Genomic DNA, 288,358 nt, shown 5'->3' on the forward strand with positions numbered 1-288,358 from the left:
GGAGGGTAAATTAGACGGCAAACAACTATCACTTATAGGAATATACGCCCCTAACACTGCGCTACCTGAGTTCCTGAACACGCTTACCCCAGCATTATTGGCGAACCCCGCAACATCCGCAATATGGGGGGGAGATTTTAACAATACGCCGGACCCGACATTGGATAGGTCTAGCCCCCCCACACACCTAGCGGCTAATAGACACCCCAGGCACCCACTGGCAACATGGGCCAACAACATGGGCCTCTATGATTTGTGGCGTATGAAGCATCCACACCACAGAGAATATTCATTTTATTCTGTACCACACAAGGTGCACACCAGGATAGATCTACTATGGGGCACCCAGGACATTTGCCCAGTAACTAACGGGATTGAATACTTAGCTAAAACACTATCAGACCACTCGCCACTCAAAATAACTCTAGACTGGGGCAGGAGGCGTCAAGCGATCCCAACCTGGAGACTACAAGTGGAAGCACTGCAGGACCCTGCATTCACAGACGCCCTGAAAACCGCGCTCAAACAGTACTGGGAATTGAACGCTGACACCACAAACTTAAGAGCAACGGAGTGGGACACACACAAGGTAGTGACTCGTGGGCATTGTATTTCCACTACATGGGGGGTAAGACGCACGCTCCATGCAGAAGTTAGCAAGCTGGAGAAGAAATTAAGAGCACTAGAAAATGCAGTGGCCGGCAGCGAAACACCATACACGTCATTAAAAGATGCGCGCGCAGAATACGCAGCCGCCGACGCCACATTACGCCTTCATGACTACAAATATCACTTGACCAGATTACAAGTGGAAGGCGACAGATCGGGCAGGCTGCTCGCATGGCTCCTGCGGGAGGAACGGCAATGCCCTCCAATTGGGGCAATAGGGTTAGGAGCAGGCGCACTAGCAACCACACAGGAAGAAATAAGTGATGCGTTCAGGGAATACTACAAACAACTATACACTTCACGCACATCATGCACCCCCCAACAACTCAAGTCTTTTTTGGCGGACTCCTCCCTGCCCCAACTCACACACGCTGACAAGGAGTCACTAGAGGCCCCTATTACACTAGGCGAACTTAACAAGGCTCTAGAACAACTACCTAGAAACAAAGCTCCAGGGACAGATGGCCTGCCATCAGAATATTACTCTACCTTTGCGTCACACCTTACTGCACGTCTCCTAAAAGTTATTGAAGAAGCGGAGGTTAACGGAATTCTCCCCCCCACAATGAGAGAGGCAATGATAGTGGTCCTCCCGAAACAGGGACGAGACCCCACCGACGTTAGGTCCTACAGACCTCTGTCCCTGCTAAATCTAGATTGCAAACTACTTGGCAAAATACTAGCCAACAGGCTAGCTCCACACATGCACACTTTGATACACGAAGACCAGAATGGATTCATTCCAAAACGTAACACCTTCCTCAACATTCGCAGGTTACTGAGCGTAATGGGCGACACCCCCCCGAGTGCATTTGAGGAAGCAGTGATTTCGCTAGACATCGAAAAAGCATTCGACACACTGGAATGGGACTTCCTGTTTACCACCATGCAGCGAATGGGCATAGGCCCAAAATTTATAAGATGGGTACTCATTCTGTACACGAACCCACAGGCCAGGGTGAAGACAGGGGGTGTCATATCAGAGAGCTTCCAGATTAGCAGGGGAACAAGGCAGGGGTACCCCCTATCCCCCCTGTTGTTCGCCCTGGCGATGGAACCGCTGGCCGCGCGAGTCCGCGCAAAAACGGAAGACTGGGGGGTGGTAAGGAACGGCACCTCCCACGTCATATCATTGTACGCAGACGATGCCTTGATATATATACGCAGCGCAGAGGAGGTGCTCCCACCAGTGATGTCATTGCTGTGCGAGTTTGGAGAGATCTCGGGATTGATAGTGAATTGGGGGAAATCCTGCATATTTCCGTTGGTCGGCTGGTCCCCAGCGCGACGTGAGAATACCCCATCAGGCCAATTAAAATGGTGCTTTGACACATTTAAATATTTAGGGGTCAACGTCTACCACAGTGCGGAAGACCTCAGGGATGGCAACCTGGGGAGAGCGGTGACATCTATGAAGAGCTCATTGCGTTTCTGGAATAAACTACCGCTTTCACCACTGGGAAAGGTAGCCATAGCCAACATGCTAGTACTGCCCAGGCTGCTGTATTACTTCTCTGCCCTGCCGATCACAATCCCTAAAAGCTTTTTCAACAGTTTAAATTCTGCACTTGTGCAGCTTGTGTGGGGTGATGGTAGAAGGCGGGTCGCACTCAACACACTACACCACCCGGTGGGGCGGGTGGGCTGGGAGCCCCTAACTTTGAGCTCTATTCTGCAGCAGCACAGCTGCAGTGGATATTAAATTGGATCCATAATCCTGGTGCAGCGGAGGCCACCTGGCTGACAACCCGACTCCGGGGAGTCCCTCTGCTTGAGTGGCTCATGAACAGGCAAACCAAAACCACACGCGTAAATCCACTGATGACAGCAGCTCATGCATACTGGAAGAAATACATTAAAAAAGAAGCCAAAAAACTTCCCTACCCACCTCTCCTACCACTAGAACGAATCCCCGGATGGGTGACAACTGGATCTCACTCGTCCGTAACCTGGATAGATGCAGGCATAAGCACGGTGGGAGAATGCTTCGAGGAAGGAAAACTAATGTCCTTCGAAGCCATACAGGCCCTCACAGAGATCAGCTCGGGGCAATTTCTGACATACCACGCTATATGCCACGCCATTAGAAGCACATGGGAGTCTGGGAACGCTGAGCCAAGCATCTCGGCTAACCTGCACCATATGCTGAGCTACGACGCTCGTGAAAAAGTAGTATCAAACACGTATAAACTTCTGAATAAGCCCCCTGAGGCTAGCCTGCAAAAAGCTCGGGAGAGGTGGAATGTCGCACTGCCTGCCCCGATTTCAGAGACAGAATGGCCGAAAGCCCTGAGTCACACCCGCGAGGTCTCAAGGAACCCCAGATTCCGATACACACAGTTTAATTACTTACATCAGACATATTTAGCGCCAGCCAGGATAAAACGTATGTTCCCTGGATCGGACCCAACTTGCCCCAGATGCAAAACCCCAGCAGCACAGTTTTATCATATGGTCTGGGAGTGCCCGCGGGTGCAGGGGGAGTGGGCCGTGCTGACCACTGTACTGTCGGAAATGACTGGCCTGGGTCTAGACGCGAATCCCAAATCCTGTCTCCTTGGCCTTAGGACAAGAACCAAAAGAAGCAAACACATGCATAGATTCGTAGACCTGGCTTATGCAATGTACAAAAGACTAATAGCCATGAACTGGAAGGCCCCCAAGGCCCCCGACCATGGTGCCTGGCTCACTCTCACGCTTCGCTGGGCACGAGCTGAATATCAAGTACTAACAAAACTGGCGCGGGGTGGACTGCGACACTCGGGCTGTGAAACCTGGGGTACACTGGTCTCCAAATTAGAAGCAAAGAACGACGAAAAAAACCCTTGAACCGCAGATAGCTGCGACTATACAGTTAATCATGGGCTTCGCCCTGGCTGTAAAGCGGCAGTAAGTCAGGAGAAGCGCACACGCCTACCAACAGCACCTCGGCACTGATATCAATACACCACACCCTTAAGCGCATACAAGACAAATAGCACGCACAGACCATCATGCCCAATTAGTGGATACAGGCTCTACAGAAGCCAGGCTAAGCCGCCTCCCCTCTCCCCCCCCCTCCTTCCATAGGGTGCGCCCTCATCTAGAACCCTAACCGGCAATTAAAACCTCACACGAAAGAAAGCTTTAAATGCGCGTGCCGGCATTGCCTGAAAGTCTAGACATAAATGCGCGGATCTAGCGGTGCACGGAAGTTATTAGTTGTTTGTTAAGTTTAATAACAAGCGCCCAGCAAATTACTGTAACTGACAATATCCTTGTATTGCTGTTAACTGAGCGCATTGAAATGTATATCACAATTGAAAAATCAATAAAAATATGTTAAAAAAAAAAAGAACACAGAAGAACACAGAGGAAGATACAGAAAACGAAGAACAGAAGGCAGAAGACCACAGAAGAAGATGAGGAAGAAGAGAGGCGACAGGAGAGGCTGAGAAGCACACAGAGGAAGAGAGAAGACGGGGAAAAGAAGAGTACAGAAGAAGATTACAGACGAGGAGCGAGGAGGAAGAACAGAGAAGAAGAAAAGAAGAAAAGAAGCAGGAGCAGGAGAGAGGGTGAGTAGCGTGGGGCAGAGCGAGGGGCTGGGAGGTGGGGGGTACTTACTGTGGGGTGGGTCTCAGAAACTCAAAAACCTGGAGGAGCTGGAGGAGCTGGAGGAGCTGCAGCGGCAGGGGGAGCGACCTACCCTTGTGTCCAGTTAGTGACAGAAATGGGTGTGAAACCAATGCTGGATCCCAAACAGCAAAACATTTCTAAAAAGTAGATAACATTTTGAATTCAGCAAGGCGTCATTTGTGTAGATCCTACAAGGTTTTCCTACAGAAAGTAACAGCTGAAATAAAAAAATATTGAAATTGATGTAAAAAAATAGCCATTTCTGTCCATGTTTTCTTCTACAACCTTTTCCAGCTATGGCAGATTTTTGAAAGCAATATACTGCTATGTCTGCTATACTTTTCTGGTTGTGGGGATATATAGGGCTTGTAGGTTTATCAAGAGCCCTAGGTACCCAGAGCCAATAAATGAGCTGCACCTTGCAATGGTTTTTCATTTTTTTCCGGGTATACAGCAATTAATTTGGTGAAATATAAAGAGTGAAAAATAGGTATCAAGGAAACCTTTGTATTCCCAAAATGGGCACAAGATAAGGTGCTGAGAAGCAGTGGTTATTTGCACATCCCTGAATTCTGGGGTCCCCATACTAGCATGTGAATTACAGGGCATTTCTCAAATAGACTTCTTTCTTACACACTGTCTGACATTTGGAAGGAAAAAATACAAGGGACAGTAACACTTGTTCTTCTATTCTGTGTTTCCCCAAGTCTCCCATTAAAAATGGTACCTCACTTGTGTGGGTGGGCCTAGTGCCCACAACAGGAAGTACAACATGAACACATCACATTTTTACATTGAAATCTGACATGTTTTTTGGAAAGTGCCTAGCTATGGATTTTGGCCTCTAGCTCAGCCGGCACCTAGGGAAACCTACAATACCTGTAGATTTTTTTAAACTAGACACCTGGGGGAATCCAGGATGGTGGTGACTTGTGGGGTTCTCACCAGGTCTTTTACTTTTCCAAACCTCAGAATTTGGCAAAAAAACACTTCTCCCTGAGATTTCGGTGCTGCAAAGTTCCGGAATCCGAGAAGAGCCACAAAGTTCCTTCTCCCTAGCATTCCCCCAAGTCTCCCAATAAAACTGGTACCTCACTTGTGTGGGTAGACCTAGTGCCCGCCACAGGAAATGCCCCAAAACACAACAAGGACACATCACATTTTTCTTCTGAAAATTGACTTGTTTTTTGCAAAGTGCCTAGCTGTGGATTTCGGCCTGTAGCTCATCCGGCACCTATGAAAACCTGGCAAACCTGGACATTTCTGAAAACGGGACACCTATGGGAACCCAGGATGGGGTAACTTGTGGTGATCTCACCAGGTTCTGTTACCCAGAATCCTTTGCAAACCTCAAAATGTGGCCCAAAAATACATTTTCCTCCCATTTTGGTGATAGAAAGTTCTGGAATGTGAGAGGAGCCACAAATTTCCTTCCACCCAGAATCCCCCCAAGTCTCCCGATAAAAATGGTACCTTACCTGTGTGGGTAGGCCGTGTCAGGAATCGATCACACAACGGTCAATGTTAGTCCTTACATGAGAGCAACTGTTAACCCTGGGGTGATCCATTCCTGATGCAGGCACTAGGTACAGACACTCAAGTGAGGTAGCGTTTTTATCTGTACAGGTGGGGAAACACTGGGTACTAGGAATTTTGTGAATACCAGCATATTCCTATAGTTTGTGTGACAGAAATGCAAGGAGCAAAAAGAGTTTTTATTCAACATTTCACCTTCTGGGTAAGAAAACTTTGGGGAATTCACACAAGGCACATCTCTGTGGACTTCCCGTGTTGTCTAGTTGTGAGAAATGTCTGGGTTTAGTAGGTTTCCTTATATGGCTGCTGAGCCCAGGACCAAAAACACAGGTGCCTGCCTTACAAAACCAGGTTATTTTGTGATAGATAATTTTGATGTCTCCACAATACGATTTGGGTGGTGGAATTTGGGACTGAACTAATTTGGGGAGTTCCCAAGAGATCACTCTCTCTGTGCTTGCCGCCGCAGGCAACTGCTCTGTGGGTTGGGTTAAACTGCTATTGTCCCGCTGCAAAGACTGTGCTTGCGAAGGGACAGCAGGACTGTCCTCATCACCTTCCTCAGAATCAGTGGAAGAGGAGTTGGGACTCCTCCGACTGAAAAATCACTCCCAGAGTCACAACATTGCTGGTGGGTGTATGTTTAATGCGTGCAACAGTAAAGATCATCTTACCTTTGCTTCTTCCCTCAATCAACACGTTCTCTCTAGACACTCAAAAAAACTAAAAAGACACACTATTACTTCACCTTGTCACATACCAATCGTCACAGTCTTTAGCGCCTCTGGGGCCCAGTCCGACATCATTATTGGTGCTCCCACTCCCATGACCTCCTCCTTGGATTCCCTCACTACCACCCAGCAAAAGTGCCCTTCATCTCTCCATAGCCCCCCTTGCACATAAATTTCATTTGTATTATAGCACAGGTAATGGCTGGCTTTACTTATCCACCCAGCTATTCACATAAAATACAGATTTGACCTTTGCAGTAGGCATCTAAACTTTCTGCGCTACTTTATGGCATCAAAACTGTCACTAGACAAAAGGCTAGCAGAAACATAATCACAAGAGTTAGCTTGACTCTTTTTATTGCTGCCTAAAAGCTGCAGTAGAAACTCATCAGTTTCAGTTGGATATGTGCATTGCTTTGAAGACGCAAGCTGCACAAGAACTGGTGGCGAATATATATATATATATATATATATATATATATATATATATATATATATATATATATATATATATCCGTGTGTGTATATATATATATATATATATATATATATATATATATACACGTATATATGTAGATATGCACATATATATATATATAAATATATATTCAACAACAAATCACTTCTGAAAGAAGAGAAAGTTACAGCCACTCGTGTCACTGAAAGTAAATTTAATGTGGCAAAAAAAGCAAAACAGCTAACAAAACTCTAACGCGTTTCAGGAGGCAATGCTCCCTTGTTCACAGAGGTATTTTCAGCCCCATTTCCCTCTCTATTTTACATACTACCTAAATCATTAACATAAAAAACGGACTAAATTTCTTTTATACATTAATGGATGCCATATTTAAATGTACTACTGGTACCAGTAGTACATTTAAATATGGCAGCCATCACTGTGTAAAATAGAGAGGGAAATGGGGCTGAAAATACCTCTGTGAACAAGGGAGCATTACCTCCTGAAACGTGTTAGAGTTTTGTTAGCTGTTTGCCCCCCAGGGAAACCATACAGCTATTTAAAAAATTGCCCCCACAGGGGGTCATCCCTGCTCACGGGCGACCCCCACAAGTGTAATCCCTGGTGTCTAGTGGGGTTTCCTGGCCATGGATCGCAGCGCGGCTGCGATCCACGGCCAGGAAACCATTGCAGGAAGGCATCATTTGAGAGGGGAGAATCTCACCTTTCAAACAAGACATTCCCAAACGAAAGGGAGACCCTTTCGGGCCTGTTTTTCCCCCTGGAACAGAAGCAGCCTTATGGGCTGCTTCCTGCTCTGGTGGGGAAAACGAAGTGTGATGTCACCTTGCCTCGTGGTACGCTGATGTCACAAAGGGGCAGGTAGGGGGGTGCGGGGGAAGACACAGAAGCTCTTCTGTGTCTCCTGAGAGGGCACTAAATAAAATAAAAATCTTCTGGTGCGATGCACCAGAGGATTTTTCAAACACCTCCTTGGTGTAGGCCACTGGTCGTGACCGCAGGAAGGGTGTGCGTGCATCAGCCAGTGGCCGACGCCTGCACTAAATAGGTTAAATATTGCAGTTAAGTTCTGTTACTGGTTTAAAAATGCAATCAGATGCATGATGCCAAACATACTGCTCTGGTTAGGCAGGTCTTACGAACGTGTAAAGGTAAGTAAGTAAGGTTTTGGACAATTGAGAAAGATAGCAGCCATTGCTTCATCTATTTAGCTAAGAGAACTATGAAGTGATATGGACTAGTTTAGTTAGTAACTAATTTCTACTGAAGATTAAGATGTTGTTTACCAAGGTTGCTGTAGACAATATAGGCATGGCAATGGCAGCATACCCTCTAGTGGTCAATATAGTTAAAGTGGGTAGAAGGACAAGGGTATAACTAAATGGCATACACTTGGATAAGCTGATTTAAAAATCAGGCTGCGCTAAAAGACAGCAGAACAAACAGAAACATACAAAAATTCAGGCATAAAGTAAATTAATACTTTCCCTTTAATTTTTCTTAACCACATAAAACCCAACCTCTGCACCCACAACAGGCCCACCCCTTTCCCTAAACAAATATCATTACCAACCAATGTCCAAAATGTATTAAGAAAAGTCCAACATACCATTCCCTTTCAAATACTCACCCTCTCTACCCACAAAAAAATGTAAAAATGGCAATAGAGGGCATCATCTATTTGGGTGTGAAGGTTTCACAACTTCTGGCAAAGGCTTGCCACATCCTGGTGAAGCAGGACCAGCTTGCAAAGCATGCAGGGTTGGAAGTGGTTTGAGTAGAAGGGGGCACTAGTGGTAGATTGGGATGATCCCAGCTGCTGTTGGTGCTGCAGTGTTGTGGCTGGGATGGAGGTGCTGGTGGCTGGCTGGAGGAACTGGGGTCCGGGCAAGTGGCAGGGGCCTCCGCCTTCTCCCCTTCTGGAGCCAGCAGTCGAAGATATTCAGTCTGGACGGCCTCCATCGGGTGCCACCACAGCTGGGCTGCTATCTCTTGCTGAGAAGACGGATCAGCAGGAATAGCTATAGCAAGAAAGAAAAAAAGAAAAAAGACAAACCGCCATATAACCGACATGGTGATGGCTGCCAGGAAAAGGCTGGCGGAGGGGGTGCCCCTGCACTGCCCATGTACTTTGCACTTGCATGGGCAGTGCAGGGGCCCCGGTGCAGAGCCCCATCGTGCAGGTCACTGCCCGATTTTCGATGCAACTGCACCTGCCGCACAGAGGCATTGGCGGTGGCTCCATGTGGAGCCGCTGTCAATGTCACGGCCGAGCCTTTCTGTGAGCCGGCGGGCGGAAACAAAGTTCTTTATCTGGCTGGCGGGGTTCCAGGGTCGCTGGCGGTCAGTGTTTTGACCGCCAGCATGAACACGGCGGTTGTTTCCGCCGTATTCATAATGACCATCTTAGTCACACTTTCCGGCCTGGCCTTCTGTCCACCACAAATTATTTTCAATATATACCCTCACTTGGCAGTTAGGAAACTTATTCTACTGCATGGTAAGTTAGATGGATTAGGGTAGGTAAAGGTTTTGCTACAGAATAGTGGGGTGTCACTGGTCATGATGTCCTAAGCCTTGGCTTCGTCAGTCACTGTAGTTGAAGAATGACGAAAGGTATGACATTTTGAACAGGTGTAAATCTGTTATGGAAACCATGAAATATGTATACATACATCACTTGACCAGAAAAATGTGGCAAGAAAGGATTTTTCACTATTTTGGTAAGCTGGGATGGAAATTAGGAAAGAATAAAAGAGTGAAGTACTAGGAGGTGACTGAGTGGGCACTGTGAAACATATCTTGTTTTTGGTTTGTAAAGCATTGAAAACTTCATAAATGCTAAATTAACTGAAGCAGATGCACATTGCAGAGCTAACACTGTGGTGCTGATTTGAACCATGCTGCAATTAGGTCACTTCTATGGCCAGGGGGTAATGAATGATGATGGATGGGATATTTGCCCTGCTTAACAAATACAGTAAGTATACTTAATTTGTCAATACACAAGCAATTTGACTTGCCACCAACTGTCCCTGCCACTGATGGGACTCCCCCTTCCACTGCCTCCTCTGCTGTGTCTGGTGCACTGGCACTGCTGCTGGCCCCAGCACTGATGGTCTGTGAGGCTAGAAAAAACATTATGGGGGTCATTACAATCTGGCGGACGGTGTTAAAGGTGCGGTAATACCGCAAACAGGCCGGCGGACAAAAAAAGGAAATTATGACCGTGGCGGAAACCGCCAACATAGACAGCCACTTTAACACACCGCCCGCCACAGCGGTACAGACAAGCAACGCGGTGGTCACCGCCAACAGACAGGCGGAAGACAATGTACCACCCACAGTATCACAACCCGACAATCCACCACCTTTTCCGGGGCGGATTCACCATGGATAAAAACACGGCGGAAACAGCTTTTGCAATGGAGAAAACGCTCACCTCAACACACTCCACGAGGAAGGAGGACACCATGGACCCAGAATTACAAATACTCCCTGCTCTTGTCTTTCTGCTCATCTACGAACACCAGCAACGGCGGCGCCGAAGACAACGGTGAGTACTGCATCTACGACATAGGGGAGGGGGGAGGCAAAAGTCAGGGGGACACACACGCAACACCCCCACCCCCACCCTCGCACATTACAACACACACCAATGCATTTCCAAACATCACAGTAACAACCCACAACCCCCCCGGAAGAATGCAAAGACAAAAGGAAATCAGTCCAAACATTGTAATCAAAATACAGTTCCAAATATATACAGATATATATACACATTCAAAATTATATACATTATGAGAAGTAGTGCAGGTATGTACATATCAATGTCCGTGCACCACTGGTCCAAAAATGCATGGGCGAGGCCCACACTAGATACCTGTCCACAAACGGAGAGAACACTGCAGGGGCATCAGATAGAAATACAACAGGCACCTCAGGGGGAAGGGAAGGGGGGGCACCTCAGCCGGATTACAGCACCACGCCAGATCCACGACGGGGCTCCATGCCCATTGATGTATCCTGAGGAGTGGAAAGCCACAGTCTCCCAAGTCTCTACAGTGGGTGGTTTGCCCACTGTTCAATCCTGGGGAGTGCAAAACCACAGTCTCTCAAGTCTCTACAGTGGGTGGTTTGCCCACTGTTCAATCCTGGGAAGTGCAAAGCCACAGTCTCTCAAGTGGATAACAGTATCCACTGGTTCTGGAGGGGGACTAGTGCCCAGAGTGCTTCATCCTGTTAAGGACAGACGGATTGGATGCATGTGTCCACTGGTTCTGGAGGGGGAATGGTGCCCAGACTGCATCAGGCTACCTGAGACGGTTCCTGTTCCGTCACTGTCCCACCTGCACATGGGATAACGATGCTTGATGTGGCGGTGTTTTCCTTGTTCAGCGGTGCTTTGCCCTGTTCAGCGGTGCTTTGCCATGGCGGTCTCTGACCTGTTCAGCGGTGCTTTACCCTGTTCAGCGGTGCTTTGCCATGGCGGTCTCTGACCTGTTCAGCAGTGCTTTGCCCTGGTCAGCGGTGTTTTGCCATGGCGTCTCCGACCTGTTCAGCAGTGCTTTGCCCTGTTCAGAGGTGCTTTGCCATGGCGGTCTTCGACCTGTTCAGCGGTGCTTTGCCCTGTTCAGCGGTGCTTTGCCATGGCGGTCTCTGACCTGTTCAGCGGTGCTTTGCCCTGTTCAGCGGTCTTCACCATGGCGGTCTTTTCCTTGTGCAGCGGTGCTTTGCTATGGCGGTCTCTGACCTGTGCATTGGTGTGTGGCATGACGCTCCCTCATTGCCCAGCGGCGCTGTGGCTGCCAGGGCCCTCCTGAGCACTGACTCCGGCGGTGGTCTCCTGACCAGTGACGATACTGCTGCCCTCTTGGGCACTGACTCCGGCGGTGGTCTCCTGACCAGTGACGATACTGCTGCCCTCTTGGGCACTGACTCCGGCGGTGGTCTCCTGACCAGTGACGATACTGGTGCCCTCCTGGGCACTGACTCTGGCGGTGGTCTCCTGACCAGTGACGACTGTGCTGGCGATGGCGTCCCGGCCGCCGGGGAGGATGGCGCCCTTCTCTGCCGTGCTGCTCTTACCAGACTTCTTCTGGCCCCTCACCACCTTTGGAGGAGTCACAGCTGACTCTGCAATCCCCCTGGGACCCTTGTGAGCAGTTTTGCCGCCAGGAGTCTTCACCCTGTCCCGTCGGCCACTTTCCAACTTGAGGTGCTTCACAGGGGGTGGACTGGCAGTGCTTTGGCTCCGTGTCACACTGGCTGCCCTGGTGGCCGGTGCACTCCACACACCTTGAACACGCACCACAGGTCTTGGTGTTTTTTTGGCTGAGGTGCTACTACGGGACTTATGAATTGGAGGGGTGGGGGTGGTGGCAAAGAGGTCAACGTTGCTGAGGAAGAGTTGCTGACGAAGACTGGGATGGGTAGCTGGGGGGGTCTGGGAGTGGAGGAAGAAGAGGTGGTTGTAGGAGGTGTAACTTTAGGTGTTTTGGGTGCAGGTGCAGGTACTGAAGGCTGTCGTGAGGTGGATGGATGTTGAGTGTGTGGGTGCCCGCGTTTGTGTACTTTGGGCGGGAGCGTCACAGACACACTGGGAGTGGACACAGGGGACGTGTAAATGGTAGTGGGGGTAATGAGTGCAGGTTAGCGGGGTGTGGTGCTGGGTGTTCTGGTGCGAGTCCTAGTGCCTGTAGATGTAGTGCATGCAGGTGAGAGTGTAGACGACACTGGGAGGGAGGAGGTTCGACAACGAGGAGGGGGACACAGTGGAGGCAGTGGATGTTGCTGTGTCTGTATGTGGGTGATGCTTGCGTGAGTGCCTGTGGGTTGTGTGGTGCCTATGTTTGCCTGAGCTACTTGTGTGTGTTGAGGTGTATGCACGCTTGTTTGATGGTGTGCTTGGGATAGATGGGGTACAGGGTATTGGGTCTGGGTGGAGAAAGTTGGAGGGGGGAGGCTAGACACAGGGACAATGGCTGCCATCAGTGCTGAGGCCAGAGATTGCAGGGTTCGATGATGGGCAGCCTGACCAGAATGAATGCCCTCCAGGAATGCATTAGTGTGTTGCAAATCCCTTTCTACACCCTGGATGGCATTCACAATGGTAGACTGCCCAACAGTGAGTGGCCTGAGGAGGTCAATGGCCTCCTCACTGAGGGCAGCAAGGGTGACAGGGGCAGGGGCTGACGTGCCTGGGGAGAAGGTGATGCCCACCCTCCTGGGTGAGCGGGCACGGGGCGAACGCTGAGGGGCTGCTGGGAGGGTGGTGCTGGTAGGGGAGGTGGCGGCTGTACCTGTAGAAGTGGAGGGCACAGATGGTGCCGCCACCACAAGGGAGCTCCCATCGGCGGACGAGTCCATGTCGCTGGTTGGTGATCCTGTGCCCAACGTGAAGCTCCCCTCGCCCTCCGTCCCACTGGTGTATTCAGAGTCTGTGATGTGGCCCTCCATGGCTCCCTCGTGCTCCGGTGCCACTGTACCTCCGCCTGATGATACTGATGCACAAAAGAACAGGGAGAGCAGAAAAAGGGGGGGACGACGACAGAAGAAAGACAGGTTGAGTGCATGGCTTACCGCTACCGTTGGCGGACAATACAGACACAGCAGCCCCCTGCACTACGCCGTGCTCTTGGCCACTACAGATGCAATTCCTGGGATCTGGCCTACATGGCTATGGTGGACATCTGCACACATGGATGCCACAGGGGCATGTATACCTGTACTGGGCCCTCTACTGAGGTGGGGTGGAGTGGCTCATGGCCTGCATTACAGAGGGGCCTAGCCTACGTAAGTCGCCCTGGCCTAGGGAAACCCACATCCCTCCTCCCCCACCCAGACACCTCCACTGCGCGCAAAGTCCCCAGAATGAGAGTGTACTCACCCCCTTGTGTCTGCTGTGGTGCCCTCAAGCGCCCAACTCCTGGTAGGCCACCGCCAGGATCCTGAACATCAGGGGGGTCATGGGGCGACGGGCACCCCTCCCACATTGGGAGGCCATCCCCAGCTGAGCCTCCGCCGTCTTCTTGCTCCAGCGGCGAATGTCCTCCCATCTTTTCCGGCAGTGGGTGCCCCGTCTCTGGTGGACCCCCAGGGTCCGGATGTCCATGGCTATGGCATGCCAAATGTCCTTCTTCTGGTGGGCGCTGACCTACATGACATGCACAGGGGAAGAAGAGAAGTCATTACCAACTGCCCCGTCGATGTGAGCGGCCCCCATCCCTACCCTTGCCATGTGGCACATGCATTCACAGTCCTTCATGTTCCCTGAACTGTGCCCCCGTCCTTCTTACAACCAGCACTCTCCACCCAGGCATAGCCCATACAACGTGCTCCCTGTGTACTTACCTGTTGGTCTGGAGGACCGTAGAGTAGCGTGTACTGGGGGAGGACCCCGTCCAAGAGCTTCTCCAACTCCTGAGCAGTGAAGGCAGGGGCCCTTTCCTCAGATGCAGCAGCCATTGTCTCTTCCAGACCGAGGTCACAGCAGCACTTGCAGTGTAGGTCCTCTCCTGTCGAAGATCAGGTATCGAGTGATTGAACAGATAGAAAATGGCGGTCACGTCTGCGGCGGTGACGTCCGCGGCGGTGCGTATCATCACCGCCGGCGCTCTTCATCATTGGCTCCTGGGACCCATAGGGTCCAATGATAATCAATGCAGCATTGCGCCGCGGTCTATGACCGCCTACCGTGACGGTGTACAACGCCAGCGCAGATACCTCACATCCCATTGTCCCAGTTTAGAGGTCAGGCAGCTGCCATTTCAGGGGCCCACATGGCTTCATTTACTACTGCGTCACACATACCAAGGCCTAGACTCAACACACATACAGGAAGAGTTTTGTGTTTGGTGTCGTGTTCTGTGTATCTGTGGGTACATACCTGGAAATTTGTTGACTCTGTGGTCGCTGTTGTCCTTCCTAGGCACCGTCAGCTTGGATATTGTGAGAAGATGGCGGAATCCTCCGGTGTACCAACCGCTGGTGGACCTGTTGACAATGGAAGAGCGACATTTAATCATCACCTACAGGTTTGACCGTGCCACTATCCAGGCACTATGTACCCAGTTGGAGCCAGACCTGATGTCACCAATCCGCCATCCCACTGGAATCCCCCCTGACGTGCAGGTGCTGTCAGTGCTCCATTTCCTTGCAAGTGGGTCTTTTCAGACAACAGTGGCCATGGCATCAGGGATGTCCCAGCCTATGTTTTCCAACGTGTTGGCCAGAGTGTTGTCTGCCCTGCTGAAACACGTAAGGAGCTCCATCATTTTCCCTCAGGTGGAGGATTTGGCTACAGTTAAAGGTGACTTCTATGCCCTTGGACATATCTCCAACATCATAGGTGCTATTGATGGCACCCATGTAGCTCTGGTCCCCCCCCCACAGGAGTGAACAGGTGTACAGGAACCGGAAGAGTTATCATTCGATGAATGTACAGATGGTATGTTTGGCAGACCAGTACATCTCCCAGGTAAATGCTATGTTCCCTGGCTCTGTGCATGACGCCTACATCCTGCGGAATAGCAGTATCCCGTATGTGATGGGTCAACTCCAGAGGCACCGTGTGTGGCTATTAGGGGACTCTGGTTACCCCAACCTGTACTGGCTATTGACCCCAGTGAGGAATCCCAGGACCAGGGCAGAGGAACGCTACAATGAGGCCCATGGGCGGACTAGGAGGGTGATCGAACGGACCTTCAGGTGCCTCCATATGACAGGTGGTTCCCTATTCTACTCACCAAGGAAGGTGTGCCAGATCATCATCGCCTGCTCGATGCTTCACAATCTTGCTTTGCGACGCCAGGTGCCTTCTCTGCAGGAGGATGGTCCAGATGGCTGTGTTGTGGCAGCTGTGGAGCCTGTGGAGCCTGTTGACAGGGAAGCTGAGGAAGAAGACATAGACAACAGGGAGTCAGTCATACAGCAATATTTCCAGTGACACACAGGTGAGAACATTTCTCCAGATTGTTTTGTGGTTCAAGGGTGTTTATTTAAGTGCTCAAAAATGGAGGGGGGTTGTAAAATGGTGATGGGGGACGGTGGAGGAATGTCCATGGCAGAGTCCAGTCTATTGGTCACACAGGTGCACTGCCCATATGGGCATAGGAAGTGGAGCTCGGGCAGTTAAAGTATGGACAGGGTAACAAAGTGAAACAGTGGGATGACAATCAAGGTGGTCTCATTTCCTGGCGGGGGTCTTGCCATCTTGCTCTGTCCTGTTCCTGGATCTCAGGGACCGCTTGCGTGGTGGTTGTCCATCTGCAGGGGGTGGGGTGCTGGTGTGGTGGTCCTGTGGCAGGGCGTCCTGTCCACTAGCGCCGGCGGAGGTGGTGGGCAGTTCATCGTCCATGCTAATGTCAGGGGCCCCTTGGAGTGCCACGGTGTCCGGCATGGTCTTTTGTATGTCCTTCAGCACCCCTACGATGGTGCCCAGGGCGGAGCTGATGGTTCTGAGTTCCTCCCTGAACCCCAAATACTGTTCCTCCTGCAGGTGCTGGGTCTCCTGAAACTTGGCCAGGACCGTCGCCATCGTCTCCTGGGAGTGGTGGTATGCTCCCATGAAGGAGGAGAGGGCCTCGTGGAGAGTGGGTTCCCTTGGCCTGTCCGCCCCCTGTCGCACAGCAGCCCTCCCAGTTCCCCTGTGTTCCTGTGCCTCCATCCCCTGGACTGTGTGCCCACTACCACTGCCCCCAGGTCCCTGTTGTTGTTGGGGTGGTGGGTTATCCTGGGTTCCCTGTAGTGGTGGACTCACCGCTGATTGATGTGTCCTGGGTACGGAGGTATGGGCCCGCTGGGTGGGTGCTGTGGTGGTGTTACCAGAGGGTGGAAGGTCAGTGTTGGGCTGTGCCTGTGCAAGGGGAACCGACTGTCCCGAGGCCCACGATGGTCCGGGCTGGTCATCAGGATCCAGTAGGGAAGAGCTGCTGTCGTCACTGTGGGCCTCTTCTGTGGGTGGAGTGGAGATGTCTGGCCCCTCCGGTGTGGTGACGTTCCTTAGTGGTCCTGCAGGGATATGAGAGCATGATTATTGCATGTGTGTGTATAATGGTGTGCAATGGGTGGGTGTGCGTGTACCCCAGTGCAAGCATTCCTGTGTGTGGGTTTGTGTGATGATGGTTAGGGGGTTGTTCTGGGTATGTGCAGTGAGCATGCTTTGGTGTGGGGTGACCATGCTTAGTTGTGTCATGCAGGGCTTGGTGTTGGGATGAGTGGTTTGTGTTATTAGTACATTAGTGAGGATTTGGGGTGATAGGGGAGGGTGTGAGGGTGGGGGTGTGTGATAGCATGCAGGTAGGGTGGGGGATATGATAGTTAAGATTTGACTTACCAGTGTCCATTCCTCCACCGACTCCTCCGAGGCCCTCTGGATGCATGATGGTCAAGACTTGCTCCTCCCATGTTGTTAGTTGTGGGGGAGAAGGTGGGGGTCCGCCGCCAGTCCGCTGTACCACGATGTTGTGCCTTGAGACCACAGAACGCACCTTACCCCGTAGGTCGTTCCACCTCTTCCTGATGTCCTCCCAATTTCTTGGATGCTGTCCCACAGCGTTGACCCTGTCCACGATTCTGCACCATAGCTCCATCTTCCTGGCTATGGAGGTGTGCTGCACCTGTGAGCCAAATAGCTGTGGCTCTACCCGTAGGATTTCCTCCACCATGACTCTGAGCTCCTCCTCAGAAAACCTGGGGTGTCTTTGGCGTGACATGGGGTGGTGTGGGTGATATGTGGGGTGGTGTAATTGTTGATGTGTGTGGTGATGTGTAGTGGTGTGTGGTGTTTTGTGCGTGGAATGTTGTATGGGTGATGGTGTTGTGTGCCTCTGAGTGGTGGGGTTCTCAATTGCTCTGCTCTCTGTCTCTCTGGCCTTCTTTCGTGAATTCTGGTCATAGGGGTTTGTGGGTGATGTGGGTGTGTGTTTTATATTGTGTTGGGTGTGTGGGAGTGGTGTTTGTATGTGTGTCAGGTGTGTGTATTTGGAATTGTCCAATGTAGCGGTGTTTTGGAGATGTGTGTGTATTTTGAGCGCAGCGGTGTGTACCGCAAATGGAATACCGCGGTTGAAAGACCTCGCGTGGATTCGTGTGTCGTGATAGCATGGGCGTGTTTCTGTTGGCGTGACGGTGGAGGAATTGTTTTCGCCAGTTTAACTCTGACCTTTGGTGTGGCAGAGTTGTGTGGGTGTCTGAATATCGGCGGATTCCGAGATGTGTGTCATAATAGCTGTGGTGGTATTCCGCGGCCGCGGCGGTGTTTTGGCAGTCTTCTGCACGGCGGTAAGCGGCTTTTACCGCCGATGTTGTAATGAGGGCCTATATATTTTAGATGGCAGTTACCCCTCCGCTTATTATTTTATATAACAAATTATAATTGCAGTACCTCACTACAGTTCAGTAAACAGTTTCTATCAAAACTATTGTTTTGGGTCATTTATTGGTTCACAATGTTAGAAAAGCCAGATAGTCAAGCCAACCAAAAACATTTCATAGTGAAGGGTAGAGCTATGATTACTCCGAGTCATTGAAGTGCAATGAAGGGGTCGAATAATGGTCAATGGTCTGGATTGACAAATGAAATGGGACCTCATACTTTCCTATCATGCTGCACTGTCATAGAAACTGCTGGTATGCTATATAACTGAATGCTAATACGACATTGTGGGGGGTCCACTATGAACATGGCCACTCTCTAGGTTTAATTGTTTTATCTTGAGCAAGACAAATAAAGCCTTTGCAACAAACATGCATGGTAAATAATAGCTTACTTGGACCTGCACTCTTCACAGTAGAGTACCAAAAATCTGTTTTCTTGGTCCTATAGTACCACAAGATATATACAGGGAGAGGGAAAGCTTTCTAACAAAGCAGAAGAAAACTACAGACTAGTAAAGACAGGAAGAAGTCAGCTACAGAACATGAAACATCGAAAAAAGGATAATGCAGGGATAACAAAAAGTTATCAAACATTGGATAGAGAAGTTAGAAAAAAGGAGACAGTATACAAAAATAAACAAGGAGAATTATTCTAATAGTGAGGAGAGATCAACGTTCAGAAAATAAAAATAAAAGCAGGACTTACTGGGAGCGAACAGAACCATCAGCCAGAGCACTGGTGGTAGTTCCACCCACTGCTGCACAGGAGGTAGCATCCCCTTCACCCGCCTTAGATGTCCTCCTGCCCTTGGGTGCTGATATAAGAAATGAAGAAAATAAAAAAATAGATTAGTGTCACAGTTATTCTCCCCAAAACAATTTTGACACACAAGCACAGTGGCATTGTACTTTTCTAAATCAAATCGCCTATAGTGCTAGTATTGAGTTGACCTATTCCTAAATTCCTAAAACTAAAATACATTTGGAACTAAGAATGCATTGCAGTGAATGATGTTTGCTTCACAACCCCCTTTGATGGGCTAACTCAGTCTCCCTTTTCAATGAATAGACATGCATACTACTCATCACTGGGAGATTGGGACTGTGTGAGCTACATAAAGACAGGCACAGAGATTGCTAACTCAATGATAATACCTACTACCACTATCTTAGTGACAGGTCAGAGGAGTCTGCATGACTTCTTAAATAATCAGCCTAAGCGAGCGTTGACAGGTATGATTAGGTAGCGCCGAGCACCTGGCTAGCTTAAGCTGCATCACATAATATTCGTAACATAAACTTAACTTACTTCTGAGAATGAGCAGCATGCTATTTGAAATAAAAATATTATCATTGTAGAGCACTAACAATAAATAATTACTGACTGAACCCTGCAATCTTGAGACCTAGCAGGTCAAGCAGGTCTTGTTCCCTGTCCAGCAGGTCCTCTCAGTAGTGCATCAGTTGCTGCATGGTGCGCTGAATCCCAGTGCTCTGGTGCATGCACCAGTGCACTGTCGCCCGGAGCAGCCTTACCCATTCCAAGCCTGCTGCCTGCATAGAGCGGAGGAGGAGCTGCACATCAAAAACATGCGCAGCCACCCCCGCCTCAGAAAATATTGGACGGGGCGTTACCCTTTGACATTGCCAGTGACTGCAAGGTGTACAGCTTGTAGCAGCCACACTGGCGCCAGTGGTTCTTGCCTGTTGCTCCTTATACATGGCTCTGGGGTGAGAAAAAAGTAGAAATAAGAAAAAGAAGCAGAATGTAAGAACTAAAAATAGTAAAAAGAATCATGGAAAGCATAAAAAAGACAAAAACGAAAAATACACAAACACAAAGACACACGCTGATAAAAAAAGGTAAATGAGGGGTAGGTAAGTGTGATAGGAGGAAGAGGATTTAAACAGATTTTAAAGGGATACTAAAAATCAGGCCAGCACCATGCAGAGATCAGAAAGCAAGTAAAACAAAATGGCTGCGCCCATGCGGATCACATGGTGCTGTTTGTGCTGAGTTTTCACACTACTGGCCTGAAAAAGCAGAGCCAACAGACGGGTAAGCATTCTTGCGCCCATTTGACGAGTTCTGCTGAATCTTGCAGAGTTTTTTTGGAACTCCATGGAATGCCACAGAGCAAAAAAAAGAGGCTATAGAAAATTAGGTCTAGATGTACCTTGGTGAAAACCTACAATATGATAAGCATCTAAAACTGTAACATTCACTGGATGATGTCATTAGTGATGCCATTAGTGATGTTATCAGTGATGTCATTTGAGATGCCATCAGTGGTGTCATCAATGATGTCAATGAACATGTTACTTACTAAGACATTTGTACAAGGGAAAGAGTGTGTTCAGTAGCAGCATGGTTACCGTATCAGGCTTGGGTGTCTGGAGGGAGTGGGTTCTCCATCAAGACTGCTGTAAAAAGCAAAGGGTGTTCAAAGTAAGGCATGACCACCTAATGGGGCATGAGTATCTGGAGGGGTGGGCTCTCTACGAAGACTTCTGAACAATACGAAGGGTGTGCGTAATAGGGGCATGGCCAACTAATCGGGCTTTAGTGTCTAGAGGGAGTGGGCTCTCAGTGAACATTTCTGTACAAGGAGAATGGTTGCATAGTAGGGGCATGGCCAACTAATCAGGCTTAGTTGTTTGAAGGGAGTGGACTCTGTGTAGACTTCTGTACAAAGCAAAGGGTGTGCTTAGTAGAGGCATGATCATCAAGTGGAGCTTGAGTGTCTGTAGTAAGTGGGCTCTCAGAGAAGACATCAGTACAAGGTGAAGGGTGTGTGTAGTGGAAACATAGCCTTCTAATGGGGCTTGTACATCTGGAGGGAGTGGAATTTATATGAAGACTTCTGTACAAGGACAAGGGTGTGGGTAGTACGGGCATGGAAATCTAATCAGACTTTGGTGTTTGGAGAAAGTGGACTCTCCATGAAGATTGCTATACAACAAGAAGTGTATCAGGGTACCTCTACCCTGTCTCCTTGTAGAGATAATAATTATACTTTGCAGGGAACGGGGACCTACTCTGCATGTTCGGTAATGGTGAGTGCAACATTTTTCTTTATGTTGCGGCCAGCCAATCTGATAATTAGGTCCTGTGGGAATGAAAAGTCAGACAGGAAAACAGCCCTCAGCCAATGAAAATGCTTTGTTTTTTATGTCTAGGGTTTGTGCAAGAGTACTGCAGCACTAGATATCTCAATTTTTCTAACATTACCCTCTCTAGCACCACTCAACAGATTTACACAAATCAAAATAAACATGCTTTATAAGTAAAGACCTAGCTTTCTGTTGAATTGAGTGTCATTTTTCTCAGCCATTTTTTCTGTATCTTTGTCTAAAATGTCCTATGGATATTGTATGGGAAAAAAACATATTGTGACCTCCCCTTTTTCTCTGCTCCCAATTGGTGGATCACACCAAAACTTTGCAGTTAAAGACCTGAGAGTTGATTAACATTTTTTTGGAAAACTTTTTGAAGAGGTGTCAAACTGTGAAAAAATTGACGCTATTTTAATGTAAACTCAGACCTAAGAATAACTACATAGTTTTGGCTGCCACTGTGTAATTTATATATACCTAGAGACAAATGCTGCATCTGCCATTAATGGACTCTGGGAGTCAGGTCTTGTGTCCTAAAATGTGAAAAAATAAAGTATATGAGGGCATACTAGGACACCCAGATCCCCTGACACATCTGCTTTGGACCTCCCCAGGGACAAAATAACAATAACAAAAATGTTGTGCCACCGGTACTGTGGTACTCCTGTGGGACCCAGAGTGGCCCTACTATGAGATAATGCAGTACTCCAGCAGTAAGAGCACTCACGGTTTTACTCCATGGTACAGTGCTGCGATGCAAGCTTCCTTATGAAACCTTTATGGTACTAGAGTACCGTGGGGTAAAAGTTTAAGTGTTGGTACCACAGGAGTACAACAATAACCGAGAAAAGTTTTAAAAATAACAAAACCAAATGTAATTTGGGTTTCAGAATGGAGCTGGAGGAAATTTAAAAAAATACCAAAACCAAATGTAATTTGGGTTTCAGAATGGAGTTGGACGATTCCAGGGGGTTTTGTATGAGTGAAATATAAGCCTAAACTATAACGTCCCTGTAACCTTTGTTTTTTTCAGTGAATTTCTAAATTAGTTTCTTTCAATTTCCTAAGTATAATAACCCTTTTTTGAATTTTATTTCCTAACTGTAACCACTAACCTTTCACAGTGTGTGTGTATGTGAGTGAGTGCATAAGTGACTTAGTAGGTCTGTGAGTGGGTGTGAGAGTGTCTGAGTGGGTCTGCCAGTAGATGTGTAAGTGTCTGAGTAGGTCTGTGAGTGGGTGCATGGGTTTCTGAGTGGGTGTGTGAGTTGGTGTGTGAGTGTCTGAGTGCATCTGTGAGTGCATGAGAATCTAAGTAGGTATGTGAGTGAATGCATAAGTCTGTGAATGGGTCAGTGAGTTGGTGTGTGAGCCTGAATGGGTCTGTGAGTGGGTGCATGAATGACTGAGAAGGTCATTGAGTGGGTGCATGAATATCTGAGTGGGTCTGTGTATAGGTGAATGAGCGTGTAAATAGGTCTATGAGTAGGTGTGTGAGTGTCTGAGTGGGTCTGGGACTGAGTTTGTGAATCTCTGAGTGAGTTTGTGAGTGGGTGCATGAGTGTCTCAGCAAGTATCTAAGTACGTCTGTGAGTGGGTGGGTGTGTGAATGTCTGTGTGGGTGTGTCAGTAGTTGTGTGAGTTACTCGGCCACAAAGGAACTGCACCTGCCTGTTTATTCAACAAGAGTTCACAGTTTTGCACAAAATGTCTGCCCAACTAAAGTAATTTCTACTGGTTAGTTAGTAATTGCTACCTCACTGGGTAAATGTCCAGTGTGCATTCTACATTACAGCCTCATAATGGACCATAAGGAAATGTTTCCAGTGACCTAGTGTGCATTTAGCAATGTGATTGTTCCTAGTGTGTCTTTACCCAGAATTCTGTGATAACATGAATCCTCCTATAGAGAGGCCAACAAGACTACAAAGACATAAATCTCCACCAAACCAGGTTTCTTACTCTTATCTATATGGTGTAAGTGCTTCTTTATTTGTGGAGATGTCCTCATATCCCACGGCATCAAGCAGGCACCGACAAAATCGTCAGCAAATGCACTGGGGGATCCTTTGGTAAGCTGTTCATCATCCTGTCAAAAAGGTGTAGCCCTTTTATTATTTATAGAAATGGGGGAGGGGGACCCCCTTCACCTGGCTGATTTTGGCCCCGGGGACCCCACCACTGGGCCCACCACAATCCAATGGAGGAGAAGGGGTGTGCGATCCCACTTTCCGGATTGATTTTAGCCCTGGGGACCACATCCCCCGGAGCCTGGGCATGTGTCTATGGGGGCTCTGATCCCAGCCATGACCCCCATTTTCCAAATGGGACTGCGGGGGAAGCCTCAAGGCCCCCGGGAAGCCTCAAGGCCCCGCAGTCCCAGCTGGCTCCCTACCTCCTGTGGGGGTCAACATTGCTCTTGCACACAGGGGGCTGCTAGGAATGCAGCTCCCTTTGAGCATGAACAATAGTTTAATCTCTTTACCTGCCCGCATGTCTGCGGGAGAGATAAAACATCTGATTCCACTGGGTGAGAGCACTTTTACAGCTCCCGCCCGCTGAAAGTGAAGTGTTTTCTCTGACTTGACAGGGGCTGTTGAAGCTCTTGCCAAGTCAGAGCAAATAGTTATGTCCCAGGGATGGGTACCTCAGGACAATGGCTCCAGGACGGGGTCTGTACAGTCCCCCTCCTTCTGTTTTCATGGGTCGGCCCCAGTGAGGAGGAGAACCCTGGGGCTGTATATGACCAAGGTCAGGAGCCATGCAGCCCCCTCCCTTGTTCTTTTATAATAGAATTGGACCCGGATGGGTGGTGGTCCCAGGGATATTGGGGGGTGCACGTGCATCCCTATGTATTTTTACATTGTGGCCCCATGGAGGTGTGGTCCCTGGGCCCCAGGGAGTCCATGAGGCCCCCGAGCATAATGAACAAGAGCCCTGGGGAGGTGGTGGTCCGCAGGGCATAAAAATGCCCATGGAGGTGGGCCACGTGCACCCACCTCCTTTAATTTAATAAAGTAGGAATGCCATCAGGACATGGCCCACCCGCGGGCTTGGTTAAAAACAAGTTCAGAAGACCATGCTCGGTTTATTTTTCATATATGAAGCAAATTTAGCAAATTCATGGCAACTCTTTTTTTTTTTAAACTACCCTTTTTTGCCCTGCTCAGATTCCTCAATGCTTGGGGGTCAGGTTATTCCTACCCTGCCCCTTTTCTATTTTTTTCACTTTTTTTGTGGGACTCGGCTGAAGCATAGTCCCAAGATGGCTGCCAACACTTCCTGGTTGAATTGTTAGCTCTCAATCAAAGATTTGCATTTCCCTCCATGAGCTTGTTATTCTTCATGAAGCCGTCAGGGAGGATCAGTGGCCCTAGATAGATACATTTAGATTTTCTTAAATTTCTCAACAACTACTGAAAAGATTCACACCACATAACAAAAAGCATAATCTGCAGAACTAAATCTAGCTTTCTGACAAATTTGGTGTACTTCTGTCCAGCGGTTTGGGTTGTAGTTTTGTTCAAAACTCCTATCAGAATTTACATGGGAAACACACTTTTTTGACCCCCACCTTTTTGTCAGGCCCCGCTTGATGGATCACCCTGAAACTTTCAATGCGCTGGCACAATTCTTTTGGAAAATGTTGACAAGATCCATCATACTTTCGTATGGAAACATGGTCCTAACTATAACTACCTACTGGCGACCACCAGTAGGTAATATCATCTTTATATATGTTTTAGTGTAATAACATACAGATGGTGCATAGTTCTTAAGCTTTCAAAAAATGTATTGAGGGTAGATGGATTGGGTATAGTGGGTGTTTTGGAGGAAAACGGTGCTGTGTTGTTGAAGTGTGTGTGTTGTTGTGAGGTTGAGTGCATGTCCGATGTGTTTGGATCATGTGTGGTTGTAGATTTGGATGTGTGTTGGGGTGTGTGTTCTACTGTGAGTGAGTTTTATATTTAGAAGAAGGTGTTTTTTTGGTTAGTGCAGTGGACTCGTGTACACATTTCTATGGAGTAGTTGGTTTTGGTGATGGTGTAATGTTTGCTGAGGGTATGTGTTTTTGCTGTGTGCTTGGCTTGGGATGTGGTACTGGTTGAGGGCCTGGCTGTGGATGAGGGTGTGGTAGTGGCTGAGCGAGTGGTTATGGGTGGCTGTATGATTTTAGTTATCATTGGTGGATGCATGGGTATATGTCAGTGGAGGGTGTGGTGCTGGTTTGTGTGTCTGTATATGTATGTTGTATGTTTGTTTGTGTTTTTCAGTTGGAGTGTCTATGTTTGGGCCTGTGCGTTTTTGTTTGTCTGTCTGTTTGTATGAGAATGTGAGAGTATGGCTGGTGTACGTTGTTAGGAAAGAGGTGGTTTGTATGGGTTTGTTGGGGTGGGAGGATAGATTAGGGAATGTGAAGTGTGCAAAAAGGAAGGGGCAGGTTTTGGTGGTTGTGAGCCAGTAATGTCTAAGGTGAATTGGAAGCAGGCCTTGACTCTCTGTATAACACATACTGCACTTGGCATGGCATTCTGGAAGGCCAATAGTTGTGGCAGTTGGTGACTACCCCCCTGGATAGCACACACCAGTGCAGTATGCTCTACAGAGAGCCTTCTTAACAATTCAAGAGCCTCCTCAGACATCACTGTTGGCTTGATAGGATAGGAGCAACAGTTGAGGTGCCTAGACATATACCTTGTATGTGCATCACTCCACTTATACTATATTATACACAGACTTCATACATTGTAATGATGTGAGATTCCCAGTATGGAAAGGTATTGATGATGTTATTAACATTATATTGTTTTGGATTGTTTAGTAACACATTTTAGGTACTAATTCTGCTCCAAATGTAGAAAACATGTACTAAATACCCTATGAATCATCTACAAGAGTACCACCCAGGAATTCTGGATTAATATGTAATTTTGCAGTTGTAAAAGTATGAAATGGTCATATTTAAAGTGTATATATAGAAGGCATTAGGAAACATGGGTTACTTCTCGATAGGAGTACATTTTGTTGCCATTATGAGTCTCATTGTTCTTTGAATTTGGTGACTTGTTCTTTCTAAGCCTAATAATATCTGCCACACCAAGCAAATATATACTAGGCCTACCACCAGTATATTTCATTACTTAAGTGCTTGACTAGGCCCTCTCTGAAGGCTCATCCCAAACCTTGTTGCCTTCACCCCTCCAGTTTTCAGAACCCATTTAGGTAAGGTGTAATAAGGCTGTGTACCTTACAACTACTAAACAATGCTAACATTTTTTAGACCTGCTATCATTGCCTTAAGCACAATTAGTGCATTTTATGTGACTTATATGTCCCACTTGCTACCTATGTCCAAGCATATTCCTTCCATTTTAATACATATAGGGACAGATGTACGAAAGGATTTTACCCATTCTGTGTCTATGGGAAAAAGCTTTCATACATATGGCCTATAATTCTTCCTTGAGGTAGAACCTAAATAGCACATAGCCCAGGGAGTAGTATAGTTACACAGTTGGAGATGTATGTTTAACGTTCAAATATCCTAGTGTAGAAAAATTCCAAAATGTGTTTTTCAGTAGTGTAAACCCTACCTCTCCCCCTTAGCTAACATTGTGTTACTGTAGGAGAGCTGGGGAATATAGGAATGCAGAGGCTGCATAGGTTTCTGAATTTTGATGCTTTATTGGGGTCACAGAACAAGGGTGGAAAGTGTCTCTGAGGCTCGGGGAAAAGAAAGGTGTTTTGATTATCCGTCTTTTCCCTTCTTCCATTGGGTCTCATGCTGTTTTCTCTCCCTCTTCTTTATAGGTGTTCCCAGAGAGATGGCGCCTCGTGAAAATACATATTGGTAAGAATGAGGTTCAAATTTACGTTTTATTGTTTAGGCTGCTGTTGGACCTGGCATCCTTGGCCCAGTTTCCCCTGTCTTTTTGCCTCTGCTTCCTGTGTTTTCAACTGCGTGCTGGTCTTTGTTTTTGCGGTTTTTGGTAATCGGGGAACTTTACCGCTGCTGACCAATGCTAAAGTGCAAGTGTTTCCTATGTAAATTATCATTATGTTGGTTATCCCTGATTGGCATATTTGATTTACTAGTAAATGATTTAACTACTTGCTGAGACCCTTCCCCTGCCAAGTTGTGTCACATCCAGTCCATGTCCCTTAAGTGGAGAAGCTGGTGAACCTAAGGAGAAAATCCACACACCGGAGCCGAGCGGCAGAAAAATCAGTGCAGCGCCTGCACTGCGAATGAAAAATCGATGCATCGCCGCTAAAATCAGCGCATCACCAGGTCAGCACAGATGCTTTGCTGCAGTGCATCTGGATTTTCCACACATTGTCCCTGGGCATCAAAACCTGCAATATACTCACATCGACCCGAGGCTGCTTCTCCGGAAATCGATGCATCTCTTCGCTGCGAGGAAAGAATCAATGCATCTCTTGCCCGGCGGATAAAGAATTGATGCACAGTCTTACTTGCAAGTAAGGAATTGACGCTTCACTTCCTTTTCTGGTGCACGCTCGCCCGTGTGGCTTTATATTTGACTCATACCAGGTGCTTTGTGCTAAAATAACGCATCCATTTATTTCTATAGATCAAGGGTCTTTTCACTTTAAAAAGCCATATCTTTGCTTGTGTATGTTAGATTGTTGTTGTTTTGGTCTTGTTTGATTTAGATAAATATTGGCTATTTGTCTAAACTGGTGTGGCATCCTTTTGTGATGTTTTCACTGTGTTACTGTGTGTGTTGGTACAAATACTTTACACATTGCCTCTGAGATAAGCCTGACTGCTTGTGCCAATCTACCACGGGGATGAGCAGGTGCTATCCTAGGGGCGTATCTCCCTACCCTGACAAGAGTGAGGGTCCATGCTTGGACAGAGTACAAACTGACTGCCAACCAGAGACCCCATTTCTAACAGCTGCCTTCTCACCGGTTATAGTACGTTCAAGTAGGGAGGATCATGTGTGCCTGCCCCGAGCTTAAGTACATCTAATGCAGTTTGCGTTGTAGTTCTCTTGATTTCCTGGACCTCAGGGTTCAAATCTAGCTTCCTTTTTATTCAGAGGTCGTGATGAGTAATCTCGGTTTTGTCTTCCCACTCGAGTCATGTGTGAATTACGTGGAGTTACCTTATGTGCCCAGTCCTTTAAAACACTAGTCTGTAGTGCCCTTTTCCCTGATCCCCAAGTAAATGAAACATAGGTGCCCAAACTGTAGCAGAAAATACATCAAAGAAAACAATGTCCATTATTTCCTGGAGAGCTTTGACCTTTTGTAATCGGGTGGTGTTTGTGGTAAGGCCAATAGTACATTTATCCTAGAGGCTACCCACCTAGCCGTGTCCCTGACCCTAAACTACCCACCTCGTAACTTCTCTAACTCTCCTGAGTTGCTGCAGGCTGCCCATTGTCCTCCGGTAGCATCGACCACTCCTCCATGCAGGTCTCATCGAGGGTGGTGGCATTGTCTTCTCTGGGCAGTTTTCTTTCCTCTCCCTCATCCGTGTTGGTAGCAGAAGACTTCTGTTCCTGTAGATCTTGCACTCTCACTCTCTTCCTCAATTCTGGAGGTGTCAGCATTTTTTACCCTGCCTGCAGTGAGTCCTGATTGGGGTTTGGCACTTTAAGCCCCTCCTGCCTGTTCCAAAACATAGTGGTTCTTCATTATTGTTTGTGTCCTTTCAGAAGTCCCGCCCAACTTAACCCAGTATTTCCTTCTCTCCCCATAGGTTTTCTTCTGCTCCACAGGACAGCAGAGGTACTCTTGGGATTCCCATTAGGTAACTAAGGGGTTTTTAAAGGACCCCTTCTCACAGTTACATGTATTAATTTGATAGGGGACAGGTATGGAAATCATGTGTATATCCTCAGGCTGGTAATTTAACATTCCCTTTAGTGCCTAGTTGGCTGCTAACTCAAACATCTGCAAATAGGCTCATTACTTTTTCCTAACCACTTGGTGCGTCCTGCCTGTGTCCTTTATCAGTTGAGTATGATTATTTTGGCAGGTGTTCTTGGTGTTGTAACTCAATATAGGTGGAGAATGTGGCTTAGGTCTTGACACAATTGTCCATCCTGGCTGGGTGGGTGTGTTGGAGATGCCAAAACACCTGACAAAGTACTGCTTTCAACACACCTCACCAAGGGACTTGACACCAGTCTTTTTTGACCCTACAATTCTTTTACACTGGCAAGTTAAACCCAGTGCAGGGTTATGATAGATTTTGAATACTTTTCCAAGGCTGACAACATTCATATTGCAATGTGCTTTTTGTAAAGATCAACAAAACAACCTTCAAACATGTACTCATATTTTGTCGGTTAAAATCTATGTATACATTTCTCTAATGCCTTCATTACAGAACCACTCCTCCATGCACAGTTAATTGAGTTGATGTAAAATCTTAATATGGCTTTACACAAGGAAACGATATATAAGCACCTTTCACAAATATGTTGGTTTACACACCATATTCTCATGTACATATGAGTTAGCTCAATTTAATAAAACATTAGCACAGTAGATAGTATTTCTGCTGTCCTAAATACACATATATAACTATACAGCATACCAATCAATAAATATAAAATATTTATGCGTCAAGAAAATGTGCTGTCATAGTTGTAATATAACAACAATTATTCCTTCTGATGTGTGGCCTTGGAAACGAAACTATGAAAAATACAACCACACACAGATAACATTGTACTTACCCGCTTCTTGCTGCTCACTGGCTTTATGCTCCCCTTCAAGCAGAGGCTAGGCTTCGCTACTTGGAGGACTTTCCTAGCTGGACTCAGCTGTAATGTTATCCAGCTATGCACGTCCTCCCACTGCTTTTGGCAACGCAGGCCAAGGCACATATTAACCCCCAGAGTCCACAATTTCCTGGTGATGCTCCTCCATATGCTTTTGTTGTGAAGGAGGATGACCTATAAATAGTGAAAACACATACAAACAAATAAACATAGATGAAAGGTTACAGCACAAAATGTTTAATACACCTATGATTAGACTTTATATATATATATATATATATACATGCTCGTACTGATCCTCCTCCCATGAGGGGTGAAGTGTAACCAGTCGAGCAACTGGTGCACATAGTCGAAGTCCATAGTTTCCAAACTCACTCTCTCAGGCATTGAACAGAATCACAGAAATATTTGAATCACCTCCATGACACGTTTTGGCCATACAACGGCCTTGTTCACACAATCACTATGTTACCCATTGCATGTTTTAAATCAACAACATAGTGCAAAAAACATTAAAAAGGGACTCAAAGGATTACTCCCGTCTACATTGACTTAAGTTGAGCGCCATCTTGGAATGTCCATTTGAATCACCAAGACATCAAATACAGTATTTTTCACATAAGTTCTTCCCCTCTATATAAATCTCATCAATACTATAACATTTTTTAATAAAGATATTCATATCATTAATCCTGCATTCATATACAATTAGCCTATCAACATAATCTTCACCGTAGGCAACAAATGCAGTCTTTCACATAAATTCTTCCCCTTTGTATTTGTCTCATTAGTAATATCCTCATTCAAAACATACTACAATTCACAATCATAATTTTTTTCATAATTTTTCATTACCACACCCAAAGGAGTACTAGGCAGAGGGATAGACCCTAAGTTTGGTCATATCTGCATCTACTCATCAGTAGGCGCCATCTTTAAATGTCCACGTACTACCAAGAGCACATCAATACACCCATATATGATTTATAAATTAATTCTTCATTTATCTTATAAAATAAATACTGTTGCAACTACGTATGTTTATTCAGACCTGTTACCCTATCCTATTCTTAAGTAAATGTATATATTCAATGTTCTTCGTAACAGTTAGATTTTCACTCTATACCTGTATTAGCATAATTTCTTCATAATCTCCGCTTTCATCGTTCCTTTATTTCAAAGTCATACGACCTTTCCCCTCTATTTTCATCATATTTGATGTTTCAATGTATATCACATGATGTTCATCCCAAGAAGTTGTTGCACCCACTCTATCTCAATACTACTTCTCCACCCAACACCAGTGACTCGAAGGATTGATTGCTCAAATGTGCCCCACCTCGTGAAACACCTAAACTTCTTATGTACTCCAGCCCTCTGAAGTATACACACAACAAAACTAGGAAAAACGAATAACATTCAAACTGACAGAAAATATATTTTTGCCAATCGTAGCACTTGTATTACAATATATAGGCCTCTTCATAAATGTACACTTAACTCTTCATCCTGGTTCAGTCCACTAGGTGTAAGGGTCTGGAGATCTAAAATAAGTTCACTCTCTCTTTTTCTAAGTTGGGCAACTTGGTTTCCACCCCTTGGATTAAGCCTGATTTGTTCAATCTCATAGAAGGATAATTTTGAACGATCATTGTAAGGGAGCTTCTCAAAATACCTTGCTACTGGGTATGTGTGATCTCTGTGTTCAATGGCGCGCATATATTCCAGCACCCGTTTTTTTAAAGCACATACTGTGCTCCCTACGTGGCGCAATGGGCATGGACACTCCAGCGCATATATGACATGTTGTGTACTACATGTATTAAACTGTTTTATTGGGCATTTGTATTCGCTGACTGTTCTGTATTCCCTTTTCGTGTTACTAGCTGTGCAGACTGCATCGCCCACACATGAAGAATCCTTCTAAATCTGTACTGCTTGCTCTAACAGTAATGTATGTCACCATGTACCAGAGTATCCAGCAGTGATTTTGATTTACGATATGCGATACTAGGTTTATCACCTACTCTGTTACCAATCACTGTATCGTTGCATAGAATGTCACAGTTTTTATCAAAATATTGTTAAGTATGCTCATGTCATTCCTAAAGGTTAAGATTAATCTAGGTATAGACATTTCACTCAGCTCCTTGTTGGAAAATAGAATCTTCTCTCTGGTGACACAATCTACCTTCCTACAAGCTTCCTTTAGCACCCAATTGGGATAGCCTCTCTCTTTGAATCTACGTATCACGAGTCGTTTCTCAGTCTGGTACATAGACTCAATGCTGTAATTTCTCTTAGCTCTGAGAAGTTCACCATACGGTATACTCCATTTGAGCCTCTCAGGATGTCCACTCAGGGCATGTAGTAGGCTATTACCTGCTGTAAGTTTTCTAAAAAGGCAAGTCTCTAGCTTATTCTGCTCTATTAACACTACTACATCCAGAAATTCTATTTGTGTCTTGCTCATAGTAAGGGTAAAACTTACATTTTTCTCATTGTCATTCAAAATTGTAAAAAAATCCATCATATCTTTCTCAGAACCTTTCCATATGATAAACAAATCATCAATATAATGTGGCTACAGGACTACCGTTTAACAGTATCCCTGCAGTTCTTCATTACTGAAAATGTGTTCTCCCACCATCCCAAGAAAAGATTAGCAAAGCTGGGAGCAAAGCATGTACCCATCGCTGCTCCAAGGACCTGTTGATATAGGCTACCATCAAATAGAAAGATGTTGTTCTCAAGACACATTCTAATCATTTCTATAATCATATTTGGGGCCATATTTATACTTTTTGACGCAAAACTGCGCTAACGCAGTTTAGCGTCAAAAAATTTAGCGCCGTCTAACGCCATTCTGAAGCGCCATGCGGGCGCCGTATTTATTGAATGGCGTTAGCCGGCGCTACCAGACCGGCGCTGCCTGGTGTGCGTGGAAAAAAACCACGTACACCAGACAGCGCCGGCGTAGGGGGAAAATGGCGTATGGGCGTCTTAAAATGGGGCAAGTCAGGTTGCGTCGAAAAAATCGTCTTAACCCGACTTGCGCCATTTTTTAACGACGCCCATCCCCCATCAACATGACTCCTATCATTGTAAAGATAGGAGTCATGCCCCCTTGCCCAATGGCCATGCCCAGGGGACTTCTGTCCCCTGGGCATGGTCATTGGGCATAGTGGCATGTAGGGGGGCACTAATCAGGCCCCCCTATGCCACAAAAAAAAAAAAAATAATACTTACCTGAACTTACCTTAATGTCCATGGGATGGGTCCCTCCGTCCTTGGGTGTCCTCCTGGGGTGGGCAAGGGTGGCAGGGGGGGTCCCTGGGGGCAGGGGAGGGCACTCTGGGCTCATTTTGAGCCCACTTGTCCCTTAACGCCATCCCTGACCCAGGCGTTAAAAAGCGGCGCAAATGCGCCGTTTTTGGCCACGCCCACTCCCGGGCGTCTCTTTTGCCCGGGAGTATAAATACCACGTAAAGGCCTGGGAGTCATTTTTTAAGACGGGAACGCCTCCCTTGCATATCATTAACGCAAGGAAGGGGTTCACGCTAAAAAATGACGCACACTCCGGGCACTTTGCCGCCCGAAGCGTCTAACGCCATAGTATAAATATGGCGTTAGTTGGCGTTAGTTTAGCGTCGAATTTGCGTCGAAAAAAACGACGCAAATTCGGCGCAACCAGAGTATAAATACGGCCCTTGATGTGTTCTAATAACTGTACCGGTCTTTCCCGTAGCAAGTGATAGCATCCCCTAAGTCTCTGTTCATGGTCAATTACCATATCCAATGACTTGACTTCCAGGGTTCCTAACAATAGATCCTCTTCTTCGCCCCCCAAACAATCAAGTTTACCACCTTTGTAGGATTTAAGCAAGTCCCAGGCTTCTTCCGGTGTCTGGCAAAAGTGTGTTTGCCATCCCCCATTATCTTCAGCTTGAAGGGGAAGAGCAGCGCATATCGGAACCTTCATTTTGCAATGCCTTCTTCACCAATAAGTAGGAAGGCCACTTCACCTGCACTGCAGCTGTTTAGTCAGGAAACATGTTGACTTTGATGTTCTCTTCTGTAAAAGGGCCCGCCTCCCATGCTTTCTGTAACAATATGTCCCTGTAATGCAGCAGTTTTGCCACTACTGGTCTGGGAGGCCGACCTGGCGCCATGGGTCCAGGGGGCACCCTGTGTGCTCTCTCCAGTGAGAAAAAAGAGGTGAACTGTTGCTGACCGAGGATAGATTTCATCCAGGGTTCCAGGAAGGCCACCATATCGGCCCCCTCAGCCCCCTCCGGTAGCCCCACTATGCGAACGTTGTCGCGACTGCTGCTACCCTTGGCATCCTCTGCTCAGTATTCAAGTCTCTTCACTCTGTCAGTGAGGTGGGCTATCTGTGTCTCCTCCGACCGCTGCTGGGTTACAAGGCTCGTCACACCTTTCTTCGCAGTCTTCACTCTGTTCACAAGCTTTCAGTGTTCTGCCCACAGGTGGCCCAGTTCTGTTGACACCTTCCCTATCTCTTGTCTAAGGGTACTTTTTGAGTCCTCGATCGCTTCCGGTATCCTTTGGAGAGTAGCTTGCATGGGGGGGCTGCGCATGTTGGCTTAGGATCGGCTCCCCTACACCCCCATTCACTGTCAGGGCTGAGTGGTCTCTGCGCCTGGGATTTAAGGTGTTGTTTCATCATTGGGGGGCTCCGTGGGCAGTCCCCCAGTCGTCTGGTTAGCCCCCGTGTGGAGTGACCGGAGAGGGGACCCCTTGCCACCAGCGTTAGTCCCTTTGTCCAGTCCGCCCCTGCCACCTTCCACTGATGTGTCACTGCCCCCCCAATGTGTAGTTTTGTGCAGCCAGAGCGTTCCAGATGGGGCCCTTCCTCTTCTGTCCCTTTGCAGTTATGAGGGCCACTGAGCTCCCTGTCCCACACCAGGTTCGCCAAGAGGCCAGCGCTCCCCAATCCCCAACACTGGACTGCTTCCTCATGGGCCTGGACCCCTCTGCTCCTGTTTCTGTCTGTGCCGTTCTCAATGGCCCCCTCTCACAGGCTGGCCTCGGGCACCAGTCCCAACAGGAGCTCCTCAGGTCCACTGCGAGGCAGCTGCACTCCCCCAGCGGCCACCGCCTTCTGGGTATCACCACAGCAGGACTTCTCGACCTCACATCTTTCTTCAGGGGCTTTGCCTGCCCCTCCGCTGAACCAGGTTCTCCCTCCTCACCTGGCCCGGTGGGGGTGTTTAGGCCCTGGCGTACAGGATTCCCAGGCCTATTCCAGCCTCTCAGCGCTGGTGGGCAGAGCGGAAAACAATGCCCATCCCCCCTCCTCACCTCCTCATCTGGGCCACTGGGTTCGCCGGTGATGGGTCTCCCCCGATGGACGCCACCGCCAGCAGAGAGATCCAATGTCGTTGTCTTGCCGTCTCTCTCCACGAGGCCGCCATCTCGTGTACCCGCCGGTGTGGGCTTTTTGTGCTCTCTTGTCCTCCTGCCACAAGTCACCTCCAACCTCGGTTGCTGCCGGCAGGGGGACCCCAGCACTGCAGGTCCGACTGGCTCATCCTCTTTGGCCTGCTCGGCGTCTTTACCACTGAGTGGCTGCCATTTTGTATTCTTGCTGGCGTGGGTGTTTTTTTTCCGCCTGCCGATTATGTGCCAATCGGGAGCAACAGCTCCCTAGAGGCCCTCCGCCTTTCATACAGCTGGGGGCTCATCTTTCCAGCCCCCGCCTAGGGCATCTTGGATTTTTGCCATACTTCCCAGGAAGTGGTCACTCACGTTTGGTCAGAAGAACCCCCCTGCTTTCCACCCCAGCAACAAGGATCAAATTGCCAGAGCTGCACCCCCACCTCAGATCCCCACAAGGAACAAGACAAAAAGAAAAAGTTCTGCCCTTCTGGACCCCTGACCTGCATTTGGACACTGCACTCTGAAGGACTGCACCAGCTGCACACTTGGGCTTCACCCCTAAAAGGACTTTGTATGTCTTCTACTGCTTCAAGAAGGTACTTCTTGTTTGCTACAGGTAGAAAATACTTGGCCAGAGTCTCCTGCATCAAGCCCTGAAGATACTGACCAGCTGACCAGTGACCAGTGGTCATTTTTGGATTTGAGAAAGGTGCATTCTGGGAGTTGGAGTCCTAACCCTCAAGGAGCAACTCAGAGCTTCTGGAACCTTGGCATGACATGTAGACTCCTTAAGAACCTTCAAAGACCTTCTGGTAGAAGTTCCAGATGTTTGGATAATATTGGAGCACTTTTGGAGAAAAGCTCCATAGGTGGACCGACCTGACATTGTAAGTCAAGCCAGCCTACCTCGACTGCGACCTGGCCTGACTTGCAGGTTCTTCCTGCTGAAAAGTTCGGGAACCCCAGACTTACAGCATTTCACCTGGGGCTTGTGGAAAGGCAGTCCGACGATGTCGACTTGAAATCGGGTTTCTGTGGAGGGTCGTCCGAAATCAGAGAGAAAAAGCTCCCAAAAAGTTTCTAAGTCTTTCTAAGTCCGAATGTAAAAAGTTGACTGGACTCAGGGACTTAGTACCCTCTCCTGAACATGTTTAAAAATGTTAAAGGGGCAGGGTAGGGATACGCTGACCACCTAAGCCCCATAGGGGGGGCACCCAGAGGAATCCCCTTGGGGTCAAAAACAGAAATAATTAGCTAAAGTGGCCACAATCCCAGAGTACTCCACCAGGTCTGATTTGTTTTATTAACAAGACTGGGAATGCTGTCTCCCTCTCCCATCCTTTCCAGGCCCCAAGGAGCCCACCCACAGAGCCAAGATTAATGTATATGGGGAGGGGGCATGATTCCCCCCTCCCCAAGCCATCATTGAGGTCCTGGGGAGCCCACACCCAGGGGCTGCTTAACATTTGAAATAGTGACCACCCCTCCCTGAGCCATTAATGGCCTGGGGACCCCATCCCCATTCAACACCCTTTACATGCTTTGCAAAATCTTCAGGTAGCTCCCAGCAGGCACCAAAAGGACAGCCATGCAAGCCCTCATCACCAGCAGACAGGACTATGGAAACATGCTCTACGTAGGAATCACAGCACGCCTCCTGAAGAGTCTCCAGACAACACAGAACGCAGCCTCAAGACTTGTACTCGACGTCCCCAGAAGGACCCACATCACACCCCATCTTAAAAACAACACTGGATCCCAATTCAGAAGCGATGCCAGCTCAAGACTCTGACCTATGCCTACAAGGCCCTGCAGATTAAAGGACCAGTATACATCAACAAACACCTGACCTTTCACCAACCGACCAAACACCTTCGATCAGCTTCCATCTCCCTCGCAAACACCCCATGAGTCTGTCAAGCCAACAGCAGAGGACGCTCCTTCTTGCACCTGGCAGCCAAGGCTTAGAACAGCCTCCCCCTGCACCTCAGGACTGCACTGTCACTCCAGCAATTCAGAAAAGAACTAAAGACCTGAATGTTCCAATGATCATTCCTCCATGCAGTAGCATACAGCTCCAATGCCTCAAGACCCTCACAGATGATTTGTCACGCTCTATACATGTTTGATTGATTGATTCAACCCCCGGGCCAGCTCACAAGTTATGTACCATGGAGCACACCCCCAGGACATACTGTTTTTCCCACCCACACCGGTGCAGGCAGGGAAACCTGTGTATGCTCCCATTTTGTGGGAGCATTTTCAAAACTCCTGCCATGCGGAAGCAAATACTAAGGCCCTCATTATGTAATTGGCAGTAAAAAAGGCTGTGGTCATGCCAGCGGATGGCAGTTAGGTGGCGCTGCTGCCACCAGCAGTGCCACGGCAGTAGACTGCAGCCGGCCATATTATGACCCATAATACAGCACGGCGGTGTTCTGCTGGTGGACGATGCTGGTGGCAGCAGCGCCCCTTACCATCTCCTGCCAGAGGACGCCAGTCTGTTGGCAGTACTTTCCACCATCTTACCGCCGACCGCCAGGGTCATGATGAGGGCCTAAGTCTGCACCCAGCCGGGGGAGCTTTAAAAACGGCCCTGCCGGTGAAGAGTAGACTTTTGATCTGTATTCCTGATCACACTCATGGGGGTGGGAAATAGATCATAAAATTGCTGTTGCCCATAGGGAGCAGCATTAGTAGCAAGGGAGCAGTGCCTGCAAGTGAGGAGCCTGAGGCCAGAAAAGCCTCAGGTAGGTGGGCTTCGTATCCCCCTCCCTTTAATTTTAGTAGAGGTCCTGGGAGATGGGGTCCCCGGAGCCAAAAATGGTTTGGGGTGGGAGCCACTTGGCTCTATTGTCTTTAATTAAAATAAATGGCCCTGCGGGATGCCCCAGGGCCTAACAACACTTGGAGAGGGCGGCCACACAGCCCCCCTTCCCCTCTAAGTTAAGGAGTGGCCCTGGGAGATGGGGTCCCCAGAGCTTAATAAGCTTGCGAATGGGGTCACATGGGCGAGCTCGGAAGGGGGCCACATCGGGGTCCATGCAGTCCCCTCCCCTTTAAATAAAAGAAAAAGTGACCCTGAGGGATGAGGTCTACAGATCCAAATAAGACTAATTGTGAACCACGGAAATTCACCAGTTATAGTTAGTAACAACACAGTTGCAGTTGATATCAATGATGTAATGTGAGATGTCATCAGTGATATCATAAATGATGTCATACAACACGAGTGATGTAATATGTGAGTTCATAAGCAGTGCATGGCAGGCGCGCAAGTCATAGTTAGCTTTGCTAACTATAACTGGTGAACTTCTGTGGTTTTTGTAGTCAAAACTATAATGGTGTCACTGACATATTCACCTAACTATAATATTACCCTAGCCTTTGTTTTTTTTCAGTGAATTTCATTTTTTCTCCTAAATGCTCTCAATAAAAAAGCCAGAGCTAAAACTTAATCATCACACTTGCCATTGTAAACATACATAAGTCTTTTTTAGCAACATAATCCAATAATATTGCCCTTAATATTGGCCTAAAAATTATTTTACATGTTATACATACACACAATTTATCATTAACACATGATATGCTTTTTCCCTGGAAAAGAATACTATAGTTAATATCAAACAAATAAAGTTGTTTATATTGATTTCCTGTTGCTCTGGCAAGCCATACAACTGACTATACTAGGACAGGATCAGTAAGGAGCTCCAGTTCCTCTGGAAGGAAGTTTGGGGCCCTGTCACCAGTATTGTTGGCTATGGTGGCTCCCAGAGTTTGGGGATCAGCACTTTTAGAGGAGGTCTGTACTCTAGCAAAGTTAGGAGGCAATTGTGAAACCTGTACAGAAAATTATGGGGGTCATTCTGACCCCGGCGGTCCTTGACCGCCGGGGCCATGTTCGGCGGGAGCACCGCCAACAGGCTGGCGGTGCCCCGCAGGGCATTCTGACCGCGGCGGTTTGGCCGCGGTCAGAACAGGAAAACCGGCGGTCTCCCGCCGGTTTTCCGCTGCCCTGCTGAATCCTCCATGGCGGCGCAGCTTGCTGCGCCGCCATGGGGATTCAGACACCCCATACCGCCATCCTGTTCCTGGCGGTTCGCCCGCCAGGAACAGGATGGCGGTATGGGGTGTCGTGGGGCCCCCGTAAGAGGGCCCCACAAAGAATTTCAGTGTCTGCTCAGCAGACACTGAAATTCACGACGGGTGCAACTGCACCCGTCGCACCTTCCCACTCCGCCGGCTCCATTCGGAGCCGGCTTCCTCGTGGGAAGGGGGTTTCCCGCTGGGCTGGTGGGCGGCCTTCTGGCGGTCGCCCGCCAGCCCAGCGGGAAACACAGAATAACCGCAGCGGTCTTCTGACCGCGGTGCGGTATTCTGGAGGGGGGAACTCTGGCGGGCGGCCTCTGCCGCCCGCCAGAGTTAGAATGACCCCCTATGTGCCACTGCCAGTGCTTGATTTGTGAAAGAAAGAGTGCTGGTGCCTGAAGCTCTACTCAGAAGCCAGCAGCCACTGCAATTATACATTGGTACACCGAATACCAAGGTTGGTGGTCTTTAACCCACAACCAGACATTCCTTGCCTCTTTTTCTCACTCTTGCAGGTTCCTGCGTTCTCCCTTTGTGATGGTATTGCTATCTTTCTCTTCCTCCATTTTTCCAATCGGTGTCTTTTTCCCACTCTAACACTCGGTAAATATCTCATGCAGTAAAAAAAGTGCCAGTCTCGAAACATAAGTGCCAGTGCCCCGCCCCCCCAAAACCACTGGCTCAAATTAGGCACTGGTGTATGCGAAGTACACATACATGTGGTTATCCATTGCACCATGTTAACTTATGGATATGTACGTTGTTGACGGTCAGACACCCAGTAGAGGTTCAATGTCCATCTGCCATGACAGAGAAGTCAGGCAGCTGTCATTTTCTTGGATGGAACATGTGTAGCTTACTAGAAAGGTCACAAGACACACTTAAAATGTTGATTTGTGTTTCAGAAAATGATGTGTAAATCATGAATGTTTCAGTTCTATTTGTTAACTGTTTATATATGGAATAGCAGTAATGTGCATTATACCTATATTGTATGCAGTTTTAAAAAGGCATTAGGGGACAGATATATATATATTTTTTAAATAAATAATTGTTTTACATAGGTTGCAGGATTCACAGGTCCATGCCTTATTTTTTGATTCCCATTGTATATTTATTGTATTGTTTTGTGAGTTGTAGTCTTGTATATTCCATTATAAATGTAGACTAAAAGTAACAGATTGTAAAAAAGGAAAACTTGGAATGACAATGAACATCACATATGGAGCTGGGGAGCTAAGCATCTATGTATTTTTTCCAAATGTGAGGTGACATATCAATTACTTTTTTATTTTCCATTACTTTAATATGTGGCCATAAATGTCTGCATTTACATGAATTAATAATATACACTTTTTAAAATGTTTTAGATACATCCCCCAACCATCGCAGAAGGACCCTAGGAGAGTGAGAAGATGTCCTCAAAGGGTTTTTCATCCTTTTCCTGAGTGTTAAACCTGGCATCCTTGCTGTGGTCCCCCTGACTTTTTTGCCTTCAGACTTCCTGTTTTGGTGACCTTGTTTTTGCTGGCTTTAGGACTATGGGTACTAAACCACTCCTAAAGTGCTCAAGTGCATGTGCTCTCTGCTTATAACATGAACAGGGTGCATATGCCTGCCAACCAGAAACCCAATTTTTAGCACTGACCTTGCCACCATATGTGAAAGAGACATAAACAAATATAGACAGAACCGCAAACCACATTGGATTTATATCATCAGCTGGAGACTAATCTTCTGCCTCTTTTCTAAAATCCAACAGCTACTACACCACTTGTCAAAGCTATGGCAGTACTACATTTTGCCACCACTGAATCTTTTCAATACATTTAACTTTTTAACATTTATCACAATTAATTTGCTACTTCAAAGTGGTCTAGGCCAGGCAAAAAACACTAAAAATATTATCAATTTATCAAACAATACTTTTTGATTTTCTTAAATAATACACGTGCCACACAATAATGACATTTCCAGAAGAACGAAAGACAATGAATTGTCAAATGAAATTACAGACACAAATTAACCAGTATAATGGACTTAAAATATGAGGGTAAAGGCACAGTTATTTGAAATCCATGTCCAACATATGTATATTCATTCCAAGGCAAATGTGTAAAATAAATTGTCCCAAGAGTGAATCGTTTTGGCTCACAGAAGGAAATTAGGTCGTGTGCCTCTTAGTGGTGGCCTTGGTGGAATCCTCCCCCACTGGTCCAGCCAAATGACCCCTCCTGAGGTGGACTAATATATTCACAGTTGAGGAGCCCAAAGCAATGACAGCTGACTCCAGGAGTTCAGGGCCCCCCTTTCTGTGGAGGAGCATGGTGGAGTATTGTTGCATGTTGAAGGTCCACAGAAAGGGGTAGTTGACTTCCTAATAGCCCTATAAATGTCCTTACACCCATCCTGCACTACTCCAGAAAGGGAGCACAAGATAGATATCTCCCTCTCCATTAGGTCATGGTGTTCCCTTTGCAGCTAGTTTTGCTCTCCCAGGAGCTGATTGTTTTTGAGGAGTCCTATGACTTGGCCCAACTGGTCTTTGTGTCTGGAGGCTGCTCCAATGAAGTTGTGGCCCATAGATTCACTTAGCTGTCCTATGGTGCCCTACGCCTACCTGCACTATCCTATGGCTTTTGATCAGTGTGCACCATAATGGTGGGCACCGTCTCTACCTCAGATGTTGTTGGTGTTAGCCACAGGGAGCTATGACAACTATAAGTTTATGAGGCACTAAATTGGTAGTTGTTGGAATATGATGCTGAGTGAGGCTCATCTGAGGAGCCTGTCGGTACACACCTAACTAACCAGGCTGCTCCTCATCAGGATCTGGGACATTAGGGGTTGTGTCTCCTCTGTAGCCATCTGCAGTAGTAGGAGTGGTGGTATGGGTATTTGGTGATGGTTCCTGGATTTCACATCAGACTGATGGACCAGCAATGTAAAGCACAATAATAATTAGTAACATAACTGTATATATCAATTGATTGTATAACATTTCCATATCTGCTTTTTGGCTTTAAGTGCTTTATCCGTAGCTTATCCTCTTATATTTAGGGATATAAATGCAATTTTCTGTGTTCCTTAGGGAGAGTTAACAACATAATATATTAGGATTTATACACTGCTGTAGTGTGACTGAGATGAGGTATAAAAACACACACATCACAAACACATCATCGAGTGATATGCAAAGTATTGATATGATGTCACACTTTTATGTCATTACACACAAGTGAAACTGTTGTGCTTTACCATATTCAGGCTTCTTAGACATCCATGTTTTCATTCCAGTTTTGGCATAGGACAGGACATCATATTGAGGTACTATCTGTCTGACATTAGCATGACTTGAAAAGTTTATAGACAACATGAGAATGCAACTCTAAGGGCCTCATTTACGTGGCCTGTATTTCAGGGCACCGTCGGCAAAGGGCAGAAATTTGCTATATCTACAAGATACTGCACATTTCTGCCCTCTCCCCCTGCGATGGCACACAAATTGCTGCCTCGCAACAACGCATGCACCCTTATACCGTGGTGCGAGGATGCCTGCGTTGGAGGGATGATTCTTTTTGTGCAAGAAGGGACACCTTTCTGAGCAAAAAAAATCACAAGATGTGTTTTCCTCTTTCACTGTATACTGCAGAATGCAGCACACACATTAAGAGGAACAATGGGGAGAAATAAAGATATTTCTTCCTGTTGCGTCATCATTACGCCATCCCTGAGGTGGCGTAGGAACCTGACCATTCCGAGAGTTGTAAGTCTTGGAATGCGTTAGATTCCTTTGGGTTCCATGGGTGTTTTGTGGGAACACCCCAAGCAACACCCATGGAAGGCCCTTTTCACACAGTGTTATGCGTGAAAGGGGTCCATATTTACAAGGCCATGAAAAGCCACACAAGGTGACTTGGTGTGGCCTTGTAAATATGAGTTAGCACAATGCACGACCAGAGCATAAAAAATTATGCTCTGGTGGCGCAGTGTGCCACTAGGGCCTCGTAAGCGAGGCCCTAAGTTTCTGAACCTTTAGACCCCATGAAGCACAGAGTACAAATATTTACAATGGCAAATGTGAGATAACAAGCAAATGTAACACAGCTTTAGGTATAACATGAGCTTCATTTACAAGGCCCTGGCGGAACACTGTGTCACTGGAGCGTCATTTCTTTTTGCCGCTCCCATGGTGTAGTTGGCCAACCAGTTTCCCCTACAAGTTGGTTGGTGTCAAATTGCCTACAAAGAGTCAAAAAACTGTTTTTGTAATCAGTGTCAAACATGAACAAACGAGTCCTGGCAATGAAAGACTAGCCAAATGATTTCAGGTGCTCGCATCTTGTTCAAAGACAATGCATGGAAACTTTAAACAATGGAGCTCCATGCAGCTATAAGTTACAACCATTTATTAAAATGTAGGAGAAAAACGTGCGACCCCTGGAAAGCATATGAAGCAACCACCCTAAGTGCCAATTGCGGAATCTACACAGGTCATATTGTAATTCCAGCTGGCTCACCTTCTAATAACGGTCCATACAAATAAACTACGATGACCAGTCAAAACTGCGAGAGTACCGTCTGCCCTTGAGCTATTTACTCTTACAGTTATATTTATGAATTAGACCTTAGATTTAGAAATAAAATAAAACCACCCATCACAGAATAATTGATCATTACAGAACTTCAAGCTGTCCTCGGGTGAGAAAGCTTATGTATGTACTCTTGAAATCATATTCAATTTTGCCATTAAATCTGTGTCACTACCTTTCAGCTCCAAAGATAAGAAAGCTAAGGGCAGTGACATCATTTATAGATTTCTGACACAATGTTTGCATTGATTAAACTCTTTATCTGGCCAAATAACTGAATAACTAACCTTAAATATCATAAAACGAATCAACAGAGCAATAAAAAGGAAACTTTTATGGACTGATGCTTGTCGGTAGAGGATATGGAATGTGAAAATAAAAAAGTAGGAACCCTGGCTGAGGTTGCAGCAGACACCAATATCTAGCAGCCTCCTAGCATAAACAGCAATGCAAGGTTGCAAACAAGGTCGAGTGGAGGCAAAGTGAGCTATAATTATGCCCTAATTGCCCCTGAGGTCAGTCCATGGAGCATGACATTCAGCGACACAGGACCGAAGCCCAAGAATGTTTGAGTGGCAATATATGAGAAATGAGGACGTTTTGGTTCTAGCCACTAAGCATCATAGTGGGCTTCGTGAGGAGAAGGTATGGTCCAAAGACAAAGCATTAGGAGTCATTGGTTAAGATTATGTGAGAAAAAATGTATACATTTCATAAGAGTGAAAAACTGAAGAAGAAAACATTTATTGGCAAGAAGTGACAGTTACTGAGGGGGACCACCGGCGTAGGCAAGCAGGAACTGTATGTGTTTTGTATCAGTGTCTTCTGTACAGTGCATCCAAATGAAAACAAAAGACAAATCTTTCATAACACCGGTCCTGTAAATACCTGTGACACTTATTCCTACTAATAAAGTTAGGCTCAAAAAGCAACAACAAAAGTCTGTAACACGCAGTGACAAAAGCTTACAGGTACTTCCCTTCAGGTTGCTTCAGCCCAGACGAATGTTCTTGTTTTCTGTTTAATATTTTTTGGTGTGTCTTCTGGCTCTCCCTGTCTATTATGTCAGACTTCAGTTCTGGCTGAACAGAGTAGACAGAGCTAAGAGCACCCTATTAATAGATTTTAAGTCATGGTACACATCCCTCACTTAACTGCCATTAGCTCTCCACGCATCGCTGTAGCACAGCACTCGTTTTCCACTAGGAGAATAATATAACCTTTAATCAACATTTCTACTCGTGTAAGACACATCATAAAGGCTGTGTAAATCTCTACGTAGACCATAGTTACTGCCAATGTTATATGTACTTTACTGATTTAAACATTGTTTGGAAAACTGATCATGCTCTGTTTGTATTTTGCCCCTGAAAATTCATTAGCTGTAGTACCTCTGAGTTTACGCTGAGACATTACAGAATTAATACAAGTATGTTTGTCAGAATTGTATTTAACTATTGTACAAGTTAAAGTAATTTACTTTAACACAATGTAGTGATCATGAAATGAGTTCCTGTATCAGAAAGGTATGTGCTGATCTTCAGAGACAGTGCACCTCCAGCAAATTGTGGACGGTCTTTTAACCCTCTGGGGTAGCAGATGCCCCATCATCTCCATTCCACAGACAAACCGCCCCCCATATTCAGAACCGTCCACTACTGACGACTGGGCATACTGAGGTCAACCATTTTTGCCGAAAGTGCTCATTTCATCATAATGAAACTATGATGACAGCAGGCTATGATTCCACTCAGGCTAGCTGACATTTTTAGGGTTGAGCCTGCATGCGCCTCACTTGTGAAACTGTTCTAAGGACTTGGAGCCTACCCACTGCTCACCATTTGTTCTTTTCACAACACTCTTCTTTACTGGCTCTGTAATTGGCCAGTGCAGCTAAAACATCACTTCCGATGCTTGCTGTGGAGCAGAGACCAAGCACAGATTGTGCCCATCCTCTGATCCCGACATGATTGAGTTACTGTTTCCTGGCCCCACTATCCCACCCTACTTCTCCATCCAGAGCACTTAAATCACTCTCCCCCACTTTGTATTCTCGCTTGTCCCACCACTCTATTACCCTCCTCCCACTGTCGCTTGTGTCCCCATGGCTGCTTGCCCCACACCAATCCACAGACATGAGGTGTTGCTTGTTTTTTTTATTTTTTGTGGGTGAGCGAAATTCAATTTGATTGTAACTGGCACATGAGAAAAAGTCATGGGGGAGGTGAGCTGCTTGTGGGCCTTGAGATGGGGGTTATTTTCTCAAAAATAGAGCATATAAAATACATGCAGGGAGGAGGGATGAAGATATACGGAAACATGCAATTTTACAGCATATAGTAACGGATTGGAACATCAAGGTAAACCAGTCAATTGTTAGAGTCAGTTACTTCAGTTCACTTTTTTTTTGGAAAAAATATTCTGACACTTTTAAAGAAAAAACTACTAAATTTACTATCTCAGCAGCACAGTAATTGTCCTTTCAGTCACTATCTGAAACACCGATTGCTGTTTAAAATACTCTTCCCGTGCACTACCATTACAAAGGGCTGCGCTCTCTCTCTCAAGCCTGAAAGTCAACTTAAATTATGTCGAAATATGGAACTGAAAGTCTGTGGAATTTGTAGTGATATGGATACCTTGAAGCTGCATTTTCTCTCAGCAGTTTTTGTTTTGTCCTGTGGAGGGCAAACTAGCCTCAAGTCAGTTGTATAGGGCCATATTCATGTGTTTTGCTGTTTGTTTGCATTTTGAGGTGGAACTTTATGATACACGCTGTGATGGTTCTGTTGGTATTAACTTTCTGGTAAGATACGAGTATAAAGACGTTTTGCATGTGAAAACTACAGCCAGCTCCTCAACCCACCTCCCCCCTTCAAGGCCCATTGTCGCCATTTTTAGAAGCGAAACCACAAGTGTCTTGTAGCAACGTGGTATTAGTTAAAAAGCCAAGACCAGCAGATGTTGTCACACATGATATCCGGTCATATGATAACTGTGTTGGTGATGGGGCTGTGAAGGGAACATTTGTAATCTAATACAATCTTGTTTACATTAGCTTGTGCGTTTGTGCTGAATACAAATATACTGAAGCTGTCACTTTAGGGTTCCCAAGCTCCCAACTGGGCTAATGAAACAGTTTTTTCTTTTCTATTAAATTTTTTACATGAAACATTGCCCCTTGTTTTCATCTGCATTGCGTCTTAATTAAATTGAGCAATGTTGACATTGATGCATTTTATCCAGTTTAGTGATCTGCCTTTATGTGTACCTTTTTGTTCAGGGTAGAGCATGCAACAGCATGCCCTAGTGCATGTGCCTCCCTTGTGAGACACTGTTGTTAACAACAAGGGCTTGGAGCCTGCCTGTTGTTGACCATCTCACTCTTCTTTACAGCTTTGTAATTCATCACTGCAGGCCGGCATCACTTCCGTTCCTCTTTGTGGAGCAAGGACTGAGCACTGATTGCATCCACTTAATCACTGCCCGTCCTCTGCTATCTTTGTGAGGCGGTACTGTTTTGTTTTTTAACCTTTAGTACCATGCAAACAGAAGGTTTGTGACTAGCAAAAACATCTCCAGCGGGACAAACAAAATTGCACTGATTTATTTTCTATAGTTAACTTTCTTTTATTTTGCCAAGCCTTCTTTTCTCACTTTGCATTCATGTTTTCATTTGTTTTTGCTTGTAGGTGCTGCAAAATAAGAGGATTCGCTTGTTGTAAATATTAGAAAGCAACATTTCTTTCATATGTGTATAATTACTGAACAAATGCTTTCACACATAATCGTGCAGTACACTGCAATCTGCCCCACTCCAATCCACACCAATCCACCCCACCTCACCCCACACCAACCCATCCCACTCAATCCAATCCCCCAAGACCAATCAATCAGCCCCGCCCCACTCCAATCCAAACCACTCATCCGAATCAAATCCACTCCAACCCTCCACACTACAATCCTTCCCACCCACCCCACTCCATAGTGCCCCATAACAATCTGCCCCACTCCAGTTCACCCCACTCCAATCCAAACCAATCTGCCTGACTGCAATCCAAAATAATCTGCCCCACTCCAATCCAAACCAATCTGCCCCACCCCACTCCAAAACATCTGCCCTATTCCAGTTCAAAACAATCTGCCCTGCTCCAATCTAAAGCAGTCTGGACCATTCAACCTTGCCCCCACTGCAATCCAAATAAATCTGCCCCACCCTAATCTGCATAACTCAAATCCAAAACAATCTGCCCCACTATCCAAACAAATTCACCCCACTCTCATTGGCCTCATTCCAATCTGCATCACTCCAATCCAAAACAATCAGTCCTACTCCATTCCACCCCACTCCAATCTTTCTCACTTCATTCCAAAACAATCTGCCCAACTCCAGTCTGCACCACACCAATCTGCTCCACTCCAATCCAAAACAATGTGCCACACTACAATCCAAAACAATCTTCCCCTCTCCAGTCCAAAACTATCTGCCCACTCCAGTTCATAACAATCTACCCCACTCTAATCCAAAACGGTCCACCTCACTCCCATGTGCCCCAATCCAATCCAAAACTATCATCCCCACTCCAATCCAAACACTCTACCCCACTCTAATCCTAAACAATGTGCCCCACATCAGTCACCTCCACTGCAATCCAAAACAATTGGCCCCACTGCAATCAGCCCCACTCCAATCAAAATAATCTGACCCACAGCAGTCTGCCCCACTAATCCAAAACAATCCACCCCACTCCAATCTGCTCCACTATAACCCACCCATTCTATTCCAATCCTCCTTAGTCCAATCCAATCCACCCCACTCCAATCCAGTCAAATCCAATCTATTCCACTCCAGTATACCCCGCCCTACTCCAATCTACCCTACCCCCCTCCATCTGCCCCACTGCAATCCAGTTTACTCCACTCGAATCCACCCCACCTCATGTGAATGCAATCCGCCCCACTCCAATTCCCCAACTCTATTCCACCCTACTCCAGTCCACCCCACTCAATCCGTTTCACCCCACCCACTCCAATTCACCCAACCCCAATGCAGTCCACACAATCCCAATTCACTCTCCTCCAATCCAGCCCACCCAATCCAAAACACCCACCCCACTACAGACCACACCACCCAAATCTTGTCCACTCCACTCCACCCAACCCCACCCCATTGACATCCACCCTACTCCAATCTGATCATCCCCATCCAGTCCACTGCAATCCTATCCAATCCACCCCACCCTGCTCCAATACACCCCACTCCAATTCAGTCCACCTCACTCCAATTAAGTCCACCCTACTCAGTCCAGTCCACCCCTCTCCAGTCCAGCCCACCCCACTCCAAACCACCCCATTCCAATCCAATCCACCCCTCTCTAGTCTAGTACAATCCTCCCTCCTCCAGTCCACTCTAATTCACCACACGCCACTCTAATTCACCCCACTCCAAATCAACCTACTCTAATCCAATCCACCCCATCTGAATCCAATTCATTCCACTCCAGTCCTATAACTCCAAAACAATCCACCACACTCCAATCCACCCAAAACCACCTCAACACATTTCTATCCACCCCACTCCAGTCCAAACCATCCCATCAAGTCGACCCACCTCAATCCACCCCGCTCCACTCAATACAACCCACCCACCTATTCCATCCCAATCCACCCCACTATCTAAATCCAATCCACCTTGTTCCACCCCCCTCCATGCCACTCCACTCTATGACACTCCACTCTATGGCACTCTCTGCCACTGAACCCTACTCCCCTTTGCTCAACTCTGCGACACTCTACTACCCCTACTCTACTTTAATACACTATGGGGGTCATTACAACCCTGGCGGACGGTGTTAAAGCGGCGGTAAGACCGCCAACAGGCCGGCGGATTTTTTTTGGGAATTAAGACCGTGGCGGAAACCGCCAACAAAGACAGCAACTTTAACACTCCGACCGCCACGGCGGTACAAACAAACAGCGCAGCGGTCACCGCCAACAGACAGGCGGGAGACAATGTACCGCCCACACTATTATGACAGGCCAATCCACCACCTATTCTGGGGCGGATTCACCGTGGATAAAAACATGGCGGAAACAGGCATTTCGAATGAAAATCGCTCACCTGTACACACTCCACGAGGAAGGAGGACACCATGGAGCCGGAACTTCACATTCTTCCAGCGCTAGTCTTCCTGCTCTTCTACGAGGATCACCAACGCCGGCGGCGAAGAGCACAGTGAGTACTGCACCTACGACATAGGGGAGGAGGGAGGCAAAAAAAAGGGACACACAAACTCAACACCCCAACCCCCACCCCGACCCTCAACCACTACAACACACACACCAATGCTTATCTATACATTACAGTAACACCCCCCAACCGGAAGAATGCAAAGACAAAAGGAAATTAGTGTAACTATTGTAATATATCCAAAATCAGTAAGCAAAAATATACATATATATATATACACTATAAACAAAATATACACCACGATTATTAGTGCAGGTTGTGCATCATTCATAGTCCGTGGACCACTGGGCCCAAAATGCATGGGCGAGGCCCACACAAGATACCTGAACATGACGGAGAGAACACTGCTGGGGCATCAGATAGAAATACAACAGGCACCCCAGGGGGAAGGGAAGGGGGGGCACCTCATCCGGATGAGTGCACAACGCCAGATCCACGAGGGGGCTCCATGCCCATTGATCAATCCTGGGGAGTGCAAAGCCACAGTCTCTCAAGTCTCTACAGTGGTTGGTTTGCCCACTGTACCATCCTGGGGAGTGCAAAGCCACAGTCTCTCAAGTCTCTACAGTGGGTGGTTTGCCCACTGTACCATCCTGGGGAGTGCAAAGCCACAGTCTCTCAAGTCTCTACAGTGGGTGGTTTGCCCACTGTACCATCCTGGGGAGTGCAAAGCCACAGTCTCACAAGTGTCTACAGTTGTTGGTTTGCCCACTGTACCATCCTGGGGAGTGCAAAGCCACAGTCTCACAAGTCTCTACAGTGGGTGGTTTGCCCACTGTACCATCCTGGGGCGTGCAAAGCCACAGTCTCACAAGTCTCTACAGTGGTTGGTTTGCCCACTGTACCATCCTGGGGAGTGCAAAGTCACAGTCTCACAAGTCTCTACAGTGGTTGGGTTGCCCAGTGTACCATCCTGGGGAGTGCAAAGCCACAGTCTCACAAGTCTCTACAGTGGTTGGGTTGCCCACTGTACCATCCTGGGGAGTGCAAAGCCACAGTCTCTCAAGTCTCTACAGTGGGTGGGTTGCCCACTGTACCATCCTGGGGAGTGCAAAGCCACAGTCTCTCAAGTCTCTACAGTGGGTGGTTTGCCCACTGTGCCATCCTGGGGAGTGCAAAGCCACAGTCTCACAAGTGGATGACAGTCTCCACTGGTTCTGGAGGGGGACTGGTGCCCAGAGTGCAGCACTCACCCCGTGACGGTCCCAGTTGCGTCACGGCCCCTACCGCAAATGGGCTAGCGGTGTTTTCCATGGCAGTCTTTGCCCTGTTCAGCGGTGCTTGCCCTGTTCAGCGGTGCTTGCCCGGTTCAGCGGTGCTTGCCATGGCGGTCTTTGCCCTGTTCAGCGGTCCTTGCCCTGTTCAGCGGTCCTTGCCCTGTTCAGCGGTGCTTGCCCTGTTCAGCGTTGCTTGCCATGGCGATCCGTCATTGCCCAGCTGGCCTGTGGCTGGCAGTCCTTCATGGGTCAGCTGGGCTGTGGCTTGCGGGGCCCTCCTGGGTGGCCTCTTCCTGGCCAGTGACGATGGGGCTGGCGGTGGCCTCTTCCTGGGCAGTGACGATGGGGCTGGTGGTGGCCTGTTCCTGGGCAGTGATGATGGGGGTGGCGGTGGCCTCCTCCTGGGCAGTCACAATGGGGCTGGCGGTGGCCTCCTCCTGGGCAGTCACGATGGGGCTGGCGGTGGCCTCTTCCTGGGCAGTGATGATGGGGCTGGCGGTGGCCTCTTCCTGGGCAGTGACAATGGGGCTGGTGGTGGCCTCTTCCTGGGCAGTGACGATGGGCCTGGCGGCGGCCTCTTCCTGGGCAGTGAAGATGGGGCTGGCGGTGGCCTCCTCCTGGGCAGTGACAATGGGGCTGGCGGTGGCCTCCTGGCCGGCGGGGATGATGGCGGTCTTCTCCGCCGTGCTGCCTCTCCCAGACTTTGCAGGTTTCCTCTGCCCCTTCCCCACCTTGGGAGGAGTCACAGCTGAGTCCACACTCCCCCCGGGCCCCCTGTGAGCAGCTTGGCTGGCTGGAGTCTTCCCCCTCTCCCGCCGGGCACTGTCCACCTTCTGGTGCTTCACATGGGGGGACTGGCTGTGCTGTGGCTCCGTGCCACACTGGCTGCCCTGGTGGCCGGTGCACTCCACATACCCGTAACAACAGGCACCACTGGTCCCGGAGATTTGTTGGCTGAGGTGCTACTACGGGACCTATGAGTTGGAGGGGGGGTGGTGGGAAATAGGTCAAGGTTGGACAGGAAAAGTTTTTGGGACACACTGGGACGGGTAGCTGGAGGGGGTTTGGGAGTGGAGGAAGAGATGGTGGTTGTAGGTGTAAGTTTTGTGGATTTGGGTGCAGGTGCATGCGCTGGAGGCTGTCGTGACATGGATGGCTGTTGGGTGGGTGTGTGCCTGCGTTTGTGTATCTTCGGAGGGGGCGTCACAGACACACTGGGAGAGGACACAGGGGACGTGTAAATGGTAGTGTGGGTGGTGAGTGCACGTGAGCGGGGTGTGGTGGTGGGTGTGCTGGTGCGGGACGTAGTGGCTGTAGTGGTAGTGCATGCAGGTGTGTGTGTAGACGAGACTGGGAGGGAGGAGGGAGACCAGGAGGAGGGGGACACAGTGGAGGCAGTGGAGGTTGGTGTGTCTGTATGTGTGTGATGCTTGCGTGAGTGCCTGTGGGATGTGTGGTGCTTATGTTTGCCTGAGCTTCCCTTGTGTGGTGAGGTGTGTGCAGGCTGGTCTGATGGTGTGCTTGGGATAGGCGGAGGTACAGGGGATTGGGTCTGGGTGGAGGAAGTTGGAGGGGGAGGCTAGATACAGGGACAATGGCTGCCATCAGTGCTGAGGCCAGAGTTTGAAGGGTTCGATGAAGGGCAGCCTGACCAGAATGAATGCCCTCCAGGAATGCATTTGTGTGTTGCAACTCCCTTTATACAACCCTGGATGGCATTCAAAATGGTAGACTGCCCAACAGTGAGGGACCTGAGGAGGTCAATGGCCTCCTTACTGAGGGCAGCAGAGGTGACTGGGACAGGGGCTGAGGTGCCTGGGGCGAAGGTGATGCCCACCCTCCTGGGTGAGCGGGCACGGGGCGAAGGCTGAGGGGCTGCTGGGAGGGCGGTGCTGGTGGGGGGGTGGCGGCTGTACCTGTAGTAGTGGGGGGCACAGATGTTGCCGCAACCACAAGGGAGCTCCCATCGGAGGACGAGTCCGTGTCGCTGGTTGCACATCCTGTGACCACCATGGTGCTCCCCTCGCCCTCTGTCTGGTGTATTCTGAGTCCGTAGTGTGGGCCTCCGTGCCCATGTGGGATGGAGCTCCCTCGTGCTCCGGTGCCACTCGACCTCAGCCTGATGATGCTAATGCACACAAGAACAGGGAGACCGCAAAAAAAGTGGGGGGGAAACAGTAGAAATACAGGTTGAATGCATGGCTTACCGCTACCGTTGGCGGACAATACAGACACAGCAGCCCCCTGCACTACGTCGCGCTATTGGCCTCTACAGTGCAATTCCTGGGAAATGGCCTACAAGGCTATGGACGACATCTGCACACATAGATGACCCTGGGGCATGAATAGCAGTACTTGGCACTCTACAGAGGTGGGGTGGGGGGCCACAGGGCCATGCCTTATGAATGGGCCTAGGCTACGGAACTCGCCCTGGCCTAGGGGAAACCACAACTCTCCCCCCCCACCCAGACACCTTCACTGCGCGCAAAGTCAGCTGAATGATAGTGTACTCACCCCCTTGTGTCTGCTGTGTTGCCCTCAGGCGCCCATCCAACTCAGGGTAGGCCACCGCCAGGATCCGGAACATCAGGGGGGTCATGGTTCGACGGGCACCCCTCCCACGTTGGGAGGCCATCTCCGCCGTCTTCTTGCTCCAGCGGCGAATGTCCTCCCACCTCTTCCGGCAGTGGGTGCTCCATCTGTGGTGGACCCCCAGGGTCCGGACGTCCTTGGTGATGGCACGCCAAATATCCTTCTTCTGGTGGGCGCTGACCTACATGAAATGTACAGGGGAAGAAGAGAAGTCATTACCAACTGCACCGTCAAAGTGAGTGGCCCTCATCCCTACCCTTGCCATGTGGCACATGCATTCACCGTCTTTCATGCACTCAGAACTCTGCCCCTTTCCTTTTTACAACAAGCCCTCTCCACACAGGCATAGCCCATACAACATGCTCCCTGTGTACTTACCTGTTGGTCTGGAGGACCGTAGAGTAGCGTGTACTGGGGGAGGACCCCCTCGACGAGCTTCTCCAACTCCTCTGCAGTGAAGGCAGGGGCCCTTTCCCCAGACGCACGAGCCATTGTCTCTTCCAGACCGAGGTCACAGCAGCACTTGCAGTGTAGGTCCTATCCTGTCAAAGATATGGTATCAGTTAGAAAATGGCAGTCACGTCCGTGGCGGTCATGTCCGCGGCGGTGCGTGCCATCACCGCCGGCGTACATCGTCATTGGGTCCCATGTTAACCAATGCAGCAGTGCGCCGCAGTCTTCGACCGCCTACCGCGACGGTGTACAACACCAGTGCAGTTACCTCACATCCCATTGTCCCGCTTTAGAGGTCAGGCAGCCGCCATTTCAGGGGCCCACATGGCCTAATTACCAACGACAGCGTCACACATATCTAGGCCTACTCTCAACACACATACAGGCCACATTTTGTGTATGATTTGTGTTCTGTGTAGACTGTGGGTACATACCTCTGAGTTGTTTGACTTTGTGGTCGCTCTTGTCCTTCATAGGCACCGTCATCTGAGGAGATGGCGCAATCCTCCGGTGTACAGACCGCTGGTGGACCTGTCGACAATGGAGGAAAGACATTTGATCAACACCTACAGGTTTGACCGTGCCACAATCCAGGAACTGTGTAGCCAGTTGGAGCCAGACCTGATGTCAGCAATCCGCCATCCCACAGGAATCCCCCATCAAGTGCAGGTGCTATCAGTGCTCCATTTCCTTGCAAGTGGGTCTTTTCAAACAACAGTGGCCATAGCATCAGGGATGTCCCAGCCTATGTTTTCAACGTGTTGTCCAGAGTGTTGTCTGCCCTTCTGAAACACATGTGGAGCTACATCGTTTTCCCTCAGGTGGAGGATTTGCCTACAGTGAAAGGTGACTTTTATGCCCTTGGACATATCCCCAACATCATAGGTGCCATTGATGGGACCCATGTGGCTTTGGTCCCCCCCCACAGGAGTGAACAGGTGTACAGAAACCGGAAGAGTTATCATTCGATGAATGTACAGATGGTATGTTTGACAGACCAGTACATCTCCCATGTGAATGCCATGTTCCCTGGCTCAGTGCATGACGCCTACATCCTGCAGAATAGCAGCATCCCTTATGTGATGGGTCTACTACAGAGGCACCGGGTGTGGCTATTAGGTGACTCTGGTTACCGCAACCTGTCATGGCTACTTAGCCCAGTGAGGAATCCCAGGACCAGGACAGAGGGACGCTACAATGAGGCCCATGGGCGGACTAGGAGGGTGACCGAACACACCTTCGGCATCCTGAAGGCCAGGTTCAGGTGCCTCCATATGACAGGTGGATCCCTATTCTACTCACCAAAGAAGGTGTCTCAGATCATCGTGGCCTGCCGTATGCTTCATAATTTGGCTTTGCGACGACAGGTGCCTTTTCTGCAGGAGGATGGTCCAGATGGCGGTGTTGTGGCAGCTGTGGAGCCTGTGGACAGGGATGAGGAGGAAGCAGAGGAAGAAGACATTGACAACAGGGACTCAGTCATCCAGCAATATTCCAGTGAAACATAGGTGAGAATACATTCCTGCCTACTACATGTACTCTGACACTACTACCTCTATCCTGTCTGTCGATTTCACCCAGTGTATGGTCACTGAGTTGTCACTTTCCCTTACGGTTTCACAGGTGTGGGTCCCAACGTGTGTCATCTGCTTAGATTCCTCCTGGACTAGAGCTGTGTGACATAGGTATGTTGACATTACTAATTCCTGGAAATTTTGTCACTGTAAATGCAAATACACTATTTCAAAATCACAGACAGACTCCAGATCTTGGTGCTTTTGGTGTGTTTATTTAAAAGCAAAATATTGGAGGGGGAAGTTAAATGGTGAGGGGTGATGGTGGAGGAGTGGAGAAGGGGTGTCCATGGCAGAGTCCAGTCTATGGGGGTCATTCTGACCCCGGCCGGCGGCGGAAGCCGCCGGCCTAGCTGGGACCGCCAGAATACCGCTGCGTGGTAAAAAAAGACCGCCGCGGGTATTCTGGGTTTCCCGCTGGGCTGGCGGGCGACCGCCAGAAGGCCGCCCGCCAGCCCAGCGGGAAACACCCTTCCATGAGGATGCCGGCTCCGAATGGAGCCGGCGGAGTGGAAGGGGTGCGACGGGTGCAGTTGCACCCATCGCGATTTTCAGTGTCTGCATGGCAGACACTGAAAATCTTGGTGGGGCCCTGTTACGGGGGCCCACGACACCCCATACCGCCATCCTCTGCCTGGCGGCCAAAACCGCCAGGAACAGGATGGCGGTATGGGGGTCGGAATCCCCATGGCAGCGGAAAACCGGCGGTACACCGCCGGTTTTCCGTTTCTGGCCGCGGCTGTACCGCCGCGGTCAGAATGACCAAGGGAGCACCGCCAGCCTGTTGGCGGTGCTCCTGCGGTCGTTGGCCCTGGCGGATTTTACCGCCAGGGTCAGAATGACCCCCTATGTGTCTCCTAGGAATTGGAGCTGGGGCAGTTCCAATATGGACAGGGTGACAAAGTGGGACAGTGGGTTGACAATCAAGGTGGTCTCATTTCTTGGCGGGGGTCTTGGCATCATGCTCTGTCTTGTTCCTGGATCTCAGGGACCGCTTGCGGGGTGGTTCTCCATCTGCAGGGGGTGGGGTGCTGGTGTTGTGGTCCTGTGGTGGTGGCTCCTGTCCACTAGTGCCGGTGGAGGTGGTGGGCAGTTTATCATCCATGCTAGTGGCAGGGGCCCCTTGGAGTGCCACAGTGTCCCTCCTGGTGTTTAGTATTTCCTTCAGCACCCCTACGATGGTGCCCAGGGCAGAGCTGATGGTTCTGAGTTCCTCCCTGAACCCCATATACTGTTCCTCCTGCATGCGCTGGGTCTCCTGAAACTTGGCCAGGACCGTTGCCATTGTTTCCTGGGAGTGTTGGTATGCTCCCATGATTGAGGAGAGGGCCTTGTGGAGAAGGGTTCCCTTGGCCTGTCCGCCCCCTGTCGCAGTGCAGCCCTCCCAGTTCCCCTGTGTTCCTGGACCTCCATCCCCTGAACCGTGTGCCCACTGCCACTGCCCCCAGGTCCCTGTTGTTGTTGGGGTGTTGGGTTATCCTGGGTTCCCTGTAGTGGTGGACACACAGCTGATTGACGTGTCCTGGGTACGGAGGTAAGGGCTTTCAGGGTGGGTGCTGTGCTGGGGTTACCAGAGGGTGGAAGGTCTGTGGTGGCCTGTGCCTGTGCGAGGGGAACCGACTGTCCCGAGGCCCACAATGGTCCGGGCTGGTCATCTGGATCCAGTTGGACAGAGCTGCTGTCATCACTGTGGGCCTCTTCTGTGGGTGGGGTGGAGATATGTGGACCCTCCTGTCTGGTGACATTGGGTAGTGGTCCTGCAGGGGTGTAAAAGCTTAATTATTGCATCTGTGTGTGTCATGGTGGGCAATGGGTGGGTGACCGGGGTATCCCAGTGCTTGCATTCCTATGTGGGGACTTGTGTGAGGATGGTTTAGGGGGTTGTATGAGTATGTGCAGTGGGCATGCTTTAGTGATGGGTGTCCATGCGTTGGGGTTGCATGCAGGGCTTGGTGTTGGGATGGGTGGTTTGTGATAGTGGGGTATATGTGAGTTGGTGGAGTGCTGAGGGTGAGGGTACGGGTAGGAGTGTGTGATGGCATGCAGGAAGGGTGGGGGATATATTAGTAAAGCTTTGACTTACCAGAGTCCATTCCTCCACTGACTCCTGCAAGGCCCTCAGGATGCAGAATCGCCAAGACCTGCTCCTCCCATGTTGTAAGTTGTGGGGGAGGAGGTGGGGGTCCGCCGCCAGTCCGCTGAACCGCCAGGTGATGTCTTGAGACCACGGAACGCACCTTCCCCCGTAGGTCGTTCCACCTCTTCCTGATGTCGTCCCAATTTCTTGGGTGTTGTCGCACTGCGTTTACCCTGTCGACTATTCTTCTCCATAGCTCCATCTTCCTTGTAATTGAGGTGTGCTGCACCTGTGCTCCAAATAGCTGTGGCTCTACCCGTACGATTTCCTCCACCATGACCCTGAGCTCCTCCTCCGAGAACCTGGGGTGTCTTTGCCATGCCATGGGGTGGTGTAGGTGATGTGTGGGGTGGTGTGTGTGCTGATAAGTGTGGTGATATGTAGTGGTGTGTGTTGTTTTGTGCGTGGACGTTGTGTGGGTGATGGGGTTGAGTGCCTGTGGCTGCTAGTTTGTGGATGGTGGTGTCTCTCTCTGGCCTTCTTTCTGAATTTTTGTCGTGGGGGTTTGTGGGTGATGTGGGAGTGTGTTTTATATTGTATTGGGTGTGTGGAGTGGTGTGTGTATGTGTATCAGGTGTGTGTATTTCGAATTGTCCAATGTGGCAGTGTTTTGTATGTGTGTGTGTATTTTGAGCGTGGCGGTGTGTACCGCCAATGGAATACCGCGGTTGAAAGACCGCCGCGTGGATTCGTGGGTCATGATAGTGTGGGCATATTTCTGTTGGCGTGACGGTGGAAGATTTGTTTTCGCCTGTTTATCACTGACCTTTGGTGTGGCGGACTTGTGTGGGTGTCTGAATTTTGTCGGATTCCGAGATGTGGGTCATAATAGCTGTGGCGGAATTCCGTGGCCGCAGCGGTATGTTGGCGGTCTTCTGCACGGCGGTAAGCGCCTTTTACCGCCAATGTTGTAATGAGGGCCTATATTCCAACAAATCCAGTCTACGGCACTAGTATACATCATTGCAAAAACACATTGCCGAAATCAATAGCTCTTGCATAGAAGAGACCTATTGGTTTGCCAATGCTTGTTTTTATTATCAGTAACAAATCCATAAATTGAAGTGTCTCAGTGCAAAGCAAAAAAAGAAAAAATAGTCCTGATTCACCGGGATTTTTCACCTTGCAAGTGGGTGCTTCATGCCTTGCATGGTGGACACGAGCAAAAATAAAAAAGTTCGAGCTTTAAGGTGCTGGGCCTACTTACTTGCAGACACCAGCAGCTTGGAGATAGTTGAGCTCAACTGTCAGAAAATCCAGCAGTGCCATTGTCTATGAGAAAGTAGGGATACAGCAAGTGGGTAATGTGGGACATCTGTGCTACAAACCTGATCCCCCTCCCCTGCCAACTCCTAAATAACCCAGCCGTGTGGTGTATAAAAAATACAGAAGAATTTGTAAACCTGTAAAATGCTCAAACCATTTTAAAAGTCTTAAACGCTGTAGGCTAAAGATTTAAAATTAAAGCCTTCTTCTTAATCAACACAATTGCAGAAAAGACACATTTTTTAGTTACGGGTAAATAGTGCATAATAAATATAACAATATGAAATAAATTAAGTGTATTCCTATATCTGCCTCCGAATTGTTTAATTCACTTCAGGAGAGGGAATTAACACCCAGTTGAATGCCTTATCTATGGGAAACACTAAGCAATAGTATGAAGCCACGAAGCTCTTTTCATTCGGTTCTATACTTGAAGCTTGAGGGTATGCTAATGGGGGTCCTTCATTACAGTCTGGTATGTAAACAACTAGTGTCTGTGCATTTCGGTCTAACTCTGTCAGAAACTAACAGATAAAGGGTTGGAGGTGCTAGTCAAAGGCGCTGAATGGAACAGATTGAGGAGTTTATGCAAGATGAATCGATTCTTGACAGTAACTTCGACTGTAACTTTGTTGCTTTTTTAGAAAATGGTAATTGCCATAGACTTCACAATGCTAGTCACACATATGGTGGAAACCATCCTCTAAAGGCAAGTCTGTAGAAGAAGAAACTGTGCAAACAGCCCACTTTTAGTAGGATCACACGCTCACGTGTTTATTTTTGCTAGAAAGTTCCAATGTAAAAACATCTTTTGGGCTGAAAACAGTTAGCTAACTGACAAATTCATGTTTCTCCTTCAATTGATATTGGTAAATTTGGAAAAGTTTCGAAATTTGATGAAGTGTGTAATCTCCAGGCTTTGCCAAACTTTGCCAAACTTTGAAGTTAAACATTCGTTAGTGTGTGAAAAACAAGTCTGGGTTAATTATCTTTTGGCATTTACGAAGGGCAGACTTATAGCGCTAAATGCTGCAAGCTATGGGCCTGATTGAGATCTTGGAGGTAATGGTACCGCCGTCAGTTTTCTGACTCAAAACCCATCTGCCCCCTTGGTGGTCCACCTGCCCGATTTAGATGTTGGTGGTCCCATAGGCAAAAGCCCGCCCGAGTCCCGCAGAGTACGCCAAGGATTGCCATCCGCATCAATAGCGCCATAGGAAATATTACCTGATGACAGGACTGCAGTTCAGATTTGGATGTACCTTACCGCCAAGCCATCTGTGGCAGTTCGACTTCCACATCTGAGTCGATGGATTGGGAGGAGGATGGGGTGAAAATGTAACTTTTTTCCAGAATCGTGTTCCATTTTCGAATGGACACGACTGGACAATACCTTACGTTGATGCTGCCATTGGACCAAGAAAAAAACACAACCCTCCCTTTGCTGGACTTGAAGGAAGGGAACACGCATTGCCTGTGTATGTTGTGTGGGCACTGCATATGAGCTCGGGACCACTGCAGTCATATGCATGACAAAGTAATTCCCCTAAATTACTATGACATACAAATGTGGGAACACAATTGGGTCAGACATAGATGGGGACACACTGGTACATCACATATATCGCACACATACACAACTGTCATTTTGGGGTCAATATTAATTGCCAAATGAGTGCTGGCACCACAATGATGGTGCAATCACTGTGCCTATATCTTCACATTGCAAGGGGACCTGAATGTGTCATGTTGTGCATCCAGTTGTGTATGTGAGTCACTACGTGTTTGTGTGTGTGTGATGCCATTGGCTGGTTGAGACGGAGGGATCCTGGGGTGGGTTATGTGGTTGTCGTCAGTATGTGCGGCACTTGCATATGGGTTTGATGCTGTTCTGTATGTTGTGTTGTGTTTCTGCTTGCAACATTCATGTGAGTGCTGTTGTGTGGCAGTTGTTGTTGTGATTTGTGTAGTTGTGCCTTTGTGTGAGTGTGTTTGTGTAGATGAGTGTGTAGTTGTGTTGGTTGTTGTGATTGTGTCATGTGTCATGTGTGGGTGCAATGTCAATAGTGTGTGTATTTTGTGTCATGGAGGCACATCAATGTGTGTTTGGGGCATGTATGTGTTGTGTTGTGATGGAATGGCAATGGATATGAGTGTGTATGTGGGGTGCTGAGTTGTGTGTGATGCAAGTGTGCACATATGAGTAAGTTACAGTGTGTGTGTCACTTACCTGTATTCCATAGCTACTACCATAGTCCGATATTCGTTGGGTCCAGCGATGGTCTCCCTCTGTCAGCAATCCATCAGCAGTACAACTCCTGTGGAACTATAACATCTATATAGGGCCGGCAGGAACCCGCCTGCCTGACACCTAGGAAGAGCACTCTATTATGGTGGCCAGCAACTTGTTGGTGTACTTGTGGCCGCTGCTACTGTGGATTGGTGGTAAGATGGCTAAAATCTAAATCAGGCCCAATGTCGTCTTGACATTCTGTGGTCTTCGGTTTTATTTTTGCAGATAACCATTTTTGGGCACTGTCAAAATGGGGATTTCCTTTTGTCAGCTTTCTTCGTTTACTCTCAACAATTCAGGTACAAAAACTGTAGGCAAGTTTCATTCACTCACCCAAAACTTATACTGTTGTTACCTGGGTCCCACTCAGTGGTTGACATTCTGTTGAAGTTGTCTAACACATCAGGGCTTACTTTCCCAGTCACCATGAAAGAGCTGTCATCCATCTCCTATTATTGGAATTAAGACCTTTGTTCTCACACACACTATTCAGAGACCTCTGCTGCTGTGGCTTTGGGTTGGTTGTTCGGTATGTCAAAGTTTCGAGCTTTCTTCTATTTGGTGACAATTTTTTTATTTAACCTGTTCTATGCCTTGGACGAGATGATCTCGTCCAAGGCTACAGTTCACCTGTGCCTTGGACGAGATCATCTCGTCCTAGGCACAGGGGAACTTGGGGGAGCGCTAGCGCGCCCCCCCGGTGCACCCACTTCCCCTCCCCAGGCGGGGATGGAAGGGGAAGACCTTCCCCTTCCACCCCCGCCCCCCCCCACGGCATTCCGATGACGTCAGCGCGCGCACAGTGCGCTGACGTCATCTAGTGTTGCCGGGCGCGCTGGAAGCCATTTGCTTCCAGCGCGTCTTCGGAGAAGTACGTCTAAGGTGAGTCCTCTCCGTTTTTGGGGGGGGGGGGTGGTGAAAACAGACACGGGGAAAGGAAAGGGTTTTTCCTTTCCCCCTGTGCCTGTTTTCACAAGATTCCTGCTCCACGATCGCGGGCAGGGCCCGCGATCGTGGTGCAGGAATCTCCACTAGCCACCAGGGATTTTCTCTGTTGTTTATTTTGGGGGCGACCCCTTGGGCAAGGGTCGCCCCCCCCGGGGGCAATTTCTTTTTGTATTTCGCCCCCCCCCCCTGGGGGCAGATCTGCTGATTTTTCGGCGGATCTGCCCCCAGGGGGGGGGCGAAAACCACTAGACACCAGGGATGTTAAGTTTTATGTGTATTTTGGGGGCGACCCCTTGGGCAAGGGTCGCCCCCCCCAGGGGCAATTTTTTTTTGTATTTCGCCCCCCCCTGGGGGCAGATCTGCCGATTTTTCGGCGGATCTGCCCCCGGGGGGGGGGGCAAAAACCACTAGACACCAGGGATATTGTTATTTATGTGTATTTTGGGGGGCGACCCCTTGGGCAAGGGTCGCCCCCCCCGGGGGCAATTTCTTTTTGTATTTCGCCCCCCCCTGGGGGCAGATCTGCTGATTTTTCGGCGGATCTGCCCCCAGGGGGGGGGCGAAAACCACTAGACACCAGGGATGTTAAGTTTTATGTGTATTTTGGGGCGACCCCTTGGGCAAGGGTCGCCCCCCCCAGGGGCAATTTTTTTTTGTATTTCGCCCCCCCCCCTGGGGGCAGATCTGCCGATTTTTCGGTGGATCTGCCCCCGGGGGGGGGGCGAAAACCACTAGACACCAGGGATATTGTTATTTATGTGTATTTTGGGGGGCGACCCCTTGGGCAAGGGTCGCCCCCCCCGGGGGCAATTTCTTTTTGTGTTTCGCCCCCCCTGGGGGCAGATCTGCTGATTTTTCGGCGGATCTGCCCCCGGGGGGGGGGGCGAAAACCACTAGACACCAGGGATTTTATTATTTGTGTGTGTTTTGGGGGCAATTTTTTTTTGTATTTCGCCCCCCCCCTGGGGGCAGATCCGCAGATTTTTGGGCGGATCTGCCCCCAGGGGGGGGGCGAAAACCACTAGACACCAGGGATTTTGTTTTTATTGTTTATTTTGGGGGCAACCCCTTGGGCAAGGGTCGCTCCCCTGGGGAGCTATTTTTTTTTTCTGTTTCAGCCCCCCCCCGATGGCAGACCAGCCATTTTTTGGACGATCTGGCCTCAGGGGGTGGAAGCACACTAGGCGCCAGGGATTGTGTTGTGTGTGTGTGTGTGTGGTGTGTGTTTGGGGGCACCCCTTGGGCAACGGTCGCCCCCCTAAGGTGGGGAAAATTCATATTGGCCATCTCTGCCCCTAATTTTGTAGGCCCATCTGCCCCCAAGGAGGGCAGAAACCACCAATACGGCAGGGATTTTTTTGTTTTGTTTTGTGTTGTGCTGGGGGTGCCCCTTTTGGGAAGGGTCGCCCCCTGAAAGGGGGCACAGAGGTGTTGCCCATTTCTGCCCCCCTTGGGGGCAGATTGGCCAATTTTTTTACACCCATCTACCCCCGAGGGGGGCAGGATCCACTTAGATACCAGGGACAACTTCTAAGTTCTTGGTGGTGGGGTGTTTGTCAACTGGCAAAGTATTTGTATTTGTGATTATAACAATTTATTTCTTCTTTTTCTTCTAGTTCAACGCTTTTGCTTCCTTTGCTGTGGATCTTTGCGGTTTTGGCAGTAGTTGTCCTGTGGTTTGCATAGTTGCATGTTTTAGGTAAGTGAAAGCAATTTACTCCAAAGGAGTATTGTTGACATGCATGAATGACATGTTTGTAGGTGGTGTACTAAATGCAGTATTGTGTGTTTGACATTGTCCTTAGATTTGAGCACAGTGATGTTTGTGTTGTCATATGTCTAATTTGCTTTTTTCTTTTTTCTTTTTAGTGGGATATCATTGGTGATTGCTGTGTCTGTGCAGAGTAGTTGCTTGGTGAGTAGCTATTTCAGGCAACTGAGTGGTATAGTTTTTTGTAGTACATAACTCTTTGTGATAAAGCTACACTTTGTTTATTACTTATTTCAGTGCTAGTTGTTGTTGGCAATCCATTTGTTGTTAGGATCATGGCTAGCCGCAAAGTGACCGCTCAGCAGGTTGTTCGCATGCTCTTTGAGTCGTCTTCAGACCATGATTACGACACTGACTCTGCATCTGAGGCAGAGGAGGAAGCAGGAGATTCTGGAAGTGAGTTTTCTGTCCGAGAGTATTCTTCTGATGAGGAAGCTACTCTCAGTGCAGATGAAGGGCCTGTGTTAGAGGAGGACATTGATGTGCCAAGAGTGCAGCAGCCTGGGGCTGAAGGGTTTCCCATTGGAAGACCTGACACCTGGATTGCTCCAAACATGGAGCCGCCACTGTTACCTGCATTTACTGGTCTCCCAGGGTGTAGAGTTAATACGGAAAACTTTCTGCCTGTCCATTTCTTTCACTTGTTTATGGACGATGTATTTTTGGAAGAGATTGTGGAGCAGACAAATGTGTATGCAGAGCAATATTTGCGGGACAATGCTGCCAGACTTAAGCCTCAGTCTAGAGCTACTCATTGGGTTCCCACATATCTGGAAGAGATGAAAAGGTTATTAGGTTTGTCTTTTTTGATGGGGTTGATCAGGAAGCTGTCACTGGCTTCTTATTGGTCTACTAGTCCCTTGATGGCAACTGCTATATTTCCTGCAACTATGACACGTAATCGGTATTTGCTTCTTCTTCGTATGCTGCATTTTGTAGACAATGCTTTAGCCTTTCCACGAGATCACCCTGATTGTGACCGCCTTTTTAAGATTAGGCCTGTCCTTGATCATTTTGTGGATCGGTTTTCAGAGGTCTATGTTCCAGGCAAAGAGATAAGTGTGGACGAGTCTTTGGTCCTTTTCAGGGGGCGTTTAGTTTTTAAGCAGTACATTCCTAGTAAGAGGGCACGGTATGGGATTAAATTGTATCTGCTGTCAGAAAGCAGTACAGGATATGTGTATAATTTCCGGGTCTACAGTGGTAAGGATTCCAGTATTGACCCTCCTGGTTGTCCGGCCACTTTTGGAGTTAGCGAAAAAATTGTGTGGGAACTTGCTAGACGGCTGTTTAACAAAGGTCACCATTTGTACGTAGATAATTTCTACACTGGAGTGCAGTTGTTCAAGGAGTTGTTTAGGCTGGACACTGTTGCTTGTGGCACAATCCGTTCTAACCAGAAAGGCTATCGAAGGGAGCTTGTCTGTAAAAAACTTGAGAGGGGACAGTGCAGTGCCTTGCGGAATAATGAGCTGCTAGCTCTGAAATTTTCAGACAGGAGGGATGTGTACATGCTATCGACCATACATGATGAGAGTACTTCCCCTGTGGCTGTTTGGGGTCAGGTTGCGGAAGTGCGCAAACCTGCGTGCATTTTGGACTACAATACGCACATGGGTGGTGTTGATAGAGTAGATCAGAGGTTGGAACCTTACACTGCTCTTCATAAGTCTTATGTGTGGTATAAAAAGTTGGCCCTACATTTATTTCATTTGGCAACTTTTAATGCCTTTATTGTATACAAGGATTGTTCACCTGAGTCAAGGATGACATTTGTTAAATTTCAGGAGTCGGTGATAGAAAGCCTTATTGTGGTGGAACCGGCAAGCGTTCCTAGAGTAGAAGTGGTGGAGGATGTGGCTAGATTGAAAGATCGGCACTTTCCGGATCACATTCCTCCCACTCCCAAAAAAGACATGCCCACAAAGAAATGTAGAGTATGTGCGGATTTACTGCCCCGAATGCCCTTCAAAGCCTGGGCTGTGTGTGCCCACAGTTATAGAAGTTACCACACAAGGAAAAACTTTTGGGAAATACCGTGAGCGTAAGCTGTCTGTTTTATATTTTGATATGTTTCACGGTTGGCATCTGTTGTGTATTTAGTTAGAGCTTTTGTGTTTGTAGTTTTGTGCTTATTTTATAATTAGTAGTTTCTTTGTTGTTTATAAATTAAAAAAAGTGATTGCGGTGTGCGTGGGGTGGCGCTTGGCTGGCGGTGTGCGTGGGGTGGCGCTTGGCTGGCGGTGTGCGTGGGGTGGCGCTTGGCTGGCGGTGTGCGTGGGGTGGTGCTTGGCTGGCAGTGTGCTTGGGGTGGCGCTTGGCTGGCGGTGTGCGTGGGGTGGCGCTTGGCTGGCGGTGTGCTTGGGGTGGCGCTTGGCTGGCGGTGTGCTTGGGGTGGCGCTTGGCTGGCGGTGTGCGTGGGGTGGCGCTTGGCTGGCGGTGTGCGTGGGGTGGTGCTTGGCTGGCAGTGTGCTTGGGGTGGCGCTTGGCTGGCGGTGTGCGTGGGGTGGCGCTTGGCTGGCGGTGTGCTTGGGGTGGCGCTTGGCTGGCGGTGTGCTTGGGGTGGCGCTTGGCTGGCGGTGTGCGTGGGGTGGTGCTTGGCTGGCGGTGCCAGCCAAACGGCAGTCCACACTCCCATCAGCTGGTGTGATTCTTGTATCAGGCATGTGGGTGTATGTAAGTGATGGGCCCTTGAGTGGCGCGGTCTGTCGATGTGAGTGTTGTAATGTGCTGGGCCCGTGGCTGGCGGTGTGAATGGTCTTGTGCGTGTCATGTATGAAAGGTGTGTGAATGGACTGTAAAGCGGTTGGTGCCTTGTCGCGGCTTTACAGCTCACGAGCTGTGAGTCATTGGTTCACTTTTTTGCCTTTCAGTTATTAGCAGTGCATTTAATTTTTGTGAAATCTCTTGTTAATAAAATTTTATCCCCTGAACCATCACTCACCCTCGTGCCAAATCCAACCAGTATGTGTTGTAAAAAATGACAAAACCTGCTCCGCTGTAATCAGGTGTCGCAGCACACCTGTGACACGCTAGGTGCATCGGGTGGGACCCCGATGATGAAGCATGCCACCAACTTGGTTGGTGGGTGAGGGGTCTTCTTCACATAACCTAAGTGTGTTTCTTTTCACAATTTTAGTGTTTGGCACATCACGGACGTATGTGCACACATCAAAATGATATATTGCAAAAATACCTGTGTTTGGGGGGGAGGGCCCACCTATGTTTTTGGTCCTGGGTGCGGCCTTCATCTAGGGAAACCTACAAAACCCAGAAACTTTTTAAAACTAGACACCCCAAGGAGTCCAGGGAGGTGTGGCTTGCGTGGCTCCCCCATAATTTTCTTACCCAGACTCCTCTGTAAACCTCAAAATTTGCATAAAAAAGCATATTTTCCTGACTTTTCTTAGTAGGATCACCGCTCCAGCACAAAATTCCTACTCCCCAGTTTTCCCCTCAGTCTCCCAAGTAAAATGACACCTCACTTATGTGGGTCCCCAAAGCAGAGTCCGTCTAAAGATGTATAAAAGAATATGCCCTTATAAACTCGCTGTGCTATCCCTTCTATCTCTTCAGGTTTTGGGCCTTATTCTGTTGCAGGCACCTGGCCCACCCACACAAGTGAGGTATCATTTTTATCGGGAGACTTGGGGGAATCCTGGGTGGAAGGAAATTTGTGGCTCCTCTCAGATTCCAGAACTTTCTGCCACAGAAATGTGAGGAACATGTGTTTTTTTAGCCAAATTTTGAGGTTTGCAAAGGATTCTGGGTAACAGAACCTGGTCCGGGCCCCACAAGTCACCCCATCTTGGATTCCCCGAGGTCTTTAGTTTTCAAAAATGCACAGGGTTGTTAGGTTTCCCTGGGTGCCGGCGGACCTACAGGCCAAAATCCACAGGTAGGCACTGTTTTCTTTCAAAAAATGGGATGTGTCCACGTTGCGTTTTGGGGCATTTCCTGTCGCGGGGCTAGGCCTACCCACCCAAGTGCGGTATAATTTTTATCGGGAGACTTGGGGGAACGCTGGGTGGAAGGAAATTTGTGGCTCCTCTCAGATTCCAGAACTTTCTGCCACAGAAATGTGAGGAACATGTGTTTTTTTAGCCAAATTCTGAGGTTTGCAAAGGATTCTGGGTAACAGAACCTGGTCCGAGCCCCGCAAGTCACCCCTCCATGGATTCCCCTAGGTCTCTAGTTTTCAGAAATGCACAGGTTTGGTAGGTTTCCCTAGGTGCCGGCTGAGCTAGAGGCCAAAATCTACAGGTAGGCACTTCGCAAAAAACACCTCTGTTTTCTTCCAAAATTTTGGATGTGTCCACGTTGCGCTTTGGGGCGTTTCCTGTCGCGGGTGCTAGGCCTACCCACACAAGTGAGGTATCATTTTTATCAGGAGACTTGGGGGAACGCTGGGAGGAAGGAAATTTGTGGCTCCTCTCAGATTCCAGAACTTTCTGCCACAGAAATGTGAGGACCATGTGTTTTTTTAGCCAAATTTTGAGGTTTGCAAAGGATTCTGGGTAACAGAACCTGGTCCGAGCCCTGCAAGTCACCCCTCCTTGGATTCCCCTAGGTCTCTAGTTTTCAGGAATGCACAGGTTTGGTAGGTTTCCCTAGGTGCCGGCTGAGCTAGAGGCCAAAATCTACAGGTAGGCCCTTCGCAAAAAACACCTCTGTTTTCTTCCAAAAATTTGGATGTGTCCACGTTGTGCTTTGGGGCGTTTCCTGTCGCGGGCGCTAGGCCTACCCACACAAGTGAGGTATCATTTTTATCGGGAGACTTAGGGGAACGCTGGGTGGAAGGAAATTTGTGGCTCCTCTCAGATTCCAGAACCTTCTGCCACAGAAATGTGAGGACCATGTGTTTTTTTAGCCAAATTTTGAGGTTTGCAAAGGATTCTGGGTAACAGAACCTGGTCCGAGCCCCGCAAGTCACCCCTCCTTGGATTCCCCTAGGTCTCTAGTTTTTAGGAATGCACAGGTTTGGTAGGTTTCCCTAGGTGCCGGCTGCGCTAGAGGGCAAAATATACAGGTAGGCACTTCGCAAAAAACACCTCTGTTTTCTTCCAAAAATTTGAATGTGTCCACGTTGCGCTTTGGGGCGTTTCCTGTCGCGGGCGCTAGGCCTACCCACACAAGTGAGGTATCATTTTTATCGGGAGACTTGGGGAAACGATGGGTGGAAGGAAATTTGTGGCTCCTCTCAGATTCCAGAACTTTCTGCCACAGAAATGTGAGGAACATGTGTTTTTTTAGCCACATTTTGAGGTTTGCAAAGGATTCTGGGTAACAGAACCTGGTCCGAGCCCCGCAAGTCACCCCATCTTGGATTCCCCTAGGTCTCTAGTTTTCAGAAATACACAGGTTTGGTAGGTTTCCCTAGGTGCCGGCTGAGCTAGAGGCCAAAATCTACAGGTAGGCACTTCGCAAAAAACACCTCTGTTTTCTTCCAAAATTTTGGATGTGTCCACGTTGCGCTTTGGGGCGTTTCCTGTTGCGGGCGCTAGGCCTACCCACACAAGTGAGGTATCATTTTTATCGGGAGACTTGGGGGAACGCTGGGTGGAAGGAAATTTGTGGCTCCTCTCAGATTCCAGAACTTTCTGCCACAGAAATGTGAGGACCATGTGTTTTTTTAGCCAAATTTTGAGGTTTGCAAAGGATTCTGGGTAACAGAACCTGGTCCGAGCCCCGCAAGTTATCCCTCCTTGGATTCCCCTAGGTCTCTAGTTTTCAGAAATGCACAGGTTTGGTAGGTTTCCCTAGGTGCCGGCTGAGCTAGAGGCCAAAATCTACAGGTAGGCACTTCGCAAAAAACACCTCTGTTTTCTTTAAAAAAAATGGGATGTGTCCACGTTCCTAAGGGCCTAAGCGCGAACTGCCCCAAATAGGCAAAAAAAGGCCTGGCACAGGAGGGGGAAAAGGCCTGGCAGCGAAGGGGCTATCAAATCTATAATCCTCCATTGGGTATGTGTCATCAGGACCAATGTTTTGTAGGTCTATTTAACCAGTACTGTCTTTTCTTTTGTTACTTTTTTGCCTTGTTACTTTGGATCAATTAGCAGCAGGCCAGATGCTTGCACTGTCATGGAATGCAGTGTGCACAATGAGACAAGTCCATATGTCGGTGACAGTGAGATAAAACTGTAACTAATGGAGTGTGGGGGTAGGCTTGGGCTTATTGGGATTCAGGGTTAAACAAAAACATGGATCTGCAGGTAAGGAAACCAAGGAGGGTGGAGGAAACAGGCTAATGTGCCTGTCTGCATTTTTCAATCCCCACTGCTTACTACCTTGAACATAACCTGCCTTCTTTATGAACTGAGATTGGCCTGAAAGTACAGCTGTCCCCTTCGATACGGTGCTGGGTCAATTGCTCAATTATTTCACAGGGGCCAATTAGCAATGTCACATCACAGCTGTGTCGTGTCTCTTGGCTGGCAGGTGGACAGCAGTGGTACCTGTGAAAGCAACAACTGAAGCTGTGCTCTAGGCCTCAGTCAGCTCAAGACCAATGACTGACCTGTAGCTTCTTTTCTCCACTGTACCTGTACCCCCAGTTGCACTTTTAGAACCCAGGATACTTCTGCCTCCCCGAAACAGACCTACATCCTGGAAGTAGGGAATCAAAGTGGTGATGATGTAGTAAATGGGAGTGCGAGCTGTCACTATACTAACTGGAAATTGGAAGCAAGTTGTGGACTGGTAATGTGGTAATTCATAAGTGTAAATGTTGTGCTAATCAGTCATTGTGTTTAAAATAGGCATCAATAATAATTTGAGAACTGGTCACGATGCTCGACCTAGAAACCGGCAATGTGTGATAACTGACAACTGAAAATCTAATGCTATCTGGGAACTGCCTATGAAATGTGATAATTAGGAACTAGTCATGCTGTGCACATTGCTAAACTTTTGATATATGCTCACCTGGCATTTACTGAACTAACTGGTAAGTGGCCATTATTTCTTTTTTTATTACTACTGGGATTTCTAATGTGTGATAATTGCCTGTGAATAGGCACACTAGCGGTGCAGGGACCCTCAATCGCATCGGCCGCTGTAGGACTGATTTACAAATGTTAAGTTGCTAACTGTTAAGTGGTTATTACAGGTGCCAACAGAAAACTGTATAGGATGTGTTAATTAGAACCTGCATTTGATGTGATAACTAGTAACCATATCTTATGACTTCTAATGGGTTATTGGATATGATGTGCTAGCTGTGAACGGGCATGCATGCCTGCTAACGTGCACCATTCTTCATGTACTAACAACAGTAATTGGTGGAACTGGATGTGTGCCAAATTTTAACTGAATATGTTATTATAAGAAAAAACGTAACTGTTCATCCATCAATTATTAATCATCACAATCCACAATTCATCTATTGATCAATTGGAACACTTTTGTCTGCCGCCCTTTAATACAATCTCACTCTCATGTATTTATCCATTCATCCATAAACTCTTAGTCATCCATTCTAACACTTTCATTCATACGTCCACCTGGCAATGCTTATTCATCCTTCCATTCATTCATTCACCCTACTCCCTTCCATTTATCTGTCCACTCTCTCAACTGTACTCAAGTTTCCATTCATTCACCAATCTTCCCTATACATCCTTCATTTCTCTCATTCATCAATCGTCCATCCCTACTTTATTCATTTTCACACTTCATTCATGCATCCATATATCGTCATACTTACATTTATGCAGTCAAATAACTATCCTTACTAATTCTTCCACATTTCCACATTCATTTATCCATTCAACTCCACACTCTCTATATCTAAATGCTTTCAACTTTTCCTACAGTCTCACTTTGATCTAGTCACTCATCCAGTCGGCAGAATATGTGTCACATTTTGACAGAGTAGCCGGCAGCCAAACTTTAAATCATGCCCTAAATTTGTACAAGGCCCTAAGTAAGTAAATGCTACTGATTTTGGATCCTTAGCATCACAGGGCGCTTCCTGCTATTGCAGTTTTAATTGCTTCTGTTTATACATTTCATCATCGGTACTGATAAAGCTTTCATGATATTATTTTATTGTCGTCCTACTGATTCATACGCCTGCACAGTCTATTTATGTCTATCAATGGTGATTGATAGTAAAATGTAACTAACGTAATGTTTTCGGCTAACATTTGGAGCCACAGGTCCTCGTTCAGATTAGGTGGAAATAGGTCATACTTAAATAACTGACCGATGTTCCATCCACCCACATCCTGGTCTCCCTGTGTCATTTGGAGCTGGGAATGTTCTGTGTTTCTTACAGACTATGCTGACAGGCTATCAGAAGACCAGACTCATTTCCATCAATTCTTTTCATTCATGTGCCCATGGTGCAGGGCATGGCATCATGGTCAAGGTCAGCATACATGACAAAACTATTTCTCTGAGCTGAGAGATAACTACCAGTGCATCGTTTGAAGTGTGCTTCCGTTGCACATAAAGAAACCCTCACTTTGGGCGTTTGACTTTGGGAAAGAAATAAAATAACAAACAGTTACACATGCTTCGCTGGCACGGCTGTCCATTTGGCATTGCTTGCTTTAGCAGTTTTGATGAAAAAAACAGACTAGTATTTTGGATGTGGGCTGCTGCTGGGGCAGCAGAGGAGGTGCTTTCACAGCCACAGCTGGTTAGTGTCCGCCTAAACAAAGTTTAAATGTGGACAATGGTCATAAGATATGACTGAGTTTGTTGGAATATCTACATGGGGTGGACTGGTTGTAAAAATGAAGTGAAGAAAGGTGCTATAACATTTTGCAAACGGGTAGGCCCTATATTCTTGCTTAACCGGATTTTCTTAACTGCATGTTATACATATAGGGGCATATTTATACTCTGTTTGCGCCGCAAATTCAAATTCAAATTCAGCGCAAACCTAACACCATATTTATGCTTTGACGTCCGAGCCCGCGAACGTCAAAATTCAGCAGTGTGCGTCATTTTCTGGATGCGGGAAACCGCCTTGCGTTAATGACATGCAAGGTAGGCGTTCCCGTCCAAAAAAATGACTAAAGCACCTGTGCGCCTTATTTATACTCCTGCGTCATTTTGATGCACAGGAGGGGGCAGGCCTTAAAAAATGGCGCACAGCCTGATGTGGCATTTTTTAACGCCTGGGTCAGGGCAGGAAGGGTTTGTCCCAACAGCCCTGGGAGAATGTAAGGTAAGGATGTGTGCTGAGATTTTGCTGCAAAGTGCTCCATTTTTCCCTTAAAAAGTTTTAAATGTCATAAGAGGGCGTGCTTTGCTTGCTCACTCGATCCAATTCGAAAACGGTATTTGCTCTACACAACTTTTATACTATACTTGAAACCATGGCTCCAGGGTGTTTTTGGGCGTTCTAACTCGCTCTGTTCTGGTTAAACCAGCAATAAATGTCTGCAAGAGCAGATTATCAGAATTATTCAAATTATGATTATAGGAACCGGTTTCTACCCATATGGTTGCCTTTGGGAGGAGGTGAGGACAAACAGCTATATTGCTAAGCTTACCTGAGAACAAGGCAAGTACAGAAAAGATAAAAGAAACAGCAGTGTATGTCAATTATTTTCACAAATAAAACTTTGAAATGGAAATCATAAGTAGAAAATCATTTACATTTATATTTTCGTGTATTGTTCGGGGCACAGAAAATACTATATTTCAACAGCAAGTAACATATTTATATGGAAAACCATGGAAGGAGAGAAAGAAATAAGGGAACTGTAAAATAAGCAAGCATTAGCAAAGCTAACAGTCCTGGTATTAATGTGCTAACAGAAGTAAAAAATATGCATTCACAAAGCGTATTTACATCTGTTACACACACAAATGTGTTTTTTTAATCACATGAAAGCCTGTTCTACTGACTTTGCCAATTCTGTGGGGAAAAGTAGGTAAAAAGGTTGCTTTTGTATAGAATGTGTAAAGGAGATAAAGGGGCTATTTAGACAGCGGAGGACGGGCTCTATTCTGTCAGAGCGATGGAGTAAACTACACTGGCACATTGGCAAAGGATCCATCCTCCCAATATAGAGATCTCCTGCTTGTTCAGCAGCCATCTCTATCATTAGCAGGAACCGCAGGTCGAACCAAGGAAAGCGCGAACCTGGGCTGTGCCACGTGTTGATCTGGCGAAACCTTTGTCCCTTGAGAACTAAGGAGCCAAAACGAGCAGATCTGCCAGTCTCACTGCCAAATGCAATATTTATAACAGAAACAACTGCTAAAATAACGAACTGAGCATAGTCATAATATTTGAAAGAGTGCTAAAGGTCACAGCCTTCTATTTTTCCATTTAAAAAAAAAAGGTCAACGCTTTGTTTTCAGTCGTTTCATGCATTTGTATTAATATACTGAGGATCACAGGTTAAATCTTAAATGAGAACTGACTCAAGGGATACATATGTACATATATAGTCATAGGGGGTCATTACAACATTGGCGGTAAAAGGCGCTTATCGCCGTGCAGAAGACCGCCAATACACCGTCGCGGCCGCAGAATTCCACCACAGCTATTATGACACACAGCTCGGAATCCGCCGAAATTCAGACACCCACACAACTCCGCCACACCAAAGGTCAGTGATAAACTGGCGATAACAAAACCTCCACCTCCACGCCAACAGAAACACGCCCATGCTATTACGACCCACGAATCCACGCGGCAGTCTTTCAACCGCGGTATTCCATTGGCGGTACACACCGCCACGCTCAAAATACACACACTTCTACAAAACACCACCACATTGGACATTTCGAAATACACACACCTGATACACGTACACACACCACTCCCACACACCCAATACTATATAAAACACACACCCATATCACCCACAAACCCCTACGACAAAAATTGAGAACGAAGGCCAGAGAGAGAGCACAGAATAGACAACCCAATCACACAGAGGCACACAACACCATCACCCACACAACATCCACGCAGCAAACACCACACACCACTACACATCACCACATACACCACCCCACACATCACACACACCACCCCATGGCACGCCAAAGACACCCCCGCTTCTCTGAGGAGGAGCTCAGGGTCATGGTGGAGGAAATCATCCGGGTGGAGCCACAGCTATTTGGCTCACAGGTACAGCACACATCAATAGCCAGGAAGATGGAGCTATGGCGCAGAATAGTGGACAGGGTCAACGCCGTGGGACAGCACCCAAGAAATAGGGAGGACATCAGGAAGAGGTGGAACGACCTACGGGGGAAGGTGCGTTCAACGGTCTCCAGGCACAACATCACGGTGCAGCGGACTGGCGGCGGACCCCCACCTCCTCCCCTCACAACTAACAACATGGGAGGAGCAAGTCTTGACCATCATGCATCTAGAGGGCCTCGGGGGAGTCGGTGGAGGATGGGACACTGGTAAGTCAAATATTAACTCTCATATCCCCCACCCTACCTGCATGCTCTCACACACCCCCACCCTCACCCCCTCCCCTATCACTCCAACTCCTCACTAATGTACTAATAACACAAACCACCCATCACAACACCAAGCCCTGCATGACACAACTAAGCATGGTCACCCCTCACTAAAGCATGCTCACTGCACATACCCTGAACAATACCCTAACCATCATCACACAAACCCACACACAGGAATGCTTGCACTGGGGTACACAAACACCCACCCATTGCACACCATTACACACACACATGCAATAATCATGCTCTTATGCCCCTGCAGGAACCCGAAGTCCAGACAACACCACTCCACCCCAAGAAGAGGCCCACAGTGACAATAGCAGCTCTGCCCTACTGATCCTGATGACCAGCCCAGACCATCGTGGGCCTCGGGACAGTCGGTTCCCCTTGCACAGGCACAGCCCAACACTGACCTTCCACCCTCTGGTAACACCAGCACAGCACCCACCCAGCGGGCCCAAACCTCCCTACCCAGGACAGGTCAATCAGCGGTGTGTCCACCACTACAGGGAACCCAGGCTAACACAACAGCAGGGACCTGGGGGCAGTGGTAGTGGGCACACGGTCCAGGGGACGGAGGCACAGGAACACAGGGGAACTGGGAGGGCTGCTGTGCGACAGGGGGCGGACAGGCCAAGGGAACCCACTCTCCAAGAGGCCCTATCCTCCATCATGGGAGCATACCACCACTCCCAGGAGACGATGGCGACGGTCCTGGACAAGTTGCAGGAGACCCTGCGCCTGCAGGAGGAACAGTATTTGGGGTTCAGGGAGGAGCTCAGGACCATCAGCTCCGCCTTGGGCACCATCGTAGGGGTGCTGAAGGACATACAGAACACCATGAGGGACACCGTGGCACTCCAAGGCGCCCCTGACACTAGCCAGGACGATGAACTGCCCACCACCTCTGCCGGCGCTAGTGGACAGGACGCCCCACCACAGGACCACCACACCAGCACCCCACCCCCTGCAGACGGAGAACCACCCCGCAAGCGGTCCCTGAGATCCAGGAACAGGACAGAGCAAGATGGCAAGACCCCACCAGGAAATGAGACCACCCTGTTTGTCCTCCCACTGTCCCACCTTGTTACCCTGTCCATACTTAAACTGCCCCAGCTCCACTTCCTATGCCCAGATGGGCAGTGCACCTGTGAGACTAATAGACTGGACTCTGCCATAGACATACCTCCACCATCACCCCTCACCATTTTACCACCCCCTCCAATAATTAGCACTTCAATAAATACCCTTGAAACACAAAAAATCTGGAGTTAGTCTGTGATTTAGTAAATATGTATTATCAATGACAGTGTGATAATGCGTTTCCTATTGTAAAGCTAACATACCTATGTCACACATCACAAGTCCTTGAAGGATGCAAGCAGATGACACGTTGATAACCACACCTGTGAAACAGTAATCGAAAGTTACAACTCAGTTACCAAATAGTGGTTGAAACCGACAGACAGGATAGAGGTAGACGTGTGAAAGTTAATGTAATGTTAAACATGAAAATGTTCTCACCTGTGGGTCACTGGAAATATTGCTGTATGACTGACTCCCTGTTGTCGTTGTCTTCTTCGTCAGCTTCCTCCTCATCACTGTCCACAGGCTCCACAGGCTCCACAGCTGCTACAACACCGTCATTTGGATCATCCTCCTGCAGAAAAGGCACCTGGCGTCGCAAAGCCAAATTATGGAGCATGGAGCAGGCGATGATGATCTTGCACACCTTCTTCGGTGAGTAGAATAGGGATCCACCTGTCATATGGAGGCACCTGAACCTGGCCTTCAGGAGGCCGAAGGTGCGTTATGATCACCCTCCTAGTCCGCCCATGGGCCTCATTGTACCACTCCTCTGCCCTGGTCCTGCGATTCCTCACTGGGGTCAACAGCCAGGAAAGGTTGGGGTAACCAGAGTCCCCCAATAGCCATACACTGTGCCTCTGGAGTTGAGCCATCATATCAGGGATGCTGCTATTCCGCAGGATGTAGGCGTCATGCACTGAGCTAGGGAACATAGCATTTACCTGGGAGATGTACTGGTCTGCCAAACATACCATCTGGACATTCATTGAATGATAACTCTTCCTGTTCCTGTTCACCTGTTCACTCCTGTGGGGGGGGGACCAGAGCTACATGGGTCCCATCAATGGCACCTACGATGTTGGGGATATATCCAAGGGTATAGAAGTCACCTTTCACTGTAGGCAAATCTGCCACCTCAGGGAAAATGATGTATCTCCTTACGTGTTTCAGTAGGGCAGACAGCACTCTGGACAACACGTTGGAAAACATAGTCTGGGACATCCCTGATGCCATGGCCACTGTTGTCTGAAAAGACCCACTTGCAAGGAAATGGAACACTGACAGCACCTGCACGTCAGGGGGATTCCAGTCGGATGGCGGATTGGTGACATCAGGTCTGGCTCCAACTGGGTACATAGTTCCTGGATTGTGGCACGGTCAAACCGGTAGGTGACGATGACATGTCGCTCTTCCATTGTCAACAGGTCCACCAGCGGTCGGTACACCGGAGGATTCCGCCATCTTCTCAACTGTCCCAGCTAACGGTGCCTACGAATGACAACAGCGACAAATCAGTCATTATTCCTCCAGGTATGTACCCACAGTTACACACAAGACTACACCACTCACAAAACCCTTCCTGTATGTATGTTGAGTGTAGGCCTAGCTATGTGTGACCCAGAAGTAAATTAATCCATGTGGGCCCCTGAAATGGCAGCTGCCTGACCTCTAAAATGGGACAATGGGATTGTGGGGTAACTGCGCTGGCGTTGCACACCGTCGCGGTAGGCGGTCGTAGACCGCTGTGCAATGCTGCATTGGTTAACATTGGACCCTATGGGTCCCAGGAGCCAATAAACAGGTGCGCCGGCGGTGATGATGTGCACCACCACGGACGTCACCGCCATTTTCTATCTGTTCAATCACGAGATACCTGACCTTCGACAGGAGAGGACCTACACTGCAAGTGCTGCTGTGACCTCGATCTGGAAGCGACGATGGCTGCTGCGTCTGGGGAAAGGGCCCTTGCCTTCAATGCACAGGAGTTGGAGAAACTGGTAGACGGGGTCCTCCCCCAGTACACGCTACTCTACGGTCCTCCAGACCAACAGGTTAGTACACAGGGAGCACGTTGTATGGGCTAGGCCTGGGTGGAGAGGGCTGGTTGTAAGAGGGAAGGGGGCAGAGTTCATAGAACATTAATGCATGGGAATGAATGGGCCACATGGCCAGAGTATGGAGGGGGCCACTCACAACGACGGTGCAGTTGGTAATGACTGTTCCTCTTTCCTTGTGCATGTCATGTAGGTCAGCGCCCACCAGAAGAGGGACATTTGGTGTGCCATCACCAAGGAGGTCCGGACCCTGGGGGCCCACCAGAGACGGGGCACCCACTGCCGTAAGAGATGGGAGGACATTCGCCGCTGCAGCAAGAAGACGGCGGAGGCTCAGCTGGGGATGGCCCCCCAACGTGGGAGGGGTGCCCGTCGCACCATGACCCCCCTGATGTTCCGGGTCCTGACTGTGGCCTACCCAGAGTTGTATGGGCACTTGAGGGCATCACAGCAGACACAAGGGGGTGAGTACACTCTCATTCTGCGGACTTTGCGTGCAGTGGAGGTGTCTGGGTGGGGGAGGTGGGCTGTGGGTGTCCCTAGGCCAGGGCGAGTTCGGTAGGCAAGGCCCCTCCGTAATGTAGGCCATGTGGCACTCTACCCCACCTCAGCAGAGTGCCAAGTCGAGGTATAGTTGCCCCTGTGGCATCCATGTGCGCAGATGTCCACCATTGCCATGTAGGCCATAACCCAGAAATTGCATGTGCAGAGGGCAGGAGCACGGCGTAATGCAGGGGGCTGCTGTGCCTGTCTTGTCCGCCAACGGTAGCGGTATGCCATGCACTAAAACTCTCTTTCTTCTATCTCCCCCCCTTTTTCTGCTCTCCCTGTCCTTTTGTACATCAGCATCATCAGGCGGAGGTACAGTGGCACCGGAGCACGAGGGAGCTGCATCCCACATGGCCATGGAGGGCCACACCACGGACTCTGAATGCACCAGTGGGACGGAGGGAAAGGGGAGCTTCACGTCGGCCACCGGATCACCAAGCAGCGACATGGACTCGTTCGCCGATGGGGGCTCGCTTGTGGTGGCGGCACCATCTGTGCGCCCCACTTCTACAGGTACAGCCACCACCTCCCCTACCAGCACCGCCCTCCCAGCAGCCCCTCAGTGTTCGCCCCGTGCCCGCTCACCCAGGAGGGTGGGCATCACTTTCGCCCCAGGCACCTCAGGCCCTGCCCCAGTCACCCCTGCTGCCCTCAGTGAGGAGGCCATTGACCTCCTCAGGTAACTCACTGTTGGGCAGTCTACCATTGTGAATGCCATCCAGGGTGTAGAACGAGAGTTGCAACACGGTAATGCATTCCTGGAGGGCATTCACTCTGGTCAGGCTGTCCTTCAGCGAACCCTGCAATCTCTGGCCTCAGTACTGATGGCAGCCATTGTCCCTGTGTCTAGCCTCCCCCCTCCAACCTCCTCCACCCAGACCCAATCTCCTGTACCCCAGCCCATCCCAAGCACACCTACAGACCAGCATGCACACAAGTCAGCACACACAGGTAGCTCAAGCAAACATAGGCACCACACAACCCACAGGCACTCACGCAAGCCTCACCCACGTACAGACACAGCAACATCCACTGCCTCCACTGTGTCCCCCTCCTCCTCTTCTCCCTCCTCCCTCCCAGTCTCATCTACACACACACCTGCATGCACCACATCTACAGGCACCATGAACCGCAGAAGGAGACCCAGCACCACAAGCCACTCACCACCTCCACTCCCATTTACACATCCCCTGTGTCCTCTCCCATTGTGTCAGTGACGCCCCCTCCTAAAGTACACAAACGCCGGCAATCACTCACCCAACATCCATCCACCTCACAACAGCCTCCAGTACCTGCACCTGCACCCAAAACACCTAAAGTGACACCTCCGACAACCACCTCCTCTTCCTCCACTATCAGGCCCCCTCCAACTACCCATCCCAGTGTTCGTCAGAAACTGTCCCTCTGTAAAGTTGACTATTTTTGCCCCCAACTCCCCCCCCCTCCAATTCATCAGTCCTGTTGTAGCGCCTCAGCCAAAAAGCCTCCAATACCAGTGGTGCCTGTTCAAGGTTTGTGGAGTGCACCGACCACCAGGGCAGGCAGTGTGACCCGGAGCCAAGGCACTGGCAGCCCACCCCCTGTAAAGGCTCTAAAATTGGAGAGTGGACGACAGGACTGTGTGAAGACTCCTGGTGGGAAAACAACTCACATGGGTTCCAAGGGGATTGGAGAGTCAGCTGTGACTCCACCAAAGGTGGGGAAGGGCCAGAGGAAGTCTGCCCAGCCTGTTGTGAGTGTCACGGCGGAGAAGTGCGCCATCATTTCCGGCGGTCGAGACACAACCGCCAGCACCGTCGTCACTGGTCCAGAGACCACCGCCGGAGTCACAGCCCAGGAGGGCCCAAGTATCGTCACTGGTCCGGAGACCACCGCCGGAGTCACAGCCCAGGAGGGCCCAAGTATCGTCACTGGTCAGGAGACCACCGCCGGAGTCACAGCCCAGGAGGGCCCAAGTATCGTCACTGGTCAGGAGACCACCGCCGGAGTCACAGCCCAGGAGGGCCCAAGTATCGTCACTGGTCCAGAGACCACCGCCAGAGTCATTGCCCAGGAGGGCCCAAGTATTGTCACTGGTCAGGAGACCACCGCCGGAGTCACAGCCCAGGAGGGCCCAGGTATCGTCACTGGTCCAGAGACCACCGCCAGAGTCATTGCCCAGGAGGGCCCAAGTATCATCACTGGTCAGGAGACCACCGCGGGAGTCACAGCCCAGGAGGGCCCAAGTATCGTTACTGGTCAGGAGACCACCGCCGGAGTCACAGCCCAGGTGGGCCCAAGTATTGTCACTGGTCCAGAGACCACCGCCAGAGTCATTGCCCAGGAGGGCCCAAGTATCGTTACTGGCCAGGAGACCACCGCCGGAGTCACAGCCCAGTACGGCCCAAGTATCGTCACTGGTCAGGAGACCACCGCCGGTGTCACAGCCCAGGAGGGTACAAGTATCGTCACTGGTCAGGAGACCACCGCCACCGCCGGAGTCAGTGCCCAGGAGGGCCCCGGCTGCCACAGCCCAGGTGGGCTATGATGGAACGTCATGCCACACACCAATGCCCAGTGTAGGGAACGTCATGCCACACACCAATGCCCAGTGTAGGGAACGTCATGCCACACACCAATGTCCGTACCAGAACCGCCATGTCAAAGCACCGCTGAACAGGGCAAAGACCGCCATGTCAAAACACCGCTGAACAGTCCTGAACCGCCATGTCAAAGCCCCGCTGAACAGGGCAAAGACCGCCATGGCAAAACACCGCTGAACAGTCCTGAACCGCCATAGCAAAGCACCGCTGAACAGTCCTGAACCGCCATGTCAAAGCACCGCTGAACAGGGCAAAGACCGCCATGGCAAAACATCGCTGAACAGTCCTGAACCGCCATGTCAAAGCACCGCTGAACAGGGCAAAGCCCGCCATGGCAAAACACCGCTGAACAGGGCAAGCACCGGGTAGGAATGAATAGACCGCCACATCAGGCATCCTTATCCCATGTGCAGCTGGGACAGTGACACGACTGGAACTTTCACGGGGAGACTCATCCAGTCTGGGCACCAGTCACCCTCCAGAACCAGTGGAGACCTGCATCCACTCTGTCTGTCCTGCACAGGATGAAGCACTCTGGGCACCAGTCCCCCCCAGTACCAGTGGAGACCTGCATCTACTTGAGAGACTGTGGCTTTGCACTCCCCAGGATGGCACAGTGGGCACCCCACCCACTGTAGAGACTTGAAAGACTGTGGCTTTGCACTCCCCATGATGGCACGGTGGGCACCCCACCCACTGTAGAGACTTGAAAGACTGTGGCTTTGCACTCCCCAGGATGGAACAGTGGGCAACCCACCCACTGTAGAGACTTGAGAGACTGTGGCTTTGCACTCCCCAGGATGGCACGGTGGGCACCCCACCAACTGTAGAGACTTGAAAGACTGTGGCTTTGCACTCCCCAGGATACATCAATGGGCATGAGCCCCGTCGTGGATCTGGCTTTGCAGTAATCCGGCTGAGGTGCACCCCCTTCCCTTCCCCCTGAGGTGCCTGTAGTATTTCTATCTGATGCCCCGGCAGTGTTCTCTCCGATTGTGGTCAGGTATCCTTTGTGGGCCTCGCCCATGCATTTTTGGACTGTTGGTGCACAGACATTGTTATGTACATATCTGCACTACTTCTCGTAATGTATATAATTATGGCTGATTTTCATATATATCTGTATATTTTTGTATGACATGTATATTGCCACATTACAATGAATGACTGAATTTCGCTTTGTCTTTTCATTCTTCCGGGGGAATTGAGGGTTGTTACTGTGATTTTTGTGAATGCATTGGTGTGTATGTTGTATTATGCGAGGTTGTGGGTGGGGGTGTTTGGTGGGTGTCCCCCTAACTTTTGCCTCTACCCTCCCCATGTCGTAGGTGCAGTACTCACTGTTGTCTTCAGCGCCTACGTAGATGTTGGTTGTAGAGGAGCAGAAAGACAAGGGCAGGGAGTATTTGGAGTTCCGGGTCCATGGAGTCCTCGTTCCTCGTGGAATGTGTTCAGGTGAGCGTTTTCCCATTGCAAAAGCTGTTTCCGCCGTGTTTTTATCCACGGTGAAACAGCCCCGGAAAAGGTGGCGGATTGGCGGGTTCTGATACTATGGGCGGTACATTGTCTTCCGCCTGTCTGTTTGGCGGTGACCGCCGCGCTGCTTGTCTGTACCGCCGTGGGGGGCGGTGTGATAAAGTGGCTGTCATAATTCCCTTTTTTTGTCCGCCGGCCTGTTTGCGGTATTACCGCAGCTTTAACACCGTCCGCCAGGGTTGTAATGACCACCATAGTCTAAGATTTAAAAGTGTGCTTTTCTGTTTGTAGTTTTTCTACAGAAATTGAAGATCAAACACAATGACAATACATGTCTGTGTGAAGACATGTTGCACTTCTCATGGGTCTCCTTGAAGGGCTGTAACCCAAGGAGGAAACTGTGGTATCTTGGAATGTTATGTCTCCAAGGTGAGAGTAAGTAATCCAAGATTGTGGGCTACAGGTTTTGTGTGCAGATGGTTGGAGAAATCGGGAGCTGCAGGGTAGCCAAGGTGTTTCACTTGAGGTACCTTCAATAAACTTCCATAATCTGATGCTGGAGTGCTGTACCATTTCACATTGGTGACAATATTTGAATCCGTAAAAGACTAAGGGGCATATTTATACTCTGTTTGCGCCGGAATTGCGTCGTTTTTTTTTACGCAATTTCGACGCAAAACTAACTCCATATTTATACTTTGGCATTAGACGCGTCTAGCGCCAAAGTCCATGGAGTTAGCGTCATTTTTTAGCGTGGACACCTACTTTGCGTTAATTATATGCAAAGTAGGCGTTCCCGTCTAAAAAATCGACTCCGAGGCATGTGCGTCGGATTTATACTCCCGGGCAAAATTCACGCCCGGGAGTGGGCGGGTCCAAAAAAATGACGTACGGCCGCTTTTGCGCCGTTTTTTAGCGCCTGCAAAAGGCAGGCGTTAAGGGACCTGTGGGCTCTGAAGGAGCCCAGAGGTGCCCTCCCATGCCCCCAGGGACACCCCCTGTCACCCTTGCCCACCCCAGGATGACACCCAAGGCTGGAGGGACCCATCCCAGGGACATTAAGGTAAGTTCAGGTAAGTGTTTTTTTTTATTTATTTTTGTGGCATAGGGGGGCCTGATTTGTGCCCCCCTACATGCCACTATGCCCAATGACCATGCCCAGGGGACATAAGTCCCCTGGGCATGGCCATTGGGCAAGGGGGCATGACTCCTGTCTTTGCTAAGACAGGAGTCATTTCTATGGGGGTTGGGAGAGAAAAAAAATGGCGCAAATCGGGTTGAGGTGAAAAAATTGCCTCAACCTGACTTGCCCCATTTCCTGACGCCCAAGCCCCATATCCCCCTACGCCGGCGCTGCCTGGTGTACGTCGTTTTTTTTAACGCACACCAGACGGCGCCGGCGGCTAACGCCGGCTAACGTCATTCAATAAATACGGCGCCCGCATGGTGCTTCAGAATGGCGTTAGCCGGCGCTAATTTTTTTGACGCAAAACTGCGTTAGCGCAGTTTTGCGTCAAAAACTATAAATATGGCCCTAAAGCTTCAACACCTCTTTTGGGCAGTCTAAGTAACACCTTGAGGCATTGCACTCTTACAGTGAGCTTTTTGAATTTATACTAGTATTCCCCAGTGGAGATTTGGAAGGTATATTTTATATATTTTATTTCAAATGTCAAGCTTTGTCGGGTCTTCACACCATGAAAGTTTGGTTGCTCACCATTGATCGTTTCATGTGCTTGAGCATGCCGCATAATACACTTCAAGCACCGAAGTGGAACAGGCTCATGAATGCCAACATGCCTGCTCTTTGATGTGACATTTATGGTTGTGTGTGAGTGTAAGGTGTGGCTTTATGCCACCATGTTGGATGCCATTTTACTCTGATTTGCTCTTGTTCCTAGGTGCCAATCCCATTCCTGCTCTGTCTTCATATGTTGGCTAGTCTGATTAGACCCAAGTTCTTCTGAGGAAAGGTCCTTCTTTATTGGTGCAGGCAGAGAAAGTACCTCCAATTGGGAAGTGAAATACAATTACCAGAGTAGTGTTAACGTAATGCTTCACTCAGTTTGCTACAGGTAGCAGATTGAATCTGGGTTAGCTGCATCTTTCAGTTCAAAGTTGTTAGAAATATTTTTTAACAACATTGTACTCTGTTTCAAGTGGAACATTTTCTCTCTGGGGTTTGCATCTGTTAGACTTTTCATCCTTGGTGTGGTCTCCCTTAACTTTTTGCCTCTGTTCCCCAGGTTGTTGATGTGTGCTGGACTCTGATTTTACTGTTTTTGACTCTCTGGGCACTTTACCACTGCTAACCAGTGCTAAAGTGCAAGTGCTCCTTTTCAAAATGTGTATGTAATTGGCTTATCCATGATTGGCATATTTGATTGTAGCCGGGTGCCGGAACACCCGGCTACACATGATGGCGGCCTACAGACCGACCGAGACCCCGGGGGCACCGCGGGTCCGGAAACGGAAGACACGCCCCTCCGGAATCTGGATATCCAGATTCCTGTTGCAGAAAAGACGATGGGGCATCCCTGGAGACGGAAAGACGACGTGGAGAAACAGGAAGGAGAAGACGACACGGAAGACCAGAGATGAGAGGACGACGCAGAAGGAGAAAGGAAGACGGAGTCGGGAACCGTAGAAACTAGAGAGTGACGAAGCAAAGAACCCCACGAGGAGCAGAGCCGCCTGGGACAGCTGACTCCTGGAGACAGACCCGACAAAGGGCAAAGGAACCCAGAAAAGCCGAGACTCCGCCACGTCCCAGGAGGGGCGTGGCTCCAGCAGGTACAGTCCTGTTTTCATAACAGGATAAACGCTTTGCTGGGGAAAGAGGAAGGGGATAGAGGGAGGGAAGGGGGTGAGGGAGGACGAGGGAGGCAGGGAAGGGATCAAGAAGGGGAATAACTGGCAGAGGCTGGTAGAAAGTATTCTTTTTCTTTCCTTATTGCACCATTGGCCCTTGTTTTGAGTTTACTTGGAGGATAAGGGAATTAGGTATGAAGCGTAACATTTTTTTTTCCTAATATCCATATTTACCTTGATGACACGGGTGAGATATAGATGACGGGTCCTCCATAAAACTTTATTTCACTAAAGTGATTTACTATTGGGTAAAAAGGGGAAAACCCCCTTTTCCTTCTTCTCCCTCTCCGACACCCTTTTCTTTGTAGTTCACCATATCCCACTCTCTCCCCAGATCCTCTCACTATACTAACATGGTTCAAGAAGTTAAATACAGAGTCACGACTTACCTTACCTTCTTTCCTTTCCCGGTTTCCCTGGCGACGACGTTCCCCACGAGATCTCCAGCGGGACCCCAGAGGACCTGAAAGAGAGAAGAGGAAAGAAGAGAATATTACATTGAGAAGGAAGAGACTAATAGACTGATAGAGAGGACTTGTGAATTATCAATAAAATATACATCTCACGCAAACCTAAAACCTCGGGTTGTCTCGCATGTCCTTACCGCTATGCCCGCCGCCACATTGATTTACTAGTAAGTCCCAAGTAAAGTGCACTGGAGGTGCCAGGGCCTGTAAATCAAATGCTACTAGTGGGCCTGCAGCACTGGTTGTGCCACCCCCATAAGTAGCTCTGTAATCATGTCATAGACCTGCCACTGCAGTATTATCTTTCAAAACTAAAATAGTTTTGAAAGATAATAGGTATCTAGTAGCTTGTAACATTCGAGGAGCTCCTTTTTCTATGAGACAGCTAATGATTGATGAATTGGACAGATTAAAGAAGGAAGGTATTATTGAAGAAGTGGACACTACTTAATGGGTGTCCCTGGGTGTATTGGCTTGCAAAGCTTCTGGTGAGGTAAGATTTTGTGTTAACTTGAGAGGGTTGAATGTGGCTGTGGATGAATATCCTCTTCCTAATATAATGGATATGTTGTTACAGCTTGATGGTGCTGAGGTATTCTCCACTTTAGATCTTAGGTTGGCGTACCACCACATCAAATTGGAGAGTCATTCCATGGATCTTACAGCATTCATTACTCTATTTGGGGTATTTAAATTGACTAGGATGACATTTGGCCTGATTTCAAAGGCTTAAGCTTTCAGTGGGCCATGGAAGATGTGTTGGGAGATATGTTAAGTGTCAAAACTTTCCAGGATGTTGTGCTTGTAATGGGAGCCACACAGGAGGAACATGTTCTTTGGTTAATTTGTGTACTGGAGAGGTTTAGGAAAAGACGGCTCACTGCAAAGGATACCAGATGTACACTGAACTGTAAGCTTATTGTTAATGTGGGCCACAGGTTAACTGGAGGTAGTGTGAAACCTAATGCCAATTCAGTAAGCACAATGTGCAATTTTTTCGTTTCAGAAATTAAGGATTTCAGAGTACCACAGTAAGTTTATTCTCAAATTTAGTAGGCAAACCGAGGACACTGTGAAAGAAAGAAGTGACGTTTACACGGACTTTACATTTTGGTTTGGATTTTCAGGACTTTAAGTGCCTTGTTGATGCACCTTCATCCTTGAGCTTCAGTACGAAGAAAAGGTCTATCTTAAATACATTTGCCTGTGCTGGAGGACTTGGAGGAGTGTTAAAACAGGGTAAAGGAAGTAATGAAAGGACAGTTATGTTTATTTCAAGAAGTTTGAAAGGCCCAGAATACTGGTATTTGGTGATGGAAAAAGAGGCTCTTTGTCTACACTGGGCCATTAGAAAGCTGAAGAAATGTTTGTAGGGCACCAGTTTTATGAAGAGGTCTGACCATAAGCCACTTCAAGAAATATTTGAAAGAAAGGGTTTGGTGCAGTTTTGAGCAGAATTTGCAAGTGGATGATTTCCTTGCATGATTGTGACTTCTAGGCGGAGTAAATTCTAGGTGTGGAAAATCAGCTGGCCAACTGTCTCTCAACATTGGTGGACTCCAAGATGTGTGAGAATGAAGTTGGGTTGGTGGATGCATTGGAGTTGGACAAAGTTAATGTTTGTGAGGTAACTGGTGGCATTATGGCTGAAAGTTACTGGAGTGATTTTTTTTTCAAATGACAAGGAGTTAAAGGAATTGACTAAAGTGATTGAAAGTGGAATACAGATTGCTGAGACGCAGGGAAGAGACTGGAGAAAGGACATTTGGTCAAGAGTGGAGATTTATCTTTTAACTCTACATTCAATCACAAGAAGTGTGCCATTTGAGCTCTATTGAGGGAGAAGGGTCTAACCGTTTAACTTGTCCTTCCCAGATCAATCATTTAAATAAATGATTTGGATGAGTGGAAAGAGAAGTGGCAGGAAAAGATTGGAGTGAGTAAAAACATTTCCTGACTCTTTAAGGGACTGGGGAAGGATAAGGTTACCACAGGGTCTGATTAAGCCCTCCTAATTGTGTGCACTGCAGAAAGTTGTTAAACTATTTAGGAATGTTTAAGATAAGAGACAATCGCATTTGAAAATTAGGAAGGGTGGTAGTAGTGAATTGTGAGAGGCTGAAGAATGATGTGGTGGAAATTACATGCAAATAGTGATGATCAGATTCGAGGTAGCAAGTGGGTTGCAGTACCACTTGAATATTTGAAAAATTATGTAACCAAAATGGAGGTTGTGTTGAGGTACCTTCACGGGGCTATATATATGTAGAAGGTGTTTTTTTTTTTATTATTTGCATCTGAAATGCTTGATGGTTACTAGAAGTTTAAATTTAATGTACCAGAAATCTTGATAGTAAAAATGCGGTGTATATATATTTTTTGATTGATTTTAGTTTATCTTCATTTATGTGTTGTAATCTTTTGTTATTTGATGTTCATAAAAGGGAAAAGATGTGTGATTAAGGTGAGAGTAGGTAATATAAGAATGTGGGCAGAGAGTTCTGTGTGAAGACGGTTAGATAAATTGGTAGCTGCAGCGTGGGTGAGTCGTTTCTCTTGATGTTGCTTCAATAAGCATTTATAACCAGATGCTGGATTTCTGTACCATTGCAGACAAACCCTATAATTCAACTTTATAATGAATGGTTTTGTGTTATCTTTATTGTATTATATGTTTACCATTTCTTTAGATAATATTTATTTTTTACATTTCAAGCTTCAAAGATTTCAATTTGTATCTGATCCACTAACCATCTCTTCCCCTTTCTTACGAAATACGTCATCAATGATTGACATATGCCTGCCCTCTTTTATCTTTTCCTTGATTTCTTGGTGCCATTTATTCCCTCATGTAGTAAGTTGCCCTCGCCATTCTTGCCTATGCCTCTGCTATGGCACTTTCCATCTTCTCTATTGCACATCTTTATCATACAATATATTTACCTCACTTCTACTGTAATTAGCTGTACTCATTTACTTAGCTGACGCAATCTGCCGTCCATTGACCACATAAGTACTGAGGAAAAACCAGAATGGTAACGCGCTGTAGATAAATGGCAGACAAGGGAAGAAGTCAAAAGGGGGCACTTGGAAGCAGACGAAGGACAATCAGTGGATCGGAGGACGGAAGAATAAAACAGAGGTTTAGCAGTCAAGGTTTTCCTTGAATAGAAGGATCTTCAACACTTCTGGAACAGTTTAAAAATTCGTATGTATCTCATCTTCAGGGGGAAAGCGTTTTCCCAATGAACTCTGCAAATGCGTTTTCCCTGTAACTCTGCAAATAACACCTCTTGCGGTAGAACCCCGTTGTGCACTTAGCGTTGCATTTTCTTTGTGGGAAATTATTTTTATGTTACCACCGTGTGTAGTTTTTGTTTAATTAATTTTGGGGACAACATATTTGGCTTGCATTTATTTCTGAAGTCTTCATTTCAGCAAAAGCTACTTGTCATGGTATGTAGTCAGCACGCACAGCATTCAATATGACGCTTCTGCAGGGGTATCTGAAGAAGTGAAACATACGATTCATTCGATTTATTGATGAAAGTGAGATTTACGTTTATTAATGGACTATTGAATTGGCAATAGATTCTCTTGAGCCTGATAGAAAAGATACAACAACTAACTTATAATTAGGCAGAATCTTAGCCCAGAATCAGGAGGTCCTCCCTCCAGTTTCTGCCTCTAAGGCCTTAGAACCAGCCTCTGACTGTGAAGGGGTACAGCTACTAATTGCAGAGCACCTCGTCACACGCTTCCTGACTCATTTAACAGTTCATCGTTCTTATTCAATTAAGGGCCAATTTGCAGCTTATTTGTCAGTTCGTTTTCTTCCTCCCAGTGAACCTTAATGTTCTGTGACTGACAACTTTAATTGTGCTCATCGTGGGGAACACAGAGAATTTTTAATAACACGAAATTGCTGAAAAGAGCATTGATTCAGACTAAAAAGCTCATGTGTTGCGGCTGATTAGCAGAGGGCATATTATCTTAAACTTCCACTTAGATGACATGGAGGTTGCCTCTTTCACGGACCTCTGGTTTCCATCCATACATTTGAATTAATCACATTGATTCTCGCTTTCTGGGTTTCTTCTGTCAACTGATATGCATGCAAGTCAAATAAATTGGACGGTAGAGATTCTTTCCATCTAGCTACAGCTGTATTAACCTGTCACTCTTCAGGCTATTTCTGTGCAAATGAATTATTGTAATTTAAATAAGCGATGCTTCATCATACCAATAATATCAAGGAGTCAATTTGTGCGCTTGTACTTATGACGCTGAGGGGGTGTGCACAATTGGTAATGAAACTTTCAGCTCACATCACTCATCCTTATCCTGTGTAACACAAACCGCATGAGACAAAGTATTGACCATTTTCCAAACTAGGACAATAATTTATACTGCATCAGTGCATCCACTACATGCCAGTGAAATCTAAAGCCAAAGACAAAGTGCACACAACGTTTTTGGTTCTGCAGGCCTTGGAGTTGGTTTAGTATTTTTTGTGTAGTCTCAACAGTACTTGTTCATATGACACTCTGCATGAGAGAGAACCGCATCCTGGATTAACAGTGTTAAATGCATTCGAAATGATAGAGGAGAAATTGCTGAAGTTACAGATGTTGATGCAGATATGCTAATTAGAAATATTAATGAGGGTAATGTGTTTTGATTAATAAGAAGTTGATAGAAAAATTAAATGAAGAGAAATTAATGTGCACGTTTGAAATTGTGCCCACGGAGAGTGACAGCCAACTTATACAAACTTGTACTAAAATGATTAAAAATGTATGAAATAATGAAAAAGAGTAATAATAACGTAGTAATATGTCATATTAAGATGTATAACCTATGGTTTGCATTATATTGTAGAGTTTACTTAGCCGAAGTTGTGGCCTAGTTTTGCCTGGTCTCATGCAGAAGCTGAATTTCTAGCGCACTGTAGAGAAACTGGTGCGTTGAACTGACCATGAACCGCGCATGTTAATAAAATCTGCTTAGCTAGAATTTTCTGCAAGGTACCAATGGACAGGAGATGATGGAACCAGACATGTAACAAATTTGGTGTAAGACAGACTCGATGTACTTTGCCAGGACTCGAACAATAGAGACACTGACTGAAGAAGAAAATGCAACATTTTTGATACCTGATGAGCCTGATGATGAGGACATCGTGCAGTGAACCAATCAACAAACTGAGAATGGCGTAATATTACAATTCATAGATTTGCGAATTTAATATTATCGGGTAGAGTAATAACTGGTGATTGACTGACCAATTGGGAATTAGGGGGATGGACTGGAAAACCTTAATAAAAAGTCGTGACAAAGGGTAAAAACTTCAGGTGCGAGATGTGAGGGGTGAATTGCTGATGCCAGAAGACGCAAGTCAAGAATCTGTCATTGGGCTCATTCTCTTGAGAGCCTGATGCGTTGCTGATCAATTGATGACCTGAAGACGAAGACTGTCTTTGTTGCTGATCCATGTCTGTGGATAGGTAGCTATGACAATGTGACTGTTAACTTTTTGTGCCTTTCTTTCTAGGTACCAATTGCGCTGTTTAAACAGTTTCTCTTTTAGCGAGATGTTTCTAAATTTGTGTTCTAAATTGTTTTCGCATGAAGTCCCACATGTTAATGCTAATCTGGGTTAGGTAAAGTTCCCTTGGGTGACGTTGACAGTGACAAATGATTGACAAACTGATTGCTGAACTCTGCTATTAATGTTGATATATTCATCTTTGTTAGCTTATGCTGAAGCATTAGAGCATATTTTTTCTCAAGTTCTGATTAGTTTATGATATTGGTGGTCACTAATGGATTAACTCTGAGATAATTGAATAAAGTTTGAATTAATCAGATGGTTTAGAATTGTAACTAATAGGGAAATACAAATTGTTAAAATGTTTATTGAGTTCTGGTTATTCATGAAATGTTGATGTATTGTTGACTGTTTAATGATTCTCTCAGTGGTTATTGATTGATTACATTGATTATTGATGACACTGGTCACCACACAGCTAGGATACTCCATGCGATCCAAAAGGTTCATCAGCCTATACGCGTCCCCTTGTAAGTTTATTTACTAAGAACCAGGCGCGCTGGCAAAGATAAGGTATACTATGCAGCTATGATTGCTGCTAGTAGCTCCATGGAAATTGCAATGTTTGTGATCACGCTTAGATTTCACACCATCAGTTCAAACACAGAGGAGGATCCAACTTGGATGGTCAGATAATTTCAGGTCTTCTGGACACCTATACTTATTATAGCCTAACAACAAAACCTCTGTCTTGTCATTGTTAAACCGGAGCAAGATGTCCTCATCTAGGGAGGAACTTAAGGTAGACAGATAACTAATTCTAAATTGAACCTCCCTGTATCCCTGGAGATCCAGCAGAATCTGATTGTCATCAGTATATAACTGGAACCATAGTCCATGGTCAATTAAGAGGGCAGATCCCTGCAATCCTCTGTGAATCAAACAAGTAAGGATTGTTTTTGAAAACTACAGGACACATATGATCTACTGTCCACATCCTGCCATAAAAAGATGAAGCCCATTTAATGGATTTAACCGAATGCATATATAAAGACCATAAAATTCAAAGGAATACTGTGGTCTATATGACAACTAATCCAGCAGAGGAATGGTTGGGCTCCATACCCTACTCAGAGCATCATCTCCAGTAACTGTTCTGATGTAAAGCACAATCACTTCTGTGCTTCTTCTGGACTGGAAAATTGAGTAGCAATCAGTGGGATGGCCTTCTAACTACCCTCACCCTCACTCTCTCTATTCCTCCCCCTCTCTTTAAACCAACATCCTACATCTGTCTTGCACATCTGCTCCTTCTTTCCTCCTGAAGCAACTATGCTTTGAGGATTTGTCACATTGCTGATTAACACCATCCTACAAAAACTACCCGGGTCATAGAAACACCACATAACTACCAAATCAGTACACAACAGGTATACCTCAACATACGTACCCAACACACTTCTGATAATCAATATTCAGCTACCATCGGACACTCAAGACCACTTTTAATCTAACAACTCTCCATACACACCATTTTTTCAATTAGACCTATAGTCTGCATTTCTCAGCCTGGACACTGTAAAGGGAACCAATGACATTCTTTTATACAAAAGCCAAACAGTTTTCACAAACTGCCTCTTCAACAAAATGCCTCTGCAGCACAGACGGTTTTCTGTAATACTGATTTAAAAACATCCAAACATACCACCAGTAGCCCACCATCTTGGGCAAAACTTTGCAGCATTGCTCATTGCCTATCTAGTGATTCTCTTCAGACATTATGAGGCATTATCTTGGGAAAAACAATATCACTCAAAATATCGAAACCATAAATATTACTGTCCTATACTGAAAAATCAAGAACAAAAGCGGGTGACAACCATTTTGCAGAAATAAGATCTAAACTAAAACAAAATCACAAACAAAAATAAAGAAACAACACATATCACCTACACATTAACACAAAGGAAACAGCAAAATGGCCAAAAAGCCAAAATATCGAGCACAGGAAAATTACATATTTCTGAATAAAACATGATTATGCATTAAATGTATGAACACATATAAAAATACCCAAAATAAAATTATGTTTAATTTACTAAACAGCATAACACTAAATAGCATTTACCATAAGGGAACCAATCAAATTAAACTTAAGAAGTTAACAAACTGAAATGCATTTTCAATCAACAAGAAGTATAGAAATGCCTTCAAAATGGATAGGAAAATGCTTCCTAAAAGGAATTACAGCAGGATAGCGTCACTCTGCCTAATTAAAAACATTTAAAAGAAGACCACATCACTGCAATAAACTGTCAAAATCTAAACAGTGAATTTGACAATAAATGAAAGCTAACATAATCAATAAATAACAAAGTATGTCAAAATAACAAATACTTAAAACTATGTTATATTTTATTTCTCTGAATTACAGATGCATCCTCTACAAGAAGGAAAAAACATGTAAATGAGTCTAAAATAAAGACACAGATAGTAAATTACTCAATTACTCTAAATTTAAAAAAGACCACCTTGAAGATAAGTATTGTAGACAAAGCGCAAAACTAAAATTGACCTAAAATAATACATACACATATGTAAAGAAGAAAAGAAAAGAAACAAGCCACTTTCTTGAATTGAGATACAAAATAAACTGCCACAACTAACACATTTTGCCTCTCAATAGATTGCAATAAAAGAAGACTGTACTAAAAACAACCCAAAACTGTCACACAACATTCTACAACTAAAAAAAAATAAAGTCAACTTCCAGAATGTAAGTTAAAATGTGCACATGCAGTGTAACAATGTTACCATTAATAGAACATCAACCATCTTTGTATAAAGTTCATGTAATTTTTCTTTATTGTAGATCCCACAAGTAAAATGTTGGAAACAACAACTTACATCAAAACCCAAAATGCAAAACTGTTAATAAATGATGTAGGATATACTTTAGGCTGTGTACAATTTTAGTTATGCTGGCATAATTTGCATAATTTCAGGAATTTTGCATTACACTTGTTTCCCCAAATTCCCCAAAATTCCACAGTTATGCCATGTCAAATAGTTAAGTGCCATTCACAGTAAAGATTTACAGCAAATGTGTCATTCACATAAAAAATTTCCCACAAATGCACATAAACAACAGAACACAAGCTACTGTTTTTCGTGGTGCTTTTGTTTTTTGCACTATTATTTAGCACAAAATGCACACTCGAGTCAACAATTGATGCAAAGATGCATTTCACGCTAAATTATAGTGCTAAAAGATCAATTTGCTTTTCATGGAGCTATGAATAATTTTGTATAATTTTGGCAATTATTTTGGTTAGTTACAGGAAAAAAACAATTATGAGCATTTCACACACCTCTCATATAGGTTTAGTAAGGAGCGTACTACTAGTGAGAAAACACACTCCAAATTCACCAAATATTGTTCAGACACAGAGCTATCTTTAAAAATCAAACAGTTTAAAGCATTAGATGATGTAACCATTCCCTTAATATTTCTTAAATAGAAGTCAGAAATATGAAAAAAGAAGCCTGTACAAAGCTCTCAAGAGCCAACAGGCACAATACATAAAAATATTATACCATACTTTCCTGAGCAAGGATATAGGTCAGCTCCCTGGCTTTCTAACCATAAAATGATTAATTGTCAAAGACATAGACCAGCCAGGAAAGCACTAGTAGCGTGTAAAAGGTCTAGACAAAGCCCAAAAACGTGTTAATCACACATAAAAAATACACTTTTCTCCTATATGATGACCACAATAACAATGGAAAAACATTTATACTGTCATTAACAATGTAATAACCTTAAAAGCGCACATGGGTGATGGATGGCCCTCCACCACTCACATCTATACACAATGCACAGTCAATAACAAAATGCAAACATCCCAAAAGGGTATTCACAGTTACCTAACCAACAATGTGCAACTTACAGTAAAATGAACAAGCTAACAGCTATAAACCACAGAAAGTCATGAATGATTTTGAAGGGGCAATAATTCAATAATTCAAACCATACTGAACATCTACCCACACACTGCATTCAGCGATCCTTCTTTCACTTTAAACAGAGCATATGAAGGCACCTATGAAAATCCACCTTGAGCACAGAGTATGTCTAATTAACCTAGAATTTGCAAGCAAAATAAAACATCAAATAGCTGAAAACCAAATTAGCGCCTCTAATGAATTATTCTGAGGATGCTTGGATTGGTCGTCTGCACCTATCAGGTCAATTATGCCAAGTATCCATTCCATGGAGAAATGTCTATGACAGCACCGTTTCCCAAGAAGCAAAAACAAATAACACAGTAACACAGTAGAGGGCGATGCAATTCCTTCCATGGAACATGTGGAAGAATCCACCCCACACAATTCCTAGAAAAAAGCCTCTAACCTAACTCAAACCAGAATTTTCCAAGCAAATTAAACTAATTCATGAACTGCCAGCATTCATCATCATCATCAACAATACTTTATTCGATTGTATCTCACAATCAAAAAAGCAGATAAAATATACAAAGTAACACCAATCAACAACTACATAAAATAAATAAGATAAAATAAAGTAGGACATGCAACAATTGATACTATATGATAAAATTCGGTGCAAGAACTAAATCCGATTATTCTTCTAAGAACCAGTATAAGGTCAAAAGGAACAAATATTTAAAAAACAAGGAACTGTTGTCCTAGCTAAAAACATTTAAAAATGCAGGGCCTCCACAATTTGCCTAGAATTCTAATCTTGCCTTAATTACTGCACATAAGTATAGACCTAGACCATTACATATTTTGATTGATGGAAGAGACAACAAATAAATACAATCTGGGCAGCACTGTTTAAAATGCATAGAGTTTAAGAGTGGAATCACAAACACTTTCCTTAAATCAGAGTAAAATTTGCAAAGAAAACCTATGTGCTTTGTACTTTGGTCTGAAACTGAGTCGCAAGGACATTTTCCCAGAACTGGAGTCCAGTCGTTGGTGTGCGGAAAACTGACAAGTCGGTGGAATGTCTCTAATCTTAGGCGTGTGAGGACATATCGATGCCTCGGGTTCAATTCATATTTTAAATTCAATTCAGCATTCAAAGTAAGACACTTTGCTACCAAACTAAGCTTAATATAGCTACACTCAAGAGCAGGAACCAGCACATATTAACATAAAATTAACTTGCCTAAAACATAACACTCATTCTCTTTCAATGTTTTATGTCTAAATATTATTAAAGCAAATATAAAGTACCAATCTAAATAAAATAATGATTAAAAATAGACAAAATCTGACTGTTAATTAAAATATACTATAAAAATATATATGTAAAAACAGATACATCCCGATTCAAAATGGCCAACATTGTTTTAGATAAGCAAACTTTTGTCTACCATTTACAAAAATATACAAACACACACACACAATAAATAAACACATGAATAAAAACATTAACATTGCCGACCCAAAAGCATAGTTGAAGAACGTAAAGTAACAATTACGATTTCATGGTAAAAATCCTGGTCAAATAAATGACAATACAGAATAGGAAGCCCCAAAATATTGATTAAATAATGCAAAAAAAAGTAGCAAAAAATAGACCAGCCAATAGGCCTCATATTATCTGAGGGACCCATCCAAAACCAAATTTAGTTTTTTAAAATGATGAAGAAATGTTCCATAAAATCAAAAAATCAAGTAAAAAGTAAAAAATGTAATTTAAAAAAATACCTAACTTTTCTCTTGCAACACAAATAAAATGTTTAAACTGGAGAGCAATACTACAGAGCTGCTCAATTACAATGATCATTGCAATGGAGAGCTCAGTCCATTGACCCGGAGAGCCAGGTCTTAAGGTGAGAGATGGGGGCCAAGAGATCATCGAATGGTTACTATAAACTTCCCGCCAAGATCAACACACCAGAAGTAAACTAGCCAGGGTTGCCAAATACTGTTGGCTTAACTATGTGCAATCCGGGTAGGGTAGCATGCAAAAAAACTAAATATGCTATAGAATTTATAGAATTTATAGAACTAGAATATACCCTGATAAAACTCAGAATAGCAATGTCCTGGAAATCCCCCACATTACCCAAATGAAGCTTTGGTTAAGTGATCTCTGTAAATGGGCAGAAGAAGAGACAGACCTACGGACGTAGCTAAAGGCCAGAGAAGAAACAGGCTCCCCCAGGGACATTTTGGACAAATACATAGAAACATTAAAAACAAACCTAGATGACAAGCCACCATGAACCCTACTGACATGATCCAAAGAATCCCATTATGAGCTAATAACGCAGACTTGATCATTGGAAATCCTCTGGAGGGAGACAGATGGCATTCCGATACCTGTTCTTACTGAGCTTACCTCTCCACTGAGCCAATCAGGTGCACTGATTCACAGCACACTAGACATAATACGTCACATCATCATTAATATATTTATATCATTATTATGGTCAACACATTTAGAATTAATGTCAGAGTGTGGATATGTCTCATAACAAGTGACCTACATTCACTAGGGAGTTTACAAGGATAAAAGGAAAACTATTTTGTACCACAAAAGGTCAGTGTTGAATTAGCAAAGATGTCTGTATTGGTCAACATGTACTGTGAAAAACATTGCTGTAATTCAATGTGCCTGCACTTATGATAAAATCCAATAAAGAACCTTCAACAAAAAAAGTTTTTAATTGAGGTTTTATTGCTTTTCATCTCATTAACACCACTGAGAGTATACAAAAGCTACAGCACTACAGACAAATATACATGGTCATTCACACCAAAATTCCATTGGTGCATCCTTAAGCATCTCAGTCCCAGTGTGCTCTCCCATGAACTTTACATCTCTTAGGGTAGACCCCCAGATAGGCAGTAAATGGGTCCCATATGTTTTTTGAAGATGTCAGGGGTTCTGGTAGTTCTTCAGGATATATTTTGAATCGTTCTTTACAATATACCATGTCTAAAAGCCATTGCTGCTTTATGGGTGTTATTCATTTGCCCCAGCAAATCACCACTAGCCTTTAACCAGTAACAATGCCACTGCTGTGAGCCTGCACCCCACTGGCTGTAGTTCTTCACCAAAGCCAAGGAAATACACAAAAAAAGGTTAAAAATAAACTCCGCCATCTGAGTATAAAAACCTGTAAAGAAAAACATATATACCCAATATCAAACAAATATAAAATAAAATTAAACATTCTGTTTTGCAATAAGGCATACTGCAACACCCTAAACAAAATAACACCACCTACACTTAAGAAAATACACTAAGATAACATCCAGTTGAAAAGACTAGCCTACCTAAATTCAATCTTCCCCCACTATCACTAAACCCTTAAAAATAAGTTTAAAAGTCTTACTGAAAACAAGCTCCATGAACAGCCAAAGATGAAAAAAAAACAAAAAAACGAAACTGGTAAAATAGTCAGAAAAATAAAAATAATCCTATGCTAAAAATTATATTAAATTTTTTAGTGTTTATAAAAGAACATGTTAAAATGTTTTTAAAAATTCTGTTTCAAAATATACAAAAATGTTTTATGTATCATTATATGTTAGAAAATACTGATACAGATCTATTACCAATTTTCTACTTTTTTCTATCTTATTGTTGTTGTTGGACCTGGCCCTTGTGGCAGCTTCACCCCCTGACTTTTTGCCTGATTCCTCCTATTATTTCTGACCTCTCTCTGTTGGCTCTAGGACTCTGAGCCCTTTATCACACCTGACCGGAGCTAAATTGCAGGTGCTCTCCCATCTAAAGTTGGTATGATTGGCTCAAACCAAATTGCCATGTTTAATTTACCTCTAAGTCACTTATACAGTGGTATCTCTACACCCAGGGCCTATAAATTAAGTGCTACTAGTGGGCCTGCAGTGCTGCTTGCACCACCGACTGAAGTAGCTTTTCAAACCTGTCTCAGGCCTGCTAACGCAGGGTCTGTGTGTGCAGTTTCTGCCACAGAGAGCTGGCATCTAAATTTACTTGCCAGGCCCAGAACTCCCCTTTTACTACATGTAAGTCACCCCTAATGTAACCCCAAGCTAGCCCTATGGGCAGGGCGCCATGTATGTAGAAGGCAGGACATGTGCCAGGTTGCGTGGCCTGTCCTGGTAGTGACAAACAACCTAACTTGGTGTCTCACTGCTGTGAGTGCTGTCTTTTCATAGGATTGCATCAGAAATACCCTGCCTTATGTGCAAGGGGTATTGTCTGATTTATGAGGGGTAGAGTAGGCATGTTTGGTATGATTGTAATGGTGATAATAAATGCTGCTCACTGGTGTAGGTGTATTTTTTATTACTATTACGGAAATGACACTTTTATAAAGTGTGCATTTCTCTGTGCTTATGACCATGGTGTTTTGCAGCTTAAGTCCAATCCACGTCTGGGCAGAGTGACAGTTGGCGCTTTGTGCATACTTTTCAGACAGCCTGTACACAGGGAGGGTGCAGGTGCCACAGAGGTGCATCTGTGTTGGACATTTTTGCTTATGCAGGGTCATCCCCAATCTTTTTGCCTCCTGCCTCCTGCCTCCTATTTTGTCTGACCTGTTGCTGTTGGCTTTTGAACTCTGAATACTTTACCACTGCTAACCAGTGCTAAAGTGCATATGCTTTCTGTGTAAATTGTATTGTTGATTGGTTTATCCATGATTGGCATATTTGATTTACTAGTAAGTCCCTAGTAAAGTGCACTGGAGGTGCCAGGGCCTGTAAATCAAATGCTACTAGTGGGCCTGCAGCACTGGTTGTGCCACCCACATAAGTAGCTCTGTAATCATGTCTCAGACCTGCCACTGCAGTGTCTTTGTGTACAGTCTTAGCTGTAAATTCGACTTGGCAAGTGTACCCACTTGCCAGGCCTAAACCTTCCCTGTTCCTACATATCAGACACCCCTAAGGTAGGCCCTAGGTAGCCCCAAGGGCAGGGTGCAGAGTATGGTTAAGGTAGGACATATAGTAATGTGTTTTATATGTCCTGACAGTGAAATATTGCTAAATTCGTTTTTCACTGTTGCAAGGCCTGTCCCTCTCATACGATAACATGGGGGCTACATTTAAATCTGATTAAAGTGTCGAATCCCTTTGGGAGTGGATGGACACATGGAGTTTGGGGTCTCTGAGCTCACAATTTAGAAATACAACTTTTAGTAAAGTTGATTTTAAGATTGTGTGTTTGAAAATGCCACTTTCAGAAAGTGAGCATTTTCTTACTTATACCTGTAACTCTGCCTGTTTGTGGATTCCCTGTCTGGGTCAGTTCGAAAGTTGGGCTGGTTGCACCTCACGCTAGACAGTGACACAAAGGAAGCTGGGGTGTAGTCTGCATTGCCTGAGGGAGAGGAGGAGTGGTCACTTAAACCCGAAAGGGCTGTGCCTGTCCTCACACAATGAGGTCTCCAACCCCCTGGTGAGTGTCTAGAGCCTGGCCTGGGCAAGTCAGGATTTCTCATTCAAGAGAGACTTTGCTTTGAAGTAGGCCTACTTCAAAGGAGAAATTGGGTATAAGAAGGGCACCCAAAACCACAGACTTTAGAACACATTTGGAAACAAGAGGAACCTCTGCCTGGAGAAGAGCTGAGGAAGAAGAGCTTTCCTGTGACTGTGCTTTGTGGAGCTATCCTGCAGTTACTGTTTCTGCCAGAGTAAGATAGCAAATACTGGACTTTGTGTGCCTTTCATCTTGAGAAGAAATCTCCAAGGGCTTGATTTAGAGCTTGCCTCCTGTTGTTTGAAGTCTTAGGGACAGCAGAGACTTCTTTCTGCCAGCACCTGGAGTCTCTGGAGAGACTCCTACTCTGACAAGTGGTGTCCTATCCAGTCCCTGGGCCCTTGAAAGAAAAAGCTGGTGAAAATTCAAAGAAATCAACTATGGACGACTTCGGACCGACGCCGCTGCTGAATCCTGTGACGCCGCCTGCAACCAACTCCGTGATCTTCGCTGGAACGCAACGACCTTCGCAGGCCCGACACCGCTGCAGCCCTGCTGATGTCCACAACTCCGTGGAAGTCGCCGCACCACGTCGGGACCGACGGCGCTCGAAGTGCCCGGATTCAATGCTTCGCAAAGACGCCGCAATCCTCGACTTTGCGCATTGGCTTGTTTTCACTCTTCACCAAAGGTACTGTACCTCGGGGTCCGCGTAACTCCGTGGCCGGCGCCGCTGATGTCGGATTATTGGGAACAACTCCGTCACGATGCCGTGTTAACACCTCATTGAAGCATTTTGTGCTTCTAAGCGTTATTTTTTCATTTAACCTTTAAAAATTCATACCTTGACTTGTGTATGTCTGATTTTTGTCGTTTTGGTCTTGTTTTGTTTAGATAAATATTTCTTATTTTTCTAAACTGGTGTTGTGTCATTTTGTTGTGTTTTCATTAAGTTAATGTGTGTGTTGGTACAAATAGGCACAAAGACTGAGTATAAGTACAGGGGATTGTCCCCACAATTTGGAGACTCTTGGAATCATTTTGGAACTGGACACAAAAGGCTGGAAGGACTCACCAGGAACCGCCATGGACTGCTGCTGCTGTGCTGACCTGTGACCTACCTGGTCACTGTAAGGACTTGCTACTTGCCTGCATCCTCTTTGTGCTGCCCTTTTTTCTGGGCCCCTTTATCTGTGGGCCTGCTTCTTAATTTCTGCTCCCAAGGGAGAAGGTGCTGTGGCCCCTGACCCCTGCAACCTTGTGAGGAACGAGAGTGCTTCAATATTGGACAAAGAGCACTTTGGAAAGGGATTTACCTTTAATAGACAGCGCTTTTGGAGGGAAAGCGTTGCTTCTTTTATTCTGTTAGCACTTGAAAAGCGCTTTACCACTGTGAAAAAGATCACCGCCGCGACCCGGGCTGTATTTAGTGCAGTGCCCGTAGTCGCGCTGCTCTCTGTGCCCCCGGGGAACCACAAAAGGAAAAGAAAGGAGCAAGCCTGCTCCTACACTGCCCCCAGGGCGAGTTACGCTATAAGGAGCACTCCCGATGCACAAGCAGGCATCCGCTTTGTGCCTGCCCGTTTCTGGGTGCGGCGTGTGCCTTGGAGGACCAGAAGAGGCTGGGGCACCATGTTGGGTGCAGGAGCCTGCTTAAGGGCAGAGTAGAGTCCGCCTTGGAGGCCCCTCGCTCCACCATGCCCATTGTTTGTGGGGCGTGCTACGGATGGAGAGGAGGCCTCCTCAGAGGCTCTCCTACCGTCAGGCCCCAACGTGTGTTAAGGAAAGGGCAGGGGGATGGAAGCCTCATCGGAGGCTCCCCCCGGCCCCACTGTTGGCCCCATTGACTGGTTTGTGGCTTGGGCCCCCCCCAGTTGGAGGGCCAGTTGAGGCCATGGGGGGCCCCTGGAGATCGCAGGCCCCAGAAGGGGCCTGTTGCAAACCAGAGGGGGAGCGTGATGCCCCCCTCCTCCCTGATTGTTTTTCTCGACCTTGGCCCACCCTTTGAGAGGGCCGGTAGACTCCCGGGGTGGGGCAGTGATCGCAGGCCCCAGGAGGGGCCTGTCCTTAAAGCGGAGTTCCACCCCTCCTTCATAAAATTAATTGCTGACCTTGGCCCCCCTTGTGAGGGCCAGTGGAGGCCCCCAGCATTTGCGGGCCCCAGGAGGGGCCCGTCAGTAATACAGAGGGGGTGCGTTCTGCCTCTCTCTGCCCAAAAACTTTCAGGAGGCCCCTGTTTTGTGCAGAGGAGCACCGGGGGCCCCTTCTTGGTTCTTTTGGCACAGAAGGTTTATTGATTTATATGTTGCCTACCTGTTTGATGATGTCTTCATATATGTGTGCAAATGTTCCTTTTATGGGTATAACATGCTAATATATTTTAAGATAATCATGTTCCTAATATGGGCGTTTATGATATTCTTATGACAAGTGCTTTAGTGTAATAACATGTTTCCAGACTACTGCTTATGTCGCAGAATACTGAGTAACCTGCGTGTTATATATGACTAATGCTACTTTGCAGAGTAACTAATGTGTAGCGTTCTGACAACTGCTAAGGTAGCAGGATACTACTGATATGTGATGTTTGGTCTAATAATTGGGTTGTGTACAATACAGTATATTTTCATATAACTTGGTGTTGTGTTTCCTTTGTGGTGAGGACAGTGCGTCACGTGTGTCATGTGTGTTGTGCCTCCGGGCTCGGCCTAGCGAAGCTACCAAGGGGGTGAGCAGGGGTTATCTTCAACGTGTAACTCCTTTGCCCTGACTGGAGTGGGTGGGTTCTGCCTGGCTTAGGTACATACCTTAGCCAACCAGAAACCCCATTTCTAACAGTGGTTAAAACATTTAAGTAATATAAGTATTTCTGTTTGAGTTACTGTACAACATATTTAAAAGAAATGTGTAACTATAAATGAAACTGTATGTACACTCTAAATATATATGTAATTACAAATATTTCACTGAAAGTGTAATATTCTTGTACATGGGGAAAGTGTTAGAATGTGAAAAGTTAAAATGTACTATTCAAACTCCAAAATAAACTATGTTGAAAAAGTTTTTGCTTTGCTATCCTCACTACAAACTTAACCACATTGGAGAATGTGTTGGACTTCTTGTGGTTCGGATTTACTACTCACTTCCAAATGTAACCCACATTGAGAAAACTATTGTCTTTGGGTGCATCAAATTTACTATTTCCACTCCAAACTCAACCACAGTGGGGAAAGTATTACACTTTATGGGGAAGGGGTCAAATGTACTATTCCCACTCAAAACTTAGCCACATTGGAGAAAGTGTTGGACTGTTAGTGAAACAAATGTACTATTCACACTACAAACCTGACAAAGTTAAAGAAAGTGTTAAGATTTATTATTCTCCAAACTTAGGCCCTCATTACGAGTCTGGTGGCCACATTACAACCCTGGCGGTCGGCCCATCAGGGAACCGCCATATTCACCAGGATCGGAGATTCTGGCGGTCTGGGGTTGTGGTGGTCGTAATCCACCAGGGCAGCGCTGCAAGCAGCACTGCCCTGGGGGTCACGATCCCCTTCTCCATCAGCAGTTTCATGGCGTAGAACCGAGATGAAAATGCTGGCGGAGAACGGGAGCAGGGTGAAGTTGGCATGGACAATGAAGGGACCACCCTGGACACGATCATCGCAATGTTCACTGTCTGCCTTGCAGACAATGACCATTGCTAGGGCGCTGGTACACCCTGGTCTCTACAGCATTGCCACTGGCTTGATTACGAGCGGGAGATAATGCTGTAGGCTATTTCCCAATAGGCCAGCGGGTAGATACTCAAGTTTCTGCCGTCTGACCTAGCGGGAAACTCTTAATGGGGCCGGCGGGGAGGTAGCCACCATTGAGGCAACATCCCGTTGGAAGTTCGGCAGACGGTGTAAACATACATCTACATAAAAATCAAACATTCTTAATTTCAAGATTGATTGCATCGTCCTGGCAGTCTTTCTTTTCTCCCAGAATTTTGATGAGCAGCATAGTGCAAGGGTGTCTACATTGTGTAAAGCATAGTTTTGTGCTGGAAGGGGGGTACCTTCAGGGCAAAAGGTATGCTGTAAGGTGTTTCCTGCTTTGTGTGCTGTGGAATGAAGCACACATGTAAAGTGAGAAAAAAGAGGAGACATGAAAAATTTCACCTTGTTATGCCTGCCTCTGTGAGGTGGAGGATATTGCCGGAAACCTCTTTCTATAATTTTTTGTAGACAGGATTTCCTGGGCAAAACCCATAGGTGGGTGCATGGGAAATCCATGCACCACCCGTGGGATGCTTCTGTAATGCAAAGTAATGCAAGGCACTGCGTTTAGCAGCTTTACATTACTTTGGGTTGCAGTCCAACACAAATCTTGAATTGCACTGGTTTAAAAATCCCACCTCCTCACTTTGTATTGGGTATCTGTTAAAATGTAACACAACCTCAATGCAAAGTGTTTGTAAGTCATGGTCAACATCTCATCAGCTGAAAAACTAGTGCACCACAAGCAGTGTATCTCAATGGGGAAGTCTGCCTTTAGTCGATCATTCATTTGATGGGAAGAGGCAGCTGTCAAATACACCTCTCACTCCAATTTTGGTTCTTGTTGTGATCAGGCAGGCATATGGGGTGTCTCATGAAACAATTTGTGAGATGAGCACTACCAAGGTGTCATACTCTAAAGGGTGGAAAAGATAGAGTTCATAGAGTTAGCTTCACAATTCAGTTGTTGTGGGTGTACTTAGCAGTGACAGTTGCACTTTGGGCAACTCCCAACACTGCCATAAAGACGTAACAGCACGGTTTGATGGAGTTGGTCATTTAGGATCTTTGAGATGGGTTGAGAAAGTGTGTAAGAAAGCACTTCTGACAGTCTCCCTCAATATCCAAAGGTCAGTACATTGACTGTTCTTCAGTCCCAGAACCTATTCTTGCCTTATGAAAGAGGGCAGCAACATGAAGTCTTCCTCCTGACCTAGCTTGTTCCATTGAGCTGATGCAGAGAGCTTCACTGTATTTAAAATGTGAACTGATATTCTGACCCAACGGCCCACTTTCTATGCCAAAGCCATGGCTTTTGTTGCAGGGCCTACAAGCCAATCAGATAGATTAGGGGAGGCTACTAAATTCTAGTGTTTTTGTGTATTTTTATAGTTCAGTCCCATAGTGACAAGTCATCTCATAATAATTGCAGTGTCTCTGAATCCGGCATGGCAACAAGATTCCCATAATATTTGCAGGCAATATGAATGTAGGCCTAAGTCATCCAGGAGTTGTCATTGCGACTGCAGCTCATCTTCTTGAACTACGCTCAGGATTGAGGCATGGACATCAAGCATATCCTTTGTCGAAGGCCAGCTCTCCCCTGCTGCTGCATCTCTCTCTCCTGCTTTGTGCTTCATTCTCACTGGCAGGTCCTCCTCTATCCCTGTTTTTCTGAGTGTTTTCTCCTGCTTTCTGCCTCATTTTCACTGCTTTCTCCCCCCTTTCCCCATTTTTCTGAGTGCTTACTCCTTCTTTTTGCCTTGTTTTTACTGCTTTCTCCCCCTCCATTTTTCTGAGTGTTTTCTCCTGCTTTTTGCTTAATTTGTACTGCTTTCTCCTCTTCCCCATTTTTTCTGAGTGCTTTCTCCTGTTTTCAGCCTCATTTTTCACTGCTTTCTCCCTCCTTCCCTCTGTTTTTCTGAGTAATTTATCCTTCTTTTGCCTAGTTTTGCTGCTTTCCTCCTTCTTCCCCCATTTTTCTGAGTGTTTTCTTTTACTTTTTGCCTCCTTTTTTCAATGTTGTCATTCCTGCCTGCCGCCTGTATTCCCACCTCCTGCCGAGCCCCAACCATTGCCTCCCGAATCCCAGGACCTACTTAATGGAGGCTGCAATGCAACCCCAATGAGCAGGTTCCAGACCAGCTCTTCCCTGCTGCTGCATCACTCTCTCCTGTTTTCTGCCTCATTCTCACTGGCCTCTTCTCCTTTCCCCTGTTTTTTAGTGCTTTATCCTGCTTTCTGTCTCTTTTTCTCTGCTTTGTCCCTCCTTCCACCTGTTTTTCTGAGAGCTCTTGCCTGCTTTTTGCCTCATTTTCACTACTTTCTCCTCCTCCCCCCCTTTTTCTGAGTGCTTTTGCCTGCTTTCTGACTCATTTTCACTGCTTTCTCCCTCGTTTCCCCTCATTTTTCTGAGTGCTTTCTCTTTCTTATTGCCTCCTTTTGCTGCTTTCTTCCTCCTTTCCTGCTATTTTTCTGGTTGCTTTCCCCTGTTTTTTGCCTCCTTTTTCCACTATTTATTCCTTTTTAGGTTTCACCTGCACAGTGCTTATTAAAAAAAAGTATTTAAAGGGATTAGAACATGCCCTTAGTTCACCCCTTAATACCTGAACTTCCTGTTTCTTCATTCAAACGTCGCTCCAACTTTGCTTGAATTTACTTGCTTTTTGTTGGCTAACAGGTCACTTCCTGCTCTTCTGTTCTGCTTCTGCTGTCGGGTGGAGCGTGGCCAAAGTACACCTTCTGGTCTTGGTGACTGGTTACTTGTTAGTGTTTGTAAGTGAAAAGATGAACTGAACGCAAGTCAATTTGCATTGAAATATGTGTAAACATGTCAGCCATCTTGCAATGGAGTATCAAGTGTAGATGTAAAGCAAGCAGCTAGTGGGTTCATAATGTTGTGTTTTTCATTACTTAATAATTACATTTCTGATGAATCACAGTTGTAAATATTACAATTATTTGTGTGTTAGTTTCTTAAATTACCACACACTCATTTTTAAGGAAATTAAATTTGTATAATTGACCAACGTTTTATTTCAAATTGATATGCTCTCAGTGACATACTAACATGCACTCACAATTGAAGTTATTTTGCAGGCACTAAGGTCATGATTTGAATGATGCAGCAGGTTCAGTGGCTTCAGGGCCAAACGTTGTCAGAAAACCTCTAAACACTAGATAATGCTATATTTTACTACTAAACAGGCAGTTACAAGTGCAGTTACCTTGCAGGTACTAGGGTCATTAATTGAATGGTGCAGTAGGTGTTGTTGCACTGGCTCCACAGAGTGTCAGAACCCCTCTAAACACAGATTATTGCCTAATTTTACTACTAAACAAGCAGTCACAAAAGCAATTATTTAGCAGGCACTAGGGTCATGATTTCAATGGTGCAGTGGGTGCAGTGAAATCAAGAACAAAAGCTCTAGGCACCCCACTATAAACTTATTATTGCTATATTTTACAACTAAACCGGCACTCACAAGTGCAGTTATCGTGCAGGTACTAGGTTCATGGTCTGAATGGTGCAGCAGGTGCAGTGACACCAGGCCCAAAAGCTGTAATAACTCCTCTAAACACCAAATATTCCTATGTTTTACTACTAAACAGGTAGTCACAAGTGCTGTTATCTTGCAGGCAGTAGGGTCATGATTTGAATGGTGCAGCAGGTGCAGTGGCACCAGACCCAAAGGTTGTCTGAACTCCTTTAAACACTAACTATTGCTATATTTTACTACTAAACAGACAGTCCAAGTGTAGTTATTCTGCAGGCATTAAAGTAATGGTTTTAATGGTGCAGAAGGTGCAGTGACACCAGTGCCACAAGGTGTCAATACCCCTCTAAACACAGATTATTGCTAAATGTTACTACTAAACAGGCAGTCACAAGTGCAGTTACCTTTCAAACACAAGAGTCATGCTTTAATGGTGCAGCAGGTGTAGTGACACCAGGCCAAAACATGTCAAAACTCCTCTAAACATCAAATATTGTTATGTTTTAGTTCTAAACAGGCAGTCACAAGTGCAGATATCTTGCAGGCACAAGGCTCATGGTTTTAATAGTGCAGCAGGTGCAGTGGCACTGGTGCCATAAGGTGTCAGAACCCCTCTAAATACAGATTATTGCTAACTTTTACTACTAGACAGGCAGTCACAAGTTTAATTACCTTGCAGGCAATAGGGTCATGATTTGAATGGCGCAGCAGGTGTAGTGGCAATGGGCCCAAAAGTTGTCATAACTTCTTTAAGGACCAAATATTACAATATTTTACTACTAAACAGGCAGTCGCAAGTGCTGTTATCATGCAGGTAATAGGGTCATGATTTTAATGATGCAGCAGGTGCAGTTGCACCAGGCCCAAAAGTTGTCAGAACTCCTCTAAACACCAAATATTGCTATATTTTACTACTAAAAAGACAGTCAAAAGTGCAGTTATCCTGCAGGAACTCGGGTCATGATTTTAATGGTGCAGAATGCAGAGTGACACTGGTTCCACAAGGTGTCAGTACCCCTGTAAACACAGATTATTGCTAAATTTTACTACTAAACAGGCAGTCACAAGTGCAGTTACCTTGCAGGCAATAGGGTCATGATTTGAATGGTGCAGCAAATGCTGTGGCACCAGAGCCAAAAGTTGTCATAACTCCTCTAAGTACCAAATATTGCAATATTTTACTACTAAACAATGCATTTACCTTGCAGGCACTAGGACATGATTTTAGTGGTGCAGCAGGTGCTGGGACACCAGGGCCAAAAGCTCCAGGAACCCCTAAAAGCACCAAATATCGCTTTATTTTACTATTAGGAAGGCAGTCACAAGTGCAGTTTCCTTGCAGTCATTAGAGTCTTTTAATGGTGCAGCAGGTGCAGTAGCACCACCCCTAAAAGCTCTAGGAAACCCACTAAACACAAATTATTACTAAATTTTACTTTTCAACAAGCAGTCACAAGTGCAGTTTTCTTGCAGGCATCAAGGTCATGATTTGAATGGTGCAGCAGGCGCAGTGGCACTGGGGTCAAAAGTTGTCATAGTGCCTCTAAATACCAAATTGCAATATTTTAATACTAAACACGCAGTCACAATTTTGGTTACCTTGTAGTTAAAAGGGGCATGGTTTGAATGGTGCAGCAGGTGCAGTGGAACTTCACTAACTACACATTACTATTCTCTAATATAATACCATATTAAATAAGGTACAAATTACAAGTTTGGAACCTTGGCATAATAATTCAACATACATCACAACATCTATCAACGGTTTATGAAATTTAAAACAAACATTATTATAACCTTTTCCTAATATTTATAATCCCTTAGTAAAATAGAGTGCAAAAGAAAAAACAAAGGCAAAACCTATTGGCTTTGGTAATGTTTGTTTTCCCCATTGCTGCTCTTCTCTGCCACCCATTTTCCCGCCTCCTACCTAATCAAGCCCCCTGCCTCCCAGCGCCCCACCCTCCTCCCAGGACCTACTTAATGGAGCCAGCAGTGCACCCCATTGCAGGTCCAAGGCCAGCTCTCCCCTGCTGCTGCTTCGCTCTCTCTTGCTTTCTGCCTTGTTCTCACTGCCCCCTCCCCATGTTTTTCTGAGTGCTTTCTCTTGCTTTTTGCCTCCTTTTCACTGTTCATTCTTTTTTCCCCCTTGCCACTCCCTCCTGCCACCCATTTGCCCACCTCCTGCCCATCACTCCTCCCTCCTCCCAGGACCTACTTAATGGAGGCTGCAGCGTGGCCACATAGTGGGCGCAGGCACTGGGCAAGTTGGCAGCAGGCCAAATGTAAGCCCATCTGCCTCCGTCCACACCACCAACACAGGATCCCAGATCTTTCACCACAGAAAAATACACCGCCGGTGACCTCTGAGCCCTGGACCCTCAATGCACTAACAACCAATTCTACCACACATCCCTCAACCAGAGGACCAGTCTCCTGCTGACACTGCCACCTCACCTTCAGCACCGAAGCAACCAATGCACTGGACACATCAACCAAGACCACCATGACACAACTCCAGTACATCCTACTCAAAGGAGATTCACTATTTAATCATGCCACCGAGGTCTGGGACACAATCTCCTCCATCACCCCAGGACACCATCTTCCTCACAGAAACCTGGCTCAATCCAGCTTCTGCACCAGACATCACCACGACCATCCCCGAAGGTTACACAAAAACACACTGGGACCCAACCAATAAGCACGGAGACGGATTTGCCATCCTCTACAGGGATACCATCAGCTGCATGGCATCCCCTGATGACCTAACGTCAGTAATGGAGCAACTCAACTTCCAACTCCAGCCAGACAGAAAAAGTAGCATCAGAGGCACTCTTGCCTGCAGATCTCCAGGTCGATGTCCTAGCTTCAGAAAAGCCATCCAGGAACTCATCATCTCGCAAGCAATCGATTCTGAGCATTACATATTCTTAGGAGACCTCAATTTCCATCTTGATGACTCCAGCGACACCAACTCCACCAACCTCCTGGAAAGCTTGAGCATCATCTGCCTCAAGCAGCTCATCACTGACCTTTCTCACATCGCAGAACACATGCTCAACCTCATCTTCTTCTCCAGTGACAGAGTCAGGTACATCCATTTCACACCACTTGTTCGATCCAAACACCACAACATACACTTCACCATCTCTTGACCCACATACCCTGGCACCATGAATCCCAGATCCACGTGAACAAACTGGAGAAAGGTATCAAAAGACCAGTGCAATTAATCTCTCTGCTCCCACCTCCCAGACTCTACTCACAATCCTGAACAAACAACAAAGAGCTTCTCCCAGTGAATTACAGAATGTGCAGATGCCATCACCTCTGCCAAGACAGCAAAGGTCAAATTACAGAGCAAATGAGCAAGCTGGTTCACGGAAGAACTGCCCTCCACCAAATGAAACTGCCAACAACTTGAAAAGAATGGTGCATCGGCACAAAAAAAAACAGAAAACCGCACTTCCTTCAGGACCACTCTCAACCAGTATCACTGCCACCTGAAAGAAACCAAGAAGAACACACTAGCAGATGGCATCAAAGTCAGCACAGACCACAGCAAAGAACTCTTCACCATTGTGAAGGAGTTTACCAATCCGACAGCCACCGAGAACAAGAGCACTCCTTCCCAGGACCTCTGCAACAACCTTGTGGACTTCTTCCATGACAAAATCTCAGCCATCTATGAAAACCTTAAATGCCAAGCCTCCGCCACAGACAGCATCTACTAGCTCACATGCACAAACATAAACCCCAAACACCTTCTCACCCATTGGGAACTCTTCACCATGCAAGACACTCATGAACGCATGAACTTCGTACACTCGGGAGCACTCACGGATCCTTGCCCCCACCATGTCTTCAACTTCAGAAGCAAGACAATCGGTACCTCCATCACCACAGTTTCCTTCCTGGAGGTCTGGAAAGATGCTGAAGTGAGGCCATTCCTGAAAAACTATCCGCTGACCCTGCCGAATTGAAGAACTACTGCCCCATCTCTCTGTTCCCCTATCCAGCAAAACTCCTCGAGGAAGTGATCAACCAGCAACTCACCCAATACCTAGAAAACCACAACCTCCTAGGCCCCTCCCAATCCAGATTTCCAGCTAACTACAGCAGTGAGACAGCCCTGATTGCAGCCACAGATTGCATCAAAGCCCTTCCTGACCATGGAGAAACAACAGCCCTCATCCTCTTTGACCTGTCCGTTGCGTTTGAGACCATCTCCCACCACATCCTAATCACAGACTCCACCACATCGGAATTCAAGGAAAAGCCTTCAAATGGATTGCCTCGTATCTCACTAGCAGAACCCAAAGGATCTGTCTCCCACCATTCACCTCAGAGCCCAAGAAGATCATCTGTGTAGACCCCTTAGGATCGTCCCTCAGCCCGACCCTCTTCAACACCTACATCACCCCCCTGCTCATTACTTTCATATGACACAGACTCAACATTATCTCCTAAGCTGACAACACACAGCTCATCCTCTCACGGTCCGAAGATCCCTCCACCCCAAAAGCTAACTTCCACAGATGTATAACGAACGTAGCGGACTGGATGAAGGACAACTGTCTCAAACTCAACACCAAAAAAAAGTACTCAACTTTGGGAACTACACCTCAACATGGACTGACACATAGTGGTCCACAAACCTTGGCATACTCCATGCTCCAACAGTCCACACCCGCAACCTGGCATCATCCTGGATAGCAAGCTATCCATGAAGAAAAAAGTCAATGCAGTTTCATCTGCCTGTTCCACACCCTTTGATGCTTCGCAAGATCTTTAGGTAGTTCCCAGCAAAACAGCAGAAGGACCATCATGCAGGCTCTCATCACCAGCAGACTGGAATACAGAACCATGCTCTATGTAAGAATCACATATCACAGGAAAAGGGGTCTACCCAATTTACCCTACTTAATCTGGGTAGGAACAAACCGATATTGGAAAGCACGGACAATTAGTAGGGAAAGATGAAGTCTCTAATTCACTTTCACTGAGACCATAAATCTATCATTGAGGGATGCAATATAATTGCTCAAGAATCCACTTATTTTTTCATTCCCAACACATAAGACATTGATGATAAATCACTAAAGAAAATTCACATATATAATATAAACAGTAAACAGTACAAACAAACAAATTTAACATACACAAAAGACAATAGTTCAACAGTCCTTGTAAATTATTGGTCCAACATTCCTCTCCTCCTTTGTTTTCCATGAAACCATGCAGTGCTCAATGGAAATTAAGCCGAGAATCTGCTTCGGAAATGTAGAATCATGTAGACACCTAAAGAGTCAACTTTCCTAAATAAAACCAAACATTGAAAAGTTAGTCCCAAAGATGCAGCACCAACCTTCCCATTAAAATCGTTCGATTTTTGCATATTTTTAAATATAAAATACTTATATCTTTAGTAATTTGAGTATTTGTTTGGTGTGTACTTGTTTGCTTTTTTTGTGAATTACTGTTTTAATATTTGAAATTTAAATGATACAAATTGCTTGGGGGAACCAGACTCCTAATAGTGATACAGTGGGGGTCCTCAGGAATCAAAAGGTTGGGAACTACTGTATTAAAGGTCTAATACCATAGGCTTTGACATGTATAAACAGCTTGATCAACAATGTTCCTGACTTAAGAATCTTTCCTGTCCCACTACTGGCTGAGCCTCAAGTGTATTGTGCTAATTCCATAGTACTTAGGAATGTTCAATGAGTTCAAAGTTTGTTTCTCTCATACAACTCAACTCATGACAATCCTCCTTGAAATAGGCTCAAAGGAACCTGTACTTTGCAAAGGAAATCCCAGATCTTCATGGCATTGTCCTGACTGCACCAACATTGTATTATGATTGCCTAGCAAAGAAACAAGGCCCATGAGGAAAGTTATACCCACATATCCAAGGTGGCCACCACACTACATGAGAGTTCATGGCCTTCTGGGAAACCTAGGTGGCCATTTCATACAATGCATGCTAAGAACCTTACGTTGATGGAAGAGATGAAGCTTGCATTGCAACATATCTATGACATTTGACATATAAAAGCAATTCCCAGTACTCCTGGTCTGACCAGGGCCTACAGTTTTCTGAGCCTCCTAGGTCCAGTTACATATCAATGGATCTAATGAACCTGGGAAAGTTAGCAGGCACAGCCACATATATTTTGGCAATGGCAAGGAGTCCTCCGATGGTTCCTAGTACACCCTGCATTAAAGTCAACAATCAAAGTTTTAGTCTGCATCCATAAATGTATTTGTTGATTAATGTGGTGCATGTCCTAGTGTTCTATCACCTAGACTGGTGCCACACTCCTCCAGTCAGTAGCATTTCAATAACAGCATTGCTTTGTGATTGCTTAGTGTGCCCTTGTCATAGAAGGTGTAGGGTGGTTCTGGGTGAAAGTGCCCATATTCATCTATGAAAAGGAGCCTGCAGTCAATTGTGCAACACGGGGCATAACTGAGACTGATCACTTTTGCTCCTACTCATTCATTGATGATGATACATCCAAGTTATTTACGCACACTCATGCCTCTCTTGTTGGCTTCTAATATTAAGATTAGAGACCTATTTTAGCAGGTAATTCTGATGTAATTACTGATTTTATCAATTGTGTTGTAATAAGTTTCAAAATAAATTAGACATGGTTGGATTATTTGAGGTAATACCATAAGTTAGCATTTTCGTTACTGGGACCAATAACCTCCCAATTACTGAAAGTCATGATTTAAATGGGGAATTACATGTGGTAGTAACAGGCACTGCTCTCTGATACAGTAAAGGGTACTAGCGGTTATTTAACGTGGCAGCACCACTGTATTTTAAATAGCCAAACCAAGTGAAATATGTGGAATACACTCACTGCTCATTTAAAACAATCTAATACATACAATTTCCTATAAATCAGTAATTGGGACCATGTTTAGCAATAACTCATGCAAGGCAATGCAGCAAGCCACTGTGCTGCCCTGCGTGAAAGGGCAGGAATGTGCAGTATTTACCATAATGTGGTCCATTCCTGTCCTTTCCCAGAGCTGGCGCACTTTTGGCTGCCTAGCACCAATGCAGACACCTTTGTATCATGTTGCAAGGGTGCCTCTGTTGCAGGAAGGATAGTTTTTGTGCAGGAAGGGACACATTCCTGCACAAAAACAATTCTCAGAGGCATTTACCGCTTTCTGTATCTGCCTCAGAATGCAGCACACTTAGAAAGAGGAAACAGGAAGAAAAAATAAATATATTTCTCCTTGTTGCTCCGCTAGTGGGGAGGCATACCATTCTGAAGCATTCCTAGGTCTATCAATGTTGACTCCAGAGGTGTTAGTGCATCCGACCTTATAAGTAAACTTACAAGGGGATGCGAATAGGTCGATGAACCTTTTGACTCATTTAAGATGTTCTCGCCATAGCTCCAGTACATGAGCAAATAATCAATTCACAATAATCAACAATCATTAGTAATCAATAAAATCAATAATCAATGGAGTCAGTAAATGTCGCACCATTACTTTTTAGCCATGAATAACCACACCTTTAGTAAAAGTTTAGTAAGTTCATTTCCCTTATAGTAACAATGGTAAAGTCATGTAGATAAATCTCAAAATCAAATGGAACACATATAAGAACAATTCTGGTTGACCAAAGCGGCGGAAGAAACACAATCTAATTAAAGCTTGAGTCACAACACATTCTAGAGTGACGGTGCAGATCAATAGCAGAATCAGCTGCAATAAAGATATATGATACATAGAACTCAGCAAGATAACTCGTCAAACATTTGTCCCTGTAATTTGTCAGTCATTATGTGAATGCCCTCATCTAACCTCAGAGGAGCATCATCATTTTGGGCTTCATGCAAAACAATTTAGAACACAAATTTAGAAAAAATATCTAGCTAGGGAAATCAGCAAGACAGCACAGTTGGTACCTAGAAAGAAAAGGCAAAAAATTCAATTCAGTCACATTGTCATATCTACCTATCCACCGTATAGGTCAGCAAGCAGAATCAGTCTTGGTCCTCAGGTCATCAATCGATCAGCAAAGCATCAGGCTCTCAGTCAGAGAGTATGAGCCCAGTGACAGAATCTTGAGTCTCTTCTTCTCTCAAATCGCATCTCAAAACGGGGTAAGATCTGAAGTCTTTTCCCTCTTTTGTGTTGTTATATCAAAGTCACCTAAACTATCCCCTAATTCCGTATTGGTCATTTAATCATATGTTTATACACTATCCAATAATATTTCTAAATTTAATCTATGAATTCTAATATTTCGCTCTTCACACGAAGTTGATTGGTCCACTTTACAATCTCCTCATCATCCCGCTCGTAAGGTAACAAAATTGTTTGCGTCCTGGGAAAGTACATTACTAGGATCATCGTCTCCTATCTGCTGGTTCTCACAGAAAGCTTTGGATAAGCACTTTTAACAAGACAATGGACATTTCACAGTTTAGTTCACTCTGTCAGCATTTTATTAACCGCTAAGAAATACAGATTCTGCATTAGGCCTGGCAAAACTAGGCCAAGACACTCACTAAGTTAAGGCCTATAATTTATAAGCTAGATCATACTTAATAACCCTAATTATGACATATTACTACATTAGTCTAATACATTTTCAATATTTAATAAGTATTAATCATCAGTTAGTAAATTTCATGAACATTGGTGGCCATTCTTCGAGGTCACATTTTCAAACGCGTGCAAAATTTTTCTACGTTTATTCATTTTCTACAAAATTAATTATCCAAAATACATAAACACTCATCAATAATTTCTAGTTAAGACACCTGCTCCAGCAGAGGTATACCACAAAACAAGAGGGGAACCCCTACTAAATTTATTTTAGGTCTGGGATCGGGGAAAATGAAGACATAAACAAAGAAAAATATTCCACGTGACCTGTATTGCTTCTATAGTAGCTCAAAGTGCACAGCGGTCTCACCAAAGACAGATTCAACCCTTTCACAACTTATACATGTCCACCTCTTTTATATATATTTTTTTTGTCTTTACTAAACAGTTGGGGCCAGATGTAGCAAGATCAGAATCGCAAATCTTGATGCAGAACCGTGTCTCAGACACCGTCGGCGACTCGCTATGGGGTCGCAAAGACCCACCTCAGAAATATTAATGAGGTGGGTCGCATTTTGCGACCCCATAGCAAGTCCCTGCACTCACAGGGATGGTGGCCTGCTGAAGTCAGCAGACCTCCATGTCTGTGACTGCTTTTTCAATAAAGCAGTTTTTTTTTTTTTTTTGCAGCCCGTTTTCCTTAAAGGAAAATGAGTTGCAAAATAAAAAAAATAACGAAACCATTTGTTTTTGTTTTTTCAGTGTAGGCAGTGGTCCATTGGACCACTGCCTGCTCTGAAAAAAACATTTTGGCAACATTCACAAAGGGGAAGGGGTCCCATGGGGACCCCTTCCCTTTTGCGAATGAGTTACCACCAGTGTGACACTGGTAGTAACTGCGAATTGCTTTGCGACCGCATTCGCAGTCACAAAGCAATTCTGCATTGCGATGCGAGTCGCAAATAGGAAGGGAACACCCCTTCCTATTTGCGAGTCGCATTCACAATTTGCGAGTAGGTACCGACTCGCAAATTGTGAATGTGCATCGCAGAAGGCTGTTTGCATGGCGCAAACTTCGATTTTCGCAGTTTGCACCATGCAAACGGCTTCCTACATCTGGCCCTTAGTTCTGTACTTTCGCGAAACATATATTATTTGCTGTTTTCCAAATCATCAAATCTGTATTATTTTCCTTCATGTATTCAAAGTATTACTACAGAATGTCAAAATACATTTATGTATTATTATATTTTACCCAAAACGTTCATCAATATACCAAATTACAATATTACTACATGCATCACTGTTTCTCCCCATTCATCAATCCTCTCTTGTTCCAGCCTACCAGATGAAGCTCATACTGCCCCTAGAAAAACACAACAGAATACAGATCAGGGTTTCCAGACCAACTCATGTATGAGTAACCAAAGCTCCCTTAAGACTACTACGCTCGTTAAGCTACAACAGAAGTAATACAGGTCACTTGGGATATTGTTCTTTGTTGAATTCATAGGTACATGCATGGGAACAACCACACTCCACTCATGGCACTCCTCCCTGCCAGACAGTAGTACAAGGCAGCGTTTTGTGCTGCATTGATTTACTCCAGATTTATCAACCCACTCAAGGACACCCAAGCTGGCCTTGCATGGCCAGATAAATCTCATTTAGGTTTTGAATCATATTTGGGTGGCGCAAGTAAGACAAAACCTTGATAAATGTGCCCTTTGCGTCCTAACAACGCCGTGCTACTTTGCCCTTCATAAATGCCGATGTTAATAGATGCTAAAGCCATAAGACTAGGGAATCATTACAAGGCTCACATATTGCTGTAATTACTTTGATAATGAAGATCAGCCAAGCCATTATATGCATGCAGAAATAAAACCAATCTTGGAGACACAAAACCAGAGTGAATTACAAAGTATTCTGAAATTATTTTATAGGAGAAATTGTAAGGTGTTCTATACAATGTGCATTGGAGAAAATGTGTCTGTGAAAAACAATAAATGCCGTGTTATAAAACAGATCCCTTGAGCAAATGGCCACTAATTTCACACTGAATGCCAGAGTTGGATTATGCTATTCCAGTTTTCTTTCTAAAAGTAATCCACTGAAATGGAAAATTAACATTTCACTCCACCAATAAGGTGAAAAGAACAAGGGGCAAAATGCTCCCTTTAATTACCTGAACAGAATCAACTGTGAAGGTACTTTACATTTTAATCTACCCCCTGTAACCTAACTAAAATGTCAAATGGGAAATGTGCTTTCAGCTAAAAAAGAAACTGCAACATAATAGGGTAAGGGCCTGATTATGTTAAAAAATAACCATAAAAACAACATTCAGAGCTACATTTAGAGATCGTAATTAACTAGTAACGTTGTACACTCTTCTTTAAAAATTGACTCACCCCATAATAAACCTTAAATGAAAGCAACGTTCGCAAATATAAAAAAGCACGGCAATATAAAATAAAATTTGATTCACGCAATAGGAGCACAATAAATTGGATGTATACAGCTTTAAAAATGTTAACAAAATAGAAAACGCATAATACATTGGCTTGGAAATCTGTCACAACAACAGAATTCAGACTCATCAGGGCTTTGAGAAAGTGAGTGACACATAATTCCCATTGTTACTTTAGTAAGTAAACTGTGCTTACAAGTGATTTACACCCAATATACTATGTTCTGGGTCTTGTGCCAGTTATTGTCAAACTTTGGGCTTTAACTAAACAATTGGACAAAAAGGACTCTTCTTTATGGGATGACAAAACAAAACAAATTGTTGCTTACCCGACTTTTTACCTGATTTAGTAATATTCTGTGGAGTAGAAAAGTGTTCTGGTCGTTCAGACTCTTTAAATGAATTAATTACAAATAGATCATTTCACAACATCGTCCTAAAAGGGTACGTTTATCGAGCTTTAACTACCTTACGCTATATTAACTATTTACTATATTAACTATTTTTCATGATTACCTAACACCTTATGCCCCAGAATTTTGAATTGCACAGAAACAAACTCAAACCATCTGATTTCAACGACATGCTTTTGGCCTCACTAGAGATCATTTGGTGGCACCTGAGAAAATGTCAGTACATCTCACAAAAGTGCTTGTGCATTAGATGATTTTGCCCCCTCGTCCACCTGCAAACCTAATCCCGGAAAAATCACTGGGTCACCTATAACGTCTGCCAAGTGAAACTCCAAGACAGAGCTCTGGAAAGACATTGTTATAAGTAAAAACGACCATCTTATTGTTCCAGACACACTGTACTATAGAAGTTACAAATCAGCTTGCATCGGTGCTAAATAAGAATTCTTCAAACCTCAGATGATTCCACAAAATAATCTTTTCATAACTTTAAGGAGATATTAGTCTAGTGACAAGCCTCTAGGTACCCTAAAAAAAGCCATAAGACAGCCTCCTTGTGTTCTCCACCACAAAGAGAGAAATCTCTTACTCTAAGAAATAGCATCTCTTCTACCTTGGCCTGACGACTTTCATCCAAAAGTACCTGCCTGCTCTCCCCCTCTGTGATTTCTCACTGATCACTGATGATGGCATCAGAAACACCTTGATGTCAAGGATAATTGTTGTACAACAACATTAATCAATCTCCACTGTCTATAAGTTCAAGACATCAAATACGCCATCATCATGCCTATTATGAAGAAATATTTGCCCTTGAAGCTGTGGTCATCTGTCGTGCCTGGAATCAAATGATACTCCAAGTGTCTTTCAACTGGGTTTCAGAACCATCAGGAGCAGGGAGCCAACCCTGCTAAATATCAAGGAAGGCATATTCATTATCTAGAATCAAGGCATACTTTGTGTCATGACTGTATTGGACCTCTCTTCTGCTTTTCGACATCACCATGCACAAGGTGTTTCTTGACAAACGGTCTCATATGATTGGCCTCAGTATTACAGTCCTATTTCATTTTATCGCCTCCCTATTTATGTATTTGTTTATTTATTTATTTATTTATGTAAAGCACTGCAAAATCCTAGTGGTAGCTCCAGCGAGCCATGAATCAGGTGGACAGAAGATTGCGAATGGAATGGCGTTTACATAATAAATTAGCATATTTTCCAATTGTATTATCAACTCAAATAATTCATCAGCTATGAATGCTGATACAAAGGTTGTAATGCCTTGGTGACGGTCTGCAGGATAAAAGGGCAGAACCCCGTTTTTTGGCATCTGATCAGAAGGCCTGATGAAAGAAGAATAGAACCAAACTACAGGAGGGGAGTTAGGAGTCTTCTTGAAGAAATGTTTTTGTAGATGTTTTGAATTTCATGGGTAGAGAGCTCCACAGAGATGAGTCTCAAATGTGAAAGTTAATTCCTCCAAATTTCTTGCAGCAAGTCAAAGGAATGGACAATGAGGGCTTGATTAACAAAGGTCCTCTGCACTCGTGGTGGAGGCCTCGCAGTTGTGATGGGGGGAGGGACAGCACTCTCAATTCATACCTCTACAGAGTTTATGTTGCATAGACAAGCACTACAGCCCATTTACCCACTGGCTTTAGGTGGGATTTGGCAATGAGCATTAATTTGTGTTCTTTGGCCAAATTGTGAGGTTTGCAAAGGATTCTGGGGAGCAGAACCTGGTGAGAGTCCCACAAGTCACCCCATCTTGGATTCCCCTAGGTGTCTGTTTTTAAAAAATGCACAGGTTTGGTAGGCTTTCCAAAGTACCGGCTGAGCTAGAGACCAAAATCCACAGCTAGGCACTTTCCAAAAAACATGTCAGTTTTCAATGTAAAAATCTGATATGTCCATGTTGCATTTTAGGGTGTTTCCAGTCACGGGCACTAGGCCTACCAACACAAGTGTGGTACCATTTTTATCTGGAGTCTTAGGGAAATGCTGGGTGAAAAGAAATTTGTGGCTCCTCTCACATTCCAGAACTTTCCATCACTGAAATGTGAGGCAAAAGTGTTTTTTTGCCACATTTTGAGGTTTGCAAAGGATTCTGGGTAACAGAACCTGGTCAGAGCCCCAGAGGCCACCTCATTCTGAATTCCCTCAGGGGTCTAGTTTTAAAAAATGTATAGGTTTGCTAGGTTTCCCAAGGTGCCGGCTGAGCTAGAGGCCAAAATCCACAACTAAGCATTTACGCAAAAAAAAAGTCAGTTTTTTTGGGAAAATGTGATGTGTCCATGTTGTGTTTTGGGGCATTTCCTGCGCTGGCACTAGGCTTACCCACACTAGTGAGGTACCATTTTTATTGAGAGACTTGGGGGAATGCTGGGTGGGTGGAAGTCTGTGGCTTCTCTCAGATTCCAGAACTTTCTATCAGCAAAATCTGAGGGGAAAGTGTTTTTTTGGCCAAATTTTGAAGTTTGGTAAGGATTCTGGGTAACAGAACCTGATGAGAGCCCCACAAGTCACCCCCTCTTGTATTCTTCTTGGTGTCTAGTTTTAAAAAATGCACAGGTTTGGTAAGTTTTCCTAAGTGTCCGCTGAGCTAGAGCCCAAAATCCACAGCTAGGCACCTTCCAAAAACACGTCAGATTTCAATGTAAAAATTTGATGTGTCCATGTTGCATTTCCTGTCACGGGCACTAGGCCTACGCACATAAGTGAAGTACCATTTCTATCAGGAGTATTGGGGGAACACAGAATAGAAGAACAAGTTTTATTGCCCCTTGTCTTTCTCTATATTTCTTTCTTCCAAACGTAAGACAGTGTGTAAAAAAAGAAGTCTATTTGAGAATTGCCCTGTAATTCACATACTAGTATGGGGACCCCCGAATTCAGAGATGTGCAAATAACCACTGCTTCTCAACACCTTATCTTGTGCCCATTTTGGAAATACAAAGGTTTCCTTAGTACCTATTTTTCACTCTTTCTATTTCACCAAATTGATTGCTGTATACCCGGTATACAAGGAAAACCCATTGAAAGGTGCAGCTCATTTATTGGCTCTGCGTACCTAGGGTTCATGATGAACCTACAAGCCCTACATCTCCCCACAACCAGAAGAGTGCAGCAGATGTCACAACATATTTCTTTAAAAAGTCTGGCAAAGCTGGAAAAACTTATAGAAGAAAACGTGGACAGAAATGGATCTTTTTTTCACCTCAATTTCAATATTTATTTATTTCCTCTGTTACTTTCTGTAGGAAAACCTTGAAAGATCTACACAAATGACCCCTTGCTGAATTTAGAATTTTTTCTACTTTACAGAAATGTTTAGTTGTCCAGATTCCAGCATTGGTTTCTCACCTATTTCTGTCGCTAACTGGAAGGAGGCTGAAGGCACAAGAGAGCAAAAATGGGGTATGTCCCAGTAAAATGCAAAAAGTGTGTTGAAAAATGTGGTTTTCTGATTCAAGTCTGCCTGTTCCCTGAAAGCAGGAAAGATGGTGATTTTAGCATTGCAAACCCTTTGTTGATGCCGTTTTCAGGGAAAAAAAACACATGCTTTCTTCTGCAGCCCTTTGTTCCCATTTTTCTGAAAAAAACTAAGGCCCTCCTTAGGAACACAGTGGTTTACACCGCTGTGTTAATGCTGGCAGTCTTTCTAGTGACCGCCAGCCCCCCTGGAACACTGCCAGCCATATTATGAACAGTCTGCTGGGCCGGCAGGCAGAAACATTGTTTACGGGCGCCGGCCCAGCAGAATGCCTGGCCGGTACATTGCTGGGGGCTCCACATGGAGCCGCCATCAATGCCTCTGTACGGCGGGTACAGCTGCACCCGTCGGGCAGATCACTGCCCGTAAATCGGGCAGTGACCTGCGTGATGGGGCACTGCACAGGGGCTCCTGCACTGCCCATGCCAAGTGCATGGGCAGTGCAGGGGACCCCAGGGGGGGCCCAGAGCACCCCTTCCACCAACCATTCCCTGGCAGGGGAAACCCGCCAGGGAAAGGCTGGTGGAAATGGGATCATTATCCAAGGGGCAGCAGCGCTGCCCTGCTGGATAATGATGCCATCCACCACCAGGCTGCCTGTCGGAGGCAGCCTGGCGGTGGAGGAGGGCTGCCTATGGCAGCCCTCCGTATCATCATTATGGGGCAGTGTGGGCCGCCATGCCGGATGGTGGGATTTCCCGCCACCGCCTGCATGTTGGACCACACCGCCATGATCATAATGAGGGCCTAAATATTAGCTGTATTTTGGCTAATTTCTTGGTCTCCTCCAGGGGAACCCACAAACTCTGAGTACCTTTAGAATCCCTAGGATGTTGAAAAAAAGGAAACAAATTTGGCGTGGATAGTTTATGTGGACAAAACGTTATTAAGGCCTAAACGCAAACTACCCCAAATAGCCAAAAAAGGGCTCAGCACTGGGGGTGAAGGCCCAGCAGCTAAGGGGTTGATATTTTAATGGCCTAAAATTAACCAACACTCCAAATGTAGCAAGAAGGATGTTGGAGAATCACAGGTGGGTAGAAGCTGAGATCATGAATACACAATTTGATTTCCAATAATCTCCACAAACTACATTGGATCCCCACTGCTAAATGGTCAATATTCAAATGCCTTTATATCTTCTATATCTCTGTATGGTTTGATGACCCAGCTAAAGAAACAGTTATTTTCTTATTATCTACCATCTTGTACATCACTCTCGTCTTCTACTTTCTATTAATGATTCTAAAATACAGTTTTGGAGGCTAAAGCATGGAAGGCCTTGTCTCCTTTCAATCAAACACCGTCAGATCTTGTTCCAGGAATGAAGGCATGATAGGGCAGAGTGGCCCTTAGGGGCCCACAACAGCGTGGTTGAAATTATTTGCCACTGGTTTCCTGGGGTCTGTCCTACAATGGCTCTGAAATCTAGGCCATGTACAACCGTTTCTGCACTATATGGCTCAAAGTTCTCACTGGCTGAAAGAGTAACTCAGTTTATTGTTCCTTTTAAAAATAACCTGAAATGACGATGTAGGGCTCAACCATATACCACAATAGCTTTTGCTCTGATGCAGGGTAAGTGCTGCAGTTTACCAGTTGGCTGCTTGTGGTAGTTCAAACTGTGTGGTGGACATGGGTCGCACTCCAGCCATCACAGCTTCATTCTTCAATCTTGGGGGAACCACAACGGTGGTTTCACTAAGGGTCAAGTTTTCTGGAACACTCTTGGGATGTTGGGTGTGCAAAAGCACCTTTCTTCAGAATCGGTGACCCTCATAGTTGGCTGATGTACTCAGTTTGGCAGTGACAGATGCAGACGCATGCCAAGATCCTTGAAGTGATATTTTTTGGGGGCAGTTGCAGCCTTTGAGTTGATCAGGGCACTCTGCTTCAACCACAACATGGATTCCCTCTCCTTGTCTGCAGTGGCAGCACCAGTCTTTCAGGCCACAGCAGAATGCTGTGCTTTACAGTATTAAACACACTGGTACGATATTGATGCAGCGTACTCATGAACTCAGCCAAAACACAGTTAGAAGTACAGATCACTCCAGCACTGCCCACTTGGAATGTCAGGTTTCTCTGGGGAACATGGAACACACTGGGCTTCTCATTTTGAACAGTCTCTCATTCTGCAAGGCCAGACACTCCCATTCCGTCTCTAACAGGCTGGCATGCATTTAGGATCTTCAGACAGACCCTTAGGTTCTCCATCCGAATGTGCTGACTTCAGGTGATGCCCCCTTACCTCTAGTAGACTGGATGTCAGGCAGGCACCAACTCTGCTTGCACAGCAGCTCTTGACATACTCTGTAGAGCACCACCTTCCTTGTTAAAGAGGAACTTGTTACTGGGACAAACTGGGATGGTCAGGACCGCATTTTTATACACAGTTTCCAGACAGGTGATGTGGATCCACAGTCTGGGGCTTCAGATCCAGTTTGGATTAGTTCTCTTTCAAATGTCCTTTTATCAAACGCACATGTGTGCAAAGTGATGTTTCTCCTTGCAGGTAGCACTGTGGCTGGCTTCAAGCAGATGTTTCCCACAACATGGACACATTGTAAGGTGAGTTCTTTAAACCTGGCTGTCATCAGCTTTCCTGAAGCAGTAATAAGAGACAAAAAAGGGTTGGCCCCACTTAAAACATTGTCACCTTGAACAGCAGAAATTTGTCCCACCTCTCACTCCTACCATGTTCCAAATGGCAGTGCTCAAAATAACAAATCAGCAGTCGTTTGCTAAAAAAGACCCTACTGGAATGTCTACTGGAAGTCCTGTTTCTATGCTCCTCACTTCATTGTCTAGGTCTCCACCCTCTAGCCGCAGCAATTCAGACAATACAGTAGACTTCCACTGTCTTAGGGGCATCCAAAATGGCTACCACTGGCCCCACTAATCAAACTCGGACAACACCCAGAATACTAACACCGAACATGTTCTACAAATATGCTACAGTCACACTCTACATGTACATGGAATGCCGGTGTGAGCTTGTGGGTTTCATATGAAAGGGGAACTGTACATGTGGGTTTAGTAGACCACACTCACACTGATGCAGGAAAAAGGTCTGGCCACACTAAGGGCCATGTTTAAAAATAGAGGCGCTGCACCTAGTTTAGCACCACTTTTCCTGAGCCCCTTAGCGCCGCCCCTAAACACCACCATGTGTGTGCTATATCTAACATACGGTGAACCATTATGGCAGTTTAGGGAACTAGTGACAGAATTTTTTACACTAGTTCTGAGCTTTCCAGGCCAAATTGTTTGACACTAATCCTGGAAAAAATGGCGTAAAGAAATCTCTTTGAAGCACTTTTTCAGCCCGACTAAAAGGAGAATGACCCCTTTGCATTCATTATGCCTGGAGCAGGCAAAATGTATCACAAAGGGTTACAAAGTGGCCCTAATGTGCCGCAAGGAGGCGCTAGGCGCTCTTAAATCTGCCCCTAAGATTCAACTCCATAGCAAAGAGGTCCGTGGGGCCACTGCCTACTCTGAATTTTTTTTTTCACTACCATTCACAAAGGGGTCCATTGGGGACCCCTTCCTGCTTGCGAATGTGTGAACACAAATTTGAAATTGTTGCCAACTGTGATTGTTTTGCGACTGTATTTACGGTCACAAAACAATCATACATGGCATTCAGATTTAGTATTTGGAAGGGACGCCCTGAGCATGCCCCTTCCTAATACCGAATCACAAAACCCATATTGCAATTCAGTAACAAGCTACTGAATCACAATTTGGGCTGTGTACATCCCATAAAAATATTTCTAGTCGCTAAAACAGCTGGTTCTGTAGAATCGAACAGTTTGCGACTAGAAAAATGCTTTGTTCAAGTGACCCTTACTTCCTTTAGAGTCAATAAAGAGAATGTTTTAGTCATTTTTTAAATATTTATTTTAAAGGAATTAATATAGTTTTATTATTTCACAACATCAAGTTACAGAAACACACATGAAGAGTGTCCTAAAATCTGTCCCTCTACTGTCTCTTATTCTGGAAATGTTTTGAAGAGATCAATCAGCCTGTTACATTAAAAAAAAGATTCTCACTGTTATCTGTCTCATGTGCTTACAGCTATCACACTATTCTGAAACAATTGATCAACTTTCTCTAAGACCTAATACAAAGTCTGCAGCGGAATGAATGACTCTGTTGTATCTATTAGCTCTGTAGCTGGGCAGTTCTCATAACGTTTTCTACGCTGAATCCTATTTCCCCAGACTAATATAATCACTAAATATGTTCTCGCTAAAGTCTCACCTCAGTCTCTCTATAGTTTATACAATGCTCTCTAGTTACCTGCAACAGCAGCAGTGGCAGGAAATTGTAGTCAAGGCCCAGTGGTCGTCTCTCTCTCTCTGATCCTCTCACATCCTTCTCCTAAAATCTTAGCGTTCTTAGTTCACCCCTTCTCCCCTTTATCTAGGAAAACCTTTTCATAATTAATTTGATTGATACATTTGTTAACAAAGTTACAAATTCTTGAGATATTCCAACAGGAGACAATGCATCTTCTTGATAGATGGCAAGGATTGGATTCATGTGCTTCCTTTCTCATGTGCTTTTCACTTCTGCATGAACAATTTATCAAACATAAGTATAACACCTACAGTTTTCTCATCATTCATGTAATGCTAATGTTTGAAATGTACTACCAGTTGTTAGTTTTAACATGTTAGCACATTCCAAAGCACTTTAGTAGGTAGGTAAAGGTGTAAGTAATACTGATTCTATTGCTTTAAGGGAAGTTGTGTCCCTTCACAAGTCAAGAAGAGGTTATATAGGAAACATTTTAAACAATGTGTGCCAGCCTTGGAAGTCATGCAGCACTGGTTAGGCAGAGTTCACATCATGCTTTGAAACATTCAAGCAACAATAGGTTTGGGTCTATCAATTAATTCTCATGCTAGTGATTAGTATTATGATTCTAATGTTTCTAATTTTCTATTGAGCCCTTATCAATCCTCCCCTCTTGCTCTCACTGCCACCCATGGAATCAGGAAGAGAACAGTAGGAGGCAGATCTTCTCCTACCTCGCAGCACAGAGCTCAAGCACACTACCAATCCACCTCAGACAGGCCCCCCTCGCTGAATCAGTTCAAGAAGGACCTCAAGACCTGGCTCTTTGACTGACCGCTCTCCCTGAACAGCGCCTTGTAACCCCATGGGTGATAAGCAGCGCTATACAAATTACTGATTATTTGATTCAGGTATCTTCATAATATCTTTGACAAGGTACTCATGCTCATTTTGATTTTCTAAGTGTGTCTAATGATTCTTCCATTTCACTAACACTACTTGATTCTTCTTCTTTGATGGTTTCCAGTGATGGTAGATTATTGTCCAAACTCAATCTTTGTTTCTTTTTGGCACTCCTTTGCCAGATCTCAGGTACTGTTCCTTCATTATCGTGGCTGTTACTGGAACTTGTACCTACTCGTGGGTCCTCAAGTTCCCTTGGTGGCATCTGCGTTTCCTTCTGAATCTTGGTTTCTGACAATTACAGCTTGCATCTTATAGTTGTCTCAGCTCTGTTAGATGTCCAACAATTGGGCCACCTGTTGGAGTATCTTTGCTGACTGTGATCACTGATTTCTTCTTGTTAAATGTTCAGTGGCATGTACAGCCAAGCACTAGATCTATTTCTTGCCTTTTGTGTGTGTGAGGCTTGAATACAGTTTAGAATTCCAGCACACTTTACTGCTGTGTTGGTGATCAGTATTACCTGAAAAATCTCTCTCAGTCAACACTCTAAACAGGACTTTCTCACATGCTTCTTAATGTAAATGCATTCTCCAGGATTTAGATTGTGACACGGTCCTTGGCTTGGATTTTTGGTTGCATCTTCAACCTGTTGAGACACAGAACTTACCACATCAGCCAGACCTACGCAGTAATCGAGTACCATGTCATCTGTTATGTACACAAGCACATTAGCTGGGACTGCAGGCAATCTCGTGGCTCTCCCCATCAACACCTCATCAACACCTTGTGGGGAGACAACCAGGTTTTTCAACCTAGTGTATTTGGTAAACTCATCAGGATGAGGGGTAAAGCATCTAGTCACTTTAATCATGTTGATACACAGACATTATCCAGTCTTGATTTAATAGTTCCATGGATGTGCTCAGTGGTTCTGCAAGCTTCTGGACGGTAACTGCAATAAGGTTTTTGATCAGTCCTTAATGCTGCACACAACATTTTTATAATCACACTATTAAAGTGAGCCCTTCAATCTGATTCCTGAGAAACAGGCATACCGTACCTTGGTATCAGCTCTCTCAATAGTAATTTACCCACTATTAGACTGTCATTTCTTCTTGCTGGATAAGCATCCACCCACCGGGAAAAGATGCAATCACCACAATGTTCCTCAGCCCATTGCAATGTGGCATTTCACTGAAATCCATCTACATCCTGTTGAAGGGTCCTCCTAATTTACTCACATGACTCAGTGTAACATGTGTCCTTTTCCCCACATTGTTTTGCTGGCATTCAACACATCTGTTGCAAACCTCTCCTGCTTATGCTCTGAATTTTGGATTGCACCAGTATTGTTTGAATGTTCTAATCATGGTATTTCTACCTAAATGTATGTGACCATTGTAGCTGCCATGTCATTGGAATCAGTAAGCTGTCTGGTAATATTGGTTGTCCTTATAATGAAACCCACACATTATTGTCATCAATGCCGCATCCTTCCTTGATCTAACCTTGCTTTTCTTCAATCGATGCATCCTCTTGCATTTGTCTCAATTCATCCCATTTGTCTGCAGTTCTCAGAATCATTTTCAAGAAGGCTCCCTTCCTGATTTCCAGTCATGTATGATCCACTGAAAGTGCATGACATAATCACACAGTAACGTGCCACTTCATCAGCATACCTGTTGCCAATTGTGACATAACTACATTCACTCCTATGCACTGCACATTTTACAACAGCTATTTCAATGAGTTCTTGTAAAGCCTCCCGCAGATCCTTCACTTGTTGCCCATTTCTAATAGGCGTTCCAGCAGAGGTCATGAAACCTCGTTTTGGACCACAATTGCCCATAGTCATGGACAACACCAAATCCTTATTGACTATCTGTAAAAATCTTAACTCATACTCCATTGGTTTGCTTGCAGGCTCTAGTAAGAACAATCAATTCTGCAACTTGCGCAGATGTAATTCCCTGCAACCAAGATGCTTCAACTACTATTTGGATAGTGCAGACTGCATACTCTGCTCTCAAGCATCGCTCATTTGTTCTTAAGCATAAGCCATCCACAAAAAGCACATAGACTGGATTAGTCAAAGGCTCATCTTTTATGTCTGGTCTGGGTTTGGTGCAAACAATCTCTGACATCAAGGCAATAATGTTCATAATGGTCAGATTCACTTTCCTCAGGTATTGGCAACAGAGTACTGAGGTTTAAATCAAGAAATCTTATTAGGACCACATTGTTTCTAGACATTACCTGTTGCACATATTTGGTATGTCGTAAATTTGTGAGTTGCTTCTGTTTTAGTTGTGGATAGTAACACCTCGACCAAATGCAGAACCATGACAGTTAAGGGAAATCCCATCACAATGTTTTCACATTTTTCAAGACTCACACTTACTACGGACAACACTTTCAAACATTCAGGCAAAGCACCTGCTACAGGATCAAGAGTCACAGAGAAATATGCAATTGGACTTTTGTAATTTCCACGAATTTAGGTTAGTACTGAGAGAGCGCACCCCTCCCTCTCACTGCAAAACAGAATTAACTCTTTATTATAATCCGGCAATCCCAATGCAGGTGCGCATCAGAGACTTTCTAGGAATGCTTTCATGCATTCATTGTCCCATTGAATGGTATCAGTAATATCATTGTGAGTCATTTTCAACACCGGTTTTGCCACCAAGGAAAAGTTGGGTATCCACTGTCTACAGTAGCCAACCATTCTAAGAAGCATTTTGACCTCTTTTGGTGTTCTCAGGGTATTCATTTTTAAAATCATTTCAATCCTGTCTATGGACACTCCTTTTTCTTTTCTCAATTATGTTTCACAAATATTGTACTTCTTTTTGACAATATTGCAGTTTGTGTGGTAACAGTTTGTTTCCATTCCCAGCTAGATGGTTAAGCAACACGGTGGAATCTTCATGACATTTTTCTTCAGTACTAGTGCTGAATTAAAACTGAGTTGCATGGCAATTTCAAAGGTTCAACATTTTTTTTTAAATCTGATGAAAAAGAGACAGACTGTCAGTATACCCCTGTGGGACATGACACCATGTGATTAACTTCTCTTAGAATAGTAAGGAAAATAAAAACTGGATGTCTTCGTGTAAAGGTATAGAAAAGAAGGCATTACAGAGATGAATCACGTGAACCATTCAGCTGTACACCGTGTCTGGTAAAATATAGTGGCTGTATTCGGTACCACAGGACAATATAGGATTACGATTTCATTGATTTTTCTCAAATCCTGCACTATTCTGTATTTGCCATTTGGTTTACATAATCCCATGTCTAGTGATTTTCATGTACTCTCAATCACTTATTTTGATATTCCTTTCTCTAATATTCATTTATCAGGGCTCTCATTCCTGATATTGTTATCTGGCTTAACTTTTACTCATACTGGTTCAACTCTTTTTATTGATCGAATGTCTGAGCCAGACATCCGCCTTAATTTTTTCAATTAGCTCCTTGGGCAAATGATTTCATACCAACATTGGGAAGAATTCTGCAGTTTCTCGCAAACCTGGTCTAATTTCTACATCTTTGGCATCATGAATCCGGAAAATAACTTCATCTAGAGTACAACTGATGGTGCAATTTAATCTGAACAATAGATTCCTTCCAAGCAGTTTATCAAGGCTCAAATCACATAATACAAACTGATATTTGTCTCTGAAAGATTATATTCTTACTGGGACTTCTTATTAGTAACCAGTTTATTTACAGCACCTATTACATATATGATTTTTCCAGAGAGGGATAGGTCAAGTACTTCTGCTGTTCTCACAGTGGAACGGGTAAGCTCAGTGTCTATTAAAAACACTATTGAGTGACCATATACAATTCCATCTAAATATGGTACTGTCTGGTCTACCTCTAAGAGTGCACCAAGCATGCAATCTGTCTCCCCTCTCATGCACCGTCATTGTGACGTGCCAAAATCCAGTACCTAATGCTCATCTAACATTGGGAATTGTGATATTATTTCAGGATTCTGAGTTATGTTTTTGGATTTTCGAGGCAATTAATTTTGATTAAATTGGGCTCCGTTCACATTACACTGTATCGCCGGGTGTTATGGCATGGGTATTAACTGATCTGACTCTGCATAGGAGCTTGAATTTGTCTCTTAGGAACATTCGATTGTTGAACCTGATGAACCTCTCGCATCTGATTCCCATTATTCTTAGCAGGTTTAAATCTACATTCCCATTTCCAAATCCCCACCTTATTGCACATGTTGTTTTCATTAGCATTGCAATAGCAGCACCTGTTCCTGAATCTATAGAACTCCTCTTTCTCTTCCTGGTAAAACCTGAGCTGCTGTCTGCCTCACTCCTCTCATCCCCTGAATAGCTGCCACATTGCCAACACAAATATGACGGATCTCCCGTCTGCCGTATCACGGTCCCATGATATCCATTTGATCATAATGTGGCAGGTGGGATCTCTGTCATGTTTGTGATGAAGTATTCCATCTGCTGACATCTAAATCAGGCCCTTTGTCTGCCAACAAATGACATTCTGCTGCATATGCTGACAAATTTTGGGTTGCAATCCAAGCACAGAAGTTGTAATAAAGAAACCCATATCTCCTGGATCTAAATGTGTCTGTCCTGTATGCTACTGAAAGGCTTTCATCAATCATTCATAAAACTCATGCACAGTTTCCTTAACCTCCTGCTGTATTCAGTTTAACTTTAAATAATTCAGATCATTGGGAGGAATCCTCCTCTTCAAAAACTCAGTTGCTTCATTGTATTTTGTCATTACTACAGGAGACAACGCATTTGTAACAATTTCCCTTTGAGGCTCTAAGGTTGGCCACTGAACTTCTGCCTTGTATTCAGCCCACAAATCACTCACCACTACTATGTCGAAAAAGATATCTAAATCAACCAACAAAACCTCTGACAATTTAAAAAAACTTTTCATCCAGTGTATACCATTGAATTGGACTGCCTCTCAATTTCAGGAAATTGTTAGTAAATGACAAAAGATCACCTCTGATCCATAGCACATGAATGTATGTCTTGCTTGGTGTTTCTCTCAAGGGATAGGCAGTAGTGGTTTCTTTCTTTTCTAACTGCTATTTATTTTTCTCTTCAGTTTCCTTCGCAAGCTTCCTTTTCTTTTCCTCTTTTGTGTTCACTTAATTTTATATTTTCCCATTTCACTCCATTTGTGTACACATTTCACCAATTCACTAAGATGTATTTGCCACCCTGGTGTGCACAGTTTTTCAATGGAATTGTCATCTAGCTGCACCCTAAAGATGCCATGTGGGGGCACACTCCTTGAAATTTCTATAGCATTTTATTTTGCTAATTCTGTGCTGCTCTTCTGGTAATTTCTTTACACATATAGACCAATTATTTTTCTTGATATTGCTCAATATGTTCAATGTTTAAACACCGTCTCAAGATTTCTTTCAATTCTGCTTTTAATTGAGGGATGTTCATTATTCTCTCCTGTTGGGTTTCTGGATTTGACTCAGCACTAACTACATTGATGCTGGTGCTCAGTTTCTCTGCTTCTTCTGTCTTTCTGAGCATTCTAATAACTTCATGTATCCATTCAGGAACCAATTCTTCTCTTGTTACTTTCTCTACTTGATTAGGTTGTGTAGTAAAGACAAATCGAGTTCCCTCTCTTAATGTCAGAACATCCTGTGGTGGTGTCCAAACCATAATTTCTGACTTCTGTGAAGTTGGGGCACACCTGTTCACAAGACTGTCCCCTGAAGCATGCTGAGTCCCTTCAGTGGGTGTGACCTGTGTATATCCTCTTTGCTGTGGCACAAGTCCAGTAATCTGAGTAACCATATCCTGTCCAACTGACCCCTCAGATGGCAATATCATGGGGGACATCCTAATCTGAGCAGGATTACTAACAGCTCGTTGTGTAAAAGGGCTGCATGACAACAGACTGAGGAGCAATTAGGTGGGCTATTATTACTTGTTTTGTACCTGTTTTTCCACTACGGATAATGTATTTACAGGCATCAGTGTTTGCAGTCGATTAGTAAGCTGGGAAACTTCCGGATCTACAGGAGCAGTGGCATTTGTCAAACTATTTCCATCACTTCCTACAGAGGATTCAACATATGGTAGAGGGAGTGTTGATAACATTTCTTCCAATATATCGTCCCCTCAATCAGTGTCAGTATCTGTCTTTTGTTCTTCTTGTGTTTTACTTTCTCCCTTAATCTTCTTTCTAGGTGGTCTTTCCTCTTCCCTTTGTTTTTGTTATCCTTCCTTCAAACACATAGGGTATAATCTCGTCCATTCAGCTATAGTCTTTCTCCAAATCTGTGCTTTCCAGTTCTAAACTGCATCTTTGTAATTTCTTACTACTCTTTTTGTTTGTCTAATATATCTTTCCCTTTCAAGTTTTAAAGTGATTCTCTCTCATTCACATAACGTTTCTAACTGGGTGGGTCTAGCGGATGTTTTTAAATCACACAGAATATTTCTCAAATGTCTTATGACTGCCAAATTAAAGGTTCCCCACCTCGGGAAATTCAGTCCAAACTTTTTTTCTGTAATTCTACTCCATTCTCGGAGCCAGAGAAAATTATGTAATCCCTTCTCTACCATCAAATGGTGACCATGTGCTCCTTCTGGAGGTGTTCCTTCTCCCTCTCTAATTGGAATCACCACATCTCCTCTTACTAATCTTCTTGCTTTTAAAATCTTCATTGTTGTCAAAACTCAGGTTAAATACAATGATCAGAAACAGAACGTTTTCTCTGTCAAACTTCTACTTATCGTATCATGAGCCTTCACAAATCGACCAAAAACAGCATGGCACCGTACTACATCACAACTTACTCTCTGCAGCAGCTACCCCTCGTCAACAGTTTTCTTCGTTCCCAACAGAAAACCAGTAAAATACATGAAGTTTACTAAATCTTTGTCTGCTTCTGGTAAAGAATCAAAAGACAGTCTCTCAATTTATCAAGACAAATAATCCACTATTCATCTGAGTGAATTCTCGACCTACGGAAATCACCCAATCATCGACAGGTTACCTTTGCGCATAAGGTTCCTCAATAACCAATTCCTTTTAGTATATCCACACAAAGGACATTAATTCCCTAATTTTCTGTATTGAACAATGTCTCACGATTTACACTTCAGCTTAGCAGACAAAACAGTTCTCTTTTTTATCCTTGTATATTAGACTGTTTCTTAGTCCAATAACCTCTTTTTATTTTAGAACAAAACAATAATTCAACAAATTCTATATTCATCGACACAACAGCCCTATTAGTACTTACGTCTGTCCAATTTCTTCTATGGTTCAGTAGCTGCCACTTGTGACCACCATTGACCACTTCCTCATCCGCTCACCGAAGTCGGGCTTCAAGCATTACTTTGTTCTATTTCCCATCTATCTTCTAACGTCTTTTTAATCTGCTGTATCTTAGTTTTTCAATCCAGTACTAAACCATCTTCTGCTACCAGAAATTACTGCTGGTTGTACCTCCCCCTTTCTATATTTCACTTACTTTTAGCTGGACCCTCAGTCTGGATCTTTATCTTAGAGTGGCTGTAGAAATTTTATAAGCTGCAATAACAATCACTTAATTAACAACTTAGTTCATTTAGAGTCAATAAAGAGTTTTAGTAGTTTTTAAAATATTTATTTTAAAGGAATTAATATAATTTTATTAATTCAAAACATCAAGTTACAGAAACACACATGAACAGCATCCTGAAATCTGTCCCTACTATGTTCGTCTCTTTCCCACAAAGTGTAGTGTGTTGGTATAATCCTGTTCCTTCACCTGGGAAAGTTTTGAAAACAGCATTAAGTCACAAGATTCTCATGGTTATCTGTCTCGTGCTTACAACTATCATACTATTCTGAATCAATTCATCATCTCTCTCTAAGACCCAATACAATCTCTGCAGCGGATTGAATGACGTCTTTATAAGCTCTGTAGCTGAACAGTTCTCACAACTTTTTCTACACTCCATTCTATTTCCCTAGGCTAATACAATCACTTAATATGGTCTTCCTAAAGTCTCACCTCAGTCTCTCCATTGTTTATATACTGCTCTGTAGTCTCCTGTAGCTCTCAGCTTCAACAGCAGCAGCAGCAAGAAATAGTTGTCAAGGCCCGGTGGTCATCTCTCTCTCTGATCCTCTCTCGTCCTTCTCCCCTCCTTTTTAGCGCTCTTAGCACACCCTTTTCTCTCCTTTCACTAGGACACCTTTCATAATTAATTCAATCAATACATTTATTAACAATGCTACAAATTCTTGATATGTGCAAGGATTGGATACATGTGCTTCCTTTCTCATGCACTTTTCACTTTTGCAAGAACAATTTTTCAAACATAAGTATATCGCTTATGTTTTTCTCATCATCCATGTAATGTTAAAGTTTCAAATGAACTAGCAGTTGTTAGTTGTAATATGTCAGTGCATTCCAATGCAGTTTAATAGGTGGGTAAGGGATAAGTAATACTTGTTCTATTGTTTTAAGGAAAGTTGTGTCATTTCACAAGTAAAGTAGTAGTTATAGAAGAAACGTTTAAAAAAAGAATAATTTGTGTCAGCCTAGCAAGTTTCACAAGTTATGCAGCACAGGTTTGATAGAGTTCAGAGCATGCTTTTAAATGTTCAAGCAACAACAGTGTTGGGTCTAGCGATCTATTTTCATGTTTGTGATTAGTAGTATGATTCAAAAGTTTCTGATTTTATATTGAGGTCACCTGCAACCTGTACATATCTTTTTACACTAGGTGCATTAAAGAATCCCAAAGCTAACTGCCAAGGCTGTGGTGTTTTCAGATCTGTATGATGAGCGGAAGGCTGCTAAAGAAGATATTTTCCCAGCATTAATAAAAGTTGATGCCATCTTCCAGCTCATCTACTTTCTACTCATCCTGGTCCTTCATTCACATTAGCAGTCTATTCCTTGAGTAGTATACGAGTCAATGTAAATTGTCTTTATGGAGATATATATGTGCACTGTCCTTGCAACATGTCTTTCTATCAGCTTTCACTGATGTAGGGAAATATCTTCTTTAGCAGCTTTCCCTTCTGTATACAGATCGGAACACACCTACATGATGCATGTCACATGTTTGTATTTGATCACTGCTAGTTAAACTCTGCAGTGAATGAGGAGAGTAATATTCAACAAAACCTACCAAGAAGCAAATAAAATGTGATATCTGACCAGGAACAAACAAAGTAAACCCAAAGTTACAGAACAGAGAAGCACAATGGGAGCAAGCTTTGGGGGGTAGGGGGTGAGTGAGGGGATGAGAGTAGGAAGGGGAGACAAACGTCCTAGCACAATGTTAGTTTGTATTTTATGCTCTTTTCTAACTGCCACTGTAGAGTTAGAGTTCACTATGGTGGAAGCTATTTCAGTTGAGTGTGTTTGGAACTGCATCATTGGTAGAACATGCTGATAATTAGAATCCCTTCAAATGAAAGAGGCCTGGTTACTTGTCAGCTCTCAGTGATTCAGACATGGCATTGCAGGGAAACTGGCAGATACAAAATAAATATCTATGATTGTAATATTTATGAAATGCTGATATTGAAAAGATGTGAAAACAAACAGAAAAGATTTCAAACAGTTGAAATAATAGTATTGGTTTTGATAGCCTTATCTCAAGGCAAATAGTTTCAAACAATAATATCCTTGTAAGGAACAGATGTCCTGATGGATGCCAAGTAGGGGTGGCCATGGGTAGCGGCTGCTGACTGTGGCTTGCCTTTTGGTAGCCCTTAGCACTGTCATTGCTACTGGTGTTATTTAGAATTATAGTGGTTGTGGGTAGTGCAGAAAGTTAGTAGGTTCTGTTACATCCTTTTACCTTTATGACTTAAACCCTTTGGCCCAAGCCATTGATAGGGTAACATAATATTGATTTTATATAGAACTTCCTTATGTTATAAAAGTTTGCACCCACAATATCTACATATTTATAGATACATATCTATATATTTGCATAATTTTGTGTAGACGTGGATGTATAATTACTGATGCTTCTGTTAACAATAATGTTGGTGGGCTGCTTAGGGAATCAGAGTTATCATTACCTGCATTGCGTCTTACATGTGTGTGATTCTCACAAACATCCTGTGTAACAAGGACTGTCTGTTGGCTTATTTTTTAATAACCTCATAATAATATAAGAACTTATGTTTCAGGTGGACGGTAGAGAGTTGGCTATGAGAAAGGTTTTGATGGATGAAAGTTTGATATGCCTTCAGACTTGATCAACTGGCAAAGCAAGGGGTTGAATCACTGCAGACAACTAAGGAAGGTGTGCAGGCTAGGGATATTTCCATAACATGGCAGAAAATAGTGCAACATCCTATTAGACTGTCTTCATAAGATGTTAGGTATTTTTTTTTGTGCTTAGTTGTTTTCAGTATTCACCTAGGCTGCTGCTCTGATAATCAATTATAGCTTAACTTTTTACATGCAAGTGTAGCGCATAATAATGATTCACAGATGCATATTTCCTGTGTTCCTTGACATCTAAGAACCAAATAGATGACAGCACCTAGAATACCCTTCTAGGGTCATTGGCATAACTGACCTGCCACTATGTAATATGCCTTGGGTGGTCCAGTAAGACCTATGTCTGTTATTCCTATGCACCTGGCCCACATGATGTATCCACAGGCCAGGGGCTAAGCGGAATCTAGCAAGGGAGCTACATTTCTAAGATGACATTAGAGCTGAAAGCCATGCTAGGTCCTGTGGTTTTCACTTCTTGACGTCACCAGTGTATCTCAACAGAGAATAAGGGACAGGTATCATGGAGAGTAAAGAATGGGCAAAGGGTGTTATTACCCCTATCAATTTACTCTCCACAAAAATAACTCATACTCACAGGGAGGATGCTATACTATGACATCTGGAAATAAAGTGATGATGATAGACTGAAGATTTTCAGAAATGGACCATGAATATGATTATGATGATTGCTAACCAAAGTCCGTACAAGTAAAGCCTGAAATGTAAAAATATTTGCCTATTTCCTGCGATGATATATGTGAGAATGTGGATTATAAAATGGTGTGTTTGTGGACCTTGCAGTGTATTAAAGCACAATTCCTTATCAGGTCCAGTCTGGTTTGTTTGTAAAACTGTACCTCAGTCTTGGGTAGCTGTGGCTCAGAGCTGTCAGGCTTTATCAAATGAAAAACAATAAAATAAAATTAAGAAGAACTAAAACAGTTGCATATGAAGAAAACACCAAAAAATTCAAATCTGGAAACAATTTATAAAAATAAGTTGTATTGTTTTCTTTCAATAGACACTTCAATGACAAAAATACACTAAAGGTTTCTGGAGATATGAATTTTTAAGCAAACAACAAATCACTGCTTTTCACTCAAATACATACAAGATCTCATTGAACTCTACTATGTGTTTAGGGTTAGCCACAACAAGTGACTTGAAAATGACTATGTAAGTAATCTATTTAGTGCTAATTCCAACAAGGAGTTAGTCAAGGGACCAGTCAGTTCCAATTGAACAGTTACATTGCAAGGAAAATAGTATCCAGTCTGGTTCCAGGGTCTATGGGCAAACTGTCCTAGGAATCAATGGAGTGGTCCTAATGCAAGGTATAAAGGATGCTCAAGATGCTCAAGGGTGGTGACGGTGCTGAGCTGGAGTCAAGGGTCTTCTTGTGACTATCTCAAAGTTCATGAGGAAAGGTGGCGACATTGGCATCAAGGGACGATTTCCCACAAAATCCTGATGTGGTCCAGCATAAAACCTGTTGCCACTTTTCTACTGGTCTCCAGTAACAGAAAATCCAGCGATTCCCTTTAACTTGCAGTAACTTCCATGCTTGGTGACCAAACTGAACTCTGATGACCCTCCGAAACCTAGCAGACTCAGGTACAAATATTTTGAGCATCAGGACTCAGTCTCCCAGGTTGCATCTCAGCCGTTAGTGATGATTAGGTTTCTGGGCGCTGGCTTTCAAAGGTGCATTCTTCTTTAGCTTTTTTGGTCCCATGGCTGTATCAGAGTCAGCTGACTAATTCTTGGAGGTACGTTCTCTGTCTGTGGCTCGGGTATGACTTTTCCATGAGCAGTGCACAACAGGCACAGTCCTTTCTTTGATACACCAAGGTTAAGTGGGTACAGTCCAGTCTTTGTTGTGGCAGAAAGACAGGCATTGGCTAAAGAGGACTGGGTGCCAGGAGTGCCACTTTTCTGCCTGTTTCTTGCCCTCAAGGGATGTGGTAACCCCTGGCAAGTGGGCTAGTTGGTCTCCTCCCACTTAGCAATGACTCCTTCGAAGTGTGGCATCTGGTTTAGCCCAGAATGCCCTATTCCACTCACTTTCAAAATGGCATAACCATTCTCTTGGTGTGCAGGACTTCATAGCTCAACCCAGAGGTGTGGCTATCTGGAGGCAACAGTTCCCTTGAAAAACTGGTATGACAAAGGCTACTCCCTCCCTGCCTGAGATACCAGCCTCTCTGTCTAAACAAAAGAGCAGCCTCTTCCATATGTGATAACCATTTTCCCTTTCAAGGCGGTTTCTCTTTTGAAGCACCTTGCCATTTGGTCTGACACCCACTCTTGGCCATCATGCCAGGAGGCGATCACACCTCTTCCCATTGCAGATGCATTGCTTGACTTCCTGGGAGTCTTTCTCACCAAACCCCCAAGAGGCCAGAGGCTGTCTCGAGGACAGGAGCTTGTGTGCAACCGAGAAAGGCTAAAGGGGACTGTGGATAACAAAATGGCAACCTTTCAAGGTTGCTGTTCATATAGAAATTACATTAAATTTGACTTGAGCAGCAAGTCAAGTCTAATGCAACAATTCATTTGTTACCTTGAACACCATGTTAGTAGTCCCCTAGAGAAGTTAGCGCTGCTGGGTTGCTAGCATGTGACCCTATACTTGCCAATGGGCCTACTACCCTTTATTTACAGTAAAAATGACAATGCAGAGTTTTTACTGTCAGGACATGCAAAGTCGACAAACAAATGTCCTTTTTAGGGTCGCGCCTGAGAGTGCATGTGGTAGCACATGCGTCTCACATGCAAGACACTGTTGTGTTCAGTAAAGGGCTTGGAGCCTGCCTGTCACTCACCATTTGTTAGTTTGTATGGCGCTCTTCTTTACAGCCTTGTAATTCGTCAAGGCATGCCTGACATCATTTCCGTTCCTCTGTGTGTAGCAGGGATCAAGAACTAATTGATTTCAACTTAATTAGTGCCCATTGGCTGCTCCTACCATGATCGAGGTACTATTTTGTTCTAACTTCCACTGCCCTGCAAACAAAAGGCTTGTGATTGACAAAAACATGCCCTGCAGAAGGAACAAAATTGTAAAGTTTTATTCTTTAAAGCTAACTTTATTTTATTTTGTTAAGTCGTGTTTTCTCAAAGTTTTTTTTTTTAAGTTAACTTTATTTTATTTTGTTAAGTCATCTTTTCTCAGTTTCCACTCATGTATTTGTTGTTTGTTTTTGGTCCTGGGCACTCTTGATGACAATTAACTTGTTTGAAATATGCGAGACCCATTGCATTGCAAATGCTTGTTACTATAATGCACCCTGCATTTAGGGGTGACTTGCAAATATTTAAAAAAAGAAGGTCTGGGTTTTGCCATTGGTCTAAATGGCAAAGTCAAGTTAGCAGTCTGCAATAGTGGGCTGGGTGTCATGTTTTCCTTTGTTACACTTGTGGCGGCACAATTAGTGCTGCAGTCCACCAAGGACACCTACCTTACTAGCGCTACGTATTCCTGGTTCCATATACTAGAGACTTATAACTAAGTTAACTTCTGCCAATTGTTGGCAAACCAATTAGAAATAATTCTTTTAAGGGTCAGAGCACTGGCACTGAAGTCTGTTTGCAGTGCTCTGTGCACAAAGGTTAGGAGATAATCATGCAAAAAGAGGAATTTCCTTACATTGTCAATGTGGATTATTGAACTAATCCAAAATTATGAACCTGTGCCACCATGTCCCCAGTTTACTATTTAATTTACTTATAAGTCCCTAGTAATGTGCACTGTATGTGCCCAGGGCCTGTAGATTAAATGCTACTAGTGGGCCTGCAGCACTGGTTGTGCCACCCACTTAAGTATCCCCTTAACCTTGTCTCAGGCCTGCCATTGCAAGGCCTGTGTGTGCAGTTTCACTGCCACTTCGACTTGGCATTTAAACGTACTTGCCAAGCCTAAAACTTCCCTTTTCCTACAAATAAGTCACTCCTAAGGTGTGCCCTAGGTAACCCCTAGAGCAGTGTGCTGTGTGGGTAAAAGCCAGGACATGTACCTGTGTAGTTTACATGTCCTGGTAGTGTAAAACTCCTAAATTCGTTTTTACACTACTGTGAGGCCTGCTCCCTTCATAGGCTAACATTGGGGCTGCCCTCATACATTATTGAAGTGTTAGCTGCTGATCTGAAAGGAGTAGGAAGGTCATATGGCCAGAATGGTAATACAAAATCCTGCTGACTGGTGAAGTTGGATTTAATATTACTATTGTAGAAATGCCACTTTTAGAAAGTGAGCATTTCTCTTCACTTAAATCTTTCTGAGCCTTGTAATCCACGTCTGGCTGGGTTTAGTTGACAGCTCCTTGTGCATTCACTCAGACACACCCCAAACACAGGGTACTCAGCCTCACTTGCATACATCTGCATTTTGAATGGGTCTTCCTGGGCTGGGAGGGTGGAGGGCCTGCTTCAAAGGACTGCCACACCTCCTACTGGGACCCTGGCAGACAGGATTGAATTGAAAGGGGAACTGGTGCACTTCTAAGCCACTCTTTGAAGTCTCCCCCACTTCAAAAGCACATTTGGGTATAAAACAGGGCCTCTGCGCTACCACCTCAGACACTTCCTGGAGAAGAAACTTGTAACCAGAACCTGCATCCTGCCAAGAAGAGCTGCCTGGCTGCCCAAAGGACTCACCTGACTGCTTTCTCTGAAGGACTGCTGCCTTGCTGTTGCCCTGCTGCCTTGCTGTTCCCTGGCTGTGGTGAAGGAGTGCTCTCCAAGGGCTTGGATAGAGCTTGCTTCCTGTTCCCTGAAGTCTCAGGACCAAAAAGACTTCTCTCTTGCAACTGGACTCCTTGTGCGGAGAAAAGTCGACGAACAGCTTGCTAAAAACGATGCACAGTCTGATCCAGGGTGAAAAATTCACTGCACGCCAAACCGGGACGAAGCCGTTCGACTTCGCAAGGAAAAGATCGGCGCAGCGCCTGCGGTTCGACCGGAACTTCGACGCACGGCCCACCAGATCGACGCACAGCCGACCTGGGATGAAGACGCCCGACTTCCAGAGGGGAAATCGACTCAGCGCCTGCCGTGAGGGAGAAATTTCCCCGCACCGCCCACCGTCCGGACGTAGAGCTTGTCAACAAGCCCAGGATTCCACGCACAGAACCCGGTGCATCTGAAAACCCTGCAACCCGAAGAGGATCCACGACCGAGTGCCAGAAATCGATGCCCAGCTGTCCCGGCGTGGAAACTAAATGACGCATCGACCGTGTGCGGCCCGGGAAATCTCCACACACCCCTATGTTTCCACGCTTCTCCTCCTCTGCGGCCCTTTGCGGAGATTTTTCACTCAAACCAGGTACTTTGTGCTTGAAAGAGACTTTGTTTGCTTTTAAAAGACTTAAGATACTTTATATCACTTTTCAGTGATATCTTTACATTTTCTTATTGCATCTTTGATCGTTTTGACCTGCAAATATCCAGATCAATATTATATACTTTTCTAAAACAGTGTGGTGTATTTTTGTGGTGCTATATGGTGTTATTGTATGATTTATTGCACAAATACTTTACACATTGCCTTCTAAGTTAAGCCTGACTGCTCAGTGCCAAGCTACCAGAGGATGGGCACAGGATAATTTGGATTGAGTGTGACTTACCCTGACTAGAGTGAGGGTCTTTGCTTGGACAGAGGGTAACCTGATTGCCAACCAAATACCCCATTTCTAACAGTATGGAACGGCTTTTGGATGCTCTCCTAATTCCCAAAGCTGCTAACAATAACCTGATGCAGAAATACATTTATAAACAGATGTGTTTTAAGAGTCCTGCAAATATTGTTTCTTGAACTGTAGCCTTCTGTAGGAGACGCACGCAACACAACAGAACACGACACAAGGGCAGACGTAGATAAATTACTGTTGCACTGGCTCACGTGTCCCTTTTATTAAAAAGTACGACATCATAGGGCATACTTTTCTGATATGAGGCTAACACTGGGAGCATTATCAACATAAAAGCACTGGCCCCCAAGGCCCTTGGACAGGGTTGAAATCAAAGTCACCCCACTGAGCATACCAAAACTGTAGAGTTTCAGAATTCATTCTAAGTTAAACCGTTTAGTAGCCTTCACAAGTCAAACTTCTTTGGAAGCTTTATTAGGTTTTGCGGTTTAAGCCAGGTGCTGTAAATATATGCAATTAAATTATGTTAAAAGTGGCAATTCGGTCACCACTGAACTAGTCTTTATGATGAACTGGCAATTCTCTACACTCATGAATTAGTAATTCCATACAATATGCTCATGAATCTTCAGTTCTCAACCTTAATTACATTATTTATCACGCATAGTATATGCATGAAAGGAATTCCGGAAGATAATAGCTTTGGAAGCATGCAAGACAGACGTCCTTACACTCTATTTAAATATTTATGATCGCAGCAGTTTTTTATAACAAAAAAAGTCTCTTAATACGCATTGTACATTAGAAGAAAGATATCAAAAGAAAATTATTAATTTTTTATTTGAACTCCTTATAATTTCCTGGACGAGGTGTGTTATTCCAGGTCATTCGGAATATTTTAGTTAGAATCATATAGACACTCAAGCAGTGCATCTCCTGGGAGTTTACTTGAACATATCATGCACGGTCCGAATCTAAGCTTGTGCGTCGTGTGGCATCTTGTAGCTATTTTTCCTGTTTTATTAATTTTGCCTAAAGAAAGCAATTTGATAACAAGATGTTAGTCCAATAAATATTGAAAAAAAAACACAATACTAGTTCTACTTTAAGAAATGCAAATGGTAAAAACACTGCAGGACTAGGCATTTTTGCACTGATTCAGGCAATTTTGCACTAATGGCAAGCAATTTTGCAGTTACATTTTCTCTAATGAGCAGGGAAAATAATTTGTGAATAGTTATTAGTAATCAATAAAAAAGTGATGCAACTTTCTGATTTTTCCAATGTGACTCAAACCATAAATTCGATATCAATTGTAGGACTTTACAACATTGTTAGGTAAATTATTGTGCTATTAGTATTTTTTAATTAATACCCATTTCTTTCTTCTTTGTTGAATAATCAGCTCTCATCTGTATAGCGCAGGGGTCTCCAACCTTTTCTGTAGTAAGAGCTACTTTTGGTCATGCAAAGTCCTCGGGAGCTAATAGAAACAATTATCACTATAAAATAGTAATCACAGGTGTTAACATTATACTATGGACACAATAAACAGGATTATCAGTAGCGACCACACAAGAATTTAAGGCATGATTACCAACATAACTATCAGGAAAAAGTCCATCAGTATTAAGTGCCTCCACCTAACTAATGAAATGTCAGCCAAAGCATCAGGTATCCCCTAGCACAAAGGAGTACCACAATATGTCTCTCATTCAGTTATTAACTTTAAATGTGTTTTCTAACTATGAGTGAAGACAGATGGCCATGAGGCAGATCCCACATGCCAACACAGTATATTTTTGAATCTTATGAGATGCCTGGTCATTTGTTTGCCAGTCTACTACTTTAAGGCCCTCATTATAACATTGGCGGTCCAGCTCCGCCACGCTGGTGTTGGCGGTAACACCACCAAATGACATAGCAGTGCTGGACCGCCAGATTAGGACCACGGCGGTGAACAGGCTGCAAAGCAGCCATTTCACTGCCTATACCGCCAGGGCAGTCAGACCGCGGGGCGAAGGTGGGTCCACCATAGACCGCTGACGGTATTTGGAGCCTCCTTTCTGCCAGGGATTCCCAGGCAGCAACACCGCCAGGAAATCCCTGGCGGAAAGGATACTGGCAACAGGAATTTACATTCCTGTTGCTAGTATGCAACTCCCCCCAGCTCCCTCCCACACAGCCACGGTCCCCCTTCAGCCCCTAGACACCGCCCGCCCCCACCCAATCCAAACATGCATGTACCACACACAAACACACATATGCAATCATGCATTCACACACTCAGACAAACACATACAATCGCACACCCCCCCACCACCCTCGCATCCATTCATGCACTCAAACACTCACAATCACAAACATACATGCACACAAACCCCACCCCCCTCCAATCACACAAATGCACACCCCCATGCACGCACCTACCACTCATCATGCCCCTCCCCTAACGGACGGGCACCTACCTTTACACAGTGAACGTCCGGGAGGGGAGGGGATGAGATCCTTGGGGCCTACTTCACCGGCACTGCTCCGTTACCACAACACAGTCACGCCTATTACCAACTCATAATAGGCGTGGCGGTGTTGTGATGGCATGGCGGTGCAAGCGGAGCAGCCACCACTGCACTGCTGACCACCCGTATGGCTGCTGGCAGCTCCCCACCCAAATTCTGGCGGAAAGCTGCCAGCAGTCATAATATGGCAGTCGGATGACCACCATCCCTGGCAGTCTTGTGTCTGACAGGACTTCGGCGGTCTAGGCTATAGACTGCTGAAGTCATAATGAGGGCCTAAGTGTCTTGAGGTGAACAGTGCCACCTTCTGTAGTATGCATAGACCCTCTGAAAGTGGTACTGGGCTCTATTCCAGCTCTGCTACTTCAAGGGTTCTAGTGAACTACCAGTAGCTCCTGAGCTACTCTTTGGAGACCTTTGGTATAGTGTGTCGTAGCAACATAGTCTTTAGCTTCCTTATTCTCTACTGCTAGTTGCTTGAAAATACTGATATGGGATGTAACGTGTGCTCTGATGTCTCTTGAAAAGGATGGGGAATATTATCAGAAGGTCTTTGCATACGTTAATGACTATAGATCAGATAAAGCCAAAGCAAAACTTTCAAAATAGACATCAAATTGGGGATACCAGAGAGACACCAGAGAACCCAGAGCGGAGGGGCCGGGCCCCTGGAACTAGCGCGTAAAGCGCATTGCCATCTCCTGCAGCGGGGGACATTTCTTCTTCGCCCGGCTTGCTTTTGGGCCTCGCGGGACGCCAGAGAGATGCCAAAGAACCCAGAGCGGAGGGGCGGGCCCCTGGAACTAGTGCGTAAAGCCCATTGATGTCTCCCGCAGCGCGGGACATTTCTTATTCGTCGGGCTTGCTTTTGGGCCTCGCAGGACGCCAGAGAGACGCCAGAGAACCCAGAGCGGAGGGGCAGGGCCCCTGGAACTAGCGCGTAAAGCGCATTGCCATCTCCCGCAGTGTCCTGTGCCCGTCCGTGACCGGGGGAGACCGAGCTGGGGACCCCCCTCTGATGTCTGCAGCCCTGGAGGAATGTGATATTAATAACTAGAGTTTCATCTACATAAGGAAGGAGAAGCAAGCCAAATAATTAGAATTGTTAAGTGAGTAGTCCCTTACAGCTTACGTACTTTTCGATATACAGTACTCCAGGTGCTTTGTTCTCTTTGTTTGAACTGGTTTATCTTGGGCATTTTTGGCTCTATCTTATACTGAAACGATGGGTAAAAGGAAGAGCATTACATCTGGGGCTGAAGGAACCCAGGGTACACATGTTCAATCATCAATAACTAGTTACTTATCATCAGTTATTGGGGCCAGTGAAACTGAAATTGTCCAAGCTGAAGAAAGGATTGGGGCTGTTAATAGTTTAACTCAAAGAACTCCTCTTGAGCCCGTGGTGTACATTCAGTCTCAGTATGAGTCTTCAGATCCTTTGACCACCAACCCCAATCATGATTTGCCTCAGTCCAAAGATAAAATATCTGACTCGCATTCTTCACAACTTCTAAATGTATGTAATGAAGTCCCCATGGATAATTTGGTTGCGATTCCTTCTCCCCCCAAAAAAAGGAAAGCAGGAGACCGTCGCAAAGTTCTACGATTTTAGAACAGGTGCCGAAGGTAACGGAAACCACCTCTCCATCACTGGATGTCCCGGCGGATCCTTTGTCAACGGCAGGACCATCACCAGTCATGTTAGGTTATGTTATTAGAAATTCAAGATTCTCTCATGATAGCTGTTTGTCTAATTTGGACCTAATGCTCAAACCTCTTTTTTTAGCTTCAGAGGAGAAATTCATATCATTCATTAATACTAAATTTGAGCAGTTACATGACATTGTTTCTAAATCTTTGTCCCAAATGCCCATTTTAAAAACTGTTATAAAACCTGCTGTTAGCCTCACTCATGAAACTACGCTTGAACTCAAAGACTCACAGCAAGTTAATTTTTTAATCGACCAGGATCAATCCCTGGTCCACTGTACATCCACTCGGGGAATTCATGGTAATCTACCCACAGAACCTCCACCAATCCTGGCTGGCTTTATGATTACCCCCTTGGAACGTGAAATAGTCCCCAGGTCTATATCTCCAATTGTTCAAAAGGAGGTCCTACAGCTTCCGCCGGACAGTATGCCGTATGTTCTGGTCTTAGCTAATGTGCCCTCTCTTGACTCTACTCAGAAGGAAGATACTCGGTCTTTAATAAGGAAATGTGCACATTGGCTGAGGCTAAAGCTCAGACATCAAGACGACTTAAACAGTAAAATTATTATGGCACGAAGGGTGAAGTGGGTAGGTCACTCTAAAAAAGCATATGAAGGAGATTGTATTGTGATTAATTTAGCCAACCCCGTTTGGTTAACTATTTGCTGATGACCTCGTCATGGTGTGAAAGGGGGATGGTGGGACTCAAATTTTCCCTTTACGTTTTTTTTATGATCCAACTGTTTTATTAGTTCCCTCTATCAATGCTCCCTGTGGATCTAATGTAGCAATGTCAAAGATATTTTCACAGAGCCATATTTCCACCCCTGATTGTTATCAGAATTTGTCATCCCTTGATGTAAATGATTGACAAGTGGATGGGATGGGGTACATGACTGGTACCCCGCAGGAAACTGAGATGGAGGTTGGTCATACGTTTCCGGCACTATTGATAGGGTCTGATGAGCTGGTTATTTTACTCCAAAATACAATAGACGTCGCTATAATTAAGGAGCCAATGAATAGGACTCAGAAAAGTAACACATTTTTATCTTTAATTAGTTGGAACATCGCAGGGCTCCGATCCAAGGTCGAAAATTTAGAATGGTTGGAGTTTATATCTACTTATGATATTATTTGCCTTCAGGAAACTTGGACTATGGACCCTTTTTATTTGGGTGGCTATTATTCTGTGTTTCAACCAGCACTCCCTTCCTCAGCGGGTAGAGCAAGTGGGGGGCTTTTCGTCCTTGTGTCCTTACAACTTCCAAAAATTGGGGTGTCTTTGATTTGGTCCTCTGCATTCTTTATGGTGGTCCAACTATCGATGGAAGGGAGTAAGGACATTTTACTCTTGAATTTTTATAATAATATCCTGTCTAATGCCTTGTTAGGAAGCGTTGAGGAGCTAACAGATTTCCTAGACTCCTCAGGAAAGCTCCAGGACAGGGAGCTTGAAATGATATGGGTTGGAGACGTTAATGTCCCGTTATGCAATCAGGAACTACCTCATATGTGTGGTGCCTTTATAGAAGGCAGAGAGTCATCTACACACTTTATCCACTCTAATCAAGGCAAAGCTTTAAATACCCTTATCTATAAATTTGATCTTGTTTATGCAAGGGATACGACAATTAGACAGACGCGAAAGATACCCACATGTACGGGGAGCATGAAAGGTAGTATAATCTATTTTATTCTTATTGGCTCTTCACTTTCCCACCTAATTCTGGATTTTAAGATAATATCTCACTCTGCTAGTGACCACAACCCTCTGAGTATAAAATTAGCCCTTAAAACTAGGTTAGTTTTACCCAGAATAGAATGTAGGGGGAAAGCAGTCTTTAAAAGAAACTTCGTCCTCTGTATGAAGTGGGATAGAGGGGATACTAAAACTTTTCATGAGGACATTATAACGTAAAACAAGGTTCATATTGATAAATGTCTGTCCCTGCAACCTACTTATCTCCACCTCGTAGCTGCTTAGGAGTTTTTAAGTCGCGCTATTTCTGAGGCATTAATGTGCATTAAGCCTATTAAAGGTTTACAACCCCAATGCTGGTTTAATTCGGCCTGTACGCGGCCCATAAAGATCTAAAAACAGCTTAAAACTGTCCCTTTTAGCCGTGATTTAGTCAAACAGGCCAGGGGTCGATACAAGTTAGCCCTTGAGGATAGGAAGAATGAAGACACGATGTAGAGCATGGGAAGATCTCATGGCAGCTACGGAATTGTGGGGCTCTGCACAATTTTGGAAGGTGGTTAATCACCCATACTTCTCAGAACAGGATAATAAGGAGGATGACTGTCTGATACCCGAGGGGATCTGAGTGAAACATTTTACAATAGTATTTCAATCTGTAAACGACCCTAATCATGGAAAGGATGATTGTGGCTCTCTGGTATTGGTTACCCCAAAACTGAATATGAGTGGGTTATTATTTGAGATACACGAGGTAACTACAGTCATAAAACAAATGAAATCAGAGCAAGCCCCCAGTCTGGATGGGGTTCCAGTGGATTTATTCGAATCCTTACTTGAGCTGTGGGCCCCGTTAATTACAAATGTTTTGAATAGTGCCATTAAAAGCTCTATTCCTTCCTCATGGCTAACGGCAATAATTGTCCCGATTTTCAAACAGTGTAATAGGCTAGATCCCACCTGCTATAGACCCATTTCTCTCATTGACTCTACGGCAAAGATCCTGGAGAGTGTTATCTTGAATCGGCTTGGGGATTGGGTGACAAGGACAAAAATACTATCCCCAATTCAATATGGCTTTAGGCCTGGAGTAGGCACAGTGGATCAGGCCTTAAATTTGCACCTCATTCTTAGCAATAATGTCATTGCTAAAAGAGAATCTATTCACTTAGCTTTTATTGATCTATCTAGTGCGTTTGATCTGGTGAACAGAGAGAAAGTGTGGTCACTAATGGACACAATGGGGGTTGATCAGGATTTTGGGGAATTTATTAAACGACTATACACTGATCTTACTATCTCAGTGCAGTTTGGTCAACATGGCGAAAGGTCCCATCCACTCCCATTTAAATGGGGTGTTAGACAGGGCTGTACTTTGGCACCTTTTTTATTTCTGTTATATACTAATGGTCTTTATAGATATTTAGAAAAAAATGGCAAGGATTTTCCTAGGATGGGTTTTAGACAACTTCAGATTTTATTATATGCTGACGATGCCGTTTTAATTGCTCGTACAGCAAACGGCTTACAGACTCTTTTGGATCTTTTTTTAACGTTTACACAAGAGCTTGATCTGAAAGTTAATTTTAAAAAGTCACATGTCATGATCTGTGGTCCCAGAAACACGTGAACAAAACGCTTTACTATGGGGGGAAATATTTTAACAAAGGTGAAAGATTTTTGTTACTTAGGATTGCACCTAAGCTCTTCTTTGTCGTGGAACCCCCATTTGAACTTAAAGGCTCAACAAATGGAGAGAAATGTGGAAGCGATTTTTCGTTTCGCCCGTAGACTAGGACACAGACCAGTCCATCAGATTATTACGCTCTATAAATCTAAATGTGTTTCAGCTGCAATTTATGGGGGGGGCCTTTGGGGACATACTAGCTCAACCATTTTACAACGGGTAGAGAATACATTTCTCCATCGGTTGCTTCTGGTACCCAAGAATGTAGCGAACATTATATGTCATGAGGAGTTGGGAATCCGCTACATTAAGGACTTGATTTATATTGCTCCACTTTTGCTATGGATAAAAGTATGGCCAAACCCCGCGGCTAGTTCAGTTCAAGATTGTGTAAAAGATTGTATCCTACTAGCCAACCATAATAAAATTCCATGGCTCAAATTTGTACATAATTTTTTTCGGAAATTGGACCTGGAGTTTATGCATCTTAAACCTGAGCTTATGCCTGCAAATGCCAAGGAAATTGTTAAGTCTTGATGTATAGAGTATACTATGAATCATAGATATCAAGTGGCTGAGAAATTGAAAACATTTGAACTATATGTACAGATTTCAACTTGAATTTTGATAGAACCATATTTCATCTGGTTTCCGATTCCCTCTCTGTACTCTCTACTTGTACTTTTTAGATTAAATATGATTCATTTCAGAGTGACTTTTCCAATTAAATGTATGTGGCAAAAAACGTTACCGCCATGCCCTTGTGACAATTTTTCCAAACAAAGCACTTGTCACTTTGTTTTATTTGGTTCACTTTACTCAGCTCCTAGGAAAGTTTTCATACTGCCATTTTTGCGTAAATTTATAAGGAGGCACTGATTGGTATTCAAAGACTTTCACCCAAACAAATGTGCAGTTCAGTTTTAAGTTTCATCAAATCAGCCATTGCTATTAGGTGCCGATATGAACTGGTCGAAGCGACTGTTTTTTAATGTAATTTTAAATATGTGATTTTATTTTCCCGATTAGGATTTTAAAATGTATAAATTATTATTTATTCATTTAGAAGGGCTACAGGATATTTCTTGATTTTTGATAATTAGTTTTGTAATATTTGTAGATTGAAGATATTGGTCTTTTTTTTTAATTAAGTAATAAGGATTGCATTTTTATGGTTATATATATTTTATGTATGTATGTGTGCTTTTATTGCAATACGCCGAATAAAGATCTTTGACTGACTGACTGACATCAAATTGGTCACCAACAGAGACACATAATAAAAACACAGGTAAATCACCTAATAAGGCATGACTTTGGTGTAGAGTGCATAGAGCAAAATCATAAATTTGCCAACAAAACACATTTTTCAAGAGTTTAGCTTGCCTGCTGAATTCCAGGAGAACTGTCAATCAAAACACAGGTAATCATCAAACATCTATGACTCCGGTGTTGAAGTAATTACATTAGAGCCTAGTTGTTAACTTGCCAAAAATGTAGTTATAATAGTGTAATGAAAGATGCTGAAACCAAAGATCAAGTTTTCCTCTTTATTTGTAGAAACATAGATAGACCAGCAGCACCTTACTGCACATCAACTCCTTTCACCTTACTGCTGTACTCAGAATTCCCATTACATTCTACATCCCACCGCAACCATGGGCATAAACGAAATAAAACCCCACGTAAGGTTGCCAGGACTGTCTATCTGCCCCATTAATCAAGGGTAAGCATGGACATCTGAAGTGGGGTTGTGCCTAGCAACTAATGGAGTGAGGTGTGTTTGAGAACCAGTCAGTATGGAAATCTGCTGCAATCCTGCATAATCTGGCCCCAGGAACAGCTGAAATCAACCTACCGGAGACCCTTGTGGCATGGGGTTGCATTGCAGCTAAAGTGGAAGGGAAAAAGATCCTGACAGACATCTACATACCAGAAACTTTTTTACATACCTGAAATCAGCCATGAGCCTTTCAAGATGCCAGGTGAGCTAAGGTGAGGCTGGGCTATGTAAGAAAGACACAGAGGAGAGTGAGGCAGAAGCTATACAGAGTCGTGACACAGTGCTGGCAGATGGGAACAGGGCCCAGTGAATCTCTATCTAGGGGCCTGATCTGATGACTGTACCTTCCATGTAGATATTTACAGGAATGAGAAGCCAGGACCAGGGGGAGAAAAGTGACAGACAATGTTGTGGACACAGCATGTGGTTACCCTACTGTGTTCTACCTGAGGACCCAACAATACCACAGCTAAGCGGGTATTTAGGATATGGACCTGCAACAGGCAGTGTGACACCTGGCAGACTTGAGAGTGTGCCATACAAACATGTAAAGGGGCACAGCATGGATAGAGAGTCTTTGACTTAACCTTGATCCAAGAGAGACCATTTCCCAACCACTACAATTGTCTCCCCAAACACATGCCTGGCAAGATAACCCTCAGGACTGGTACAGAGCCAGGTAGGGACATAAGGAATTGAAGTTCCACTCCTGGAACAACAGCTCTTCCCACACAGGGTGGAGTACCAACCCTGAAGCCATGCATAACGGTGGACTATGAAGGGGGGCAGAAGGGATCGATGAGGCACCCCCTGAACATGGGCAGTACAGGGAACCCCCCCACCCAGCACCCTCAAAATGCACACTGTCTGCTCTGCAGACAGTGTGCATTCCAAAGGTGATGGTCAACCCCCTCTGTGCTACAAGAAGGCACTCTGCTCCTTTAAGGGAGCTGAGCGCTATCTGGTAGTTCTGTTCCCACTGAACAGACACTCAAGAACACCCTATGTCAAGGTTTAGGCTGGTCAGCCAGGTCAGATGGCAGAAAACTTGTATTAGGGCAGGGGGATGCCACCACCATGGCAATAGCGTCCTTCCTGCGAGTTTGGCGGTCCCGCATTGGGACCGCCAAACTCGTAAACAGGACCTATGTGCAGGTGCGCCACACTTTTGTCACAAATACAGAGTGTTGGTGTTGTAGATATTCATTAGAACTCTGTGGTGAAGATGGAGTTGATCACTTAGGAGCTAACTGCCCCTGGGGATCATGGTGTGTTCACCTAGCCACCGTATATTTTTTTAATTCATTTTCCGGATGCAGGGACCATGTCCTTGAGTCTTGCAATATCTCCTATGAAATATTGTTCATGTGGTAGACAGAAAATCCTGATTAATGAGCCACCTTTCAATTGGCCATTCAAAGCATTGCTGGACACCAACAGTCCAGATATATGCAACTTTTTGACCTTCCTAGCCCAAAGCAAGCCCCACTTTAAACACATAAAAACAAAAAAAATACTGTATGGATTTTCTCCTAACCACAAATGCATGCTTTCTGCTTTCTGAGTAAAGTTCTACTTTTTTGCCAAATCTGGTGTAATTAAGTTCAGCCATTTTTTCTGTATTGGAAATAGAAGTTTCCTATGGGAATTAACATAGGAAATCACACATTTGGAATGTCCCATTTTTCTTAGACCCGGCTCATGGATGAGCAGGAAACTTTCAGTGAAAGAGCTGAGGTGGATACATGTTTTTTTTAGAAAGTTTCATGCAGATTCATCAAATGGTCCCAAAGTTATAGTTAAAAAAATATGGTCTGGCTATGGAAACTCTGACCTCCTCGCTATAGCTACACAGTGGCAGTGTATAAACATATATATATATATATATATATATATATATATATATATATATCTATATATCTATATATAGATATATATATAGATATATATATATATATATATAGATATATATATAGATATATATATATATATATACACATTATTTCAAGTAACTTGTGCCCTAAGGTAATTATAACTCATGCCCTTGCCATGCACAGTTTTGTAATCTATAATTTCTTTGCAAATATTGCAGTGATATTATCAATGATGTCATAGAAAATGTCATGAGTGATGTAATATGAGGGGTAATTAGCAGGGAATGGTGAGGGCGCAAGTTATAGTTACCTTAGAGCATTGCTTAAGATAGCTATACATGGTGAATTTGAGTGGTTTTGTATGTTTAAAATGGCATGTTTTAATTGACATTTTCATCTAACTATAACATCACCTTAACCTTTGCTCTTTTCAGGTAAATTCTATGCATTTCTTTTTAATGTAATGTAATATTTAATTAGAAAATGTAAGCCAACATCTGCCATGTATGGCCTTTTGGTAGGCTTTTCAACTAACACACCTGCTGGCAGCAAACCCCATTCCGTGCACAGCCTTAGGCCATTCACAGCATGGGGCTGGCAGCAGAGCCTGGCCTGCAGTCAGGTCCTCCTCCAACCACTTGCAAAACAGTGAATGCCACGCACATACTTATGGTAGGCACAGGTCCTGGCTGCACTAAGGTAGACTTACTGATTTTCCCAAAGAATCAGAACACCAATATAAAAAGATGGCCCTATTATCATCTTTCTCCACAGAAATCCCCAATATTTTAATCAGTATTTGAATCAATTTTTAGTCCATTAATTTCAGTGATTCATACAATGCAATGTTTAGTATAGTGATTATTATAAAAATGTTAATAGACATATATTTTACAAAATGAACATGTGAGTCTTTCTTTTATCATACTTTTATTATTTGAATTTGGGGCCTGAAAAAATGTAAAAGGAAATAGTCACACATGTATTTTCAAATGAAAGCAACGCATCTCTTAGGCTTTCCTTCTATAGATTTTAGTCCCCAAAATGCCTAAAAACAACAAGAGGGCCTTGTACCCCATCTGAAGAACACACAGCTCCAGTTAAAAGTGATTTAAAAAATATTGAAAGCTCTCCTGAGGTCATGGTTTGAATGACCCAGGAGACTTAGGCCCCGATTACGACTTTGGCGGTCTTTTACAAAAAACACTGAAGCCTCGGGTGCCAACATATCGCCAGTGCTGGCGGTATGTTTGGTGCCCAATTATGACGGATCGGGTTTCGTAATCCCCAGGATTACAACTGCCGGGACCGTCAGGCTGCAGGCTGGCAGCAGCCTGGCAGTATGAGCAGTATTACCGTCGCGGCACCGCCACGGTCATAATGTGGCAGTAAGTACCGCCAGCCTGTTGGCAGTACTACCGCCACATTATCACCTCCCGCCGAGGTAATAACGACCCCCTTAATGTTTTTTTTTAACATTGCTGGGGGGCTGTGTCCCTGTGTCAATTTTGCTTCTGCAACATTGACAAAAGCTAGGTGGTTCCACTCCTTATTTTAAGGGAACCACCAGACTTTAAAAATGTATAAACAAAAAAGCTGTTGTAGGGCATTATATGGTGCACCATGGTGTAGCAGCAAATGATAAGTGAGAGGCTCCTGCAGCTAATTTAGTTTCACCTTGGTGTCCCATTGCTCACTTAGTACACCCTTGTTGAAATTTTATTGAGGGGCCGCAGGCACCCTCCCTAAGCCTTTACTGCCCTGGCGACTCCAACTCCCGGGGCCTTTATTTTTAAGTAAGGGGAGGGGCCATGATGCCCTCCTCCCCAAGCCTCTTTAGGCACCTGGGACCCCATCCTCTGTGACCTATTTTATAAATTAAGGGGAGGAGTTGGACCACCCCTCCCTGAGCCTCCCTAGACCCCAGGATCCCCATTTTGTGGGGCCTCTTTTACAAATTAGGGGAAGGGGGCACATGCCCCCCTCCCAAGCGATCACAGTCCTCAAGACTCCATCACCCCGTGCCATGGGGATGTTCTGGTGATTTTTTTATAATTTCAGGACAACGACTTATAAGCTTCTAAAAAGTTCAGGGCACAATATAAATGAAAGGATGCCAAAGGTTTTATTCAGTATAGTGTTTCAACTCCAGATTATACAGGGGTATCTATGTTATAATTCAAGAAAGAATACAACTGCTTCAGGAGTAGACAATGTTTTATTAATTTACACCATACACTGTTTAAGCAATTTTTTTGTGATGTCTATGAGTATCTTGCAGTAATGAAAAATATTTCTAGGCATATACAACCTGTAAACACTGTACTTTGCATAGAAAAGGTAAATAGCAAGAAAACCAGGTTCATTGTTTTATGGGTTATTGTATGTTTAAACAGCTAAAGAAGACTTTTGCCCTCATTACGACGCTGGCAGTCGGTGGTAAAGCGGCGGTAAGACCGCAAACTGGCCGGCGGAAAAAAAAATGGAACCGCCGCGATCATCCGCCACGTCATCATTCTGACCGCCATGGCGGTGATGACCGCTGGGCTGGAGATTTTGGTCTCCAGCCCGGCGGCTGTCACTAGACTGCTAACGGTATCAGGACCCTGCATACCGCCATGGATTTCGGGTGATTGTGAACCGCCATGAGATCCATGGCGGTAGGCACTATCAGTGCCAGGAAATTCCTTCCCTGGCACTGATAGGGGTCTCCCCCACCCCCCCCCTACGAGTCATCCCCCCACACCCCCTGCCCCCCACCACCCTCCAAAGGTGGCACAACCCCATCTCCACCCTCACCCAACATGCACATATACACATATACACACCCCTACATGCACACAGCCCCAAAGTGCACATACATGCACCCCTACACGCACACATACATCACGACAACACATACTCACACACATACAAACAGACATGCACACTGACCGACCCGCACACATTTCCCATTCACACAGCACCCCCCGCACGCATACACGCACTCACACACCACCTCTACACACTCACACGCACACCCCCATGCACGCACACAACACACATCACCCCCCCACCCCCTCCCCTATTGGACGATCAACTTACCTTGTCCGTTGGCCCTCCGGGAGGGGACAGGATCCATGGGGGCAGCTCCACCACCAGCACACCGTCACCAGAACACCGCCACACCGAATCATGGGACGTGATTCTGTGGGCAGTGTTCTGTTGACGTGGCGGTGGAGGTTGAGCAGCCTCCACTTTCCCGCTGACCGCCAGTATGGCTGCTGGTTGGCTTTCCGTACGGAAAAGGATGGAGGGCTGCCAGCGGTCATAATATGTGGTGCGGAAGACCGCCACCACTGGCGGTCTTCAGCATGGCGGTACCTCGGCGGTCTTGCGAAAAGACCGTTGAGGTCGTAATGAGGGCCTTTGTCTCAATAACTAAGAGAGAGAGGTTCGATCTCCTGCTACCCCTGTCAGCACCATTAGGCAAAATGGGAATCTTCTTTCTGACATGTGGTATGCTCATGGTTTAGTGAAAAAAAGGAGTGGAAAAAGTGCTGTATATGAGTGCAGGGAAACACTTGGCCATAGGCTTTTAAGGGCACCACAGACAGCAAAAGATTGTTAAGGGATTGTCTCAGGTGAACAGGTTGGAGCAGCCGTGGGAAATCACAGCACAATCTCCTGCATAATAAGTAATGCTGTGAGATATTGAACATAGTCCACAAAGGCCCTGACTCCATGGTGCCCGGTACTGTATCTGTGGTAAAACTGCATGTGCTTTTACCATTTATACCTGACAAAAGCACCTCATTACCATGCAGGTATGAGCAAAGGTCAAGGGACTGGGGATTTACTGTATGAGACTGATTTCTCAGGTCATAAAAACACATAGAATTTGCTAGACTGTGCTGTATTACCACATACATTTATTATCCACTCTGACCAGGTGGTACATATATGCACACAGCTTTGGGTGGAGTGAGGTGTGAGGGAGAGGGTGCAGTTGTGGGGGGAGCATAGGAAGGAAGGGGACATTTATTTACATCACTGGGAAGCACTAAATACTGAACTACTTGAAAAATGTGGATTGGGGATGGGCTGCTACTGCCTTCCAAAGCCTCAAGTGATTCATGGAGCATCACCTAAAGTAAAGCAATGTTTGGGATGTGGAAGTCACTTGTTGTAATTACTTATGTTTACCATGTTTATTTATGTGCAACACGCCAATCAACATTACTGCAGGTAAATTCCCAAATCAAGTTTCAGAATAAAAACCTATGTTCATGGCAAAAAGTGTTATATTCTGTATTGTGAACCTGAGAGTAGGCAGGATGGGGGTGGAATGATATGGGTGGAAGGTTGTGTGCGCAAGGTTGTGGGGGTTCTAGAAATAATGGCTAGAATTGAATAGAGACCTCTGTGTGTTAGCAGTGATTGTTGGCTGCTTCATTCAGGATGAAATAAACTTACACTTATCGGAAATCTGTTGTACTGTAGCACATTCTTTGCTACATATTGGTGATGACTGGGGGCACAAACAGCCAAAAGGTCCCTTAAAGTGTCCAATGATCCGAATGCATACCACCAGAAAGAAGAAGCTGAGGTTTAATAATATTAAGTTTGTAAAATGTCTAGTTCTGCTTCACCACCATCCTTTTTACAAAGTAAAGGTGATCCTCCACTGGAATGGGGAACTTTGGGCCTGATTACAACTTCGGAGGAGGTGGTAATTCGTCCCAAATGTGACAGATATACCACCAGCCGTATTACGAGTTCCATAGGATATAATGGACTCGTAATACGGCTGGTGGTATATCCGTCACTTTACCATCACTTTTGGGATGGATTAACACCTCCTCCAAAGTTGTAATCAGGCCCTTTGTCTTCCCATGTTTTTGGCCTATGTTGATGTAACGGAAGGGGAAGACTGTACCCATCAAAGAAACATACTTGATGTCGAGTTTGTCTCATAGAATTTAAAGCTTTACAACCAGTGGAACATTCAGGTCATTTCAATGTTTTTGACTATGCTGTAAAACAACAGATATGGTAAAAAAAAAAGTTAACACTGTTATGGAAAGAATCAAGTTTTATTCAAAATTGCAAAAAGAGGAAGAAACTATAGAGGGGTATGTATCAGATCTCAAGGCATTATCATCATCATGCAAGTTTGAGACCATAATATATGTCCTGGTTTTGAGGAAAACGGCTGTGATGAAAACTTAAGTAAAAAGAAAGGCTTTTGGTAGGAACTGAAATGACATTGAATGCCACTGTTAGTATTGCTGACAGCATTGAACAATCAGAGAGGTCTTTGAGAGAGATTAGATGATATAGTGAAAATAGTAGTGGAGACTGGAAAAGACCTGCATCTAGTACAGTGGTCAATGCGATTAAGAGTGACAAAGAAAATAAATTGCATGTTAAAAAAAAGACAACTTTTACTAGTTGTTACAGATGAGGCAGTACTTTCCACTTTGGCAATTTTAAAGGATGTCCTTCTGTTAAGAAATCGTGTAAACGTTGTTGGAAAAAGGGGCATTTTGAGAGAGTGTGTAAGAGCAAACTTGAAACAAGTGTCAGCTGTTTGGTGAATGAAAATGATGATGAAGTGTTAAATCCTAATGTGATATTATGTATTAATGGTGAAGGTGTAACAGTTTCCTAAATGTTTGGTCAAACTAAATGGAAAAAATGTGGAAGTCATGGTAGATTCCTGCCCCTGATACTGCATTATCAGTAAAGCTTCATGAGGATTGAATTGGCAGGATGGAAAATTGCTAGAGCTCGATATGCATCCTGGTGGCTATGCAGGTCACAGGATTGATCTACTTGATTATTTTTGGGCAGACCTATGCTGTGAGGAAAGAAAGACGTGTGGGAAAATGTACATGGCCATCAAAGGTGATTCAGTTTTGAGATGCCCTCATCAACAACTTAAAACAAAACTAGACCCTAATGCTGTTCTTCCTGTTTATGCCGTGGGAAATGAAAAACTAGAACTGTTCATGAATGAAATAAGAGCTGAATTTCCTGAGGTTTTTTGTAACAAATTGTGGAAATTTGTTGGTTTCAAACACAAAAAAAATTATCGAAAAATGCGGTGCCAGTCAGGCATAACGTTTGGAATGATCCCCTTACATATAGAGTGAAACTGAATGAAATGTTACAGGATTTATGTAATAAGGAAGTGATTCATCCTACAGAATCATAACCAAGAGTTTCTCCATTGGTCATTTCTCTGAAGCATTTGGGAGATCTCCGATTGTGTGTGGATCTCAGGAATCTAAATTACAAAACATGGATTGACAGATATCCATGTCCTAATCTACATGCACTAGTTTGTACTCTGGAAGGAGCAACTGTTTTCTCCAATTTAGACCTTGCCAGTGCTTACCACCAGATTGAATTACAGAAATAGTCACACCATTTGATTGCTTTTGACACGCAAGAAGGAATGTTTTATTTGGGTTGGCTAGGGCAGCATCCATATTTCAATGAAGGAAATGTTGAAAGGTATCCAAGGAGCCAGAGCATTTCAAGATTAAATTTTAGTATATGGTAGGGATGAAGAGGAACTTTTGCTTAATCTAAAAAGGTTCTCCAATGTTTTGGGTCAGAAAGGTTTAACATTGAAGGAATCAAAATGTAACTTGAAATGTGAGGAGGTGGAATATCTTGGTCATTGCATTACAAAAGAGGGTTTCAAACCAAAAACATATTAAGGCATCGGTGGATGCTCCTGTACCAAGAACAAAAGAACAATTACTATCATTTTTGGGTTTAACAGAGTTTTACTCAAAATTCACCGACAACTATGCTTCTAAATTTGAGTGTCTACGCAAATTGTTATGAAAGAACAATTAATTTTGGGGGGTGTTTTACAGTACAATGCTTTTGTGAAACTAAAGGTAGAGCTGGATAATGCTTCTTTCCTTAAGTCATTTGAATTAGTAAAAAAGTGTATTGTTGCTATGGATGACAGCAATTATGGTTGGGGGCCACTTCGTCATAGAGAAAAAGTCCTGACGAGTATGTGGAATTATATGCATTTCAAGCGTTGAGAGAGTTGGAAGGGAATTACTCCATGATAAAAAAAATGTTATTGGAATGTACCTGGGTGGCAGACCAATTCAGTCGGTTCTTCTTGAGAATATGGTTTGTGATAAGAACGGATCGCAACCCATTCGTTTCTGTTCTTTCTTCAGGAGATGGCAGGATTTTAACAGCTGGGCTGACATGATTGGCTGCTAAATTGCAATTGTGTCAATTCAGATTTGAATAACTGCCAGGAAGATTGAATGTTCCTCCAGATTTTTTGTTATGGTTACCTTTTTATTTAAAAACAGCTGAAAATGAGGCAGGGGTTGGGAGTGAAGTGGCTTGTATAGTGGAGGACTTTAATGGATGGAATCATTCAAGTGATGCGTTTGGAGTGATCTCTAATGAAATCGGGAAAGTCAGATAAGGAAGGATCCTGAAATGAAGTTGGTATGTGAAGACATGAAAAAAGATTAGCCAGATGGGAGGAAGTTGAGTGGGGAGACAGCAGGATTTTTCAAAAAAAGAAATTAGATGATGTACGATGGATTTTGTTTGGTTCACAGTGACAAAGTTGTGCCACCAGGTGGTTTTAAGGAGAGAGATATTTATTTTGGTGCATGAAGGACATATTGGAATGTCTGGCACCAAGAGGCTCCTTTGAGAATTTTACTGGTGGATGGGTATTGATGGCATGGTTGAGGAGTTGGTGAGACAGTGCAAATTGTGTGGCAACAGTGACAAATCAGTAAAACCATGTTTTACTGAATCTTCTCTTATTGAGTTTGTTCCTGGTCCCTGAAGGATGTTGGGTGTGGACATTTTGGGTACATTTTGTATGGTTCCTTTGAAAGAAACTTTTACCATAGTTTTAGTTGGTTAGTTTTCAAAGTAGCTTAAAGTTAGGATGACCAAAAAAATAACTTCTGAAAAAGTAATTGAGCTTTGGGAAGATGTTTTTTGCCAAGAGGGGCTTCCAGAAGAATTGATTTCTGACAACGGACCCCAGGTTGTCAGTAAGGCTTTTGAAGACTACTTTTCAAGGTGTGAGGTAAGACATAAGAAAACTGTCAATTCTTATCCCTAAGTCTAATGGTCATGCTGAGAGATTTAATCAAGTTGTAAAAGAGTCCATACATTTGGAATTTAAGGGTGGTTTGACTTAGAGAAAAGCTTTGCAGGCACCTTTGTTGTCAAATCGTACAACTGTCACAATCTGTACGATGCTTCTCACCTTTGACTGAAGGATTTGAAAGAGCACCCAGTCTTCTGCTGGTTCTGGATAGGCCAAGATAGGGGCGACCATTTCTAGTAGCCACGGTGCTGCTTGACAGGAGAACGCCTAAGCAGACCGCACCCTCCAGAAGGAGTCCCAGAGGGAAAAAAAACAAAAATATGGGAAAAACCTCAAAACAAGAACTTCTGAAAAAGAGGAAAAAACAAGAGTGAAAAAAAGGAAAAAATTGAAAAATCGGAGCAACAGGAACTGGAGAAAAATATGACGAACAGGAGCGAAGATCACTACCAAGAGGAAGTGTTTGCAAAACAACGCAGATCAGGACTGAGTGACTTATATACTGGAAGCCAGGAAGTGACAACACAGGAAGAGAAAACAATGCCGTTGTGGATTCGGAAAGGCCCATAGAAAAGAATGGCAGTAGAAAAGAAAAATGCATGCTGGGAAAAATGGAGCAGAAAGAAGACAACATGGAAACCAGCAAGAAGAGAGTATGGATACCAAGAGAAAGAAAAAGACAAAGTGCACAGAAAAACCAAAAGAAAATAAGAAAAATGAAAAGAAGAGGAGCCCGCCACCAACCAGCAAGAAATGTTAAAAAGACAGGTAAGGACGACGTGACCGGGAGCACGATATGTGCCTCCTGAAACGCAACAAAAATGGTATGCAGAAACGCGGAGGACAGCGCTCCGATAATCGGAGCCGCGGTCCGACCGCTGTTACAGGTTGTTCGCGTTTTGAGTTGCTCTGTGGCAAGAAAGCAGGAAACAAGTTGGCTCCATGGTGGTAGAAGGATTGTAGAGGTGATACAGATGTGAATATTGATTATAAGAAGTTCGGGGAACGTGTGGAAGTTTATCAAAAGAAAATTAGGAAAGATATGGATAAAAACAGAGGAAAACCTTAGGGTGTTAAAATTTGAATGGGTGACAGGGTTTGGGTCAGCAAGCTGATAGTTTTCAGAATGGAGTTCCCCAAATGGCCAGATCCTATTAAGATTGAGGATGTTTATTATAAAGCTGTGAAAGAACAAAGAGGGAAGATTTGGAATTTGAGCGTGGTTTGAGTGTGTGGAACTCCCTTATGTGTTGCATCGAATGATAGTGATTTGTTTCACAGGAAGTTGGATGAGAATAATGTGTTCATGCATGTGCCATTATGTGTTAATAGTGTGGTGTTGGGTGAATCTGAAAATGATTAAAACATTGTTTACATTCCAATGAAATTGAAGATGTGTTAAGGAGAAGTTCAAGAACCAAACGTTTACCTGCAAAATTTTCAGAGTATGTTCAATATTTACATATGTTGTATGCATCTCATATAATTTATATTTTTCTATACTTGCCCATATATTTATATTTGTTTTTATTAGTAGTTTTAGGAATTCCTTTGCTGTTGGTTTGTTAATGTTTTTTTCTGCTAAAGAGGAAAGATGTGTTATATTCTGCATTCTGAACCTATGAGAGGGCAGGGTGTGGGTGGAATGTTGTGTGTAGGAGGTTGTGGGGGTCCTAGAAATAAAATTTAGGATTGAATGGAAACCTCTGTGTGTTGGCAGTGTTATTTGGCTGCTCCCTTCAGGATGAAATAGATTTACGATTACCGGTAATCTGTAGTACTGAAGCCAATTCTTTACTACATATTGGTGATGACTGGGAGCACGAGCAGCCATGAAGTTCTTTGAAGTGCCCATCGATCCGAATGAAGACAACCAGAAAGAAGCTGAGGTTTTGCAAAGCACATTTTGGGAAATTGTGACCTTTATACTTGGTGACTCTTATTGTGCACATATCTGGTGGACAAATTGTTTGACTTGTGTGTGGAGGTGTGTTTTGGATGAAAAAGGCTGCTTTGCTAGCTTTGGACCGCCTTACGTGCTTTCATCCGCCACTGACACAGCTCCCAATGTGTGGCTCCTGAACGTTGATCGCAACTCCATTTATACTTTCAGGTATCCACAAAAGGAAGCATAGCAGGTGTAAATGCATTTTCTACCTAATAAATGTATGTCACAACTGTGTACACAGCATGCTATGGGTGTGAAAAGGAAGCCTTGAGAGATTGTCAGTGGTCATTAACTTGTAAACCTGTGGTCATTCACAAATTCTTCTACAACCTTCTTCCAACCCTTGAAAAAGTTGGTACTCTGCTCCAAAGCTGAAGAGCCAACAATGTTTTGGAGGTGTTTGGGAGGGGATTCCTTAATGAAGAAATATATTTTCCCAATAGGAACAAATGTAGAATTACTCAGTAGGCTTCCTTTCTCCAATGTTTAATGTTATCCCTCCTACAATTAGGTGTTGGGGATATCACAACTCTTAAAATTATGACATAATATTCCACATATGTTGATGCCTGGAAACTAGTTTTCCAAGTGACTACTTACTATGCTTGTAAATTTCAATAACTAGTAAAGCTGCAACCCTCTACAGGTGTACATCCTTGGGTGCATAATTCGGTTTTTTTAATTGGGTCATACAACTCAGACTCCATCTTACTCATTGTTCTGATGCCTTTTCAAATATCTCCAATCTTGGAGGCCAAAGACTCTTCTTCCCACAGCCTTTCTGAGCCCCTTCGACATTTATTATAGGTTATCTCACTGAGTGATTATTTACTTTAGCAGAACCTTAATTTTCCTTGCAGTGATAAAAATACTGTGACATTTCAGAAATAAATTAGCTCAATATGCACTGTGAAGACATCAGCTTATCTCAATATTGAGACATTGTAAGGTTTAGTTTCTCCTTTTGACCCCAGTGTAAAACTGCTCTAAGCCTCTGCAAAATGTCGATTTTAAATACTCACTGAGGGATAATTGCTCAAATAAATGGTACCAATGCAACAAAAAGTTGCATATTGAAAATATTCAATCATCAGGTGAGATTCAAATAAACTTATAGATCATTCATTTGTACTTGTGCTTTTTTTATTCCGTTTACTTGCATAACAGGTGAATCCCATGTGAGGCAAATAAACTCATAGAAATGTTCACCTCTTTCATAGCAATTAAAAAATCTGTACAAGACACTTTGATTGTTGAGAAAGTTGCTGTAAAAAGTGTGCAGTGCATTCATCTCCCCAGAGAATTTGTAGCTGATCAACTAGAGTTTTGATTCTTGAATGAACATGGCAGAGGAGAACTCCTATTGGTCAGCCCAGGAGATTTTAAGCTCAAGCTCTGAACATCATGTCATATAAATGCAGTGAAGCAGTAAAACGAGCATTGTGCAGTCACAATGTCTGCCCATGTCTGTGCAGGGCTGTGGAGTGGTAATTCTGAAACCCCTGAGATAACGATACCACGGGTCCTGTTAACTTCAAAGGTGAAGAATTAAAGGAAATTCTAAATTGAAGCATGAGAATCCTCTTCTTAATGAGGATTTACATTGGTGATTTGTAATTGTGGGTCATATTTCTCCTGGTAACTTTTTATTCTTGCTTTGCATTTTCCTCCAGAGATTTCAGCTGATTTCTGATCTCTGTTTTCAATCCACAAAGGAATTTTGAGGCACTCGTGAAGAGGTTCCCATGCGCTGCGGAGGTGCAATCACAGGTGCCCTTTCACCAGCACAGAAGAACAATGGTAATATAAAAATGATGACTATTGTTTACCTGCTCATCAATTAGATGTTAGGTTTCACTTTCACTATTACTTTAATTTCAGACCTGCGGCTAGATTCACAAAAGTACATTGCATTTACTGAGATTGCACAGCAGATTTGCAATGGGCAAATGTGCATTATTTTGCACAGTTGCCACTTCGAATTGGATTGAATTGGATCCACTATTCTTGTACCTCACAGTGTGCTTGCTTGGTTACTGTGTACATGAATGTTTTGGGTACACCTATCAGTAACAAAGTGCATAATGTATTTTCACTCTTGATTACAAATGTTTATACTAATATAGCACTGATGCTTTTAAAACACATTGTTTGTAATGTGTAGAAGCATGTTTTTCTGATTATATTAACTAGGTCTCATTTAAGATACAAACTCTATTTTCTTCAAAATTTAAGTCACACCTCTCACTAATGCTTCTTCCCCTTGGCCTACTTCTCTCTTCCCCAACTCTGCAACATACAGTCAAACTGAGATGTACTTGTTTATTTCCAATGTTATTGTTGTTCTGGTCTCGATAAACTTTCAGTCACAACTGAAAACATCCCCAGGTTTTTTTCTTTGGTACACTGTAGCCCTTTCATTCACATAGCACATTATTGTTCATGTGTCTAGCTAGGTTTTAGCATCTCCAAACAAACATTGGCATAGAGGGTGCTGAATAATAATTCACATTGTGGGATAGTCCTTAAGTGTAAAGGTAATGTGACATTTATTTTTCATGTGCTCTGATTCACTGATGGAATGCTTTATTTCCTCACACCAAAGTGAGTCTGCGGATTTCTCATTTAATATGAACAAATGATGTTTCAAAAAATCCTTGATTTTGGGATGAGACAAAAGACTTTCCTATTCTACTAGTGGTGCTGTCAGTTACACTTCTGATTTTGCTACCCATTTAGAACTTCAAATAATTTCAGATTTTTGCTTCCCCTGTATATGTTTTACTTGAGAGCCATCATGGCAGTCTCAGTACTGCTTTAATTTGATATTCCGTAGCAAGCACTGTAGCTTTTCTATTGATCTAAAACTCAATTATTAATTGAAGTTCATGTATTTAAATTGTACTTCGAATTGTACCTTTCTGATATTTTAAAATTTTGTTAGGCGCCTTATCTCAGGGATACATTCCCTCATGCAACTGTGGTTGAACACCATCTCCAATCCAGTGAATGTAGGCATTCCGGTTGAGGTAAAATTTTGAGATGTCTGAAATTGTGGGGAAGTTCATGTCTACAACTGCTCCAATCACAAATACAAAACTCGGGCCCAGATTTAAAAAGATGTCACGCAACACAGCACAGTACCGAAAGCTTCTTAGGTATGTTGCCTGAGAAGCGAGAAAGAAGGAAAGCACCACATCGACTAAGATATGGCACTGTGCTGCTCTCTACCTAGGATTGGCCCAGAATCAGGCTGTTTAGTTCCACGCGCACACCTGTGCACCGTAGAGCAATGGTGTCTGCATCATATCTAGGAGGTTTTGTACTGGAAGGGCACCCTTCCAGTATACAATATTATACCTAGACAAACTTAAAACTTTCTCCCTATTTTGGATGTGTGCTGTACATTTCAGCACACAAGGAAAGTAGAAACGTTTGAATAAATAAAAACATTTATCTTTTTTACGCCTGCCTCAAAGAATTGTAATTTTTATGGTGCAAAAGCCTGTCTACTATTGTTAGTAGATAGGGTTGTACATAAAAAATGGCTTACTACATTAGTAGATATGGTTTTACATAAAAAACTTGGGTTGCTACATTGGAACATCCATTTACCACCCGTGAAAATGCTGTTGACTCAAAGTAATGAAAAGCCGTTCAAAGCAATGCTTTGTGTTACTTTCAGGCAATTTTCCAGTGCAAAACACGTTTTGCGCTGGAAAATACATTTAAACCAAATATTTTGTGCGTGTGCTTCACTTTTGTGATTGCAAACCTGGTGAAAAATATTAGTAACTTTGCCCCGGATTGCTTCCAGCAAGGCTAGCTTTCAATTTGTCATTGTTTAAACAGCAGGCTTAGGGAGGAGCAGAGAGATGCAACTTGGAAAGCTGCAGGATCCTTCCCATGTCTAAATCACACTATTTCCGTTTCTACAACATAACATATCCCTGTCCCTTTAAGGGGCTGTGTCCCAATGTGGACACACTGTGAAGTAGAATGATGAGACAGAGGCCGGCAGTCCCATGCAGGAATCCTCCCAGCATTCATTATTGTCTGGAACAGTCTCACCGCCACTCTAGGCCGCTCTGTGTATAGTGGCGTGGTCTGCGTCTCTCAGTGGAGTTACTTTTCACATACAGGATTATTGAAATATTCTCTTTGCAAGCACTCCACTTTGAGGAAGCTCTTTGCGAATCTGACCTCCGATATAATTGTTGAATTTTTACATTTTCCTTCACTCTGCCCATTTTACTATCCTTCCAGGAGTCTCACGTTTCTATGTAAAATGAAGTGTGGCAGTATAAAAACATAAAATATGTTCATTGTAATGGAACAATATCCGAATACTACTGTGGCCATTCTGTGTTTAAAATAACCTCTGACAGGGCAGTTAAATCGAATTGTCGGCAGTGGCGCTGGAACTAGGGGTCCTTTACTGCAGAACCCCCATAAAACTTCAAAGAGCTTAGATGGAAAATGAACATAGATGGCCCTCAAGTGTTTACTTTTTGGTCGAATTTGTAGTGTTTATAAAAACAAACTGTCATGTTTTCTCGTGCCATTAGTGGGGTGACGTTATTGGTCAGCCCCGTCCCCCCACCCCCGGATATTATCAGGAAAACTACGTCCAGAATTCCTAATTCCTGAAATTCCTCATTCCTCAGTGAAAATAGACTCTGGCAACTCATCACCTCTGGAGTTAAAGGGATCCTGAGTATTGTTAACTTTAGCGAACCGTATTTACGACCCGTAAAATGGGCCACTCGGAATTAGATGAGTGGTTATACAGGGCAAAAAGAGGTATTAGCACGACCTCTACTCCACAAATCTGGAAATTATTTGCACAATTAAATACATTTTTCAAAGAAAAGTAAACAAAATAATTGTCTCTGGCCTATTTCACGAATGCAACTTTACTCACAAAAATAATATTGTCCACTGAAATATTTTTATGACAATAATATTGAACCAAGAACTGTTGCCAGTTGAGGGAAGACTCTTGAGTGTTTACATCTCTGCTTTGGATAGTCACAATTATTATCTGCCAGCATATGGGAAGGATAAGGCATGGAATTCTTCATTGTGCACAACATGTCTCTAACAAGTAAAAGATAAGCCGGACATTCCGATGGTCACTTTTGTGTATTAGAATGGGTCATGTTAGTAACAGGCTCCAAACCTGTAACTCACCGGGCAGGTGTACAAAGGTAGTGTATGTGAGGAAACCTGGCTTGCAATTACATATCATATTAAATAAATTGTCACATACTTTTGTTTATAGTCCGTTCATATTTGCATAAATTGACCACTTGATTTAAAGTTGAGTAAACATCGTCTTGAACACAACATCTTGCTGATCGGTTACAGGGGTATTTCTGACGCCAAATTGGAAGGCGGGATTCAACCTCACTTAAAAAGATTGACATCTTTCCAGGCTGTGAAGCTGATTCCAAGCTTCCCTTTCTCTGTGCTGATTAGACAGTGAAAGAGATGGCCTGTATAGTCATGGTGTGCTCTCGCAAAAGGAGTTTGAGAGAAACAGACGTTGGAGTGGAGTGGCATTAACTAGAAGTGACTCAAAGTGCACTGCCCACTTACTGTCACTTAGACGTCATACGGTGCGTGCTGTCTTCCAGCTTCTTATTGGTGTCTGCCCTTCTTAGCCTCATGAAGATTATTTGCCATTGGGCCAAGCTTTCTGCTAGACCATCCAGCTCTTGTGCCCCTGAGGGCCATGTCCAGGATCCAGGAAATCTCTTACAATGCTTGGTCCCTACATCCCAGAATGCTCTCATATCTCTTGCACAAAGACACTCCTCTGCAGGCTCCCAAACAGTCTCATAGTTGGAAGCCCTGCATTCTTCCAGGCTCAGCACAGACATGGCCAATATAATGATTCCCATTACAGTCTCTGGACCACTTAATTCCATATATGTGATAACACCTGCTACTACGCATGTCACAATTAGGAGTTTGGAAGCTAAAGCCACAGTCCTGCAGTTTCCCCATGGTTACATTTTGGTAGGTTATACTGCCAACGTTTTTCATATGAAATACACCTAAATAAATAATGAGGCATGAGGATTTTGCACCTTACTCCTCATTTTATTATCTTTCATTGCAGATAAACTCAGAATTGGGAGGTATTTTTTGGACTTGATAAATTCCAACCTAGAACAGATATTATTGGTCACGTAAATATCGGTCCCGACTGCAAACCCCTGGTAATACGGGCCTAACTGTTGCAGCCACACAAGGATCTGCATGGCCTCCCTGCACACTCTCTACAATAGGAAGATATTGCTCTAGAGCAAAGTGTGCCCAGCTTTGCCTTACAATTGCATTATGACATACTCTGAAAGAGGACATGAGTCTTCAGTCTTTCCTTATAAGGGTAACATAAACATATTCACGTATTTCTCTCTATAAAAGGCACATCAAATAAACATGGTAGGTATTTTACCAATTATTTTTTTGATAATATTACTGTGTGTTTTTATGATTTTATTATTTTCTAATGAATCAATAACTTTGACAATGCATGCCACACCCAAAGAGGTACATGCTAACATTTCGCTCTAGGTTTGCATCACAAAAGTAAAGGAAAAGTGCACAACATTTTTATTTGAAATTCATTTTATTTGAAATTCAAGCCCAGATTTGCTAATCCTTTTTGCTGGGTTTGTGTTACTGTTGTGATGGAAACCCGATGCAAACTGGTATGTTGGCATTTACTATATAATGCATATCAGGATTTGGGAAGGATAGCTCCCCAAAGTAAAGCAAAGTTGTGCTATGCTGTGGTATACGTTACTTTGGATCAAGGGGGCATTCCATGGGTGCTGCATGGGCATTTCCATCCAACCGCCTATGGGTTTTGATGCAAATCCCCATCTACAAAAAATCATAGCCAGGGATCTGCCATAAAATCCTATGTATTCTCAAGGCAGGCACAGCACAAAGAATGTTTTCATTTCTCAATGATTTTCCTACTTCTCCTGCATGATGCATTGTACAACATACCTACAAATCAGGAAAAACATTAAAAGATAGTTTTTGTACTGGAAGACTCCCTTTTCAGTACAAAAAATGTTTCCTTATAGAATGCACAGTCCCCAGCTCTATAGTGCATGGGTGTGTGCTTTGGTGCATGCTTTGGTCCACGGCAATCTAAAGTCCGCCAGTGCAAGGAGAGAGGAAAACTGCGCCATTTATGTTGCTCTTCTGCACTCTCCCTTTCATGCAATGCATCACAACAACGCTAGTTGCTGCGTCACTGCGTAACTTTTTAGTAGATCTGGGCCTTTGTTTCCAGTGCGAAACTTATTTTGACATTGGCAATCTTGAGAAGAAATAGTGTTATTTTTCTAATCTTTTCCGACTTTGCACGTGTGCTGTAACGTACAGCACACCTACAAAGTAGGAAAAATGTAATAGCTAGATAGAAATAACAACTCACAAAGTCAGCCTAAGCATAATAAATTGTACTGGAAGGGTACCCTTCCAGCACAAAACCTATGCTATATTTGAACAGTCACTTTTTCACTAAGGTGCAAAGTTATGTGCATGGCACAGATTGTGAGCCAGTGCTGAAGAGAGAGCAGGATATAGCTATGTCTCTGTAGATATCACACAGATCTGCTCTCTCCCTCTCAGGAAACGCAACTGAGCAACATTAGTAGTGTTGGAGTGTGACCTTTAATAATCAATATTAACATGAAAAGCTTGCAAAATAATGTATAATGAAGCCGCATAGAAAATGTGTTAATACAGTACTAATATACGCGTTTGAAATGTGCCCACGGGGAGTGGCCACCACTGTATACAATGATTAATGAAACTGACAAATGATGAATTAAATATTGTACTAATGTATGATTTTGTATTAGCGTTAAGAGTTATGTATTAGGGTTTTGCTAAATTAATCGCTAGGCCTTGGTTAGCAAGGGTCTGGGCCTAGCTGCCTGGACTCATATTAACTGTGGTTTCTAACGTGCAATGTGCTGCTTTCCTGAAGGGCACGATGCTGTACTTTTCCAGAAGCTAGAGATGTGTGTAACCGTAGTAAATTCTTTCTCATGAGACCCGACTTGCTCAAGGAGACATTCTTGCCGAATGCAACAGTGTAATTTGCAACAGGTACAAGGTCGCTTAAACCAAGGGAAGACAATGGAACTACTGACTGGAGTGACTAGTGTAACTTTTCCTACCTGACACTCTACCCGTTGAAGACTTCAATCACAGGAGCCAATAAACTGCATGAGAACTGTCTTAGGTGAAAATTCTAGTAAGGTGAGCAACGGATTATTGGACAGAGATAACGATGCACCAAATATTGCCCAATTGGAAATTAGAGACTTGTCCGGCAACTTTAATATAACGACATGACACAAGAAGAAATTAGCCATTACTCGCCTTTACCCTGCCACTCTTGAAGTCATTCTTCCCAGCCATTACTTTGTTTTCAGCCATTCTTAGCCGCCCTCCCTGCCACTTTGATGCTGTTACTTGTCCTTACTCCTGAAGAGACTTTGGGGGTCATTCTGACCCTGGCGGTCTTGGACCGCCAGGGTCACGAATGACGGAAGCACCGCCAACAGGCTGGCGGTGCTTCAAATGCCATTCTGACCGCGGCGGTAAAGCCGCGGTCGCCCTGCCGGGGCTGGCGGTATTCCGCCATTTTTGCCCCGGCTGGGAGAATCCGCCAGGGTAGCGCTGCAAGCAGCGCTGCCCTGGGGATTCTGACCCCCGTACCGCCAGCCTGTTTCTGGCGGTTTTCACCGCCTGGAAGAGGCTGGCGGTAAGGGGTGTCCTGGGGCCCCTGGGGGCCCCTGCACTGCCCATGCCAGTGGCCTAACAGGGCCCAGGCCAGCTTTTCACTGTCTCCCATTCGGAGCCGGCTCCTGTGTTGCGGCCTCATTCCCACTGGGCCGGCGGGCGCTAACTTGGTTAGCGCCCGCCGGCCCAGCGGGAATGTTGGAATGGGGACCGCAGAAATTTGGCCGCATGGCGGCCAAATGGCGGTTTCCGCCAGAGTTGGAATCACCCCCTTTGTCTTTAGCTGTTTGATACTCTTAACCATCCTCGCCTTGCCCTTTTCCTGAGATGCACTTCTCCTCCTTATGAGGGAAGAGCCTCTTGCTATAACTTGCTGAGCCTTACCTGCCTATCCTGGCTGATGGCGAATCGACTACTGTCCTGAGGACGAAGTCTGTCAACTGAATGCCGCCCCATTTGGATAGGTAACTATCTGATGATGAATTGTAATTGTCTGTTTGCCTTTTGTTTCTAGGTACCAACTGCTCTTTTGATAGAGGCCATAGTTAGATGTTTTCTAAATTCACGTTACTAAATTGTTTTGCATGAAGCCCAACCTGCTGATGCTAATTAGAGGTTAGTTAAGGAGTTCACCAAAATCGGGGCAAATAGACAAATGACTGAATCTTTGCTTTGTTGATTAATGTACTAATAATACTTTGCTAAAGTTTGATTCATGTTGACTTCGTGTTTTGTTCTAATGTTCATGATCTTTGCATTGATAAAATCTTATTCGAGTTGCCATATTGTAGTTTTATTGATGTGCTTATTGGTATTGAGACTAATGAATATGCTAGTAGGTTGTAACTAATAGGGAATCAATATCCAAAATCTTACTAGATTTGTGTGGTTATTCGTGGCCGAAAGGTCATGGTGTGTTCCATTCTTATTAAATGTGAATGATTAGTGTTATTGATTAGTTGTTGTGAATATTGATTTGGTTATTGATCTGTCGGTTGGGATGTTAAACAGATATCCCGTCCTGAGAAGTCTCCAATCAGGGTTAAAAGATTCATTGGCCTAAAACGAGTCCCATTGTAAGTAAAATATCAAAGCTGGGACGCATTATCAGTTCTGGTAGCAGGGGACGGTTCTGGCCCTTTGGGGGCCCTGTGACAAGGGACCATTGTTTGAAAATTGTTTCTGAAATAATGCAAATTGGATAGATGATGTGCCCCTAAGTCCCAAATGACTTTCCCGGAATCTCGGAGCTTGCCGATGTAAGTTGGGTATGTTCTCGCCGTTCTAGTGATAGTGAGAGTGACGTAGGGTTTGCGCTTGCACAGCTTATGCATACCACAGGTGAATTATGAGGTTTGTGAGAATTTTAGGCCAGGTGATGTTTTAGTAGGAGTGGGTGCACTTCGCAGTATGAGAGTAGGGAAGTCGGCGAACTTCATGTGAGTGTGGCACTTTGTGCCCAAAAATTGTCCACGTGGTTGTTGATGATGTACGGACCCTGCGTGGTCTAAGACTCCGGAGTATATTGATGGTTTATGTTGTAATTTGCGCTGTTTAATAGGTCAATCGGGCGTGGTTGACGAGTCGAGGTTGAGTCAAAGTGAGTGAATGAAAACTTCGATGGAGATTTGGGAAGTTCTAAAGTGCACTAGGACAACCCATTGACAAGTCGGGAGTAGAATTTGCGGGTCAAATTTTGCTTGCGAATGCGGGAGCCGAGAAGGAGAGAGTAGTGGCAGAGGCTTTAAGTGAAATCTCCGTAAAGCTCTGAAGCGATTGTGTTACCCTTCCTGTAGTAAACTGGCAAATTTTAGTTTGTTAGTGCTCACAATATAATGCATTAGTTTTGTGTGAGAGGAGAGTGAGGAAGACAAGCCGCAAGACTTTGTCAGCTGCAGTGTGTGTGACGTCATTGGAGCCGTGCTGGGATAGGTCGGTTAGTGAGAAGGGTCGCAAACGGATTGGCAGCCGTCTGTGAGAGGCAATTGGTTGAGAAGGTAGGCGAAGAGAGTTCTGGGAATTAAAGTCACTTCCTGATTCAATTGTAAACAAAATAAAAGACGTAAAAATGAAGTTCTTCAAAGCTCTAAGGAGCACTTTGAGGGGAGATGTGTACATTACAGCGATTGTGGGGGAGCCTACACCACCAGAGGATACTCCGGCTTATGCCGTAATGGAGGAGAGGGGAGTCGCGCATGTCTTTGGCTAAAGCAATGGTGCAAATTAACAGTAAAGGATGGGAGTTTGGCGTTTCCGGAGAACGGATCGTTCAATATAATGATCTTAGAGAATTTGTGGAAGGCGTTAACTGAGCAAGAGCCGCCTCTGAGGGCAGCACAGTTTGAGGCATTAGCAATTTGGGAGTTGATGGCCATACGTCAATGGCAACAAAAGTTTGAGAGGAGAATGAGGAAGGTAGAAAAGACACTAGCGGAGGCTAGGTGGGATAGTGAGCACAGGATGTGGAGAAGGGAGATAACAGATGGAGTAAGGATGTTTCCGGCAATAACTCAAGAAGCAGGCACACAAGGGAGAAAAGCCACTTGTAAGACGGATAAAGGGTCTAGCAAAGAAAAGGAGACTAAAAAGTCCTGGGTAGATGCAGACGACTCAGATGATGATGAGTTCCTTAATCAGTTGCTGCATGATCGACCACCGCCATATGCCATAGATGATAATAGACCGAGTACAAGTGCAGGTCCTGTAAATTCGACACAGAATCAGGGACCTGCAAATACAGCACAGGCAAATACAGTTGCGATGCCAGCTCCAATACAGAATAGCATCAGTGTGTCTACTGCTCCAGAGATGCAGACACAGTTGCAGCCGCCACCCGTTCAGAGGCTTTATCCTGATGTCCCAATATTGGAGACAACTACGAGTCTGATGGTGCCGTCAGATACGGCATATGCGAGACCAAAATTAGTGCAGATTGAGCCAACTCCACTTTTACTGCCCCAAGCACAGCAACAGATGGTTCTGAATCATGCCTCAGGCACAGGACCGCAGTTAGCTACAGCACTGCTAATGAATCAGAAAATGGGAGCTAATGCTCCACAGGGATTGGGAAGCAGGCAGTCACCAGCCGCTATATCCTTGCCCATTACAATTGGTCCACCAGTACCATTGTATGCACAGGCGAAGCCTGCGGTATGCGATCAGGGAGTCATGACCCAAGAGGTGACAAGAGGAGGGTTCACAGGAAGCCCTCAAGGAATAACTCCAGCGGAACAGACAATAGACAGATCTAGATCACTGTTAGACTTCAGTCCGTTAGGGGTACCTCCAGATACCATGAGACAATCAGGTTTGGGACTGCTGACTCCGCAGATCTCAAGTGCAAATGTACAGCAGACACCGATGATGCAGGCTGGGAATATCTCATTGCAGGGGTTAACAGCGCAACAACTGAATGAATGGTTGGATAAGTTAAACACACCACAGACTACTCCTGCAACAGCAGAATGGTCGGAAAGAGAGGAGTACCTGAATTTTGTGAGTTTGGGCATGGAAGCAGCTGAGCTAGTTGAAGGGAGCATGGGAGTGAACAGACTAGAGTCGTACACTGAAGCAGAGTTGAGGTATCTGTGCCCAAAGATAACTAAAGAAGTAAGCAAAGTACAACAGAGACTGATGAACCTAGCAGATAAATGTGATATAGACCTAGACAATACTAAGGATCTGAAGAGGAGTTACAGGTTAGACTTCGAACCTAAAGATTTTGATCACATGAGGTCTACTGGAATGAAGGCACACCTTAATGAAATTCTGCAGAGCACACAGGTCTGGGGACCCTTACAGAAGTGGGAAGGCAGATGGGAAAAGAAAAGAGAAAAAAGGAAAAGCGACTGCTCAGAACAGCAGCAGGCGCAATCAGTGCCAGACACTGGTATAATAAAGGCGTACCCCATGAGAGAGACAGCTGGAGGGGTTCTTGTGCACGTACCATGGTCCAGAGGTGACATTTTGTCTTTTGGAAATGACTTTCCCAGGCTGAGCGAGAAGACGATAGAATGGTATCAGCAGACAGACAGGTTTGTGAAGCTTGTGAAGTGTCTTTGGGAAGACTTGAACACACTGTTTGAGATTATAGTTCCAGCTGACTTGTGGATTGAATGCAAGAGGAGTGTTGATTGGCCAACAGCGGAACCAGCAAGGGACAGAACGACAGGAGCACTGTCTCCCGATGTAATGAGGTACTACTATAAGGTGATTGAGTTTTTGAAGCAGAAAGTGTCGCCGCAAAATATTGATTGGCAAAAGATTGATCGAAAAGCACAGGAAGCCAAAGAGTCAATACATGCCTACTATGAGAGGTTGTTGAAAGCGTTCAAGCACTACAGTGGTACAGAGGTCATAGAGGCAAAGGACATGAATCCCCTTGTGTTCAGGTTTGTTGAGGGATTGAGACCAGAGATTAGCCAGATGATCAAGAATCATTTGATCTGTTGGCAAGCAAAGCCGATTGATGAGGTGTTGCAAATACTGTAGTGACAAAATTGAGTTGAAGCAGAGAAAATTGAAGGAGAAAGTGATGGTGATGCAAATCAAGGCAGCACAAGCAGGGATGCAGGGAAATGGGGTGCCACAGATGGTGCAACAGCCGCAAGGAAACGGTGTGTTTCAGACGCAAACGAAAGGAAGAGGTCGAGGAGGTTTTGTGAATCGTGGCCCAGATTTGAATACTGTAGTGGTTCAAAATGATGTAAAGGGGATGAAGAAGGTGTTACCGTTGTCATGCTTGTGGGGCGTCGGACACTGGAAGCGGGAGTGCCCGATGATGGTGCAGGAGGGTGTTGTTCAACAAAGCAATGATGTCAATGCATTCCAAAATGTTAAAGGACCAAGAATGAGAGGTCCGAATCCGAACTTCCAGAATAACATGGTCCAGATGCAGGGTCTTCAACCCATGCAACAAGTGCAGATGCCACGTGTACAACCAGTGCAGATGCAGCAAGTGCAACAGCAGATTCCCGTGGTACCTAGACAGCAAATGCAGTTGCCCTTAGCACCAAAGGGACAGCAACAGGTGATGCTTCCTCAACAGGTCACAGGTCAAGGAATGAGTCAAAATAGTGCAGTACAACAGTTCCCTTTGCATGGTGAGAGTGGAATAAACGATGAATGGTCGGATGACAGCTCAGATGGCGAGGAGTGTAGGCTTGCAGCGTCCTTAGAAGTAGAACAGAGAGGGCCCTATGTGCAAGGGAAGGTAATGGGTCACAAGGTTTCATTTTTGGTTGACATAGGAGCGACATGCTCTACAGTCCGAAGTGCAGAGGTTCCAAAGTTGCCACTTTCGGGACGTACGATAAAGGTAGTAGGAGTAGCAAACCAGCTCCTGACTAATCCGAATACCGATCCGGTTCAGGTTGAGATTGGTACCTTTCAGGGATTGCACAGATTTGTGGTTTGTGACTCAAGTCCTGTATCCTAACTGGGAAGAGACTTACTGTGCAAGACGAGGTGTTCTATCACCTGTTCCAATGAAGGGATTGAGGTGCAGACAAACAGTGACGATGAAGGGGATGATAGACAGATTTCAGAGCCCGAGACGGAGACCACAGATGAGGAGTACCCAATGATAAGCTTCTTCCCAATGTTCACAGTGACTGATCTGCCAGCAGGGGACTGTAACAGAGAAGGTATGGGATTTGACAGGAAAATAAGTGGGATTGATAAAAAGGAGTAGAACCAGTTAAGGTTAGTGTGAAGCCAAATGCGGTGTTTCCCCAGGTACCGCAGTACCATATGGCGCAAGGTGTCCTCATACAGGTAACGCAGATAATTGCAGACTTCGTGAAACAAGGGGTCTTGAAAGAAGTGATGAGCAGTCCATGTAATTCACCTATAATGGGACTGAGGAAGTCTTGTGCAGGATTTGAGGAAAATCAATGACATAGTGGTGAAATGTTTCCCAATAGTGCCAAATCCAGCTGTGATCATGTTCCAGGTTCCATGCAATGCAGAATGGTTCTCAGTTATTGATTTGTCCCAAGCATTCTTTTCTGTGCCTCTTCATGAGGACAGCCAATTTCTTTTCAGTTTCAAATTCTTGGACAAGGTTTACAGTTGGTGTCGAATTCCCCAAGGGTTTTCGGAATCACCTTCCATCTTCAATCAGATATTGAAGAAAGATTTGGAGTCAATGGAACTACCTTTTCAATTGACTCTACTGCAGTACATTGTTGATTTGTTGATTGCATTGTCGAAAATAACAGCTACAGAAAAGGAAGTCTCAGGGCCGGAGAGTAATCAAAGGGGAACTGAGACAGAAGGAGAGCCCTTTGAGGACGGCTTGGTCACTTCAGTAAGAGACGAGACCCAGAGAGGTGACAGTGAGCCTATCTCAACTGGGGCGCCAGGAAGACCGACCAAAAGAGAGGTTCTCCCAGAAGCAGACGGATATGGGTTCGAGGTAGAACCCCTGACAGACCCAGAAGGTGAAGGAGTTGAGACAGAAGAAAGTCAGAGTGTTCAGCCTCCTCCTGAGAAAATTGCAAGTCCATCAAGAGAGAACACCATAGAGTCAGAGGAGGGCCCCGAGCTGCCCCAAGAAAGATCAAAGACCAAGGAGATACTGCAAGGAGATAAGTGGCCAGAGTCGCAAGTGACAAAAGGAAAGGTGGTTGTTGACGAAACTATAGAGGAAGAATTTGATAATACAAGGAAAGAAGATCTCAGTGAAGGAGAATTACAGGGTAAATTGAAAAGAAAGAGAGTGGCAAACAGAAGGTACGCAGGTCCTGAATGGGCATATGCAACATCAGCTGAGTGGCAACATGAGTTCTTGGCATTCTGCTTTGATCGAGAAGTCCCAGATCAATACTATGGTACCTGAGTTTGGCCAGAAAGAAAAGAGACTGTGTTAAGGTGAAATTGAGCTAAAAGGTAGCTGAGAAAAGAGACTGATAAGTTAATCTGAATTGACTTTTGAAAACTAATGTTGACAAGCTGCTAACCTGAATTGACAAGGATCCTGGGAGTGAATGAAAACCTGTAAATACTTGTGAAAGAGAGACTTTGCTTAGCTTTTGCTGAAAAGGGAAAAAAAAGAGGAAAAAAGAGAAAAAGCTTTAAACCATCCTCAGTTGGTTGTTTACACTTATAGCACACTGCTTTCTGATTCTTTACAGATCATGGCTAACACTAGTGATGATGATAGGGGAAGTAGGCGCTGTAAATGTTTGGGTGTTGTTCTGGGTATTGTGTGTGTGATATTCATTATAGTTCTGATTGTGGGTAAGCCTTTGATAGATAAGGACGAAACTAACAATGCTACTGTTCCTGAGACTACTGCTTCACCAACAGCTTGGGAAAGGTTCGAGCAGGATACAAGATATTTCCATGAGGGAACTAACACGAAAGGGAAACTATCTACTAATGTTTTCTATTGCTTGCTGAGTGAGTATGTTGACACTGTGGATGCAAAATATTGTTATGTTTGTACACAAATTCCTGTTTCGGTGCAAGAGGGAGTTACCTATCATAGTTTACCTTTAACCTATGGGATAAGCTGTAGTCTGCTACTAACCCGATTCTATAACCAGGAAGAGATACAGTACTTTTACTCTAATCATGATCTTGTGTTTTCTTATGTGCCTATCATAGAGGATCTGAATAGTGTAGCGAAGTATTATGCCATAAAATTAGTTAAAGGATTCTTTGAGGCGACATTAACCATTAGCACATCTTATGCACACCGCAATAACCTGACATGTTTGCTTACACCTGTAGAGAAAAGCTTTTTAGATAACGCGGAAGATAGAAGAAGGGCTGTGAAGGGGAAGTTAGAGAAGGGATTGCAACAACGTTCCTTTATTAGTAGTGAGAGCTATAGTGCAGTTAGGGAACAAGGGAAATTAGCTTTAGATGCACTACACGTAGGAAAGTTTTGTATAACGCGACCTAAGTCATATTATGATAATGTGTTTGTGGGAACGAGTGAGTGTAAGCATGTGTTTTTGTTTCAGAGTAAATGGACGTTCATGTTAGATGGACAGGATCCAGCGATCTCTGGGATCTATTATATATGTGGACTTAATGCTTATTACCGTCTTCCAAAGGGATGGTATGGGACATGTTATTTGGGGATAGTTTTCCCAAAGATATATCAGTTAGGGGATTTAAAAAAGTTTCCGAAATTGTCTGAATTACATCGTACTAGACAAAGGAGAGAGACTGCTGCTGGTGTAGTAGGAGACATTATTGGAGCAATAATTCCTTCAGAGGGAGTTATCTTGAATTCAATAAAGATTCGAAAGTTGTGTACTATTGTGGATAACATGCTGACAAGTTTTACAGGAGCTATACTCCTGATAGATACTGAACTGGCTGCGGAGAGGGCTATGACTCTTCAAAGCAGGCTTGCTTTAGACATTCTTTTAGCGAAAAATGGCGGAGACTGTAAGATGCTTAATGAGTGACATTGTTGTGCCTGCATACCTGACAATAGTAATGAGATTAGAAGTATGCTTACTAACCTAACAAGAGATAGTACAGATTTGAAGGAACTGAAAGAACCAGGCATTTGGGAAAAGGTTGGAAAGGGACTTGCTAACGTGGGGAGTTGGTTTAGTAACAGTTGGCATGGGATATTGGCAAAAATCATACAGGGCATATTGATTGTTTTAGCTTGTTTATTTGGATTATGGTTATCATGCAAAATTAGTAAAAGAATTAGAGCAAAATTGGCGGAACATAATACGAGGAGGGAAGAAAAGAAAAGGGAGAAAATGTTCAGAGCAAAATATGAAAAAGCAAAGGTGGGGGAAGAAATTGAGATGAAAGAATTTAGAAGATGAATTAATTGTGAAGGAAAGGGATTTGTGTGATGACAAGAGTCATCAGAGTAGGGATTGTTAGAAAATGTGTTAATACAGTACTAATATACGCGTTTGAAAGGTGCCCACGGGGAGTGGCCACCACTGTATACGATGATTAATGAAACTGACAAATGATTAATTAAATATTGCACTAATGTATGATTTTGTATTAGCATTAAGAGTTATGTATTAGGGTTTTGCTAAATTAATCACTAGGCCTTGGTTAGCAAGGGTCTGGGCCTTGCTGCCTGGTCTCATATTAACTGTGTTTTCTAACGTGCAATGTGCTGCTTTCCTGAAGGACACGATGCTGTACTTTTCCAGAAGCTAGAGATGTGTGTAACCGTAGTAAGTTCTTTCTCATGAGACCCGACTTGCTCAAGGAGACATTCTTGCTGAATGCAAAAGTGTAATTTGCAACAGGTACAAGGTTGCTTAAACCAAGGGAAGACAATGGAACTACTGACTGGAGTGACTAGTGTAACTTTTCCTACCTGACACTCGACCCGTTGAAGACGTCAATCACAGGAGCCAATAAACTGCATGAGAACTGTCTTAGGTGAAAATTCTAGTAAGGTGAGCAACGGATTATTGGACAGAGATAACGATGCACCAAATATTGCCCAATTGGAAATTAGAGACTTGTCCGGCAACTTTAATATAACGACATGACACAGGAAGAAATTAGCCATTACTCGCCTTTACCCTGCTTCACTTGAAGCCATTACTTTGCTGTTTTGAGCCATTCTTAGCTGTCCTCCCCGCCACGTTGATGCTGTTACTTGTCCTTACTCCTGAAGAGACTTTGGCCCTCATTACGAACTTGGAGGGCGGCTGAAGCCGCCCGCCAAGGTCTGACCGCCGGGCGGCCGCCAATGCAGCCGTACTCCCGCCGCAGCCATCAGGAGATCCCCGCTGGGCCGGCGGGCGGAAACCTGGTTTCCGCCCGCCGGCCCAGCGGAGATCTCGGCCGTAACACAGGAGCCGGCTCCAAATGGAGCCGGCGGTGTTGCGACTGTGCGACGGGTGCAGTTGCACCCGTCGCGCTTTTCACTGTCTGCATAGCAGACAGTGAAAAGCAGCACAGGCCATGGCAGGGGGCCCCTGCACTGCCCATGCCAGTGGCATGGCAGTGCAGGGGCCCCGCGACTCCCCTTTCCGCCAGCCTTTTCATGTCAGTGTAAACCGCCATGAAAAGGCTGGCGGGAGGGGGACTCGTAATCCCCTGGGCAGCGCTGCAAGCAGCGCTGCCCTGGAGGATTACTCCCACCGGGACTAAAGTGGTGGGAAACCGCCGGTCCCGGCGGTGCGACCGCGGCACTTCCGCCGCAGTCGTAATCCCCTGTGAAGCACCTCCAGCCTGTTGGTGGTGCTTCCTCCAGAACAGCCCTGGCGGTCTTTGACCGCCAGGGTTGTAATGACCCCCTTTGTCTTTAGCTGTTTGATACTCTTAATCATCCTCGCCTTGCCCTTTTCCTGAGATGCACTTCTCCTTATGAGGAAAGAGCCTCTTGCCATAACTTGCTGAGCCTTACCTGCCTATCCTGGCTGATGGCGAATCGACTGCTGTCCTGAGGACGAAGACTGTCACTGTATGGCACCCCATTTGGATGGGTAACTATCTGATGATGAAGTGTAATTGTCTGTTTGCCTTTCCTTTCTAGGTACCAACTGCTCTTTTGATAGAGGCCATAGTTAGATGTTTTCTAAATTCATGTTACTAAATTGTTTTGCATGAAGCCCAGCATGCTGATGCTAATTAGAGGTTAGTTAAGGAGTTCACCAAAATCGGGGCAAATAGACAAATGACTGAATCTTTGCTTTGTTGAATAATGTATTAATAATATTTTGCTAAAGTTTGATTCATGTTGACTTCATGTTTTGTTCCAATGTTCATGATCTTTGCATTGATAAAATCTTATTCGATTTGCCATATTGAAGTTTTATTGATGTGCTTATTGGTATTGAGTCTAATGAATATGCTAGTAGGTTGTAACTAATAGGGAATAAATATCCAAAATCTTACTAGAATTGTGTGGTTATTCGTGACCGAAAGGTCATGGTGTGTTCCATTCTTATTAAATGTGAATGATTAGTGTTATTGATTAGTTGTTGTGAATATTGATTTAGTTATTGATCTTTCGGTTGGGATGTTAAACAGATATCCCATCCTGAGGAGTCTCCAATCAGGGTCAAAAGATTCATTGGCCTAAAACTAGTCCCTTTGTAAGTAAATTATCAAAGCTGGGACGCATTATCAGTAGCTGTGCTGAATTGCCAGACATTTTAGTAAATATGCCCCAAATGTGTAAGGGCTAAGCATGAGTACTATAGAGAATGACCTTCAGTGTGAATTACTTAGTTGAATTTAGCATGCAAAGAGAGCTTTTGGTTCTACAACGAACACAGTGTACATATGTTGTTTTATACAAAACCATATGTTCCCAAAGTCCTCCGGGACAAGCATATTGTCAGGAAAATTTACTATTTATTACTTTGACTGCATGCACTGGATGATGCTAATTTATTAAAGAAGGACAGAGAATGTTTATGCACACCAGCAGTTCCCTGTTTTAAATATGTCTGCACGTGTACCAGATAGAATAGCAGGGAAGAGGAATTTAAATCAACAATTTCGTTATTTATTGAATGCAATTCCGTGCCTGGTAAATTAAAACTGCCTAATAACACTCATTGCGTTATTTCTCATGCTATCTGCCATTCCTTTCTTTGTAGTATCTGTTCCTGCAGTGTAGCAGAGAACGAGTGATGCAGCTGTGAAGCTAAGCCTGCAAAAATGTGCTTTCGTAGAGTGTGAAGATTTCATTTCTGGCGTTATTGCAGAAACGTTGAATTGGTGCAAGGAACTGAGCAGAGACAATGCTATATGTGTGATATCAAATGAAGCATAAATAGAGGACATTGAGTGGGCTGGGGAATAACTGATAAACACATAAAGCAATTTTTTTGTTTAAAATAAAAAATCATTTGATTGATGTGATAGAGGATTTTAGTAAGGGTCTGGCCGTGATATTGATGAATGTTTATATAGTCTGTGGTCGACTCAAGGCAAATTGTAATTGCTTCTGGGTAATACCATCATAGTGCTTCACGTATCTTCAGTGATTCCACCACCCATAGTTGTTGATTAACTCTGGTGTGCACAATTGTAGTAGATCGCTCTTCCCTTATTTCTTTGGTGATGTTGCTGACTCACCAAAAAGACTTTGGGCCTGATTACGATCTTGGTGGATGGAATACTCTGTCACAAACATGACGGATATTCCGTCCACAATATTACGATTTCTAGAGGATGCAATGGAATCACAATACATGAGATATCTATCCATCATGTGTGTGATGGAGTAACCCTGTCTGCCAAGATTATAATCAGGCCCCTATATATTTTCCCTGCTGGGATGTATCTAGAGGCTAGGCAAAGGTGACCTATTGTCCTTTGAGTAGACTGCTTATTCAGTAGTACTGGAAAAGCCCATGCAATTATATTCCAGTTCTCTCCTAAGCCAGTTCCTTGGTCAGGAACTCTCCATCTGGCAATAACATGTTTGACTGCTTAACTGCATATGTCATCCAATATATATTGCTTAACCTTTTTGCTGGTCTGCCCCAGCTTAACAGGCATTTTCAGTAGCACTAACCGCATAGATGATAAATGAATGAAATATTTAGTGTAAAATGGGCTACACCAGAGTTTTCGATTTCCAAATGAGAAGGCCTATTTAGCTGATTGAAACCGATAATTTGTATTGCAAGTTTGGGCAGCAAGCAATAAAGTGTAAAATTATGGAAACACTGGTGAGTGTATTCCAAGTAATAAAGTTTGTAATCCAACTCCCACATGTTGTGTTGTACATGACTTTAGACTTAAAAAGTATCTAGGGAGGACAATCACAAACTCAAGAAAAAGGTGTAAATGATATTGTTCTCTCTGGAGTTTCTTAAACTAATTATCCGAAACAAATTATTTATCTATGATCATTTACTAAATGAGATATCCTATTTGTACATTTCCTCTACTGACAGCTTCAGTTATCTGTTCACCAATCTAATATTTTCAAAATGCATGGAGAGGACTTTGGGTTAGCTCCTTGGTCATGATTGGATGGCTTTGTTGGCTATTTCAGTTGTCTCCTCTTGATCAATGGCTTCCTTCCATATTCTTGTGTGTCTCACCTATTCGCATTGTGGTCTCACAGTATTTTTACAGACTGACCTGTATTTTTCCACTACTGAGGTTGCTTGCATTCAGGGAACTATATTTAAATCTTGTATTTTCTTCCTCCCAACCCCCAATGTGCTTCTTCTCCTTTTGCTTCCCCTTTCTTGTCTGTGTAGACTTTTATACATTCCCGGTTTTATTAATTTTTGAGTGGTCATTCAGTGCCATTTATTTCTTGCTTCACCTGCATCCGCACCACATATTGCCCCCTTGCATCCATTTTTATCATTATTATTTTTTGGGAGGGCCCAATGGCAGCAATTTGCTGCCAGGCCTATCCATTCTTGAAATATGCTTTCACACTTATTCACTTTTTTTTTGCAATTTGCTATTCCAGGAATGGCATCCACCATCTTTAACAGTATAATAATAAAGAAAAATAGCAGCCAATTCATGGTGCATGCATCAACATACATGCATCATCCCACCTGCATCGCAACACACCTGTGCCACCACAGATTCATCATGAGGCACGCATACATGTGTGTCAAAACCAGTGCATGAACATGTGTTGTGATGCATGGTAGCTATCTTGCAAGGGATTTCCTTTAAAAGGAATTCCATTCCAAGACTGCCCGACATGCACGTGCAGGCATCTTGATGCACGCTTTCACATGCATGTCTTAAAAAGCATTGCGAAATCCAATAGTTCAGCTATACAATGTTTAGACCTACAGACTTTACAAATGCCTGGATCTTCCCCCCTCCTAACCATCCATACCAGAGATTCCCCTGTCTTTTTCACGTCCCTGAAATTACTTCCTAGTCCGCTAAGATATTACTGAAAAGTTTTGTAGGCCATGATGTATATATACTAGCAAGACGAAATGCTTATTGTTGTACTATATTAGATTTTGGGAGGGGGGGATTAGCTATCCAGATCAGATTTAATTTTGCTTAGCTACATAGATTTTCACGATCAATAACATGAAATGCAAAGACACAATTATTCTTTAGGTAGATTCATTCTTATTTGTGTCTCCACTTCTTCTCTACTTGGGCACAAGTGGACCATTTCCTTAAATTGCCATATCCGCTGCAAAGCAGTTGTAGTGGGTATTCTAATCATTAGCTTTAATAGATACTGACGGTAATGTTATTGATGGCAACTTGACATTTTACAACCGGCAAGTAGCCTACTTAGGTAAAAATCAGTCTGTGAATATGAGTCAATAACAAAAGAATTACATTACTATTTGTAGATATTACATTAGGTTTTGGGCTCGTAGAACAGTTTTATTTGGACATCTATTGGCTACTATGTAGGATCCAGAAACACATCTGAAATTAAGTTAATCCCCCCCGTAAAAAATGGTGCCAGAATAGTAATTTATTTTCTTCCAGTATTAGGTAGACGTGTTTACCCAATTCAATTCTGAATGAATGTTCTTATGTTAGGTGATGACCCCCTCTTAACCAGAAAAAATAACTTGAAATACTTGTTGCGTCTTCATCCTTATGCTTTGAGTCACCATCTAGATACTTCAAGATATGGTTTCTGTTTCTTCAATATCCTTGTTGCTACCTTAAATGCAAACTCTAGCTTGTTTCTCATCTCGTGCTATTTTAACCTCTGACATGCATGCTGAATGCCGGATTATCTGCCTTCAACCAGTCAATTACTGTTATGGATCCCACCATGTAAACCTTTAATCGTTTGTCGGCCATCACATTAACAGGTCTGAAAAATTGTTTTCAAAGTTTTCAGGTTGTCTTGCAATACTTATTCCAAACAAAGAACAATTATCTTTTCCTCATTTCAACCCCAACCAGTATGACTACTCACACCGGTTAATGCAACATAGCATTATCTTTCAATTCAAATAAGACATACAGAACTGACAGGGAAAATTTCCAGACTGTCAGGGACAGAAGTCATGTGAATCTCGGAAATGTACACCGCTTTATGGGTCCATCCTGATATCAATGTGTTCCGACGGCATATCCACCATGAGCTAAAAGAAGTGTACCAAATTAAACTGCTTGCTGAGGATGTGCAGTAAAGTACTGCTGTGGCATTTTTCTCCTTCTCAGAAATTAAGGCCCGTATTTATACTTTTTGACGCTAAACTGCGCTAACGCAGTTTAGCGTCAAAAATGTTTGCGCCGGCTAACGCCATTCTGAAGCGCCATGCGGGCGCCGTATTTATTGAATGGCGTTAGCCGGCGCAAGCAGACCGGCGCTGCCTGGTGTGCGTGGAAAAAAAACACGTACACCAGGCAGCGCCGGCGTAGGGAAAAATGGCGTTAGGGCGTCTTAAAAATGGTGCAAGTCAGGTTGACGCAAAAAAATCGCCTCCACCCGATTTGTGCCATTTTTAACGACGCCCAGACGCCATTTACATGACTCCTGTCTTAGTAAAGACAGGAGTCATGCCCCCTTGCCCAATGGCCATGCCCAGGGGACTTATGTCCCCTGGGCATGGTCATTGGGCATTGTGGCATGTAGGGGGGCACAAATCAGGCCCCCCTATGCCAAAAAATATATATAATTTTTTTTTTTTTTTTATACTTAGCTGAACTTACCTGAATGTCCCTGGGGTGGGTCCCTCCATCCTTGGGTGTCCTCCTGGGGTGGGCAAGGGTGGCAGGGGGGGTCCCTGGGGGCATGGGAGGGCAGCTGTGGGCTCATTTTGAGCCCACAGGTCCCTTAACGCCTGCCCTGACCCAGGCGTTAAAAAGAGGCGCAAATGCGGGGTTTTTTGCCCCGCCCACTCCCGGGCGTGATTTTTGCCCGGGAGTATAAATACGACGCATTTGCGTCGCAGTCATTTTTTTGGACGGGAACGCCTACCTTGCATCTCATTAACGCAAGGAAGGCGTTCACGGAAAAAAATGACGCTCTTTACTCATACTTTGGCGCTAGACGCGTCTAACGCCAAAGTATAAATATGGCGTTAGTTTTGCGCCGAATTTGCGTCGAAAAAAACGACGCAAATTTGGCGCAAACGGAGTATAAATATGCCCCTAAATGTTCACTGAGGTCAACAGACCTTTGGACCCAGCAATACAGTGTGGTAGAACCATCAATCAAAATCACCTTGTGAGGAAATGCCTCCTTGGCATGGTTACCCCTTAACTTTTTGCCTTTGCTGATGCTAAGTTATGATTTGAAAGTGTGCTGGGACCCTGCTAACCGGGCCCCAGCACCAGTGTTCTTTCCCTAAACTGTACCTTTGTCTCCACAATTGGCGCAACCCTGCACTCAGGTAAGTCCCTTGAAACTGGTACCCCTGGTACCAAGGGCCCTGATGCCGGGGAAGGTCTCTAAGGGCTGCAGCATGTCTGATGCCACCCTGGGGACCCGTCACTCAGCACATGCACACTGCGTTACAGCTTGTGTGTTCTGGTGGGGAGAAAAAGACTAAGTCGACATGGCACTCCCCTCAGAGTGACATGACAACCTCACACTGCCTGTGGCATAGGTAAGCCACCCCTCTAGCAGGCCTTACAGCCCTAAGGCAGGGTGCACTATACCACAGGTGGGGGCATATGTGCATGAGCACTATGCCACTACAGTGTCTAAGCACAACCATAGACATTGTAAGTGCAGGGTAGCCATAAGAGTATATGGTCTGGGAGTTTGTCAAACACGAACTCTACAGCTCCATAATGGCTACACTGAAAACTGGGAAGTTTGGTATCAAACTTCTCAGCACAATAAATGCACACTGATGCCAGTGTGCAATTTATTGTAACATGCACCCATAGGGCATCTTAGAGATGCCCCCTGAATACCAATTCGACTTCTAGTGTAGGCTGACCAGTTTCTGCCAGCCTGCCACACACCAGACATGTTGCCGGCCACATGGGGAGAGTGCCTTTGTCACTCTGGGGCCAGGAACAAAGCCTGTACTGGGTGGAGGTGCCTCTCACCTCCCCCTGCAGGAACTGTAACACCTGGCGGTGAGCATCAAAGGCTCACCCCTTTTGTTACAGCGCCCCAGGGCATCCCAGCTAGTGGAGATGCCCGCCCCTCTGGCCACTGCCCCCACTTTTGGCAGCAAGGCTGGAGGAGATAAGGAGAAAACCAAGCAGGAGTCACCCACCTGCCAGGACTGCCCCTAAGATGTCCTGAGCTGAGGTAACCCTTACCTTGAAAAATCCTCCATCTTGAGTTTGGAGGATTCCCCCAATAGAATTAGGGATGTGCCCCCCTCCCCACAGGGAGGAGGCACAAAGAGGGTGTAGCCACCCTCAAGGACTGTAGCCATTGGCTATTGCCCTCCCAGATGTAAACACCCCCCTAAATTCAGTATTTAGGGGCTCCTCAGATCCCAGAAAATCAGATTCCTGCAACCTGAAGAAACAAGAAGGACTGCTGACCTACAAGCCTGCAGAGAAGGAGGAAGACGACAACTGCTTTGGCCCCAGCCCTAACGGTCTGTCTCCAACTTCGAAAACCTGCTCCAGCGACGCATCCGAAGGGGACCAGCGACCTCTGAAGCTTCAGAGGACTGCCCTGGACTAAAGGACCAAGAAACTCCCGTGAACAGCGGCCCTGTTCAAAACCAGCTACTTCTTTGCCACAAAGAAGCAACTTTCAAAGACTGCACGTTTTCCGCCGGAAGCGTGAGACTTCAAACTCTGCACCCAACGCCCCCGGCTCGAGATCCAGAGAACAAACACCTCAGGGAGGACTCCCCAGCGACTGCAAGCCTGTGAGTAACCAGAGACGACCCCCCTGAGCCCCCACAGCGACACCTGCAGAGAGAATCCAGAGGACCTGAAGGAACCGAACTTCAATGCAGGAGTGACCCTCAGGCGACCCTCTGCCTAGCCCAGGTGGTGGCTGTCCCGAGAAGCCCCCGTGCCTGCCTGCACCACTAGAGCGACCCCCGGGTCCCTCCATTGTTTCCTACCTGAAACCCGACGCCTGCTTTGCACACTGCACCCGGCCGCCCCTGTGCTGCTGAGGGTGTGTTTTGTGTGCCTACTTGTGTCCCCCCCAGTGCTCTACAAATCCCCGTGGTCTGCCCCCCTGAGGATGCAGGTACTTACCTGCTGGCAGCCTGGAACCAGAGCACCCATGTTCTCCATAGGCGCCGATGTGTTTTGGGCACTTCTTTGACCTCTGCACCTCTCCGGCCCTGAGCTGCTGGTGTGGTAACTTTGGGGTTGCCTTGAACCCCCAACAGTGGGCTGCCTATGCCCCAGAACTGAGACTTGTAAGTGTTTTACTTACCTCCTAATCTAACCTTTACTTACCTCCCCCAGGAACTGTTGATTTTTGCAGTGTCCACTTTGAAAATAGCTTATTGCCATTTTTGCAAAGACTGTACATGATATTGTTTTCATTCAAAGTTCCTAAAGTATCTAAGTGAAGTACCCTACATTTAAAGTGTTTAATGTGAATCTTGAACCTGTGGTTCTTAAAATAAACTAAGAAAATATATTTTTCAATATAAAAACCTATTGGCCTGGAGTAAGTCTTTGAGTGTGTGTTCCTCATTTATTGCCTGTGTGTGTACAACAAATGTTTAACACTACCCTCTGATAAGCCTACTGCTCGACCACACTACCACAAAATAGAGCATTAGAATTATCTACTTTTGCCACTATCTTACCTCTAAGGGGAACCCTTGGACTCTGTGCACACTGTTTCTTACTTTGAAATAGTATATACAGAGCCAACTTCCTACTTCGGTGGATCAGCGGTGGGGTCTAAGACTTTGCATTTGCTGCACTACTCAGTCAATACCTGATCACATGACTAAATTCCAAAAATTGTCATTAGAAACTGATTTTTGCAATTTGAGCTATTTTTCAAAAAATTTTAAAGTCCTGCTAGGGCCTTGTGTAAGTCCCTGTTAGCGTTTCTTTTAGAGTTTAAAAGTTTTGTAAAAGTTTGGATTAAGTTCTAGAAATAGTTAGGGCGTGGTTAAGATGGCGGCCGGAGCGGACATGTAGTTCAAGCTCCGCTTGCGGCCCATCATTAATCTGTGCAAATCTCCGTCCCTATGGTCTTCCCGACGTCTACCTCAGCATTGTGGAGCCCCCAGGAGGCAGCCGCTGCTGCTGGTGTCACTTCCGACGCCCGCGAGGGATCCGAGAGACGGGTTTCGGATCCTTGCTGGGCCCGAGTGCTGGACGGGGACGGCGAGGCCTCCTCTTATCCGAGGCCGTGGGCTGCCACCGCGGAAGAGATCGTCGAGCCCTTTGATGTCCTGCAGCCAGAGAGGAAAGAGGAAGATAGAGCTGCGGCCGGGACAGAACCGGACCCCCGGGAGACCCGCTGAAGACGGAAGCAGACTCCGCCCGCTGGCGCGGGGGGCCCACGCAGGTACCCGGGATCGAATTGATCCTCGACTGGCCCTGAGGGAGACCAGCGGGGCAGTCAGGATCTACTGAAGGGAATCAAAGCAAACCAGGAAAACCCCAAGTAAGTAAGTGGGGCCCTCTCTCTAACGGTCCCCACCCTTCTTTTTCTACCTGTGGCTTGATGATCGCGGCCCCGCGGGAAGAGACCCTGATTCCACCCCTGCCCCCCCCGGTACCTCAACCAAACACCGGTGGCATGGGCTGGGGAGTTCGGCGACACCAGCTCTTGAGTGGGCGGTCAACACCGGACCGCGTAGCGAGAAGACGAGCGAGAAGACGCCGGGCACTTTGCAGACCGGCCCAAGCAATAACAGGACTGGTATTGAGACAGGCATGACAACCCCCTTCCCATCGCCACCTAATAACTTTGGAACAATCGCCCCCACCTTTTCCCGGGGGCTGTGGGGTAGGCGACAGGCACGCGTGGACCCCAAGAGGGGTGAGAGAGGTGAGAAGGAAGACACTACAAGGACGGGTTGGGTAGAAAGTGCCCGGGAAGGACATCGTGCCCTGCCATGAACTCTGAGCGTATTGCAATATATGACAAGAACTGGTCAGTCGGCGCATTACTTAGTGAGCAAGGCAGCTACATAGCGGGCAATCATGGTTAAACCAAAGCCACTGAGAGCACACTCCAGCGCAGGGGCTGGGACCCCACCTTCAGAGGGGGAAACAAGAACTCAAGCTGGCACCCTACATAGGAAGTCCGAAACCTTGGCTACTCATTCAGCGCAATTTGACAAGGTGCTGCAGGCGGTACTGGACACTAAGACCTCATTAGAAGGGAAAAAAGACTTGGTAGTGCTGGAAGTTAATCTCCTTAGAGCGGATCATCGCAAACTGGCGGACAGAGTCACCATCACTGAATCAACACTTGAAATGACCCAACCTGATATCTCTGAAATGAAAGCTCAGATCAGACGCATGGAAGCTGAAATAACGCTAATACAACGCAGAACTGAGGACGCAGAAGGACGCTCATGCAGGAATAATGTCAGGTTCCTGGGTATACCTGAATGAGCTGAGCTCCCAAACGCGGAACTCTTCCTGGAGCGATGGCTGAGGGACACAGCGTTATCTCAAAGCGTACCACCACTGCTGGTGGTAGAACGAGCCCACTGGATCCCGGGGGGGGCCACCCCGTCCTTGTGCTCCACCCAGACCACTGATTACAAGATTCTTAAATTACCGAGACAGGGATCAAGTCCTGTAAGGCTTCCGGACTCAGTGTCCTGTCCGCATGGAGTCACAGCATATCCAGACTACACAGTGGAAGTCCAGCGCAAAGGCGCCACTTTTACCAAAGCGAAGCAAGTACTCCGAGACAAAAACATCACTTACTCCCTCTTGTTCCCGGCCCGATTAAGAGTGGTGAACGGTGACAGAACTCTCTTCTTTCCGCCAGCGGAGGATGTATGGACGTGGTTACACGCCAAGGGCCTTGTGGACCCAGTAGAAGAGGCTGATGGAAATGGGGACTGGCTGGAACAACATCCTCAAAGGAAGAAAAAAATGAACACCGGGACTAAAGCATGCCCATCACAATCACAGGCCGCGGACGAACAGGCACAAGCCCTTAAAGAGGCAAATATGTTCACGACGGCGCAAACATTGTCCAGAAATGAAATCAGAGACACAAATTTGAATTCCTCACGAGACCGCTTAAGCTCCCCCTCGGCGCCTCTTATATTTGGCCCTGCTCTAACACCACGCACGGCTGATGACATTTGAAACACCGTATGTAGACTCGGATGAACTGAAGACGTGAGCTCTCAGCAATATAAATGAATACTATGAGACATAAGTGGCTCGGAAAAGGCCAGCGCTGCAGTGGCTGCCAGAGAACCGCGACTTGAATATGCTTCCCCTCTGGGCGGGACGGGGACAGACCCGGACCCGGAAATGGAAGTCGTGTCAGTTCTTGATCTAAGGGGACAGACGTGGCCGGGAGGCCAGATGACCGAGACTGTAAGGGAAACATGATCATCCGTATGGGCTACGAATACTCGCCAACCACGCCCTTACACCCACATGGGTGACCAAATGAACCTTGATTGGATTAGTGTTTTTGTTGGCACCGGTTGTGCCAAGCAGGTTAATGTTGCTCAGGTTATTGTACGTTTTTCGCATCCTTATGCCTTTTCTTTGCACGCCATTTCTTTCATGCTCGGGGAATGGGGGGGTAGGGAGGGGGCCAGGGAGGGGATCCCCGAGACAGGGGGCCCTTGATTGACAGGGGGTGTTACGGCGCAAAGTAACTATAATGCCATGGCTTTGTATAATATTTTAACTTGGAATGTGAGAGGTATGGCTAATATCCCCAAAAGCTGTAGAATATATGCTTACCTTAAGCGCCATAAAATACACATAGCTATACTCCAAGAGACCCAACTCACGACTGACGAATTGGGTAGTATTGGCAGGAAATGGTTAGGATCGATATACGGCACTAAAACGTCGGCTTACGCAAGAAGAGTGTTAATATGGATTGCCCCCGGGGTCCCCTATACAGTTGAACATGCACACATAGATACGGATGGTAGATACGTCCACTTGATGGGAGAATTGGATGGGAAACAGCTGGCCATAACGATATATATGCACCCAATACTAAACAGGGAGATTTCCTGCTATCCACCTACGCAGCTCTGTCATGCGACCCATCAATACCCAGCATATGGGGAGGGGACTTCAATTGCGTGCCAGACGTAACCATAGATAGATCCCACCCTCCGCTTGAGGGCACCCATAGCAGGAGACTCTCCCAAGCGCTGCGGTCTTGGCTGACAGAGAGGAGACTCCACGACGCCTGGAGGAGCTTACACCCCACAGACAGGGAATGCTCCTTCTTCTCCCCAGTGCACCAACTTCACACTCGGATAGATTTGCTAATATGCTCGAGTGAACTCACACATCTCCTGGACAGGGCATCATATCTGGCTAAGACTTTATCGGATCATTGCCCGCTGGTCATCGCGGTGCGATGGGGTAGGCTGATCACACGCACTCCTACCTGGCGCTTCCAGCCTTCACTACTGCGAGATCCCCCCTTCCAAGCTGAGTTGGCAGACAGAATAGACTCATATTTTAAAATGAACACAAAATCGGAATTGCTACGGGCGGTTGAGTGAGTCGGACATAAAGTGGTAGTACGGGCTTGTGTGTGTCGGCGGCTGGAGGAGTCCGACGCATGCTGACTGCGGAACTGCACATCATTGAGGGGAGATTGCGGGAGCAGAGAGGAGGGTGGAGACAGGGGAGGGAGACACAAATGATATGACTGGACTTAAAAAAATGGACCGAGACCGATGCACGCTTACGGAAATTTGACTACTGGCATTACGCGGCGCGAATGCACTCCGAAGGGGACCGCTCTAGCAGATTATTGTCCTGGCTGGTGAAAGGCAAACAACAACACACCACCATAAACGCCATCCGCTTAGACACGGGGAACATAGTCAGTACACAGCTGGCGATAAATGAGGCCTTTAGACAATACTATGCCACTCTGTATAGGGCGGGGGCCCCCCACCCTCGGATCAGATGAGGGAATTTTTCCAGGCATCTCCATTAGCTCGCTTGACGGAATCACAATTATTCGATTTGGAGAAACTCATAGAACTGGACGAGATCCAGCAAGCTTTGGGACAAATGGCCCATAATAAAGCCCCTGGGGGGGACAGTTTCCCGGCTGAGTTTTATCAAATGTTCTCAGCGCAGACGTTAATGCCTTACCTGGAAATGCTACAGGAGGCGTACGAACGGGGTCGTCTCCCAGAGTCACAACGGGAAGCAATAATAGTGGTCCTCCACAAAAAAGGTTGCAACCCCTTAGATGTTCGGTCCTACCGGCCCCTGTCTCTGTTTAATTTCGACTGCAAACTGTTGGGGAAGGTGCTAGCAAATCGCCTCCTTCCATTGATGCCAACTTTAGTCCATCCGAATCAATCCAGTTTTATACCCGGCCGCAGCACCTTCACTAATATCAGGTGCCTCTTAAGGCTCATAGCTGAGACCCCAGAATTAGACCAAACACGAACGGCCGTCTCTTTAGATGTAGAAAAAGCATTTGACACGTTGGGCTGGCCATTCCTGATGGAGGCACTGAAACACATCGGATTTGGCAATGCATTTATGCGATGGGTAGCAACTCTATATGCAGACCCGAAAGCAAGAGTGAAGACAGGTGGGATTATATCAGAGGGGTTCGCGATAGGCAGAGGCACTAGACAGGGCTGCCCACTATCACCACTCCTGTTCACACTGGCAATTGAATCACTTGCAGGGCGACTGCAATCTGTGGCTCCGCACTGGGGTATTCTTGATGGGAGTGAATACAGAATCATCTCTCTGTATGCGGATGATCCACTAATATATTTACGCAAACGCTCTGAATCTATATCGGACATACTACAACTACTAGATGCATTCGGGGACCTATCAGGTCTGCAAGTAAATTGGTCGAAATCATGTCTGTTCCTAATGCGACCGTTCCCGGGCCCACAAAGAGAAGCACTCACGTGCACAGCTTACAGTGGTGTCACACCACTTTCAAATATTTCGGGGTGCAAATATACCACGATGAACTGGATCTCAGGGAGGGGAACCTAGATCAGACGATTAGGTCCATAAGAGGCTCGATGCCCTTCTGGTGTTCACTTCCACTCTCACCCTTGGGGAGAGTAGCAATAGCTAAAATGATCATACTTCCTCGAGTCTTGTATTATTTCTCAGCTTTGCCGCTAAAGCTTCCCAAGAATTTCTTTGCACCCCTATCCAGTCTGCTGATAGACCTGACATGGGTTGGGGGACGTCGTCGAGTGGCCCTAGCCAAGACTTATTTGCCGCTGGAAAGGGTGGGGGGATGAGTGCGCCACAGTTTGATCTGTATTATGCAGCAGCACAAATACACTGGATAATGAACTGGATGTGTAACCCCCATGGCTCGGTGGAACAAGGGGTGCATACCTCGTTGGGACACTCGGACGTATTAAGATGGCTCATCAGCCGAGAAGGCCCGTCGTCCCACGTAACATTCTGACGGGAGTGGCGCAATGGGTGTGGTGCCAATACGTGATGGTGAAGGGGCAGTCCCCGCCGTACTCGCCCAGGATCCCATTGCTCGCCACCCCCGGAATAAACAAAATAAAAGAGCAGTTCAAATTAACCGCCTGGGTCGCAAAGGGTATGCACACTATCGGATATATTTTTGGGGAGGGACAACTTCTACCATATGAGACACTGGCGAGAACATTCGATCTGGGCCGGGGCGAATATTTCACACACGGAGCGCTGCAACAGGTGGTGCACAATACATGGGGGAACGACAGTAATGAGCCGCGCACCTAAACGGTTCTTCATGAACTATTGCTGGGCGCGGGCGCGCAGTCCGATATATCCTGGATATATAAGACATTACAGGACTACCCGGAGGAGGCCCAGACACATGCAAAGTCCAGATGGGAGGCGGCCTTGCTATCACCTCTACCTACGCCAACTTGGAATACAGCGCTCACAACCACACGAGAGGTGTCTAGAAATGCCCGTTTTCGATACTCTCAATTTAATTACCTACACCAGACATATCTCACCCCAGCCAGGATAAAGCGTATGTTCCCACATTCCACCCCAGATTGCCCGAGATGCGGGATCCTTGAGGCTGACTTTCTTCATATGACATGGAAGTCCGTGTATGGCAAGAGGTAACGGCACAGACGGCTGTCTGGTCGGGATTACCCTTACTCCCAACTCCGGAATCATGCCTGTTGGGGGTGTGTTCACGACGTGGGAAGGATAAGCAGAGACATCGGTGCGCGGACCTTGCGTTTGTCCTATTCAAGTGCCTAATAGCGATCCAGTGGAAATCACCCAGCGCCCCAGACACGCACCACTGGTCATCAGAGTTACTGCATTGGGCTAGGGCAGAGGCACAGGTACTACACACACTACGCAACAGTGGGGTGGTGATCAAGGGGGCGGACATATGGGACTCCTTCATAGAACAGCTGGAACAAAAGGATAAAACCCGGCCTCCTCGAACTGAAACTATCTCATTAGTATGTATGCTTTCATTTCACCTCCCCCTTCTCTCCATGGTCTTTTCACGATGTGCAGTCCCTTCCCTCTATCCATCCTTTCATCTCCTCCTTCCCCCTCCCTCCTCCTCTCTCCCTCCTCATACACTCAAGACAAGAGTCTGAACCACCGGCGTGCAACTTTTTTTCTGACTAAATGGCGTTTCATTGTTATTCTCTTTTTTTTTTTATGTTGAACGAGAGATCTGTTGTTGCATCACGATGACAGAAGAGCTGTTCTAGATGTAAGATGACTTGGAATAATAATTTGCTTCTATGTTTGTATTACTGTAAAGCATTTGACAAATTCAATGAACAGATTTAAAAAAAAAAGTTCTAGAAATAGTTTTAGATTCCTAAAAAGTATCCCAACTGTTAGAAAAATAATGTCTAGCACAGAAGAGATGGTGGTGGAACTCAGCCTCACCCCTTACCTGCATCTAGGGATGTCAGGGTTAAGGACTCTCTGTAAGCTAAAAAATACAAAGACTGGGTCAAACCCTACCAAAGTGAAGCTCCAGGAGCTTTTGGCAGAGTTTGCCAGAGACCACCCCTCTGAGGATAACCCTACAGAGGAGGAAACTAGTGACCTGGAGGATAATTCCCTCCCTCCTGTCCTTGTTAGGGAGGCCAGAGTCCCTCAAACCCTGACTCCACAAGTGATAGTCAGAGATACTGGTTCTTCCACAGGGGAGACCAGTAACTCTGGAAGCATTGAGGGCAGCCTCAATGAAGATGACCTCCTGTTAGCCAGGATGTCCAAAAGATTGGCTTTGGATAGACAGATCCTAGCCATAGAGAGGGAAAGACAAGAGATGGGTTTAGCTCCCATCAATGGTGGCAGCAACTTAAATAGGGTGAGAGAAAATACTGACATGCTAAAAATCCCCAAAGGGATTGTAACAGAATATGAAGATGGTGATGACATCACCAAATGGTTCACAGCTTTTGAGATGGCTTGTGGAACCAGAAAAGTAAACAGATCTCACTGGGTTGCTCTCCTTTGAGAAATGTTCACTGGAAAGTGTAGGGATAGACTCCTCATACTCTCTGGTAAAGATGCAGAATCCTATGACCTCATGAAGGCTACCCTGATTGAGGGCTTTGGATTCTCAACTGAGGAGTACAGGATTAGGTTCAGGGGGGCTCAAAAATCCTCGAGCCAGACCTGGGTTGATTTTGTTGACTTCTCAGTCCAAACACTAGATGGTTGGATTGATGGCAGTGGTGTAAATGATTATGAAGGGCTGTATAGTTTGTTTATGAAGGAACACCTTTTAAGTAATTGTTTCAATGATAAACTGCATCAGCATCTGGTAGACCTAGGTCCAATTTCTCCCCAAGAATTGGGAAAGAAGGCAGACCACTGGGTCAAGACAAGGGTGACCAAGACTTCCACAGGGGGTGACCAAAAGAAAGGGGTCACAAAGCCTCCCCAGGGGAAGAGTGTTGAGACATCCAAGGGAAAAAGTAAAGAGTCTTCTACATGGTCCCAAAAACCTGCACAGGAGGGTGGGTCCAAAGCCTCTTCACAATCCTCATTTGGGTACAAGGGTAAAAACTTTGATCCCAAAAAGGCCTGGTGTCGCAGCTGTAGTCAGCATGGACACCAAACTGGAGACAAGGCGTGTCCCAAGAAAGGTTCCACTTCAACTACTACTCCAGTTAGCACTGGAATACCCAGTATCCAGGTGGGATCAACAGTGTACCCAGAGCAAATCAGGGTCCACACTGAAGCTACATTAGTCTCTGAGGGTGGGGTGGACTTAGCCACACTAGCTGTCTGGCCGCCTAACATGCAAAAATACAGGCAGCAGCTCTTTATTAATGGGACTAGAGTAGAGGCCCTGAGGGATACAGGTGCCAGTGTCACTATGGCGACAGACAAACTGGTTTCCCCAGGACAATACCTGACTGAACAAACTTATCCAGTCACCAATGCTGACAATCAGGCTAAAGTACATCCCATGGCTATGGTAACTTTAGAATGGGGAGGGGTCACTGGCCTGAAACAGGTTGTAGTCTCTTCTGCTATACCAGTTGAATGTCTGCTTCGAAATGATCTGGAGTCCTCAGCATAGGCTGAGGTAGAACTCAAAACCCATGCAGCCATGCTGGGTATCCCTGAACTGGTGTGTGTGAAGACTAGGGCACAGTGCAGAGCTCAGGGTGAAAAAGAAGTGTTGGAGTCTGGAATAATGGCTCAACCTTCCAAGAGGAAAGGAAAGAAGACTGGGGAACCAGCTTCAGCACAGAAAAAGAAACAGAACCTCTCTTCTCATTAAAAAGTTCTATCCCCTGTGGGATCTGAGCCTATGGAGTTAGAACCTTACCAGGTGGAGCTCTTGAGCCCAAGGGGACCCTCAAGGTAACAGCTGTGCAAGGGCCAAGAAACGTGTCCCTCTCTTGAAGGCCTAAGACAGCAAGCTGCTGAACAAGACAAAGGAATCGTCAGTGGAACACAGAGGGTCTATTGGGAAGATGGACTCCTTTACACTGAGGCAAGAGATACCAAACCTGGTGCCACTAGGAGAGTGATAGTGCCTCAGGAGTTTAGGGTGTTTATTCTGACCTTAGCCCATGACATTCCCCTTGCTGGGCATTTGGGACAAACCAAGACATGGGAGAGGTTAGTCAACCATTTCTATTGGCCCAACATGTCCCAGAAGGTAAAGGAGTTTGGTACCTCCTGTGCCACCTATCAAGCCAGTGGTAAGACAGGTGGCCATCTAAAGGCCCCCCTCATTCCACTTTCAGTGGTGGGGGTCCCCTTTGAAAGAGTGGGAGTGGATATAATGGTCCACTTGAACCTCCCACAGCATCAGGGAATCAGTATATCCTAGTGGTAGTAGATTATGCTACTAGGTACCCTGAGGCACTTCCCCTTAGGTCCACCACTGCCCCTGCAGTAGCCAAAGCACCCATTGGTATTTTTACCAGAATGGATTTCCTAAGGAGGTGATTTCTGACAGAGGTACCAACTTCATGTCAGCTTACCTGAAACATATGTGGAATGAGTTTGGGGTGACTTACAAATTCACCACACCATACCATCCATAAACCATTGGACTTGTTGAGAGATTTAACAAGACATTGAAGGGCATGATCATGGGGCTCCCTGAGAAACTCAAAAGGAGATGGGATGTCCTCTTGCCATGCCTGTTTTTCGCCTACATAGAGGTACCTCAGAAGGGAATAGGGTTTTCCCCCTTTGAACTTCTGTTTGGCCATTCTGTTAGGGGACCACTAGCCCTTGTGAAAGAAGGCTGGGAGAGACCTCTCCATGAGTCTAAGCAATATATACTGGACTATGTACTAGGCCTACGTTCAAGGATGGCAGAGTACATGGAAAAGGCAAGTAAAAACCTTGAGGCCAGCCAACAACTCCAGAAGATGTGGTATGACTAAAAGGCTGCTATGGTTGAGTTTCAGCCAGGGCAGAAACTCTGGGTTCTGGGGCCTGTGGCTCCCAGGGCACTTCAGGACAAATGGAGTGGCCCTTACCCAGTGCTAGAGAAAAAGAGTCAGGTCACCTACCTGGTAGACCTAGGAACTAGCAGGACCCCCAAGAGGGTGATCCTTGTTAACCGCCTTAAACTCTTCCATGACAGGTAGGATGTAAACATGTTAATGGTTACAGATGAGGACCAGGAAGCAGAGAGTGACCCTCTCCCTGATCTCCTCTCCACTGACCATAAGGATGGCACAGTAGATGGAGTGATCTACTCAGACACCCTCTCTGGCCAACAGCAAGCTGACTGCAGGCAAGTCCTCCAGCAGTTTGCTGAGCTCTTTTCCCTAACCCCTGGTCAGACACACCTGTGTACCCATGATGTGGACACAGGAGACAGCATGCCCATCAAGAATAAAATCTTCTGACAGTCTGACCAAGTTAAGGAAAGCATCAAAGTGGAAGTCCACAAGATGCTGGAGTTGGGAGTGATTGAGACCTCTGACAGTCCCTGGGCTAGCCCAGTGGTCTTGGTCCCCAAACCTCACACAAAGGATGGCAAGAGAGAGATGAGGTTCTGTGTGGACTACAGAGGGCTTAATTATGTCACCAAGACAGATGCTCACCCCATTCCAAGGGCTGATGAGCTGATTGATAAATTGAGTGCTGCCAAATACTTGAGTACCTTTGACTTGACATCAGGGTACTGGCAAATAAGAATGGCACCAGGAGCAAAAGAGAAAACAGCATTCTCTACACCTGATGGGCACTACCAGTTTACTGTGATGCCCTTTGGCTTAAAGAATGCCCCTGCCACCTTCCAAAGGTTGGTGAATCAAGTCCTTGCTGGTTTGGAGTCCTTTAGTGCAGCTTATCTTGATGATATTGCTGTCTTTAGCTCCAACTGGCAGGATCACCTGGTCCACCTGAAGAAGGTTTTGCAGGCCATGCAAGCAGCAAGCCTCTCTATCAAGGCATCTAAATGTCAGATAGGGCAGGGTACTGTGGTTTACTTGGGACACCTTGTAGGTGGAGGCCAAGTTCAGCCACTCCAACCCAGGATCCAGACTATTCCGGACTGGGTAGCTCCAAAAACCCAGACTCAAGTCAGGGCATTCCTTGGCTTGACTGGTTACTATAGGAGGTTTGTGAAGGATTATGGATCAATAGTGACACCTCTCGCAGAACTTACCTCAAAGAAAATACCCAAGAAAGTTAACTGGACCTAGGACTGTCAAAAGGCCTTTGACACCCTGAAGCAAGCAATGTGCACAGCACCAGTTTTGAAAGCTCCAGATTACTCTAAGCAGTTCATTGTGCAGACAGATGCCTCTGAACATGGGATAGGAGCAGTCCTGTCCCAAACAAATGATGATGGCATTGACTAGCCTGTTGCTTTTATTAGCAGGAGATTACTCCCCAGGGAACAGTGTTGGAGTGCCATTGAGAGGGAGGCCTTTGCTGTGGTCTGGTCCCTGAAGAAGTTGAGACCATACCTTTTTTGGTACTCACTTCATAGTTCAAACTGACCACAGACCTCTCAGATGGCTAACGCAATTGAAAGGAGAAAACCCTAAACTGTTGAGGTGGTCCATATCCCTACAGACAGACGTTATAGTGGAACACAGACCTGGGACTGCCCATGCCAATGCAGATGGCCTTTCCAGGTTCTTCCACTTAGAAAATGAAGACTCTCTTGGGAAAGGTTAGTCTCATCCTCTTTCGTTTGGGGGGGGGGGTTGTGTAAGGAAATGCCTCCTTGGCATGGTTACCCCCTAACTTTTTGCCTTTGCTGATGCTATGTTATGATTTGAATGTGTGCTGGGACCCTGATAACCAGGCCCCAGCATCAGTGTTCTTTCCCAATACTGTACCTCTGTCTCCACAATTGGCACAGCCCTGGCACTCAGGTAAGTCCCTTGTAACTGGTACCACTGGTACCAAGGGCCCTAATGCCAAGGAAGGTGTCTAAGGGCTGCAGCATGTCTTATGCCACCCTGGGGACCCCTCACTCAGCACATGCACACTGCCTTACAGCTTGTGTGTACTGGTGGGGAGAAAAAGACTTAGTCGACATGGCACTCCCCTCGGAGTGCCATGACAACCTCACACTGCCTGTGGCATAGGTAAGTCACCCCTCTAGCAGGACTTACAGCCCTACGGCAGGGTGCACCATACCACAGGTGAGGGCACATGTGCATGAGCACTATGCCCCTACAGTGTCTAAGCAAAACCTAAGACATTGTAAGTGCAGGGTAGCCATAAGAGTATATGGTCTGGGAGTTTGTCAAACACGAACTCCACATCTCCATAATGGCTACACTGAAAACTGGGAAGTTTGGTATCAAACTTCTCAGCACAATAAATGATGCCAGTGTGCAATTTATTGTAGCATGCACCCATAGGGCATCTTAGAGATGCCCCCTGAATACCAATTAGACTTCTAGTGTAGGCTGACCAGTTTCTGCCAGCCTGCCACACACCAGACATTTTGCTGGCCACATGGGGAGAGTGCCTTTGTCATTCTGTGGCCAGGAACAAAGCCTGTACTGGGTGGAGGTGCTTCTCACCTCCCCCTGCAGGAACTGTAACACTTGGCGGTGATTCTCAAAGGCTCACCCCTTTTGTTACAGTGCCCCAGGGCATCCCAGCTGGTGGAGATGCCCGCCACTCCGGCCACTACTCCCACTTTTGGCGGCAAGGCTGGAGGTGATAATGAGAAAAACAAGGAGGAGTCACCCACCAGTCAGGACAGCCCCTAAGGTGTCCTGAACTGAGGTGACCCCTACCTTGAGAAATCCTCCATCTTGAGTTTGGAGGATTCCCCCAATAGGATTAGGGATGTGCCCCCCTCCCAATAGGGAGGAGGCACAAAGAGAGTGTAGCCACCCTCAAGGACTGTAGCCATTGGCTACTGCCCTCACAGACATTAACACACCCCTAAATTCAGTATTTAGGGGCTCCCCAGATCCCAGGAAATCAGATTCCTGCAACTTAAAGAAACAAGAAGGACTGCTAACCTCCAAGCTGCAGAGAAGGAGGAAGATGACAACTGCTTTGGCCCCAGCCCTACCGGCCTGTCTCCAACTTTGAAAACCTGCTCCAGCAATGCATCCGACAGGGACCAGCAACCTCTGAAGCCTCAGAAGACTGCCCTGGACTAAAGGACCAAGAAACTCCAGTGAACAGCGGCCCTGTTCAAAACCAGCTACTTCTTTGCAACAAAGAAGCAACTTTCAAAGACTGCACGTTTTCCGCCGGAAGCATGAGACTTCACACTCTGCACCCGACGCCCCCGGCTCGAGATCCAGAGAACAAACACCTCAGGGAGGACTCCCCGGTGACTGCGAGTCCGTGAGTAACCAGAGACAACCCCCCTGAGCCCCCACAGCGACGCCTGCAGAGAGAATCCAGAGGCTCCCCCTGACCACGACTGCCTGTAACAAGGGACCCGACGCCTGGAACCGACACTGCACCCGCAGCCCCCAGGACCTGAAGGAATCAAACTTCAACCCAGGAGTGACCCCCAGGCAACCCTCTGCCTAGCCCAGGTGGTGGCTGTCCCGAAAAGCCCCCCCTGTGCCTGCCTGCACTGCTAGAGTGACCCCCGGGTCCCTCCATTGTTTCCTACCTGAAACCCGACGCCTGCTTTGCACACTGCACCCGGCCACCCCTGTACCGCTGAGGGTGTTTTTTGTCTGCCTACCTTGTGTCCCCCCAGTGCTCTACAAAACTCCCCTGGTCTGCCCCCCGAGGACACAGGTACTTACCTGCTGGCAGACTGGAACTGGAGCACCCCTGTTCTCCATAGGCACCTATGTGTTTTGGGCACCTCTTTGACCTCTGCACCTGACCGGCCCTGAGAAGCTGGTGTGGTAACTTTGGGGTTGCCTTGAACCCCCAACAGCGGGCTGCCTATGCCCAAGAACTGAGACTTGTAAGTGTTTTACTTACCTCCTAATCTAACCTTTACTTACCTCCCCCAGGAACTGTTGATTTTTGCACTGTGTCCACTTTGAAAATTGCTTATTGCCATTTTTACAAAGACTGTGCATGATATTGTATTCATTCAAAGTTTCTAAAGTATCTAAGTGAAGTACCCTACATTTAAAGTGTTTAATGTAAATATTGAACCTGTGGTTCTTAATATAAACTAAGAAAATATTTTTTTCAACATAAAAACCTATTGGCCTGGAGTAAGTCTTTGACTGTGTGTTCCTCATTTATTGCCTGTGTGTGTACAACAAATGCGTAACACTACCTTCTGATAAGCCTACTGCTCGACCAAACTACCACAAAATAGAGCATTAGAATTATCTACTTTTGCCACTATCTTACCTCTAAGGGGAACCCTAGGACTCTGTGCATACTATTTCTTACTTTGAAATAGTATATACAGAGCCAACTTCCTACACACCTTTAAACAAATAATTGATTTAGAATGTATGACCAATTTTGCCGTTCAAGGAAAACGATAGTAAAAAATATAAGGTTAGGGGTTTTATTACAAACTCTGGATTAAAGTCATGTAAGTAGTTCTCAAAACAAAATTATAAATGTACATTATCACCAAAAGTAGACCAAGACAACAGAAAAATATTTGTCTTACTAACATTAATAAAACTAAACATTCAATTAACAAAATACAAAAAACTTAAAGAATCCAAGATAACAGAGGCAAATGTTGTTGATCAGTTTGGACGTACATCGATTCAAATTCACTAGAAATTTAAATATGATTTCAGGATAAGGGACAACCATATCATGATCAAATCAGGGGCTAGCATGTGCGGGAAGATACAGATGCAGACAAAAACTAACCAAAGTGGGGCACAGGAATTTGGAAAAAGGATACTCAGAGTCATTAGAGTCTAACTACTGGGACCAAAAAGGGGAAAAGTGTCAGCATGTCAGGAACTCAATTAAGAGTCTCCAGAAGGGCTCAGGAAATATTGAAACTCATTGACACATCTTATAGGCCAAGGGTAAGTAGAGACAAAATCCTCTCCAGCGGTACAGCTTACAATGATTCTTCTTCTGCATAGGTTCAAAGTCGAAAGGCATCAACTCTCTCTAAGAGAGCTGTCACTCATCAGCAAGTCCCCTGTATTCTACTTTACTCGAATCTCCCATCTCTCGCATCTGCTACTGTATCTGCTTCCTTTAACATCTGATCAGAGTCCAAATTACATCACATTTTCAAAGTTCTCGAAAATAATTTTATTGGTCAAGGGGATCGGCCTATGTTACCTCAGAAGGTCATTGTCCAATGACATTTTAACACGATTTTAAGCTGTAACTTTTACACTCTTTCCCATATTCAACAGGAGAAAATTTTTCTTCCATGTGAGTCCAAGCAGGTTTGAAACAAACGTATACGACTCAGTCCATGTTCCTGCACAATTACCTTTCCAAGGCCAAATGAGTGCATTTTTCCACATTTCAACAATGGGGTCTATTACAAGACGCTGTGCTTCTCATGGGAACGAAATCTGAAAGAAGAATTCACATCATAAAAAAATAATTCAACGCTTTTACATGACTGCAAAATGCAAGCTCCACATGCCTCACTTATGCTAACACAAAATCATGATATTACATTCAGTTGATTAATTTCAATAAATGCATATAATATACAACTTTTATAACTTCAGCATTATTAATATATGAATATAATGCATTTTATACTCAGCCTTAAGTGGAAACAACGTCAATGGGCATGTCAAAGAACCACATTTTTTTTATAGTTTTCAGCGCATATTAAAACATTCATCACTTAAAATTCAATATTGTTTCTGAAATACAAGTAGGTTCACATTTTAATTGCGTCTGTGCGGCTTCTATGTTAAGCTTTTTAAAACTTTGACTATCATAAAAAATAAATTGTCACGTTCTGATGACTTTTGTAACATGAGGGAGAGCACTAAAATTTTAAGCTCTATCAGTACTAGTTCAATTCAATACAATTTAACTTTATTCGGCACAATAACCGTGAAAGCACATAAAAAGAAACACACAAAAAAATTGCATGCTATCATATAATACAAAAACAATCAATCAAATACATTAAAGTGACATAGCTAACCATAAATATGAATATAATATAATGTAAATATAATGTAGATACATTAAAAAGGACCCTTCGAGTCGTTAAGCAATTTACAAAATTATGACTCCCAGTAAATAGTAGTATAGCTTTAGCACGGGGTAAACAAAATACACAATACTAAGCCAGTGCAAAGTGTAACCCCGAAAAAAACCACACACATGTCCTCTGACTTTAGCTCTCCTAGCAACGATTGCCTAAAAAGGTGGTGCAGGGGTTGTAAACCAATAAAGCTATCAGAATCAACTCATAATCCACAACACTGCCTATAGCACCTTGCACCCATGATCAAACCTAATAAAAGTATAATATATAAATAAATACAATGCAGCCTGACCATTGAGAACAATAAAAAATCAATAAGCTCTAGTGAAACCATCAATTCTTAAGAGGCCTTGATACTCAGAAAGTCCTTTGCTAGAAACAACATAGCCAGCCATTAGATTTACTGGTTATCAGCGCCCCTTTGTAAATTAGTCTTGGCCACAAACTTATGGTTACTCGATCGATTCTCACCTAAAACTTTGGCACACTTATGCCATACAGAGACAAGGGATAGGCATTCTGAGTATACAATTGGCTCTGCAGTGTTTGTCCTGAATAAACGCAGTGCCACCTGAAAGTTTGCAATCCCTAGAGATAAGTAGAGAGGTCAAAGCCATCGATGTCTTTCTTCGCAGTAGCCTGGACAGACAATATAATCTGATTAATCGATTCAGAAGCCAACCCCCATACAGGACATAAAGCAGATACATGCTCCTCGGACCAAGCACTATACAAAGATGTTCAAGGAAAGCACCCATACCTAAATCGTAGGTAAAGGCTCTTAGCCAGAGGGGGAGATACAATGTTCAGAAAGGACTCAAACAATGGAGCAGCTTGAACATCTAGGAACCTTTTTGTTAAGTGGCCCAAATTCTTCCTAGAATGTTGGTGCTCCAAAATGTAACACCAATATGCTGACTTGACAACTTGTTTATCCGTCATATGAATCCACTCAGGATTATCCCAGAGTGCCACTAACTTCAGCCTCCTACTCCAGTTATAAACAAACCTCAACCATGGTGTTTTGAGGGCGTGGTCATGTCTTATAAAATCCCGTAAACTATCTCTGTATATGTTCAATTCGGGGGTCGACCAAATGCACACCCAGTAGAGGAGAAGTTTCAAATGGGCAAGGTCAGACACCCCATTGATGCTTTGAATGTGGCACAGGGGGATGTGTGGTGTACTAATAGGAGCAGCCACAGGGCCCAAATAAAAAAATTTCAGCAACTGCTAGCCTGTGTATGTTTGTTTACCCCCAAATTTCAGCTCCACAGATGGCCGTATTCAAGGCCTTAGCATGGTAGGCCTCAAGAGCAGGTGATATTGATCAAGTGAAAGTTGCTTTAAAGAAGAGTAAGATGGCATTAGACCTATGTGTCAGCATGAGCGAACTCTTTACAATTTGGGAATCCCACTTAAACTTATCTGTCAGAGTGACTCCCATGTAGTCAAAGCACAACACCCTCTTGAGCTTTGCGTTGCCCACCCTGACACTATTAGTTCTAGAAGAGTTCTAACTAAAGACCATGTATTTAGTTTTTGTGCAGTTTATCTTAAAGCCCCTGTCCACACAAAATGACAGAAACTTAGTGTAATGAAGTATAAAGGACTCAGAAGATGTACGGTGATAATCTCTTTATTCTTCTTTTTCCGAAATCCAGGTTTCCATCAGTAAAATCCCAACCTCCTCTCCTGACACAACCGTCACTATCCACTCCACGCGCCCCGCATTCTCGAACCTCTTGAGGTTCTAATTCTCCCTCCAATACAACACACCTCCCTCCTATGTAACAAAACTAAAATATGAAACAAACATAAAGTATTACAGATATACATTAATTCATCACAAAATTCTTGAGATGGTAAGGAGTTCTGATACTTCTTTTAGACCTTTCATCCGCCGCATTATGAATATAGTCTCTCCGTCCATTCAAGATGTAGTCATCTAGGTGTGAAGGAGTCTTTATGTTCCTTTCAGACTTCCTCGTTTCCATATCGTCAGCAGGACAGGTGTTCTTCTCATGTTGACACCTTAAAGTATCCAAACCCGTAGCATCAGCATTAAATTTACTTATTCTATTTAAGTTCCAAATTCGGCCATCACTCAGTTTAACAGCATTAGTGAAAAGTTTTACAACCTTTAAAGGAAAACAAAATCTCTTACTACTAGTCTTCAACACCAGACTCTTGACCATAACCCAATCACCAACACTTACAAATGTTTTCTTCACCGCATTCCTTTTATCAAAATAACTTTTACTCATAAAAGATTTCTCTTGTTCCCTGAATTTCCAATCCTCATTAACACTCTTTCTTCCTTTCTCCCTCAAAAATTCATTGACCCAATGTGGCTCAAACATGGTATTCCCTCGTCTTCCTCGAAACAAAGCAAAAGGAGTCTGTCCTGTTGTAGAATGTGGAGTATGTCTATATACCGCAACTTTATTAATTATTTCTTGTTTCCAGTTAAGATGATTATCTTTAGCCAAAGATATAGTTTCTTTTAAAACTCGGTTGAACCTCTCAACCAATCCATTACACTCCGGATGATATAATGCACATAACTTATGCTTTATTCCACATTTCTTAAGAAAATCTTCCATCTCTCTCGAGGTCAATTGTACCCCATTATCAGTAAGTAAGGTGGAAGGAATGCCTTCCCTAGTGAAGAGAATTTTAAGATTCTCTATTACTATCCGCGTATCAATCCCTCTGGTGAAAAATAACTCAGGCCATCTAGAATACATATCCATGACCACAATAACATAATCAACAGCACCATCACCATATATAGGACCCAAAATGTCTAGTGAAATATCCTCCCAAGGTCCCTTCGATTTGTCTCTAACTATCATCGGTTGAATCCTAAACTTCATCGTCTTCTCATTAAGAGCACACTACATACAGTCACGAACAACTCTCTCTACATGAGTATCCATCCCAGGCCACCAATAGGATGATCTCAACCTCTCCTTCATTTTAGATATTCCCATGTGACTGTCATGTGCTTGACTAATAAGTAAACTTCTTACACTAGATGGTGGAATCAACCTCATCCCTCTAAGTAATAAATCTCGATCAACACTTAACTGATCTCTTACATTCCAAAACTCTCTGCACTCTACACTGCCTTGATTTTTCCTCTCCCAACCAGAACAAATTAACTTGAGTACTTCTTGTAAAACTTTGTCAGACTTGGTATCTTCACGCCACTTATCTTCAGGAATCATTTCAAGATCCAGCACACAAACTCTATCAAATTGCTCAAAATCTTCTACATCTTCAAAATCTGACTTTTTAGGAGATACCAATCTTGATAACACATCCGCAGAGTAATTATCAGTCCCAGGAACATACTCAACTTGAAAATCATACTCTTGCAGAGCTATCATCCATTTGGTAATTCTGCTTGAGATAGCGTCAACACCTTTGGACTTAAAAATCTTAACCAATGGTTTGTGATCCGTTTTTACAACAAAATATCTTCCCCACAAAAACTTTTTAAATTTCTTTACTGCCCAATAAACCGCAAGAGCCTCTCTCTCAATAACAGAGTAGTTTGTCTCAGTATCTTCCAGACTCCTGGAGATGAATGCTATGGTATTCTCGGCACGGCGACATCCTTGTTGCAGAACCGCACCCAACCCTTTACCACTGGCATCAGTTGTCCGTATAGATTGCAGTTTAGGATTAAAATTCTTCAGTTTGGGAGCGTTACACAGACAATTTTTTAACTTAATGAATTCTTTCTCACACTCCTCATCCCACAGAAATTCTTTACCTTTCTTTAATAACTGTCTCATGTTGAAGCATGAACTTGCAAAATTCTGAATAAACTTATTATAATACTCAGCCATCCCCAAAAATCTCATCAATTCTTCCTTAGAGTTAGGAGAAGCCAAACTCTTAATCGTGTCAACAAGATCTTTCTTTGGAAATAAACCACCCCCAGTTATAGTATGTCCAAGATAGTCAATGTTTCCCACAGCAAATTTGCATTTTTCCACCTTAATGGTTAAACCATATTCAGAAATTTTCATTAACACTCTCCTGAGGATTTCATCATGGGCACTACTGTTCCCCCCATAAATCAGAATGTCATCCTGATATACACACACACCATCGATTCCTTTTAAAATGCGTTCCATTGCCCTTTGAAAAACAGACGCAGCTGAGATTAAACCGAAAGGCAATCGAATAAATCTGAACGTACCAAAAGGTGTGACAAAAGCCGTTAAATCTCTTGAAGATTCATCTAAGATGATCTGATGATAAGCTGAAGTTAAATCAATTGTAGAGAAAACCTTAGCACCAGAAACCATAGTTAATAACTCAGAAATGTTGGGAAGAGGATATCTGTCCACCATTATACATCTATTAAGCTTGCGAAGATCCACACAAAGCCTAATTTTACCATTAGGTTTTTTAGCCACCACTATGGAGGACAACCAGTTAGTTCCATCCACCTCTTCAATTATCCCTTGATCTTCTAATTTTTTGAGCTCTGATTGTAACTCATCCCTAACCGCAAAAGGAACATTCCGCACTTTACTACAACACGGTATAGCATCAGGAAGCAACTTAATTCTATGAGAATATCCCTTCATGCAACCTATTCTGTCACTGAAAACCTTCGGAAATTCTTTACACAAGTTCTCAGTGAGATCAGTCGTAGAAATTGTATCCACATCACCCATATCCCTTATTTGTTTCACTATAATAGGAGGCAAACTATTGGGATCAAGCATCACACCAAGATCTTTCTGATGCCACCAACTTATGATGCTATCCCCCTTTTTTGAAACATAGACTTTTCCAGAGGTGAATCGTTGATCATACTCTATCAACCCAACAAAATAACCATGTAAATCAATGGGCTCACCACCATAACCACAAGGTTTGATATCAGGTTTCAAAAGATTAACCTTACCCTTCAACTCATTTTGATAAAACTTATTAGACACAATGGAAAGTTTTGCCCCTGAGTCAAAAAGTACTTTAGTTCTTTTACCCTCTACAGTAATATAATCAAGAGGGCCAGACAACTCGTTCCCAACTTGAAGTATGATTTGACCACAGGCAAGATCAGATTCAGCCTTACAGACATCAGAATCATTATCCACCACTCTCACATGTTGTTTTGTTCTTTTCAGATTACACACCACCGAAAAGTGACCCTTCTTTTTGCAAAACAAACAAAAATTATTAAGAGCTGGACAAAGCTTACTATTAGCAAGATGTCCCACTCTTCCACACCTAAAACATTTCTTGCTAGCAATACTGGAGGATAATTCTTTATCAAAAGGTTTGATTCTTTTGGGTTTAGTATCACCAACTACATGAACCTCTTTGGTATCACAGTGTTTCACAGCATCAACACACTGAAGAGAATGTTCAATTCTTTTAGCTAAAGAAATGACTTGATCAATCTGAGGATCATCTAAAAGCCATAGTTCACTCCGTACTTTTTCAACATTACATCCCAACATGAATTGGTCACGAATTCTCTCATCTATTGCGGACCCAATTTTACATGATGAAGCTAAACGTCTCAAATCATTGATATAATTTTCAATAGATTCACCCTCCAATTGAAATCGCTTCCCAAAATAATACCTCTCAAGAATTGTGCTAACCTTAGGAAGATAATGCACATCTAGCCTTCTAATACATGTTTCATACTCATTCAAATTGATCGCTTCACTGTCAGGAAGATCAGGAAGATGGTCAAAAACCTCCTGACCCTCTGTTCCTAAACAATGAAGAAGTAAAGCAGTCCTCCTCTCATTACTCAACGAAGTACCACACACCCTGGAGTACCTCTCGAAGACTTTCTTCCATTTAGCCCACTTAATTGGGGGTTCACCAGGAGTGGAAAGAAAGAAAGGAGGAGAGGAAACATTATGCATATTTGTAGAAAGAGTAAATAAAAATAATTAATAATGTATCTAATCTATACCGTAGCAGATATACCCATAAATATATTTAACTTATATAAAAGCTAAACTTAGTAAAACAAAACATAAGAGCTGAACTAACTTCTTAATAAAACTTAAAATGCTAAGACTAAAATGGTTTCCCAATAATATGTGAACAAGCGTTTTTAGTTGCAGATGAATCACTGAAAAGCGTCTTTTGGTTGCCAAAAGAACACAAAGGTGCGGCACTACAATGCGGTGCGGTCTGAAAGATTAGGAGCAACACGCAAAATGTGCCTTCACAAACACACCAAAGTCGATGGACGAAAGTCAATTGGACGAAGACAGCCGGCAGAACTCTTCACGTTTCGAGCGGCACGATGACGTCTGGATGATTAGAAATACGCTGGGTTGACAGTGTGTGCGCGTTGCTAGGAGACAGCACACGCAATCCTTAACAAAATGCCGGGTTGACGGTGTGCGCGTTGCTAGGAGACAGCACGCGCAGTCCTTGATAAAATGTGTTTCAATAAACACACAAAAGTCCACGAAGAAATTAAACTCCCGACCTCTTTGGACGATGACAGTCAGAAGAACTCCTCCCGCCTCCACCTCCCGATCGTTAGTATGAGTTGATTTCAGTCTTGAACGGTTCTCGAAGCAAGCAGACGAACCGAAGCGCCGCCAAACATCGAAAGGAGTTGGGATGTCAACATGCAGAGTTGACCACCTTCGTCACCAGTGTAATGAAGTATAAAGGACTCAGAAGATGTACGGTGATAATCTCTTTATTCTTCTTTTTCCGAAATCCAGGTTTCCATCAGTAAAATCCCAACCTCCTCTCCTGACACAACCGTCACTCTCCACTCCACGCGCCCCGCATTCTCGAACCTCTTGAGGTTCTAATTCTCCCTCCAATACAACACTTAGTCAATAAATTTTGGAGACCCATAGGTATTTAGAAATTAACGAGTCATCTACAAAAAGGAGAATCGGAATTTTTTCCCTGTTTAGGGTGGGTGAATCGTTAACACACTGCCTCAGGGACCCTGTTACATCATTTATGTAAAGAGAAAAGAGAGTGGGGGCCAGCACACAACCTTGGTGCACTCCACAGCAAATGAGGATTCTAGATGTCAGCTCCCCCTAGTTATCTCACCAGAATGTTCAGGAGATCACCAGGGACACCAGTTTTCATTAACTCCTTTCATAGGTTGTCTGCAGGAATCAAGTTGCTTTAAGAGGCTAAACAGCACCTTGGAAAGCCTGATGCTTGTGTTTAGGCTCTGATGCAATTCCCAAGTCAGCTATATTGTAGGAAAGTAGGCTGAGTTAAATGGCTTGCAGTCAATCAAATCCTGCAGTGAGTAGGCCTATAGGATAAAACCAATTCACTGGACTCAATATGGAAATGATTTTCCTCTGTCAAATTTGTGTCACATGTTTGTTGGGATACCAGAATCCCAAATTATGATTATGTGATTTGTGTTATTACAGGGAAAAAGACACCAGATCGGACTGAAACACCCAAAGAAGTACCTCATTGGCAAGTGTTTTTACAGTAGAAGACCCTATACAGGACTGGTGGACGTTCGTTCAGCTTCCATTTTTCTTCTCCCTGTAGCAGTCCCTAAACTTCTACACCTCCTTCATCACTCACCACCTATCCTTGTCGATAGTTCATCTCACGACACACAGCCTCACTTCCAAATCCATGAGCTCCATAACTACACATATCCTTAACAATTCCTATTTCACTGAAGAATATGCATTTCATGTTGATACACCAAAAGAAAGTCTGAAAATAAAAGGAAGCCAAACGTAAAAACACACCCATAAAAAGACTCAAAAGTAAAAGGACAAATAAAGAAAATTAAAACCCTAAAGAAAGCAATTAAGCATCTATGAAAAGTCCATCTGCCCTACTTACCAGCATGTTGTTTTCTATTTTGTTATGCCTTTCTAGGAGTTCAATGTAAGCTCATGTTTGCAAGCAAAGCCCAGTTGCTGTTTTTTTATACAAGTAGACTGCTTCCAGCAATAAGCGCAAACTTCAGTATCATGTACTTTACGGAGTTCTTTATTCAATATTGGTCAGTGGATTTCTATTTTCAAAGCGGTTCTTGTTGTGTTACTCATTAAATTTTCAGATTCATGGTTGCCCTTGATGATGCTGTACACATTTAAGATCATTTTGTTGTTAAGTAACATGCATCCTCTTAGCTCGATTTCTTTGCTTGTCGAATAATGTACTAAAATGTTTTGACAAATTTCAAAGCTTAAGCTTGTCCTGCTCCCTCCTCAGCTTAAGCTTTGCCTGACAAAAGACCCTCATGGGGCCCAAAACATATAAGGATATCAAAAGGTTACATGATATTTGTCTGGATGGTCAATTAACAAGTAAATGAAAAACATAAAAACAAGATATTTGATATTGCAAGCTGTATGTTAGGATACAATGTAAACAAAGTATAAATACATCCATTCAATCAATCATATTCGATCAATTATCCTCAAATTTTACGAAAAGGGGCACAGAATTAATGCATTTGCCAATATTCAATCTCAAAATCAGACAGACAATGCCAGCATGTGGCAGACTGTCATAGGTGCCGGTGTTTACAATTATTTTTTACATTTTATTACATTTATTCTTGAAAATGCAAATACAACAGAGTATATTTTCAGTAATTTTCACAATCCATCTTAAAGAAACATCTGTAAAGAGAGCTAAAAGAAGAGAGAGAAGGAACAAAAATCAGACACTCACAATGCACATGTACTAGTGGATTTGGTTGCGATGGCCGGGATGGGAAAGTCATCATGTCATAGTTTGCAGAGCTCAGCAGTTGAGGAAGCGTTAGAGTTAAACCCTATCTATACTACTGGTAATGAAGCCAGAGGTGCATTATTTGGTTTGCCTCACCCGGCATCTGTTATGTCTGGTTGGGTATGCAGGTATCATTCAAGGGGGGGCTAAATATCTTTGGGGTGAGAATATAGGGCCATGAGATCCCAGAAGGCAGCAAGCTGTTCCTGACAGGACATTGCATCAGTGAGCAAATTTGCTGTGAGTGGCAACATTTGCCTACCCCATTGCATCGCCACACTGCGCTTAGCAAGTAGAAGATGAATCGCTGTTATTTGACGCAATTCAGAAGGGACCTTCTCGACATATCCCAACAGTGCCACTTCCGGTGTGCACTCAAGCAGGTGTCCCATGAAGTCATGAATTCTTGCAAATATTTCAATCCAGTAAGCATAGATTCCCAGGGAATTCCAAACAAGGGGCATTAATTCTGCAGTGTAATAGGAGCATCGTATGTATCTCCTATAGGCAGCTACGCCATATGAAACAGACGCGCAGTAGTGTAATACAGCTGATGTATGTATTTGAAATGGATAAGGTGAAACCCATATTTGGGGGAAAGTGTGTGCGCCTGTGCGCCGCAATAGTGCCATTGTTCATTAGTGAGAGGTGGTGCAATATTTTAAGTCCTATGCCAACTTACTCTTCAGAGTGCCTATTGGTGCTGAGGTCTGCATTTCCACATAGAGCCGCTTTATCATCTTGTGATGGGGTGGGCTTTTCAGAGTTATCTCAAGCACCTGAAAAGTGGGCAGTGTATCAGAGAACGAAGCAGAAAGCGCACAATGTGCTGAACATAATTGATCATCTGTGAATGTGTCAAGTAGGTTGGTATCTCGTTCCAAAAGGGCCTGCTGTGGTGAGAGAAAGGTGCCGTCAGGGTATACATCAACCATAGATGTTAGGTTCAGTTTAAGAATGGTCACAATGAGGGCTTTGCGCAAGGATGCCAGTAGAATATTGGTGGACAACTATTCCTCGTGCCTGGCTAGCAGATGTGGAACAATACTTATAAAATACAGTGGTGAAGCCATCGAGCCTAGTTGACTATTCCTCAGGCATGGCATTAATAATTTTGACAACTTCTTTTGCTGTGAAGGGTTCATGTAAATACTGCCGATGGCCCTCATCAAGCCATAAGAGTTGAATGGAATCGAAATAAGCTGAAAAGTCCAGGAAATCTGAGTCATGATGAGTTTGATATAAAGATGAGAGAGAAAAAATCTGTCATAATTGTACAGCTTCCTTGCCTATGTGCACGTTAGCTTGATCATCAGGAAGTTCTGTAACATATTCGCTTGCCCAAGGCTTACTTAGCAGTTGGGCCAGCGATCTGCCTGGTCTGTCCCCTTCTCCAAAGTGCCTGGCATGTGTCTCTGCCAAGATAGTGCATCTCCCGCTGTGCCGCCTCTTCGTATTCTGATATCTTGCTACAGACATGCAAGTGAAGTAGCATGGTGATCTGTAAAGATCATAAGTTCGAGCTCCCTAATTTCTTTCTCCCAACGTTCAAGGTTTGCTCTCAGAAATCGGATCACGCCCACTTGCTTTACTATGCATGCACCTCTGATCAAAGCCTTAAAGGCTTCCCAGAGGATCGACCTTGAGATCTCCTGATTGTCATTGGGCTGCAAAGTCCAGCGCAGCACAAGCAGGTCCCTTCAATCCTCGCATCCTGTGACCTCATCAGTTGCAGTAACAGCGGCATTCATGCTCAAGCCACACTTACCTCTAACATGGTGGTGTCAGGCAGTACTCCTCACCGGACGGTTGCCGACATGGCTGAGGGGCTCGCACAGGTGCAGATGATAGGCTCCCATCCAGCTCCAGGGTGCAGCAGGGGAGGGGGCTGCAATTCTGAGCACAGTGCAAGCAGTTCCTCTCAATGCTCGTGTCCACGGGCCACCATCAGTCATAGTGGCAGCTGTGTCCAGACGCAGGCCACACCATGTGGGAGTTTTTGTGTCAGCGCTATCTCGCTGATCGGCCAAAAACAGGATGTGTTCACTGGAGCCTGCAGTGAGAAAGTATATATTGAGCCCAGGGAGTCAGATGTCCCCAAACTAGCAGGATAGGAAACAGATTACTGCCTTCCGGCCGGCAGAGCATCAGCTGAATGCAGCCATCTTGCTATTGGGCATTCCGGCGTACCCGCCAGTGTTTAAAATTAGCTGTCGGGCCAGAGTACTAGAAACCACCAGCTCAAATTAAGCACTGAGGAGATATGAAATCATGCAGGACACCCTAAAACAAATAAAGCCAGCAAATAGAAACCAAGCTAACATAAGTTACAAACCACAATAGACAATAGTAAGCAATGGGCAGCATGCATTTCTAGGCAACACTTTCAGAATGGCCCCAAGAAGAATTTTCACAACCAGACAGCTGGGCAGTCTGGTAGGCTTCAACATAAAAAGTACCCAGCCAACTCCATTTAGACTGGGGAGAACTTTGCTCAGTGACAGATTATCAGATCACCTGGGGCCATATTTATGAGAGTCTTGTGCTGCAGTTGTGTCACTCTTAGTCAAGCAGCAGTGGTGCAAACCTCTCATCCAAATCTAGGAGACAACACAAAGCCACTTTGTGTGGCTTTGAATGGCATCATAGGTATGGAATTAGGCAAGGCAGCGCAAGTTGCTGCTTCGCCTTATTCTGCGCCATGGAGGAATTCCATGGGCATTGCAGTAGGTTTTCCCATGCAACACCCATGAATTTTGACACATCCTCTTATTTACGAGAGTCTATAAAACTGGGGATGCCCCAAAACCTTACCCCTCTCCAGGGGAGGCAAAATGAGGATAAATATCTTAATTTCTCCTTGTTTTTATCTCTTTCTACATGTGCTGCATTCTGCAGCACACATGGAAAGAGGAAAAGGCCTCCGGGAATGTTTTTGTGCAGGAAGGTGTCCCTTCCTGCACAAAAACAATACTGCTGACAATGCAGACACCCTTGCACCATAGTGCAAGGGTGCCTGCATTGGCGCTAGATAGCCAAAATGGTGCCAGCACAGTTGCAAGGGACAGGAATGCACCATATCGAATGAACATGGCACATTCCGTCTTTTCCTTTTGACACAGGCAGCGCAGCAAGATGACATGCTGTGCTGCCTAGGTTCCAACATTTCATAAATTTGGCCCCAGGATTGGAAGGAGTCTTAAACCAGAAGTAGGAGCAGGGAAACTTGTTAAGGACCCTGTGGGTGGCAACTAAGGGCATATTTGGGGGCTTATTTACAAGCCTTGTGCGCCAATGGTGCATCACTTTTTGTGACGCTCTGGCGGCGCATACCGCAAGCCCATAATACAAGGCCATGCAAAGCTACTTTGCGGGTCTTTTCATGGTCTTGTAGATGTGGTGTCAAGCACTGCAGCGCAAGTCGATGCATTACCTTACACTGCATCAGGGAGGCTCCCAGCACTGTGGTTTTTCCCATGCAACACCAATGGGTTTTGACACATTCTCAGATTTACAAGAATCTGTAAACCTGGAAATGCGTCAGAATCGACGAGGAGAAAAATCTTTATTTCTCCTCTTTTTCCTTCTTTCTAGCAGCAGGCTGAACCCATAGAAGGAAGAAAAGCCTCCATGGATTGTTTTTGTGCAGGAAGGTGTCCCTTCCTACACAGAAACAATCCTGTCTGTGACATTGGTGTCCTTGCTTCATGGTGCAAGGGTACCTCCATCAGTGCTAGATGTGATTGATATATGCCCACTAACTCTTGTTGAAGAGGCCTACGGGACTGTGTCATGTATAACAGCTGTATTCATCTACTGTGCCAATGCTAATATTGTACTAAACTGTCAATATATTTTTTAAAACTATAAAAAGATTAAGGAAAAAAAACAATCAGTGCTAGGCAGCCCAATGTGCGCCGGCGCTGGGGGGCGAGGACAGAAATGCATCATAACTAGTAGAGACAGCACATTTCTGCCCTTTCCCTGTGGCACAGGGCAGTTAGCACGGACACTTACTGGGATGCCCTGCACTCTGGGGCTTGTAAGTAAGCCCCTTAATTTTGAAGATGCAGATGGAGACGCATGAGCCCGCAGTGGAGAGGTGAAGGCCAGGACGAGCACTTCCGTAAGGGGTTTGAAAAAGGTCAGATTTTTTTCAGTGTATAGGGAGTGCTCTGCTAAGCAAAATACTGTTTTCCTAGAATGCTATAAATCCTCGAATTGTTCTAAGTAGAAGCAAAATTTCAGGCCTGTCATGGGGCCTCGCTTCCTTGCAGCCAAGGAGCGATTTCCTTTGAGCGCCTACCACGCAGCAGGTGCGTCACGATATGCTCACGCTCCAGGACAGAGGGAAGGCTGCTTTGGCAGAAATCAGACTTTAGTTGTCTCTTAAAACAGAGGAAGGAGCCTCCTTTCTCTAGCATGCATGCAGGTGTGGCTGCTGAATGCATCGGGGAAAAGTAATATTTTTCTTCACTATGCACTGTAAAATTAAAAAACTGAGCTCGGTTGCTTCTTAGCTAGGTTCCCTCTATGTGTATCTCCTGAGTAAGTATGTACTTTCGGATTCTTTCTTTCTAAAAATATTCCCTATCACATATTTTCCTTTTATGCTAATCTGACTAATCAGATTCTCATTCAGTAAAACTTCTTCAATCAGAGCTCTATGTATACTGCAGGAAAAGCTCCAATTCGACCAAGTAATGAGAAATATTTGACAGCTTGATTTTGCTATCATTCAACTATCACTTGTTCACTGGAAAATAAGACTTATTTATTATGGCTGAACGATGTGCTGTTTTTTTAAAAGTTTCAAGTTAATATTTTGTAGCAGCAAACGTTCCTCCTTCTTGAATAGCTGATGTTTATGAAGTGTGTTGTCTGTTGAAATGTATCCTGCCCATAAAGAAAGCTAGTGCAAAACCAACTATTTTCATAAACAGTAGTGAGGAGGTGCATGGTTAAGACTGCCATCCTTGGTAAATGTCATAAAAAAGAATCAAAGTGTTCTCTTTGGCACCAAATTAAAGGCAGCTTAAAACTATGCCCCCCTGCTTTCGGGTAAATATATGTATTTCACCTGTGAGTAATGGGACGTGCAGGTTTAACTTTCTAATTTAAGAACAATGGGGCATCTTTACAATCCCCGTGCACTGCTGGTGAGTCACTTTTTGTGATGCAACGGAGGCGCACTGTGCAGACCCATATCTACAAGGCCATGTGAAGCCACTTTGCATGGCTTTTCATGTCCTTTTAGACATGGTGTAAGGCAATGCAGCACAAGTTACTGCGTTGCCTTCCCTCCATCAATAAGGATTTTTGAAGCGCATCTAAACACATAATAATCCAGGCACTTGCAGGTCCCGGAGGCTTATTCGAACAGCCAGGTCTTGAGAGCCATTCGGGATTCCGAAAGTGAGGTGTTGGTCTGAAGGTGCGTGAGGAGGCTGTTCCGTTTTTTTTCTGTGATGTGAGAGAAAAAGCTTTCTCCACTTCTGCCTCGGTAGATGCAGGGAAAATGGGCAAGTGAAAGGGAAGCATAGCATAGTCTTCTCAATGGTTGGTGGAATTTCAGGCGGTGGTTAATGTATGCAGGTCCTCGGTTGTGCGGAGCCTTGTGTGTGTGGGTGAGCAGCTTGAATTGGCATCTCTTCTGTACAGGAAGCCAGTGGAGTTGCCTGAGGTGGAGTGTGATGTAGGCTCGTCAGGGAAGGCCAAGGATGAGTCTGGCTATGGCGTTCTGTATGGTCTGGAGTCTCTGTAGAGGGTGTATGGCAATTTCTATATAGAGGGCATTGCTGTAATCCAGTCAATAGGTGATGAAGGCCTGTGTCACAGTACAGGGGTAGCCACTTGAAGATCTTACGTAGCATGCGCAAAGTGAGGAGGCAGGCGGAGGAGAAGGTGTTAATCTGTGATTTCATGATGTGCTTGTTGTCAATGATGATTCTGAGGTTTCTGGCATGGTTGGAGGGAGTGGATGTGGGTCCTAGGTCTGGTGGCCTCCAGGAGTCATTCCTTGTGTTGATGTTTTTGCCAAAGATCAGTACTTCCGTCTTGTCAGTGTTCAGCTGCAGGCAGTTGTTTTTCATCTAGTCAGCGATACTTGTCATGCATCTGTATAAGTTGGTTCTGGAGGTGGAGGGGCCGTCGGTGAGTGAGAGGATGAGTTGGGTGTCGTCTGCATAGGAAATTATGTTGAGACCTTGGGATCAGCAAGGTCATATATGCATTGACGAACATGAGGCTGAGGGATGAGCCCTGGGGGACGCCGCAGGTGGTCTCCTTGGGTTCCTAGTTGAAAGGTGGCAGGTGGATCATCTGGATTTATTTGTGTGCATCCCCTTGGATGCCAATGTGGTGGAGTCTTTCGATCAGCATGTGGTGGGATATGGTATTGAAGGCTGCCGAGCGGTAAAGGAGGATCAAAGCTGTTGTTTCAACTCGGTCAAGGAGGGTTCGGATGTTGTCAGTGGCATCAGGGAGGCATTCCATGGGCATTGTAGTTGGTTATCCAAAGCAACAACCATGGGTTTTGGTGCATTCCCAGATTTACGTGGCATTGTAAATCTGGGAATACATCTAAATCTTATGCCTCCTCAAGGGGGGAGCAGCAAGGAGAAATATCTCCTGCATTCAGCAGCACACTTATAAAAAGGAAAAAGTATCCATGGATTCTTTTTGTGCAGGGCAGTGTCCCCTCCTGCACAGAAACAATCCTGTCTGTGATGTAGGCATTCATGCACCATGGTGCAAGGGCGCCTGCATCAGCACTAGGCAGTCCAGTGTACACCAGTACTGGTGGACAGGACAGAAATGTGCCAAATCTTGTAGATATGTTGCATTTCTGCCTTTCCTCAGGGTAGCACCGCAAGGCCACTTGCTGCGCTGCTGTGCACCACGGGGCTTGTAAATAAGCCCCTATAACAGTAACTTATTTTTACATTGTGCCAAAGGTTATACTCCTGCTGTCAGTAACAGATGTTACTTTTACCTAATTTTCCAGACACATTAGAGATGGAAGACTGAGTGGGCCTTGGGAACTAAACATTTTGGCATCCAAATCACACCAGATATCAGCAATGTGCGGTGACTCACTTATTTGTATGGCATATCAGTTATAGAACAAGACAATGATTTCCATGCTCTGTGTCAACACCAGGACAGTGCGCGCTCTACGGCCAACCAGAATGCAAAAACCCAACACTCTCAAGATAATGTAATTTATGCATTGTGATGATATGTTTTTGTTTAACCTTTTGCATTGCAGAATTCAATCCTGAAGAATCATTTTTAAGGTGCTTATAAATACTGTCTATTTGAAATGTATTGCTGCAAGCTTTCAGAGAGAGTCAGGGTGTGGTCCCTTTCCAGGGCCTTCTAGAAGCTTTCCCTGCAGCATGCCTGGGTGTGGTTGTGGGCTGGGCCAAGACTATATAAAAGGGAGCCAGCCCAGCTCCACGTGCTCACTATTCAGAGGTCCCAGTGCAGAGCAGCAGCAACTTCCTGAGCTCCTGTTCTGGTGGCCTACTTTGATTTTCCAGGCCTCGCCCTTTCACTCGTTGGGTGATTCTTGATCAGGGCGGTAAGACAGAGGTTGAGCTGGGCCCCTGACTCTGTATCAATGACGTTCGAACTCTTGGGCCTAATTTTTTCTTGCTAAAATAATTTGCTCTTGCATGTGTGAATGTGCGTTTGGACTTTTTCATTACATTTGCATGCTGGCATTCGAATCGGCAAGACGCGCAATTCTTTTCTTGTGTACTAATTCATGCTATACATTGTGCGCTACCATTCCTTGGCAGTTTCATGGTGGCATTCGAATCGGCAAGACGCGCGATTCTTTTCTTGTGTACTAATTCATGATATACATTGTGCGCTATCATTCCTTGGCAGGTTCATGGTGGCATTCGAATCGGCAAGACGCGCAATTCTTTTCTTGTGTTCTAATTCATGATATTTATTGTGCGCTACCATTTCTTGGCAGTTACATGGTGGCACTCGAATTGGCAAGACGTGCGATTCTTTTCCTTGTGTTCTAATCCATGATATTCATTGTACGCTACCATTCCTTGGCAGTTACATGGTGGCACTCGAATCGGCAAGACGCGCAATTCTTTCCTTGTGCTTAATTCATGTTGTTCATTGTACGCTACCATTCCTTGACAGTTAAATGGTGGTTTTCGAATCGGCAAAACGCGTGATTCTTTCCTCCTGCTTAATTCATGTTATTCATTGTGCACTACCGTTCCTTGACAGTTACATGGTGGTTTTCGAATCGGCAAGACGCATGATTCTTTCCTCGTGCTTTATTCATGTTGTTCATTGTGCGCTACCATTCTAAGGCATTTACTTGGAAGTATTCGAGTTGACAAGTCACATGATTTATTCCTTGAATCTCTGTGGTGTTATTCATGGCGCTCAATCCTTCTATGGGGGTTTAAATACCTATGTGGAAATCTACAATGTGCGCAATTCATGTCTCAACATTTAGAGAGAACAAAGATGTCCAGAGTTCTAGATGAAATGTTGTGTGTTCCTAATATGTATTCTTAAAATAAGAATTATACGAAGGTTCAGAATTTACTCAGATAGTTTTCCTGATATTCATGCTAAAGAAAGTACTTGAATCTGAAAGTTATATTTAACTCCTCTTGTTTTCTCCCACAGGTATTCAGTCATCAAAAAAGTCAAGTCTTTATAAGATTCATTCTTAAGGTTATTCATGTATTCAGAATGATGATGCTTAGAGTCATAGTATAGTACTGTTTTTCATGAGAGATTATTTTAATGCTTGTGTGTTTTAACCTTTTGCTTCCTACAGGTCTCCTTCCCAGCTGTTCCCTTCCTAATCCCCTTTTCCCCACTTGGACTCTCTTAGACTCTGTGACAAATCTAATCAGAGTATTGGAGCTGTCTTGTGGTGGAAGTGTTGGGAGTGTGCACAGACCCCGGGGATCTGGTGACTCTGACACTCTGAGAGGCCATTGTCACAGCTTTGATAAGGAGACATATAGTAAGAACTCCAGTAGGGCAAACAACTAGCGCGCCACTGTATACTTGCCAAAGGCAGAAAGATGCATAATGAAAATCAAGTGATGTTCACAGGCTGGATATCCACATACCTCTCCGATCCTGAGCCAATGCCCATATTCAGCACCAAAAAATGATGCTCTACTCAGCTGTTAATCAAATATTTTGGTGTCAGATCTCTAGGTTTAAAAGACCATTCTCCATGGAATTCGCTCTCGCCACGCCTTTGCCTCAATGAAGATTTCATAAGATTAAAAAAATATCTAAAAGTGCACCTGCTCTGTCAAAGTTTTTTTATTACATCACAAAAGACTTAATGATTGTCAGCAGTTTCCCAGTCCACAGCTTTGAAGTTTGGCAGTGTCAGCGAGTGGGGTGGTACTATGTCCCACAGTCTTCCTTGTAGCAGACAAGGCGGGAGGGACACATTTAGCGCTTTAAAGCACATCAAAGATCCTGCAGTATGACTGAGCCAGGACTGGGCCTGTCTTCACCCGTCATCAACAGGAAGAGGCAGGTTAGGGCCTCCCCCCTTGACTTGGGGAGAAAAAAAACCCTCATTTAACTTCTAAAGTTACTTATATGTTATGATGCAAATCTTCACTTGATATCACCACAGCTCATAGTGGAATCTTCTTTGATGGACCTTTTGATGTAGTTGAAGGACTATGGGTAAGAGGAAAGGTAATGTCTCTTATGTTGTGAAGGAGCTCCCAAATAAGCTTGCCCTGACCATTACTACCTACTTGTTTTCTATTATGGCTACTATTGATTCGGAGATAAGCAGGTTTGAGGAACGAATAGATGCTGAGCAACGCCTTTCTCTACAAGTGTTGATTAACAATGCAGAGTCATTTAATTACCCAGCCACCTTAGTTCCTACTATTAATGAGGGTGGGAAAGGTAATCATGGCTGCATTGTGTGTCCCCCATCAGCTGCACTAGATGACACAAGTAAAAGAACATCCAGTAAGCCCTGTGTACAGGCAAATACCTCAGTTGGAAACTACTCAAACTGCACAAAAATATAAAACAATTCAAATATCTTCAGCGGCCTCTCAAAAATTCAGGGTGTTTCTTATCTTCTAACCCCCAATGGGAAGAGCCCATAAATGTTCTGTTTACAGACCGCTTAAATATCAAGGATTATTGAGTCAGGTTTTTGGAGAAACTACAAGCTATGTTCAATTCTGTACATTCTGATATTTACATGCATATTGATAGGGCCACTGAGAAAACCTTGGCTTCTATCCAAAATCTAGGCCATACCCTTAAGACTCACTCTCCAACATCTGATGCCCCTAGATGCAAAAAAGCTAACTCTACTACTGTGTTTGCTAGGGCGGATACGGGTGAGATGTTGCTTTTGAGGGGAAATGGCCCAATATCCACTTCAGCTGAAGGTTCAGTGCCCAAACTTACACACATGGCTAATTTGGAGCCAATTAGTGGTGGAATGACCCAGCATTTTCCTCTGCAACAGGCCTTTTGGCCTTTAAGTAGGCTCCCATCAAGTTCAGATACCCATAATTCTAGTTTATGTTTGCCCCTGGAGTGTACGCCGTATGTTATTATTTTAGATCAAGTCCCATGCCTCTCCCCCAACAAGAAGAATCCTGGGTGGATTTAAAACACAGGGTGATTAATTGGCTTAGGACTAATTCAGGTTGCCCCTGTGACCTCCATAATTAGATCTTAACAGTAAGGAGGGTTGTGTGGTTTGGATATTCTCCCAAATCTACTGTTAGTGGCTGTGTGGTGGTTAATTTTAGAAACCCCTCTTTAGTGACTGTTGGAAATGGCCTTTCTACAGGGTTACCCACAGACTTTTTGCCTTCCTCCTCCTCTTTTTTTGACCTCGTTTTTGCTGGCTTGACTACTCTGCGCACTTTACCACTGCTAATCAGTGCTAAAGTGCATATGCTCTCTCCCTTAAAACATGGTAACATTGGCTCATACCCAATTGGCATATTTAATTTACTTGTAAGTCCATATTAAAGTGCACTACATGTGCCCAGGGCCTGTAAATTAAATGCTACTAGAGGGCCTGCAGCACTGAGTGTGCTACCCAAATAAGTAGCCCCTTAACCTTGTCTCAGGCCTGCCATTGCAAGGCCTGTGTGTGCAGTTTCACTGCCAATTCGACTTGGCATTTAAAAGTACTTGTCAAGCCTTAAACTCCCCTTTTTCTCAATTTCAATTTCAGCTTTATTTCGGTAAAACAATACCATAAAAGCATACCGACACAATTCATACATTTCTAAAAGAAAACAAAAGCGATTTGGTTAAAACAGTAAAACCAGACCCATCATAAGATTAAAAAAAATAAAGTCCAGGACTCCCCCAAGGTCATACAGTACAGTTAGATAAAAGAAAAGAATAAGCAAATGATCGATTAAAACACTGTAGAAATACACAGTACACATCACTTTACAAAACACCAATAATATTATAGAATAACCATAAATACAATCTGTGTGCACAAAACAAATGGGATTGATATCTGACTGTTAATAGCAATGGCTGTGTACTGGCAAGAAAGTTCACTTGGTCTCTAGAACTATAAGTAAGCACAAAAAATGACCATTGTAAAGATAGAATTTTCGTGCTTGTTTTGTAAGACATTTGTCCCTAGCATACCAAAGTGCCTCTAAGAAACTTGGCAATGTGCCTACCACCATCACATGTGGTCTTGATTTGCTAGTTTTTAAGAGCTGAGTGAAAATCTCTAATGCCCAACGATTTCTTTTTCCCATACATGCCTATATTCGGCTGAAGGCCAAAAAAGGCAGACAATCAAGTATTACAAAAGACACATTATTCCAACAACAATTAATATTCATTTAGCTACTAAAACCGACTGTCTGGATAGAAGCAAATATTAATCTTAAAAGCTATAAATAAGAATCAATTACAGTATTACATTTTTATAAAGCCCTTAGATTTTGCCTCCAGTGCCATCAGGCACTTATTTTGTTTTGGTAGGGGAGGACTATTTAAAATAAAATGAATAAATAACTGAATCCTAGAGCCTTAGGCCCGCCTTGTCTCTAATAAATGAAATTGCTAGTAAAAACCGGCTTAAACCAAAAACAACGTATGGTATCGTACTAGATCTCAAGAATCTTGCTGCTTCATTATAGTTCCTGATTCCAACGTTCCTGCAAATAGGTCGAAGCCATTGCCTCCTTGGTTTATCATAGGCATTGCAGTTTAAAAGGACATGGTCCGCCGTTTCAGGAGTCTCCATATTACACAGCCCACAAATCACCTCTTGTCTTCTCCCATTGGAGGGACCCCATTTAGAAGTAAAAGCCTTAACCTGGAGAGTCCCATATCGAAGCTTCATAAATAAAACTTTTGCTCGTCTAGGTTGGATAGTATCTATCCATTCCTCAGCATACGGTAATGGTTTGATATCCAGGAAACTTAAAGTAAGTCTGCCTAGATCCTTGCTGTAGAGAGGGCTGTTAAGGGTAAAGTCCCAAAATACTTGTTTTAGTTGAATCTTAGATTGTTTTGTTAGTGTATGTGGTTCTTCCCAGTAAAATTTTAGGCCAAGAGTGTAAAAGCATTGTCTTATATAATGGAGCCACGGGAGGGAAATTGCCTTGTCCAAGTCTATAATCTCAATTTGCGCTTGCCTATAATGGATTAATTCAGGGGTAGACCAGAGTCTGCACCAGTAAAGCAAGGGCCTCAAGGCTGCCAATTTACCTATTTGTTTCATGTTAATATCATAGGTTAAAGGAATCAGTGGAGTAGATGGAGGGAGACCCAGTACCCCCCTTATAAAATTATTTTCCTGGGTAACCAATGGGGTTAGATTTATGAATCCCCAGAGTTCAGCACCATATAGGGCAGCAACCTGTGCTTTGCACCTATAGATCTCAAATACTGGTGAAACAATACTAGACCTTGAACATTTATAATTTTTGCTAATTGCCATGGAGCTATGCGCTAAGGAAATAGCAGCTTTGTTAACATGCGGTGCCCATGACAATTTAGCATCAAGGAGTATCCCTAGATAGTTGAAATTTGTTACTCGTTCCAATGCCTGCCCTCTAATCCGAATGTTTCTCTTGAGTGCTTTATGAGGGTTAACAGTCAGGTATTTGGTCTTGTTCGTATTGATTTCTAATCCCTTCCGGCTGCAGTACTCGCTAAATTTATCTAATAAAGTTTGCAAGCCCATGGGAGTTTGAGATAATAGGATGGTATCATCTGCAAAGAGGAGGGCAGGGACAGAATCACCGTTCAATCTTGGTGAGTCATGGTTGCTTTGCTTCAGATAGTGAACCAGATCATTAATGTATAGTGAGAAGAGGGTTGGGGCAAGCACACAACCCTGTCTCACCCCCCTCTTAATAGGTATTGGGTCTGTCAACTCACCCTTTGGCCCCCACCGAACCTTTGCAAATGTATTTTCATGTAGTCTCTCTAGCTGGCTCAAGAGGTTCCCTGGCATACCCTGTTTCCCTAGTGCAGCCCATAAGGAGGCTCTTGGCACTAGATCAAAGGCTGCGCGCAGATCCACAAATGCGATATAGAGATGGCCTTTCGTTAGTCTAGTATATTTCCACATTATCGTCAATAGCCTAAAGGCCTGATCGACTGTGCTCGTCTGCTGTCTAAAGCCAGCTTGGTATATAGTCAGTATGCTGTTTCCATCTATCCAGCTGTTAATCCTATTCAGCAGCTGTCTAGCATATACTTTTTGCGTGACATCTAAGAGGCTAATAGGTCTATAGTTCCCTGGTTCATCCCTGGAACCGTTTTTGAAGACTGGGATTATTTCTGCCCCTTTCCATGTCTCGGGCACAAGACCTCCCCTTAATATAGCGTTACTTAAAAGATTTAGATAAGGTGCCCAAATTTCTAAACTATGTTTGAACAGGTCCCCCGGGATCTTGTCCAAACCGGGGGCTTTCCCCAGCTTGATTGCTTCAATGGCGTTCACCGTCTCCTCCAGGCTAAATTGTAACTCGGGTAAGATGCCCTGAGTGGCTAATGTTTTATGTCTTGAGGGATAGAAATCAAGGCTGGGGGGATCAGAATAAAGGTGAGTAAAATAGTTAAGCCATGTATTGGGATCTATATGATGATCAGTAGAAATTTTCCCCTCTTTGCTACCATGGGTAACTATTTTCCAGAAGATCCTAGCATCACTGGTTTTTGCTGCTTCCAGGAGATCTTGCCATTTTTGATCCTCCCAGTTACTTTGGGCAGTTGCCAGTGTTTTCTTATAACTGGCCCTTGCCTGCTGTATGGCCAATTGGTTCTTTTGCTTTAGAGCCTCTATCAGCTCCCTTTTCCTCTCCCTACATTTGGTAGTGTACCATGGGCTGCTTGGGGTGATCTGCACAATCTCCTTTTTGGGCTTGTACCGTGGCTGTTTGGTCAGGAAGGGTCTTAGTGCAATACTCATTGATTGGTGAATGGCCGTGATGGGGATATCAGTAAGTTCATTTTCAACATAAGGCTCTAGGAGATTAGAATATGTATGGTAAATATTTGTCATAGTCTCCAGATTGCCTATTATTGCAGGCCATTTTATATCCCGTCTGTTGTTACTGAGGAAGGGTTGTAACTCCACCTTATTATGTTCTACATATTCCAAATCCAAATCTAGGAGATGGGCGCTAAGTTCAATTATTAACGGGAAGTGATCGCTTTCCCTTCTTTTATCTATTTTAAAAGTCATTAATCTTCCCCATGTACTTATACTATGTAAAATATAATCTATTTTCGAGGTAGAGTTGCCTCTCTGGAAGGTATCCAAGTTAAGGCCTCCTTCACCCACTCTACCATTACATGCCCTCAGTCCATGTTTTAATGTAAGGCCCATAAGTTGCAATGCAGCCACTGTGCCTGGGACAGTTTTTTCTATTGTTAGATAAGGAATTGCTCTGGCTCGATCTTCTTCTTCTGCTAAATGTTCAAATCCAGTTATGGGTTCATAATTGCAATTAAGGTCACCCCCTATCATAATTGTCTCTCCTCCTGGGATCTTTTTAAGCAGGTCGTCTAATAGAGTTATTTCAGGCGACTCCAAGTTTGTCCTTCTAGGTCTTATATATACATTGAACAAGTGGGATATTATCTTATTTTTTCCCCCCATTATCAACCATAAAATGTCATCTGATTCTGTGGCTTGCATACGTATCTCAACATTTAGTGAGATTTTCACCCAAACAACCAGTCCCCCCGACGGTCTCCCTCTAGCAGCTGAAATTGCACTAATAAAGTAGGTTTTATATCCTAGCTTATACGGCGGGTCTTTAAGCCAAGTCTCTTGGAAGAGACAGACATGGTATTGATCAATATAGTCCTGCCATTCCGGGTCTGTAAGCTTATTTTTTAAGCCTGCTACATTCCAGGAGATCATAGTGATAGGACCCCTCCCGTTTGGGGTTGTAACATTAGAAGTAGGGCTCAAATATGCTGTCGAGTCTTTCCTACGGGGCAAAGACTCCACTATATTCCCTGCCCCTGTAACATGAGGATCAGGCCCTATGAGGGGCTCACCTACTGTTGGGTCCCCAATTAGTCCCACTTGTGCCTGATCAATCTGGAGTAGTCAATCTACTCTTTCAAGATTGGAATCACAGCTTCTCTTTTGCGATCCCTCCATGACATTATACTTAGGCCTCGGGACTAGGGGTTTGGTAATGTAAGGATCCGAACTGAACCTCATGGCATTGATCGTGGGGGCGGCGGTTCTCTGTTCCATGTCAATCAGGCCTCTGGATAAGCTTCCATCCTTAAATGTTAATGCAATAACATCATGTTGCCCCATCCCTCCTGAGATTCTTTCTGCCCTCTTTATATCTGAATGAATTATGGATAGACAGTGTCTTTTAGTCCTAATCCAATGTGTAAGCTTATTCTTTAGAGAATCTTCGTCTTCACTACTATCTAAGGCCAATTTTGGGACATTTAGCAGATAAACAACATTGGTCCTAATGGGAAACCTATCCCCCACAGAATGTCGATTCCATGTAGTATAATGGTTACGGTCATGAGATGCTTGGGGATGGGTGATCTGAGTAAGCTCCACATTCCCCTTTTGGGGCCCTTTTACCAAGCGGGATTCTCTTCGTGGATTCCCTATTTTTTGCCATAGATCACTAGCATTACTTCTAGGGTAATTGCGTGGACCAGTATTTTCCCCGTTTACCCCTCTCGTATAACCCTGCGGTTGCTGTAGAATCTTAGCTATAGCTGGGGTAGGGTTGGGGTTAGTATTTACATTTTGAGAACGTGTGGATCTACCTTGTGGCTGAAATGATATAAGGGGGGTCTCCTTTACGCACTGAGCTTTGTGGGTACCCCTACCCCCCTCCTTTTCCACAATATCTGATAGGGTTCTTACTTCAAGTTTCAGGCCCTTAACTTCCTGTATTAATCCAGAGAGTAGGTCATAGAGATCTGCTATAGTTCTTGTTTTATGTTTTGGAGGATTCATTGGTTCTAAGTTGCATGGAGAGATCCTCTCTCTAGGTAACTGTACAATTGGAATAGTTGGGTATAACTCATTTAGCAATTCCCCCTCTTGTGTATTCTGCACTTTATTACTATCAAGTTCTGCCAAAACTGCATATTTATTGGAACATACAACTTCACACTCCTGCTTGTGGCCCTTCTTCCTAGTACTATCTATGGTGCATGGATGTCTGGATCGAGTTGTAGCATCCTTAGGGCTACCAGTCCTAATATCGGGTGATACCTCCCCCTCTTGCTGACTAATAGTCTTTGTCACTATATCTTCCTCTAGTTCAACTTTTTTTGTGTAGTAAGAGGTGATCTTTTTATCAGGTCCCTCCCGGACAGTGGCCCTACTACTTAATAATGACTCTACCTCCTCAATAAGATCATCAATTTCGTCTATAGTGCAATTCTCGCCCGCATTCCTGAGTTTTTTCTCTTTTCCCCTTGGGGGTTCTGATGCCTTACGTTTTCCCATACTTTGGGCCACCTATATGATACTTCAGCTCTAATGAAACCAGAGCACAAATATGTATTTATGGACAAGAATAGAAGTAGGTCTAGTGGGGGTAAGCCTAAATGATAAATACTGACAATGAATATGACAAGTATTTAAATAAAGGTTTTACACTCAAAAATTACAAGTAAACTTCTTGCAATAAAGTAGAGAGGCAACGACCCGGCCCGGCCCCACTTCAAATCTAGCAGGTAATAATGAGAAAAGCACTATGCTGGGAAAGGGTGAGTTCCGTCCTAAGGCCCTCTATAAAAGGACCTTTTTTAGGGGTAGGTATTGGCACAGTACCTTCAGGCGGCCAGCTACTTGTGAGCTGCCTAAACCGAGCGTCTTGATGTGGAAGTTAGGGGGGTGGCCCTGCCCTGCCTCTTCCTGGCAATGACGGGCAAGGACGGGCCCGCCCTTGGCCCGGGCTTTGCCCGGGCGCCGCCCGCGCGCGTCCCGCGACGGCGGGAGCGCTGTAGAAATTTAAAGGGCTCCTGCCCCCGGACACACCTCTCAGCGCGCTTCCCGCGACGGCGGGAGCGCTGTAGAAATTTAAAGGGCTCCTGCCCCCGGACACACCTCTCAGCGCGCTTCCCGCGACGGCGGGAGCGCTGTAGAAATTTAAAGGGCTCCTGCCCCCGGACACACCTCTCAGCGCGCTTCCCGCGACGGCGGGAGCGCTGTAGAAATTTAAAGGGCTCCTGCCCCCGGACACACCTCTCAGCGCGCTTCCCGCGACGGCGGGAGCGCTGTAGAAATTTAAAGGGCTCCTGCCCCCGGACACACCTCTCAGCGCGCTTCCCGCGACGGCGGGAGCGCTGTAGAAATTTAAAGGGCTCCTGCCCCCGGACACACCTCTCAGCGCGCTTCCCGCGACGGCGGGAGCGCTGTAGAAATTTAAAGGGCTCCTGCCCCCGGACACACCTCTCAGCGCGCTTCCCGCGACGGCGGGAGCGCTGTAGAAATTTAAAGGGCTCCTGCCCCCGGACACACCTCTCAATGCGCTTCCCGCGACGGCGGGAGCGCTGTAGAAATTTAAAGGGCTCCTGCCCCCGGACACACCTCTCAGCGCGCTTCCCGCGACGGCGGGAGCGCTGTAGAAATTTAAAGGGCTCCTGCCCCCGGACACACCTCTCAATGCGCTTCCCGCGACGGCTTAAGTGGATAATCAATCTGCAGGAGTACACATTCACAGTTGACTACATCCCAGGTGTAAAAAACAAGCAGCAGACTGCCTATCCAGATTACCTCCCAGCACAGATAGTGTCGTGGATGACAAACAACTTTCAGAGGAAGAAGATGTTGTGCTCTCGAATGTCTGCGTAATATTTTGCAGTCCGTTAGGCAAGTCGAAGCTTCTGACTGTGGGAAACAGAACTTCCGGTGCCTTCAAAACAAGGGCCCACGCGCCCGCAAGACAGCTTTTCCTTCGCAGACAAAGGAGGGGGTGAAATCGTCCCCACAAGTAAAAGGACATCCAGTAAGCCCTGTGTACAGGCAAATACCTCAGTTGGAAACTACTCAAACTGCACAAAAATATAAAACAATTCAAATATCTTCAGTGGCCTCTCAAAAACTCAGGGTGTTTCTTATCTTCTAACCCCCAATGGGAAGAGCCCATAAATGTTCTGTTTACAGACCGCTTAAATATCAAGGATTATTGCGTCAGGTTTTTGGAGAAACTGCAAGCTATGTTCAATTCTGTACATTCTGATATTTACATGCATATTGATAGGGCCACTGAGAAAACCTTGGCTTCTATCCAAAATCTAGGCCATACCCTTAAGACTCACTCTCCAACATCTGATGCCCCTAGATGCAAAAAAGCTAACTCTACTACTGTGTTTGCTAGGGCGGATACGGGTGAGATGTTGCTTTTGAGGGGAAATGGCCCAATATCCACTTCAGCTGAAGGTTCAGTGCCCAAACTTACACACATGGCTAATTTGGAGCCAATTAGTGGTGGAATGACCCAGCATTTTTCTCTGCAACAGGCCTTTTGGCCTTTAAGTAGGCTCCCATCAAGTTCAGATACCCATAATTCTAGTTTATGTTTGCCCCTGGAGTGTACGCCGTATGTTATTATTTTAGATCAAGTCCCATGCCTCTCCCCCAACAAGAAGAATCCTGGGTGGATTTAAAACACAGGGTGATTAATTGGCTTAGGACTAATTCAGGTTGCCCCTGTGACCTCCATAATTAGATCTTAACAGTAAGGAGGGTTGTGTGGTTTGGATATTCTCCCAAATCTACTGTTAGTGGCTGTGTGGTGGTTAATTTTAGAAACCCCTCTTTAGTGACTGTTGGAAATGGCCTTTCTACAGGGTTACCCACAGACTTTTTGCCTTCCTCCTCCTCTTTTTTTTACCTCGTTTTTGCTGGCTTGACTACTCTGCGCACTTTACCACTGCTAATCAGTGCTAAAGTGCATATGCTCTCTCCCTTAAAACATGGTAACATTGGCTCATGCCCAATTGGCATATTTAATTTACTTGTAAGTCCCTATTAAAGTGCACTACATGTGCCCAAGGCCTGTAAATTAAATGCTACTAGAGGGCCTGCAGCACTGAGTGTGCTACCCAAATAAGTAGCCCCTTAACCTTGTCTCAGGCCTACCATTGCAAGGCCTGTGTGTGCAGTTTCACTGCCAATTCGACTTGGCATTTAAAAGTACTTGTCAAGCCTTAAACTCCCCTTTTTCTACATATGTCATCCCTAAGGTAGGCCCTAGGTAACCCATAGGGCAGGGTGCTATGTAAGTAAAAGGCAGGACATGACATATGTGTTCTATATGTCCTGGTAGAGTAAAACTCCTAAATTTGTTTTACACTGCTGTGAGGCCTGCTCCTTTCATAGGTTAACACTAAGGCTACCCTCATAAACTGTTTGAGTGGTAGATTCTGATTAGAAAGGGGTAAGCAGGTAATATTTAGTATGGCCAGAATGGTTATACAAAATCCTGCCGACTGATGAAGTTGGATTTTACATTACTATTTTAGAAATGCCACTTTTAGAAAGTGAGCATTTCTCTGCACTTAAAACCTTCTGTGCCTTATAATCCATTTCTGGGCTGGGATGGTCGACAGCATCCCTGTGCATTTCACCCAGACATCCACAAACACAGGATGCTCAGTCACACCTGCACACATCTGCATACTGAATGGGTCTTCTTGGGCTGGAAGGGTGGAGGGCCTGACACTTACATTTCAAAGGACAGTGGCCTGCCCACACACAATGGACTGCCAAACCCCCTACTGGGACCCTGGTGGACAGGATTGTACAGAAACCCACTCTTTGAAGCTCCCCCACTTCAGAGGCACATTTGGGTATGTAAACTAGGTCCCTGACCCCACCAACTCAGACACTTCTAGGCAAGATAGCTCCTGGGAAAGAAACTCTGAACCAGAACCTGCAACCTGCTAAGAGAAGCTGCCTGGCTGCCCAGAGGACTCACTTGGACTGCTTTGCTGTAAAGGACTGCTGCCTTGCTGTTGCCCTGCTCCTTGCTGCCCTCTGGCTCTGATTAGAAGTGCTCTCCAAGGGCTTGGATTGAGCTTGCCTCCTGTTTCCTGAAGTCTCAGGGCCAAAAAAGACTTAGGGGGTCATTACAACATTGGCGGTAAAAGGCGCTTACTGCCGTGCAGAAGACCGCCAACACACCGCCGCGGGAGCCCGCCACAGCTATTATGACACACATCACGGAATCCGCCGAAATTCAGACACCCACACAACACCGCCACACCAAAGGTCAGCGATAAACATGCGGAAACAAATCCTCCACCTCCACGCCAACAGAAACACGCCCATGCCATTACGACCCACGAATCCACGCAGCGGTCTTTCAACCGCGGTATTCCATTGGCGGTACACACCGCTGCGCTCAAAATACACACACAGCTCCAAAACACCGCCACATTGGACAATTCCAAATACACACACCTGATACACATACAAACAACACTCCCACACATCCAACACAATATAAAACACACACCCACATCACCCACAAACCCCTACGACCCAAAATTAGAGAGAACGCCATAGAGAGACAGCACAGAATAGGGAACCCCAACACACAGAGGCACACTACACCATCACCCACACAACATCCATGCACAAAACTCCACATACCACTACACTCACCACACTCATCAACACGTACACCACCCCACACCTCACCCACACCACCCCATGTCACGCCAAAGACACCCTCGCTTCTCTGAGGAGGAGCTCAGGGTCATGGTGGAGGAAATCCTACGGGTAGAGCCACAGCTATTTGGCTCACAGATACAGCACACATCCATAGCCAGGAAGATGGAGCTATGGCAAAGAATAGTGGACAGAGTCAACGCTGTGGGACAGCACCCAAGAAATAGGGAGGACATCAGGAAGAGGTGGAACGACCTACGGGGGAAGGTGCGTTCAACGGTATCCAGGCACCACATCGCGGTACAGCGGACTGGCTGCGAACCCCCACCTCCTCCCCCACAACTAACAACATGGGAGGAGCAAGTCTTGACCATCTTGCATCCTGAGGGCCTCGCAGGAGTCGTTGGAGGAACGGACACTGGTAAGTCAAATCTTAACTATCATATCCCCCACCTTACCTGCATGCAATCACACATCCCCACCCTAACACCCTCCCCTACCACCCTAACTCTTCACTAATGTACCCATAACACCAACCACCCATCCCAACCCCAAGACCTGCATGACACAACTAGGCATGGATACCCATCACTAAAGCATGCCCACTGCACATACCCAGAACACCCCCCAACCATCAGCACACAAGCCCCCACACAGGAATGCCTGCACTGGGGTACAGGCACACCCAACCATTGCACACCATGAAACACACACATGCAATAATCATGTACTTATACCCCCGCAGGAACCCGCAGGAACGTCACCACACCAGAGGGTCCACACAACACCACTCCACCCCCAGAAGAGGCCCACAGTGACAACAGCAGCTCTGCCCTACTGGATCTTGATGACCAGCCCGGACCATCGTGGGCCTCAGGACAGTCGGTTCCCCTTGCCCAGCCACAGCCCAACACCGAACTTCCACCCTCTGGTAACACCAGCACAGCACCCACCCAGCAGGCCCATACCTCCCTACCCAGGACAGGTCAATCAGCGGTGTGTCCACCACTACAGGGCACCCAGGCTAACCCACCACCCCAACAACAACAGGGACCTGGGGGCAGTGGTAGTGGGCACACGGTCCAGGGGATGGAGGCACTGGAACACAGGGGAACTGGGAGGGCTGCTGTGCAACAGAGGGAGGACAGGCCAAGGGAACCTACTCTCAACAAGGCCCTCTCCTCCATCATGGGAGCATACCACCACTCCCAGAAGACGATGGCAACGGTCCTGGACAAGTTGCAGGAGACCCTGCAACTGCAGGAGGAGCAGTATTTGGGGTTCAGGGAGGAGCTCAGGACCATCACCTCCGCCCTGGGCACCATTGTAGGGGTGCTGACGGACATTCAAAAGACTTTGAGGGACACCGTGGCACTCCAAGGGTCCCCTGACAATAGCCACGATGATGAAATGCCCACCACCTCCGCCGGCGCTAGTGGACAGGACGCCCAGCCACAGGACCACCACACCAGCACCCCACCCCCTGCAGACGGACAACCACCACGAAAGCGGTCCCTGAGATCCAGGAACAGGACAGAGCAGGATGGCAAGACCCCCACCAGGAAATGAGACCACCCTGATTGTCCCCCCACTGTCCCACTTTGTTACCCTGTCCAGATTGGAACCGCCCCAGCTCCACGTCCAATGGCCAGATGTGCAATGTACCTGTGAGACTAATAGACTGGACTCTGCCATGGACATTCTTCCACCATAACCCATCCCGATTTCACAACCCCCCTTCATTTTTCTGCACTTAAATAAACACCCTTGAAACACTAATAAAACTGGAGTCAGTCTATGATTTTGAACTTTGTATTGTCAATTCCAGTGTCAAAAAGGGTTACCCATTGGAAGGCCAACATACCAATGTCACACATCACAAGCCTTTCAAGGGTGCAAGCTGTTGACACGTAGGTTACCACATTTGTGAAACTGAAATGGAAGGGGACAACTCAATTAACAAATAGTGAGTGAAATGTAGGTACAGGATAGAGGTAGACGTGTGAAAGTTAATGTAATGTTAAACCTGAAAATGTACTCACCTGTGTCTCACTGGAAATATTGCTGTATGACTGACTACCTGTTGTCGTTTTCGTCTTCCGCAGCTTCATCCTCATCACTGTCCACAGGCTCCACAGCTGCTACAACACTGTCATCTGGATCATCCTCCTGCAGAAAAGGCACCTGGCGTCGCAATGCCAAATTATGGAGCATGGAGCAGGCGATGATGATGTCACACACCTTCTTCGGTGAGTAGAATAGGGACCCACCTGTCATATGGAGGCACCTGAACCTGGCCTTCAGGAGGCCGAAGGTGCGTTTGATCACCCTCCTAGTCCACCCATGGGCCTCATTGAACTGTTCCTCTGCCCTGGTCCTGGGATTCCTCACTGGGGTCAATAGCCACGAAAGGTTGGGGTAACCAGAGTCCCCCAATAGCCATACATGGTGCCTCTGGAGTTGACCCATCATATCAGGGATGCTGCTATTCCGCAGGATGTAAGCGTCATGCACAGAGCCAGGGAACATAGCATTTACCTGTGAGATGTACTGGTCTGCCAAACAGACCATCTGGACATTCATCGAATGATAACTCTTCCTGTTCCTGTACACCTGTTCACTCCTCTGGGGGGGACCAGAGTACATGGGCCCCATCAATAGCACCTATGAAGTTGGGGATATGTCCAAGGGCATAGAAGTCACCTTTAACTGTAGGCAAGTCCTCCACCTCAGGGAAAATGATGTATCTCCTTACGTGTTTCAGCAGGGCAGACAACACTCTGGACAAAACGTTGGAAAACATAGGCTGGAACATCCCTGATGCCATGGCCACAGTAGTCTGAAATGACCCACTTGCAAGGAAATGGAGCACTGACAGCACCTGCACGTCAGGGGGGATTCCAGTCGGATGGCGGATTGGTGACATCAGGTCTGGCTCCAACTGACTACATAGTTCCTGGATTGTGGCACGGTCAAACCGGTAGGTCACGATCAAATGTCTTTCTTCCATTGTCAACAGGTCCACCAGCGGTCGGTACACCAGAGGATTCAGCCATCTTCTCATATGTCCCAGCTGACGGTTCCTAACTAGGACAACAGCGAAGAACCAGTCACTATTCCTCCAGGTATGTACCCACAGTTACACACAAGACTACACCACTCACAAAACCCCTTCCTGTATGTGTGTTGATTATAGGCCTAGCTATGTGTGACGCAGTAGTAAATGAAGCCATGTGGGCCCCTGAAATGGCGGCTGCCTGACCTCTAAAATGGGACAATGGAATTGTGGGGTAACTGCGCTGGCGTTGGACACCGTCGCGGTAGGCGGTCACAGAGCGCGGCGCAATGCTGCATTGGTTAACATTGGACCCTATGGGTCCCAGGAGCCAATGAACAGGTGCACCGGCGGGGATGATGCGCCCCGCCGCGGACGTCAACGCCGCGGACGTCACCGCCATTTTCTATCTCTTCAATCACTAGATACCTGACCTTCGACAGGAGAGGACCTACACTGCTAGTGCTGCTGTGACCTCGGTCTTGAAGCGACGATGGCTGCTTCGTCTAGGGAAAGGGCCCCTGCCTTCACTGCACAGGAGTTGGAGAAACTTGTGGATGGGGTCCTCACCCAGTACATGCTACTCTACGGTCCTCCAGACCAACAGGTCAGTACACAGGGAGCACGTTGAATGGGCTATGCCTGGGTGGAGAGGGCTGGTTGGAAGAGAGAAGGGTGCAGAGTTCATAGAACATAAATGCATGGGAATGAATGGGCCACATGGACAGAGTAGGGAGGGGGCCACTCACATTGACGGTGCAGTAGGTAATGACTGTTCCTCTTTCCTTGTGCATGTCATGTAGGTCAGCGCCCACCAGAAGAGGGACATTTGGCGTGCCATCGCCAAGGAAGTCCGGACCCTGGGGGCCCACCAGAGACCGGGCACCCACTGCCGTAAGAGATGGGAGGACATTCGCCGCTGCAGCAAGAAGACGGCGGAGGCTCAGCTGGGGATGGCCTCCCAACGTGGGAGGGGTTCCCGTCGCACCATGACCCCCCTGATGTTCCGGATTCTGGCGGTGGCCTACCCGGAGTTGGATGGGCGCTTAAGGACATCACAGCAGACACAAGGGGGTGAGTACAACCTCATTCTGTGGACTTTGCGTGCAGTGGAGGTGTCTGGGTGGGGGAGGTGGGCTGTGTGTGTTCCTAGGCCAGGGCGAGTTAGGTAGGCAAGGCCCCTCCGTAATGTAGGCCATGTGGCACTCTACCCCAGCTCAGAACAGTGGCAAGTTGATGTATAGTTGCCCCTTTGCCATCCATGTGCGCAGATTTCTACCATTGCCATGTAGGCCATATCCCAGAAATTGCATGTGCAGAGGGCAGGAGCACGGCGTAATGCATGGGGCTGCTGCGTCTGTCTTGTCCGCCAACGGTAGCGGTATGCCATGCACTAAAACTCTCTTTCTTCTGTCTCCCCCCTTTTCCTGCTCTCCCTGTCCTATTGTACATCAGCATCATCAGGCGGAGGTACAGTGGCACCGGAGCACGAGGGAGCTGCATCCCACATGGCCATGGAGGGCCACACCACAGACTCTGAATGCACCAGTGGGACGGAGGGCGAGGGGAGCTTCACGTCGGCCACAGGATCACCAACCAGCGACACTGACTCGTCTGCCGATGTGAGCTCCCCTGTGTGCCCCACTTCTACAGGTACAGCCGCCACGTCCCCTACCAGCACCGCCCTCCCAGCAGCCCCTCAGCGTTCGCCCCGTGCCCGCTCATCCAGGAGGGTGGGCATCACCTTCGCCCCAGGCACCTCAGGCCCTGCCCCTGTCACCCCTGCTGCCCTCAGTGAGGAGGCCATTGGCCTCCTCAGGTCACTCACTGTTGGGCAGTCTACCATTGTGAATGCCATCCAGGGTGCAGAACGAGAGTTGCAACACAGTAATGCATTCCTGGAGGTCATTCATTCTGGTCAGGCTGTCCTTCAGCGAACCCTGCAATCTCTGGCCTCAGCACTGATGGCAGCCATTGTCCCTGTTTCCAGCCTCCCCCCTCCAAGTTCCTCCACCCAGACCCAATCCCCTGTACCCCAGCCCATCCCAAGCACACCTGCAGACCAGCATGCACACAAGTCAACACCCAAAAGTAGCTCAAGCAAACATAGGCACCACACACACCCCAGGCACTCACACAAGCATCACACCCATACAGACACAGCAACATCCACTGTCTCCACTGTGTCCCCCTCCTCCTCTTCTCCCTCCTCTCTCCCAGTCTCGTCTACACACACACCTGCATGCACCACATCTACAGGCACTAGGACTCGCACCAGGACACCCAGCACCACAAGCCGCTCACCTGCACTCACCACCCCCACTGCCATTTACACGTCCCCTGTGTCCTCTCCCAGTGTGTCTGTGATGCCCCCCTCCCAAAGTACACAAACGCCGGCAATCACTCACCCAACATCTATCCACCTCACGACAGCCTCCAGTACCTGCACCTGCACCCAAAACACCTAAAGTGACACCTCCTACAACCACCTCCTCTTCCTCCACTCCCAGACCCCTTCCAACTACCCATCCCAGTGTCCATCAGAAACTGTCCCTATGTCAAATTGACCTTTTTGCCCCCACCCCCCCTCCAATTCATCAGTCCCATCGTAGCGCCTCAGCCAAAAAGCCTCCAGTACCAGTGGTGCGTGTTCCAGGTTTTTGGAGTGCACCGTCCACCAGGGCAGGCAGTAGGACCCGGAGCCAAGGCACTGTCAGCCCACCCCCTGTAAAGGCTCTGAAATTGGAGAGTGGACGACAGGACCGTGTCAAGACTCCTGGTGGGACTACAACTGAAATGGGATCGAAGGCGATTGGTGAGTCAGCTGTAACTCCAAAAAAGGTGGGAAAGGTCCTGAGGAAGTATCCCCAGCCTGTTGTGAATGTCACGGCAGAGAAGTGCGCCATCATTCCGGCGGTCCAGACACAACCGCCAGCACCGTCGTTACTGGTCAGGAGACCACCGCCGGAGTCACAGCCCAGGAGGGCCCAAGTATTGTTACTGGTCAGGAGACCACCACCGGAGTCACAGCCCAGGAGGGCCCAAGTATCGTTACTGGTCAGGAGACCACCGCCGGAGTCACAGCCCAGGAGGGCCCAAGTATCGTTACTGGTCAGGAGACCACCGCCAGAGTCACGGCCGACCGCCGCCAGAGTCACAGCCCAGGAGGGCCCAATTATCGTTACTGGTCAGGAGACCACCGCCGGAGTCACAGCCCAGGAGGGCCCAAGTATCGTTACTGGTCAGGAGACCACCGCCGGAGTCACAGCCCAGGAGGGCCCAAGTATCGTTACTGGTCAGGAGACCACCGCCGGAGTCACAGCCCAGGAGGGCCCAAGTATCGTTACTGGTCAGGAGACCACCACCGGAGTCACAGCCCAGGAGGGCCCAAGTATCGTCACTGGTCCAGAGACCACTGCCAGAGTCACAGCCCAGGAGGGCCCAAGTATCGTTACTGGTGAGGAGACCACCGCCGGAGTCAGTGCCCAGGAGGGCCCAAGTATTGTCACTGGTCCAGAGACCACCGTCAGAGTCACAGCCCAGGAGGGCCCAAGTATCGTCACTGGTCCAGAGACCACCGCCGGAGTCACAGTCCAGGAGGGGCCAGGATGCCACAGCCCCGCTGGGCAATGATGGAACGTCATGCCACACACCAATGTCCAGTGTGGAGATCGTCATGCCACACACCAATGTCCAGTGTGGAGATCGTCATGCCACACACCAATGTCAGTATCAGAACCGCCATGTCAAAGCACTGATGAACAGTCCTGAACCGCCATGGCAAAGCACCGCTGAACAGGGCAAAGACCGCCATGTCAAAGCACCGCTGAACAGTCCTGAACCGCCATGGCAAAGCACCGCTGAACAGGGCAAAGACCGCCATGGCAAAGCACCGCTGAACAGTCCTGAACCGCCATGGCAAAGCACCGCTGAACAGGGCACAGACCGCCATGGCAAAGCACCGCTGAACAGTCCTGAACCGCCATGGCAAAGCACCGCTGAACAGGGCAAAGACCGCCATGGCAAAGCACCGCTGAACAGTCCTGAACCGCCATGGCAAAGCACCGCTGAACAGGGCAAAGACCGCCATGGCAAAGCACCGCTGAACATAGCAAAGACCGTGTAGGTATGAATAGGCCGCCACATCAGGCATCCTTATCCCATGTGCAGCTGGGACAGTGACAGGACAGGAACTTTGACGGGGAGACTCATCCAGTCTGGGCACCAGTCCCACCCAGTACCAGTAGAGAACTGCATCTACTTGAGAGACTGTGGCTTTGCACTCCCCAGGGTGGCACAGTGGGCAACCCACCCACTATAGAGACTTGAGAGACTGTGGCTTTGCACTCCCCAGGATGGCACAGTGGGCAACCCACCCACTGTAGAGACTTGAGAGACTGTGGCTTTGCACTCCCCAGGATGGCACAGTGGGCAAGCCACCCACTGTAGAGACTTGAGAGACTGTGGCTTTGCACTCCCCAGGATGGCACAGTGGGCAACCCACCCACTGTAGAGACTTGAGAGACTGTGGCTTTGCACTCCCCAGGATACATCAATGGGCATGGAGCCCCGTCGTGGATCTGGCTTCGCATTCATGTGGCTGAGGTGCCCCCCCTTCCCTTCCCCCTGAGGTGCCTGTAGTGTTTCTATCTGATGCCCCGGCAGTGTTCTCTCCGATTTTGGTCAGGTATCTATTGTGGGCCTCGCCCATGCATTTTTGGACTGTTGTTGCACGGACATTGTTGTGTACATATCTGCACTACTTCTTGTATTGTATATATAATTATGACAGATTTCGAGATCTATATCAGTATATTTTTGTATGACATGTATATTGGCACATTACAATGTTTGACCGCAATTCGCTTTGTCTGTGCATTCTTCCTAGGGGATTGTGGGTTGTTCATGTGATATTTTTGACTGCATTGTTGTGTATGTTGTGATATGCGAGGGTGGGGCTGGGGGTGTTTGGTGGGTGTCCCCCTAACTTTTGCCTCCCCACTCCCCCGTGTCGTAGATGCAGTACTCACCGGTATCTTCGGCGCCTACGTCGCTGTTGGTCGTAGAGGAGCAGAAAGACAAGGGCAGGTAGTATTTGGAGTTCCGGCTCCATGGAGTCGTCGTTCCTCGTGGAGTGTGTTCAGGTGAGCGTTTTCCCATAGCAAAAGCTGTTTCCGCTGTGTTTTTATCCACGGTGAATCCGCCCCGGAAAAGGTGGCGGATTGGTGTGTTCTGGTACTATGGGTGGTACATTGTCTCCCGCCTGTCTGTTGGCGGTGACCGCCGCGCTGCTTGTCTGTACCGCCGTGGCTGTCTTTGTTGGCGGTTTCCGCCAGGGTCTGTACCGCCGCTTTAACACCATCCACCAGGGTTGGAATGACCCCCTTAATCTCTGCAAATAACTCCTTGTGCTGCGAATATCGACGCACAGCCTACCGGAATCGACGCACAGCCTGCCCTGCAGTGAGAAAATCACAGTATCGCCAAACCAGAGCGACACAGCCCGACTCCCCAAGTGGAGATCAACGCAGCGCTAGCGTTGCGACTAGAACTTTGATGCACGGACCACTGGATCGACGCATCCCCAAGCCGGAATGATGCAGCCCAACTTCCTGCATGATTTATGGCACAAAGACTTTACACATTGCCTTCTAAGTTAAGCTTTACTGCTCAGTGACAATCTACCAGAGGGTGGGCACAGGATAATTTGGCTTGTGTGTGACTTACTCTGACTAGAGTGAGGGTCCTTGCTTGGACAGGGGGTAACCTGACTACCAACCAAACACCACATTTCTAGAAGTGACAATGTTATTAGCTGCACTAAGTCACCAGTCAAACACAAGGGATAGAATTAGGGTTTTACCTCTGTGTTTTATTATAAACTCTGTCACACTCGGGACCCTAATCAGATGGTCTATAGCAATCTTGTCTTTGAGACACATACTATTCTAAATATATCTAGCCCCTCTCTCTTTACAAAATCATTTTGCTCCACTAGTAAACTTGCAGTATATAGCTTGATGCCTGAGGAGGCTACGTCCACACTTTTGCTCTTGCAACCATCAACTTTAGAGCCTCCTGACCCCAAGCCATCATTGTATATGCCTCCAGATGTAGCCCCTTTCCAGGTGCGTTTGTGGCAGGTTTCTCAAAATAAGTCACTGTTAACACGTGCCCCACCTTTTCTCATGCCTCACAATTTGCTCTCTTGTAATGTAGCAGACAACCATTCAAAATTGTCATATGAGGATAGGTCTTCTTTTGTGAAAGGCTTTGACATAATGTGTTTACAGTAAACTTGGGCCACAAAGGACTTTCATGTAAATGGCTTTCACTCTTTTTGTACTGCAGCAATTTCATCACCATCTAGGAGGACGAAGCCCACTCCCCCTGACAGCAATGGTTTAGTTCAGCATGGTCCATTGCACATCAGGCCCTGAAGTTGGCTTTAAAAGACAGTCCAAGGAACCTGTAGACTGTCAAGTCAGCTAGATCCTTGTATAAAGCCACACTAAAGGCCCGGAAAACTGAACTTAGAGAGTTAGATTTAGCTGATCTTCTTATGGCAAGCAAATTAAAGGATTCTATACTATTCTGGAGGGTGGTTAATTGGCCCTTTGTTTTCCTCAGGACCGCTGACCAATATTGATTGCTTACTTCCATCTGAAGCATGTGACTGTCATTGTTCTGCAGTTTTGAATTCTAAGAGTGACCGAGATTTGGAAGGCAGCCCATTGGTTATGACATTAGATGATCAGGAAGCCTCATAGAGGTTAGTTTATCTATTGGGATAGAGGATGTCGCTTTGCCCATTAGAAAGATTTAAAATGGTAAAATCCCTGGCCCGGACAGCGTTCCTGTGGACCTGTTTAAAGGAAATATAGATCTATGGGCCCCACTCCTCACAAATGTTTTTCATGATGCAATAACTGATCCCCTTTCACCCACTAGGAAGGAAACAGTTATTGTACCTATCTTCAAGAAGGGGGACAAAACATGTCCCACCTGTTACTGTCCAATATCTTTGGTCGACTCAACTATGAAGCTTCTAGGGAGGGCACTTTTGTCAGGACTGGAGGCCTGGCCAGAGTCACAAAAATTATTTCATATCTTCAGTACCGGTTCAGACAGGGTACTGTTGATGACAGAACAATGCATCAGCCTCTCCCTTCTAATATGGAAATATGTTTTGCCAAAAATCTTCCTTGCTCTTGGCTGTTATGGACTTGTCAAGTGCATTTGACACTGTAAACAGATCCAAGTTGTGAAATATGTTAGAAGGTATTGGGGTAGAAAAAACGTTAGTTGTGCTCTTACGTAGACTGCATTGGGATACCTCAGTAAAGATTTGTTATTCCCCCACTGGAGTTCTTCTATTCTCTATATATTGTCAACAGGGTGTTTGTCAAAGTTTATGTTAGCCCTGTTTTTATTTTTTTACTTATATATACGGTCTTAAGGAGCATCGTCTCCAGGAGAGGCTAAATACTCCAAAGCTGGGGAGTGGCCTTATCCCCACACTCCTTTATGCTGATGACACAGTACTTATTTCTAGGCCTGAAAATGGCTGTTGGATGGATTCTTAGAATTTATGAGTGCCTTGGCTTTGAAGGTCAATTAATCTAAGTGTTTTTATTTTAATTTGTGGGCCCAAAAGTACAAGATCAAAAACATTTATAGAGAGGGTCGCCCACTCTTAAAGGTTGATAGTTTTAACTATTTAGGTATCCCTTTAGACCCGAAACTGGGCATCTTTCTTGACACTGAGAGCACTTCAGTTTTACAGAGGTATTGAAGGAATTTTTCATTTTGCTGGCACTTAGGGACACAGACCTATAGAAGAAATGATGGCTTTGTTTAAATCTATGTGTATTTCTGTGGGCGGTGTGGGGGCACTGTAATAATAACAAGCTCCAAAAAATACAAAACAGATTCCTTGAAAGATTCTTGTTGGTTCCCATAGATACAGCCACTTTTTTTTGTCCATTTAAGGTTGGCATGCCCTATCTTGAAGATCTTTTAGGACTTGCCCCCCGCATGCTATGGGTATATATGGCAATCGAGTGAGCTTGACCTCCGAAAAGTTTTATTTCAGATTGTATAGTCCTTGATAGTGTGGCTGCGATTCCCTGGTTATTTTACATTAGGTACACCTTAATGACCTTGGAGCTACACAAATTATACAATAATCCGGAGTTGATGGTCCCAGCAACGAAAGCTCAGATTAAGTCACTTTATTTTTACCACTTTCAGAGTTCTCGCAGGGATAATCCTTTAAGAATGGTATCTATGGACAGGTACGTTTTATTAGATCCTGGTTATGAGCTTGAGTTCTACTTATTATTTGTAGACAATCCTCAATTTATATTTTTCCATACCAGGTTTTGTTCACATACATTACACTTTTTCTTTATATTTCTGTAACAAGGTTCATGGTTAGACAACCTTCCATCCTCTCCATGTGACAATTGCTCTGGTCAATCTACTACTCAGTTAATGTGGTTTTGTTCAATGCACAGGTCAGTTCATATTTATTTTCTTTTTCCATTTTTGTGTCCCATGAAATTTAGGTCACATAGGTTGGGTTTTCAATTCCTTCAACAGCTGAATTCTGCTGAAAAATGCAGTGCGGTCCTTAATCTTATCAAAAGAACACTTTGTTTTAGGAAGCGGTATGAATCATACTTGCTATTTTTTTCACACATCCTCTAGGCATTAAAGTGTTTTCCTTACAATCAGTGATCACTGAAACCTGTAAAACTTTAATGAATTGGGCATCCTTTTATGATATTTTTCATTTTTTTATGTTTTTGGGATGTGATGAATTTGCTGTTGTTATGATTGTTTGTAATTTCTAACTTATGTACTTTTATGACATTTTGTGTGCCAAATAAAATTTAGTTGAGGATGACTTACCTGATTCCATTCACTAGAGCAGTCTGTCATTCAGTGCTTAAATGGAGTCGGTGGGGGCCATGGCACTCTTGTTTTAGGAATCGTAACTTATATTTCCCCATCAGACATTTACAATAGCAATAGAGGGAAAACACACAACACGGAAAGACACAGGAAGAGAAAGAGAAACGAAAACTACAAGGGAGATAGCAGGAACCTTTGGGAGTGAGATGAAGAGGCAGGGGGTGGCTGGGAGTTGATTAAAGAGGCATGAGGTGGATTCAGGACAATGGAGCCTTGGTATGTGGCACACTGACATTTTATTGCACCGGGCAGGCTTCGAAGCACTCTGTGGACACCGGCACTACTTATTTTCCAACTTAGGCAGTGCTGTCACTATGTAGGTAATGATCACAACACGCGCCCCTCTGTAAACTCCCCCTTATCTCACTATACACGTGAGAAGCACTCTGTATTAGATGTACTGGGGGTAAAGTGCAATCTAGCCTGACCGATTTTCCCTCGGACTTCATTTTAGATGCAACTGTTGTAGGAGTAATACACATTGCAAGATGCCCATTTCCAGGAGGCCTCACAAATTAACGTCTCATTTATAAGTATGAGAGATGTCTGAATGACTGCAACTGTCAGGATTGATGCCTGCGAAGGGCAGCTGAAATCTTTCCCTGCATTCGCATTCCCTGCATAACATTTTTAAGGTTGGGCGTTAGCCAAGTCCTTTTCTTTTTCATATAAAATATTAAATATACACATTTAATATACAAATGTAATAAATGTTTAAATGTAATTTATTATACAACTGTATACTATATATACTTACAGGGCTCAGTTATACCTCTTCATCCTCTGTTCTGCTAGAGTGTCATTCAAATTTTGCTTCCATCCGCTATAGAAAACAGCAGGTGGTGCAATGTCAGCCCACTATAATCTTACCTATGAGTCACAATACATAGGCTCATATTTATACTTTTTTTGCGCCGCATTTGCGTCGTTTTTTGACGCAAAATCTTGTATGTTTTGTTTGCGCTGCTCTTGTGTCAAAAAACGACGCAAATGCGGCTTTAGAGAACTATAAATATGGGCCATAGTTCCCTAAGTGGTGGGGCTACTATTGCGGTGCACGCTTTGACATACAAAAAAGTATACATTTTGGCGTATAGATAATATTTGCTATCAAATTTACGTGATATAATACAAACATCATTAGCACACAAGTATAATCTTGCAAAGAGAAGAGGTTAGCAGCCAACGCTTGACCTATTGGCTTTGCTAATGCTTGTTTTTTTAAGGAGCCCCGGTCCCTTAAGGAGGCTCTTCTTTTAAACATGAAAGTCACCATGAAGGGAATGATGTTGATGGGAGCATAGAGTGGTCCTGCTAAGACCAGGTGGCAAGTGGATGCAATAAACCCCAAAGAATTGGAAATTCCATGTGACTTTTGCGACTGGTAAATCCAGTCCTTTGTGGTAATTCCCACTTCCATGATATTTAACTCATATTTGCAAGACACGGGCACACTGTTTCCTCACTGTAATGTAAATACACATGTGAAGTCTACGCCCCACTAGTACCATTCAGTTCCCAATCAGGGCCGAGGTTTAACTAAGAGCGAAGTAAATCTGTGCAGGCAGTGGCAAAATCTGTCAGATAAACAGTCCGAACACATTGGTTGAGCTGGATGCACTTATGATCGGGGAACTGCAACAAAAATGCAGTGTGCTGGGCTTTCATCTTTCATCCTGATGGAAGCCATTGCACTCAGGAGGCAAAGGCCGGTGTAAAAAGCTTTGATGTGACCTGGAGCAATCTCAAGGCTCAGGAGAAAGAGCTGCAAGAGAATCTGGTATCTGAAGTGGGTCATACATTGCAAGTTTTTATGTATGGTCCTCTGAGAAAATGAGTGCAGAATGTGGTTGGAATGGCGGAGAAGGATGTCACATAGTGCAAAGGTTGTAGTAGGTCTTCAAGATGAGAAAGGCAGAAAAGGAAAATAAAATGTATCAGGTGAAATGTCTTTAAAGGTTGCAGTTTCAAATTATCACGCCTTCCTATACATTGTGTTGTAGGTGACTCAAGGTTGGCACGGCGGCAAGAGTGTTCAGAGCTAGATTTGAGGGTCGTTCAGACATGGGGAAAAAGGTGATTCAAGCTAACTATATGCAGGCAATCAAGCAGAATAGGGTTTGCTTTCATTTCTGTAACTAACAAGGGTACGGGTTTTCAAAGAAATCCATGCTGCTGAAAAGCCATATTTGCAGGCAGTGGGCGCAAGGTGTTATGGCCATGATGGCTCCTCTCGTGGACTAAACATAAACAGAATAGCTGAAAATGCGGATGTTCCTGGAAATATGTTGTGTAGTTATGTTGCCACTGTCAGCCTTTTTTCGCAATCGTTGCAGTCCCAGGGACAGTCTTGCATTAGGAGAGATTTCAGGTGTTAACCCGGAAACCCAGCACAGTAAAATATAGGTCTTCGAGCTTCAATAAAGAAAGGAATAACCATAGTTATAATTTTATGCGAAAGAACAGAACTTTAATATTTACAAAAATATAAATAGATACATAGTAAAAAAAACAATCTGCTCCACAGTACATATATATCATGTTAAGAAATTAGTAGTAAATCTGCATATGTGAGAACAGTCACTGAATATTTGTGAATGAAATGATGGACACTGTATTTAAGACCTTATGGCATTATGTAATATTTCCATCTGCAAATCAGGGATGGTCAATTTGCATACCAACTTATTTGCAGACCGGGGAGTCTTTAGCCTATGCAGGTTGCACTGGAAATGTGACATTCTTGCAAGGGCACCAGAGATTTTTTGACTTTTTATTAAACATTATTTTTGTTGGCTGTGGAGGTCTGTGCACTTTATCCCTGCTAACCAATGGTGTTCCCCTTTTTAACCATGTCAAGATTGGTAGATATCTGAATAGGCACATCTTATTTACTCTAAGTGCCTCATTAGGAGTGTGGCTGTCCCAGGACGGCCACATTCGAGTTGACAGTCCAACTTCGGGAAGTCCGACTGCCCAATTACAACCCTGGCGGGCGGACTCACCAGGGGACCGCTGTCCCCACTGGGAACATAGCTCCAGATGGCATGACGGTGGTCAGAGTTGTACTCAGCCAGGGCAGTGCGGAACTCAGCGCTGCCTGGCTGATTACAACTCCCCTCACCGTCAGCCTCTCCATGGTGGTTTCACACACATGGAAAGGTTGGCGGTGAGGGTGCGCCGGAGGCCACAGGGGCCCCTACAATGCCATGCCCGTGGCATGGGCAGTGCAGGGGTCCCCCTGCCCAGCACCATGGGAATGCCCACTGGCTACAAAATAGCACTCGGCTCCTTTAAGGGAGCTGAGTGCTATCATGTAGTACTGTTCCCGCTGGTCTGACCGGAGGGAACGCTCTATTGCAATGTTCCCACCAGTCAGACAGGAAAAGTCATTGTAATAGAGCAGGGAAGGTGCCACCGCCTTGGCGGTGTCGTCTTCCCCGGGGCTTTGGCGGTCCTGTGGTTGGATCGCCAAAGTCGAAATGAGGCCCTAAGTAGTGAATAGATGGTAATATATGTACCAACGCCTGTGAATTAAACACTACTAATTGGCTGCAGCACTCCTTGTGCCATCCCCTAAAATAGATCTCTAAAGCATGTCTGCAGGCCTACCACTGCAGCTTGAGCATGCAGTTTTAGACTGTTTTGATATGGCAAAGTAAACCTTTTGGCAGGCCTTGACCTTCCTTTCTAATACTTATAAGTCACCACTTAGGAAGGTCTTAAAAGAGCATAGACAAGGTGCATGGTATATAAAAAGCAGGGCATGTATATTTAATTATTTACATATTTTGGCAGTGAAAAACCTCCAAAGTCATTTTTTATTGCACCAAACCAGTCTCTCTCATATGCTAACAGTCGTTTACACTATTACCTTTAATAAGTGCTAAATTCAGTTTGAGATTAGCTAGAAACATGGTTCAAGGCCTCATTTTAATAGTCATTTAAAATACAACTTATTGGTCAAGTTGGATTTTATACCACTATTTTGGAAATTACACTCTTGGAACATTTTCATTTTCCTGCCTAAAGGAGAACGGATTTTTCTCAGTGTCCAGCTGTCACCTGACCCCTGATGGCTTCCCTGTGGTGAACTGTATATTGCTCCCAGACAGTGGACAAAGGACTCTAGGGAGCCAGACTCCTCCTTGACAAAATGGCCTGGGGGGCTGTGTTAGGCCCCCTTCTGAGCTACAAAAAATGCACAGTTTGTAACTGACAGATGAGGTTACACCTAGGCCTGCCTTTCCTTTGTCCTTCTAAACAGGCAGGCACCAAATCCAGTGAAAACAGAAGAACGAACGGACCAGAACTGTTTTAGGGGGTGGACAAAGGTTACCCTCTACCCACAGGCTGGCAGTGGACATAAAATTGGAACCCCTAACACGTCAGAACACTCCTGGACCTGTGAAGACCAGAAAGAGTGCTGTCATGGCTGAAACCTGAAGGAAGGCTGGACCTGCTTGCCTTGAACTCAAGACCCCCAGATGCGAATCCAAGGGTCAGTTGGCTGACCTCATATTTGAACTACAAGGACACAACAATCCCAACTGGACTTGCTCTGACACTGCTGCTGCTGGCCTCTATTAGAGTGAATCCTAACCCTAAAGTCCTGGTATGTTGGCTGGTATTCAAGTGTACTCCTCTTCTCCCCAAAACTCCATGAAGTGGGACTTAGAAACCTTTTGTTAGTTTATTTCCTGGAGACCCAATGGAGACTGGGATCACTGTTGAAGCTGCAGCTGTCAACATCAAAATCGATATTCAGCCTCAGATTCCTGGTTTGCCCTGCTGAGGAAGGTCAGACAAGTTTCTAGATCCGGACATAGGGGGCGTCATCAGGCCCAACACCGAGGAGCACCTGATCAACATTGAGGCCTTCCTGGGCATGGACTTCAGACTTCACCTGCTTGGATCTTTCCCTACCTTCATCAACAACTGCACTGGGACCCCCCTCTTCAATATCCCGTCATCATCAAGCCCCACTTTGGATACAGCTGGCAGCTTGCCCCTTTGATGATTTGTCACTGAATACTTTGCCTCCATAAAAGCTTCTAAGTCTGAAGGTAAGTTTTCCACTCAAACGAATCTGGTTCCTGTATCCAACTGGTGATCCATTGTGGTCTACCTTAATTTTTGATTTTGACCTGGCGTAGCACGACAAGATAACCGTTGTGGGCATTTTGTTGTTGCTGGTGCTATTTTTAATTGAACCTTTAAAAATCTATGTCTCCAGCTCTACTTATTATTATGTCATTTTATTTATTAAAATATTCTCTATTCTCCAAGTATTTTTCTTGTGTTTTGTTTTCACTTTATTAGTATTCGCAAACTCTGTAAGCACTTTACACTTTTCTCCTAAGTTAAGCCTGACTGCTTTGTACCATGCTCCCATAGGGCTAGGTTTATTTAGTGACTCTAGTCGTTCACTCTAAAAAGGATAGTGATTATTATTTAAGGTGGAATCTCACCCCTTTCAACTAATACCCAATTTCCTACAATTACAAATTTCCCTTTCACAGGGGGCTGTAAAAAACCCTGCCTAATAAATATTAATTAGGATGATTATCTACTTCCATAGTCTTGTGCAAATCAGAGGATTGCATTATATGATGCTTTAACTTTTATATTACTTAGGTGGCAGGATTTTTCCATCATAGATCACTAGAGAATGTTAACCATGAATGCAGAAAGAAGTAGACCTCTTTCAGTTTGGGCCCTTCCAATTAAAAAAAGACCTTGCTTTTTGTGGGTTTTGTTCAAAGAAAAACAATTTATCAATGTCTTATAGTTTCAAACCATATAGAATGCCCAATACAACATTATGCTCATAAACACACAGATACTTATTCACAAACTGCATTTTGTAGTACATATAATAGTATTACTAAAGTACAACAAAATGCTATTCACAAACCTACAAGTGTAAACCTCAACCTCCGTTTCTGCTATGTAATCTAAAGGGAGAGCCTCAGATATGTAAGTCTACTACTTGTGGAAGGGCCCAGGGGAAGTGGCTGGAAGAAAGGGGCATACTTACCATTATTTGAAAGGGGTTTGGGGTATGGGTTAGTAAAGAATTTAACGAGGGTCAAGCACCCACCTACAAACGAGTAAGACCATTGCTATTCTCAAACTGCACCTCTAAAGTTACTACAGCCAAAAAGGGACCCAGCACAGTAGTAAATTGCTACAGCTCAGAGACGGATTAAGCCCAGGATCACACAAGGCCAACCTCTGGTACTGCACCCTCACATTGAAAACCATGGTGGTAGAAACCTAACATAAACCCCCTTAGGTAACAATGGTAAATTAAATTACATTTTTTAAAATAGTTAAAACATAGATACAATTTAATGTTAGACGAACTCTAAAAATTAAATATATTTAGTATGTAATTCTAAAACATTTCAATAAGCTTTTTCTGAATTTGTACATTAATGTAACATTTATTTGTGTTAAAATATTATAAGGTACACTTAGTTAATTCTATACTTCACTTTAAAATTATTAAGGCACAATAAGAAAAATATTTTTTACTGAAGGTAAGAATGTAATTTGCAACTTAAACTTGGAAAATATTTCTATTGTTTTAATTACGTTAATAGTACTGTAACATGTTGTATTCTATTCCACATTTAAAATAAATACATACTATTAATCTACATTATTAGTTTACATAAACATATTTTTACTGATTTGTTTGAGTTAAATGTACTTTTTTAAAACTTTTCCCTATATCTTACCAGAGGGAGACCCCGCTTTCGGGTTTATTAAGGGCCCATACTGATTATGGGTTTGTGTTGCCCTCAAGCCATCCAGGGGAGCACAAGGGCGATGCCAAACCTTGAATAATATTTACCAGACCAGGCAAAGCCACCCTGTGTGGCTCTCTGTGGCTTGATAAATGTGGAGTAATGTAAGGCAGGGCAAGTCCCTACTGTGCGTTACTCTGTCCCAGGGAGGCGTTTTAGGGGTAAAGCGTGGGTGTTCCCACACATCCACCCATGTATTTTGGCTCATTCCTAGATTTTCCATTAGTGGCCAACCAGAAATAACGTAAAAATGCTATGCTGGCCCAGGGGAGGCGTAACAAGAAGATATATGCTTATTTCGCATCATTTTTCGTCTTTCAATGTGTGCTGCAAAACTGACTGTAAAAAAGGCATACTTGCACCATAGTGCAAGTGTGCCTGTGTTGGTGCCAGGCAGCACATTGTGCACCACAGACAGAGAGCAGAAGGGGTCATATAATGTTAAATATGGTGTATTTCTGCCTTCTCCCTTTCACACAGCGCAGTGCAGTGCTGAGCTGGAAGATGGCTTGCTGTGTTGCACGAAAAATTTATAAATATGCCTGTAAATTACATTAAATTATTGGTGTCTCAATCTAGCTAAGGTGAAAGCCTATCCTGGTATGGGAACTCTGCCACTCACTAGGCAATCACTACTTAGGTCTCCTTCGTTTAAAGATATTTGCTTCTGGTGCATTATCCTCTAATATATCTTGGGGCATTCTGGTTCAGGTTTCTGGAGTTCTTAAGCAAGCCTAAGGCCATACAAAGGCCTAGCCAGCTGCAGCAGGACAAGCCAGAAGAACTTGAGGCATTTCCTATCTTTGAAGAAATGGGAAGCACTCAGGGGCAGATTTATGAAGAGTGGCGCTGCACCTGGTGCAGCGCCACTTCTCTTGCGTCCCTTAGCAACCCTCTAATGCCACCATGTCTGTGTCCTATTTAAAATACGACGCACCATGGCGGTAGTCAGGGGTACTAGTGTCATAATTAATGATGCTAGTCTGGAGCTTTACAGGATTAGTGTCAAAAATGTGGACACTAATCCTGCAAAGCACCCAGAGGCACATTTAAAAAATGGGACCCTCCCTTTAACGCCTGCTTTTAGCGCTGGAACGCCCCTTGCATACATTATGCCTGGCACAGGCAGAATGTGGCACAAGGGGTTACAAAGTGGCACAATGGAAGCATTGAGTCACTTTGTAAAAATGGGGCTGTGTTTTTGGCCCTCCAGTGCCACAATAGCTTAAAAAAATGATGCTAATGTGGCATTGGAATGGCGCTCGGCCCTGTTAAATCTGAGCCTAAGTTCCATATTCTAGATGCATCAGGGGATCCAGGTTATGTTCTATCCTTTGACAGCTGAGAACCCCATGAGAATCGTTCACGATTGGAACTGTTTCAACCATTGCATTTAATTTATTTGTGCCACTGCTAAAGCGAAATGAAAAATTCTTCTCTCAGAGCACAGTCGTGTGCCCTTCACTAATGTGTCTCGTGCTCCTTCTAGAAAGAACGGCGGCGCATTCATTTTTGCATTAGCACTTAGCCGCGGGAAATCCTATGCCCCACTGCAAATACATGTAACCTTTAGCAAATGAATGTGGCACTACAGAAACCACAATATATGTGAAACATTGAACAGAGATGAATTTATATTTCCAAAGAGATAAAGGCAACAGGTTGCTCTTAGCAGAGTTATTTCTCTTCATTATATCATTTGACAGCACAACAGGGAAGCACACACGCATGTTGTGCTGATAATACTATAAAATGGTCATCCAGGGGAACATTGATTAATCGTGTGTATGCATGCGAACAGCACAACTCGGAAATAATTATCAAAATAATCCTGGATGATAGCCCTAAGTGAATGTTCTTGTGCGCTCACTTAGGCAGACATGACTTGCTCAAAACTGGAGACAGGTTTTGTTTTTTCATGCTTTACAAGTCATTACTTTTCGTCACGACTTTTTCCGATTGAGATCAATGCACTGTGATGCTCTTTTTTCAAAATTCAATTTCTGGTGATTTTCCACTGCAATCTATTTTTCTAAGAACACTTCAAAATCCCCTAAACTTGGTATTTAAGGCTTGGTTAAAAAAAAATTGATTATTTTATTTTTTTGCAGTTTATCTTTTGAAAGATGGTGTTAGTTTTTCAAGTTTACTAAACGGGAGGAAATAGGCCCATGCATGTAAACAGGCTTAAATTATATAATGATTTTCCGATCCAAGAATACTTAAAAATATCAAGTGCTTTTCTTTATTTAATTAATTCATTGTCCAGTAAGGTACAGGTAGAGCGCATTTTTGTTAAAAGGTCTTAGGCATAACAGTGGATACTGATGAATGCATCAGTGCTCCAACTGGTGACAACACTAACAAGAAAAGCCTTCAGGTTTCTCCGAAAGTTGCTATGGCTTACTGTTAGATCAAGAGCACTGGTGATAGAGCGTTCCTTATTAGTAATTTACCTGTATTTTGGACGCTCTTTAGGCCGATGAATCTTTTGGCTAAGTGGGACCCTCTCCACCCTTTATCAGTCAATCTAATCAAATCAATAATCAATAACGAACATAAGCAATACCCTGATCAACATAACACTTAACAATTAATCCAGAATACATTTCGGCGAACCCTGACCTTTCAGTCAGGAATAACCACACCAGTTTATTTAAAGTTAGTGAATTTATTTCCCTATATTAACAAAGCTAGCACAATATATATGTGTCTCAACACCAAATGATAAACGTAAATGAACATTAATAGCTGTCCATAACGACGAAACAGGTGCAATCTATGCAGCATTTGAATAACAAGGCATTCGATGATAGCAATGCAAATCACTAAAACTATAATCTGGAATGAGCTAATTGCATACATTTAGTCAGCATAACAAGGTCTCAAATTGCATCGTGCAACAAAAGGAATCCTCATCTAACCTCAAATTAGCATCGGCATGTGGGACTTCATGCAAAAACAATTTAGCAACATTAATTTAGAAAAAACTCCTAACTAGGGCTCTTATCAAAAATCAGCAGTTGGTTACCTAAAAGAAACACAATGCAATTGTACAATTTCCTTTCATATTTACCAATTACAATCAGCATTCAAGGAAGTCTTCGTCTCACAGGTACCGTTTCTCGATCAGCATGGGACGGGGCAAAGGGGCAGGGATGGACGGGGCAGTTGCCTCGCGGCGGCAAGATAAACTACTACTTCATGCAAAGGGACAAATCAAAGTTAAAGTCTCTAGGGTAGGAATCATTTAAGTCTCTTTCTCTCGATTAGAGAAAGCATCAAAGTCTCTCAAAATGGCGTCGCAGCAAGGTGGGCCATAATAGCTGCAATGTCCTGCAAAATGGCGGGTATGGGCGATGTCCAATAATGGCTGCTTTCCTCTCGTGCACCTGGTTTAAATAGACAACAGTTCAAATCCAGTAGGGTCTTCCATTGGAGGGTTCATAGGTTAGCTTCAAATTGTCCAATCAAAAACAACAGTTCTCAAGCTTTTACTTAAGCATACATTATCCTTGGAGACGGGTACGCAAGTTGCAACATTTTATACCAATTAACTCACTTTCAGAGCTTCCATTGTCCGCACCTGCAGATTGACCTTGGAGCAAAGAGAAAAAAATGCCGGGCTGGCACGAAACCTTAAGATAAGCATGTGAACGATCTTAGTGGAAAAGTACAGCTTCAAGCAGAAATACACGTTTAATAGCACATTGGAAAAATACGAGCATCTAAATCGTGAGACCAGGCAACTAGGCCGAAGCCTGCACTAAAGTAATGCTAAGCTAAAACATTTCAAACAAGCAAATCATAGCACACGTTTATGATTATGTCGGATTAGTGCAATTCTAATACATCACGTTATATAAAGCACGCTTATAAATGTTGGCAAACTACTCTGAGGGCACATTTTGTCCCCGTACAATCTTTATTAGTTCGGTTAAAGTCATTCTTGATTATTTCAGCACTACGTTTAAGCGTTAATAAATGAAAAACCTTCATTTCGGCTTCATCAATCCCTCCTCTGATGACTACTTGTCATCACACCAAATCATGTCCACAAATTTTATTCCATTAAAATTCTGTCAGTTCTCTTTTCCTTTTAATTCCCCTAGTTTTCGCTTTGTATTCTTCTCCCATTCTTTTCATCATTTTCTCTTCCTTCCTTCTTTTAATTCTTTCCATGATCATTATTATTCCCCTTTTTATTCCCCAAATTCCAAATATGCAAATCAGTACTATTAAAATTCCCTGTATTATTTTTAGTAGTATTCCATTCCAAATTCCCCCAATCCAATTTCCCACTGAAGCAAGTCCTTTTCCAACCTTCTCCCACACTCCTGGTTCTTTCAGTTCCTTCAAATCTGCACTCTCTTTTGTTAGATTAGCAAGCATAGTTTTAATTTTCACACTATTATCTGGAATATACGTGCAACAGTGGCGCGCACCAAGCATTTTGCAAACGCCGCCATCCTTTGCTAAAAGAATGTCTTAGGCAAGCCTATTTTGAAGAGTCATAGCTCTTTCCGCTGCAAGTTCAGCATCTATCAGGATTATAGCACCTGAAAACTTTGTCAACATGTTATCCACTATAGTAGACAACTTTCTTATTTTGATGGAATTCAGCACAACTCCCAACGAAGGAATCATGGCTCCAAATATATCTCCTACCACAGCAGCTGCGGTTTCTCTTTTCTGGATACGATGGGATCCAGATGTCTTTGGAATCATCGATAGGTCATCCAGTTGATAAACCTTTGGGAACACTATACCCAAATAACATCTCCCCCACCATCCCTTTGGAAGACGATAATAGGCATTATACCCACAAATGTAATATACACCTGGAATGACAGGGTCAAGTCCGTTCATCATGAATGTCCATTTGGCCTTAAAGATAAACGTATGTTTACACTCACTCGCTCCTACAAAAATGTTATCATAATAAGATTCACCTCGATATATACAAAATTTCCCTACATGCCAAGCATCTAAAGAAATTCTCCCTTGTGTCTTTATTGCGGCAAAATCATAATTATCTACTGAAGTCCTCTTATGTAGCTCTTTTTCTAATTTCGCATTCATTTGTGCCCTTCTATCATCTGTGCGATCTAAAAAGCTTATTTCTACTGCAGAGAGCGAGCAGGTAAGGTTTTCCCTATGAGCGTGAGCCGTTTCAAAAGGTTGCATTGGCTCGAAAAATTCCCTCATTATTTTAGCATCCCAATCTTTAGCAATCTGGCTTAGCTGCGCTATTATAGGAACATATGCAAAGGTAACATCATAATTTGAGTAAAAATACTGTAGGTTAGTCTGACCATAAAACCTAGACATTACTATACTACATGTAATCCCGTATGTAAGAGGCATGTGGTGATACGTCACCCCTTCCTTTACTGATGTCGGTATCTGTGTACACACATAACAATCCTTCGCATCCATAGTCTCAACATATTCTGTTAGCAAGCGATAGAAAACATTATACGAAAGTTCTTTCTTATCATGCAAGTGTCTCTCATCTAACTCTAGTCTTTTCAATGCGGTTAGTTCAGTGACAGTAACAGGAGCAAGAGTAGAAGCATCAATTTTCTCATTCTCACCCTTTCCATGCATTCCAAGCACTATTGCCATTATTATTAGTACACATGCAATTACCAAGCCTATACACACATATTTACAATATTTCTTTCTACTGTTTTGTGTAGCGTACCCAGTCATGATCTGTATAGAATCAGAGAGCTAGAAGCACCTATAAAGAAACTATTTGGCAATTCAGTTACAAAGCTGAACGAGCGCAATGTTCACACAGTTTTCTTCAAGAGGCCAGTCACTTATCGGTTAGCAGCATTTGTCTCAATTCGGCAATAACTCAAAAAAATTCTTTTTTTTATTTTTTTATTTTATTTTTTTTAAAGTTGGCAACGTTATTCTAAGAGTCAATCAGGTTTTCAAAAGTCTTATCAGGTTAGCAAATGTCTCATCCGGTTTAGCAATGTCTCAGCTGGTTGTTTGTATCACGTTGGATTGTAGCAAGCAATGTCATTTATTACCCTTTCAATCGACAGAGTCCATAAAACTTTTCTTTTCTATGGGTATCTCTTCTTCCTCGTTCTCCAGGCTTAGAGATACAAATTCGTCAGTCCAATCGTCATTGACTGCATATGCCCATTCTGGACCGGAATATCTCCTGTTTGGTATCCTTTTCCTTTTCAGTTTTGCCTCTCTTTTCGATTCTGTCTCACTGGTGCTTTCCTCTTTGGCCAAGTCTTTTCCTTCACTTGAGGATGGTATCACGACAGTCACTTCCTTTGTTTTCTCTTTCACTTTTGGCCTTTCTCCGTTGTTAAAATTTTTTTTAGTCCTTTGTTTTATTGGCGATATACTTAGTCTCCTCTTTGCACCGTGTCCATTCGATGGACCTGCGATCTTTTCTGTGGAAGCTTGAACTGTTTCGTTCTGTTCTGCCTTGTCCCCTCCTTCTGGGGAATCAATCACGTTCTCTTTTTCTTTTTCTGTATCGTCTGCTTCTGGGAAAGCCCTCCTCTGATCAGGCTCTCCTGCTTTTTCACCTTTCTCGAGCCCTTCGCCACCGTTACTTTCGTCAGGCTCTTTATCACTTTCAGCTGCTTCAGGTTCTTTGTCACCTTCAGCTGCTTCAGGCTCTTTGCTACCCTCAGCTGCTTCAGGTTCTTTGTCACCTTCAGCTGCTTCGTCGCTGTCTGAGGTTTCTCCTTGGTCTTCCCCAAGTGAGTCGGTTGCTTCGTCCTCAGAGAATATCTCTCTCTCTTCCGTTCCTGCCTGTTCGCTTTCAGTTCGGTTTTGCTCTGTCTCAGCACTCAGCACTGTTTTATCAGGCACTGGCAGTTTCAGCGCTTCAACTTCCTCATCTGTGGGACACAACACTTTCTTTGTGTGACTGGCGTGAATCCAGTTGGGAACTCCCGCACACTTCACAGCAGTAGTGGTCGTCAGGATCACTTGGAAAGGGCCTTTCCAACGGGGTTCCAGACACGACTTCCTCACGTGCTTCTTTGCCACGACCCAGTCACCTGCTTTCAGTGCGTGTCCTGGACCTTGGATCGATGGCAAGGTGGTTGCTTCCACCTGGTGAGAGAAAGAGCGAACCACGTCAGCCAGACCCTTGCAGTAGTCTAACACCATATCATCTGTAATATTCAAAAGCGCGTTTGCGGGAACTGCAGGAAGTCTCATGGCCCTGCCCATAAGAATTTCGTGCGGAGACAATCCAGTCTTTCTATCAGGGGTGTTTCTCATTGACATTAGCACCAAGGGCAATGCGTCAGGCCATTTCAAATTTGTCGATGCACATATTTTCGCCATTCTTGATTTCAGTGTACCATTCATTTGCTCCACCAGTCCTGATGCTTCAGGGCGATAGCTACAATGCAGTTTTTGCTCAATGTTCAGCGCTTCGCAAAGTAACTTTATCACCTCGTTATTGAAGTGACTTCCCCAATCTGATTCTAAAGAGATCGGGAATCCGAAACGTGGTATCAACTCTCTCAACAATAGCTTGGCAACTGTAAGGCTGTCATTTCTACGTGTGGGGTATGCTTCAATCCAGTGACTGAAAATGCACACAATCACCAACACATACTTTAGACCTCCATGCACAGGCATCTCAATGAAGTCCATCTGCATCCTACTAAATGGGCCACTGGCCCTGCCAATGTGGCTCGCGTTCACAACTGTTCCCTTTCCTGGGTTCATCTGCTGGCAAGTGACGCATCGATGGCAAACTGCTTCTGCAGCTTGACGAAATCTGGGGTTAAACCAATCAGTTTTGAACAATCTTATCATGGCATCTCTCCCTAGGTGAGCTTGCCCATGATAGAACCGCGCAAGTTGTGATAAGAGACTATTTGACAAAACAAATTTTCCCTCATTTGAAACCCATAACTCATCTGGTCTCTTTATACATTGTGATTTAATCCAGGAATCTTTTTCATCCTCCCTGACGTTATTCTGTAATGCTTTTAATTCATCTATTGTATCTACGACCTTCAAGGCAAATGCTTCAGCTGGTTCGAGTTCTGGTTCACTTATTGAATTCCATTCATCTCTGAGTAATATACAGTTCAAGGCACAAAATCTTGCGACTTGATCCGCATATGCATTTCCCAGAGAAACATAGTCCTGTCCTTTTGTATGAGCACTACACTTTACCACTGCAACTTCGGCTGGCATCTGAATGGCGTGTAACAATTCCCTTATCCTCTCCCCGTTTTTCACTGGGGATCCTGAAGAAGTCAGGAAACCTCTCTGTGACCATAGTTGTCCAAAGTCGTGCACAATCCCAAACCCGTACTATCAGTGTAAATGGTGACTTTCATCAATGCAGACAGTTGACATGCTCTTGTGAGGGCTACAAGTTCTGCTACTTGTGCAGAATAGACTCCTTGAAGCCAGGACGCTTCTAAGACACCGGTTACAGTACATACAGCATATCCTGCTTTCAAAATTCCCATCCCATCTCTTAGACATGAACCATCAACGAAAACAATTTGGTCATTTTCATCAAGCTTAGTATCCTTAATGTCAGGTCGAGGTTTTGTGCAAAATTCAGTCACCTGAAGGCAGTCATGTTCGACGTCCTCAGCGTCCTCAATTTCAGCATTTTCACCAGGAAGCAAGGTTGCTGGATTCAGCGTAGTGCACCTTTTTAGCTGCACATTCGGTGAGCCCAGAATTATCGTTTCCTACCTTGTGAGTCTTGCTCCAGTCATGTGTTGCGTTCGGGAGCGGGTCAAAAGTATCTCAACTGAGTGAGGGACCATGACTGTTACTGGGTGTCCCATCACTATTCCTTCACTCTGAGTGAGGCTGATACCAACTGCTGCTACGGCGCGCAAACACCCTGGAAGTGCTGCTGCGACCGGATCCAAAGTAGCTGAAAAATACGCTACTGGTCTGTTTATGCCACCGTGGGCTTGAGTCAAGACAGACAAAGAACATGCATCACGTTCATGACAAAACAATGTGAAAGGCTTTGTGTAATCAGGCATACCTAAAGCTGGAGCCCTGCACATGCATTCTTTCAATTCAATAAAGGCATCCATCTCATCTCCTTTCAGCTCAATTTGATCCAAGGCATCCTTCTGGGTCAGCTTCAGTAAAGGCTTTGCTAGAGTCGAGAAGTTGGGAATCCACTGACGACAGTAACCCACCATTCCCAAAAACTTCCTCACCTCCCTCCTTGTCTTTGGTGGACTCATTTGAAGTACACTCGTTATTCTTTCCTTCATTATTCTCCGTGACCCTTTCTCTATCTGATGACCCAAGTATTTCACCTTCTTCTGACAGAACTGCAATTTGGAAGGAGACACCTTGTGTCCATTCCTTCCCAAATGGTTCAACAGAGCAATGGTATCGGCTGTGCAGCCACTTTCTGTCTTTGATGCAATCAGTAAGTCATCGATGTACTGTACTAGGGTTGACTCGAATGGCAATTCTAATGCTTCCAAGTCTTTCTTTAGAATCTGATTGAATATTGACGGTGACTCAGAGAACCCTTGAGGAATTCGACACCAACTGTACACTCTGTCTAAGAATTTGAAACAAAAGAGAAATTGGCTGTCCTCATGAAGAGGCACCGAAAAGAATGCTTGTGACAAGTCGATGACTGAGAACCACTCGGCATCGCAAGGGACTTGAAACATTATCTCAGCTGGATTTGGTACTACAGGGCAGCATTTGACTATGATGTCATTTATTTTCCTCAAGTCCTGCACTAGTCGGACCTTTCCACTCGGCTTTATTAGTCCCATGATTGGTGAATTACATGGACTGCTTAACACTTCTTTCAGTACTCCCTGTTTTACAAATTCGTCTATGAGTTGGGCAACTTTCATAAGGGTGTCTTGTGCCATATGGTATTGTGGGGTCTGGGGAAAGGTTGCATTGGGCTTTACAGTCACTTTCACTGGTTCCACTCCTTTCATCAATCCCACCTCTTTCCCTGTCATATCCCACACTTCCTTTCCAACTGTTTCCCGTAATTCAGCTGGAATATCTTCTTCAGTTATCATCGGGAAGAGACAAATCAGAGGATACTCTTCATCGACAGTTTCCATCTCATCCCCCTCTACACTGTCCTCTTCTTCCCCATCACTGCTCGTCTGAATTTTGATTCCCTCGTTCGAACACATAATCGAACAACCCAATTTGCACAATAGGTCTCTCCCTAACAGTGCTATCGGGCTTGAGTCACATACCACAAATTTGTGTAACCCTTGATAGTTACCAATGCTGACTGGTACCGGATCTGTGATTGGGTTCGTCAGGTGCCTGTTTGCTACTCCCACCACTTGAACTGTCCTTCCTGAGAGTGGCAAATTTGGTACTTCAATGCTCTTAACAGTTGAACGTGTGGCTCCTGTGTCAACCAAGAATGAGACACGATGACCCATTACTCTTCCCTCCACGTACGGACCCTTTTGATCAACTTCCAAGGATGCTGCAAGCACACAATCTCCTTCCTCTCCTGAACTTTCACTCTCCCATACATTGTTTATTCCACTCTCACTGTGTAATGGGAACTGTTGTACGGTGCCATTTGTATTCATTACCTGACCCGAGACCTGTGGAGGAACCATCACTTGCTGCTGACTCATTGGTGCCAAAGGGATTTGAATTTGCTGATTAGGTACCATGGGTAACTGCTGTTGCATTGGCTGCATTTGCGTCATCTGCATACGGGGCATCTGCATCTGCTGCGGCTGCATGGGCTGTAATCCCTGTAGCTGATTTATGGTCTGAAAATTTGGGTTTGGACCTCTCATTTTCGGTCCCCTCATTGTCTGAAATGCATTGACATCATTGTTTTGCTGACCAACACCTGCACCTTCCTGCACCACCATCGGGCACTCGCGTTTCCAATGACCGACAATTCCGCACACGTGACATGGCATCACCTTTTTCAATGCCGGCACACCATTCGGAGTCACAACAGTGTTCAAATCCGGACCATTATTCACAAAACCTCCTCTGCCTCTGCCTCTCGCCTGTGGCTGAAACATCATATTTCCCTGCAACTGCGGCTGCGGTTGCGGTACCTGTTGTTGGAACCCTTGCAACCCTTGCAAACCTTGCAGACCTGTCTGAGCTGCTTTAAGCTGCATCATCATCACTTTCTCTTTCAACTTTTTCTGTTTCACTTCAATTTCGTCGCTACAGTATTTCGCATAATTCAACACCTCATCAATAGGTTTCGACTGCCAACAAATCAAATGCGACTTTATCATCTGACTTATCTCTGGTCTCAGCCCTTCCACAAATCTAAACACAAAATGAAGCATGTCCTTCGCCTCTATTGTTTCCGTGCCACTGTAGTTCTTGAACGCCTTCAACAACCTCTCATAGTAACTATGAATCGACTCTTTAGCCTCTTGGGCAGTTCGATCGATCTTCTGCCAATCCACGTTTTTCGCGGCAACCTTCGTCTTCAAATGCTCAATCACCTTATAGTACAAGCTCATCACCATAGGTGATGGTGCACCCGTATCCCTGTCTCTCTCTGGTTCACTTGTCGGCCAACCTACAGCTCTTTTGCAATCCTCCCACAAATCTGCCGGAACCACAATCTCAAAGAGAGTGTTCAGGTCTTCCCAGAGACATTTTGCAAGCTTCACAAACCTGTCAGTCTGTTGATACCATTCAATCGGTTTCTCTCTCAGTTTGGGAAAATCATCCGTAAAAGACTGAATGTCGCTTCTGTGCCATGGTACATGTATTAATTTTCCCCCTGCTGTCTCCCTCATTGGTAACATGGTTACTGCATCACTACTCTGTGGTCTTTTCTCGTTGAGCTCTGGGACACTGTCTTTCCTCTTTTCCTTTCTCTTTACCCATCTGCTTTCCCATTTGTCTAAGCACCTCCACACTTGTGCACTCTGCAACAATTCTCTAAGGTGCGCCTTCATGCCTGCTGACCTCATGTGTTCAAAATCGGTGGTCCCGAAATCCAACCTGTAGCTCCTGCTCAAGTGTTTTGTCTTGTCTATGTCAACCCCGTTTTTGTCAGCTATTTCCTGCAAGCTTTTATGTACCTTGTTCACTTCTCTCGTAATCCTGGGACATAGATATCTTAGCTCTTCTTCCGAGTAGGACTCTAACCTATTCACACCCATAGTCCCTTCCACCAATTCTTGTGCTTCCATGTTCAACCTGACCCTATTCAGATAATCTTCTCCCTTCCCACTGGCTGAGCTTTGTGTGGAATTCAGACTGTTGAACCACTGTGTCAGCTGTTGCGCATTCAACCCCATCAGTGTAGCATTCACATCGACTGCCATTGATGGTTGCGGCAATTTTTCAGTGTTCGATGTTAGAGGTATTATCAGTGGGGGACTCAACCTCACCAGTGTCGACTGAGCACATATAGGACTAAACTCCATCAAGGACCCAGATCCAGTTGGCTGAGCCGCTATCGGAGTTATCCCTGGAGTGTTTTCTATGCACCTCCTTTCTGTCCCACTCTGCAGCATTGATCCCTGACCGCTCATACCTAAGTTAGGCTGACTGTACAAAGGTACCGGTGGACCTACAGTAATGGGTAGCGATATCGCATCTGGGTTTTGTCCATTTCCCATATTCTGAGATATGTTCATCCCCACACTATGGGTCATCATTGCCGGCATGCCCATCTGACTCCCCGTCATCTGAGCATGTGCGTTTCCCCCCTGCATCTGCTTTTGAGGCATCAAAAACTGGGTTGATTCAGCTTGTGCCATTGTTGGGTTGTGACCATTCTGTCCTCCCATTGCGGTTGGATCTAGAATCATTCCCGCACCATTGTCACTGCTGTAGTACCTTGGGGCCTGCGGCTGATAATTTTCTGCTGGTTTCAACATGGGCACATCTGGATATATTCTCCTAACCTGCGGTATCTGCGGGGTGAACAGTAAACTCGGGTCCTTAGATCCCGATGATGCTCCTGAACTCTGAGTTTCACTGTTCTGTACCGGTGCCGGAGTGGCAGAACTGGTACTTGGACCTTGTCCACTCTCTGCATAAGCTGGTGGACGGTCGTTCAGCAATTGCATGATTAACTCCTCATCCTCTAACTCCTCTTCTCTTCTCAACTTTTCCTCGTCCTCTCTATCCTTGGAACACCTCCTGTTTGTCTTACAGGTAGCTTTCTTACCTGTCTCCTCTTCTTCCTTAGTAATTGCGGGAAACAATTTTATCCCCTGCAGTACATCTGACCTCCACACCTTCTGTGCATTATCCCACCTAGCGTCCGCTAGTGTCTTTTCTACCTTCCTTATCCTAGTCTCGAACTTATTTTGCTGCTGCTGTCTAGCCATTAGTTCCCAAATTGCTAGAGCCTCAAACTGTGCTGGCCTTGGAGGTACCTTCATGTCGTACATCGCGAATCTCAAATTCTCTAGGATCCTTATATTGAATGTCCCATGGATCGGGAACGCTACGCTCCCATGTTTCTCTGTCAGCTTGTGCCATTGCTTTAGCCAAAGGCACGGAGCTACCCCCTTTTCTTCCATTACAATGTAAGCTGGTGTACCTTCGGGCGGCGTCTCCTCTCCTACGCTCGCTTTAATGTAAGACTCCCCCTTCATCGCACTCTTTAATGCTTTAAAAAATTTCATTTTCTCGTCTTTTATTTCACAAAATATGTACTCAATAGGTGACTTTAATTCCCGGAATACTCTTCGCTTGCCTTTCCCCTTCCAATTGAGCCCCACGGACTGCGTCCAATCCGTGCGCGACCCTTCTCTACAACCAACCTATCCCAGCGCGGCTCCTAGTGACGTCACATTCACACACACTGCGGCTGACAAAGCCTCGCGGCTCGTCCTCCTTCACTCCACTCCTCTCGTAACAACTTCTTGCATGTATCGCGAGCTACCAAAAAAAAAAATAAAACAGATCTGTCGGTTTACTACAGGAGGGGTAACACAATCGCTTCAGGACCTTAGGGATTTTTCACTAGCCTCGGCAGTTATTCCATCTTTCTCGGTCCCCACGTTCGCAAGCAAATCTGACCCGCAGACTCTGCTCTCAACTTGTCAGTGATCTATTCTAGTGCACCTAGAATTTTGTCAAAGCCCGAAGTCGAAGTTTCTTTCACTCCCTTAACACACGTACCGACTCGTTGACCACGCCCGATCAACCTACTAAACCGACCAGACCACAACATAAAACAAGTGTCTCATACACTTTTCAACATACTCCGGAGTCTCTTGACCTCGCAGGGCCCGTCTCAACAACAACAACCACGTGGACCTTTTTATGCACGAAGCGCCACATGCACATGAAGTTCGACGACTTCCCTACTCTCACACTCGGAGTCGCACCTCCGCTATTTCTATGAATTTCGACGACTTCCCTACTTCTACACTCGGAGTCGCACCTCCGCTATTCTCTAAAATCCTCGCAACCTTTTCACACAATCTGCGGCAATAAGCTGTGCAAGCGCAAAATCCTAACTTCACTCATACCATCACTAGTACCGCCAACGCTGATCTCACACCTCCATTCTCTTCATTCGCAAGCTCCGAGATCCCGGGAAAGTCGCGGGGGACTTAGCCCATCATCATTTTCTCAATCAGTTTTATCCAAGAAAAATCTAATTCAACTTCTCGAGTGGGGCCTCAAAAGGCGTAACCGTTAATTCAACACCATGTACTTTAACAGTACGGAGTCCCAAAAGGCGGAACCGTCCTCTGCTACCATCTACTGATAGAGCGTTCCTTATTAGTAATTTACCTGTATTTTGGACGCTCTTTAGGCCGATGAATCTTTTGGCTAAGTGGGACCCTCTCCACCCTTTATCAGTCAATCTAATCAAATCAATAATCAATAACGAACATAAGCAATACCCTGATCAACATAACACTTAACAATTAATCCAGAATACATTTTGGCGAACCCTGACCTTTCAGTCAGGAATAACCACACCAGTTTATTTAAAGTTAGTGAATTTATTTCCCTATATTAACAAAGCTAGCACAATATATATGTGTCTCAACACCAAATGATAAACGTAAATGAACATTAATAGCTGTCCATAACGACGAAACAGGTGCAATCTATGCAGCATTTGAATAACAAGGCATTCGATTATAGCAATGCAAATCACTAAAACTATAATCTGTAATGAGCTAATTGCATACATTTAGTCAGCATAACAAGGTCTCAAATTGCATCGTGCAACAAAAGGAATCCTCATCTAACCTCAAATTAGCATCGGCATGTGGGACTTCATGCAAAAACAATTTAGCAACATTAATTTAAAAAAAACTCCTAACTAGGGCTCTTATCAAAAATCAGCAGTTGGTTACCTAAAAGAAACACAATGCAATTGTACAATTTCCTTTCATATTTACCAATTACAATCAGCATTCAAGGAAGTCTTCGTCTCACAGGTACCGTTTCTAGATCAGCATGGGACGGGGCAAAGGGGCAGGGGTGGACGGGGCAGTTGCCTCACGGCGGCAAGATAAACTACTACTTCATGCAAAGGGACAAATCAAAGTTAAAGTCTCTAAGGTAGGAATCATTTAAGTCTCTTTCTCTCGATTAGAGAAAGCATCAAAGTCTCTCAAAATGGCGTTGCAGCAAGGTGGGCCATAATAGCTGCAATGTCCTGCAAAATGGCGGGTATGGGCGATGTCCAATAATGGCTGCTTTCCTCTCGTGCACCTGGTTTAAATAGACAACAGTTCAAATCCAGTAGGGTCTTCCATTGGAGGGTTCATAGGTTAGCTTCAAATTGTCCAATCAAAAACAACAGTTCTCAAGCTTTTACTTAAGCATACATTATCCTTGGAGACGGGTACGCAAGTTGCAACATTTTATACCAATTAACTCACTTTCAGAGCTTCCATTGTCCGCACCTGCAGATTGACCTTGGAGCAAAGAGAAAAAAATGCCGGGCTGGCACGAAACCTTAAGATAAGCATGTGAACGATCTTAGTGGAAAAGTACAGCTTCAAGCAGAAATACACGTTTAATAGCACATTGGAAAAATACGAGCATCTATATCGTGAGACCAGGCAACTAGGCCGAAGCCTGCACTAAAGTAATGCTAAGCTAAAACATTTCAAACAAGCAAATCATAGCACACGTTTATGATTATGTCGGATTAGTGCAATTCTAATACATCACGTTATATAAAGCACGCTTATAAATGTTGGCAAACTACTCTGAGGGCACATTTTGTCCCCGTAGAATCTTTATTAGTTCGGTTAAAGTCATTCTTGATTATTTCAGCACTACGTTTAAGCGTTAATAAATGAAAAACCTTCATTTCGGCTTCATCACTGGACAAAACGTTCCTGACACAGTGGCAATGACTAAAAAAACCTCCCTCTTAAAAAAGTCAACTTAAATTGCAGTTCCACCAACAAATGTTGAGAAGCTGAGAGCAAAGAGCCCGAAAGAACATGATGCAGAATCCTGGAACGCACAAAACAATTATACAATAATAACATTGGTAGCCAGAGAAGGGCCTGCTGGATTTCAAAAATATGGTAAAAATGTCAAAGTTAGACAAGGAGGCTGCCTGCTATGTTTTGATTCACCTGAAGCTTTCACAGAGCACCATTTGCAACACTAAATGACAAATATTTGCAGAGCTGAGTTATATAGTCCTGCAGCACCATAGGATATTAGGGTACTCTACATGTAACTCAACATTTCAGGATAAAAAGTGCAATGTATGAACCATCAGAAGAAATCAAGGAACGATTACACAGAAGGGGTAGAACAGTACCTGAGGAACATCAGAGTAGTAGCACAAATGGGCTACAATTACTTAAAAATGATGGGGAAAAGAACAGATAATGCAGAAAGAGGTGGAAGATATGGATGGGCTTTTGTATAATTCCTAAAAGTAAGATGCTTTGGATGAGTTCTGATATTAAGTTAAAGGGAGCTCCAAGTAGTCACCCTAACCAAGTGAAGGTTGTGTCTGGGTAAGAGAGGTTCTCAATTTAGAGGACTCGATTTGAAGTGAGTTGTGCCTTCTGAGACCCTTGACTCAGTCTCAAATGTGAGGAAGTTCAGAAAGGTAAGGAGGGATGTTTTAATGAATAGCTATCTGAGCATGATAGCACAGTTTGAAAATGACTTTCATTTAAAGGCAGCTAGTGGGGTTGACGGAGGATGGGGATGTTGTGGTAACATTTCCTTGAGTTGGTGGTCAAAATGGCCACCAAGAAAAGAGAGGTGGATTGGGTCGAGTTGGAGCTGGCTGTGGGAGATCTGCAAGGTGTGTGTTCTGCAAGTCTAGTCTTGAGACAAATAGAGCATAAGCAGCTGATTTCAACTGGTCTGAAGATATAAGATGATTTTTGAGGGAGGGAAGAAAGACGTTTGCAGGATAAGTCACACTGTTGCTATCTGTGTGATCCTTAGCGTGGGATGCAGGTTGAAAAAACAGATTTACTATGAGAAAATCTGAGAGTGAAAAATCTTTGAATTAAAGTGGGTCCAATATTGTTTTGCCAAGCATGTCCATGCCAAAAACTTGAAAAAAGTAGGACCTGTGCTTCTTAAGGCGAGAGCAGTAGGATTTTTTTGGCCATCTAGTTTTGAAGAATAAAAAAACAAATGCACAGAGTGCAGATGTCCTCAATGTTTGATATTTTAAGATACATTTGTGTGGCAATAGTATAGTGATTGAAAGACACGCCTGCATTATCACGAATAGATCAAGGGCACTAATTTCAAGCTGAATAATGAATAAAGCGGATGCAAGACTTAAGGCCAGACAACAGCCACACCTCAGATGTGATTCCTCGTCTTCATTTCTTGGTGGCAGCTAGTGAAAATAGAAAAGCGTTTCAGAATCCAAAGCACTTGAGACACTTCAGGGTTTTAATCTGTAATGGTGAACTGCATCAAACAAATCGAATTAAGTCCATAGGGATGACGTGGCAGTTATCTTTTTTGTCCAAATTGTGATGGACATTGTCTAAATTCTTCAGAGTGGTTGTTTGAATATTGAACCAGATTTATAGCTTGTCAACAAATGCTGCTTGGTGAGTAAGTCATTTTGTTGATCAGCGATCTCTAAATCACACCCTTTATTTTTCTTTCTCCTTCAGTCAGTCGTTAGTATGGGCATTTTTCGGCTATTTTTCCTATTGCTTCAAGTCCGGTGTCTCTTTCTTAAGGAAGAGAAAAGTATCTGTTCACAGAACGCTCCACACTAACAGTCATTGTCTCACACGTCGTAAAAAAGGTCACAGCTAGGCTGCTCAGGTTGTCTCGAGCCACTTCTCTGTTTTCCGCCTGGCACAGAGGAGAGTGCCTGTCAAATTACCTTTAAGATGCAGGCTTGCTCCACGGACACTCTTTTCCAGATGGTTAAAAACTGCAGAAATTCTTGTTCATTTTTCGATTTGATGAGGAACCACTTGTGCTTCCAGAGTTGGGGTGTTGGTCCTAATACTAGTCTGTGCATGCCTAATCTGGCGCTATTAAACCAGAAAGTGTCAGTGGGCAGCTCAATAGCGACCAAGCTCATATCCCTCACTGTTTACCATCACAGTAAGGAGGACAGGGATCCTGGCCTAGTTACTTCCAAATAAGTCTGGCCAAGAGAGACGTTTTATTGTTATTTTTATTGTTTTCCTCATTACTGTGTCACTAAATTTTGAAGGAATAACTCTCAAATCAGTCTTGAGATCATCTAGCTTTCATCTTAAGACCCGGAACACCATAAAGTCCCCTAGTACATCAGCGCCTGTGCAAGGCTACCCATGCTCGCCCCCAAAGTCAGGAAAGCCCTCTGAGGATTTTGTTCCACAGTATATTGAAGTGCGAGTATCAATGATAATGATATACCCAGAGCTGGACATGCAACCCGGCCAAATAGTAAAACCCTGTCAGCTTTTTATGGTATTCAAAATGAATATGCGATATGAATTTACTGGATGTAGAGTATTTGCCTATTTGTTGGCCCTTCTGAAAAAGAGGCTGGTTTTATTTTTAAGTGCAGAAGTAAAACATCGACATCTTATTTTTGAAAATGTTTCTGTAAAGGTAAATAGTTCTATCTCTGTTCTTAAGCCCCTCCCTCAGTCTGTGCTGCTGCTGGCAGAAGATGGTGACTGTTCAGATGACACAGCAGCTTGATAGGTAATCTTTGCCAAGTTCAGCGAAGACTGCGCTTTGCCTTAGGGCGTCTCTTGAACCCAGAGACAATTACTCCGCATTGGCATCACCCACACAGCCACGACTTCACAAGCACATCGCTTCCCGTACAGAGACCATCTCAGAGAAATAATTTGTTTGACAGGCAGGACATTCATTTGAATATAAATAATTGCTGTGAAATGAATCATTTTGCACAATGGAAAATGAAGTTTGTTCTTAATGAACAATTATACCAGAGCATAATAAAAGGAGCCTTCAGTGAAAAACTGCTGCATGCGAATTGACCTGTCAGTGAAATATTATGGAAGGTGAAATGGAGCGTCAGGAAAATCAAATTTGAACTCAATCAAATGTGAGTGATTAATGCAGACTGGAAATGGCTGCCCATCTTCAGTGACAGAAGCAACACCCACATATACTTAGCACGCTAACACTCATTTGTGAATCCCTGGAAGTTCCAGTGTCACTTGCATTGAAGCCCAAGGCATTGCTCCAGGTGTGAAGGAGCTGATCTAATGAATAGAGTTGTTTGTTCTAGTTTGAGGTAGGATGTGCCCTTTTCCCTCCAAGAACTATCATTAACAGGTTCTGAACTGTCTGCCAGTGACTTGACATTGTGTTGACTTACGTGATTTCTGACATGCATTTCTTCGTAGTCTATAAACAGAAGGAACCAATAGCGGTGAGATACATGGATTGCTCTCAACAGAAGACCACCCCCTAGTGAAATTAGACAACAGGTTTGGGAAAAGAGAGGGCTAGGGGCCAAGGGGCCGTATCAAAGAAGATGCCCATTTTTCGATAGAGCCATCTTTGAAAATGCATGCACCTCTTATTTTATTATAATTTACCTTGATGTGAACCTTCACTGGGCTATGGCATGCCATCAGAATCTAAGGCATGGGTACTCACAAAATTTTTCCCAGAGGCCAAAAGGTTTGTGTGTGCTGTGTCAGAGGGCCAGACTGATGTCAGCCGAGTGGAGATTGGGCCAGGGAGACAGGGTGGGATGGAGGGACTGTAACATCAGTGTAGGGAAAGTGAAGCATGTACATCTAGTAGCTGAATTGCACAATGTGAAAACAGAAAACCTAGTATCAATCTCGGCTTTCCCAGCTGACCAAAATGTGTGATCCTAGGCAAGAGTTTTATTTCACTTTTCCTCCTTTTTCTTCATTATCACATAAAAAAAGACTTGAAATAAATTACTTCAGGACGTCTGCTGTACAAAACCTTCTCCTGTGTTTGATTTCATAAACTGTAATGCTATTCAAGAACAAAAGCAACTCAGACCAACCAAAAACGGACTTGCCTCTTAGTTCATAAGTGTCATGTCTTTCAGGGTGGGGGTACACACAAATGATTTTAAATTCATGTTTGAAAACTATCATTTTCAAACTTTTTAAAAAAACAAATACTTACGAAATCACTGATATATTATAATAATGCAGTAAGTTGAAACGATTCTGCAGGTTAATGTACTACACGTTTTGAATTTTCAAGAGTTGTCATTTTTTTAACGTTTGCTATAAGGTATCTTTAAGAACTGAGGCGTTCCTAAAGTTAAGCAGTGCAGGCCACCCTAGATACTTCCTTTCTTAATCTTCAATTAACATTTAAATATATGTTTCCTCTCATTGAACATATTTTCAATGTAAGAGTTGAGTTGAGTAAACAGCAGGCCAGTGATGCCATTGACCCGGGGGCCACATGTAAAGGTCAGGAGGTCCACAAGTTGTCCCCCGGACCATACTTTGAGTATCACTGATCTAAGGGAACATGAGCGGCCCTTCAGAGAGAGAGATATGCTATGCTTTCATTTTCTGACATACGGATTAGTCTTTGACAAGAGTCTCATGTTAGGCAAAATCTTTACACCTGAGACATGGCTCAGAGAATAGAATTTGGTGAAACGGGATCTTCATCACTCACCACAGGGTCCATTGCTGCCAATATTTAACAAACCCTTGATTACCCGAAGAAACGTTAAAAGTATAGGAGCTGCTTCAATTTGGCAGGGGAGCAACTCTTTTCACAAACAGTATTTCCCCACTGGCAGACTCTGCTGAGACTTCCTTGTGCACTCAGGGGTAGGAACACTCGTAAGCTTTCAATGGCCTGGAGCGGGTTATGCCAGGGTCAGAAAGGTACAGATGCGGATCTGAATCTCCACATTTGTAGACTAAGGATAGGTGAAGAAACAAACAGGCCTGGAGAAAAGTTGTTTTTTCTGCCCCAGGTAAAGATTCTCTCCTCTAGAAGCCAGGACACGTTTTCTGGTTTTAGCGATAAATTGGCATCCTTTCCTGATGACACATCAAGACTACTGTCCAGAGAAAGCAGGGACCTGCAGGAGTAAGCTAAAGAGGCAGAGAGTGCCTGGAAGTGGATTCTCACTGGTCCCAGAACAAGGGACTCACTGCGAGCTTGCCAGTAGAAGTGATGATACAAGGATTTTGAAAGCCCAAGCAGGTTTTGGTGTTTGGACTTTGCTATTTGGATACTCCCTTTTGCTGACTAGCAGGCCATTTTAATCCAATTTGTTTCCCTCCTGAGGCCCCTTATTGTGGTTTCAGAAAGCTGCAGCTCTTTGCGCTTCACCGATCCTGCTTACCACAGACCTTTACACGGTATTAGAACGTATTCACTGTTAGAAGTTTTGCCTAGTGAAGAAGCTTTAAGAGGAGGATAGCATTGCAGATATGCCCTGCAAAATTGATGTTAGCACGAAGATTGTTTACATAGGAAGCCTATTATGTCCTGATCATGGAGAAAAAATGGTTAATTGAAAAAAAAATCCCTGCACGCACCTACTAAGGACTCTAGGTCACGAGATCACATCCTGACATGGCTAATTTTGCCTTCCATCCTTCCGAGGTCGATGAATAAAGTAGCATTATTTTGGTGATGCTAACACCTGTTATTTGAAGTACTCATTGATAGTAAAAAAAAAAAGCATCTTGGGCCGCTATATCAAAATAAGCCATCATTGTAATTCTCTCTTTGTTCATTGTGAGAAAAATAGCAGAAAAAAAGGAAAATATATAACTAGAACGAGAGGATAAAACAGAAGTTTTGCAATTATACGGTTATAAAGCTTACATAGCACAAGTGCTATCAACAAATACACAAATAATACTGGCCTGGCACAGCAATTAATCAGTAGCAGAAACTGATGACTCAAATATGTCATAAAGGCACCCCAGAGAGAGCTGCCTACCATAAATGGGGGCGGATATTAAAAGGTATTTGAGACGAATATTTACTTTGTCAATCTCATTAGTTTCAAGATACAAAATCAAATAGTCTTTAAATCTGCTGCTGAATTTAATGTCCTAGAAACTCTTAAATGCAGAGATCTAATTACCTTTTTGTAAACATTGATCGTGTTGTTTTCATCTTTTATCAATGGTTGTTGCCCTGGTATTTTAATGTTAATCAAGGCACACATGGCACATTGGTCACCGCAGTGCTTAATTTGAAAATAAAAACGTGCTGGTGCCCAAAGCCCTCCTCTTAAACACGCGGCTGCTGCAATTAAATGTGGGAACACGGAATACTGAAGGGCCGTAATCCTGAAGCCACATCGGGCCTCTTTAAGTCATATAAAGCCACTACTTGCCCCTGCAGCTCACTCTTGCAGCTTTCTACTTTCTCCCTTTGTGACGCTTTTTCGTTTTTCCCTTCTTCCGTCTTTCCCATATGTGTCTTTTGCTCATCAAATGCTTGAGACAGAAGAATAAGCCCCGGTCGTCAAAAATAAGTGCCAGTGCTCAGCACCAGAAACTACAAGCACAAATTAAGCACTGGGTAACGTGGTGTAACAATTCACAGAGCTTTCAGTAAGATATAATTAAGGCGCCCCGATGTACTTAGTACTGATTTTGTCCACAATTAATGACGACCAACAATGCCTTACTGTTAACCAGTGCTGCAAATGGAAAAAATGAATGTGAGATCCCATCCAATGAGGGCAAATTGCGGGGAAGTAGAAAGGTGAGAGTCACGAGGACCGCGGCCTGACAGTCAATGCGCTTCTTGGGGAGATCTGAGTGCAGAAATGTTACAGGTTTGGCTCCTCATAAAACATCATCGAGAGTTAGTGTGCTAGCTGCAATGTGCACGGGTTACATGCAGGTCAACGATTTGCATTCCTCATAAATAACTAGGGTTAAGGCTTTTCTTCCAGAGACCAATGTGCAGGCCAAAAGTTCACATTTTTATAATATGGCTTAACAATATAGTTTAAGATTAGTGATCTAAACAAATTATGAGCTGGCATCAAGGAGCTGTATGCAAGTAGATGAATGTTTACAACCTTGCTGTTAATTTTCTCATTCTTTATTAATTCTCGGGTTGCTAAAAAGGATTCCCATGCATAGTTATAAACATGCATTATACGTGCTACATAGCTAATAGAAGCCGGCAACTCAGTATAAAAAGCCGCATTTGTTTTCCTTGCATCAGTCGATTTGTGCCATTCCTGCTCATCTGTAATAATTTATTACATTTGAGTTGTGACATCATAATGCCTGCTGCCAAAAGCTAAGAGGAAAGACAGGCGAAGGAGAATCATTAAGGCTACAGTTGAAAAACCTTTTGTTCTTATGATCTGTTTTTCCAATGTGTGCAGTGATCAGCACAAAGAAGAGATTTATTGCACAATGTTTATATATTTTGAATGCTATAGTTAATTACAGAAAATACATAATCTGTCTGCATGGCTAATCAACCTGACATACAGCTCTCATTTATATTAAATTGATTCCAATAAGTTTGTACAATAAGTTATTAACTGCTTTTGCAGACTCCCAGCTATGTTTTCACATGAAAGAGCAGAACACCAAGGGTTCAACCAGTTTGTGGGGTAGATGATGGGGTTGCCATGTATTATAAGACATAAAATATTCTGCGTTGTACGCTAAAAGGATATTCTAAGCCACCTTGGAGTTACATGAACTTGTAAACTAACTTGGCCCTTAGCCTTGTTCCTCTATACGGTAACACTTGGGTGATTTGCAATATCCTTATAATGCAAGGCGGGCGTATTGTTGCCTATACATAAATAGTTATTAGTATACTACTCATGTGGAGTGATGTAGTTCAAGTTCTCACAGTGCATGCTTATCATTTTCATACCAAGGTAAAAATATAGAAAACCTCCAAATCATAGTTTATCTTTTTTGCCCTTGTGAAATGGTAAGGTGAATGCTATCATGGGGCTTGATTAGTGCAACAAGCTGGAAATAAAATGGCTTATTGACTAAAAGCCTTCGCTTGTCTTTTGTACAATGTAGTAGAGTTCTAGTACAGAGTCTTTCACAAAACAAATTCTTCTTCTTTATTATTCCACATGTCATCTGCAGGTGACAACCACTTCAAACCTCATCCTCCCACCAGTATTTTGATCAAAAAAGAAAAGCTACAGATAGGTTTGAGAGAACAAATACAACTTATTAAACAACTATTGTTTTGGCATTATTTTTTCATTTGTGGTCTTCTTGGTCTTTCTCTCCTTTACCTTCCTCAACTGAAGTTCTTCTCCTTTGATCCTTTTTCTTTCTGTCTATTACCTTTTTGCTGGTATTGTTCTGACCTGATTTCCCTTTCTTTTCTTTAAATTTGATTTTGTGTGTTAGGGCTGTTCCAGCATGGAATTGCACCATTTCTCTTACTGATGCTTATAATGAACTCCTGTTGTCTTTAAAGGAACTGCTGAAAGGAAAACAAAACACAAGTCTCTGTTCTCCTTTGCTTCTTGTCCCTGTGATTAATGGATGTTTTAGTCCCTTAGACACATGTGTCTTGCCACAGCTTGTCCTCAGATCATCGCAGGAGATTGGGCATCGAGCTGGTGGAGCTATGTGTTTGCCACTAGTGCTTAATTTGTAGTAGAATGAGTGCACTGCCCAAAGCTCTGCTCAGAAACCCGCGGCTGATGCTTTTAGATGTCGGCACGTCAATTCTTAAGACTGTGTAGTCTTGAAATGATCCTCATGGCTATTTCATTCACTATCACACACTCCCTGTCCCTTTATCTCACTATTGCAGATCTCTGCTTTCTCCTTTTGTGATGGTTTTTCTATCTTTCACTTCCTACTTCTTTCCCCTAAGTGTGTTTTTCTCTCTTGCTCATGGTCAGTTTTTGATGGGGAAAAATAAGTGTTGGTCACCAAAAATGAGTGCCAGTGGGCCCCACCAACAAACACCAGCTAAATTTAAGCACTGCTTTCCCACACTCCTCCCTCCTGGCCTTCATCCTCCTCTTCTACTGGTCCCTCTCTGTATCTTTTTCTCTGATTTCCAGTATTCAGCTTCTCTTTCTCCAGGCTCTTATTGGGGTATTGGTCAGCAATGATGTTTGGACTTGTGTTGTTCATTACAGTTTGGGCTGTCCTCCTGAACTCCCTTATCTTATCTTGGTGTTCTTCCTCCTCTGAATGCTGTTGTTCTTCTTCATGTTCCCCTTTTACACCTTCTTCCTTCCTTTCACTGTATACTCTTTCTTTCTGCCTTTTTCTTGGATTAGTCCTTCATCTCTTTCTTGTCCCTGTATTCATTTTCACTTTTCTCTTCTTGTTCCAGAGATCACTTTGAAATTCACGGTTGCATTGGCTCCAAAGGCACCACTCCAGTCTAAAAGGCAAATGTTCCCTGTTACAATGAGTTACTTTGTTTCATCAATATTATTGGAATCCAAGTGTCGAGCTAGCTCCCACTCCGGATGAGACCCAAGGTAAACAAGTGCTTGGGTACCGTTAAATGATCTTTTGTGTTGGGTTTGGTTGGAAGTGAAAATAGTAGATAGCCCTCACTACCACAGGCTTCTGCTCAGAACCTAAATCACACAAAGTGTGGGCTAGCACTGCCAGGTGGTGTCAGCAAATTGGACAGCGACACAGACATCTGCAGCACAGATACAGTTACAGGTGGAGAAGTATGGCACAATGGTTAGAGCAGCAGACCCTGATGCAGAGATCTGGCCCGGAACCAGGATTCAATTCCCACCTCAGTGGGTCTTGGGCTCAATTCCCTTGGACCAGATAATTCTTGTCTCGGTGCCTAATCTAATTAATGAGTCACATTTTGTAACTCTGGGCAATAGCTTACTTAATCTTCACAATGGCCTTGACAGCGCTTGGATGCTTGGCTTCACTCTGTGGGTGCCTCATAGTGAAAAGCCAGGAGGGGTTCCACAGTGGCATGCGTACAGTGCCTTGAGACCCTAATGGGTGAGTAGTGTGCTATACAAGTGCAAAGTTTGCAGTTCAATAATAATGGCCAGATCAAGAATCCAGATGTATACTTTTTTCCCAGCACTGGTGTTTCTAAATAGAAATGTATTTTTTAAAATTAGAAAGACAATGGAGGATAAAAGATCTTCTTTGATAGGTTCCCCATGTGTTCAGCCATTACTGATATGTTATGTGTATTTGTAAAGTGCACTATCATCCGCAAGGTTATCCTGGTGCTAAGCAGTTAAGAGTACCTAGCCCTGCCTATGATAAGTTACTTAATTGAAAAGCCAGGTCTTCTGCTTCTTATAGAACTCAAGAAGAGAAGAGAGATTCTGATGTGGAGTGGGAAGCCATTCCATGCTTTAGCAGCAATGTAAGAGAATTCCCATCCTCCTGGTCTGGTTTTGTGTATGCAAGTAGGATTCCGGTGGAGCAGAGGTCCCTGGTGGTTGGTGGAGAGAGATGCGACTGATCACGTATGTGGGGCTTAAGTTGTGTAGTGTGTTGAATGTGTGTGTGTGAGGAGTTTGAAGTTAGCATGTTTGTGTATTGAGCCCCTGTGGAGTTCCTTAAGGTGTGGTGCAATGTGAGTTCTGTGTGGGAGGTTAAGGATGAGTCTGGCTGCCGAGTTCTGGATGGTTTGTAAACTTCTAGTGAGTTTCTTGGTGATACCAGCATAGAGTGTGACCCAGAAGTCCAACTTCTGGCTACAAGGGCATGAGTGACAGTTTTTCTAGTGTTGATTGGGAGCCAAATGAAAATCTTCCTCAGCATCTTCAGGGTGCAGGTGGAGTGACAGTGTTGGCTTGTGCTGTCATATTCAGTTTGATGTTGATGATTATTCAGAGGCTCTTGGAGTGCGAGTTCATCCACCACCTGTTGGTGTCCATGGTGAGGTGTTCTTACCAAAGATCACTACTTCTTTTTTGTTGGTGTTGAGCTTGAGACAGTTGGTTTTCCTCTAGTTAGTGACTTCAGTCATGAAGGCAGTGAACTGTTTTTTTGTGCTGAGGGTCTTATCCAAGACGGAGAGTATAAGTTGTGTGTCAGCACAGGAGAGGATGTTGTTCTCATGTGCGCAGATGATCATGGCCAATCACAATGCAGAAACAGCACTCATTTCGACCATAGATGACATCTGCATGGTCCTTGACAGAGGAGACACGGCAGGCCGTATTCTCCTGGCCTTCTATGCAGTATTTGACATGGTCTCACACCCTATCCTCATCAGGTGCCTGCATGAGATTGAGAATGGCATCCAAAGAACCACTCTCTGCTGGATCTGTTAATTCTTAATAGATAGAACACGTGCTGTTAGCCTGAAACCTAACTCCTCAGATGCGCGCAAACTCTTCTAAAGAGTGCCCCAGGGCTCATCGTTTAGCCTCACCCTCTTCAATGCTTACATGATCCCTCTGGCCAATGTTATTTGCGTACACAACCTCAACACCTTATCCAAGCCAACAACACACAACTCACACTCTCTTTCAACAAGGCCTCAAACACAAGTTGCAAACTGGATGAAAGCCAACTGTCTCAAGTTCAACACCTACAAAATAGAAGTACTGATTTTCAGCAAGAATACCTCACCATGGGGCTCCAACCGGTGGACCGCCAAACTCACACCCACACCAACACCCAGCACCCACGCTAGGAACCTTAGAATAATTATCAACAGCAAACTGGACATGACTCCGAAAGTCAACGCTGCTGCTACATTCTGCTTCAACAACCTCAAGATGCTGACGAAGATCTTCAAATGGCCCTCAAGCAAAACTTTTCATGAAGACCTGTAGGAATTGTTCCCCTGGGGAAAAATAGGAAATATTATTCAAGAAAAGCAATTTGGCTAAACAGCTGTTTTTGCATAAATTCTTTATTTAATTCTTCCCACCCTTTTCTTTATACATTTTTTTGCAATTCATTCTTTCCTTTCTTTTGAGATTTCTTTATATAATTCTTTCTTTTCCTGTCCACTATCCTTTCACTACTTGTTTCCTTTCTTCTCTTTCCTTCTCTCTATTCTCTTTTCAGACTCACCCTCTTGCTGTCTGTCTTTCTTCATATTTTTATTTCATATTCTTTCCTTCTTTCCTGCTTCTCATTCCTTATACATTATTTTTTCTTCCTTTATTATCATCTATTTGTCCATTTTTCTACCCTTCCTAAATTGTTTCCTCCAGTCTTTTCTTTCCTTCTTTTCATGCACTTCC

This window comes from Pleurodeles waltl, chromosome 4_1, assembly GCF_031143425.1.
Source record: "Pleurodeles waltl isolate 20211129_DDA chromosome 4_1, aPleWal1.hap1.20221129, whole genome shotgun sequence".
NCBI lineage: Eukaryota > Metazoa > Chordata > Amphibia > Caudata > Salamandridae > Pleurodeles > Pleurodeles waltl.